The sequence below is a fragment of the Tympanuchus pallidicinctus genome, unplaced genomic scaffold (genome assembly GCF_026119805.1).
Source record: "Tympanuchus pallidicinctus isolate F22 unplaced genomic scaffold, pur_lepc_1.0 scaffold22, whole genome shotgun sequence".
In the NCBI taxonomy this organism is placed as follows: Eukaryota; Metazoa; Chordata; class Aves; order Galliformes; family Phasianidae; genus Tympanuchus; species Tympanuchus pallidicinctus.
In genome coordinates, this window is record NW_026294739.1 from 7,045,114 (window position 1) to 7,312,660 (window position 267,547).

At 44.8% G+C, this 267,547-nt stretch overlaps 3 protein-coding genes and 1 long non-coding RNA gene across 8 annotated transcripts; 1 reads left to right on the forward strand and 3 right to left on the reverse strand.

Moving 5' to 3' along the window:
* Window positions 1-92,550: 92,550 nt before the first annotated feature.
* LOC128081986 (uncharacterized) lies at window positions 92,551-147,263 on the reverse strand. The gene is made up of 3 exons (XR_008207490.1): window positions 147,055-147,263; window positions 108,763-108,879; window positions 92,551-97,589 (listed from the first exon to the last, which is right to left on the reverse strand). It is a non-coding gene; the product is annotated as an uncharacterized LOC128081986 (long non-coding RNA).
* A 6,220-nt stretch (window positions 147,264-153,483) lies between these two features.
* PAX3 (paired box 3) lies at window positions 153,484-217,038 on the reverse strand. Of its 4 annotated transcripts, none has more exons than XM_052686298.1 (9): window positions 216,799-217,022; window positions 216,365-216,600; window positions 215,348-215,474; window positions 214,920-215,054; window positions 177,709-177,914; window positions 168,810-168,975; window positions 167,713-167,927; window positions 155,450-155,696; window positions 153,484-154,939 (listed from the first exon to the last, which is right to left on the reverse strand). In XM_052686298.1, exons 1-9 carry the CDS (start codon window positions 216,881-216,883, stop codon window positions 154,905-154,907), a joined length of 1,452 nt encoding a protein of 483 aa, XP_052542258.1. In that variant the 5' UTR covers window positions 216,884-217,022; the 3' UTR covers window positions 153,484-154,904. The 4 variants fall into 4 exon arrangements, with proteins under 4 accessions (XP_052542258.1, XP_052542257.1, XP_052542259.1 ...); XM_052686297.1 differs by having other exon boundaries at window positions 215,348-215,477; XM_052686299.1 differs by lacking the exons at window positions 153,484-154,939; window positions 155,450-155,696 and having other exon boundaries at window positions 167,812-167,927; window positions 168,794-168,975; window positions 215,348-215,477; window positions 216,799-217,036.
* A 10,453-nt stretch (window positions 217,039-227,491) lies between these two features.
* Window positions 227,492-230,382, reverse strand: LOC128082393 (RING finger protein 223). Its single transcript, XM_052686475.1, has one exon. The coding sequence runs from the start codon at window positions 230,330-230,332 to the stop codon at window positions 229,520-229,522; it is 813 nt and encodes a 270-aa protein (XP_052542435.1). The 5' UTR covers window positions 230,333-230,382; the 3' UTR covers window positions 227,492-229,519.
* Window positions 230,383-243,434: 13,052 nt separating this feature from the next.
* Window positions 243,435-266,444, forward strand: SGPP2 (sphingosine-1-phosphate phosphatase 2). Of its 2 annotated transcripts, XM_052685444.1 has the most exons (5): window positions 243,435-243,698; window positions 251,755-251,913; window positions 258,658-258,837; window positions 260,710-260,799; window positions 264,689-266,444. In XM_052685444.1, exons 1-5 carry the CDS (start codon window positions 243,480-243,482, stop codon window positions 265,226-265,228), a joined length of 1,188 nt encoding a protein of 395 aa, XP_052541404.1. In that variant the 5' UTR covers window positions 243,435-243,479; the 3' UTR covers window positions 265,229-266,444. The 2 variants fall into 2 exon arrangements, with proteins under 2 accessions (XP_052541404.1, XP_052541405.1); XM_052685445.1 differs by lacking the exon at window positions 243,435-243,698 and having other exon boundaries at window positions 251,803-251,909.
* The last annotated feature ends 1,103 nt before the right edge of the window (window positions 266,445-267,547 follow it).

Consider the following 267,547-nt stretch of genomic DNA (forward strand, 5'->3'; position numbering starts at 1 on the left):
ACGGTGTGGGGTTGCAAAAGACTGGGTCGTTTCTATTGCAGTGGCAGAAACGTCAGTTGTCATCAATTACAACATGCTTTGAAACCTCTAAAATATTCCAAGTATATTGATGCCACTTTAATTTAGAGATTTTTTCAGATAAAATAAACATAGACAATACAAAACAGCCTTGTAAATATAACAACAGAAATGGTCCCAGTTGAACCAAATCCACTGCACTTTGGCTGTTATAAAGATGTGAAAGAAGCCGTGCCAAAACAATTGCTGCTTCCTCACTCAGGGTCACCTCAGCACATACAGCCCCCACGGCCACACCAGCTGCAGCAGCACTCGGGCTGACCCTGCCCACAGCACACAGCACACAGCACACACTGGATCCAGCCCTGGCCGTGCTTGGCAGCAGTGGGGCAACTGATCACAGAAAGATCACTGGTCCCCCCTGCATTCACCATTTGTTTTCTGTTCGTTTTGAAGCGCTGGTGAACACTGTGGTACCCACACAGCATCCCCCTGACAGGTGCTGTGTGCTCAGAGCACAGTCCCACAGCAAGCAGTGTTGCTAGCAGGGCTCTGGAGTATCACACAGCTCTGCACAAGGAGCTGCTCTGCACCCTGCCTAGCTGTGAATGCACAGCCTGGTGCCTTCCTGCCCCAGCAGGATGTGGGGCTGCTGCACACTGTGCCTTTCTCCCCTTTCTCCCTCTGCCCACCTACTCACGCTCGTCCATCTCTCAGAAGCTTTTTGCTGTCAGTCAAGTGACAGCCTTGGTAGGAAGCTCTGTGTGCTTGCAGGCCTCCTGGGGCCCAGCACCATGCTGAGGTGGGGAAAAAACAGGAGGAAAAAGAAGCAGCGGGGGGAGGAAGCACAGATCCTCCTTTAGTATGCAATTCCACAGCCTGCAGGGGAAAATGCACCCGGATCCTCTGAAAAGCTTTTTCCCACAAAAATGTGAGCCATTTACCTCTCTCCCACACAGCTTGCACCCGACCAGCCCCTGCACAGAGGGCACAGCAGCCCCAGGCAGCTGTGTGCCCACAGCCCAGCCCTGCAGGCCTGGCACACACCGTGGTGGCACAGCCAATACCGGCACCGCGCTGCCCACCATCCCCTCCAGGCTCAGAGACCTTTGGCGGAGCTGTGGGCATAGCACATCTGCCCATCAGTCCCCTGACCAAACCTCTTGCAAGCTATGTGCGAGCAGCAGCTGATCCTGGGTCCGAGCAGGATGCGGTTCCCCAGGCTGAGCTGCCATTAGCTGAAGCTGCTGCCAGAGCACAAAAAGCTGCAGGATCCCAGTGAGGAGAGAGAGCATCACGGCATCCCAGCAGTTCTATTCCAGCTGGGATCACAGGGAGCTTTGCTGTTGACCTCAATAAGAAAGAGATCAGACCTGTAGCTCATTTGCAAATCCACTCTGCGAAACAAGTGAGCTTTAGGCACTGAAACGTTATTGACACTTCCTTCTCTTAACCGTGACTATCATCACAACAGTTGCCTATTTACTGCAGCCCTTTTGCTAACGGCAGAAGCCTAACGGTGCAGAAGCCTAACGGTGTGCTTCTTCTGAATGGGCACAAGCCAGGTTTTGGCAGCACAGGGACAGCCGTGCAGGACTCTTCCCTTCCCCAACCAATGCCACTGAGGAGGGCTGGGTGAGCGTCAGTGAGATGTTGTGGGATGTCAGTGCCAAGTGAAGCCGCAGCTGTGACTGCTCTGTACAGTGCAATCCCTAACGTTTGCAGTATGCCACTATCAGGTCCCCAAACAGAAATCCTGTCACCAAAAGCACTGACCATGCAGGAGTGTTTGTGATACAATTTGTGCTGCCCACCATCAGTGAGCACAGAAGGGTACTGGCAAACTGTAAAATGTGAAAAGCAGCTCAGACACAGTGAAGAACAAAAGGAAGAAATGCAGCCAGTGCCAAGCCCGGTGCTGCAGCCCATCACCCAACAACAGGCCCGATGCAGCAGAGCCGAGCGCCCACCTCGGCAGCGCAGGGCTGGGCTCGCTGTGCTGTCCTGCAGGCAGGCCGGAGGCAGGCAGCAAGCTGCAGCTGTCCCAAGTCGGAGCGTGACCGAGAACGCCGTGCATAGCTGTGCAGCCCCGCAGGTTGTTTGCACTGCGAGCACAGATGCTTGGCAACTAGGAGCGGAATGTGCGTGCGTACATTGCACCGAAAGGTTATTGAGAGCTGCGGAGGTTAACAGATACCTGAATGACTACAAAAGGCTTTTGAGCATCGCTGGCATTTGCAGCAGCAAGCAGCAGCGATCAGCCTCCAGCCGCCGAGCTGGGTGGGATGGGCCGTGGGGCCGCGGGGGGCACGGCCGGAGGGCACAGGGTGCAGCCAGGGAGCTGGGAGGGCTGCGCCGCCCAGGAGGAGTCGCGGCGAGAGCGGCAGCCCGTGCCAGAAGTGGCAGGGAAAGCTGATTGTGGCCGTTTCGGAGGAGCCTTGGTTGAATGCGAAGGGTGAGGCCGAAGTCTAAGCGCGGGGAATGGCAAACTACATCCAGATTTCTTTAGAAGCACACACCCATCTCTGCCTGCAGTGGGGAAAAGATCGAGTTCAACAGATGTAGCTTTCCTCTTTCAAGAATAAGGTCGCAGTTTGGGACTTCGCAGCTAGACTCTGGCCTGGTCTAAGATGAAGTGGAGTGAATTTTTGTAGGAATTTAGCTAGGAAACCTGAAGAGGTGGAACTGGGCCCTTCGAGTGGAATAGAATCAATCCTAAATCAATATAAATGCTTTGGATTTGTTTTCCAGTGAGAATTTCAGCTTTCCTGCCATTAATTACGGCAGGTATTACTAAAAAAAAAAAAATAAAGTAAATTTAAAAAGATGCAGGATTATATTTATTGTCCTGATAAACGTTCTGCAGGAATGCCTTTGGATGCACAGATAATTAATTATAAAGCAAAGTCTCCAACCTGTTTTTTTGATAAAATAACCTAAAGAACAGCATGCCGGAGCTCTGACTCATGGTTGCTCTGTGTTTGGAGACAGTGATCTTTCCAGAGATTATTCATGCAATGATGGTACCAATCAAGCTGTACCAGGGACAGGTTCCCTGCGGAGCCCTGAACGTTTCTGGCACTTCCAAGAGAGTAAATCCGAATGAGCTCTGAGTGAGCCATGCTCTCTGAGGTACTCCACCCAGACTAATGAACAAAATTTCAGCAAACATATAGAAGGAAACTGTTTCTGTGCTTACGCTAAGGAACAAAACCAGCCCCTCCTTCTTTATTACTGCGTGCCATTTTTTAGTAGCACGATACAGACAGATTGGTTTTCTCTAGAACAAAATGCAAGACCCTGTTTTTTGTTCTCCTAAAGAAGTGGAAAGCATTTGTGCATTTTTTCCGTGAACGCAAGAGTGACTGCAGTGCTCCCCGAACAGGGCAGAGGCTGGGACTGCCCCCAGGAGGAGAGCTGTGCTCAGCTCTGCACAGGTTTCCTGGGAGACTCAGTCGCTGTCACAGTAAAACTTTACAAGTTGGCTGGAGCTGAGTGCCTGCCATGCCTGCCTGAAAACAGCTCAGAGAGAACCGCAGGCAGCCACTGTCTGCCGCGCTGCTCCCGCAGAAGGGGCCAGCTTCATTCAGGAACATCTGTAAGGCACGAAAGCACCTTTTATACCTGCTGTCTACGGGCCAATCTGAAAATAGTAATGCTGGGCTTATCTCTGTCTGATGCATTCCCTGAGCATCTCTGTCCTTGCTACAGAGAAGCTGCAGGCAGCAAAGAATGGCTGTTTATTATCTAAGAAATGATTTGCCACGTTTTAAGGAACCTCTAGCTGGGGAAAGTGAGTACATACATTTGCATTTGCTTTAGCTCAGTATCTGCATTGATTTTATTGCAAAATATTTCACATTGTAGATTAATTTCACACAAAGAAAACAAAAACAAAAACACATAGAAATGAAAACCTGCAAGAAGAACAATGGGAGAAAAGGAGAGAAAAAAAACCAAAATACCATTTGATTGATTTTATGTCAAAAAGGTGACGGTTATTGTTTTCCTCCGTGCTGCCACTGATCTGAGGAGCATTCAGAGAATAAGGTGAAGTTTGCTGTGCTGGCAGCGCTGCCACTGCATCGCCTTGCTTTTCATTCATACCCATCTGCTGGCTCTTGTCACAAACGCAGATATCCTCGTGCAGCCCCCCGCACAGCCGGCTGCCAAGCCTGCTCTCTGGGATGTGAGCACCACAGGGACATCAGAACAAAAGACCCGCATGGGTACGTGCCTGCACCTTGTGCTACTCAAGCACGAACCTAATGTTAAGAATTCTTCTAATTGATGAGATAGAAATTAGTTGCTGTTATTTCAGTGCACCGCTGGCACCATCAGGCAGTTTCCCTTGGTCAGAAGCACAGTTTCCCAGATGCCGTTCCCCGCTCCCCAGCAGCACACAGCTCGTCCTGCTGATGGAGGCAGCCCCAAGCCGTGCCATCCTCCCGCACACAGCAGCAGGAGTGCCTCCGAGTTCTACCTCAGAGCTCCGTGTCCATTAGAGATGACTCCCTCGTACTGCTTTACTGACACGCACTGCTGTCAAATTTTCCAAATACCTTCACAGCCGTGTTTCCGACAACATTTTTTCCCAAATATTTTCTCTTGTGGTACCCTGAGGAAAACAGGAAAACTGTTATGCCTGGGGAGAACTGCAAAGTGCTGCTTCTGCTCCAGAGCTGCCAGCTTCCCTCGGCGGCCCCCTGCCCACCACCATTACAACTCCTTACCCGCGTTACCACGCTGCCCACAGTTCCTAATGGCGGCTGAAATGAGCAGTGGAAAACTTGCTTAGCGCCCGGACAATGGGCTCGATTCTAAGGAGCAGTGTGACTAACCATTTGCCCTGACCCGTTGCGATCCCTTGTCCCCTGTTTCGAGGGCTCGCATGGGACCAGGAAAACAGCCATTTGCAGTGTGTTGGAAACAAAAGCGAAGGATTACCGGTACAATTTTTTATCCGTTCCTTATGGAAGCAGAGAAGAATGCTTCTGCGCTGAAGGAGCACACGCAGTAAAATGTATGGGTTTTCTTTCCTTGATTTCTATCAGGAACTTTCATCAGAATATATCCTTGGGACAGATCAAAGCACAAGGACAACGCAGATTTGTTTGAGTTTCACCCACGGATCCAAAGTAACCAAAAATGCCAGCAAGACACTCACATAAAAAGCTGTAAAAGTAAAACAGATTCCCAGTGGTGACATCTGTTACTATAAGGATTATTCAACCATCTCCAGAGTTTTCCCCCAAAAATGGCTTCCTACCAAAACCCAACTCAGTCTAATATCCTTCCTTGGCTAAATCTACATACAAACTGTATTTCTGTACTTTGCTGGCGCTAAGAAACCCACATGCTTGTCTTGACATGAAAATAAAAAGAGATTCCCAGGGAATTTAAAAATGTATATACTGGGGAACCAGTTTAAACTGACCTTGGCTTAGAGAAATGCATTTTTGTGAAGCTGAGCACAATTGTCAATGCTTGGTATGGAAGAAAATACATTTCTGCTGAAAGCAACTTCATTGTTAGATGCAAGATGGTTTCAATCTGCTAGGCTATCAGTGTAGTCAGGTGGTCTATAAAGGGATCATTTCTGTCCCTTTTGTCACGTATGAATGTCAACGCACGTGCAAACATACACAAAACCTGAAGAAACGTGGCCAGACCCATGGAGGGAAGAAAAGCTGAGAAGGACCCATTAGAAACCATGCGGTAAACAGAAACAGAGGCCATAAAGCTCCTGCAGCACTGTTCCCAGCCACGTAATTCTCCACTTTCCTTATACCTCTCAGGTGGCCAATGCAGACCACCTACAAACTCGGCTTTGCTTACAGCATCGTATACAAGGCATGGGCATTAGTCCATTATATTAGTTTAAGAAGCCAGCTCATGCCAGTGGAATTGCAGCAGTAATGATGTGAGACTTAACACTAACAGCTCCACACCCTGCATGGAAATCCCATGATGGCTTCATTACACTGGGAACTTCCTAGAGCCCATAAAATGGTGAATAAGCTTTACCTGAGGAAATCAAGAATGAATCCATTAGAACCTGATTTTCCCTTTGCCTTAGCATAGTTACTAGGAAATTCAATTTGCTGAAGATCTACCAATATATCAATGAAATGAAATGTAAGAAGACAGCATTTACCCTAATTCCAATACATGATATTTGTGAGCGATAATGATTTTCTCCTTTGATTAAAATTCACTTTAAAACATTCTCTAAATAAAGCACTGATGAAAATGTAGCATCTCCTGAGGAGTCAGTCGCTCAAAGTTTTCAGAACCAATCACTGCACCTTAAAAGGCACTACAGGAGATTCAGACTAGAACTATCACTCAACATGTTAGCTGGCTGCTTTGTTGTTTGAGCTTTAAATGTTAAATATGTGGAAGCACATGGGTTGTACACAGGTTGCTCCAAAAGTAATGTCTCTTATTTATTTCCATAGAAATGACAGCAGATATAAGGAGCACAAAAATACTATTTGATAGAGCAAATTCTCAGCTACAAAACACTACTTTCAACAGTTACCACCATAAGCTATGCATTTTTGCCAGCAATGAACAGGACCCTGCGTAACACTCTTGTAAAAATGCACCCCAGTGGAGGTGACCCACTGTCACAGTCAGCACAGCTGAAACGCACCACCCATCACCTCACTGTGCTCACATCCACTGTTGGGTCTCCATCAGTGTTCAGCAAGTGTCCACAAATGTCAGTGGGTGCCATTTTTCTGCAGGGAGGAATTCAGTGACACACCTTTGCTTCGGACACACTTCCATGTCAGACGCCATCTATCAGACCACCCCTCTCCTGCCATCTGTCACGTGGAACAAAATGCAGTGGGATACTGGTGGGAAGGCTCAGCCTCTACTGCCATCCCACCAGTGTCCGCCTCTGGCGTTGTGGGCCAACATCGTACAATAGGAGGCACTGCTTTCTGAGCAGCCCTCACAAAAGGAGCTTCCCCAGAAAGCCTATTTTCCAAAACACTATGTTATTTAGAACCCCATAAAGATCTGTGTGTGTCTACCCATCTGCAGCCACATTTATTTTTACATGTTTTTGAGTGCATATCTCTCAGTGTCATAAGGTCTTCATAAATAAATCAACCTACTTAGATCCGCATGCTTTGAATAACAAGTCAGCCACCAAACCAGCAGATGGATACATTTTTAATTAGGTAAGCAGTCAATGCCTTTTGGTTTGAAAACTCTCTTGTTTCTCTTAAAGAGATGGAAAGTAATCAAATTAAATCCACAATTGCAGTGGGATGGCATAGTGGTTTTATTCTGGATGTAGCTGTGAGTCAGCTTAGAGCCCAGCCCATGTGACAAGCCTGCAATATTGCAAACAAATGCAATATTTTATATCAAGCAAACCTCAAAGTGAAATATTTAAGGATCTTGTAAGAGTACGTTGTAAACAATATGTATTTTTCAACAACACATGTGGTTACTTATGCATCTTCTCACTTGAGCAAGACTCTCTGATCTTAATTCATTTACTGTGTTGCCTTTGCAATCTCTCAAGCAAAATATTTCTAAGCAGCAACTTTTAATTTACATAATCAGACATACTTTCCTGAATAACATGCAAGAAACTCGGAATTAACAACATCTTGTACTGCTTAAATAACCCATGAAAAGAAACTCCAGCAGTTCCACTCAACTTCTTCCCACAGAAGGGTTTTTGGTGTTGGACTCAGAGCAGAACTCAGCACGACGGACCCCTGTCTTATCCGTACTGTGATCCCCACATCCCTCTGCACTTCCCTGGTTCGTCCCTGGGCAATCATGTGCCATCAGCCCACGGCTCTGCGTACCCTCAGCCCTCTGCTCTGCCATTTCTCCATGAAAAAAGAATTGCAGTACCTGTTATGGGGGTCTTACGTTGGTACCAAGTGACAGATCAAGGTTTTTTGGATCCTTACTCAGTTTTATGTTTACCACAAGAAAAAAGATATTTTAAAATTCACATTAAAATCCAGACATAAAATCTGATACTTAAAGACCATAGCTTAAAAATAAATGGACCAGACTTGATCTTTGATGTCACTTCCTTGGATTTCATGACACAACACCTGAGATGAATTTTTTCCATTTTACTTCAGCTCTTTTTGCTTCATATGCTTATGGTAAAAAAATAACCAAGTTTCCCATATGTTAAATAATAAAATCTAGTTCTATCATTTCTTTCTATCCCTTTACAGTTCTTTTCATTTGACTAAATGGAAAATACTATATCTCTAGAACTGACTGGAAAAGAAATAAAGGTCTGTCCCTCATCCCCCTTTTATAGGGGTTGTGCTGATGTAATTGTTCTGATTTCAAGGAAATTGCTTCAGATTTGTGCTGTTAGATCAGAGCTGAGACGTGCGTGCACCCTGAAAATACCCAGCTCTGCTAAAAGGTTCAGGATTATTCTTAGAGTTTTACATCCCAAAATATAATTGCACTGTGTAAAACAACATTTATTAAAGATCAGATGTGAAGCATCAAGATGGCAATCATTTGAAACTTTAGGGTATAATATTTGCCTACTGGCCTACATAGGCTGTTATGGTTGAAAACTGTAGTAGTGCAGGAAGTAAAATTTCTCGTGTGTGTGACTCTATATTCTATCTGAAGTGAAAATCATGTAAAACGGAGAATATTAGAAGCCGAAGCCAAAATGTATCGTTTAGAAACTCTTTTTAGCTGGCAGTTACTGTCCTGTGCTTCAATTTTCCTTGTGTCATGTTTGAGACGTTACAGTTCACAGTCAAGAGAGAAGGAAACCACTGCCATTTCACCATCACTGCTGCTGGGAACTCAGTTTTTTCTTAAAAATCAAAATTTCCTGAGGGCAGCACTGCAGTCAGGGCCCCTGAGTTGATGGTCCCACGTGCCGTTCTGCACCCACATCTGCCCCCAGTGCTCAGGGCTGAGCTCCGGAAAAAGAGAGGCCGGTGAATGAGAGGGGCACCAGGCCCAGCAGCAATTTGGGGTGTGGGAAAGCTGGGAAAAATGGGATGAAAACGTCCTTGTTATGTTTCAGTTTCACTTAGCAGCTCAGTTTCATAAGACAAAGAGTAACAGTTTGAGCCATTTGCGCTGGGATTTGGAGCCTTGCACTCAGGAAGCCCTACAGACCTTCAGCAGGGCATCACTCAACCGGGAGGAATAAATCCCATCACACACCACTACAGCCCATGCTTTAGCACTCCGTGGAGTTTCTTGGTTGGAGCTATGCAGCTGGTAGGTCAAGCTTCTCTTTATAGGCAACAACAGGAAGATAGAGCCATTCTATCAGAAGTAAGGGAGCTGTGATTTTTATTGACCTGTTTATCAATATTGTGATGAGTTAAAGGAGAACTATGCTTGCTCCATTTAGCAGAACTTGAGACGGTGTTCTGAACCACAAGAAGAATGAGAGTAAATTTCAAAACAATGCTTTCTGTGCTTATCCTCAAACTGTTCCAATTTCCCCTACCAGATCTTCTTTTAAGTTAAAGAGTGGAAGAGCTTGAAGAACACAATAATGTTGCTTAATTTTGTCTGACTTTCATTAACATTTATATGAGTTTATGCCATGCCTTTTACTGTTTTCCAGCTGATAAATGTTTTTTTAATATTGTGCACAGATCATTTTGCTTATAATCAAGGAAGGAAAATTAAGTTTAACATCTGAGAGCTTTAGGCAAAAATGTCAGGCGTGAACCAGATGACCACATGAGAGTTGCAGAGTCTCTTTGTGCCCCAGATTGGCTGGTATTGTTTTGATGCTGTTGCACTGGAGCAATGGCACTAACGTAATTATGAGATCAAGCAACATCTGGTGGATTTGGCACCCAGTTCACAATTGATTGTTAGTTCAGGTCAAAGGATGAATGCGCCTTAAGAGCACGTTAGGGTGCGCAATCATAAAGCTTGCATTAGCGAGGAAGGAGGACTAGCAGCATTCTCACATTTCATCACCCAACAAAATTGATGGCCCACAAAAAAGCAGTGGCATGGCACACAAAAGTGATGATGCCAGAGAGACTGACGCGCCGCAGGCGGTATTTGACATCTTCTGGCTGTGGGCTGTTGTGTGTTGTGATTTATGTCACCGCAATGATTGATTACTTTCAGATCATTCCCATTCTACCATATCTCTGAGAATTTCCCTCTTCTTCAAACATCTTTTTGTTCCACGAGCCCTAGGCTGCAGATGGCACCAACCCACGCACCTCCATTGTTTGAAGCCTACAAGAACGCCAGCATTCTTTGGAGGAATGCTCCTAGAAGAGTTGCTAGTGTCCAATTAAGTCCTGAAACTATGACTGCGAGCACTTTAACCTTTTTATCCCCTTGCTCTTTTAGGCATTTCACTGTGTGCAACAACTTCAATTCAACAATGCCTAAAAAATTCATCAAGAAGGAAAATCTGGAGATATATTTTTCAGGTTGTGGGAAAGTACTTCATGCGATGGCTACAGCTGCATCTGTCACACCTCCATAAGGGCTCTTCTGATCACGTTTCTCAAAATGAATTATCATCTCTGGCATGCAGCATTACAGCAGACTCTGGGTAAAGGCAACAGGCTAAATCTTCTGCATGCAAGACAGCCAAAAATGCCTCTGGGATGCTTATGCAAATCTTCCGCTTCTCTGATATCTCAACCATTCTGTGTGACATATAAAATATCAATGACTCAGTATTCATATGATGGGAACAACAAGAATTCAGGGCTTGTATCAAGATAATACTGATTTTTTTTTAATCTATTTTTCATTCTGGCAGACCTAACGTGACACAGTATCCAGGGAATTACTACAGCGGATGGTGAATATCTTAACTTCTTCAAATCACAATCAACTATAACAAACTTCATTAGTTTCTATTTTCTTCTTCCTTAGGAAACACCACCACCAAGCAAATTTGCTGCTTGTTTAGTCACTGACGACAGGAAGCCCAAAAGGACTCAGGCTTTCCACATTTTACTACAACTAACCCTCTGGCTCTCCACATTTCTGCAGTTTCCACAGAAGGCTTTTTCTGTTATATAGGCCCTCTCTGTGAACATGCAGTACTACTGCCTGGAGCTTACCAGAGCTTTGTGCTCTCTTTCTTTCCTTTCTGGGAGTTCTGGGAGTTGCAAACAGATATACCACAGATCCTGTCCCTCTGCATGTTCCTGAAACAGTGTCAAACATTGCTCAAAAGCAATGCGGAAAAAAATGCAAGAAAAAGCTTTGTTACCTTCCCACAAAGACGTGCAGGGCAGGCTGAGGCCCATCAGTGCTGCCCACTTGCCCCACACTGAGCTATCAGGGGCGATGGGGTTCCTGTCTGATAAGCCTCTGCTGAGTGTCACCCTCCTCATGCTTGTGGTGTGGGCATGAAATCCAGTGGGAGCACTGCTTCCAGAAGGGAGGCCTGGAAAAACCAACAGAACACCCAGAGTACTCACACTGTGCCCAAAAAACACAGCTGGAGAAAGGTGACATGAGAGCAATGGGTCAGGCTGTGCTGGCTCGAACTAAAACTCACTGACCTAGTTCTTACAAACAAAAGGATCTTTAACTGCGCCATGTGATATTTACATGGATAGAGTTAATTTCTCATTTCCAGCACTGCTCATCTCTTTCTTTGTGAAATTTTTGCAAGGGCAGCTGGAGATGCAAGATATTTATCAATGGCTTCAAGCCTGGATCTGTTCTAAGGCTGAAGATTAGACGCACTGATCAGGCTTTTTCTTTTCTTTTCTTTTTTTTAAGTATAACTGTCTGAGGAGTTCCCGTGGAAGCCGATTATATAAGTGGGTCACAAAGAATGAAAGCTGTCCTTGGGCAGCCTTTGAACAGGCACAGATATGTTTTTCTCCTTATTTCTTTTCCAGAGGAATGGAAAACATAAGTCCCCTTTTGTAAGCAGTATTTTATTTCTACCATGCTCTACAATTCTGCAGAAGTCGTGAGCAGCACTGAATATGTAACTCAAATAGTCCTTGATACACACACTCTGGGTCTGGCTCCCACTTAAACTAAGCTTTGCATGGTCTTTACGCCCACCCTAAAACTCTTTCACTGCTGGAATCACAAGGAAGGCTCTGGTCCTCGGGAGAAGGCAAACCAAAATATTTTTCAGATGCCATGTCCAGCTTACTTTATTGCTCAGCAATTATGAACTGGATTTTCAGAGGTGAGCCTTTGCCTTTCTGCATCACTTAGACCAAGTGTCAAAATTTCAAAAAATATGGTAGAAGGTGGAGACTCACATGCAATTAATGCCCTTCTTCTCTCTGCTGCACAAACTACGTACACGCTCTTCTCAGTACTGTTTTAATGAAAATCAAGAGTATGGCTCTTATTCAGCCAAGCACTTAAGCTTAAGTATTCACTATAAAAGCACCTCTCTTGACTTCCTTGGGATCATTCGTGTGCCTGTCTTTGGCATTTAAGTACTTAGTTGAACCGGAGCCCATAACATTATCTAATGAAAATAACTAAATATATTACACACACACAAAATTTGTGATCACCATTCCTGTTGAGCCCATTTTGTTGAATGGATCCCATTTATAGAATAAAATGAGACAGGGGTTTCTATTGTTATATCATCTGAATTCAAATAAAGAGACTGAGGAGCTCCAAGTACAGAACCGTAGAAGGGCTGAAGTTGGAAGAGACCCACAGAGCTCATCCTGACCAGTGCTGCAGCTCCAGCAAGGACATCTAAATTGGGCTGCCCGGAAACATGAGTGTGCTTGTTGTTTCAAAAGGATTTGCGAATATGATTGAGACCACCAAGCTAAATATATACATATACACACTCACACATGAGCCATTTCTTGAGTGAGTTTACTGATTCCACACAGCATGGAAGCCCAAGGCAAAGCTCGCAGAACAGAAACAATAGTACACATGGCAGAACTAACTGTGCCTTGTCTCTGATCTGACAGCACCTGGTGATTTTAAGATGATAAATCATAAATCATCCTGGACTAAGGACTTAACGGTGCTCTGTCTGTGAAGTACATCTCCTGCAGAAGGACAAAATCTCGTCTAAGTGAATCTCTATACCTCTATTTCAGAAAGACCACAAGGACATGATGGAAGATTGAACTGGGTCTGTTGTGCTAATGAGAATAGAAGAAGCTGTGCAACTTCTCGTCCAAGTAAGCTATCTTTTGGCTGGTGAAAATGATATGTTTTTAAATGTATTATGATACCATAAAAATTCTACAGTACTTGCAAAATGCTCATCTGCAGCAGAATCAGATTAGACCTGATCAGCCTACATCAGACAAAACAATAACACCACCACAAAAACCATACAAATCTTTATGCTAAATGCAGTTCCAGAAATGTTTCTGAGAAAATAAGCAGTGGCAGCAGGCTCAGCATTCACACTTTCCTCTTCTTCCCCTCTTCCAAGTGGAAACAAGACTGACATGTGGAACTGTGTCTGAATCTCCTGTTCATGCCAATACAAAGAGAGGTGTAAAAACAATAAACACTCTCAAGTCTGTCTCCTTGGGTTTCCACACTCTCCTCATGCTTGAGATAGTCATGGAGAAGGCACACCTTCTGGAACACAGTGAGGACTGACCAGCATCCAGAGCGTGTTCTCAGGGAAGGATCAAATCTAGACTGGTTCCACTGGAAATCAATCAGTATTCTGTTACATGTGATCAGAATAAAGCTCGTGAAATCTTTTCCTGGGAAGAACTGGCATTTTCCAATCTCAGTTCAGTCACTGTAACTTTCTTTATGACTCTCCCAGACAACTTATTTATTTATTCAATTTATGGGGACTTTCTGTGGGCATGTGTGAGTAACAGCCATAAAAATTGCAGATATATTCGTAATCTCTGATGGAACAGCATTAGGGAAAGGAAATTCTTCATGTTCTGCACAATTCCTCTATGCATTAAGTTACTTTAACAGAGCAATTGTTTTTTTCCAGCTGCACCTGTAACACAATCACTGCATTTAACCTTGGAAACGTCTGCCTGAGAGCTACACATCTCCCAGGGATAAAGAGCTGCGTCTGCAGCTTCTTCCCCACCCAAATCACAACCTCTTTATGATCAAACGTTGGGAGGATTTTTCTGAGTTACTTCGATGGCTGCCACCCCGCCCTGGGTCAGCCAACGCCGCGCAGCAGTGCAGTAATGGCAGGCTTTCCACTTTCCCCCCTCCACTGCAGAACAAATCTCCCTTCCTCACTTTGCAGAACATTTGATTTCCCACAGAATGGTTCATTTCTGCAGAATTCTTCAGGCACACAAAACATTCTGTTTTGGTGAGCTCTGCACGTCTTATTCATGGTAATTATGCTCACATCTTTGATCTCAGATGAGATCTCTTGTGCATATTTTGTTCTATTTACGTCTTTGATCTTGTTACTTGTTTTTTCCCCCCCTTTTTTTCTTCAGTCGCCTGTCTTTTCATTTGAAAGACATTCATCCTACATCACTTTAAAGACAAAAGGTGAAACAGTAGCGCGTGCATCCCAAGTAACCTCACAGCATACAGTAGCACTAAGCAATTTTTTGAGCAGAGTGCATCTGGCTTTTGTCTCCCAGTTCAAACGAGCACAGCACATCGTGGTACTAATGTCAGGAATGCACCTAAGCAGCCAAAAGTGATATGTGGTACTGAGAAGAGTATATTAAAAAAAAAAAAAAAAAAGGCCAGTTATTGTGATGACTGCAGTGACAGCAGATTACCCTGGAAGAGAGGAGACGCGGGACCCACTAGTGTGCATGACAAAATCTGCTCTCCATGGCAACAGGCGAGTGGAGGGGGGGAGAGACTGCAGGCAGCTCCCATTGCAGGCAGCAACCACTGCAGGCAGGCAGGCAGGAAGCTCCCCTGCAGGCAGCAACCACTGCAGGCAGCACCCAGTACAGGCAGCACCCACTGCAGGGAGCGCTCAGTACAGGCAACTCCAATCGCAGGCAGCACCCATTGCAGGCAGCCCAGCTTCCCAGCCAGCCTTGTAGCTGTGCCAGTGGTGGAAAGCTTCAGCCTCCAAAGTGCCCTTGCAGTAGACTTGTCCCACAGCAAGCATTTACAATTAAATTGAAAGAAGAACGAAATCTTTGTGAGCGCTCAGTGCTGGTATGATGAACACCAACAGCAAGGCAGCTGCTGTGCCTGGCCGCTGCCAGCCCACGCAGCGCGAGCTCCAGCACTCAGTATGTGCCAGCTCCAGCACTTGAAGCCAATAGGATATGGATATATGATTGAGATAAAAATGTAAGACTGTTTTGCTAAAGCTGGTTCTTCACAAGGCATCAAAGCAGAACTGGGAAGTAAAATTTCCAAGGCTCAGAAATCACTATAGTAAGATGACCTAAATTTATAGTGATTCATGGGAACTATGCTGAAAAACCACATGGATTTTCAATTATGAGGGAAATAAGTATGGATAGGGAAACGCTACCTAAAACAAGTGTCTCTAATCCCAAATTCAGTCAAAACTCACTTCTTTACTGTGTAACAGTTGGCATTTATCACTCCTCTCCGCTGTGTTGGCTGGGCTAAAACCACAGAGGCCTGACAGACCCAATCTAAGTGACAGAAACATGACAAGTATGCTCTGCTCTCCTTTATCACCTCACAGACAAAATCTTCTATCAATAATAAATACAGAATCGCCACAGGAGGCAACAGGACTGGTTAAGGATGAATGTCAGTTTCCACCTGAGAATTTATATAGATTAATCAGCACTTTTGAGCCAGAATTTCTCAAGCTACAGAAAACATGTGGATGAGGGGCAAAAGAGTTCATTGAAAAAGTTTCTGAGCTCCAGAGTTTAATTACCAAATCTTAGCACAATTCTCCAGCAGCCACATGTGTCCATTGCATGCTCTGTTACTGAAAAGCTCATAAATCCCTGCTTGGTTTCCCTCGAAGCACACAAAGTAAAGCTATGGTAACAAAGCTACCAGTGCCATAGTCTCTGCCATGTACATGTAATTAATCTCTCTGAGATCTCAATTACCTCTGCACTTGTCCTGTCAGGAAAGTGGAGTTATTATCTCAGCGGGAAATAGTGTCACATCACTTACTGTGTGCAGGTTCCTCTCCATGTGACTAATCCTTCACCCATGCTATAGAAGTGCAGGTCTCGGTTGTCAAAAGCCCTGAGAAAACAGCAGGCAGTGAGTGCAGCTCCCAGGTCAGCCCTAATCTGACACAGGTGGCACAGAAATACGACTCAAATCTGCTCTCTGGCTTTTTACTTATGTCTAAACAGAAAAAAGGGGGGAAAATGATAGCTCTTATTTATTAACAGGTAAAGATGGAAGACAAAAATCCATAAGGGTAGACTGAAGATGGCACTACTCTTAGAATATTACTCTTTTGAAAGACAGAAGGCAGAAGCTTTGAGTAATTTCCATCTCTATTTGGCTGCCTCAATTGCAGCAGTATGGAGAGAGCACGTTTGCTTTGTGCTGGAACCCATCTTGTCCTCCTCAAAAGCAGGACTCCTGTTTCCTCTCCCTAGTCAAACATCCCTCAGCAATCTCCCTTTCTTACTGAGGATGAGCACTTCCAGGCTACTCTCATTTTGTTTGAAGCAAAACCTGTGAGTACTTTGCAACCATCAACTTTCTGCTCCTCCCCTTGCTACTGCCTTGCCTCCTCATCCTAAGCTGCAAGTTGTGCAGCAATTATATCACACACTATTTCAAAGATGCACAGACATCTCAGGTCTTTTGCAGCCCAACACAGTTCTCAGTGGGAAAATCCCTTCTTTTAAAATTCAAGATAAATGAAAAGAAGCCTCTGTGTGAGTAATGTCATTTATAAGATGATCCATGCATGGGAGTTTGTAAATCTTTGTTTGATTTAAAATTACAAATCAAATAGAACAAAGAAATTTAAATCCTCCCAAATGTGTTTCCATGATGCCAGCAATACAGTTAACGCTATCACCTTTCAGAAACTATTGCATATTCTCACTCACTGCTTGATCAGAAAGGCTTCCCCAGCTCCATCCTCTTGTCCCCCTTTAATTACTAAATCGTTAAAATATGAACTGGAAAAAGAGAACCTCAAGAGGTTTAAATTGAGACCCCTGTCCTAAGGCAGGACTCTGCTCCTGATGGACATCTGCTAAGCTCAGGGAGCTGTGCATCACTGCAGCACAGCACTAAGCAAATATCACTGCCATTCCCTCTTCCCTGTCCCTGTGGTGGGCTCGACTTCCCACTTCCATCCCCCATCCCACATCTCCTCTCCCAGCCAGATGGGGCAAAGCACCTCTCAGCTCCATTTGGGACAACTATAGAAAACACACATTATATAACCACATATATATACATATGTTTGTTTTCCACTGCATGTGTGTGTGAGAGAGAGGAACAACGTCTTCTTCAATTTGAATATATTTTAACTTTTAACCACCGTTTCTGCTCAGGGAATACTCGATTACTCTTAAAAATCAAAACATCTGCCTGTATGCTATAGAGGAATCTGTCATCTACCTTCTATATATGTTATATCCATCTGCAGAACACTCTTGTAACTTGCAAGTAACTCAATCTTTGCCATAACAGCCTATGACCACAAAGCCAAACCCATCCAAATGAAGGAGACAATTAAAGGGAAACGACGATACTTTTGTCTCCTCAGGAAGAGCTGTGGTCATTTCAGACAGGATGAAGAAGTTCCATCTCCTAGGTACCAAATTTTGTGATTTTTGCAGGAATATTCAGTCAAAACATTTTGGCTGCAGTGAAAGGGGTTAACAACTGTTAATGCCTTTCAACGACAAAGATTTACTTCCCATCATTTTTTCACTCCGAGAATTTCATGTCTTAGAAAAGTATCTTAATTTCAGATTGAATACAATGGTTCAGCACTATAATTACCCCCTTCTTCCTTCTCTTCTGGAAATAAAATTCGTAATTCTTCCTGTCAGTTTTACACATTATACTCATGTCTCCAGTAGTTTTAAAGTTGTTTTTTTTTTTTTTTTTTTTTTTTTTTTAAGGTAGTTACTGGTGGTATAATAAAAGAGAGAAAATTAATTTCCTGTAGTTTGAATCAAAGTGCCCCGGTGTCTCGGGATGCAAATGTTATAGCAGAACTGCAAACTTAATGGAATATTAAAATCTGTCAGTTGAGCTTCTCAGGGAAAAATAGTTCCTCATCTGAGGACCGAGCGCACGGTGGTGAAGGGGCTGTGTAAATCACCAATTAACCACACGGAATTAGAATGCAAGAGGACCTGTCCTTTGTGCTTACAGAAATGAGAGCTGTACCACAACAAGCAAAAGCTCCTTCTAATTTTGAGGTAAATAACAATTACCGACTCCTTTTAAATATCATATGGCAATAACGGTGCTCAAAACACAAACAGTTTTCCCGTGCCTTTCCTGGAGCGATTAAAATGTCGAAGGCATCACAGCGAGTCCCTGAGCTCCTTGACAGCTGTCATTGCTATTGAACACAACTACAACAGCCAGAGAGAGCTTTATTGGTACACTGCTCCGTGCCCCACAAAGGCGGGCTGCACTGCGTCACGCAGGCATCTGCTGTCCCACTTTGGAGCTTTATTCCATCCCCTCGGACGGGGCTGGTGACTTGGTGCCATGTGCAGTTTCTCCCTCTTCATCAATACCATTTGGTGAGGCTTGTGCCACCCGGGCTGGAAGGTTTTGTTTCCAGGAAAATGAGCAAGGAAAATACATTTTTGCCGAGCATAATGGTCTCTTTCTGCTCCAGTCATGTGCAACAACAGAGCCGAGTGGTTTTCAATAGGGAGTGGTGTGACTTCAGTGTTTAAATATAAATGCACGGCGTTTTTATGAGGAGTGCTGTGCTCTTCCAATTTACATCTTTTTTACAGCAGGAAGAGGGAAAAGCTTCCCACAATGAGCGGCACCAGTGAGGGCCGTGCAGCCAGCCCTGTGTCTGGTTGTGCCCAGCTGCACGGCACCAAGCCTGGCAGAGCACTGCTGCCTCCTCACTTCCACAGCCCGCAGCCGCCATGTCTCCACGGCCTCTCCAATGGCCTTGGGCAGGAGAGGCACTTATAAGGCTGTCTCTTTTTCTCCCCCCTACAGCTCCTCTGCTTGTGGAGAGCCATAGGGCTATGGGGAGGGACCGCAGGAAGGAGCTTGGGCACACAGTGCCAGGGAGCAGAGGGAGGGGGAGCAGGACGAGGGCCAGGATTGAGCTGGGCAGAGGTGACAGAGCCCAGTGCACCCAAACCTGCTGGGTGTTTGTGCTGGATGCTCCTGGAATTATAGCCAATGGCAGGTGGATCTTTCCTCTGCTAACAGCTGTCCTCAGTGGAAAATGGACAACCAGCAAACAGCGGTGTCAGCCGCAAAGACAAGGTGACTACTGCTAACAAAAATATTGCAGTATCTCAGAGGTGTATACATCTTTGAGCACTGAAAGCAGCTAACAGCAACCTTACTTATACAGATCTAATAACCCAAAAAGAAATCTTAAAAACAGCATGATTCAAGCAGACATAAAAGTCATTTTTACTCTCTTAGTCCAGATAATGCACTTCTCAAATCTCTTTGCACAAAGCAATAAGCAATTCTCTTTTCTGAAGAAATCATTGCCTGAACAGCGTATTTAAGTTGCAGAATTATGATGTCTTTTCAATGTTCTGCGCCTTTAAATCTGTCAGACTACTACTATCCATTTTAGACTTATTGTGCTCATTCATGTGTGCAGACACACGCATTGTGTCATGAAGGCTGCGGCACATTCTTTCCTCTTTGGTGTTTCTAAATATGAGATAAAAGTTATTCAGAGTGCAATGGTGTGTTTATTCTTTATTGAAATATATAAAGCTTTACCTGCCACTGAAATGCAGTCATGTTTGAGGTGCAGTGCAAGAGCTGCGTATCAGCACAAAGGAGCACCAGCACCAGCGCTGGTTGGGAAAGAGATTTTCTGTTGATCAGAAAAGGAGTTTGGGGCTTCTTCTCCTTTGTTGGTGCAGTTCTGAGTGAGTGTGAAAAGCAGTATTTCTGAATGTTTTCACTGGCTGCAATTCTAGGGGAGGGAAATCATTTCTTGTTTGATACATCAGTCCTCTTCGTTTTTATGTAAAACAGACAGAGCTACACATTTGCACTTCAAAAATGTCAAAAAAAAAAGAGTACCGTTGGATTCCCATTAAAGTTGTGACTCTCTTTTCTTTGCCGGGCTCCATTTTGCTAAAGCGCAGCTTTCTACATAGGAGCTGTTTTGTCAAAAGGGGGAAAATATCTGAGCAAAATCATCTGCACAAAGACCTCCGAGCAATTAAAAGTGTCTGCCCACCCAGCCAACATGCAACCACAGCATTCTCTCTTCCCGAGCTGGAAGCACAGCCTGTAGCTTCTCGCAAGAAGTGAGAGGCGGCTCTGTGTTTTAAGACAGGAGATCCCTCACCCTGACGTTCAGAGCAGTTATCTCACTGCTAGGATGCACTGTCTCACATCTCCAATGGTGCCCAGCTGCACTACAAAGTTCAATACAACTCCACAAGATCCGCCCCACGTCGGGTTAAAAAAAAAAAAGTGAAGTACTGTTGCATTGAAGTAACTGGCTAGCGAGTGTTCTAAATAAAGCATTGCTATCTGATGCCTGAAAACAGATTTGACTGAAAAGGTATGCTTTCAGACTAAGAAAGCAGAAAAAACTAATTAGACAAGAAGCAACCATGAACAAACATGTTAGCAGAATCAATAACTGGAACTGATCAGCTATTTCTTTAATTGTGCCAGCTGGGCTCTAGCGATGTGCTTAGAGGAGCATAATTACCCGTTTTGGTTGTACAGCAGAGCTCTTTTTCTTTTCCTATCCTTTTATTCACCCTCCTTTCTTTTATTTTATGTTAGGAGCTGGTCATATGCCATTACAGAAAGAAAAACAGGGTTGAGAAATTAGTGGAAAATGGGCCATCTTCATGCGTAAGATGATATTATACGAATAATTAGAAGTAGTCCTGAACAGTTATGCCAAATGTGACCTAATAAGAAAGTGAGCCATCAAGGAAATGTAACTAATTTCTTAACGTAAAAGGACACTGTGTGTGCTGTGTGCAAAGCAGTCCCGTAAAATAAAATAAAATAAAACGAAATAAAATAAAATAAAATAAAATAAAATAAAATAAAATAGGAATCATTCTATTTCATATTTTGACATGTGTAGCAGTGTTTGCTACCTTTTATAAGGCTGTGGCTGATCCAGGCACACCAAAGTGCTACCAAAGCACTCAGCTCCACGCTGTACAGCTGCCTGTTACTATTAGAAGCAAGGACAGGCATAAAACGAAGCAGAGAAAGAAAAGAGAGAGCAAAGAAGAGTGAGAGAGGGGGCTCTCTGATTAATTACTAAGCAAAGAAAAAAAAATCTTCCTTGACTGATGTTTACCCGTCTGTAATTGACAGCAAAACAAAAGGATTTAATAACTTCAAGGCTCTTATGGGCAGCTCCATGGAAAATCCATAGTGGCACAGAGGAAGCTTGGCTTTTTTGATCTATAGCAATGGCTAAATGGGTCTCCATTAGAGCAATGGCTACCCCCAAAAAGCAAAAATTAAAAAGCAAAATATACATTTAATCAGCAACAGGCTAATATATCAAAAGAGTCAGCCTGGCCCAACAAGGGGCCTGATTCGAAACACATTGACGTGAGTAGAAAAAAGATTCATGTCCCACAAAAGCTTCAGCTCAGAAACTTGTCCAAAGCTGATCTAAACCCTTTATATGGCTGAAAGCTTCCGAGAACCAAGCCTGGTCCTGTTTTCCAAGCTGGTCACCTCCCTTCACGAGAGCAGCCCTAATTGGGGGCACAACCCAGAGGCTGCACCACGCGGTGCTGGGGGAGCTGGGGCAGGCAGGCTGTGCAGTCGCCCACTGGGGCCACGGCCTCGGGAGGCTGCGTGCGCCTTCTGCTAAGCTTGAACCCTGCTCCTGAAAGGAAAAGGCGTACAGGAGCCCTGCAGAAAGCTGCAGGGATGCGGGAGGAAGGTTCCTCATCTCCACAGCCCTGAGAGCCGAGCATGGCTGGCATCTGCCCGGGTGCTGCATCCCAACATCCACCTGCAGGCAGCAGGCTGGCTGTGGCACGGCAGGGCTCCTCAGCAGCTCTGGGTCTGGTATTTCCTCTGGGTCTCTATTTCTGTGCTTAACCTCATTTTTCCAGCTGAAGCAATCTACCCTTATTGTGTGGCACATACGCCTTTTGATATGGAAAATAAACTTTTGTGAGGCGACATTCAAAGGGCCCGCATTTCTGTGGGCAGTCACTGCTGGCAAGCTCAGCTCCTTGCAGCCAGCAGTAGCAGGGTTTACAGCTAACCGGGGACATTATGAAACAAAAAGGTATTCTCTGACAATGAAAGATTCTTCAATCAGGATCAGTCAGTCATACTGTCAAGGGAAACAATTTAAGATTACTTGGTGAGAGCATAAAAATGCATTACATGGGTTAAAGCCCCAACAGCTTTAGTGTTATCTTTTAACACAAGTGTCTGTACGGGTACTTAGCGTTATATAGTGCACACACCACATCGCAACAGCAGATCTGAGTTTCAATTGTTAGTCTCTCAAAACCTAACTAAGTTCCTGATCATTTAAGTGTTCACTGATTATCCACTACTACATTTTAAGGTAGGTGCTAAATTATCTACTTGCTGTGGATGGCATTCATCCCACTGCACAGTGCTTGGAAGACTTCATCTTCCAATAGCCCAATTATGCCAAAATGAGCTCAGAAGGAAGAAATCAAGGCACTGATTAGATTGCTCTGGAACAAACGTTATCAGTAACGATGGTCCAGGACTGGTCACCCATCCCTAGGCTCAGCTATAGCCCATTTCAATGAGTGTTTGAAGGGGTGAAGAACTGCAGAGCTGTGCACACCCAGAACGGCCTTAGGGCCAGGTGAGATGTCCCACACCAGAGAGGGCTGCGATAAGGTCAGAGCAGCCTGAAGGGGGGTGTTTGGGGCCAAGGCAAAAGGGGGGAAAAAAGCCTGCTCACTGCTCCCCTCTGCAAAGGTTTCCTTCTGCTCTCATCACACAGCGCCTGACTTTGGAGATATCCCAAAGAGCAAGGCAGGAGTGGAGCTGCTTTTCAAGTGGGAGCTGTGATGGAAGGACTTCAACAAGAGCTGGGAACGTAAATATTTCTGAATTACTGTGTTCAAGCTTCCTGGGTCTCAGAATCAGAATTAAATTCTGTCTCTAACTATGAAAATCCAGTCTGGCTTTGGAGTGATCTTCAGGCACACAGGGAGCACTTGGCCTCACACAGGGCACAGACGCAGCCCCAGCCTGGTGCTAAACCAACCTGACAGGCCTTTACGTCTCTAAATGCCAAGGTGAGAATTTACTTTGAAAGGGGAAACATTTTAAAACCAAAACAGCTCTGAGAACTGTTAGGCAAAGCTGTCATCAGGAAATTATTCCTTTCTGCCGGTGTATTTTTTCCCTCCTGTAGCATGATCTGTGAGCTAAGTACAGCAGTCAATATGTAGTAATCAGGCTAATGATTGTCTAATAGCTAAATTAGGAGAGTGACTCTTAATCATGCAATATGATGCCAATTGACTAGCACCAAAATCCAGACATAAAGCCAAACTCTTTGATTACTCTTCACATTTTTAAAGACCTGATTAACTTTTATTAGACTTCTTGATTTTTAAAATATCTGAAGTGAAAGTGTGGTACCAAAACTATTGAAAGCTGCAAGTGTGTTTCTTTGAGATATCACTTGTTATGTCTACAAAGATGATACAACTCCATATAAACATATGGAACAGTTAAAATTATGGTGCACAGAAACATATTTAATATTACAAATCTTTTGATATTTGTTTTAATTTTCTATAAACCTAAACTCCATAATAAATATAAGTCGAATGGTCTTGCAGAAATACAATCCATTAAGCACTATTTAATCTACTCCAGAACCATCTTGCAATCAACTGTAAGTGAATTTGTCCAGTTGAAACTCAGGGAAAAAGTAAAGGGAAAATGGAAAAGAAAAAAAAAAAAGTAAAAGTATGGACAATATAAAACATGACCAAAAAGACAAATGAGTCTATGCAATCTCCATTCTGTGCACTAATATATTTGATTAGTCATGTACCAGTTCTATCATTCATATTAGGAAAGAGCTTCCATTAAATTAGAGTGATTTCAAATCCTTTATTGCAAATCTGTTGAACTACTTCTAATTAAATAGGAATAAAGAGATTCTGATTTTAAAACAACAAAATCTCAAAATCTACTTTGCTGAAGTTACTGAAGATGGAACAGTCTGGCCTCAAACAAGATTATCATTTTTGATGCCACACACACACAGAGAAACGTAGCAATATTCTACTGCCCGTGCAGTCTGCATGTTCTAGCAGAGCTGCTGAGAGAAAAGCATCTCAGAAGCCAAGAGAAGTTTGCCATAACGAAAAAATGGCACCAGGAATAATCTACAAAGCAATAGATTCTTTTAGTTCTACGCTCCCTGAAATCAGTAGGAAGACTTTTGGAAATGCAACTGAAGACCGTTCTCCTCACTTGGAAATGTAATTCTTTTGGTTTCAAGCAAGCTAGCTGTACGGCTCCAGCAAGCGTGATTTGGCCCATCGCTGCTGGAGCGACCTCAGGCACAGCAACTGCAAAACGAAGGGAAGGAGACCTGGCGTGCTTTCTCCATGTTGAATGCACTTCAGACATGTCCAGTGCACTTTCCATCTTGGGGAAGCTACAAAGCACCCTTTGATTTTAAAGGAACTTTGGATTACTCTCCATCCGCCCAGATAATGAAAACAAGATCCTCAGGTACTGCAGTGTTTCAGAAATCAGATAATGAACTGAAATCATATATTTCATGGATTAGGCTCTCTCTGAATCAATTTATATTGGGTATTTTGCTGGGAGACTGACCCAGATTCCATACATTTTTTTAATTAATGGAAAATCACTTCAGCCAATTCTCCCATTATGGATGACATATTTCATCGTTGTTCAATATTAAATCATAAGGAGAAGGGAAAAAAAGAATGGGGAGATATAGGAGTTAGCTTTTCACTTCCCCACACTGGCTTCAAACCTTCCTGAATGCCTGTGCCTAGACTTTATATGTGATTAGTCTGATGGGTCACTGAATTGCCTTCAGATTACTGGGTTCCAAATTCAAAAGGCTCTCTTCTATTATTGTTACTTAAAAATTCAGTCCCTTATTTTCTTAACAAAGGTGCAAGTCAAAATAGAGTTTTATAACAAGTTATAATATGTTTTCTCTGGCTGCCTGCCTGCGGTTGTTTGGATAGCTGGCAGAGCGTGTATCTGACAGTCCAGGCACACGCGGATAGTTTGCCATTCCTACAGAGATCTATCTTGGGCAATAAATTTGGTCTGGATGTCTGTTAGTAGAGTATGTCAAAACTGTGCCAAAAGCACTTTTGGATGTATAATAATAATAATAAATGAACGTCGTACAGCATTATTAGAGGAATTCTAATACCGGTTGTCCATCATTTTGCAGTTAAGTTCTTTACCATGTTGCTCAATTTATGTCTCATAATAAATTAACCATATCAAGTACTTAATCCCATAGCTTCAGAAAAATAAACAGCTATAAGTCTAGGTAACTTCCATGCCATTGTTCCAGAACAATATCCTTGTCTCTGTGTGTTCCTGCAGCACACAACTCAAACAAACACAGGTCTGCAAGCCGAGCACATGGCTGGAGCAGCAGAGCCCCATCTGAGTGCAGGCAGCAGAGCCGCCAGCCGCACGCTGGCCTGAGGTTCTGCAGAAGGCCTCAGCTGATGGCATGTAGAAAGCTCGTTCCACATTCCACCGCGCTCCGTCTGCAACAGCCAATCTAAAAGGGTTTATCTTTATATGGTTTCCCAGTCTGATGCAGAAATGTAGGTAATAAATCTCAGCTGGAATAATACAACCTAATTCCTATGAGAATCATGTCGATATTTTACAATATGGCAGTCAGTGTTTATAAAACAATAGCTGCTGTTCAAAGCAAACAAACGCGAAAGAAATATTGCAAGATTAGTGGAAAGTTTCAGAAATACGAGAGTAGGTACAAAGTGATTTGGGTATCTACAAATTTTGTGTGTCCCTGAGAAAACGGATGTGCTCCTATGTCAGCCCACTCAATAGCAGCGTTAGGCACACTGTGGTGCAAACAACTGTTGCAACAGGGAGATGCTCACAGTGGCACAGACAGTTGTTGTGCTCAAGGAAAAATAACACCTTAATCTGTGTCATGGGGGGAACAGTCAAAAAGGAGTGTATCTGGAGAATGGAAAGTCATCGAAATACAAACTTTGCAAAGGGAAATGCAACACTCAGCTTTCATCAGTGGCTAAAAATGGCAGTATCCTATTTTATGGTCAACAGACATGAGAAACGCTTTGCAGCACCAGGTTTGAAAATGATGGCGAAAGCACAGGAATCAAAAACTAGTCTAAGGAAAATCAAGACCTCACTGTTTTGAAGCTGACAGAAGTTACAGGTGCACCTACTTGCCAAAAGCTTATCTGTAAAGGTACCAAACACAGACTGAAAGTTCTCACACCAGAGCAGTGACTTTCAGGCACTGAATGCCCAGAGATGGCCTGAGGGGATGCATACAGGAATACAAACTAGCTGAATCAGAAACCAGCAAGCATTCCTTTCTCCAACATTCAACAGACCCAGCCTACACAGCTCCAAGCATTGCACAAGCAGCCTCAACTTCCCTATCCTGATGAGAGCAGTTACCTTTGAGCAAAGCTGTGTGCTGCCAAGCTCTCTGAGCACAGACGCAGGTGAGCAGCCACGAATGATGTGCACTGTGCTGACAGTTCTCAAGGAAAAACTTTGGCAGTGTCTGGCTCTACAGTTGTGCAGTTTCCATCTCCAGCAACTGGAGCCCAGAGCTGAGCTCCTGCCCAGCACTGAGAAGACACACAGTGCAGCACAGCTCTGCAGTGAGATGGAGCAGCACATGGCTCGGGCTGGTAAGTGCCATAGAAGTGACAAAGAACAAACAGGAAACATCTGAGTGAAAATCATATTTCTCTTTTTATCTGAACAAATACATTGGATTATTGTGCCTGAAGGAGAGGCATGAAGATTAGGGTGCTGTGGCTGAATCTCTGCAGACTCTCCCTGACATCTGCTACGAAGCCATTGGTGGCAGTGAGGACTGGTCTCAAAGCGGTCCATCTTGGTTTAAAGGTTAATTGCTGTTTTTCCATGGTCACAGTATGACCAATTCCTTTCTGTGCCATTTGTATTCTGACACTGCCTTAAGGGGCCTCTGGCCATCGCAGCAGAGTGTGAGCAGACTAGGGGGAAAGCTGTATCAGCAAAGGCAGACTCTCCCAGCAAACACAGTGCAAGCTACTTCAGGAAAGCCTAGTTTGGGCAAATGCCCACATCTGCACTAGGGCTTGTGCTATGAGGGCCTGAGTTCTTTGCACTTGTGACCCCTCCAGCAGCATCAACAGAGACTTTGCCTAGCCTGTTTTTCTCCCTCCAAAATAACTAGAGGAAGATATAAAATAAGGCATATGCTAGCACATCACACCAGCTAAGCATTCTATTGAGGATGAGGTTAAGAAGCCCCCTCCATGCCCTCTCCCAGCTCCCAGGTGTGGTGCTGCACAGAGCCCTGCTGTTACCACCAGGCTCCTGCTCACCTCCACTGAGACCAGCTCCAACCTGTCCTCATAGCAAACTGCTCCATTTGGGAGCAGAACCCCCTTGAGAACAGGATAGCTAGAGGTCTGAACACTATGGTAAGAGCTAAGGATTAATTCTGGAAATGCGAGCAGTAAGCAGCTTTCTACGTGAGCCCATCACTGTTCATTTCTCTAGCTGTGTGCCAAGTGATGTCCATGGGCTCACCTACATTTTGGTCTCTGATTTTTTCCAGCTCGGCTGTCAGTGCATGCTCACGCTCACTGACAATGGGAAATGGGAAAACCTTGTGCCTGGTTTATAAATCTAAAGCCTTTAAAGGCCATTTAATAGCATTACAAATTTCTTAACACAATTTAATTTGCGTACATGCAACTCTTAAAAACTCTGATTTTCCTGACAACCAGAGCTGATGTGTTTTGATTCTGCTTTTATTGTGTATACTAGCTCCTATTAGGACCATCATAATAATATACACAGAACGATTAATTCATGAAGTAAAAGCTTTTCTTCCTTTCTAAAAGCCACTTAATGTAAACTGTAAACATCACGAACACTCTCATTCAGAGCAAGTCAAAGTCCTTAGCTGGGGCCAAGAGCCACAAGATGAAATGTCTGCAAACAATGACAGATGGCTTTAGGCAGAGACTGCTCAAATTTGCACTGGAACCACTCCGAGCACCTTAGCAGAGAACAGCAAGCTGAAAAGCATCAGCAGCCATTCCAGTTAGGCTATAACTCCACAAGAGAGCAAGGGGTTTTTCCTTACATGCAACATTTGCATTGACAGAAATAGTAAAAATCACATCTTCCCAAAGCCACTAATCCTTTGCATCATGTATGCATTCAAAATAAGCCTTGCATAAATCTTGGTAGCATTCATCACATGTTATAACATCTGGTGTCAGACTGCCTGCGAGCATGGTCAGATATGCCATGCTTTGAAGAGTACCCAGTGTAAGAAAATCTGCAAACACAACAGCATTGATTGCCTACATGTAATCAGACACTGCCTAGAGATGCTCAGTGAGCTTGACCGCTTCAGCCAAAGATCAGCAAGGCACATAAGGGCGTGTATAACTTCAAGCACCCCTGATTACAGCTGGGCAAGTCATAGCTTTAAGTTAAGTACTTGCTTCACAGCTTTATGGAAACATGAATTTAAGGCATGAGAATTTGAGGTAGGGGTTTCTTTGTGTGCTTTGATTTCTTTTTCACTCCTCCTGTTTGGAATGATTTCTTCAGCACTTCTATTATTTTTGACTGATTATTACCCAATTTATTTTTAATTTAATTTCATATGTGCCATATTTCCTTTCAGACAGAACACTTTCTTTCTCTTTAATAGATTTCTGTCATGAAATACTGACCTATTTACCACTGGAAAGAAGTAAAATACAGGATCTGGTATAACGTCTACTGAAATTGGTCTTGAACAGGTGCAGGATCTGACACACATAGAAGCCAGTAAAATGCAAACGGTATTTAGTTATTGAGGCAAATGGCAAGCTTTAAAGCACCACCTGTGTATATTTTGCAACATATCATGAAAGTGGTGAGAACCGTCCTCATTTATTCATGCATTAACTTGTGACATTTGGCTCAGAACAAAAAGCTGTAGAAAAGGGTAAGTTATGAGACGTCAAGGAAAAATGATATGTCACCCTGTAAGATGGTGCACTTTATATTTTACCGCTTGCTTCGGTGTTACGCTCAGCCTGCAGCAGGGAAAGGGTCTGCTTTTGGTGGGGAAGGAGAGTCGTGTTCCTTAGAGTCACGTTCCTTACATACTGAAAGAGGGAGCCTAGAATTTTTGTTCATCCAAGTACTCCATAGCCTTTCACTTCTTTGTTAAAGCACATCTCCAACTGCCTAAAAGTTCTGCCGTCCCCGCAATGCAAACTTTTCTTCTCTGCCATCTGCCCCCAAAAACTTAGCAAGAGAGAACTCTGCACTCTCCAACAGCCCAGCATGAGGCAAATCCCATTCAAACGTGATGTCATGTCTGTGAGTCAGTGAGGCAGACCTGGGGCAGTTGATGCCATGCCCAGAGACAGCCTGCCCATAGCTGCGGCCACGGCCCCACACCTCCGTTCTGCCACAAGTGGCTGCAAGACAGTCACTCCCATGACAGAATTTTACAGTGCCAGGCTTTATTTTCTGTTTGCATTTAGCCTGTTTTAATAGCTACAGAGCCACATTAACATAAGAAATTGCAATGTTGCTTTGCTATTTACTTCAATATATTTACCAGTAAAATCTGACAGCTGACAGCTTGTGAATGTGATGCTAATGTAATCATTACATTTACACTGGATGCAACCCACAACTTTCTGAAATTGTGTGATAATATTTTCAGACTTAAATGATGTTTTAGGAATAAAGACATAAGTATTTGTTTATGAGTAATCTATCTTGAATATGTTCATTAGTAATATTCCTGAAGGCCTCCAATAAAAGTTACTAGATATTAATTAGAAGAGAAACAGCTGATTTGTCTGCCCAAAGTGGTTATCACATAAACCTTGACTTGAAATAGCACCTAAATAAAACAAATATAAACCTGCCACAAAGATGTGAACATGCTGTCCCAAAAGGCAGAACCACTTAACTTGTGTAATTGTCAGTAGAGTCAAGAAAAGCCGTTCTAAGATTCAGTTTTCAACACCAGATTATACAGCATGTCCAAACAGAGCAAATTAAATTAGGCTGCATCTAAATTAGGCTTCTTCCAGTGGCAAGAATACTTTACATCACAGAAACATTGATCTGAGGGAGCAGCAGCTACTAAGGATAGCGAGAGAGCCAAGAGGAGACTTCAGAACGGCAGCCTCAAATCCAATCCATTTCCCCTATCCTTGAGGAAAGCTCATGTGCAGCAGGCTCTGTTGAGTTCTAAGGACTCTGACAAACCCCACTGTTCTCGTAATACTCCAATGTTTTCATAAAGGGTTCCCTGTTACAGTCCTATTCTGTTCAGGTCAGCTCTTTCTGACATAAACCAAATCACCACATTACCGCATTTATTTACGGAGTACTTGAGCAGAACTTCATCATCTAAAAACATCTCCAGTGCCTCAGCGTAGTAAACCTAACGGGAAGAGATCAATGTCAGTTTATACACTTCTCATTAAAGCATTGGAACAAAAAGAAAAGCCTTTAAAAGTCTCTTTGCTGTTGAGCTTATTTTAGGATATAAAAAGCTGACCCAGAAGGCTTAAGTTTGAAGTTTTCCCTGTTCCAGCTCTTCAAGACCTCTTTGTACATCACTTACAAGTAGCGAGGGGCAGGGAAGGGGGGGCACTTATCCCCAGGGACACTCCCAGTCTCTTTTAAGTCTGTGCTCCTCCGAGTTGTGCCTGCAGCACCCATTGATTTCAGCAGGAGTTGGAGGCTGACAGCCAAGAAGTGGGCCTGGGATGGACCTCGCATGAAAACCAAGGTCTTATCAGGAGAAGGTGGGGCTTTCCTGAAAAGTACTTGTTTCACCTGACGAATGCCAGAATGCACTTCTCTACAGCTTGCAGCAGATGTCCAATTCCAGACTGCCAACTGTCGATCCATTCTAGCCAGTGACTCTGCAGTGACTGCAAACAGCAGGAGGTGCCTCTGGCCTGGGAGCTCTGCAGCATCGAGAAACACACATGGGGGAAATGTCCACCAGAGTGACACTTTTTCAATTGCTGAGCAGTGAATTAGAAGGTGGACTGCATGTTGGAACCTACATGCTCTGTTTGAGGTGGAGGAAAGATACTGCTGCTTATTCAGAAATAATGTCATGGAACAGAATCACAATAACCAGTTCTTCAGCCTCTACATTATCATAACAAATCAAACCTTTCTTCACAAATCCACATTCTAAAAACAAAAAGCAACAACCTATTTGAAATGATACCAAGCATGGCAGTAGGCTGGAGCTGAAACATATTTCTGAAATTTGCCACATTCTGGAAGAAATCGCAATATGCTCAATAGTAGTCTATGTATTTTGCAGAATTAGTTTACTTTTATTTTTTAACTTATTTTAATGGGGAAAGATTGAGGTAAAAGTAGTACCCAAGATAGTCAACCACAGGTTTGAATGAAGCAGGCAACTAGGTCCAGGCTGGATGACAGACACAACTCACTGCACCAATACACCCCTGTATGTGCTCTGTTTTGAACAAGTGGCCACCCTGCCGTCCTTCCGGGAAGAGCCACAGGCATTGGCTGCCGTACTCAGACAATTTCATCTTCATCTGCCTTCACCCTCCATCTGCAGTGTCCCTCCAGGCAGCACAAAACTCCTCTCCACGGACCTATCAGTGCTTTCTTCAGCATGGCTGTACTGCGCCTTAACTTAGTAAGCAAGCCACAAGCAACGAAAGGACATTTTTCCTGGGTTAATGGATGCTTTACACCTGAGAGGTTTTGTTTGGATTTTCTGGTAAGGTGCTGTAGGTAAACTGCATTACATAGAATTACATCTCATCAGGCATGATATGAAAGCAAAACATATCAGGTAAGCCTATCACAGAAAATGTGCCCAGTTTTTCCCTGAAATGAATATATTTTTTGTTGATGAAAGCTTCATCTTACTAACATCCTCTTTCATGTGTTCACCTGCTATAAGTAATATACGTAAGAAAATATCGGCTACTTGCAATCAAACAGCCAGCAGTTTGCTAAGTGTTGTTTAACTGTGGTAACGTCCTGGTGACCAGGACATGTTGGTCTTGGCACATCGAGCCTGTAGCAAAGGTAGATCCCTCCAGCTGGGAGCAGGAGGGCAGAGTTTGCAGGAAAACACATTTAGCATGGGTGCAAACATGTCCGTGTGCTAAACATTACCGAATATCTACCAGGATTCAGCACATTAGCACAGACTGGATAAAATGACCATATGACTGTAAATGCAGTAAGCAGTTTGCCTCTCTTCCTCTAGCAACTGTCTGCTTTTACTGAGTATGGAGCTTCACCTAGCTAATTGTCTGGATACAGAAATGTTAGGCGCTATTGGAAAGTTAACGTGAACATCCAGTGATAGCTCTAATTTCTTCTCCAGATTCAAAACGGAGCCCATTTGTAGTAGAAAAAAATTTCTTTTCATCCAAAAATAGGTTAAAATCATCCAGGAGAAGCAGGGCTGAACAAAAGGTCAGTCCTAGCTCAGCTCTGTCACTCCTCTTTAGTATCACAAAAAAAGAAGTGGCAAACGTGTGAAAAGCACAAAGGCACCAGAAGCCCTGGCAGAAAGCTGCAACCTGCTGCTGGGCTGGGGGTGGCACAGCGCAGAGCTGCGCTGCTCCCTGGGAACCACTGCCCGATGCTTTGTGGGCTGCAGACAGCCCTGGGCACCATGAATGTGCCCTACCCAGCTCTGTGCCTTGCAACCATCTTTTACCAGGCTTTAAGTCACAAGGAAACATCGCTGTGTAACTCGGACTAATGCAGGAGAAAAGACAAACCATGCTTTGTCGTGATTATCTGCAATAAAGCGTTAGTAATGAAACGATGGCTGGGCTGTTGGGCGTAGAGAGGTGGCGACAAGGTGCAAGGGGGTCAGTTACCAATAATGAATTGCGTATATCTGGGGGAGGTTGGTTATGGAAGAATCAGAGGGAGAAGAAGATAAAAATTAAATTACAAAATCCATAAAACTTCCACTCATCTGTCACTTCACCTTGTTTCAAGGAGTTATATTTAAGCACGTTTGAAAACAGCAGGAGCAGTGCATCACACTGCATCTCACACACTACACTAACATTACTTTCAACTGTAAGATACATCCTGTTGAACATTTTCCCACCAAGTTATCAGTAGAAAGACACTGGGAAGGGAAAGATAATGCTGAACTGGGACATACTTTGGAAAAGAGTTTAAACCTCTACGCATTTACTGAATGGTGTTTCTGCACCAGGCCCTTAAGTATAACATTTCTGCTGATGGAATTGCGTGTTGTTGGGAACTATGCAAAGCATGTCCAGTGTCACTCTGGATTTAAGATAACTTTTGCTTCTGCAGACCTAAATGCTAGATCTTAGTGGTGATAAACCCCTTGGTGATTTAAGTTAGCTATGTTGTAAGCGCACAACATCTCCAACCCCAAGGGGACAAGGCAGATCTTCAGGCCAAGGCTACCCCTGTCCACCAGGTTTCTGCTGGGGCCTGGTTCAGAAACTGTGTGAATGATGCTGGGGAGAGTTGATCAGCAGGAGGGGTAGAGAATAGCTTGTCCCTGTTAGCAGCTGTGGAGACCGACATGGGAATCAGAGCACCAGGCTGCTCCCTTCTGCGCAGGCAGGATTTGCAAAAGCCCATTAAGGGAGACAGCCTGAGAAACTGCAAAGATAAAAAGGGAGTGCACAGAAGAGGAAGAAACTGGTGCGGAGCTCTTTGATAGAAAAGATGCCATTTTCTCCAGCTCTGCTAGAAGAAATATTTTCTCCTTGGTTTAGGACTGCGCTTCAAAGCCTTGCTACCTGGACCTCACAGCCCCATTAACATGGCTTAGCTGCCACTGCTGGAAATCCATGCTCCTGCACACTGTTGGCACGGCCTTTCTACTGCCTTTTGCAAGAGGGCAGCAGCCAGCCCCAGCAGTACCCAGGTCATGGCAGGGCTCTCTCATCACCTTTCCTCCACTTGAGGCAGAGGCACACACAGAGTTACCTCCCAGAGCAGCATCCCTGGGCACCCTGCTCACAGCCAGGGTGTCAGCAGGGACTGCTCTGGCCACCCAAGTATCGAGCAGTGCTCCATCAAACTGTGGCTGAAATCTGAAAAATAATCCCTGTTTTTTTAAACACAAGTGTGTTTTAATTCCTTTTAACTCTGCAGACAGCACACAGCTGTTCTGCGCTAATGGATGCTACTTCTTTTGTAAGATTGCTTGAAAATATAACAGATCATACGACAGCGAACGAACAAATACATTTTTATCAACCTCTGAAATGAGTCATTTATCTTCAGGGCTATGTACTGAATTGTGACACCAGAAGATAAGTTTTATCTCTTTTACTGTCAAACTCGATCTCACTCTAGCCCCAAATTGCTGCGGATGCAAGTGAAGAGTGAGCCTTTCCCCGAGCAAGAACACAAGCGGGGCCAGGCGCTGCCCTTTCCCTAAGTGGCTTTAATCTCTGGGAGGTTTGGCTCCAGTGGAGATGTGCGGCAGGCCATCCTGCAGCAGGGAAGCACCAGGGGTTATCAGCACGCTGGGGCCGTCTCCCCTCCCATCCTTCACCTCCTTACTTTTCCCAAAAAGCATTAAGCATTTTCCAGCCACCCAATCCCCTTCTGCGCACAGTTAAACACATAAATTTCCTTTTATTGCCTCTTTTAAACAAATCCAACTTTCCATCATACCTTACAATTAAAACTTAATTTGTGTTAATACTTGACAAATGATACCTGATACAGAGGTCAACCCCTTGGGACAGGCTAGCATATAAAGCTTTGATGAAAATCAAGCGCTTATGACTCATAAAGCAACAGCTGTAATATTTTCACTTAACTCACGGAGAGCTGGCTCACTTAAAGACACCGCGCTACAAAACTCAATTATTGCCTTTTGACTCACTTCAGAAAGACCATAAAAATTGTATAGTGGCAGAGGTACCTCGCAGGGACGACCCAGAAATGGCTGTGCATAGCAGGACAGGAGCAACGTGGCACACACAGCTCTGGGGTGCGGGGTGTCGGGGCCCCTGGAAGGCGCTGCGTTAATGCGCAGCTGAATGAACACTCTGACGATCAGCTTCATCTACAAGGCGTCCTCCGAGCCTAACTGCAATAAGTATGTTTCAAAAAATCGAAGAGCTGACATGGAAGCAAGAGTCTGTGGCAGGAAAGGAAGCACAGGAAGATTTATGATAGGCTAATTTCATTTGAAGCAACCTGGTTCCAGCCAGCTGAAGAAAACAGAACTCAAAGGAAATTTAGAGAAAATAACCTTTAGGTCAATTTGGTATCTGTTTCTGCATGTGTGAAGAAACATCCTTCACAAAACCAGGACCCTCTAGTCAGAGGAGAACTGAGAAATCGGAGTTATGTGCAGGAGGAACTGTTGCTGCCACGCACAGCAGCAGCAGATTATGTGATATCTGACCAAACCCACGGGCACAGCACTCACATCTGCAGGGAAAGCATCAGACTGTATGGACAGAGAGACAGACCAGCTTTAAAGGGCCACCTGTCTTTGATCAGCACTGTACTCTGCAAGTAGACCAAGGAGAAGGGAAAGAGGGCTCCTTAAAGACTGCCTGACAAAAGGTTGCAAGAATGCAGGCACAAATCTTTTATTTTAATAAGCCATGATCTTAAATTAAAGATTGTTGAAGTGCTTGGACCTGATCTAGAGTCCAAAATGTTTTTTGATGGCATTTTCAGTGTGTTCATCTATTTGTAAACAGGAAGTAAATAACCTATCTGGTCCTTATGCCAACAGAACCAAAGGAGAAACTTGTTTTTCTGCTAATTTATTTGTTTTTATCTGCCTGTAGTTTCTACACAAAGCAATGCCACCTGTGTTCTGTCTTAGTCAGAACCTCTTGTGGCAGACTGTTTTGCATTTTTTGCCATAACCTTCCATACAAAATTGATCTGTCATGAATAATAGAAGTGCCACCACATTATGTATCTCCGTTTCATAACGTCTGATTCAATATCAAGAATGCTGGCTTTCAAAAAAATCCATACCGTTTTAAACTGGCAAATCCTTAAAAATACCTTCATCCTGAATTCTGAGAGCTGCATAAGTCATTGCAAAATTTCTGTTTAACTAAATGGATGAGAAATGTGGGCCCTCACCAGTGGGGAAACAGCAGAATACACAGTAAATTATTGTGGCGAATCCGTGCGGGGAATTACAGACACCCAGAAACAGGCAGCGTGAAGCAAAAGGAAGCCAGAACATTCCTCAAACTTCTAATGAGAAACACCCGACTGACACACTTAGTCTGAGATTATGTAAAGTAGTTCTAATTATTGATCTCGGTTATATACCATGTAATTTCCAATTTCACCTACTTTGTGAGGACTGCTGCTTCAGAAAGAGGAAGCGGTATGTAAACTGGCTTAATCCTAACCCTTTTGGAAGAGGAAGAAGGGGAAGAATGTGATTAGAAGCTACATGTCAGCTGCTGAATGCCCAAAAAACGGTGGGGTAAATTCTCCATTTAGCAAGCATAGTGAAATTCTTGTTTCTGAAGATCCCAGCTCAGTTGCAAACCACATGAATTCTGCACTCAACTTGAACCAAGCTTCTATCCTGGGAGTTCCCATCCAAATATAATTTGATCTTGGTGGCAGTTGCTTTGAGGACAGATGTGGGTAGGAAATGCCTTTGCCACAGCATGTTTTTTTTTTTTTTTTGAAGGAGGAGATTCCAAGCCATACTCATCTTGTGCTGGGGAAGTCTGAACTTCAGCTAAAAGTCCTCTCCCAGGATTATACTTCTGAATGCATCCTACAAAATCCAACGGGGATGGGACAAGAGAAGTGGGAATGCTCAACCTTCCCTTAAAAATCAGTTAAAGAAAGAGGAGCTTCACTGGACTGGAATCAGTGGGAAAATCCAGAAAGCAGGGATCTCATTCTGCACAATCTGTACCAGGTCAGGGCTGCAGTCCCCATGTAGCCCACTTCACAGTCAGCAACCTCAGACTCTTTTCCTATGATATCATACTATGACTGCCTACAGAGCATCCTTCCAGATGTCCAGCTGAATTTATTCTGACGGAGGAGCAGATCGTGATTAGTCTGTTGAACCACTAAAAACTGAGCAGCATCACTTTCCTTCTTCTAATTGCTTTTTTTAGTGGCTGCTGTAAGGAGAAGGAAAGCAAGAGAGCCCTGCTTGTTCATCTGAGAAGAGAACTTTCAAGACAGGTTTCCAAGCTCTGATAACACATTGTGCAGAGCCTTTCTACCACTGCACACAATGACAGAGGACTCATCCTTCTCACATTCTCCTTCTGGCTGCTTTATGCCTGGTAGACTGTGTGGTTCCCAGCCCATTCTGAAGCAAGGCGGTTCTTTCCCCATGAGCTGCCTGAGGGAGGTGTTTTACCAGATCTAGTCCTGAGCTGAGCAGAGCTCATTGTTACTTGTGTGAACCTAACTGACCATATATTAAAAACACTGATTCTGTGGGTCCTTGTTGGCATATACCCTGCAGGAGGAGTTGTAAGTAGAGGAGCTGCGAGATATGGTTTAGTAGCTTGTGGTAGCAATAGTAATGGGAGGATGGTTGGACTAAATGATCTTACAGGTCATTTCCAACCTTCTATGATTCTATGATTCTAGTAGCATGGCATAAGATGAACACTCAGCTTTGAATGAAAATATTTTCTATTCTTGTTTCCTTGTCTGCACACAGATTTTACTCTTCCTGTCTGATACAGAAGCAGCTGAGCTATGTTGTTCAGTGAGCTCTCTCCACCCCTAGATCTCAAAAGCTTTTTGTCAATTTCCCATCTCCTGCAGCAAGCACCGTTATGGATTGCAGGAGTCTCCTTGGCCCTACAGCTTTCCTCTTGACTCTCTCAACTCATAGGCAATATCTGCCACCTGCATATTTCCACACACCGTTGTGACCCTGATTTCACCACACGCTTACCACATCTGTTCTTTCAGATCAGGCAAGAAAAACACCGACCTCCCCACTGCAGGCTGTCAGTGAGTTCTGCGTTCTGTCCTAGCAAGAGCACATGCAAATTATGCATACTGATGGGCATGTATTTTGGCACAGTAGTTTAAAAAGTCAAAGAAAGCATGTAGAGCCTAAGGTCATTGCTATTGTAAAGCAGGCTTCAAAGATTCCCATCACAAGTCACAGAATAAACAGCAATGAAACTTGTCCTGCCTAAAGAAAAATGAAAGAACAATGATTAATACGTTGTAATGGACCTTTTCATCCTTATCGTCTCCAGACTGTGGAATGTTATTTCTGGCATAGGGATTCTTGGTCAAGTATGAAGAGTCATCGATTGGATAAAGTGCTTGATTTAGCCCGTTTTCATTCCATTGAAAAACAACAGAAAGAGGTTTTAGACAGGAATAAAATCAATAAGGGGAAAAAGTAGAAGTTGGCAGGATAACTGAAATGAAAATGACATATTGGTAATGTTGAATTTTAGTGTAAGGAGTAATAGAAAAGGCCTAGAAATCTACCGTGGGGCACCAAATAATTACCAACAATAATACAGATATATTTAAAAAAAAAAAAAAAATTTAAGTATCCTTATCCTCTTCCCCTAAAAAAGACTTTACAAAGTGATGCAGGTGTATTTTGAGCTTTATTTGTCAAAGAGGGGTTCTCCCACAGCAATGCCAAAGCAGCCAACAGCATCCCTGCTGCCACCCTGTTCCCCTTCCTGCTGTCCTGCTCCAGAGACACAGACAGAGACCGACAGGTCTGCACTGTGCTGCTCTGTGCCACAGAACGTGAGCTGTCACACGTTCTTCTGCAGGTGATCCATGCAGAGATGATCTTGACCTTAAAACTGCTATGGAAGAAGAGGGGGGGAAAAACTAATTTCCTTTTATCCACGCAGCTCTACAGTGACAACTTGGATAGGCTGAGTCCAGAAGAGAACATAAATGTTCTCTTCTTCTCCAAAGGTTAATTGTTATTTATATGAAATGATACTACAAAGTCTAGGTCAAAATAAGGTCCCCATAATACTGCAAAGTTCACATAACCAATTGCAGGTACTTAAAAATGTTCAAAATGTACTTTTTAAGGGAATTAAACTAGGAGAATAGTTGAGGAAGTGCAATGTTAGCAGTCACAAAACCCTGGACAATATCACACTCTCACTTATTAAGCAAAAACTCTCTGGGAACCATGTTCTATCCTGAGCAGCACTGATCTGTGCAAAGTCAACCAGCTGGCCTTTTGAACAAAGCACATTACAGAGGTTTCCTGAGGTAGGATCTAGAGATGGAGAGGATTCTGTGTCTTCAGACAACCTAAGGAAGGGCACTGCTTTTGGTATGGACAGATTGGATCTTCCTCCCACTGAAATAAATGGAGGAAGGATATGGTCTCTCCTGCAGGGCTAGAAAGCAGTCTGGTCTCAGGAAAAAAAAAGACAAAAAAGAAATAAAAGAGAAATATTTCCATTAACAAAAAAATCACAGCCTGGTTGTGGCAAATAAGTTGGGCTGCTCATTGGAACAACCCTTCTTTGGCCATACAACATCTCCCCATAATTGGGAGCAGCAGAACTACACTGAAACCTCCGCAGGGCTTTGTTCCCAGTGATCATTAATAGGAGCTTTCTCCTGCTTGCCCTCTGTGCCCGTCACACAGCCAGCCGGGGCCGCAGTGCTTGGCACTGACCCAGCAGGCAAACACTCTGCCAGGCGTCAAGATCCTCAGAAGAGTCAACATTGGCTCCTTCTTCCTCCAGCTCTGTGATCAGAACTTCCACAGGGAGGCTGATAAGGCGAACTGGCTGTTTTTGTTAAATACAGCAAGTACACATGGGGTAGATTAATCTCCACTTTACTCCAGGGTGACTGATAGCCTGAGTCAAGTTGGAGAGATAGGAAAATGAGTTTCTTTCTTTGCTTAATGTCACATTAAGTTTCTCGTTCATCGGAACAGGAACGCAGCTCACAGGGGAAAAAACTACTTATTCATAACTCAAGGAAGGTAATAAGTGGTAAAGTCACAGGAAAGGGTGGAGAGCACAAATATCCCATCAGTGGAAGAGAGGAAAGTTTCTCCTGAATACATACACAGTGCTCAAAAATGGAAACACTCTGAATCAGGGACACGTGAAGGTCAGAAAAGACTGCTTTTGCCCTTTCTTCTGGACTGCGCCTTGAAGTAGAGTACATTCCATTTTCCTCCCCCTAGCTGTCTTCATTACTGAACTGCCCATACACACAGGCCTCTGATTCGAGAGCTCAAGGGCAGCCGTGCAGCCTCTGGGGCTCACAGTTGGGAGCAGGGAGCTTGGAGAACCCATGCAGCTCTTCACGTTCCCAGGTGCACCGAGCCCAGCTGCAGCTCTTTGCATCACCAAACATTTCCATGGAATACCATGCCTCAGTCTCCCTGTTTCCAAATCTTTTGGTAGCGATTTTCTGCCATGCTCCCTCTCCCTACACTTCTCCTTCCGCTCTTCCCCAGCCACTGTCCTCCAGCTACCCTCTATCAGAGGCCAGGGAGACTTGAAGGGCTCACACCTTGCCGTGCCCCAGCACCTGCATGAGTAAATATTGCTGGTCTCCCCTCGAGCACGCTGGAGCCCCTCTCACAGGCTCTTTTCATTGTGCACCAAGGCCAGGGCCAAGGACAAACTGCTCCTTTGTAAAATAGAGACCCCGGGGAGAGGGAGGAGAGGGTAAGTCAGGCTCTTAGTGAAGTCAATGAGCAGGATCAAACCACTAATCTGTGTAAACAAAATACAGAAAATGACATTGATTGCAGATTGGCTTTAACAATGAATAATTGTGCTTTGATGTGCACATAAATGTGATAAAAATCAAGGCAGTATATTCAAAACAAAGCAAAAGAAAAAATACAAAGGGATATTTTACAACTAGGGTCCATTACCATCTATCCTAACAAGATTAAGTAGTAATTGCTGTGTCAAGAAAAAATATAGTGGGCTCAGCAAATGAAAGATCACGATAGGATCCCATTGTATTATAGGCTCAGGTCTGGCTGGAGAGCAATGATGGGATTTTTCCACCAGTGCACAACCAGATTATTATTATATTTTTTAAGTATCAAAGGCCTTTTCCTGGAAATGTAATTCTTCACAATAAAAATGTTCCTCTTTAAGCATTTATGTAAGCCACGCTGAAGCTAGCATCAGACTTTTCCTTCTTTCACTTTAATATAAAAATATCTTGAAATCACTACTGGCTTTTTAGCACGATTTCTTGGCCTATGTCTTCTTATTGAGCACAGTTTCTAATAGTGAGATTAGACTTGATCATCTCATAGAGCAAGTTTCAGTACCATCTCACATTAATAAATCAATGCGGTAGTTTGCTAAAGATATTTGAACTTGCACTGCCCAGCATGTAATACAAGACTGTTTAAGTTGGAGTCTTCATAGAGACTTCAAGAACTAGACAACATCATCATACTAGAATTCAACAAAAACTAAGCAGTGACACTTTCAAGGGCTCTCTGAAAGTTTCTGCCTTAGTGCTTTCTTGGACCTGTACACTAAGTATAACGCGAACAAAGGACAATAGTTGAACCGATGCATCTTCTGTGGCAAGCGAATACTTTTTTCATAACATTAAACTTTATGAAGATAAATGTAGAAAGGCTAGAAATAAATAGCAGGTGGAAGAACTCTGCATTTCCACCTTGATCTCTTTATTACTGAAATCCTTTAGGCAGGTGAGAAAATAAGCTGCAGCTTTCTGAGACACTTTGAGGTGTAACAATCTATTCCAAAGAGGCTTGGTGATGTTATTAATGAGTGGTGATGTTACTTACATCAGTAAACACATTGTGGTGGTAATGGAAGAATCTCTCTGGATCACACTGTGGAGGCTAGATGAAAAGCTCACCTTAGGACATATTCTCATTTGTTCAGATCCTGCATGTTGCTACAGTATCGGTGCAATGTAAATGTGGAACACGTTCCTACCCGTAACTAGCTTCAGGCAGCAGAACAGTCAGGAGCAGGCAGGCCCGAGGAAAACAAAGAGTTCAGCTCATGTGAAAGATGAAAACCGAATTTATGTTTGGTCTTCCTTATGTAAGGGACAAAAGTAAGTGAGCTTCAGCGGCAAAAGGGAGGAGATGAAAGAAGCAGAGACTGTTTTTTTGTTGTGTTAAATCAGTTGGCGCTGACAAACTCACCCCTCTCCCTTTTCCTGTTTGCTGCCTCTTAAACTCAACTCTTAAACTCAGTACTCAACAAGTTAGGACAGTAGTCAAATCTCATGCCTCCATCACTTGACCCACTAGATGTGCTGCAGGTTTTATTTCCACCTGCGAAGTAAAGCACCAGGGAAGCCCAACACTGAGCTGTCACTTGTAAACCAGCCTTCAAATTCCTCTTCGTGTGACCACATCTGCTCTGCTGCAGGAACCCACGTGTGCAGTGTTACCCCAGGGCAGGGAATAATAAGCATGGGTGTCCATGCTCGCTGTACTGACATCCCTTTCAGGAGGTGCTGCATTAGCCCTCCTCACTCTCATCTCTTTTGGAAACAAGACTCACATACTGCAGCATATTTTGATCTTACAAACTGGCACACTTATCACAGACTGCATGGGAACTGCAAAAAGCAAGCTAGACACACAGATGAAAGAAATGAAGTATTGTCTGAGTTGGAAGAGACCTTTAAAGGCCATCTGTTCCAACTGCCCTGCAATGAACAGGGACACCTACAGCTCCACCGGGTGCTCAGAGCCTGGTGCAACCTGACTTCAAATGTCTCCAGGAACGGAGCAGCCACCACCTCTCTGGGCAACCTGTGCTGCTGCCTCACCACTCTCACTGTAAAAAACATCTTCCTTATCTCCAATCTAAATCTACCCTGTCTTAGTATGAAACTATTTCCCCTTGTCCTATCACAACAGACCCTGCTAAAGAGTCTGTCCCCAGCTCCTGCAGTCCTCATAGGAGAGGTTGGATCGTTCTTGTGGTCCTCCTCTGGATGCGCTCCAGCGGGTCCACGTCTCTCCTGTACTGACAACTGCACACCTGGGCACAGTATTCCAGGTGAGGTCTGACCTGCACACAGCAGAGGGACAGGATCACTTCCCTTCGCCTGCTGGCCACACTTCTTTTGATTATAGCAGTGTCCTAAGTGCAATTTAAAATGCAGCAGACTAAACCACATTCATGCTCATTTGTTTTAAGGTAGGGATTTCATGACCAAAATACCACAGACTGACTGGGCAGTGTACCCCTAGTCAGCACTCTGGTGCAGCAGTAGGGATACACAGCAAACTGCCACTGCTGGCAATAATGCAACCCAAGAGAAGACTGTAAAATAGCTTGGAAAAGAAGAAAAATCAAAGATACAGGGCCATGACCATGACTGTCAGTAAATAATACATATTTTTGGCTATCCTAAACATACTTAGCCACTTGCATACTTTTCCATAAGATACTTACATGATCTTCTATTTTTAGGCATTGGTAATTGGAGTTTATGATTTACATATTACAGTGCAGTAGAATCCAATTATAGCAAATCTACGGAGAGACTGTATTTATTTCAGGAGAAGATACTGAGGAACCATGTCAACACGTAGCAGCATAATGACCTGCTCACTTTCTGGCTTTCATGCAAAACATTGAGATGATTAGGTTTCAGACACTGCACGGGGATAGTTAAGGATGAGCTAGAAAACCATCCCACATCTGTGTTTGTTTTATTAGCAGAACCATTTCTGGGAGAAAACAGGAAAGCGACTGCTGATCCAGCTGCTAATTCTGGCTAATCCTTTTAAGTCACTAACTCCATTACCAAACACTACTTCTTGTAATCATTTTTCCATCTCCTCCGTTCTACATTAAGTATAAATTTCTTGACATTTCCCCCATCAGCACTGAAGCTTAATTATAATAAATGTTAATTGCATATATTTTAAGTTCGTGGAAACTCAGTTATGGAGAATATAGTCTGTTGATGGTAAATTGACAGCCAATACGTAGAAAGAGAATGAAGGAAAAATACAAGTTCATATATGTTCTGGATGGGTCTGGAAATGTGTTTTTTTACTGAGAGTCACTCAGCCTATTGACAAAACGACCACAAATGATAATTCCCTTGATCTGAGTGGAGCTGGTCATAGGCAATTGCTAGCACCCATCAAGCTCAGGCTATCGCTCTGTGTCTCACCAGAGCAGTGACTGCAAGTCTCTCTGCATACTCGTTCTACGCAGGTAAATTCAAGGAGGCCATCACTCTGCTCTGAATGAAGATATGCTTAGCTGATTTTCTGATGGATTTTATGTGAGCTGGGATTATCAACGCTGCTGAGAAAATGTGGGGACCCAATACACCTATTCATTTTGAACACTTCAGGCTAATGACCTGTGTATTTCAAATATTTTCTTCCTCGTGGGTCTGCTGTCTTCATGAAAATAACTACACACGCTGCTGTGATATCCTTTTACATTTCTCTCTCTTTCTCCACAGTAATCTCGGTTATTCTCGAGTCACTCATTGTAACAAGCTGGTGCTTGATTAATTAATAAGCCCAGCAAAGGGCAATCAGGGAAGTATGCTACTCCCTCTCCTCTTTGAAAACTGCAGCCCGGTGTGGCTGACTGCAGAGCAGGGCTGAACAATGGCACTTTGAAGTCCGTAACCTTCTATGCTTTATTTCGGGAGAGTAGCAAAAATTAATAATGTTACTCGAAGAAGCTCTTTTGTATCTTTAAAGTATCACAAAATACACAGCATTGTGAGAAAATGAAGTGTTATTGCTCTGTCTCTGCCTGTAGCTCTCTTCAGTGTCTCGGGGAAATTACAGTCTGGTAGCAAAGAAGGTAAGGGAACATCTGCAGCAGGATTTGCTAGGGCTCATCAACAGCTGTGTGCACTGTGACTTCATTTACTTTTCCCACTAAAATTGTGAATGTGATACAATAAAGCTTGCGTTTGGGGAGACGGTACTATCATTGCAGACTCTTAGATAGACTTCTAGACTTTTTCCTCCCTGAGACTGATGAGAAATGACTACAAAATAAAAATCTGCTTCATTTCTATTTAAAAAAAAAAAAATCAAAACCAATGCTGCCAGCTAACCATTAACTGAAAAATAATGAGGGCTAATGAAATAGTGAGAGTCCAGATCATTCAGTGCTCAGACAAGTCTCTTAAGGGAACTGAAAATGAATTAGCCCGAGTTTGACAGCAGCATAAAAAGGCACCTAAGACACTGGAAGGTGGGGATGAGGCTGTCAGAGAAGAAGCAGGGAATAGATTGACAGACAGCCTTACATGAAAAAGAGTAATTTAGGGGTTAGAGAATAACTCAGAAAAAATGTTATAATAGTTAGAAATCATTTTAGAAAAGTAGAACTAAGCAGACTCTTATTCTGGCATTAGGACTATTCAATGGCCCCGCATCATCACGAAGAGGGTCAGAACAGACAACCATAATTGTCCTTTCTGGTCTTGAAATCTGTGACTATTAAAACTGTCCAGACTATACACCACTGCAATTCTGTGTTCCCAATTTGGTGAGGATTCTTCTTTTTCTGTGTTACATACAGCTAATCCTAACACAGCTCTTAATATTCCACTCCATCTATTGTCGGTACAGAGGTGACATGACGGCTCAGTCTCACCAACTGAGCTGGGATATCCCAGCTGCTTAATGTAAAAATCCAGCAACGACTATGGAACTTGATGCTGTGATGTGTGGGCCTGTAAGCACTTGACCTTAGGACCCTCTGATGTTGGAAATGAACTGGCTGAGCTTCAGGGCTCCCTTCCAACCTGCATTCTTCTAAATATTTTGACCAACGTTGCAACACAGGAGCAGGTAGAGAAGTAGATATTTCTCTATTTCATCTGAAAGTAAAATTTCTCTCCAGGGTTTCATTTCTGCATTTACTCAAAACTAACCCAACCTGAACATACCTCTCCTCGGATAAAGCCTGGTTAAGATCCAAAGACAAGCAGAACAGCATGTCAGTCCTGTGGGAAAGTGCCTCATCCATTAACCACATTTGGAGTATGTCTAAGGAATGAAGGCTGCGCAAAACGTATCTGTAATGGCTCTGTTTTAAAAACAAACATGAGGCAGTATCACTGCCATCTGCAGTTTATGCAGCAGACGAGTACTGGGAGGACCAGCAGGACTTTGATGTTAAGCCCTGCCTAGTCTAACACTGAAGCTAAGTCTTCACAACTCCTCAGAGAGCACTGTGGTCACCAAGTGACAGGCTGGGAAAGCTTCATTCCCACCCCAGAGGCTGCAGCACTGTGCAGGGTGTCAGAAGACATGCAGGATGGAGCAGGGCCCCATTATCAGGACCCTCAATTACTTAGGGCAGAGTCCCAAGCTCTGACACTCGGACTTGAATGGTTGGCACAAAATGGAAACAGAAACTGGGGCCAGGACACTTGGAAAAACAACCCAGGTTGTTACAGCTCTGCTGCAAGGACATTAATAAACCTGAGCAACAGAAGTCTGTCATTTCTGAAGATAACTTGCTCCAGGCTGGACAGCAGGAGTCTGAAAAAGTAACTCTAAAAGCAATAGTCGAAGTCTACCTTACACTAAAACCACTGGGTAGCACCAGGTGTTATTGATCAGAGCAGGCTCAGCTCTAGATGGAGGCATGTGCAAGCTCTTCATCAGTAAAGAATACCTGCTTGAGAACAGACTGAGGCCTTTGCAGGATCAGCACAACGCCCTCCAAGAAAAACAGATGGAGTACTGAACAGTACTGCACACATGAATCTCTCGGATAAGAGCTGAGAAGACTAAGAAAGGCCCTTTCAGATTAACCTCTCATAGCACTTGTTAGACAAAAACTTTACATTTACAACCTTGCTTTAAAATATATCCGCCCCCATCCACGCTCACTAATGGGACCCACCCTCTGTTTGTTTGTTCTTTTTGTCTTTTTATAAATTTCCTGCCTTCAAGCCACTGCATTTGTGATGGGTGCAGCATGCACACATATGCTGAAAAAAACCAATACGGATACACAGTCTTGTTACTGATAGGTGCCTCACTCCCAGTCTGTGTCTGAGTCTCTGAACTCCTCAAGAACAGCTGGGATCATTAAACAGAGCTCAGAAAACCTCTTGCAGCATACAGGGAGCAAATGAAAAAGTGAGTTGGTGTAATCTTCTTTCAGAATTACCACCCTGCATTCTGGTGATTGCAGCCACTCCTCCACTCCTGGCAGTTTCATGCTTCTTGGAAAGGTCACACCAATAAGCTCGGCACCTTCGATTCAGATTCACAGACCAAGATGTCTTAGCTAATTGAGAGTCCACCTGGATAATTTGCTTCAGCACTTTATAGCAATTTTGCATAAAGCTATCAGATGTTGCTTCTAAAGAAGGTCCTTTTCAGTACACAAACAAAAAAGATTTTTAACAGAAGGAAAAGACAGAGGAAAAGCCAGGACACACAGTGTGCCACAAGTAAGGGAAATGCAGAAGAAAGGCAGGAGTGTAACAGTGGTTTACAGAAGGTGATACAAGGACTGCAATGCTTGTCATACTCACTGCCTTCTCTACCAGGATTCTGAGCCTGCTTGCAATTATTTCTGGATCTGACATTGTTGGGATTTATAGTGTGAAAAAAAAAAAAAGCAGGGAAAGTACTGAAAATAAAATGCAAAAGACTTGATCTATCCACATCTTTCAGCAACCTGAGGAATCTCAATACCTCGCATTCCCCATCGTTGAGATTAAGGCTCGTCAAATAACAGGACAAAAACTTTTAAGAGCACCAATGTAAATCGTGGTATCTGAGCCAGAGCATTCAACATTCTGGGTTTCCTCATTCCTCCAAGGAAGGACCCGAAGCACGGTCAGCTCTCGCAGTTGAGGTGGAGCACCTCCCCCAGCGGCTCTCTGTAGGGAATCCATGCACAGAGGGTACAGAGCGTGCATGTGCCCTGCAGCAACTACTGCTCCTCACTGCTGTCTTCGTTCTGGAGCACAGCCATGCCCTGCCCTTACAAGAGAGCGTGACAGGGTGCCAGTACAGACTGACAACAGTGTTTCTGCCAGAAGGGGACGTCTGGTAGATTTGAAATTCACCGCAGGAAGGAACAAATGAAAAAGGCAGTACTATTCAAAGTTATTAATTTTGCTTTAAGTACAATTAAAAATCATTGAAGGAGGGGGAGGGAGAAAATCAGTGTTTATCCATCTGCAACACATGGGTAGTTCCCACTCCTGCAGTTGGAGCCTGGCGCTGGCAGCACCTGCTGTGGCATTTGGGCAGCTCAGACTGAGCTTGAGGTTGAAAAATGCCAGCATCAGAGCAAAACCCACTTGGTTTTAAACAATGGCATTACTGACAAAAGTGGGATTCCTCCCATGAGAAAAGGGCATTCCAGATGTTCGTTTAGAATGTCTGTAATTAAGTTAGTAGCAAATTATATACAATTACAATTTTATTGTCTTTGAATGTATCAATCATTACCTTTGTCTCTGATGGACTCTTTCTTAAGAGATTCCAACTTTTGGCAGCCTCAAGCCCACCCAGTGCTCCCATTGACTTAACGCCCAGCAATTCCATTCACATGGAGTTGGAGAAAATAAAGCAATAGGAGCTGCACGTGTTCCTAAACCAAAGTCAGCAGGGCCATCCGGACACGCACACAGGCAGAAAGCTCCTTTCTTAAGTATGCCAGCTGCTGCAAGTAAGGAAAGTGCTGGCCGTCAGGTGGAGCTGGCTCTGAAACTAGTGAGGATCACGGGTGCATCTGTGGGAAGAATCAGGTTTTCCTACAGGCCCACAATGCTGAACTCATGAAGGAACTCCCCGAAACTAAAATGAAGGTCAAATGAGAACAAGTGAGAAAGCAGATCTGTTTCATTAATTTGAAAGGACTAATTCTAAAAGTGTGTGCTTACGAGAAAAAATATTTCAAGTCAAAAGAATCTCATAGGATACTGATGTTTAAAGGACTTCTATGTAATCATTTACAATAAATAAAAATATCAGAAAAAACCTGAAAAAAGTTCTGAAATATCATAAGTAACAACGCATTCATGGTAATTAATGTTCTACCTTACCGGAGAGGAAAAACTAATGAAGCACATCTGGGTATAGAAAAAAATACAACCTTGTTCAAGTAGTCTTAATTTTTGTACCAGAAGTGCATGTGGCTCTGTGCTAAGTCCTGTTCTCTTTGTTAAAGGAGAGACATGATTACTGTTAGAACTTATTTCTAAATGAAGACGACTTGCTAGAGAAGCAGGATGCTCAGCAAACCATCGTACAGAAAAGAATTCAAATCACTGATTTTATTGCCTTTTCCCCCCTCTCCCTTTACTGGTCAGCTTAGGCATTTCCCAAGACAACAGCAGCATGCAAGGTGATAATCAGTGCTACTCTGCTCCCTTGGAAATGGTATCTGATTCCACTGACTTCAATAAAAGCATTTGCTAAGGTGCAATTTATCCTGAAGACATAGAACAAGGTGTCTGCATTGCAAAAGCTCAGGAACAGTATTTAGAGACTATGATGTCGATTTACCATTACACAAAACAAATGCAGAAAATGTAAGCTGGTCCCCTTGAACACTATCGAGCACCTACATGTTTGACTTAGCATTACATACCTGCAGATTCACTGTCCTAAGAATCTGGTCTCAGATGTTTTGTACAGCATTCTTTGAACTAAGTTACCTTACAAACGTCTCTGTTCCACGTGAGCAAAGCCTACAATCACCTGTCAGGAGCGCATGCACACAACCATCCCTTTTATGCATTTGCATTGTTTAATTAACTTTCTTCAATATACACAACACTCCTGCGCCTTGAGATGTATTGCAGGTAAATCAGTACAAGATGGCAGTTCTTTGTCTCCCCTGGAAAGGAAAATTGCTTTTCTCAATTAGACTTTTTCTTTCTCAATGGACCAATAGCACAGCCAAGAATGAACTTATTGCAGATGTAAACACCAGTGTGCATCCCCAGTGTGCTCTCTGCCCAAGCGCTGATAGTCTCAGGATTTGGGGTTTTGTCCCAGCCGGGATGCCAAAAGCAGAAGTCATTGTCTCTCACCATCTAATCAAGATGATAATTACAGGGAGTGGATCTGGAGCTAAGAAGAGGAAAAAGGCTTTTCAATCACTGCCTCTGCATTTCAATCGAAGCCCCATGCTGTACAACGCTGAGAACAAGGTGTAAATCAGCTTAAGAACATAGTTCTGCATTCAGTGCGTTGTGGTTTACAGCTCCCAAATGACCTTCATCTATCTTCCTTAGCTGTAGAGGTGTATAATTGAACTAAAGAGAGGCTTGAATAATGAGGTTGAGAGTGGCAGCTCCACTGCTGTTGCTTAATAGTGTACCAGCCCTACACTTTGTTTTCTGATATATAACAAAATACTGTAGTGGGTTCAATTCTTCAAGGTGACACTTGGTGATAGTCCCGCTTTCAATATAGAAAACGAGCACATTTTTTGCAAGCAAAAAAAAAGCAACCAACCACCAAAAAACCATAAATCCTTGGTGCAGCAACACTCCTGAAAATACTATTATACCAGCAATTTTCTATTCAATATCTGCTCACAAAAGCCCAGAGAGAATACCTGCAATTATCTACTCTCCTTACAGTATTTTTTTATTATTAGATATAATAATAAAGTTAATAACTCTGAGTACGATAATGAACTCTAAAAACATGCTAAACGTATGTGACAATAGTACTCAGCTCTTCATCCAAGTCCTACTAAGCGTCACTCCTGAGATGGGAAGAGATAGGGTTAGGATGCAAGAGAAAATAAGTAGAGCTTCTTCCCCTCTTGGTGAAGAATAAAGAAAATAACATTTGTTTCATAGCACTAATATGGAATAGTGAGAATTATTCACATATGAGAAGTCACTGAGAGAGTGACGAGGTGTCAGCACAGGCTGCCCAGAGAGGCTGTGGATGCCCCAGCCCTGGAAATGTTCAAGGCCAGGTTGGATGGAGCCCTGGGCAGTCTGAGCTGGTGCATGATTTAGTGGTTGGCCATATCAACCACCCGCATCAGAACCAGTGCATTCCAGTACTTAAAGGGAGCTTATAAACAAGAGGGAGACCAACTTTTTACATGGCCAGATGGCAATAGGACTATGGGGAATGGCTTCAAATTAAAAGAGAGGAGATTCAGATTAGATACTGGGGAAAAATCTTTACTCAGAGGGCAGTGGGGCTCTGGCACAGGCTGCCAAGAGAATCTGTGGATGCCCCATCCCTGGAGACGTTCAAGGCCAGGTTGGACGGGGACCTGGACAGCCTGATCTGGCGGTTGGCAAACCTGTCCACAGCAGGGGGCTGGAACTGGTTGAGCTTCAAGGTCCCATCCAACCCAAGCCATTCTATGATTCTCTGTTTTTTTAAAGTTTACATCTTCCTTGTGGAAGCTTCACCCTCTCAGCTCAGTGGAGTATATTGTGACACTTTCTAGTAAAACTTCTGTCCTGAAACTTTTCAGGAGGAGCAGAGATGAAGCAGCTGAGAGCAGCTTCTCAAGCAACATGACCATGCATTTATGGGTGCTGGATCCATTCTTTCTCCCAGTGTTGAGGTTAACATTAGAAATTTGCAGCTTTTGCAACCATTTTAACTGTTTCTTATCGTCAGTTCATTACTTGTCATTACACTGGAAAAAAGGTCTAGCAGTCCAACAGCCCTGGATTGATGTAGAACATCTCCCCAGTAAACAGTTTTTAGAAAAAAAAAAATCTAGTGGCATTTTGGTTGATTTCACAGACACTAAAAGATTTACTGATCCATTTACAGCACCAATTAAAAAGTCATCCTGCTGTCTCCCGGTGACACCAACAGCACACCAAGTCAGTGCGAGACCTACCCTAACCTAGATCACTGAAAACAATTGGACTGAACACGCTCCTATTTTTCCTGGCGCCGGAATTTCAGGTTGCCATTCTACCTATACTGCCCTACACAAGATAATTCCAAGAATATTGTACAGTCTTATGCCCTGGTAACTTTGAAGAGCCTGAAGAAAGCCTCAGCTGGCTTCACTTGATACAGTGCATTTTCTTCGAAACAAGTAAGTGGCACCAAGGGCTGCAGGTGTGTGAAGTTGCAAGTGAAGTAGTGTAATACGTAAATGCCGATGGTGTTAAGGAACCAGGAATTAAAGCCTTTAAGGGCTGTGCAATTTAAGTTCTGATTTAGAAGAGTGATTTGGCCCAATCTCATAGGCTTTAGATTGCAAGCAAAGATTGCAGTCTAGTACTAAGCCTCTTCTAAAACACTATTCTGAGCAAACTTCCTTCTTACTAAGGACCTGACTGATGTAACAGCTTTGTTGAGTCCAAATTTTCACTTCAGAAAGGGCAGCATTTTTGTTTTAAGTTTTAAATGCATCAAAGAAAGTTGAGAAAATGGTAAGAGTTACTGCTTCTCCTACACTGTAAAGCAAACCGAGTGACTTAACAAAGGCATTTGTGATACAAGATGTGGCTTTGGGACAAATCTGGAAAAATCTCATTAGAAAGAAAGTATTAAAGGTGATACCACTGTCCCTTGGGACTCTTGGCCTTCAAATAAGTACAAGAAACCTGTCTACAAAGAATAGGGTAGGAAGCAGCCCTGACTTTTTCAATTTCACACCTCCACTGCCTGCCTATATTGGTTAAACAGAGCCCTCAGCCCAAGCCAGATGAGCTCCTTGCGTTCATACTGACTGTCCCCATGCAAGGCATTACTAGGTATTACTTTTCAGCACCCTGGCACTGACACACCTGCTGCATCTGCCCAGGAATAATGGAGAAACACACAACTGTCACTTCTCTAATTCTTCATTCTCCTGTAGAGGAAAGCTTTATTTAACTTCTGATATCTGCTTGTGAAAGATTCTGCACTCAGCCGTTTCTCTGCAAGCTTGCCAACATTCCTGACTCCAGTGCAGTGAGTCCCTCTGTGTCACCAGCTCCCTAATACAGCACCCAGAGCCAGCACTGGGGCTGCACAGGTTGCCTCAGTGGGTAAGGCAGCAAGGAAGAGTAGCATGAACACTGGTAGGCAGTGTCCTCTGACCATGTAAAGAGGTTTTGCAGCTGCTGAGCAGCACAGACCTGTGAAATCTCAATCAGCAGGCTTGTTCTGGCTGGTAGGCAGCTTGCTCACTGTCACAGGCACACTCTTTGTTAGTTACACTTCACCTGGAGATTTTTCATCACTACCAGAGGGATGAGAAAGCTGTGTGTGCCTCTGCATGCACAGTTTATGTAGGGAAACATAGCAAGAGGGCAGTTCTGATTTCTGCTTCTTCCCTTGCATACCTGAAGGCGTTACAGACTGTGTAACTGCCTCATGACAACTTGGGAGCAAAGACAAATGAAGTCCACTTACCTATTTGGGATGCAGCCAGAAAGAGGAGGCATCTCCCTCCACACTGCTTTTTCCCAACCTACTTCCCTACCCTCACTTCCCAAGCAGCATGCACCCCACAGGCAGGCCAGCTCCCTTCCTTTTCGAGGGCATGCTCCATGTCTCAGCAGCCCACTTCAAACCACAGGCAAATACAGGAAAACATTATTATAGCAGCCAATACTTCAGCCGAGAACTCCACCGAATTCTAATCTGTTTCCTACAGAAAATCTTGTGATTTACTGCAAAACACACAGGCTCGGTGCCACAGGGGGTACTGAGGTCTGGTCATCTGAAATAATCACAAAGCCCTCTGTCCTGCAAGGCCACCTAGGGGAAGAGCCAGCACCAACTGCTCAAGCTTTGCCAAATGCTGAAGGCACACAACTTGTCAGTTGGTCTGTTTGTTTCGGATGAGGACCCTGACCCTAATAAGGAAGAAAACACAGTAAGATTGTTATACCTTTCCCTAGGAATGCTTTGAAAATAAGTACCTTTTGGCACCCTTTGGGCCCTTCCAAAGGCAAACAAGTTGTTCCTTGAAAGGAAATACTATAAGTGCTTTCTGACAGAAGTGATTTAATCAATTCTTATGGCAGCAGAACTCCAGCAAAGGCAAAGACAGCACAGTCCTTGCCACTCCAGCCTGCACCAACACCTCCTGGGATCAGAGCAGGGCACCATTCTCTGCTTACAGGAGCCCTGTGCAAACCAGCAGGAACTGTTCCTCTGAGCATCCCTGGGCAGTGGAAACGTAAGGAAAAGACAGAACACTGCCTGATGCTGGTGGAGCCATACTCTGATGCTCACAGCGGTAGTTTTGGCATGTTTGGGTAATGCAGCATTCTGCCAAACTGTTCTGACTCGCTGTAAAATTCAGGACCTGGTAGAAAATGGCTTTACTTAAAATCTTTTCCCTGTTTGAAAACCCCATGAAAATAAGAAAACCCCGCATGCATATTTCTCAGAGTTCTGGCTTTCTTTCATTAAAAACTCAAAATAATGTGTGACTTCCAAATCACCTTCCCATCACCACAAAGTACTTTCAGATCGAAGTCAAAGTCCGTGTGATCTTCCTGCGAAGTGGAACCATATAAGCTACAGCTGGTCTCAGCACTTGGCAGTGCCTTAAGCTGTGCCCTTAGTTACAGAGGAGGGGGAAAAATGGCTTTGCATAATGCAGGCAAGAGAGTCACAAAGCATTTTCTGCTAATTATAGAAAAAAGGAGAGATGTGAGTAGCTTAAGCCTGGGCAGCACAGAATCCTAATTGTGTTCCTTGGGAATTACCTGGGCTAAACCAATGCTAAGCTGGCCATTTGCTGTTGTTTCGTTCTGTTTTTAAAGCATTGCCATTTGTCACGTAAGGAAACGTTTGCGCTGAGTCCCAGCGTTCTCTGCCAAGCTCCGGCAGTGAGCACCTGACTGCAACAGGTAGGGGCACTGATACAACACAAAGCTCCCTGCATCGCTGCTTTTCTGAGAAATGCTGAGATTTGGAGAGTGGTGTCAGACCGTAAAGAACAACAACGTGCAATATTAGCTCTGCCATGGGAAACCAAAGGGAAGCGTTCCTGCCGCAGTATGAACAAAACCTGTGCAGAAAGTAATCCCAGTTCCCGATCCTTCTCCATGCAGCAGGGTAGACATCAGTAACAGTTCTGAGGTGGTGCACAGCAAACAGTATAAGGATCGAAAGTAACTGATCTAAACTTATTGTTCTCTAGAGACTGAGCAAACAATTCCACAGAGCAGACTTTCAATGCCAGTGATAAAAAGTGCAAACATTTTATTCAGCAGACAAGTCTGTGAAGAGGCTGCCACATCCATTTGTCGGTTGTTAAAATTTCTCGCTTAACAGCTCGGCCTCTCTCAAGTTAATATTTTCCCAGAGCAGAGACTGGAAGAATTTAAGGATCACAGAGTCCTTTAGATCTTCTGAACAAACCAAACCTCTTGCCAGGTTAATTGACATCAGCCTGTGTTTACCAAATGCTCTTCAGCCTATACCCAGTGATTAACAAAGAGCTTCTCAAGTCGCTTTCCAGATGTTGTTTATTGAGAGATCCTTGCGCTGCAATGACAAATGGGGCAGAAGTAAGCAACGCACAGCTTGGCAAGATCCTGCCACTCGGCAGAATATCCCCAAGGCTGAATAATTTGGGTGAGCACCACTGTACAAAGGTTAAATCTACTTTCATTTGTACAAACGGAAACGTGTCCCAGCTGGGGCTCATTAGGTTTGAAGAACCGAACACTCGTATTTTCTCAAAGCAGGTAGTAACAACAAGGCTTTAGCACAAGAGCAAAGGGTAACACTTCAGTAGCTCTCACACTGTTTGATGTGCCTAATGCTTTATGCGCTCTTTGCTGTAGAGCAAACCTTAAGACAGCCGCAAAGTTTGCTAGAATGAGCTGTGAAAAGTTGCTCAAATACCAAATGTGGGAGGGAGTCTGTTTTTCTATTCATTTGCAGCATATCCTACTTCTAAAATATTAGCGTTGCTATGTGAGCAATAGCAATGCAAAGCAACCTGCACAGGACAAAGCTCCACACACACTGCCAACAGAACGATGAGTCCACGTTACCGGGAGCTGCAGGGACCCGGGAGACCACTGAGCCCAGCAGCAGGTGGCACAGAGCAGCAGCAGCCAGCACAGTTACGTCACCATTATGAGATGGCCATCGAGGATTCGGCAGCACGCGTGCGCCCACGGTGCACATCTGGGACTGCTCTGCAAGCAAGCAGGGTGACAGAGCTCTAACCTCAGCACGACCGCGGTGAAAATTCTGAGCTCCATAAACAATTATTTCCCAGACTATTGAGTGGGATGGAAGCCAAAAAAAACGACTGCACATGTACAGATAAATTAAAGGCTTAGCAGACCCAGAATAATAAAATTATAATTGCAACTGATCTAAAGGAAAAAAAAAAAAAAAAAAAACAGAAAGAAAAGACCACATTTTAGTGACCACAGTTACACATACACATTAAGGTAGGATTCAGAAATCTATAAGCTGGTTTTGCGAAGTTTAAACCTCAGAAGGCTGAATTCTTACAAAAATTAGCATATTTTATAGTACCTTATGTTAAAATCTATCATGATTGAGGAACATTTGAATAAGAGACAAAAAGGATAATAGGACCTGTCTGGTTTGGGATTCAATCAAAGCCTAGGACCCTCCCTCTGAGTGGGATGCAATTCACTGCTCTGCATCAGACAAATAGCAGTAACTTTCTGTGACAATGAGTGTATTTCAGCAGTCAGAACACTGGAGAGAAGAGCTTTTCCCTTCCCCTCTCTCACTCCCAGCACTAATTCTTTGTGCATGGCAAAAGAAGTCCCTTTTTAGCTGCTACAGTTGACTTGTGGTGATGCTCTAACCTGCTGGTAAACCCCCAAAACAGCTTTCTTTCCTGGTGGTAGCACCAGAGGATTCCAGCTCCATATTGTCATGTGTGAGTTTGTTCCAAAGCCGTATGACCCTATATTAACAAACAGCTCATGGGATGGAGGAGGTTGGGGTGGAGAATGAATGATGCATTCCCCCAGAAGCGGACACACCGCAGTTCTGTCTGTTTGCAGTGGTTCCAGCCACGTGGTGGCAGTTCCCCATCAGTCTCACTGCTGTTCCCTTGTCCCAGAGGACCTAGGATTTAGTTCTGCTAATCTCTGGATCCCATAGAATGTTATATGTTTAGGCAAGGATTTATCCCTGGAGTCGTATTAGATTACTAAGCCACTGGGAAACCAAATCCATAAAGAGGGATATTAGATACTTGTTACGTGTCACAAAAACCAAGCAAAAGGCATGAAACAATTATTTTGAAAACGCAAAAGAACTTTCAAAGTGGCAGAATGGCAGCTCCCATCTGCAGCATCAGCTGAAGTAGCAGCCCTAGGAGCAGAGCAGGGTAGGAGGCCAATGGCCTGCTGGGCACTGCGTGGCTCAGCACAGAGCCAAGGGCTGCACAGTGGGGAGAAGCCTGGATTCTCCGCTGCCCAGTATGGAGAGCTGGGTGAGCTTCACCTGCCTGTATTGCCTTTCAGCCACAGCACTGGCCTGCTGCAACAGCCATGTGACTTTGCACATGGGCAGCAAAGTCAGAGAGGCAGCATTCTCTCCAAATTTAATTCAAACATCTGTTCAGTCCTTGCTCATTCAAGTACGCAAACACAAATTCAAGTTCCTGTCCCATCACTGCTGTAACCAAAGGCTGCAGATGCCTTTTCACTCACAGCAGCAGAGCGCATGCAGGACCCTGTGTTCCATCAGGACCCCATCATTCATCCCATTCCAATGGCTGCACCACAGTTAGCGGGTAGATCAGCTCGGCTCCTTCCCAGACAAGGCCCTGACATCCTGGCACACCGCAGGATAGGCCTGAAAGAACTGCATGATGATACGCAGATTACAAACTGCCCGCAAGCCACTATCAAAAGCAGCAAGCACTGTTCCTCCCAAAATCAAAATCATACTTTAACAGTCTCTTTTCCCTCGATAAACACATGAAAGGCTTTGTTGGCAGCACTTTTTATTGCATGGATGTCCCATTTCATTTTGACACATACAGCATGCTCCTGACATTCTCTCCCTTGTATAGTCACTTGTTCTGTTTACTGTAGCACTGCTATTTTATGTCATATCCTCTCCTTTGTAGTGCCCCTTTACACATAGAAAATCCATGTCTCATCTGTCTTTATATTCCCTGCACTGAAATGAGCCAAACATCTGAGTATCAAAAGGAAAGTCATACTAGAAATGGGGAGGGAAAAAAAGCAGAATTTAGTTAAAAATACTTGGAATATACTTTCTCATTTTTCTTTTGAGGTTTACATGACTGGCATCTTTGAAGGAAAGGTAATGACTGCAAACAAGCAAGCAAGCAGATGCGATTCCAAGCAGATCACTTTACTTTGATGTATTCTCTGAAGCTTATTTTCAGCAAACGTCATTTTGTATATGTTGACAAAGCAGATTTCATCTCCTGCCTCATCTAGGAGTAGCCATTTTACCTCTAACAGCTTCATGGTCCTTTGAGGACACTTCAGTTTTACTTAGTAAGTCTTTGACTATAACAGAAAATTACATGCTGTGGAGAAACAGATCCATAAGTATAAGGTTCCTCCTGGAATACAATACATCCAGTGCTAGTGAAACACCAATACCAGTACCAGACAAGACACCTCCTCCTGCAATGGCTGTTCCACACTGAAATCCAGTAATCACTATGAGCAAAAACTCCTTTCCTTCCTGGGAGAAGGAGCCCCCCTGGGCTGCAGAGGACAGAGCTGGGCACACCTTGCACAGAAGCTCTCCCATCCCCTGGGCAGGAAGCAGGGCTGGCTGCTGCGAACAGCCACACTGTGAATAGATAAGGCAGCTTCAGGAGCCAACTCTGACAAGGCAATATGGTTGATACAGCTGCAGGACATTTTGTATAAACGCGAGCTGCAGCCACCTAATTAACCCTTGTGTATTCCTTGTTTAATGCTCCTAGGATCAAGGGTTATTCTCTGGAGCTCCTATTGAGATGCAGCCTCCCAAATGTTGAAGTGTGGTACCTGCAACCTTACTAATAAAGCAGGCTGAAAAAGTACCTTGTCAGCACGAGTCATTATTGACCTCCACAACATATCACACTATTTTATGGCAGAAAAAAAATATGCTAATTGTGAAAGGCACATCGTGCAGTCAGTAGAGTTAGGATAGTCTTACATCAGTATAACTAAGAGCGTGGTCTGGTCCGTTATTATTAATTATTTCCAGTAAGATTGCTTTGTGCATAGGAATACATTACCGAGCGCAGCTCTGCAGCGCATGCAGTGCACACAGCTCTGGCAGAGAAGCAGCTCCAAACATAAAGGCTGAACATGAGCTTGGGAGCATCTGGCTCCCCTACCCGCTCACAACAGAGGCATGGGGAAACAGCAAAACAGGCAGTGCTTATGCATTCAAAAGCTTTTCTTCATATATAAAGCACAAAGAATTCGACTTATTTTCAACCACTCCCACAGCCATTTCAGAAGTCAGTTAGGAGGAATTGGTACAGCTCTTTGAAAACAAAGCCCTACAGAGGCACTAAGAGCTATCCTTATTAGTTTCACAGGCAGGTCTGCAATGGAAAGGTCCCACTAATGTCACTGCACAGGGGCAGGTTAACTCTTTGCTCCTGCCTTTCCCTCTTGGTAGCAGCACCACCTGCACCTGAGAGCCCAACAAAGCAGCAGTGTGTGCAGCACGGAGCCCCTCGGGTTGCACCCCTCCAGCAGCTCTGCCTCGCAGCCATCGCTTCCCGCCAGCACCCAGGAGAGCAGATGAAGTCAGAAGAAAAGAGAGCTGAAAACCAACATCCGTCAGTGCTCTTTTTATTATTTCAAAAGTGGTTGAGAGAGTGAGTGCAAGGAAGGAGTCTAAAGCTCCCAAACTACACTTTAAAGTGTTTTACTTAAGTGTCAAGGACCAAAGCCCAAATGTCAGCTCTTCAGGGCTTTTTTCATGAATCACTGCAAATAGAGCCTGAGACAAGAAGGGAAAGACAGCAAAGAGATGTTAGGAAAATTCTCTTGGGCTTTGCGCTGCTTTTCTCTCTTTTCATGATTTTATAGACGTCGCAGAGCACGTTTTAAAATAGTCTGACTTGGTGCACTATTTGCAGCACTGTTCTGCTCAGTGTTAGAAGTAACCTCCTGGAATCTGCCTCAGCCTTCCAATCCTGGGAGATAACTCCTGGGATATTTCCCAATAGCTGGTTGATAATGGTGGGAATTGGCTACCTGAGGAGCTTCCCAATGCACGGTGTAACTATTTCAGCTTCATTTCGCCCCCCCACACACCAAAACCCAGGAACACTCAGTCTCACTGCCATTCTGATGTTCAGCAGCAGTTCACCCCAGAAACAGAGCTATTAAAATCAACATACAAATGAAGCAAATCAGCACAACTGTTGGGATTCAGCTTTGGGGTCAGAGAACAGACAGCTACATCAAGAATGAGGCCCCATATTTCTATGAACGAGCAATAGAAAACTTTACTCTCCAGGGAAGAAGGACATCTCTCCAGGTTTTCCAAAGAGCTCCTGGGGTGTAAAATAAAAGGACTGAGACTGTCTGTCAGCCTCAGAATCCAAAATACTGCCTCTGCTGCCATGACTCAGATTCACCTGCACAGCCCAGCACTGCCAGCTCCCACTCTCACCCCTCCATAGGCACTTGGCCATCCAAAAGAACCTTCCTGCCACAGGAGCAGGGCTGGGCACCCCTCAGGGCCATCCTCAACCTCTTCCAGAAGGTAAGGCCATAAAACATGCAAAATGGTATTTAAGATTAGCATGGATTGTGTTACAATGTAGTGGGACACACAGGGAGAGGGAGAAAGGAGGCACCAGAAATGGAGCTTTCATCATCTAATTTAAGATTAGCATAATAAGAGTTTAATACACTAAAATATGATAAAAGACTATAACAAATAATCATATTCCTGGCACTGAGGTAGAGTTACGTACCTTGGATTGTAACAAGTACAAAGGCATCTCATACTCAGTGAAAAAAAAAGGAAATCTGCTACTATTTTGCTTCCTATCTGCCTTGTTTTGGCACATTTTGCTGGAAACTCAAACACAGCTCCATGACCTAGATAGTAAATCTCCAGACTGTTCCTCAGGTAGTGCAAATAAGCTGTGTGCAGCAGAAGCCAAAGGCACTTGTGTGAGAAGAGCCCTCGCTAAGACTTATTCAAGCTTCACTTCCATCTTCACATCTTTTTAATTTCTTCCAATCCAGTATTCTTTCAGTAACGACTATTAGAGCTTCACTGCTTTGTGTGATGGAAAGCAGCATTATCAGCATTTAGAGAGAAGCAGGAATATTTTTAATATTCATTACTGGACAATTATCAGTCACATCATGTGTTCATTTGAATAGATCCATCTGTACAGTATCTATAGGCACAAAAGCAACACTGAAAGCAATTGTACTACCCTCCTCTTCCACCCATCCTCCTTATGGCTTCCTGAGGGAGAGAGCTGTAATTCTGCTATAGCCACAGCATCGCCTTCAGCTGTTCAAGTGTCTGAGTTCACACTTGAGAAGTTTCCTCCAAGCTTTTCCAGCTCATTTGCCAAGATTATCACTGCAAAATAGGCACCCAGTTCAGGCTTTCATCTCTCCTTAAAACACCTGAGGGGTGCTTGTGAGAAATGCCTTGCCACAACCTATGGGTGACCAAAGACAGCAGAAAATGGTACCAGCTGAAGTGTCCAACATGTAGTTGCACGGCCTTCGCCGTGGCAAGCAGCCTAAGCAGGGGCTGCACTGCTGCAGTTCTTCCCGTAACAGCCCTGAGTATAATTTAGCTGGGAATGGCTGCAGCTGAAATCCTGGTGCTCAGTGGCAGCCACACCAGCACAGACACACAGCTCTCATTCCCCTCATTTGGACTTTTCCAGACGATATCATCCCAGCAAAATTAAATTGCACAGAAAACAAAAGCAAGTAAAACCATTAAGCATAGCAATTAGTCAATAGAACCAAGGGTAAGAAACCATTTATTATGAGAATTAAGTGAATGATTCACAATGAATAATTTAGCAAGCAAATTCAATTGTGTTTTTTTTCCCCTGCTGGGAGAGAATTCAGCTAACAGTTTTGCGAACTGTTAAGAACTCCGCGGTCTGAGCAGCAGTAGTCAGCTGGTTAAAACGTTTGGGTCTGAGCAAGAAGCCCAGCTTGCACCACAGGGCATGTGAAAATAAAGCAGAAGTTCTTACACACCAGAATTTAACTATTTAAGTTAATTTTTAACACTTGCACAGCAAAGGTATAGTATTATTGCATGGTCATATAAAACATGACACTCCTCTCACTTCCTCTTTCATTCAGAAAATGAGTGCAAAGCTCAGCTTCCTTCATGCCAGATGAAAGACGAACCCAAGGGGAGTCATTATGATCTGCAGTATTGAAACACAAGGCACAAATAACTCCCACATAATAACGCTATAGATTCCAACCCTTCCTTCATATTTCAGTGCTCAAATGACAAATAAATGAACCTATCAGAGTTCCTAGGATGTGTCATAAAGTGGAAATACTGCAGATAGAATAAATAAAACATTTTTATTGTAGTTAATAGCACTAGAGCGGCTAGAGTTACATTTTAATAATAGTCTCTATTATTTGAATCAGGATCGGACTTGCTTCGAGTGGCCCACCTTTCCTTTCTGCAGATGGAGCATTTGATCTCACCTAAGTACCCTCAGCCCAAAGAGGGCCAGAAACAAGTCGAAAGCAAGCACAAGAGCTGCTGAGGCATACTGCAGGGCTTCCCAAAGCGTGGGACCCACCCACAGCCTGCCTGGTCCTGGTTTGTGTCAGCTGGGAGCGCGAGCCCCACAGCCAGAGACGAGAACCACCACCACTATTCCTCTGCATGGAAGCAGCTGATCTCACTGGCACGTGGTACAAACACTGTTTGAGCGAAGGGAAAAAACTGGGCCACGTCCAGGCCATACAGAATTCAGGAAGCAACAAGAAATACGCTTGCACTGGGACAGGCGCCCAACCCACAGCCTCCAGGCCATTCACAGCCCGGCCCAGCTGACACCATGGCTGCCCCTCAGCAGCACCCAGCATCAGTGCTGCAGCCAGGGCAGGGTGTGCACTGCAGGGCCAGCTCGAGTGATGGGAAATAACTTCATGGATTTAGATACATGGGCTAAACACAGTTCTGTGAACTGCAAAACACATGCAGCCATTTTTTTCCATTCTGACAACGGAATTTGTGAACAGGGTTCAAGATTGATGAAAAGATTTATTTTTTTTTTAACTTGTGACTCCATTTTCAGTCAATATAAATACAGTACTTGTGAATTTTCAAATGGAATACATAGAGTTACAATCAAAAATCTGATCACATCGCTTTACCTGACCTTTACAAGCCCTCTCTAACCAGATATATCCCTCGCTTCACAGTCATGCCTTATCGTGTCACTGCTTTTTGTTGGTGTATACATTTGCAGACAAATGTTTTGAAGGGTGAAGCACAGGAAGAGTCAAATTTCACAAAACATTTCTGAGGAATACCTTGAGAACTCGCTAAGAATTGCAGCCACAGCCACCGAACCAGAAGATGTGTTAATTTCACAAAGTTGGGCCCAACCATTCCACTCATTTTTATGTTTCTGTTGCTCTTTTTTTCTACATGTTTTAACTACAAAACATAAAAAATTAAAGCAACTTTTGTTACTTTGTATACATTAACTATATTATATATTTTATGAAAGTAACACCTCCTATTTTACCATGCCAGTCCATGACATCAGAGGCAGACATTGGTGGGATGGCAGTAAAGGCTGAACCTTCCCACCAATATCCCATGGCATTTTGTTGCCATGTGGCAGATGGCAGCAAAGAAGAGGCCTGACAAAAAGGCTTGTGACATGGAAGTGTACAAGGAACAAAGGTGTGTCACTGAATTCCTCTATGCAGAAAAATGGCACCCAGTGACAGACATTCATGGACACTTGCTGAACACTGATGGAGATGAAACAGTGGAGGTGGTGCGTTTCAGCATGGTGACAGTGGGTCACCGCCACTGGTGCAGATTTTACACTCACGGCATGCAGGCTTTGTTCATTGCTGGCAAAAATGCATAACTCATAGTGGTGGCTATGTGGGAAAACAGTGCTTTGTAGCTGAGGATTTGCTCTATCACACAGTGTTATTGTGCTCTTTGTATCTGCTTTAGTTTCCATGGAAATAAATAGGAGGCATTACTTTTGGAGTGACCTACATGCACTCAGCCCAAGATGATTGCTTTTCATTCAATGCAGCCCAGATAAGACAAAAGGTTGGACATCCATGTGCTAGCACATAACGGCTAAAAGCAGAGAAAAGGATGAAGATCCCTCCAGCAGGCACACAGGTATTTATAACTCCCTTGTAGTTACACACAGAAGGAAACTCTTCACATGCACAAATTTTGTAATAATCACTGCTGCTCTTTAGTAAATACTCCCTTTTGACTGGCAAGTCTGTAAGGCTTTAATATATGCTAAACAGTCCTCATCCTCATTAGTCTTTTTTTTTTCTCTTTGTCTCTTCAGAGATCAGATAACATTGAAAATATCTGCACCACACTGAAAAGACATTTGAAGGTCTAGTTCATCTTCCTCCAAAGGTAATAATTGCAACGCAGCATTTCATTAGGAGGCTCGGTGCATCTCTTCCTCTTTCAACACAGTGTTTCAGAACAAGTATCTAGGAGCTGTGCATTTCTATTCCTGCCTCATTTCTACAGGAATTTACTTCGGGTCGAAGTCCTCAACCCACAGTGCATAATTTGCAACAGTGCATTCATGTTAGCAGGCAAGTGCCATAGGGCACAAATGTATCGTCTGGCCAGACAAACTCAGCAAAATAAATCATTCTACAGCAACCTGGACAAAGGTAAAGACTGAGCAGTGAGCATGGGGTCTCCTCAGAAGGTCTGCATGCACCAGGCTTAGTGAGCTGTAAACAACAGAGTGATTCTGCAGCTACACACCTGCTGTGCCTGGCTTCTATTTCATTCACTTTTTCTTTCAAGCTACAGGGACTCCTCTTTCTAGGTCCCTGATTGCAAGGAAGGTAGGAAAAGTGTGGTTAAAGTGCAAAAAAAGGCACTGGTGCAGTTGCAGCCAGAAGTCCAGCACCCAGGTCAGACCTGTGGGAAAGACCAGCACATCCTTCCTAGAGCTGAGCCACGAGCAAAAAGGCAGCTCTTCAGCTGGTGGCGCAGAAGTGGAGCATCTTTCATCTCCTGAAAGGCCACATGTTGATTCTGGACCTTTCTTAAGCGTGGAAGCCATCAGAGGCGCAGCAGAAGTGTTGCCAAACCCATACCCACCATGGGATATATCAAAGAAAATTTACATTAGATACCCTGAAATTCTGTCAGAGGTTGTAATGTTTCGTCAGAAATACTGGGAGAAGAGCAAAAGGAAGAGAACACTGAGGCACTGTTTCAGAGAGACCAGTGACTCAGTGTTTGGATAACAGACAAAGGATAATTGCTATAAAGGAAGGAAAGGGAAATTTGCACTGAGCTGACTTGGTTAGGAGAAGAGCCTTGGGGTTACAGAGCCGAGCTGCGTAGTGCTGAGTGCTGTCTCCATGTATCCACTAACAGGCTGCTTCTAGCTGCAGGGTACCTGATGCTGCTCACCTGTGGGGAATTCATGGGCCAAAAAGTGTACCAAAAAATTCCAGCTGTTACATAGATTTACTAACAGTCGGTTCTTTTAGGCCCCCATCATTGCACTGATCTACTGCTGTCCCAGGCATCAGATGAACATCCATGCCTTTACTACAACGACAGAACATTTTTAGCATGAGATGATTAACTTCAAACAGGAATGTACAGCAAGCTGCTTTTGTAGAGACAAATCCCTACCACTTCTTCAACAAAGCAATTTAGTGGTGTTATCACAGAGCCTTTTCTGCACCCTCCCGTTCATGCTAGAATGACAGCGCTGTGCTTTCACTTGGGTTTTAGCAGGCAGATTGCCCATGCATGCTGGCAATCCCACAGTAAAATAAAAGTAAGCAAGGCTCCTGTCCTAAAAATAACACTGATATTGGGAAAGAAGAAAGCTAGTGATTTAATTTCCAATACTTAGTCTCAAAACGGTAGATGAGAAAAAATGTCATTTATAGTCAGTGCAAGAAGTTGACACTCAAGAGACCTGCTTCTTTTTCTTTTTCTCCGCAGCTCTGTGAGAGGATTCCTTTTTGGCTCTGGGAAAGAAAAGCTACTTATTTCTCCTTATGCCTCCAGTTCTGGTAAAACATAAATCAACCCTGGGAATCCTTAACACAATTAACATTAGATACAAAAATAAAACACGTTATTGCTTTAAGGCAGTTCTTAGGCAAGTTAATCATGGCCATTGCCTCCACTGCCTTCTAAAGGCAAATGCACCGTTAGAGTTTATCAGCACCCTGAGAATTAGATTTATTCCCATTCTCATGGCAGCATGATTGCTGCATGGCATTTTTGCTGTCTGTCAAATCATAGGCACTTTTAATTTTTCCATCCTGCTTTCTCGTCATGGTTGTTTTTCTGGCTTTGCTGCAGAATGGTGCTCACAGATCACAGCCCAGCTTGCTGGCTACAGGCAGTGCTTGATTTCAGCATCTGCTGCTCTGCAGGGGTCAGGACAAATACATGGTGGGCAGCCCCTCTCCTGGGGCCACTGCTGATACCCCCCAGGCACAGGGGCTGGCACCCCCGGGAACGCAGCACCCAGGCTGTGCAGAAGCAGGATGCCTGCTCTTGGACCTGCCAGCGAGATGCTAACAGCCACAGGGCTGCCTTCCCCTCAGATTAAACCTGCTGATTTTCTATCTTGCAGGGCTGGTGTTGTGATTCAAACTCTCTGCCATGGAAAGTTAATAGTTTACAACCCCTCAAAAGCCACACAAACTGGCACCAGAGATTTGTGAGCAATTAATTGATAGCAATATACAATCTGAGATAAGTAGTAAGCACTTTTATTCACAGACCTGCCAATATGCATTGCAGAGCTTCCTGATTTGGCCCAATCAGTGAAACATGCACTGAGCTGCATCTGTAATAGCTTTTTTTCACCATCTAATTATCATTATTTGCATTTGTGATAGGTTAAAAACACTGATGGGATCAGACACAGGAAGCACTCAGCATCGGGGATACAGAAATAGTAGAAGAGATCTCATTTCCGGAGAGTAACATTACCAAACCAGGTAAGTCCCAAATATTGCCTACAATACAACAGTGGGTACAATAATGCAATGCCTTGCGTCCTTAGCCTGCCTGTGAGCTTCCTCAAGAGATTCTGGTGGAGAACGAGGAGGCCAGCAAGCAGCTGGCACAGCAGCCTGAATGTCATCCCCATTCCTGTGATGGCAGCACTGCTGGGCACAGCCCTGAGCCATTCCCAGACACAGCCCCACTGCACTGGCCCAGCAAAACCTAAACACATTCCTGAAAGTGAAGTACAGAGTTCTGAGGTCCCGCCCCAAAGAGAGAAGTGCTCATCTTCCTCATCCTCAACAAGTTTTTAGCCGCTGCACTCCTGTGTCAAAAGCCAACTGCACCAGCACAACTCTTTCACAGAAAGAAATGAGGAGTGAAGCTCAGCATTTTTTGCAAGAAAAGGCTGAGGAGATTTCCTTCGTGGGCCATAAATCCCAAGTAGAGAGAGGCACCTCCTGGTAGCATTGAGAAAAGCACCTGCATGTCCTCTCTCCCAAGAGCCCAAGATGCACCCTCTCCCTCGCCCATGCACTAATTTGGGGTAACCACTTGTTCTGGCCCCACAAAACACACCCCAAAAGACATGGTCCCTCACTTCCGAGGCTTGGCTCACAGCTGCACATCCATCAACAGCCCACTGCACTGCAGGGCCTACAGCTGGCAGGACTGAGACCTGCCTGCCCTACCCTGATGCCAAGAAGAGACACATGAGAATGACTGTGCTCTTGTTTTGAAATGCAGAAAGACTTCAGCTTCAAACATACTGGAAGCTCCGCAAAGGTCTGTTTCAACATAGACTGAAACTGCTGTGGAAAGGCTGAGATTCCACAACAGCACTAAGATGGCAGGTAAGCAACATCAAACTGCACAGTGAGGACACAAGAGCAGCCTTCACCCTGCAACACCAATGAGATGGATGGGGGAATCCTCTGGACTGACCTGGCTTTTGGGGCTCCCCAAGCCCAGGGATAGATCCCCTCCCATCAGGTCCCATTTACAAGGTCACAAAACAGAGAAGATTGCTAGGACTGGGCCACAGTATCTTGACACAGACTGCACAATTGCAGCCATTGCGCTTCTAATGTATCCACTATGCAGTTTCATTGTGGTTTTGTTTGGTTTTGCTAGATTTCTACACTTATCTCTGTGTGGAAACTGAGCCAAATAAGCATGTTCAAATATCCTTACCACAGGCTCTGCTTTGGTGAGATCTGTAAAAAAAAAAATGAAGGGGGGGTGGGGGGGCATAAACAAATACAACATAAGTACAAATTCATCCAGGCAACAGCCTCAATCCTCTTTCAGCTACAGCCTTACAGTAACTTCACTGGCCTTGGCAGCATCAAGTTATATAATTCAATGAACAACTCAATGAATTGGGTTGAAGAAGTCTTCCTGTTTTTCTGGAAGCCAGGAAGCAATACACCTTACAATCAGCAAAGGAATTATCTTCACTAAAAGAAAATCTTAGCAGTTATTAAAGAACAGGTATTCATTTTGTATTATTACGTATAGTCAGAAAAAAGAAATTCAAAGTCTAAACCAAAATAATGAATTTCTTCCCACTCTGAAAAGTGCAGACTTTTAAAACATGATCAGCTGATAAATTCTCTTTTATCCTCACACCAATTTTTACTTGTCCCAATAGCAGATTCTCAGAGAGAGTCTTCATTGTCACACCATGTCCCTGCAGAAATCGTTACATGAGGATTGCTGTCATTGGTAGAACTGACAACACATCTCATGGAAACGGACCTTCTCATACCAAGGTTTGTGCAAGTTGTTGCTCTGCAGGCTAGTAGTACATACCAGTAACCAACAACTATTTAAAATCAGCATTTCTGACCTACCTTTCACCTTTGGGATCACCTTATATTCAGACATCATTTCTCACAGTAATTTTAGATAACAAGGAAGTGCTTTTGTAAACTGGAGACTGTCCACCTATCTAAATGTTTACAATCATGTTGTGGTGTTTGGCATGCACAGTACTGGTCCTTTGTCCCTCAGTTTTTTATGAAATACTGTCTTCAGCAGCACGCTGTCTGGAGCAGATAAATCCAAGCAGCATGAACTCTGTAATGCTTTTCAGCATGACAGTTTCCAGCACGTTATCATCTTACTTTCATGGGTAACTATATACATGCTGCAGTCTGCAACAGTGCCAAAATGGACACTTGTCTCTCATATGAAAATGGCTTTGGTACTGTGCTTCCCTTTTAGAAAGGAATTTTATGCTCCTTCAAGTGCAGATGTGCTTCTTTCCTTCTGTGAAATCCCTGTCTAAAGATAAGCCAAATAAAATCTAGAGGGGAAAAAGGAAGAAACATCATAATTCTACTTTTTTATTATAGGAGCCAGCTCTCCAGGATTACAGTTTAGTACTCAGCTCTATAATGAATTATTTATCCTAGAAAAACAAAAATACTTTATTTAAGATGACAGAGAGCCTGTAAATTTGCTTCTTATGTATGCATTGACTAATTAGATTAATTAAGCATGCATACACTTCTGAACAATCAGGCAGGTGGCAAATCACATTCAAGACGACTTATGTGATTCATCCTATCATCCTCACACTTGACAAATGACATCCATTCCAGCATGAAAGCATGGCAGAAAATAGCCTATTTCTTGCAATTTACAGTACCATTCTTCTCACATTTTATTTACTTCTTTAAAGAAACTAAGACAAACAAAGAGTTCCCAGCAGCTAATCCGCTTTCATATGAGCACTCAGAAAAATAATTCACTGTTCTGCATTAGAACAGCAAAGCCTGGTAAAGCTATTAACACCGTGACTGAAACCGAAATCTGTGCGATGCAGGAGCCCTGCAGTAAGGCTGGAGAACCGCGCCGAGCCTCTTACAGCCAGCACTGTGGAACAACCTTGCATTTTCTTTTCAAGCAATAAAATGAAGGAAAGGAGAGAGCTGGGATTTCTTTACCCAGACATACCTTTGCTGCCTGAGACAGCTACAAGGCCAGAAGCTCCCGAGGCGCCGCAGCCTGGCATGGTGAGACGTCAGCCTGCTGAACCAGCGCGGCCTCCTCTCTCCTGCCCAGCGGGGCCCAGAGAAGGGCCTGCAGCCTGTGCCCTCACACGGAGCCCTGAGGGCAGCCTGGGGACAGTGCCCAGCACACACTGTGGCCAGTGCCAGCCCTTCCGATGCCACCAGACTTCGCAGCTGCAGCAGGAACCAGGGGGATCAGACTGGCAGCAAGAAGGCACCGAGCTCTGCAACAACAGGGATGTCATCCATGCTTCTACCACTGATTGACAGAAGGGGGAATGGTTTTACATGAAATACAAGAGATTTGGATTAGATGTCGGGGAAATTTTTTCACTGAGAGGGCAGTGGCGCCCTGGCACTGCTGCCAGAGGGCTGTGGGTGCCCCATCCCTGCAGCTGCTCGAGGCCAGGCTGCATGTGGCTTGCATGCATGGGGTTTGGGACTGCATGATCTTTTAGGCCCCTTCCAACCCCAGCCATGCTATGATTCTGTCATTTTATGACTATCTCCACAAAACAAGGAAAGTGTCAACAACAAAAAAAAGAGAAGAAAAAAAAAAAAAAGAAAAAAGCAGCCAAATTTGAATGGAAAGGATTTAACAGTCTTTGCTCATCTTTATGAACTTAAACGCTGAGGCTTTCACTATGAGTTAATGAAGGGTTTGCACAGCTCCTTTTCTTGCGTGCTGTCACTAATCAGGAGCAGCGAGCTACCTCAAAGCCTCATTACTAGCCAACAAAAAAAGGCAATGAATCCTCAAACAGAAGTTTTGCTGCAGTGGCACATTGCCATTTAGCTAGAGGGAGGCAGGAAAGCAAGTCAGCAGTGACATATTCTGTGCATCCAGCTGGGAGGAAAAGAAAACCCCAGTATAATACCCCATCTTATCGGAAGTAGTTAATCTGACATAACTTACTTAAAAAATTACAGTCTATTAAAAAGGCATGTAAGCAATGCAGCTGAAAACAAGTCTACACAGGAATCAGCTAGTGTAATTATGGTAGGCTAAAAAATAGGAGAGAAAAGAAAAAAACTGTGCATAATTTACCAGCTGACAAATGTTAATGACAAATAGAAGAAAACAGGTCCTTGACAAAGAACAAATAATCGCTGCTCACTTTGTAGTTTCACTTCAGAACTCAAACATTTTTATTCAAAAAAATAAATAAATCATCCTACATCTTTGAACCTGCCAGGTCAGCACAGAGACGGCTCGTCCCCGCAGCACGCATTATCGCACCCCGGTTGCACGTGAAGAAAACACACTTGTGCCTGGAATCCTGCAAGATTAATATTTCTCTCCATCTCCTAACAAGATAATCACATGCGTTGTGTAACATTAAGCATATGAGCAGCCCTTCTGGAGCTATAGTTTAAATTCAGGACACGCTTAGCTACTTTGCTGAACTGAAGCCATGGGGAATGCCAGGGAGACTGTGCTATATGTTCCATACAGACAGATAAGAGGGCTGTGAGGATTTAAGCATTACATCCTGCTACCCGCCAACCTCTCTCATTGCAGCGTGAAAAATAAGTCATCATCATTTTCAGGTGTTACATTTTTGTTGCTTCGTGTCTGAATAATTTCACAGGTTGGAATCACAAAGGTGCAATGCTCCCACAGCAGCCTTCGGCCGAGCGCCCCTAGGATACCTGCACAGAGGCTCAAGGCCCTGATCCTTTTTCATTTTCTCCCCTCACCTTAAAGGCAGCCTGCATGACTCATGACAGTGAGTTACAGGGCATGATAAGTAACTCTGGATGGGGATGAAGGCCAGTAACTTGCAAAAAGAACAACTGTCCTGGAGGTGAAGATTCTCAAGCATTGGGTACTGTAGAAGAGCAGGGGGACACGGGCAGCTACATAAGACACCAAATGATTTTGTGTTGTGCAAAACATGCAGAGTTAACTTGGGAAGGAGACATGCTAAAAAACTGCCTCAAGGCCTGGAATAAATGCAGGCTGATTTGTAAAGGAATGCTAAAGCCTAACAAGCAGCTAGAAGGACTTGGTTTTGGGAGATCTCTGAAGCAACATGTCCCGAAGAAGCAAACACACTGATTCTCATCTTGGATGCTGTCCACACTCTGCTCTGGAGTGTCCCAGTGATCAGACTGTCACCTACATGAGCACACGCCGGGGGTATATTTCCATTGCAGGTTTGTCTGGCAGATCATGGCGGGAGGATGACATGATTACCCAGATGTCAGTGATCAAGACCTAATTACCAGGACCTAATTGGTTATCTGAAAAATAGAATCTAGTATGACAAGTAATTATTTTACATACTTGCATATTCACATGCTCTTTCAAGAGGCCAATTTTTCATAGCAAAAGACAATAATTAGCAATATTCTAAAATGTTACTCAATTAGGATTTGTTTAAGTGTCTCACTAGGCAGTTCAACGCACAATTCTATTTCTGCCCAACACCTTTTTAGAAAGGAGAAATCTTGACTAAGGAAGGACGGGACAAAGGAAATAGAACTACAAGGGATGTTAAACAAGTGCAAAGTTTGAAGTGAGTAGTAATCAGAACAGTCTTGTTACATACATGTTATGATACATAATTTGTAAGAGGAACTAAGGCTATCAATGATATTTTGTTACCAGAAAAAAAAAAAAGGGAAAAAAAAAAAAAGGAAAAGAGCCTAAAATCAGTCCAGATTAATATGAACAGCAGCAATTGAGGGATGGAGGGAGACAAGGGCTGCAAGGTGAGGACCAGAGAAAGGTAGAAAGGTTGTGTCCACCCAGACCCCTAGACAGGCAAACCAGCTCACATCCCATAGAAGGGATGGAACCAAGTGAGTTAAAGCAATCAGCTTCTTCCTCCAGAAAATTCAACCGATTCAGAATTCCCAGGAGTACTGCAGGCATCAGTAAAGAAATGCACTGCCCAATGCAGCGTGATTCCAGTCTAGCCTGACTGAAGAGCTGACCCTCTGCTTGCTGTGTTCAAGAAAACAAATCACGGTATTATTTATCAGAAGAATTAAATACCTTATGACTACAAGTTGGCTTTTATTGAATAATCTGTTCTCATGCACTGATTAGCTCAGTGAAAAATGGGGAAAGAAAGCGTGGAAGGTGGAGACCCTAGGAATCCGGTACCAGCTTCTTTACTGCCCTCTGCCTCGCCTCACTATTCTAATTGTGTATATACAGCAGCTTGACCAAAAACCACAAAGTGTGTTTGGCAGCTCTGATAAACACAAGGAATGGAACACAAGCATTACAAATATGTCCACACAATACATGAAACAACATGTACATAATAACCCCAGCAATTTTGTTTAATGTGCTCTAGCTTTCAAATGTTGTTTCTCTGGCTTGTCCAAGAAGGCTGACTCCAGCACAAACACTGCAGAATTCACTGCTTGGGATTTTTTTTTTTCCCTTTAGAGGTCAGCCTCTCAAGTAATAGCTTCTGAATTTTAGCTGTCAGCAATATTTCTTCCTTTTTTCTCCTGCTGCTCAGGTCAATCATCTTTTTCCATTGAGAATGGAAAACCTACCTGCTCCTTTGCTCTCTAATTATAATCTTCAATTCATCTTCCTTCACTTTCAATTCTTAAACCACACTGGTCGTCTTTTCTTTTTCTGCCACTTGAATATGTTTTTACCCTGCCTCAAGAGTTTTCATGCAGCTAGCCAGGATGACACATAACAGGTAACTAGCATTTAGTTCTATTCATAAGATCCTTGTCCCTTCCTAAGTGTCACACTGAAGTTTGAGCAGATGCAATTGCACATTTGTTATGAGGACAGAGCTGCTAACAAGTTCAGTCCATAGCAGAGGACCACATGTATTGCGCCTTCTCAGTCTTGCCCCTTCCCTCCCAGGTCTCCTCCTTCTGAGATCCCACGATCCCCAGGCCAAGGAGCTCCTTCCCATCAGGGATGCTGCCTGTCTGCACCACCAAGCTGCCAGAAACTCGAGCCAGGAGCCAGCAGAGGAGTCACAGAGCTGTGTGCCCAGTGGGGCCTTTCTGCTGCTTGCAAGCTCAGGAAGCCTCCTACCTTTTTATTACTTACAGCATTACAAGCAGTCTTGCAAGAGGGGCTTAACCTCAATACACATCATCTATCCATGCCAGAGGATTTAGTAGCCTGATTTTTTAATAACTTTATCAATACAGATGCATATTAAAGCCTTCTTGGGCATATACATTTTCATCTTGCGAAGTAAATCAGCCTTGGGAGCAGACAATAGACAAATAATTCTTTTTAATCCGCGTCTTTTCAAGTTCTCATAAGTTCTTATAAATAGCACAACCAAAACATCACTGTAATTTAAGGGAATTTAATCTCTGAGTATTTCCCAAAGACACCTGGCATTTAAAGGACCCCACACATCACATCCAGAGCTCCCAGCATTACTAGCTGGTCAGAACACTTGTTGGAAGGACAGCCCAGACATGGCGCCCCACCCGTGGCTGTCAGGTCAGGACGAATGTCAGGGTTGCTCAACCCACTGTACCAAAGTGCTTCAGATCACTCAGCATCAGTTTGGAAGCATGTTGGTCAATTCAGCGCGTGAGGGAGTCCTACTTTTAACTTGCCTGAAATCCTTGGTTCTGAGGACTTGGTAGGAGCAAAGAAAGCTTTTAGCATCATGGAACTATCCATCAGGACACACCACGGAGGTGCCCATCGCTTGCTCCTAGGCAGCACACAGCACCCCGCCACAAGGTACACAAACTCTGCAGAGCAGCAGGGAGAAGCAGCCTCCTGGTGCAACCATCCTGCTCCCCGAGCAAACTGTGCCCCACCTGCCCTGGGAGCACAGGCAACGGCAGATCGTGTTTGGAGGACAACCAAAGAACACCACGTCTCTGTTCACAGCTCTTCTCTGGAGCCAGCTGTACCAAGCCAGAACTCACATTTCAATCTGTTAGGGCCATTTTTCCCTTTCTGACAATGAAAGCTAATATGAAGACTTTTATTAGCCCTTTGGAGCCAACAAGTCCAGAGATCTCAGTGTTACGACAGGCACAAGATGCATTAGTGCGTCTATATGGATTGAGAGCAGGCAGTGAGGTCTCGTGACTATCAAGAATCAGGAAACCTAGTCACAAGGGTTTCTTTAACCCTTTTTATTAAAGCCCAAATTCTTTCCATACTGCATTTTCCAGTAAAGCAAGCACAATACTGCCACCAAACATGACCATAAAATGGAAAAAAGTAAAACAAATGACATTTCTCTTGTGGGTTCCCTTTCTGGACTACAGTTTCGCACAAACTCAAATTTTTGTGAACACAAAAACTAACAACAGCTTATAGAGAACAAGGCAAAACCAGAATTCATTCTGGTGATCATGTTATTGAAATAGTGTGCAAATGGACCTACAACAAAACAGTGAGTACAACCTCATAACAAGAACAACATTTCCTTGGTAAGGCCTGGAACAAAAATAAAGGTACAGTATGGCAAAGATCAGAAACTCCAGAGAAAGCTGTGGCATGCACGTTTAAGTGAAAACTGATGTGCTGCATGGGGACACTGAAATAAAGCATCATACAGAGCTATTGGTGCTGCTCTCAATCAAGCCAGTAGCAATATTCCTAATTATTTTAGTGGCAACAGGTTTGTACCCATGGGGAACTCCATCCAGACTCTAAATTTCACATGTGCTAAAAATAAAAATACACATATATTTGAAGAGCTCATTTTTGCCGGCCAGCTTTCAAGAGTAGCTTAATTAATCAGGACCTTACAACAGGCTCCTCATCACAAAACAGAAAAATGAGTGTCAAATACACAATAAATTACATCAAAAAAGCAAAAAAATACAAGTCCAAGGCAGCTTCGACAAGATCAGCTCACACAGCAAAGCTACCACAGCAAACGTCTATGGAGTTTTTCTAGTAGGTTAATTCTGGGTGATAATAAAGTCTCAAAATTAGGCTGCGCAGGCAGGTGTAATCATTACCAAGACTGATAGACTGTAAAGCACCAGCGTTCGAATGTTAATTTAAATCTCTGGTAGAATTCATATTAAAAGACATATTAGGTGGTCCCAGTTAGACTGCTGTGAACTTTCCATTATATAAGTAGTCTATAAAGTATTTTCCAGCAGACTGTTTGCTGTCTTAATTATACAGCGTGATATATAATCTATATCATTGGCAGTTCATTCTCTCCCTGGCAATTTTCCAGCAGTAAAATAATAAACCCTTTGTATGTTTTCAAGTCGATAAATAGCTCAAAAATAATAAAAGATCTTTCACTTTAAAGGCCCGTTTCTCCTTTTCTGTTTGTTTTTCTTTTTTAAAAAAAGCTTTTTAGTCCAAAAGAGATTAAATAAGCACCAAAAGTCAACAGCTTTAAGTCTATTAAACCTAGAAAAGAAAACTCTACGATTAGAAAATAGGTTTTCTAGGTTTTGTGCTTAAATTGTTCGGGTTCAAAGGACAGCGAATTCATTAAGGAAGCCACTGATAAAGATTGCTGGGGCCCTTAACACAAAAGCTGATTTGAGGTTCGCACTGTGAGCGCTGACCTCCCTCAGGGAACGGCCGTTTCTCAGCAGGCAGCGCTGAGGCACGGAGCAGAGCCCAGAGCCGGGTAGGCAGGGAGCAGAGCTGGCAACTGCAGCTCCTCTTGCAGCTGCGTTTGGATTTGCACAGTGTGTAAATACACATGCATCATCAATATTCTAATTAAATCTCCCCCCAAAATTATACTACCGCAATTCCTGGCAGATTGATGGCTAAAGTACCGCACCTGGAAAGACTACAAGATGGCTTTGATGGCTCAGTACTTTTCAGGGCCACCAGAATAACGCCATTAGTGATAATGGGATACTCGAGCCACCGTGACAGCCGGTCAGTGGCCCCATCACAGTTATCAGGTATTTACAGCCGCTCTTGTTCCACAGAGACCTTAGGGATGATCGGAATAAAATGACAATAGCGACAGCATTAATAATGATGGAAGAACAGAACCATGCCCCACACCAGGCCGTGCGATGGAGGGCAGCCACGATCCTGCCACGGTGCTGAGCAGAGGATGCTCGGGTGGCCACAAATGGAGGAAGGGAGGAAGGAAGAAATGCCCCATGCCAGATCAAAAGCATGCAGAATGGCAGCTCCACCTGGTTTTTGGGCCACTCTCCGTTCGCAGCTCTGGGTCTGCCTGACTTCAGAGCTCTGTCAGGACGTGCCTCTCCAAAATGTCAGATGATCTGCCAGAGCAAGCTCTTGGAGAAGCAAGCACAACTCACTGTCACACAATCACTACAGACACAGAAAACCTTGCTCCTGGTGAAGGTGCAAGTATACGCAGAACATGCAAACATGATTACTTAAAAACATTTGTGACACTCTTCTAGGGTAACATAATGACACATGCCAAATGCAAGTAGCATTTGTTCTTCATGCAGGAGGTAAGAAACACCCTGGAAGGCTTTTCAATCCTATATCCCAAAGCACCCAACAAAAAGAAAAATCACTGTTCCTCCTTTTACAGGTGAGTACACAGCAGTGTAATGGCCTTATCAAGATCCAACACAAACCTAAAGGAGAGCTGGGAATAGAACCCCATTTCCCAAGCCTAGCAAAATGTTTTCCAAAGCACACAGTTCTCTCAGATTTCATTAAGAAAGAAAAAAAACCTGCAGAACACTATTAGAACTGTGTAAGGCTATCCTAATTCCACATCTTCTCACATCCTTTAGAGCCTTCCCATGGGTGATAACAGTCCTAGACCAGCCACAGGAGGAGAAATACATATGCTTAATTCAGAAATTTCTTTCAGCTTAACTAACTGCACTCTGATTTCACAGGGTGTGAACAATTTTAAAGAGCCGGGGATTCTCCTTGTGTTACGTGAATTATTTACCACAGTGGTGCCACAGGCTCTATTTTTGAAGAGAAACTTCAGGTCACTGTCCTTAAATTACATCTATCAAAAAACAGGACTTAGACAAGGAGCAGAAGAGCACTGCAAGGTGTGCATATCCCTTGGCTCAGGTCAGCTCAGGGATGTACCTGCACCTCCAGGCATTAGTTACAGAAACCACAAAGCATCTCATGGAGGAAAACACTCTAAAATTATATTTTTTTCAAGAGGTTTGTAAAGAGTTTTCTCCTTTGCCTGGAAGAAAACCATACAGTGAATGACAGCAAAAAAAAGAAACAAGAAGGTTCACTAAATGCAGGACTGTCACAGTTTTTTCCACATACGCATCCAAACCATACTCATCCATCAGCAATCAGCCATCCTTCTTCAAAAGAAAACTGCTCTGTAGCTAACGTTTCCTTCTGCTGTCCTTGCTCATTAGCAGAGGTGTCCCATTTCTCCCAGTAAATTCAACAGAAGAGTCTGAGTCACAAGTACTCCCGAAGGAGTAGGATCTTCCCAAGGCACCCAAAGGAGCAGAGCAACACTGCTGAAAAGACAAACAGACACACATGGCTGCAGCCACATCCTAACTCTGAGAGGCACTTCCCATAAACAACTCGATTCCCTTCAGAGAAGCCGCTACAATGCACGTCGATGTAAACGAGACCAGAAGCGGCCTGACATTGAACAACAGAACACCCAGTTGGAATTAGTTTTCTGGTTTCCTTCTGGGAGTATAATTTTGCATTATACATAATCGTTAAATAGCGTTTTGTATCTTCTTTATCTTTTTAAAAATTCTTATACAGCTTTATAGCCAAGAAAAACAAAAAAAGTAGGAAGGATATCTAGACTGAAGATACCTCTGGAATTACTTTGAAAAATATTTTTTTTATCTTTTCTGTATCACAAAAAAACCCCTTTATCTTAAAGCAAGTACATTCAGGTGATGAATCACTGCCTTAGCTGAGGTTTTGCAGTCCATGATTGAGTCATAAAGGAGAATAAAGCTGAGAACTGAACCAGGGGAGCCGACAGTTGAGAGGACTGGGACATCAGCAGTCGGCTCTGGGCAAAAAAACACCAACACAGCACAAAGGATAAAAGAACAATTATCAAGGCCAAATAAAGGCAGTCAGCTCTGACAGTCCAACCCCATGAGACTGGATATAACCTTTTTTTTTTTTAATGCGTCATTCTAATCTGATATTGACAAAGATTTTTATGTCCTCTGATCTCTTTCCCTGAAAAAGACTGATGCTCTTTTTAAATTAAAGCTTCGTGTTTCACGTCTCTATATTTTTCAGGAAACAGAAATTTTTCTTCTTCAAAAGCTTCCCACAGGTTTTGTATTGTCCCAGATTTCAACTTTCCCATCACTTGAGCAAAGATCATGTATAACAGACTTTTTTCCTGTTTAAGTGATGTTTTAAGAATTGAAGGTCTGTCTTCTTTGGAGGTTTAAATTTTATATTTATGCCTTCTCAGCCCTAGGCCTTCTCATTTCCCAATTTATTTTTCCACTTACTTCAAGCCATCAACCTATCTCTGCCATTAGCTCTGATTTATAACGCCTAGGAACACAATCCAATCATGAATCTTTCTTGGGAATGCCATCGTGGCATGAGAAAAGCACCCCATTTAGTACTCTTTCTAGGGTAGAAAACATGAAGTTTCCAGGGCTATCAAAAACATGAGAGGCTCTTTTGTCTAATATTCCCATTCCGACCCTTGCAATGCATCAGCTTGGCAGAGGGCAGGCCCATCAGGCACTTACAGGTAGGGAGGAAAGGGATTTCCTGTCTCGCAAAACTAAGATTTCAAACACTCCCTTTCCACAACCGGATTCAACTGAGACCTTGCAAACTTTTTCCCTAAAAGAAGAGAAGGACCAGTTTACAAAGCAGTCAGAAGCCAAGGTAAGGGAGATCTGGAATTCAAACTCGCAGCCTGAACCAGGCAGAGCAGGTCTCAGTGTTGCAGTTCAGACACACATCTCACCTGGGTCATCCAGAGGTCTGTGTGCAGCTATCCTCTCCAATTTCCATTCTCGCATTAAGAAATCTTTCAATTTCCTATTTCTTACTGTGAGCAAATACACAAAAAAAAAAAAACCCTAATTTTTTCACCTACACTCCTCCCATGAGGATTCTACATCATGCTTGTGGTCGGCCTATGCTTTTGTTATGTATTTCATGTGAGGGCTGTAGAGAAAGACATTTCATCTTCCAATTTAAAACAATGCGGAGAGAGGCTGGAAAGCATTGTCCCACTTTACCTCAAAGCTTGCAAAACTGGAACTGCAAACAAAGAGAACTGGATTTATTTTTTCAGTCAATTTCACGATCTCACTTGTGTTATTGCTTACTTTTTCCCATCTTTATCAGTTGTCCACTTCTGCTGTAAATCTGCTAAACAGAGTGGAGGAGGGCTGTAAAATGATCTTACGATTTATTACACTGCTTTTGCAGGATGAGGTTCTGTGATGCAGAATGCAGAAGATTCCTGTGGAAACATGAGCCCTCTTTGGTCATTTTGATCTTTTCAGCTAAAACTTTCTGAAGTTACATTAAGTGACACAGGAGCCTAACCCCTCTATCCTGCAGTGGAACTCGTGCCTACTGTTGATGTTGCTTTTGAAAATAGGATATAGAGTGCAGATATATATGATGCTACATAAAGATATCAAGTACAATTCACTTAGAAGTTGTTAGAACACTTCTGCAGTGTAGTTTTATAGCCAAGAGTCACTATTTCAGTCTGAATACTTTGGCAATTTTGTATAGGAAGTGTCCTATCTTTCTGTGCAGTTTCATACTGTGTTCTCCTGAATACCAATGAAAATTCATCTTGGACACTGTAGTGCAAAGAAAAGCAGATTAATATATACTGATATGCCACTTGTCATAAAAAGTCTTGCCAGCAGTTCTCACACATCTCTCCTCTATTGTTTTGTCTAATCAATAATAAGACTTATCTCTGACTTTTACATGAAAATGGAAAAGAGGGAACACTTACCCATCTTGTAAAACACAGTGCTCTTCTGAGAAATGTTTGGCAGATACTGCTTCTTACAGTAACACTTTACTTTAATGGTACTTTAATGCTGAATTGACAGTGGAAATCCCATAGAAATGTTCAAGGCATCCACATTAATGCTAAATAAAAGTCATTATGATTTTAGAGATATGCCAGGACAGAAATATCTAACCTGGCAGACACCCTGATTGCACGAGGGGGAGATGCTTGCTAACCTCTGGAAACAGCTGCCAGCCATAGAGATGCAATGATCTCTTACATGTATACAGAACTTTCCTCACAAAAGTCCTCAGCCCTCCCTAACAGACTGCTTTGTGTTTCCTATTAAAATCAAAGTTGCTCTTGGGTCACTTCTGGGGCGGAGGGGCAGCAGACAGGCAGGCAGCAGGAACATGATACATAAACAGCACTGGTGGTAACAGAGATGTCTTGCTGAGGACGAGCTCTGCAAAGGATCCTTCGGTCACCTCACAGCAGCCAGAAGAAATTGTGCTGTTGCAAACTAATTTCTTATCTTAAATGTGCAAGAGAGAAGCACAGCATAAAACTTACTGAGATTTGGGACGGGATGCAAACAATGAGTTTAAATCACTGATAGCTTGAATCCCTTACTAGAACACAGAAACCCTGAGCCAGTTGCTGAACTTATTCCCCACTCCTGTCTGCCACAGCATGAGGGCAAAACGAGTCCATTCCTGCGGCTGCTGTACTCCGGCATCTGCCCCAGCAATACCAAACGGAATCACACTTTCACAGCCTTGGATACAGGAGAGATGCAGCAACATACCAGTATGGTTACTACCATTGGAAACAACAGCAACAACAACATCAAAAAAAAGCATTTTACAGACTGTGAACTAAGCCACAAAGAGCGAGTCTAGCATCACTAACTGGCAGGCTGTCTTCTATAGGCATTTTTCCCTCCCTTCCCTCCAACATCCCTTCACGTGGGACCAGACAAAAGTTGCAATTCTCCAATTTGTATTTTCATCTCCCAAAGCCAAAGGTAGTTTCCAAGACGAGAAAGTCTAAATCTAACAACATGGGCATGTAGCTATGTAGGAGAGTCCTACCTCTGGGGGCAAAGATTGGATTTGACCCTGAAACAGGAAAGTAATCTTCCTTTCAAATGCCTATTCTTAAAAAGCTGGCTGTGTATGATCTACATTCAATTGCACTTTCAATCCTCTTCATCTCCTTTTCTTCATTTAAAGTGCTGTCTCACGCCAACCCTCAACAAACCATCAATTTGCTGAATGAGCTGTGCAAAAATCACCAGTGGAAAGCAGAAAAGCCCCAAGTGCTCAGAGCCATCAACCTCGTGTTTCAGGGCCTCGTGGGCAGAGAGCAGCTTGGTGTGGGATCTGCCACAATTTCCCTGCTCACGCAGAGCTCCTGTGTTGAGCCTGCTGGAATTCAGAGCTCAGATAAGTGAGAAAAGTTTCTATGTTGAGATGGAGAGAATTACTCAGGAAACGTGGGCATGTGTAGCCCTTACCTCAGAATCTATGCCCTCAGTATTTCTGATCATTGGCTGCTACAAAACTGGCAGGAAAATACTGCCAACTTTAAAGATTTGAGCGGCTCAATTAAGTCATTTCCATTTCACATAATAAAGCTCAAATGTAATTAATAAAAAAGATGTGGCAATCTCTGCAATAATATTTTATATTTACTGTTGGAGAAACAATCACTTAAAAAGGTTAACTGGGCTCTAAAGGTGCAATGAAAAAGAATAAATTCTGAGGCAAGTTCAAATTCAGTTATGGGCTGCAGCACAGGTCAGGCCACGTCAGTAAGGCGAGACAGCCTCCTCGTGTGCAATAACTACAGAGACAGTTTCTCCATCTGCAAAAGAGATAATGGTGTTGACCTTCTTCATGTATTCCTATGACATCTACCAAAGACTACATAACAAATAATTCCATCTCAGACTAGAATCCCATGAAGTTTCTATGCAAGAGCGCAATTGGAAAATAATCTTTTTCTCTCCCAGCATAAAAGCTATTCTTGACAGCACCACAAGAAATTAGGGGAGGAAGACATCCTAGTACAAATTTAGGCAATCTCTGTTAAACAACAGCAGGATCTGAAAACCAAGCAACAGCAAGGGATGTTACCATCATCACCAGCGCTGAACTGGTTTCATTTCCCGAGATGAGCCTAACTAACATTTTACCTATTTACATAGTTAGCAAATGCTTACATTTTAAAACTGAATCTTACAGAAGAAGTTGAGTATTCTTTTCTACAACCATGGAAGCCTCTGGCAGGTAACACAAGAGCTGTGCCTCCTACCATGCAGATAAAAGAGCGGGGGCCAGAATATCTTCATTTTGCATTTTATGAGTTGAAAATTACCAGCAGAAAACTGGGACAAAGATCATTAAAAATACATCCCAAAGGCAACATGTGCAATGCATTTCTATTAGAAGTGTAGGGTGTTTAGACACTGTGAGGCAAGCTGAATCTACCTACTGGCAGCTGCACTGTTAAATCAACAGGAAACAAACCTCCCAAATCACTTTATTTTTGCTGCGTCTTCTTCCAGCCCATAAGATTTCTTCCCTAAATTTCAGACAGAGGAGGTTTAGAAGCTTAAGGAGGAAACAGATTTGCTAAGAACTTGACTACTGCTGCTTTGAGAAGAGAAGCCATGAGCAAAGAAGATGAAGAGGAAAATAAGGCATTCTAAGTAAGCATACTTGGAATAGCGCGATCCTAAAACACAGTTCTTACATTACAGGACTGTATGACTCTCTTCCAGCTTCCTTGGATTATTTGGCCTGAATTTGATAGCTTAATAGCACAGAATACAAAAGCTCATATATAAAAGCACCACCAATTGAAAAGTACAGAAATTCATGCCTAGTCATTCCTTTCTAACATCAGCTACATTCTTGCAGAAGGTAGCGTTAAATCTGCCACAAGAAGGTCAAAACCACACAAAGAAGATAAATCACAGCATCGCTATGTGGACCTGTCTAAAGGTTAAGGATCTAAAGGACAAGCAGATACTCTAAAATATAAACAGCCCCTAAGGGATAATTATTTAAGCAACTCCACTTGAGCAGTCCTGAACAGATGGTTTAGTAGGTATATCGACTATTGCTGTGCTTTGTGAAACTATTTATTACCCACTGAGACTGGGAACAAATGATACTGTAGACATGTAGCTGGTTATATCTCTAATCCTGTACTGCCTAGCAATATCTACTGACCCAGAAATATATTCCCAGATGTACCATCTCCCAGAGGCAGTAGCTCCTTAAAGAAACATCAGATAATGTCCTGCAGGTATGAATTCTGAGCAGATCAGCCACAAAACAGGTCGTTCAGTGGAATTTCCTAGCCACTCAAAATACTAGCAACTGCTGCACAGTTCATGCACCTGAGATAATAGTGAAACTGCTGGCACTATATAAAAGATTCACCAAGTTTACACTTGGCTGCAAATGCAGGGCTCGCTGCTGTGGCTGTTGGCTAATGGTCCGAGCTTCTTCAAGCACAAATCCTTTTGCATTTCTTCCAAACAGCACGCTTATGCAGTGTATTTCACCTGAACTCTTTCCAGGTGCCCAACAACTCACTGGCAGGGAGCGCAACTGCTCTGAAAGCACACGGGACAGCAAAGTTCTCCCTGCTAAGCCTGTGGAAGGGATGGATCTACAGCTGTATGGCGGTCAGACCAGAGCTGTGTCACTGACTTCCCACTGTCTTACATCAGCAGTGAGTAGCAAATTGGGTTACACTTATGTGCCCAGCAGAACAAGCAGTGATGCTTCCCACTAGTCAGCTGGTTAAATAGGACATGCAGTAGCTGCGCTGGGTGGGAGCTCAGAAGCTGCTGGCTCAGAGAATTCTCAGTGGAACTGCAGCTCTTTGGTGTGATCTCAAAGACAGCCTGTGGTAATCTCTGCAGTTCAGCCCTACAATACTTTCCTAGGATCAGCTCTTTTAGAGTCACTAATTCCTGTGAAGTTCCAACCATTTGCTCTTTTGCTCCTCTTCATCTATTCTTCAGGTATGCAAAAGAAGCTCCTTCCCAGCACAGCCACCAGTGATAACTTACCTCCCCTCTGTCATAATGGCATCTTTCCTAAGGGAATGTTTTGAGAAATGTTGTCCCTGTGAGATCTGAGGTTTTGACGTGCAGTGAGGACCTTTGGACATCTGGGCTGTACAGAGGACCTCCAGGAGCCGGCAAGATCTACCAGCACATGGACAGACCAGCTGCACCAGCACACCTGATCCTTCCCAGAAGCAGTGGATTTACTGTGTGTGTCATCCAGAGGATTGATGTGAACACAGAGAGCTGGCATGTCCCAGAAGTACTGCGCAGTGCACATGGAAACCATGTGTGCGAGGAGGAAGCAAAGCTGTCATTCCCTAAAGGTCAGTGTGCTACATCATGCAGCACATGCTCAAGACGGCATGTAGCAATGCCAGGGCTCAGCCCTGCACCTCCTCCTCACGTGCCCAGCTGCGAGGCAGTCACAGATGCATATTAGTGAGGCAGAAAGCCATCCAGCTCTGAGGAGAGGCAGCAAGCTGCAGCCACCTGCCCCATAAGTCACTGGGTCAAGTTGCCAGACAGCAAAGCTGGACATCCTTCCCTCCGAAGACAAGCCTTGCTGCTACCAGCAGCTGTCACAGCCCCAGTGTGGCACTTAGGACAGGCCTGGAACTGCAAGGTCCCCCCAAGCTCCTGGCAGTTTGAGGAGCCAGCAGTGGGGCCTCTGACCAAAAGGGAACATGTGTCCTCTGATGAAGCAAGGGACAGGGGAGTGAGCAGGGATGCATTTACACCTCAGCATGCCAAAATGTCACCACGGGAGGACAAGGAAACTGAAATAGTGATATAAGAGCAATTGTCCAGACATTACTTTGGATTAGAGCAGGAGAAGAGAGAAGAATTCACAAGTGGAATTCCCAACACTGACACTGGCCGTCCAGCAGAGCTGTGCAAATGCAATTCTCCCTCCTTGCGGATCCCCAGAAGTGGCTCCGGGCCCCCTGCTCTGCTGGGGTTGGGTCAGGTGGCCTCCACAACTGTTCTGAGATCCTGTGAACATAAAGTGTCTCCAGAAGGCACCCACATAACCAACAGAAGATGAAGAGATATCTCATGTGATTTAGTGCTAGCAAACAGCAGCATGAAAGTATATCCCATTCCATATTTGGGCTCCTCGGTTTCAGATTCAGGGTATATTCAAAGCTCAAGATTTAGGTCTCAAAACACTATATCAGATACTTGGGTCTGGTATTGCAAAAACTGGGCACCACGTGGGCTGCAATCGGTGTTCTATGCAGAAGGAATTTCACCACTCCTGTGCTTTTATCACCTTACCCCAGAGAGAGACTATCCTTTTTCTTTTCTAAGCCTAAGCAAGAAAATGGCTGCTAAAAAATTCAGAACCCCTGACAATTTGGACAATCTTCCACTAATCTTCTCTTCAGGGTGCCCACAATCCTTTAAAGCATGACAAGCTGACAGAGGGAGCTCTTTTATGGTCTCTCAGTACTGTATCTTTATAAACTGGGCTCTTCTGTATGCAGCAGAAAACCTGGGATGGCAGAAGTCGGGCAAAGCAAGGTGGAAACAGGCACTTTTAACGGTGTCTGAGGAGGCCACCAGATGAAAGGAAAAGATCTGGACCCAATAATATGATTCTTTACATACAGAGGGAAAAGCAGCTACAAGAATTTATTCAAAAATGATCCCCCATGCCTCCTAATCTACCTACGCAGGGTTACAAAAAAAAATTGGCACTCAAATCATTGCTGCAAAAACAGCTCAGCAGAGAACACAGCCCTGCCTTCATTGCCAGGTTAGTTGTTATCTGCAGGGCAGCCAAACCGATGTGCCGTTGGCACGTGCGGAACGTTGCAGCTCCAGGCAGCGCTGGGTGAAGTGGGGTTGAGCAAATTGTACGGCTGCATGTGCAACAACAACTGAGTTAATTCCCCCCCCTTTTTTTTTTGTAATTTAATTTCATCTCTGTTTATATAATGCCACCCTGACTGCTTCCAAAGTGCTACCGGGGGGAGAACATGCTCCAACACCAGCCACCACCAAGCTCATTATAAGCTCTAACTTGGCTGGATACGCTCCACAGATCAGCAGCATACATTCAGATGCACCTTCTAAGAAACCAGCTCTGAAACATTTCCAAATGTAAACTTTACACTGTTTAATTTTTTCTTTTTTTTTTTTAACTGGAACATCTGATATTTAGTGAGTGTAAAGACATCACAATGGTGAATTCACTGCCTGGCACATGGTATTCTAACTTCTAAAGATGACCAACATCCCCCAAGAAGAAAAAAACATCCAAACCAGGAAGTTCTCTCAGCACTCTCAGTGTAAAAATGGGAATAATCATGAGAGCACTTGGAGGATCAAAAACAAGATCTGAGATTCTATGCAAAATACGAAAGTTCAATTGTATGGCTAAAAACACATTTTTAAGTATTACTGCATACTGTACAATACATAGGAGAGCAGAGAAATTTTACAACTTAATGAAATTGTTTTCAAGTGAACTATTACATGAACACTAATAGCATTCCTATTTACCAAACTTACATATTGCATTACAATGGGCTCAAAAAAAAAGATGTCTGAAAATGAAACCCCTCAATTAATAAAACAATTTCTAAAACTATTCAGTTATGTTTTCTTTTTAAATGATGGCAATACTTCTGAAGTCAGTCAGTGTGCACACATGCAGCTCTGCTACGCTCCTGAGACAGCGGGATTGCAGGGAGCACCTCTGCTTAAAGAAGGCTCCTTTTAAAAAAGACTGTCATCCACAAGCTGCCTACTGATGCTATTTCATCCTTCTTAATAATTATCAAAGATGAAAAGAGAAACTGACTAAACAAATAGGCTTTGAAGCACCCTTTCATCTATTTAAGAAACGGTTGCAATCCTTTTGCCATCATTTTGCAGTGTTTTATAGCTTCCTGCAATTTTAAGTAAAATATCTATCTGCTTGGAGCAAGGTATAGGTATTTCCAAATTAGAAATACCTGAAAGTTCATCTCCCTCCTTCTTGTATAGCTCTCAGCAATCACAGCAGGGTCTCATTTGCTGCACTGCAGGGTGCTTTGGGGACTGCCTGAGGCTGCAGTGCAGCAGGACAGGCCTTGGGAGCATCAATGGGGGCAGTCAGTCCCAGCGCCTGCACAGCAAGTGAAACAACAAGGGTAAGGCCTCCTGTTCTGTGCTACAGGATGAGCAGCCACTAAAGAACTATCAATCAGACTGGCAGTACTCAGCATGCCTGCACGTGGGCAAAGACACGAGTGGATTAACCGAGCCAAACGTGCTTTCGAATGGGAAAGCACACAGAGCACTGCTGCTCATCAGAGAGGAATAAAAACAGAAATACATTACTTCTGTTTGTCTTTGTCTGGGGAACTGCTTGGATGGGATTTTGGGAAATGAGTATTGCTGCACACACAAGCATTTAGTAGTGGAAAAAAGGGAAATAAAATTGGTTATATAAAAAAATAATCTTACTGCCTTCTCCTCATCCCTATAATTGCTAAATGGAGGAAGACTCGATAGGAATCCTGATGTTTGCACTAAAGCATCTGCATGGAGCTGGGAGTGAAGAAGGGAAAAGAAACGACAGAAAGGAAAGAAAAGCCAGTGCAGACTCAGGAGCTGCTGTGCAATTGCAGCTCACAGCAGCCTGCCCGGGACACGCAAGGAGCGCCCGCTGTGACAGCTGCCCTGTGCTCCTCCAAGGCAGGGTTTGGAGCCAGGCGCCGATGGGCTGCGGCAGCAGCACGGCGCTCCTGTTTATGCAGCCCCATATTTAAATGCTCTGCTGAAAGGAGGCTTTTGTTTTGAATGCTCCTGTCAGTGCTTGCTTTTAACAGGAAATCAATATATCATTTGTTTTCTAGAAAGTAGACACCTGTCCTTCAGGACTCGCTCAGCTAAGTTTAGCGCTGGAGGAAAATTGAGCAGTTTTGACCTAACTTCTCTCTCTCTGTGAATGTCACTCTCTTTACCCAGGGGACGTGAGATGAGTGAAAAGCGAAAGGAATGAACATAGGGGTATAAGTTATACCTAATACTACCTATGGATGAATTACCAGCTCTTAAATTCTTAGAGTGATGCTGGCAATGCAGAAATTCCAGGGCAAGTTAAAAGCAATTAAAAAAAGATAAGAGAAACGTGATCCTTTCCTCTTGTGTTTGGCTTTTGGACCAGCAGCATGAGGAACGAGAGGGCTGGTGAGGCTGGGGCCTCATGCTTTTCTCTACAGGTGGGCACAGACCAGGTTTGGCAAGAACTTGGCAGTGGGAGGGCTGGGGGTTGACTTCTCTCTTCATATCAGTTCAGCTCTTAACAGGTTACATCGAAGAGATTCTTGACCTAAAAAGAGAGGGATGAAGCATCTTAATCATCCCCAGATTAAGGTGAGGAGTTTCAAGGGTTTCCGGAAGAAACCAGACCTGCAAAAACCATAGAATTATTAAGGCTGAGAAAGACCACTAAGATCACCTAGTCCAGGAGCAGTCCCTGGTCTGTTCCAAAGCAGATGCAGCAGCAACCACTTAGCACAGACTGCACCATAAAAGCAGCCTGAAGAAAACAGCTTGAATCTTCCCCTCTTCCCGAATTAAAGGCAAAAGCACTGTCTTGTTGCAAGATGTTTATTTACAGCTGCTTAGAGCACAGTGCAAACAAACATCTTGCAGCAAGGTGTCAGATGGCTTCCTGATACAGCTACAGAGTTTGCAATGCTCCAGGAAGTACCGGCAATGTCAGCGCTAGCATGAGTCACTGTGAGGATACTCTGCATGAGATACAGTGTCATTTGCCCAGCTTCATCACTCCTCCCGTGGAAAAGTAACCTTTGAAAAGACAGAGCATCTGATTTGCAGTCCTAGCAAGAAATAAATCATGTACAGTAAGTGACAAAGGAGAAGAATTTTGAAATCTGCAGTTTGTATTTACAGGGCAGTGGAGATGAAGGAGTAAAAATACAGTAAATAGCAGTTCCATAGGCACACTTAGGGAATCCACACGTAAAAAGATGACTTTGAAGATCAGATTCAAGCACTGGATAAATTATACTGAATCATGCATATAGAGTGTTGAATCACTCTTAATAGAATCACAGAATAGCCAGGGTCGGAAGGGACCTCAAGGATCATGAATCTCCAACCCCCCTGCTACAGGCAGGGCTACCAACTTCAACATTTAATACTAGACCAGGCTGCCCAGGGCCCCATCCAACCTGGCCTTGAACACCTTCAGGGATGGAGCACCTCCCTGAGCAGTCTATTCCAGCACCTTGCCACTCTCATAGTAAAGAACTTCCCCCTGACATCCAACCTAAATCATCCCTCCCTTGACTTAAAACCATTTCCCCTCAACCTGTTGTTATCTACCCTTTCAAAGAGTTGACTCCCCTCCTGTTTGCAAGCTCCCTTTACGTACCTGAAAGGCTGCAATGAGGTCACCCTGCAGCTTTCTTTTCTCCGGGCTGAACAAGCCCAGATTCCTCAGCCAGTCCTCGTAGGGCAGATGCTCCAGCCCTCTGATCACCTCTGTGGCTCTCCTCTGGACCCTCTCCAACAGCTCTCCGTCTTTCTGGCTCGGTTATCTCTTATTATTATTGATACTATTTAATTCATTAACTGCGATATCCTCTTTCAGTGTGTCTTCTCACCCCACATAAACTAAAGCGCGCCATCTGTGACATTAGAATGTCTCTGAGGTGAGAAAACTCAGCCTTTAATCATGAACAGCAGCCCTTACAGATAGCAGTGGCAGTACAGACATTTCCTCCCCTTGTTCACTGAATACAGCATGTCCTTTACATTGCAGATGCAAACATCTCCCCATGTGACTGCAGCACTAAGGAGCATTCAGTATGGCATGAAGGTTATCTCATAGAAACCATTCACCATCTTTGCCTCGAACACAACAGAGGGGCAAAGAAGGGAGCCTGATGGGAGCTGAGAAAGAAGCAAGCTCCAAGTGAAATCAGTCTCTCCCAGCATAGAGACGTGTGGAGCGACAGAGGGAGCAGCACGGCCATACAGCCCTGCTGCAGCTCCACTTGCTGGGAGAGTTAGAACACCCAGCCTGCTGCCACTGAGAGCTCAGCCCACGGGCAGCAGGGCACCACCTGAAAGCAGAGCCCATTCAGCAGTAGCACTAGATGCATCCACTCAGCATCGAGAGGAGAAAAGATGCAATACCTTGCAACATCATAACAAGAGAAGCACAGCATGGGACCAAAGGCACCTTTAAGTGGCAATAAGAAAGCAGTTCAAGCCATTGGGGGTACTTTCTTCACCTGAAGTCGGCAGAGCAGTTGCGTTTATAACACGGGCTCAACCATCAGGGCTGCATCCAGCAGCTCTGTGGTTTAAAACAATCTAGTTAACTTGGGTAAAGACAGCTGCACCTCAGTAGGGCTGAAACAAGCTTGGATTTGTTTGCCAGAACAAGCACAATTACTTAGAAGCATTGATGTCAAGGATCCCCACCAGTTTAGCTGGATCAGCCTCCAAGCCACTTGTTAAACCAGATTATTTTGTTGTTGGTTTTTATTTTTTGTTTTGCATACGTGGCATAGAACATACATTCTATACCATTCCCATCCAGGCACTTCCATCACTCCTGGCAAAAAGCTGATGAACGTGTCAGCCCTGTCATGTCTCGACAAGCCTTCTTGCATGGTCTGACTGTAGCTCTCAAGTATTTAGCTTGCTTTCACCTCACTGCTGCTTTGCTTTTGGCTGTTAATTCCCAAAGTAATAATCCCCAACTTGAACTTGTTCCTGTTTCTTTCTATTTTTCCTTCAGGTTATTCCCTTTCTACCGCTGCACAGCTTCACACGGAATACTTTCTCCTCTCAACCATCTTCAGTAACGCTGGCATGCAGCAACATCAATAGAGGAGTGGAATACAGAAGTGCCCTCAGTGCTATACACTGACATCCCAATTAATAAAGGATATAATGATTTTGGTACTCTAGAAAGCTGCCATTCAAGGCACCTCATGTCCTTTTCAAATGACAAATCAGATTCCCTTTTATCCTCCGAAGAAAGTGTGGAGCCAAACTTTCCTTGCCCATCTTAATCATAAAGGGATTTCTGATGGGACTTACATATATATACACACAACAATCTTGCATGCTTTATTTTGAATTTCTACATTGTACAATTAAGATCCAAGAGAAAAATAAAAGCCCTTTTGGGGCCTATTTTGTTTGATTTGTTTTAGAAAAAAGATTTACAGCAATTAAATCCCCAGTTATCAGTAACGAGTATCTACACACTTATCACCTCTAAAGTAGAGCTAAGTCTTCCCTATTTTACAGGGATTCCAGTTTCAGAGTAATTGTTTAGACTTGATACAGCAATCCTGTTCCATCATCTCATTTTGAGTCCCACTGCTACAGACGTGAGCAGTGAGTGATGGACTCCTATGGCAAAAAGTCAGTAACTCCATCTTCCCACTCATGCAAAGAATCCTTTTTAATTTTGATTTTTGTGAAGGGCTACTTTGAATGGAAATTAGAAGCAAGGGACTAGGAACTCCATCCCCCAGTCTATTCTGTACTCAAAGAATAATCAAGTATTGTAAAGCAGAAACTATGTCACTGAACCTTAAAAACAAAATCCCTCTGTGTGTGAAGAACCACGGAGAGAAAAATCTCCATTGTTGGCTATTAAAATAAAAGTATTTCCAGAATTTAGTAAGAGGATATCAAAAGGAAACGGGCTTTTGTCTCCTATAGGAAAAATAAAATGTAGCAGCTACAAAACAACTCTCAGATCTTGTTTTTTGTGCACAAAACCAAGAAAACCTCAGAGGAAATTACTTCCAGAATCACCAGTAACTGCTGAAACGCGTCTCCAGTGGAGAGCAGGATACAAATCCTTATTTTTTCAGGTCACTAACGCACGCCCAAAGAGACCCTACTCCAGCATAACCCTGAGACACTGAAATCTCAGGAGCACTGCTTTCCTGTCACGGTGAAATGAAAGCCGCTGGTGGCAGCGAGCCTCCTGGTAGGTGCGGGTCCAGGTAACTGCATAACAGCTACTGTCAAGCCTGGTGCATTCGTTTACTAGAAGGAGAACAAAAAAGCAAAGAATACTTTGCCCAGAAAAACATGAAACAAAGAAAAGCTATTTTTAAGGACCTATTTCTCATTGCCACTACAGTTTGTGAAGCCTCAGCACTGCCTTCAACATCCCATTGGGAAACTCAGGACCAGGAATGGAGAGGCGAGAAAGGGAAAACACCCAGAATAAAGCTGAACTTCCTTAGCTGCTTAAAAAGCTAGAAAATAAAATACAAATCATTTCAAATACTTTCTTATTTATAACAGTTATTTTGCACACTTCTGCCTAATAAATTTGAGAATGCTTCAGAAAGGAAAGATTCCTTCAGCGGATGCCCAAGCAAGGAGGTAGGAAAGCACCAGGTATCCTTCATCTTCTCGACAGAGCTTCTGTGCACCACCCATCACCACAAACTCACTGTACAGCTCATCTCACAGAAGTACCTGTAAATGTAAGCCTTTGCTCCTGTGTCCTTTCCATCCTCACCTACTGAAGTGCAGTGCAGCTAGGCACACCTGTATCTCCCGTGTGTAGGCTGACACAGGTGAAGCAAAAGACAGCTGAAAGATAGCTAAATAAATCAAAGAAAAGCCAAGAATATGCATCCTCTGTGTTCTGCAAGACGTGGTCAGAGCTAACAGGGTGGCTGTAAACTGACAAAATAATCCCTTTGGGTGTGCAGTCCTGTATGCAGGCAGTGACCCACAATGACATAAATACTGATTAAAAAAACAATCCCCAACTAATTAACAGGATAATCTGCAGCTTTTAACAGAATGAAGAATGCCCAGGCAGAGGTGCAACAGTGATGCCTGGTGGCTTTGAAGAGTTATGTCATCAGATTAGCAAGTGATTCTTGTGGACTTTTTTTTTTTTTTTTAAACTCTGTATTTATTTGTTTGTGGGGGTATTTTTGCTTGTTTGTTTGTTTTTAGAAGGAAGGAATTTGTCTTAGGTGGTTTTGGTTGTTGTTTTGGGTTTTTTTTCTGTTTGTTTTAATAGCAGTTCAGTTTTTGCAGGTCTGGAAAAGGATGAATTCAGGAAAATCTATACAGCTACAGAGGTGATGCAGGCAGGAACTTGGAGCTGCCAGCTCTGGCCATCAGCCTTCACAGCACGTTTCTGGAGAAAGGAAGATGGATGCGCAGATGGGCTGCTGACAGACCCACATAGGACAGCGATGCTAGACATCACCCTGCCTTCAGTTGTATTTGCACTAATCTGCACTTGTACACATACTTGTGTGCATATGTGCCAACATACAGCATCCTGAAGCTCCTGCACCCAAGTGCCAGGGCACAGATTGTCATTCACATATCTCTCACAAGGAGTGTCCTTGTACCCATCCACAGCAGATGGTGGAGACTTTTGCTGGGCCTATTTCTTGCACCAAGGTACACATTTAAATTTAGAGAATGAACTACCCACAATCCCAGAGAGATTTCCTCAAGAGGAAGGGGCTCACCAACAACAGGCCAGTAATCAGCAACAAGCAGTAGCAACAGAAAGGAGCATAAGTGGAATGACAGTGGCCCTGGCTGGGGGCTCTGCTTGCAGCTCCAAGGTACCAAGGGAGCAAGAGGCAGCTGTGTCACCACCTGCACCTTCCAGCAGAGCCGGGCGCTGCTCCTGGGAGAGGGCTACATTCAGCAGCAACTGCATCAACCTGGGAACCGCTCACATGTGCTGGGAAGCAAAGGGCAGGATGGGCCCTCGTAGGGGGGCATCAGCCTTCCGTCTGCACCGCGTCCTTCAGCAGGAAACCAGGTCACTGCTAAGCACTGCTGACACTTCTGCCCCAGACAAGCAGAGGCAGGAACTACAGCCTTTCCAACAGCAGTTCAGCTCATTCCTTTTTGGAGCATTGTTTTATTGCCAACAGGTCTTTCCAGACAAGTCCTGTTCTGTTCTAGACCTACTCGAGCCCATGGCCTGTGGCATTTTGTGGCATTTAATAACCTTTGCTTATAAAGGTATAGCCAAGCTTAGAAACACTTGAAATAATCCAGAAGACCAGTCTCAAGCTAACAGAGTAGAGGAGCAGACCAAGAAAGCATCCTTTACACATTTGCTCTGCTATGGGTCCTATAATTCCAGTGGTTTGAGAAAATTTTTTTTCTTTTTTTCTCCTCCCATCTTCCCCCACCTCTCTTTTTTCTTCCTTGTAAAGTCCTCTCTTGTCCACAAAAGCTGTCATCAGATTTGCAGGAACAAAACTGCAAATTACTAACCACATAACATACAGCAAAAAGGTGAACGAAAGTAATTATGCCAAAAAGCAACCTAGATCTCATCAGTTAACCACAAACAGGTAAAGTTTTAGTGAGGTAACCAAAATAAATAGCAAAACAGTGTTACAAATATCACAACTGATACAAAATTTAAAAGAGAAATGTGCTCAGAATTCTTCATTCATTTCTGTCGCTGACTTGTAGCCCAAATTGTGATTTATCCTACATATGCCAGGAAATATCCTACATATGTCGTTTCCTTGAGAGTACTGACAGAATAGGTGGAACCAGACCTACTCCTTCCAGGGGAGCAAAGGCAGAGCAAACTAAGAAATATGACTCAACTGTGGCACTCTAATTCCCAAGCTCATAGAGAAGAGGTCTGGGCAGCAGTTCAAGAGGTGTGCCAGCCAATCTTTGTCTGTTTTAACAGGAGCAATTATTCCGACATCGCTGTGGATGAACTCTTATGAAAAGGTTAGACACAGCTACCTCGGTGGCAGCACCAGTTTCTCTGAGCTCTTTTTCAGCCCTGCAGATGTTATGCTGATGCCAACATCACTGCTCCAAAATGGTACACGTGTCAGAATGAAGTGCCATTTGAAAAACGTAATTTCAGTTCTTGTTGAAAAGGCTCTTCATCTTTGTTTAAATGCCTACTTCTTTCTTTGTTATTCATATATGGCACGCCAGTTACATTTTATCTGAACAATTCATCTGGTTCTCAAGTCAGATTTATAGTATAAACCTGAAATTGTAATAAAAAAAAAATATATATATATATGAGGAAGATGTCACTCAACTTGATTCCAGAGCAGCGTTTTAAACATGGTAGCAAATCAGTTCTGCAATACACCCTCACACAGGCAGCCCCAGTGAGAAAAACCTGGTAAAGAGCAATGACATTGGTAAACTGTGCTGGGAACTCAGAGAGGACACATTAACTCTGACCTGCATAGCCAGGAAGGTCACAACAAAAGCTTTTTTAAATGCAGCTTGGTAATTAATACACATTAAAAAAAAAAATAAAAAATCAGAGTCAGAAAACTGCATTTAAAAAAAAATGAAGTCTGCCATGAAAAAGAGAGATAGTTGCCTTATGCCATCAGAACTGCTGTAATAGCTTTTCAACTGCTGTAAAATAGCGAGTAACCTTGCGATGGTTTGCTTGTTACAGTTCCTGCCCTCCCTCCCCCCACTTTTTTTTTTTTGCAGATTATTCAGAATATTTCAGCTTCAGGGAAACTGTCCTCATCATCTTTCTTTCCACGTGGAACCAGCTGAAAGATATTCATGAAAGATTCACTAGGGCCAATTTTCTATGAGTATAAGCAACAGCAACATCAATATTTCAATGTCTAGAAAATGTGGCTATTCTCTTGCCTCGAGTAAATTGTTAGAAATCATTGTATTTTAATGAATTCTCAATTTCTAGACAGATTCTGCAGGTACCTCGCTTATGAAAATTCACACAGAGTTTTTGTTTTCTAACAAATATTTGGGGACAACGAATCTGCTAAAGTTTTAGAATACACCGATGGAGGTGTAGGTAAAAATGCAGTGCTGATCTTTTCTTCACAGTCCTTGCAGACTGCTAGTTTCCCAGGCAGTTTCAGCTGTCACAGTTGCTTAGAGTCCACTGAGCTGTTTTTAGTTACTCATTCAAATATTCATAAGAACCGAAGGCTGCTGTTTGCTGTCTGGTAACAACTTCATTTTCTGCTCATCCTGAGCTCGTCCTTGCGGGCTGCCTCTTCCCCCTCAGATTGGCTTGCCATTGCCACGTGGTCCTTGAAGGGTAATGGAGTTTCCCTGGGAGCAGTCGAGAGAGGCATGTTCTACCTTTTATCTCTGCATGGCTGGACAATGAAAATAATTGCAGAAGACAGTTATGGATTACAAAAGAGACACGTGAAATGATCAAACCTATATCAAGCACCAGTTTCTCTGCTGGAGAAAGCACATCCTTTAATTATTCACCTTGTGGGATGCTCGCACCTCAGGATAGTCACATTCTGGTGCAAATATTTACTTAACAATATTGTACTCGAGCGCAGTAATGAAAATAGGTGTAATTTCATGCAGCGTTCTCAGGAAAGGCCGATGGACTGTGACATTTCCCCACACGGGGAAATCACTGGAGTGCAATGCTCCTATTATTTCATTAAAAGTCCCGCTAAATGACCCTTCAGGGCAGTACAATTTTGCATTTTTAGCTCAAGGAAATAGCCGAAGAGAAAGCCACAACTAGCGCCAGATAATAACAGCATGTTGTAGACTTTCTAAGACAAAATTCCAGGTGAAACACAGGAATACCAGACACGCTTCAATTAGACCCGTAATTACAGGAAGCTCTGCAGCAGCTGCGGTGAATCAGGCTGCTTCCACTCTGCCGGGCGCTTCCAGAGTCGGAAGAGAGCAGAAATCCCGGGCACTGCACCTGCCCATCTGCAGAACAGGCTCTGCCCTCATGTCTGTGTGCTCCAGCCCTTCCCCACCCTAAGAGCTTTGCCCTCAGCTTACAGGTATCTATCTCCAGCATAACCTCCCTTACAGAAGACAACGTGCCCCACCTGCTCCCCATCTCCATGCAATTGCTACTCAGAACACGGGCTTTAGAAGAGGGAGTTTTAAACGAATGTAACAGATGAGCATTTCCCCAGGTATCGTTTAAATCACTGCTGTCACTTTCGGGGTTTTTGTTTTTCGCTTGGTTTGGGTTGAATGGATTTTTGGCTTCGGTATTTTTCACTTTCTAGTGTTGCTAGTGTTTCATGGAGAAAAGGTTTAATTTCTGTCAGTGCAACATACAGGATATATAGGAACTTTAGAGACCATCCTTTTAATTATGCTCTCATGTCATTTTCTTTAAAGATCATCTATTTCAAGGCTCAGATTGAAGGTCTTTATTTACACGCTTTCTGAACTTAAGCACATAATAGCATTGGACAGCAGTGAAGTCTTCTGGATAAGCTACGCTAAAGGACGGAACAGGTACAGCATAAATCTTTTCTATTTGTCCCGTTCTACTTCACATCCAAAGAGGAGGAGGGAAAGAAAAAACCCACTACAATCTGGCAGGTTAGGCACACAAAATGATTGTTTCCTAGCTGGTGAATGATAAAACCATCTTTGGAATTAAGTGGGGAGGGAGGAAATAAAAAGGCCTGCAGCACCATTTATTTACATTAGAGAAACACTATCACAGAGACTGTTAAGGTACTGTCAGCGTTTCTATTACGATCCCATATTTTAAAGGCTTACAACCTGGCCATGAGAAGTCACTTTTAAAATTGAATCCAGAATATAGACTGCATTCAGCTGCAGTCTGTTTATTATTGTCACTAGGTGGATACCAAAATATGTCAAATTATACAGCACAAAAAATCAAACAGCTACAGCCAAATCAAACCTAGGTGCACTGATAAGCTACTCTGTCAGCATCTCAGGCTCAAGTCACTCAAGTATCCTTCCTTCCATTGCCTTTAACACAGACATTCAAAAAGTCTGATACATTTTATCTGTTGTTTTCTTTTTATTCCTGTTGTTACTATAGATTCCATTCAAAATCAAGAAAACATTCTGAATGAGCAAACCACGCAGAAGCACTGTAACATACAGGAAAAGAAATACGAAGAACAAGCAGCTTCTGCAGCACCTGCACAGCCCGTTTCTTTGTGGAGAAACAGAGCAGGAGCTGTTTGTCGGAGCAGAGGCTGGGGACATAACTCTACAGATCCTGACCTTTCCTGAAACCCTCAGCTTGTCCCCCTGACTAGTTTGCCTTCCAATGCTTCTCTTTTTCGAGGCTTCTGAAGAGCAAAGGTTAATGAAGTAATCTATGACTGAATGCTAACATATGCTACGTATGTCCAGAAAAATGCACATCCCATTTTTTTTTTTTTTTTTTTTTTTTTTTTTTTTTTTTTTTTACATTTTTCTGGAAACAACTATGGTCTCTTATAGCTGCAATTTTGAAAGAATGCAATTATGGTATAGAATTTCAGCTACCTTTGGGCCGAGGCCTCTGGAGACAGACAAAGAATTAGTGTACTGTTGTGAGATACATTTGCGAAATCACGTTCCTCCAGCTCTTCTAAAGCTGAGTACTCCCCCTCTACTAAAAAGCCTCTTTTCTTCTGTTTGCAAAAGTATCTGTTAGCCATCTAAAGGCTCATTTGCAGTTTCTAACAATCAAAAGTCTAGGTCAGCTAAATGGGCATTAGCTAACACAACAAAAAACTGCTCTGCCGATGACAAAAAGTGTGAACCGGAAAGCAAGCAGGGAAGGCAGCAGATGGGCGGTGCAGTGCAGAGCAGGAGCTCTGTGCAAGCAGGGCTCTGCTGCCGGCTCGGTGTGCTGCGCGCCCAGCTAGGACGTGAGCTGAGAGAAAACATGAGCAGGGAGGCCGGACCAAAGGCAGCTGGGCAACTGTAGATGACAAGCATGGCTAAACATGCCTCTTCCATCTGAGCAGACTTGGCATGTGTTAAAATCAGTGCCGTTTGGATTCTTCCCTCTGCACGCCTCTAACGGTCCGTCCATGCATTAAGCTCACTTGCAGCAAGACAGTCCAGTGTTTCGTCTCTCGCTGCGGAGCCAACAGGATGACCCAGGAATGCACGAGTCGTGGAGGCCCTGCTCCAGGGTGGCTTAGACCCATCTTACAGACAGAACAAAAAGGTGAGAAGAAACCTCGGGTTCAGGGTCATCGATCATAATAGTCTGAATTTCAGCCACCAAAGCCATCCACTCTGTAGCCAAATGGTCCCTAATAACTATTTTAGCTTACCTAGAGTTTCAGCATTTATTCAAGTTTACTGACAGCACTGATGTTTCTGCTATCTAACAAAACAAAGTCAATCACTATCATTATACTGATGAAACTTCAAGCCAGATCCTTAACGATATTTTGATCACACGAGATGACAGAGTAACTTCAGCATGAGGGGCCATCAGGCAGGAAACACACAGCCGTTACAAGCAGTGAGTTGGCTGTCCAGGAGAGGGAAACTGACTGCTGAGGGCAGTGTATCTTTGCAACGCCTCAGAGAGCAAACCCATCACCTAATAGAGAACTAAGGCAAAAAAAGAACACTAGCTATCTTTCACCAACAGCACCACAGACTGCTTGAGCACCTTGCCATGCTTCAGCCTGAAAGAGATCCAGATAAAGGCTCACCAGCTTAGCAAGGCACAACGTCCATCCCTTTCACTCACTCAAGTACAGCACAACCTATGTACGACAACAGCCCTTCCTGCGGCCTCTTCCTGCATCCCCAGGAGAATTATTTTTACCAGCAGCAGCCTGCAAAACATTCTCTTGTCCTTTTCTAATGTTTCAACTAAGAAATGCAAAGTTATGCACCAGCAAGATCTCTAAAAATTTATTTGCAAGAATATTATTCATATATAAGAATACATTTATATGCAAATGTAAGCATCTTACAGGTCTTCTCATTGATAAAAAAAAATTAGTATGCTATTATATATGAAGACAGGAGCTGCCATAACATTTTTTTGTTTCTTATCTTGACAAAAATTACAGTGTATTTCTTTAATATTTCCTTTGCTCAATGCTGTTACACATGCAGCCAAGTAGCAACACACTGGATGAGAGAAGCTTTGTATTACACAGCAAGCGCAAGAAAATGAACCCATTCTGCCTTGTGAACTTTCCACCCAAAATTCACTTGAACAGTATGCTCATGGGGAAAAATATACTGGCAGTGTTTTAGTACCTAATTTGCAGGGAATAGATATATCAAAGTGTGCACACTGTGAGCAAAAATAGGGATGATTTTTTTTTACTAAACAATAGGAACAGTGACAGAATAATTATCAAACCTTCCTACTTAGTAAGGATCTCTCTTTAGAGCGTGAATTACTACATCAGGAGTGAATTACTGCAGCTACATTCGGTTTTTTTTCCCCTACGTATTTCGTCTTGAACTGGCCACTGCATCGGCACAGCATTACTGTGTTTAACAAAAAAGCAAACCTGCAGTATGTGGAACACTCCCAGAAACACTGCGTGGGTCGGACTGCCACCCCTTTGCTGCCATTCAGCACAAATAGCCTCACGGAGGGCAGCACTGAGTACAACGCGCACAGTCAGGCGAGCCGGGGCCGTAGAGCTGTGCAAGGGTGCGGGGGCTGAGCCCGCACCGCGCTCACATCTCCTGCAGGGATGGATTTCGATGACTGGAGCCCAGTGCACGCACTGCATTGAGCTGTGCTACAGAGCTGCCCGCAGTCCCCGCGCTCCCGGCCCGCAGCACTGAGCGCAGGCACGCAGCCACCCGCCAGCTGATTGTCTGGGCAACAAAGGGTTTGCTTAGCGGCAGAAAACGGCGCCAAAAAAAGAAACCCAACCCACTGGTTTCTCTCAGTGGTCATTAAAATAACATTCACAATAAGCACGGTTGGTTCTATTCTTGGTGTGAAAATAACCCGAGTAGAAACGTGACATTTTCCAACGTCAGTAGATCCTATGGCACTCCCTGACCCAGAGCAAACATTTCATTCTTCCTCCTGTGCAGTTTGTCAGCAGAAGATGAAGGATTTTCAACCTGATAACTCTAACTGAAATAATGCATGTCCCTTCTTCCCACACCACACACCTTTCCCACATTCAGCCCGACGCTTAAACACATTTCTCTAATGCAGAGGATGCTTTGAGTGATATCTTGTTTTCCCAGGGCTGAGCGCCTGTCTCAGGGGCCGCCTTAGCCACGAGCGCTGCTTCCCCCTGCACACCGGGTATGGGAAGGGCGAGCAGATCTCTGATCTACTTCAAGCCTAAGCACACACAGCAGCCAGCCTTGCTGAAGTCGGTTAAAGCCACTTTTTGAGGGCGGATCATCAACTAGTCCCCGCCATTCCCCTGCAGCAGTTAACCTCCCGCAAGGTGCACCTGACACACAAGCGAACGTACCGTGGTGCTTCAGCGCCCACCTCGCAGCGCTGCCCTGCCCGCGGCTGACAGCGGGGACAGAGAGCGCCGCCGAGCTGCAGCCGGGCGCAGGACGAGTCCCCGGGCCACAGCATTACAGCATTAGCCCTGACGCGGCGGGACGAAACGGAGCCGGGCCGTCGCCAGGGGACAGGGCAGCCCCACAGGGATGCTGTGCGGGGAACGGCTCCCCCAGCAGGAGGAGAGCTTCAGGAGGATCGATCCTGTGTGCTGTCGTCTGCCCCGGTACCTTTCCAGTTCCACCATAGTTCCTCGTTTCTGGAGGACTGGAAGTTATTTACATACTTCACAAGAACCAAAAAGCAGGTGATTTCTTCTTCAAGGAAAAAAAAAAAAAAAGCATGTAGCAGAAGCACGCCATGACCACCGTAAGTCATACACAGTATGCATGATGAGCTCTTCCACGTTTCAAAGTAGCAACAAAATTCCCAAACAAGAAACAGCAAATTACCATTGGGATCAGTTTCATTATTTCAAGAAGTGTTTTTCAACCACAGAGCACTGTGGTTGGTGTGCTGTGCTCAGGTGTGATGTGCTGAGGTGAGAGGAAGAGCATCTATACGGACAGAAAAGATGTGTGCTCTGGAGCAGTAGCGACGCAGGTTTTCAGAAGCAAGGACGATTTGTGTTAAATTATCTGTTTGTTCTTAGGTTTACCTTTCGTACTTCAGTTAAATTCTACTTCCTTTAGTCCCATGCTAAGCTGTTCCACCCAGATTCAGAAGGGACTTTACTTCCCTTCATTTTGCACGTTTTGAATTATGCTGTTCTCTCACTTCTGCATTACCAAACCCAGTCGCAGTTGAACAGATGCAAGAAACCTGACAAGAGACAATCTGCAGACAGCTCACCTTAAGTAATCACACCTCTCAGAGAGCTGAACATCATAGCAGAAACTTGTTTTACACAGGAGATTCAGCACAAAATAAGTACTCTGAAAAGAGCCTTGAAGACCCTCGCTTTGGTATTTGTATGCTGCTCACTGAGTGTTTTACCACTGCTGCCCGCTGTGCCAGCCTCCTAAAGCCATTACGCGGTCACCAGTTCCGTCCTTTTACAGGTCAGTCTTCATCAGAAAGCGTTCCATCAGCTGAATATTTCAAAGTTTTCATTACCATCATAAGGAAGCATTAACAGTGATAAAAAAGTCAGTCAGCAAAAATTCTATTACTTCTCTTTTAGTGAATGTGATCGTTACATCCTCACTCAAAAGTCCCCCATTTCCTGAGGGATCAGAACAACTATTAGCTGAGAAGCACAGAGCAGGTACAACTGACACCCATTTAGGGCATAATCCCATTGCCATAGAGAAACCCTGCTGAAATCACACCCTGAATAGCTGTTCAGGGAGGAGGTTCAAAGCGTACTTGCTTTTGTTCAGATTAAGAATAAAAAGAAGTGTAACAAAGATGGAGCCATATAACACAACCCTTCTCTTATGCTTTCTCTCACATTTTGTCATTCTGTGCATTGAAAGTTTATTCTTTTAGCTGGATTACTTAAACTGCACAGCGTTCTTTAAAAATGGCTCTCTGCATTTCTCTCCATGGGTTACTTTGAAGCGCAGCGTGTCTATTCTTTTAAACAGGTTCGCTCTCTTCACAGGTGTTCATTAAAACACGCTCCACTCTAATCCCCTTAGCACTGAGGTATGCAGCTTTCATAAAGGCCGTTTGCCAAACCAGTACTGCCAAACTGTACAGTGCTGTAAAATGCAGGCTCTCAGAAAGAATGTCTTCAGCTGTCTTAAAGACCACACGTGCTCATGCTGCAACAAATACTGACCTACTTTGTTATCCTGCTTTTAAAATGCTCTTTGTCTTCGAAGCTTGCAGAGGAAGAACAGCCACTCCAGACTGCAGTCAGTTCACATCTCTAGTTGCTGGTGAGAGCACAGGTTGGAAAACCCACTGCCCTATAAATAATAGAGGCGATGCTCTCAGCAGCTCGCTTACTGAAAAACTGACTTCACAGGCAAGAAACATTGAATGAACAACCACCTTTTTCAGTGCTTTCCTCACTATCCTTGGCACAACATGTGGCACAAAAATGTAAGCTCCCAGTCATCATCCTTCCCAAACTTTCCCAGTCCCCATCAGCAAGCACAACAGAAGCGGATCAGGAGATGAAAGTAGCAGGCACTTAGGGCTCCTGCATGTGCCGCTGCAGCTCTGTGCTTCCAAGTGTTCATAATTCAACAGACACTCACAGATCTTGGTGAAATGTATTCCCTGTAGTCAGCAGCAGGAGGCAACCCAGATCAGCTTCCAGAGCAACCCTCTGCAGGGCACATAGGCACGCTCTGAGCTCTTTGAAACGGGGAATTGGTCTCATTTGAAGTACTCTGGGCACACTTCTTTGAAGATGTCACTTAGCAAATATTAAATACATTCCTCTAATTTGGGGAAATGAAAATTCATTTTACCAACAGAGAGATGGAATGCAGAGAGACTGCAAAATTGTTGGTAGGAAAGAAAAAGAATGCCTTCAAGCACAGGAAGAACAGCAGCGACCTGACACGGCATCTCACTTCCAGCGTGTTGTTTCTGCTCAGTGATGACTATGAAGGATTCAGAAGAAAACTTCAGTACTGAGACTAGCATTTCTCCAATACCAGGGCTACCTACCAGTAGAGATGCTCAGGCCTTGGTGTCAAAGACATGATTTCTACCTGGTCTGGTCATCAAGTAAGATCAAACTGTGATGTAATGCTCACATACAAATGTACGTTGGACAGCATTAAATAAATTCAGACACGAGAACTGTTCCTGTTGAAAAAATTCACCACCAACAACTGACTCTTCACTACAGTTTCATGCAACCCAAGAAAACTTCTCAACTGAAACAGAATCATGATTCATTCTGCATTGCATTCTTTTAGATGTACGTGTAAAATAAATACAGCCAGTTACCGTGTAACGCTACCAAATTCACACGAGTTGAATTCCCAGTTCTATGAATGCTTTAAGATGTTGCTATCTTACTACATTTACAAAATAGAGAGAATTGACTTTTTGGTCTCTGAAATGTTGCATAGTACTGCAGGTCAAGAGAAGATGAATATATTGGTTTTGAAGAGGGCTGTTGTGCTCTAGTATCTCCTATAAGAAACAAGCAATTGACATTTTAGAACTCCATGTATTTCATGGACGTTTTGCCATAAGCTCCTTAAACTCAGACAAATGGGTGCACTTCTCATTATCAGTTCTGTTTTCCTTTGTGCACTGACAAACTAGTCTCCATATGACAGTGTGTAAAGGGGAATAAAGCAAAACAAAAAGTGCACAAGCAAACACTGGGGGATACAAACAAAACTTTCTGAATTCGATTAGATTAACTTCAAAAGAAGATTTTAACTACTACAACCTTTAAGAAAACAATCCAAAGCAAATAGTTCTTTTTACTCTTGATGGGAATCGTTCCAACTAAGAGAAAATATTGACTTTGCCAGGACAGCTTTGCAGCATAAAGTGCGGAACAGTACCTGCAGGCCAACAGCCTGCATCACGCGCCAGCACCAATAATAATGCAGCAGGGCTCTTGTATTAAGAACTGCTCTAAGCAGGTCGTGCTTTTGTACCTCACCCTTCAGTAGTGTTTTCTGATTTTGTCTGTTTAATCTGATTATTGAACCAAAAGTGTGAAACCATCATTTCAACCAGGAAAGAACAAAAGTAAAATGACTGCTCCTTAGCACTATTAGTTCACAGAGCTCACGTTCATTATTTTTTTTTCCCAGTTTCGCAGGTTGTAGAAGTACATAAACATGCCAAGGTTCTTGATGCTAAGCCAAAACATAGCAAAAAATATTTGAGAACCTCTTTGCTTCATCAAAACTCACATCTTTTCTAACTTAGAAACATGCACGTTGGTTTTGCTTCTCAAAAATTATATTCAGTCTGCTTAAAGTGATCCAGAATTCATTGGAAAATTGGGTAGGGAAAGATCTCTCCACAACAATCCACTTGTTTAAAAAAAAAAAAAAAAAAAACATCAGCATAGAAGAAAAATCCCCTAAATGATAGAGCTTGATAGCCTCTAATTTCTAATAAACACATAGAAAACGACTTGCCTCTCTTAGGCAATGAGTTTGAATCTATTATAAAACTGCCGATAACACATTTTCCAGATAAATGTGCTCCAAATTAGAAGAAGTTTTCCAGTCATGGGAGAGTTTATTTATTTATTTGCACCAATTACTTCTGAAATCAAACTGCATCTACTTCTCATTCTGATCTCATTAGCAGGGGGCTATCAATCACTGCAGTGTGTGCTGCTATTTGACATACGATGGCCTAAACACACAAACTTAAGCAAGATAAAATACCAAGCCTCTATCCTTCCACTGGAATTTTGTTGCTGTAGCTGTCACTTGAAATTATATCTTTTTCTTTCTGAATATCTTACTGAACAGCAAATTAAACCATATCTCTGCTATTAGCATAAATTAAATCAACTGACATTTATGCTCTATTCAAACAGAAAACATTGACTTAAAAATATTTAAGAAAGAAAAGCTATGGATTCTGATGTTCTGTATAATTTTATGTATATTTTCAGAGCCTCGGGAATCAAAGAGAAGTAGCTTTATACATATCAGTTAAATGTTAAACTCCAATTATTGACCAACTGTTTCTCATTCAGCAATAGAAGTGCAGAAAAAATGAACAGCCTTCAGTAGGATCAGACAAAAGTAATATGTACATCTTCTTTACAGAGTGAATGCAAGTCTTGTACAGCGCTCAAATTCCACACGCACCTGAAGAGCTAACGTGGTCTGACATGGAATTTTGACTTTCTGTAAGGTCCTTCCTTCAGAAAGCAAATTTTACTAAGTACTAAGGTACAAGGTACAATCTCAAATCAAAAACAACACCTGCAGCAGATTTCTGTTTTTCCCCAAGATAAACAAAGGTGGTACTGTATGGGTTAACTTCCAGGCATATTCTGCTTACACAGGGAACCTGGTGCTTTTGTGTTCAGGGAACAACCAAGCGGGAGTCATCGCCTCCCCAAACCTGTATTTATTGGTTAAAACAAGGACAGCACACGCATCAATATTGTGACTATTCATTTTGTCAGATTAAATGCCCAATTTCTAAGAAATTTTTACACCTTTACTGTCAGGTTCGTCAACAAATTTGGCAGTTCTTAAGAAGTCCCTTTGTAAACAGTAAAATCAGGGTTTAGAGAATGAATCCTTCATAAAGCAGCACCCTCGTTTCATGCCAGTGTGGAGCTGCACAGTTAGAGCATGCTCGCTAGCAACCCACACCCTGGCAGTTTAGGACATCCTTCCGAAAGATATCCCATTAATTTTTATAGAAGAAATCTGCATTTTCACTCCAGTGCAAGAAAACCAAAACCAGCCAACCTTTGACTAAAGTAATTACAACTTTGCCTAAAGAAACAGAATATTCATTACATGGCATGTATGGCCAGAAAGGGAGGATAAAGGCATCTCCCCCACGGGCTGCAGAAACTTAACAGGTTATAATGACTGTAAACCAATATATTCTCAATACACATCTTCCACAGTTTCTACTTTGTTTTTATAATTATTATTCTCATTGACACACATGGTGGAGCAAAAGGGGGCTCCTTGGAATCTGTTCTACAGATAATTGTTTCAAGGGGCTCCAAGAGAGCCTGGAACTAATCTAAAGCTGGATACCTTCAGATTTTCTATGGACTGCTTTTCTAATTAAAGTAAGAATAAACATTTTCCTCCTGGCACTTTCCCACCAAACACAATAGAACCACCAATTCTAATGTCACCGTCCACTCATTCTGCATAATCGCATTCTTGAAACAAGAGAAAATTATCATGTGTTTCATTTAGCATAAACCAAGCCTTTCCTCCTTCTATACAGCAAGTAGGTTTGCTCATTATCTCCCCTGATCCTAAAGAATTACTGAACTTGTTTATCAAAAACACTTGCTACCACGAGATCAGAGCGTGCATCTGGCAGGAATCAGCAAACGTTGAGCCTTTGATAGGACAATTCCCACCCATACCTCTGAAGTCAGCAACAACAGCAGCTCTGCCACCTACCACATGAAGCACCACGAAATCCGGAGTCCTTCGCTGTCTTTGTCCAAGCTGAGCTGCCTGAAGAGAACTAGATTCACCCTCCATCTTCTGAAGACAAGCAGGCAGAAAACTTGTTTTCTACAAGACAAGAAAGAATTGGAGTTAGCCTTGCTACTGAGTGGTGGCCAACTTCAGCCAGGCCGTGCAAACTCAACAAGCAGTGTGTGTGGGAAACCAGGACAGAGGGAAACTATTAGTCAGCTCATTTCAGCAGAACGTAGTAGTGTTTTGGTAAAGATATTCTATCCTCCCTGCAGCTGCTAAGACATGCTCTCCCAGAGCTCCAGCTCTGCACAGTACTTGCTGACAAGTCCTATCTCCTCAGACTCAGTGCAGTAGGAGACCCAGCCTTGCAGTCCCACTGCCTGCTGTTCCCCCGCTGTCAGCCAGCAGCAGGAATGCCCTCGCCCACAGCCCTGCAATGCTGTGCCTGGCTGTATCCCAGAGCACCCAGCTCCACTGTGTGCAGGGGGCGAAGCATTAGGAAGTGACTCTTCCCTACAGATACACCCCTCAAAAAAAAAAAAAAAAAAAAAAAAAAAAAAAAAAAATATATATATATATATATATATATATATATCACATTTTTTGATACATTTATCTTTATGCCATCAGAGCCCACAGGGGGCAGAGACTAAAATGATTGCAAGGCAGTTACTCCCCTCTCTGTGTGGCCTGCAGCCAGGAATACACTAGCCCCACACCAATATTTTGCTTCATTTGAAGCAAGCTGCAGTTCGACTAGCTCTATTCTTTAAAGGCAGGGATCTGCTGGTTTTAATCTGTTCCAGGCAGCAGATGAATTGAAAACAAACATTTATGTTCCTACATCAATTTTGCAAGTTTTCTTGGCTTGTCCTAAAAATTAACCCTCTCTCTGTGTTCCTACCAGCCTAGATCCCACATGCATACAGCCTCACCTAAGACCTCCCACCTCCCTAATTCACCTGTCCTCTAATCCACCAGACCTCCAGCACAAAACACCCCAACTAGAGAAAGCCTCCAGCTAACATCCCCTGAGATATGCGTGTAACTTTCAAAGTGTTAAAATTACCAGTAACAAAAGCATTTCAACAGCCGTTTTAACTACTTCTTCTATATGTAGGCATATTGTATTAAATATATTAAATATTAAAATTCAAAAAGTGAAAGAGAAAGAACGCTACCAAAGAAACGATGGCTCTACTCCACTGGAGTTATACAGAATTCTCTCTGTAAGAGAATTTTTAAAGATGACCCTTATTCTCAGAAGTAGGGCTGCTAATGGGGCTTACAAAGCTGTCTGTGGCTGGAACAGACATCCTTGCCCATCCTTGTTCTCTGGCTTGATAAAGTCACGTATTTACAGAATGAGTTCTCGCTCATCCTGTGACACACTGCTGCAAAGGCTGCTAGTCAAAGGAAGAGAATAAAGTGGTGACTACACCTGCAGAAAGTAACAGCATGTAGCAAAGACAACTTCAGTCAGATGTTAGAAGAAGCTTTACGGCAGTGAGGATAACTGAGACCACCAAGAGACTAATCACCACCAAGTACCACCGCTGTCATTAGAGGTTTCTCACTGCAGCTGGAACTGCACTGCATAAGAATGCATTGCCACTCCCAGTCCCACCCATCTATAATTCCATGTACCTACATGCCATGCAGGAGCCATGGCTGTTAGCTAGTAGGTGATATGGAGCATCAAGTACGACACCAAGCACCACTGTGTTAATATGTGGTAAGTCAGTAGTTCTGAGAAGTCCTGGCAAGGTGTGGACTGAGGTGTGAGAACGAGGCAAACACACACCTGGATGATCTATGACTCCGCTCCGTTTCTGCTTGCGCCTCACCCCAGCCTTACAGAAAGGTAAGAAAAGAGTGAACACGAAGGGCTGCACACTAGGTTACAGCTGCTATTTAATAAAAGATTCTCCGTTTTATTTCAGTTATGTCAGCAGTCACTACAGTAAAGCGCTTGGATAAAAAATAAGAGTCCAGCAGAGGACAGCATAGGGACAGAAGCAAGAATCTGTACTCATTATACCTTCAGTCTCCTGAATTCCTAATTCCTTCAGAGTTTTGCCCTTCCCCTGTTTGGTCCTCACCCTGAGAAAGACAACTATGCTCCCACAGGGCTCTTTGTCCCTCTCAGCATTCACAGCAGTTATTGGAAATTTGGCTTTTTTATTACTATTATTCCATTTTAATCTCTAAAAAAAAATAAATTAAGAAAAATCTTTTAATCTCGTCTTGACTCACACTCCGACCAGCAGGAGGAGGATTTAGTCTCCGTTTGCCATTCGGAGATGGCATGCCAGAAAGTAGACGGCCAAAAGCAAGTAGCACAGCCTGCGTAAAAGCGTCAGCAAATACCTGCTGAAAGCCCCTGCGTCCAGCGGTTACCTCCTCTGCAAGTCACGTCAACCTAAACGGGACCGCGGAGCGATGACTGCAATACGAGGGGTGCAGCGCTCCCAGAACAGCCCTTCACTGAACGCTAGGGAGCAGCGTTTCTCCAGCAAACTAAGAGCGCTGACCGACCGACCGCTTTGGTTTTTTGGTTTTCGGGTTTTTTTCCCATTCTGCTTCTCACAGTACTTCACCGAGAAAAGCCACCAGGTGTCCGAGCGAGCTGGATCGAAGGGTGAGGCTGCAGGATGGCACAGTGGTCCGTGGGCAGGGCAGCTGCCAGCCTGGAGAGACCTGGATGGGACTTCGGCAACGGCAGGAAAGGACGGCGCTGCCCAGAACAAGGCTGACGTACAACGTCTGTATCGAGACTTGCAGAGCAGTGCGCACAGTCAGCAGGGGGGCACAGCACCTGTAGTGCTGCACCACGATAACTCCCCATCGCTGTTGAACAGGACTTTGGAAGGTACAGAGAGGAAAGATGTCTCATCGTGTTAATGTGAAAGGTGTTCCAGCCCAGAGGAGGTTATTCTTATCCATGTGCTATGAGAGCCCATTGAAAGGCAATACATGAATGCACAGCTGTAAGCCACAGCCACACACATCTTTAACACGGTATTTTCTACAGCCCTGCATGTGTCACCACTTAGACAAAGCTTCTGTGTAGATAAAATGGGTAATACTGATAACATTCATTCTTTTCTTGCCTGAAGTACCCAACAGAAAGTGGAAATTGTGCAAGTCCCAGCAAGCAGTATTCTTTACTTCAGAGTTCCTGTCATCTTCCTGGTGGCAGAACTAAATGAAACTCAACTCACATCTTTCCTGTTCCACCATACAAGGAAATGCAGAATGAAGCAAATATCTAATTTACATAATTTTACTTCTACAGTAATTACTGCATGTGAAGAAACATCTGCTTGAGTGTAAGTACGAGGAACCATAGCTATTTGGTTTGAAGTATGGAAGCAGAAGATAAAAATGAGGTTCAAGGAATGGGAAAGAGGCTTAATAAAATAAGTCTTGTCTCAGTTATCCCACATGCAGAAACAGGGATTTTGGACATGCTCAGATTTTTCAAGTTTCAAATTTAAACTTTTAATTAATTCTGCAACTACAAAATGCACTTCTCTCACAGACTGTTGAATGCTTTATGCAAGTCCTCTTATGGCAAATGCAGATAGCAAAAACAACAAGCAGCTTTTCTTTTGTCATTTTCTTTCTCCTCCTGCTCAGCAATTTTTGTGCTGGATAGCAGAAACTCTGAACCAGAGCACCACTGATCTCTATTCATGTAAGTATTATTTTCTTCATTTATGACGGCGTTTCAAACATTTCAGCTAGTGCTGCTCAGAAAAGAGAGAGACAGTACACAACCATTTCCCCAATGAATAATGAAGATTTGGTTAAAACATTCTGCAATAAATGCCTTTTCATACTTAAAAGACTGACACATGTCACATTTTGATTTTATGCAATAAGGAAACAAATCACATCAGCCTTGCCAAGATGTTCTGCTAAGGGTGAAGCAAAGAGTGCTTCAGTATTTCTATTAGCAGACATCTATTTTGCTGTGATTCAGAAATGTCATTTCTCAATAACTGTTAAGTTTATTACATTCACAAGGTCTTTCATTAGCTTCAAGGCATCCTAGCCCAGGACACAGAAACACAGAAGAGCTTGGAAGAATCATGTAATATCTCAATCTTAAAGGTCTTTGTCCAGAGCTTCCACCTCTCCAATACCTGCTTAATGCAAGACTGTAAAGTACAGCTTACCCCTCTCCAATTTTACCATCAGAGCCATTCTGCAATTAATGTAGGAGTGGGTTTTGCATCTAAAATATTACAGGATGGATATAACTGATGGATAAAATCCCGGTCCTTCATTGCCCCATCACAGTACACAAGAACAGGATGCCTTGCAAGTTCTATCCAGCAATATTTGAATTCTTATTCTGACTTTCTTGACCTTCTCTTTCGTAAGAAAGTGTTTTGCTGCTCTACATTTTATGCAAGACCTCTATTGGCTTGACAGTAGCAGATACATGTTGAGAAAACCTCCTCTGAAGGCAGCTGACAATCACTCCAGCAAGCCAGTATCTGCTTAATGAGGACAGTTTCTCTTCAAAGTCAGTATGAAAGGTGTTGCCTACAGCTCCTTTTACGCATGCACAGAAAATGCCAGGATAATGGAGCTTTCCACATAGACTTCCTGAAGGCAAGGTAGACTTGACACACATTTAGTTTTGTACCCTTTCATTAGCCACCCAGAGAGCAAAGTCCAATGAGAGTCTTTCAACATCCCCCACAGCTTTCCTAAAGTTCCAGGATATCCTATCAGCCTCAGTTATTAGGAAGAGCACCAAAGCACCCCAGCTGACAGGAGTACTAAAGCCCACGGCACGAACAACCCTCATCTTCCTAGCAGAACCGAGGCAAGAGCAGGTCAGGAAGGCAAGCACCTCATACAGGTGCTGTGCTCAGCTGCAGGGCCAGCTGTCCAGGAGGAGCTGGCAGCAGACACAGCCAAGAGTGCTAGAGAGCCCAGATGCAGAAATCAATGACACAACCATCACAGCAGCACCTAGCACTTATCTAGCACAAGCCCTACATCCTGTACTACTATTCCTAAACTACATGACATGAGGTTATCAAAATCATCACAGAATGCTGTATCTTGTTACATTACACATTATATACACAATACACATTATATAAAAACTATTACAGAATCAATGCCCAAGCATTAGCTTTTTTATTTGTAACTTCTGTTTTTTTTCCAGCAGTCTTTAGGATTTGTCACTGTGGGTTTTTCTTTAGACAGAAGATACATGTGCACAGAAGAGCCCAGTCTTTCTCACATCTGAAAGATACTCTGGAGATGTTCATCTTTCTATCAACTGCAAAAGTCCTAGAAATGCTTTCTTCATGCTGTAGGTACTTCACAATATCTAAACTAAGATGGGATCACAACACCATGCCATAATCTCATTCTGGTTAGAAGCAGAAATCCTTGTATTTTGGGGATTGCTTATCACACTCCATCAATATCCAAGATCTGTGCAATAGAGCAACAACACAGGAGTAAAAAAGATGCCATCTTATCAGATGAAAAACAAACACAAGCCAACCAGATACCACTTATAAAGAATAAGCATCAAAAGTGACAACCGAAGCCAAGAGTCCTGGGGGAGAGAATGCTGCTTTGTCCTATAATTAAATTCACTCTTTCTTTGCCAACCTCCCTAATCCTTTTTCGAGTGGGAGTCATTTTCTGACAGGGAAAATAATACATATGGAATCCAACAAGTTCTTTCAGGCTGAGATGATCAGGAGGGTAGGGTGGGAAGCAGGGCTGGCTTCTCAAGGAAGCAAGAAGTGAGGCATTTTTGCAGTTGAGAAGCTCAGTTGTTTGACCTAGAGTAGCCTTATCCCACACCAAAAGACATGGGAGCCTTGCAAGCATACAACCAATGCTTCTCAAGTCCCCAGAGTTTTTCAGAAGACCCCAAGTTCAGCTTTGAGATTGAACACCTTGTTTGAGTCTTAACCCCAACATTTTTTCTTCCATGATTATGGAAAGTCTTTTCGCTCTGTTGCCCAGATGAGTCACAACTGATAGAATTCCCCTTCCATAAGGAATACGTACATTGTATACATACAGATACACTAAATCCTGCATGATTCTGTAGTCAGGGAAGCACATCAGTGCCTAAAACGAAGCAGCTGTCCTGTAAAAACTACTGAACTTTAACTTGGCTTATTATAAATGGACGTAGTCCAAAACTTGGGTTTAAGCTTTCACCTCTAAGTCAGCATACATGCAAACTTGGTTGTGGTATATCTGTAGCAAAGCTCATCCCTGCTGGGGAAGTGCAAACAAAATACAACACTGTGGTATGAGAGAAGTGGGTTAGACAATTCCTGCTTTGCTGAAAGAAAGCTCAGTAAAGATCCCTGTGTCTGACTCCAAAAAATGCTGACCATTAGCTTTCTCCTGGTGATTTGTCAGAGCGTAACAAATTACACCAAAATTCTACTGCAAGAGAATTTATCACTTTATCTAGAAGCACCTTGCTGAACTGAGGGCTATCTGGGGCTTTTCCTCAAGTCAAAGTAACTTGAGGGTCTTTTTGTGATGTCTTTCAGCCTTCTGCCAAGTTAACAGAAGTTGTTCTTTCAAGACCATCAGATGACACAGACAGTGAGGCAGAAAGATCTAATTCAGATATTTTTTTTTAACAAGTATTAACTATCTAACAAATATGAAGCAAGGAGTCAACTTGTTTTCGAGTTCCCACTGTTGCTTATTGAGTAACATCTGTTTAAGAGTTTTTTGGCATTTTTCCAATACAGCTGACAGCTAAATAATATATAATCTGGTTTTCAGCAAGACAATTACCAAGTAAAACTGAATACACCAAAGCAGTAAACGACAGGTTACAACACCTAGAACAAGATGCCACACCTGAAAAAGCTAATATTACCCAAATAACTATTATCTGTAATCACCAGAATATGCTGAAATTATTGCTTTATTTAGTGAAAGATTAAGCCACCTGCTCTTAAAACCACAGCTAGGTATGTGTTTACTGCTCCCCTCAGCACCAAAGGCATTCCATAATCATTCCAGGAGCACATCACTGTTAACGATGCGTGAACCTCAAGTTCCAGGGCCAGATTGATCACAGAAACAAATAAATGCTGCAGCTAATTAAGATACTCAATTAAGTTACTCACACTTCTCAAGAAGCAGAGAACCTGACTCAGTGTCAGAGCCTATAATTAGAAGAGTGCAAAACTAGATTTTCAGAAAAAATAATTTCCTTACTCCAGAGAAGCGTTTCATATTTTACACTGAAGTCACTCCTTCAATTCCTCACTCTTGGCAGGATATTTTGAGAATCAAGGAAGGACTTGGGAGTCCTCATGGACAGAAAAACTTAACATGAGCCAGCGTGTCCTTGCAATCCCAAAAATCAAACAGCATCCTGGGCTGCATCAAAAGGGCAAGCTTGCTAAGGGTACACTCAATCCCACTGTTAAGTCATTGATAAAAATATTGAAGAGCACCAGACTCAAGACAGACCCTGAGGACATCACTCATGACCAGTCTCCACCTGGACACAGAGTCATTGACAACAACCCTCTGGCTATGGCCTCCAACCAATTCTTCATCCACCAGCCTTCAAACCCATCTCTCCCTGATTTAGAGATAAGGATGTGGTGGGGGACCATGCCAAAGGCCTTGTACAAGTCCAGGAAGATGACAACAAATGCCCTTTCTTTGTCTACTGATGCTATCTCTCCATCATAGAAAGCCACCACAATGTTTCCCTTTATTCTAGTTACCAGGGACTTCACCTGACAGATATAATTTTCAAATGATGGAGAGCAGATCAGCAATCACATAAGCCAGTTCCTTCAGTACCCTGGGACGTACGTTATCTGGCCCCATAGGTTTGTACACATTCAGCCTTGTGAAAAAGTCTCAGACTTGCTCTGCTCTTGCACTAGGAGGGATTTTGTTCCCCCAGCCCCTGCTAAGATGTCCGGGGACACAAGAGGCGACACATCATAAAGCCATGATTATGAGAACAGAGCTGTTTGAATATGCCATATGTGCCTTGTGAAAAGAGTCTCGTTGCATTATTACATTATACGCATATATCATTATATACTGTAGATTTTTTCTGAAGTTCTGTATCTGCTATGAGAACTACTACTCTGTAGCAGTAAATACATCTTAAAGCAATTAAGTGCATTTGTGCAGTCTTCAAAAACAAGGTATTCTATCATCTCAGCCATAAAATAAATATCTGGAATGAATGGAAAAGGGTTCTGAACCAAAACCAGATCTCAACATCCAATAAGAATAGAAGAGTTTTGAGCCAGTTTTGCACTTCCCAGCATCTTCCTCTCTACCAAGCCCAATAGCAGGTACGCATACATTTGTAGTCTTTTGCAGACAGATACAAACAGGCTTTGCTGTCACTGCAAACAGCTTGCATGTTGTTCTTGTGGCATAAGCAGGACATGGTGCCAACAGCAGCGCACCTTGCCCTTGGGCAGCTCTCACCTCCTCAGCACGAGCCTCATGAGAGCTAAGGCAACACAGCCTCTCACCCAGGAATTGCACACATGGCTGAACAGCTTAAGAGTCTGTTTACATGCTGCCTCCAGGCCTCCTTTGAACCTCCCCTGCCAAACAGCCCTGAACTCTCCAAAATCCCATCTTAAGACCAAAGTCATCTCTCAGCTCTTCTAAGCGGCCCTCTTCTTCTAAGCAGCAGGCAGAGCTGAGCTCAGCACACAGGTATGCTCTGTCCCTAATCCTGCACTCAGTGCTGCATGCTGCTTCATTGTACTTTGCTGCAGTTCCCCAAGAAAGGCATTCCAGGCACACAAGCCTTTTAATTCAAAATCGGCAAACCTGGAAACCTTCCTTCTAGGTTGCCATCCTTTATTTGCATGTCTATCTTCTACTCACTGCTAACAAGAGCAGAAGTGAAGTCTACACAACAGGTTCATTTGTTGAGGGTTGAGGAGGTGGTTGTTTTTGTTTTGTTTTATTATTATTATTATGTTCTCTGCCCTCATGGCCAACTTTTCTATTCCTTAGGTTCCATTTCATATCCTATTTTTAGGAATGCACCTCCTAGGGATGGTTGAGCCAGCACCACTGTTGTCCAAAAGAATCACCGCTTCAAACTTCATGTGAACTATTTGCTATTTACTTGGATTTAGTCAGAACAGTTTCAAAGGCTGGATATTGCCAAAACTATAGTATGCACTGATGCTTATCTGCAATTTGTTTCAGGGTGTGCAGACTGTCGAGTGATGACTGTCATTCAGGAAAGCTTTAAATATGTAAGTCGGTATTAACCACAGTATACGTGGAAGTCCTGATCTTTCAGATGACCAAATTTCAGGATGCCAAATGAATGCAGTTGCAGTCAAAGCTTTTGAGATCTTTAATGAAGGCTCCCGAAATCAGAGCTTAACACATCCCTGTATGAGTCCTCAGAACTGCTCAGAGAGGCTTCAAGCTGCCAGTGAAACAGCAAACACTTGGGCAGGTGGATTCTAAGAAGAATATTCTGACCATCTCACGGCTGTCTTCATAGCCCACTTCGGGACAGTAGGTGGTGCTGTCTGATGAGCTCTGCCCCATCATTTCCATCCTTGCTAAAATACTTTAAGGCATTTTTACAATACATATTGAGAAAAGTTACAATCGGGACCTTGTCATTAAGCATAGAATAAATATTACTTGACATTTCCTGACTATGGATCTGCTCCATTTCATGGTGCATTTCTTAGAAAACTGCCTCCTTACAAAGTGTTTGATCATTCAAGATCAGGAGGCAGTTACCAAACTGCCTGGCACAGCCAATGTCTGTCCTGACTTTGTAATGAGAAGGACACAGTCCTCCCAAACATTTTAGGGAAAAGGAGCTCATTAAGAAATGACTGCACATACTGCAAGATTTTTAAAAGCATGAAAACTAACTCCGATTTGCAGAATGTAGTACGCAGTCACTACAGAATGTAAGATTAGCTCTTAACCTAAATCCAACAAATCATTTGTTGAACAAGAAGCAAAAAAAGCAATCCATATGTTGAAAGAGACCCCAGATTTTACTAATCTGACTTTCAACAAGCTAATACCATATTCATAATTGAGTTTCATGCATTCATGTGTGTTTTCTTTTCCTCCTGTTGTTAATACAGCTCCAATATCTGGCTTACTGGATGCTGCCTTCTGATCCCATCACTCTCCCTTGACTGCTTTACTCAACCACGGCACTCTTCTTTTCCCTTTCAAGTCCTTCACAGAAGTAACCTTCTTGTGCTATCACTCCTATTATAATTACATTTTCCCTTCCCTTTAAATGATTCAGTAGTTACATTAGCTTCACAGGTAGATGGGGCACAAACCGGTCTATGAAACACCTTTCTTCTTCTGGGCTGGCTACCCACAAGGTCTGTAACATCGCTTTGATCCTTCAGAAACTTTTTAAGGTCTCTCCTTGAACAAAAAGCTTAGCCAACAACAAAAAAAGTTGGATAGGGCAGCCAAAATGCACCTGTTTCAAAACTGAGAATGGCTGCGTTTCTGTAGTATTTACACTTAAACGTACCATGAGCTCAAGACACAAACACATGGTTATATTCAAAAACATCCTAGCATGTCAGTGGACTATTTGCATGCTTGAGAGCAGGCGTGCAAACAAGCCTTTATAGGGCTGACTGCATGGCTTAACTGTCCTCTGCACATTCCATGCTATTTGTGCTTCCAAGGCTCAAAAACAGCTCAAGCAGTCAAAAGCAGTTGAACTTTCAGATACAAAATTTCTTTGCACCTCAACACAGAAAACAAAAAGCTCCAACCAAAAGTTTGTACGGACACAATGAAACAAATCAACCATATTACATAAGGAAACAAACAGGAACCAAGTTTTGCACGCAACTTGCTCCAAAACACAAACAGGTTTCGTTTTCAAAATATGTATTTTCCACAAAGTCTTCATGCTTTACTTCCTTATCCAAGATTGCGGACATTTGTCAGCCTCCCTCGTCTCGCTACTCAGAACATTTCAGCAGTGAAAGCATTTGGAATCACTGGTGTCAGAGCAAGGAAAACAGCCCCACTTCTCCCACTCCATGCAGAGAAACAACAGACTCAGGGATAAGCAGAAACCAGAAACAGCAGGGAGAGCAAGAGGAGCCCCAGTGGAAGGACAGGGGGACGATGGGCCGCACCGCCAGGGCAGCTCGGCTGCGGCTGTCTGCAGAGGGGCTGGCAGTGGGCTGGGGCTCCCAGCAGCACCAGCTGGAAACCGCACGCACGGCACAGCGGTCTGAGGCGTTGCACAGCTATAGCCTTTCTCTAACAATGCTTTTCCCTTGTTTTTCACTCTCGTAAATAAAAGGGGCTATGTTCACTCTCTGAGGCAGGGACACTTTTTTCAACTCCCAGAAGCAGCTGCAAGGAGACACAGTTGTTCTTCCCAAGGGGCTTCACAGAAGGAAGCCAGCTTTAAAATTAAGCCAATCTCCAATCTCCTCTCAGGATACACACCAAATTAGCAGGGGAGGCCTGGCACCACCTCTCAGTTCCTGCAGGACCCCTTAACAGCCTGATAGATTTAGCTTCTCAAGCAGCTTCAATCAGCATTTCTTCTATAGCTGCCTGGAGAGCAGCCACCTCCAACCAGCTAAACTGCAGGTGACATCTCTGCAGATAACTGTGGGAACACTGGCTGCTTCTCTCAAACAAACATCCTGTTCTCATAGTCAGCCAGGCCATGCTCATGCTCTGCAGTGGTACACCCCAATGCCCCAGCAACACAGTGCCAGACAAAACTGTAACTTCTCAGCATGCTGCAGGCACACAGGCTCGCTGGCAGCATGGACACGGTCATTCACATCACCTCCACTCTCTTGGGTATCCAACCCTTTAGTGCAGATCACTGTATGGCCTGGGAACGAGCCGCAGTATCAAAGCAGCACCTCTTATTGACACCCAGTATGCCTCGTTCCCAAGTTATGGCTGACAAGCAGAGTTCCTCATCTTCACTTTGCTGAGACAGGAGCATATGAAAGCTCCCACATTTGAGGAAGCTGCAACTACTTCATTCTGTAGCCCCACAACTCCTCGGCAGGGCAGTGTTTGTCACCCTATCATGGGAAGGGCCATTGCTGTATTAAGATGATGCTGGTCCCAGCCATGAAACCTTCCACAGCACCCCAAAAGCTTAGGCAGTCATTCCCCACAGCTTCATCTTTGTCTGTATTCTACTTCATGATTTCCTTCTACAAAATAAAGATGAAACAGACACATAAATGTAACCAAAGGTTTTTAACTCAAGTGTTCTGTCTGGTGGCAAGCACAAAGGTTTTAAATACTTGTGTTAAAAACCAACATCAAGCCCTACAGCACAGCCTCCACTTCCTCACCCTGGAGCACGTGCTGGGATCAGTTAGCATGCTGGCAGGAATTTCAGATGCCCCCAGAACACATCACCTTCCTTTCACCAAAGCTGCTCCCTGGAGAACAATCCCTTCTCCTCCCCAAAGGTGTCCCCCCTCTGCTTATCCCAGATTTCACATTCCCAGCCTTAACATCTCTGCCAACTGCTTGTCCCATTCACCACTATTTCTCAATCTTCAGAGAAGACTAACTTATTTCCTTTGTTCTTTGCCATCTCCAACACACCCTTTAATGACAAGGTAGATTTCTTAAAATACTAGCTTGTCACACTAGTCTGCCTACTCACCAGCAGGCAAACACAGCTCAGGAAATGCCAACTTGGAAAGCTGTGCACAGCTCTGCCCCATTTCTGACCAGGTCACTCTGCAGCACTGCTGACCACACAGCTGCAGGACAGTGTGTGCCAGGGGATGGAAAGTGGAGAGATGGCTGCAAGGTGCTATGGGTGGCAGAGAAGCAGCACAACCCCTCTGGCAGCAGCACCCATCAGTGCTGGCTGAAATCTCTTTATTGCAAAGAATGAACAAATGCAAAGAACCCAAATGTACATTTGCACTCTACAGACAAACTCACAAAGCTAAGTTCCTTTGTGGTGCTGCTACAGATCCTCGGTGCCTGCCTACCTCTCTCAGAGAGGACTCCCACCTGCCTCCAACATTTTGCTCCAAGATGGAAGGAGGTAGTTTCTATCCTGGCCAAACTGGCAGATTCCACTTAAGAATGAGAACAAAAAAGCTTCAGGATTTTGTTGAATCCAATTACTGAGAAGCAACTTGTACATCTGATTCTTGTTAAGTGCCTTTGAGTTCTCCCCAGAAAACCACTGAAATTAAGTGGCTGTGACATTTGATCTTTATAGTGAAGGTGTAGGGTTAAATTTGTGTGTTCTGCTAACCTTTCATCTGCTGATGATTACATACCTTCTTTAGATACCAAAATGAAGACCTTGAGTTCTCATCAGACCCCTGTACTCTATCATATTCAGGAACAATCCTGTTACACAGACTCTGATGTTGGTCTCTTCACTAAACGAAGCCAGTGTCAGTCCTGAGGTTTTCTGTAAGCTTTCTGCCAGCTGTAATAGCATAGAGTAACTCGAAGGTACATTATGCATTGCATGGTTTTGCTCAGCACAGTGCTGGGGCTGACGGTGATGTGCAGCTCTTTGGACTGTGTGTGGCACCCCAGCACCTGCAATGCAAAATGCTGTAAGGAGCTGATGGGATTCTTCCAGCTGGGAGGAGGAAGGCCAGGGGAATTAAAAAGAAAAAGAGTGGCAAACTTCTCATTAAGTAAACCTTAAACCTGCCTCTAGGATGACATTTGAAGCATGAAGAACATACTGAGAGTTTTATGTAATTCCATACTGCTTATAAACAGAGCCCTTCTGCAGGATTATCCAAGTAATAACTGTGTAGTCAGTAATTAACTTGTAACTTCCACAGCTTGTCATGCCAAAACACCACAGACAGAATAAAGGAAGAGTTTCTGCATCTACAAATACACAAATATTTATAACTGACCTCCCACCAGTATCATTTCCTGAGAGGAATATACATTTGCTAGCATCACTGCACAGAAACCATCCCAAAGATTCACGCTGTGTGGCATCCAAGTCATACACACACACCAGATTTGCTTTTTTTCCTAGAGGTCATTTAAATACTTACAGGTGCACCTATCAACCACTGTAATACTGCTTTCCAGCAGCACCAGGGCTTTCTCACAAACAACTGAGGGAACACTGTGCCCGAGGCCCACATGGCATCTCCCTGTCAGCTTGCACAGAGTTTCTCTGAAAGCCTCTCATTCCGTCACCACAGCTCACTGCCAGCCCCTTAACACACTCCAAGAAGGAAGTGTCAAAGCACACTTCAGAGGATCTATCACAAATGCAAAACCCCATGGAAAGAGTAGTCAGTCATGCTTTTACCTTGGTACAGAAGGAATTATGAGACAATCACTTGATTCCAGCAATAGCTGAATCTTGAGCTACAATTATCAATTGTCAAGTATTACCTGATGACATGAGGTACAACTGCACACATCTTTCTACTTGTGAAGGAGAACCTCCACAGAAAGCAGAAGTGGGTTAGAAAGTATTCAGCTGCGTCAACTAAATCTGATCCACACAGCATACACAAAAATGACTCAGAATATCTAGTGTACAAACCAGGACCAAGAAAGCTAGAAAAGCATAAAGTTACAAACTTCAGGTGAATTTTAGTGAAATGTTATATTAAGCCTCCAAGGAAAGAGGAGAAAGCCATACATGTATGTAGAATGACAGTCTCTAAACATGGCTATGACCTGGGGCAAACCAAGGTAACACTAAGTTCTATTACAGATACACAAGAAACTCACCTCTGTCAGCAGCTCCCATATACTGAGATTTAACCAGGAGTAATTATAACTGTTAACAACAAGGAAAAACAACCCACATTACTGCAGAAATAAACCAGAGCTGCTATTCTGCCACTGCTAAATCTAAGATTTAATCAAATGAATCTACCCAAAAGCTCTACTTTTTTTTTTTGTCTCTGCACCCTATCCTTCCCAAAGAATCTCATAAGCACATCCAAAGAAATATGGGCAAACTTGGGGAGTAATTCACATCCTCTATCCCTATCTTCAAGAAATCTTCACAAACTCTTAAGCAGTGCCTACTGCTGGTGCTGCTTTTCAGTAACTGGATCTGTCAGAATATTTGCAAACTGTTATTATACAAGCAGCAAGCCAGAAGAAAAGCAAACAACCTACCTACCACTGCTGTGTAATCCAGGAAAGAAAGAACAATGCTCAGCCTTACACAGATAAAGGAATATTTCCGTCCTGCCAAATTTTGGAGTGCCACTAAAAAATCCCACTAGATTCAGAGTATGGTAATGAAAGAACAAGAATGGAAGACTTGGGCCTAAGCATAGATGCATTCTCTTCTCAACCACCTTTCCAGGCTGAAACCTCTGAGAAACTTTGCATCCCAGTCCTGCTCCAGGACACAAAGCTGCATAAGCTGTAAGTGGCACACAAGACAGCTGAGGCCAATTGCTATAATGGATCTTCGCAGGCTAAAGCACTTACTGTGAAGTCATTCATGCAAGTCCAATTTCAACATTAGTTGTTTTTTTGTTGTTGTTTTTGTTTGTTTGTTTGTTTTAATCCTTTTAGGTTAATGGCGACTTCTGCAAAGCAAAAGACCAGGCGATGGCCGCAGATCTACTAGCCATTTAACGCGGTAAGTGCCGACCAATAGAGCATCGCTGAAAGTCGGGGGGGAAGCTCAGTCCTCTGAGAAAAATATCGCTTACACACAACAAGTGTCTTCAGCGGCCACCAGGAGTCAGGACAGCCATGGGAAATGTAACGAGGCTGCTCACAGCGGCATAAATACCAACTCGCGTGGAACTGCTTTACCCCGAAGAGAAGTCACTCGCTGCAGCTCAGTCTCATAGTCATTCCAGCCAGCAGACCCCATCAGCTCCAGTAAGGGTTTCCAGGGAGGTTGCACTGGAGTTTGTCCAGGGAAACACTTGTGATTATCACGTTGTGCAAGAACTGTAGGCTTCCACCCCCAAACCAGGAAGAAATCTAGATGGATGTCAAGGAGCAGGACAGGAAATATCCTTGTTCAGTACCTCCTTTTGTCAAGGCTACCTATGTGCTAAGCTATTTATTCCATCAGTGCAGGAGTGCTATTTCTCCGGCAGCCCGACTCCCAATCTACCTGGAAAGAAAGTTGCATCGCTTCTTTAAGCCCATACTGGTCAGCCGCCCAGGGAAAGGGCTGGGAAAGGTTTGGAGAGATGCTCTGAACTAGAAGATACAGAAGAACTTCAGATTGTAAGCTGCAGAAATGATTAAAACTTGCACTTATCTCTTTTTTTGGCCTAACGTGACTAACGGGATTCATTACCCCGGGCACCTCCTGTGTCATGCGAGAATGTCTGTGCCTGGGAATAACGCGGCTGCCTGGGGCATGCCACCAGAGCACACCTGCTGCTGAGCCGATTAATCAGAGCACAGCTTTTTTCCTTCCCCATGCAGTCTCTCATCCTCCTTTCCCAGAAACTCAGCACTGCTACCTAAGCCCACATTAGCTTGGCAAAGCTCATGATCATCTGTTGCAATCCCACCAACTACATCACCCATACTGTTAGAACATCTTAATACAAATTTTCCTCAGCTACTCAAATATAAGATATTCAGTACCTTTTTGAAAGTGCCTTAGAAAGTCTTCTTTTCTGTACTCAAGGGAGACCCCGTGGGCCATTCAAATACATGCAGAAGTTTTACATACATCCATCTGTGACACAAGAGTGAACTAATCAAAATATTCTGTTTCTTTTTTTTTTACAGTAAATATTTCTGAGCATTTCAACATCTAATACAGCCATAGGCTTGGCTAAAATGAAATCACACAGTCTGCACAGGTATTCTTCTGCAGAAATGCCATTTGAATTGAAAGGCCTTGTTGGTTCACAGATGTTGCCTGCCCTTCCAGGCAACCTTGCTGTACCACTGTACCTTTCACAGCCGTGTTCCCAGCAAGAAGCAGAACAACCACGGGGACAATTATTTTTAAAAACGTCACCAAGTTCCACGTCACATTTCAAGTGTAATCTGGAATATTAATTTAACTACTGCAATACAGTTTCAGGTATTTGCATAGGATTAGACAGGCTTTAACACAGATAGATTTCAGTGGATTTTATTTCACTTCAATGAGAGCACTTACTGTAGCCTAAATGCAGCTCAGTTCTGGAGCCTTAACAAATCATACCTTGCCAGTGAAACCGGTGTCCAAATTCCAGCAATGTTACAAAATGAATCTGCTTTACCTCATCACATAATTAAGGGAAGAGAACAAGGGATTTTTCTGGTGATGATAATTTGCTCAGCAGCCATAACTACATCCTGCGAGGCTCCAATGTCCAAGACACCAGGAAAGAAAACAAAACTGCCCAGGCTTCCAGGTGAAGTGCCTCCACCACAACCTCACTGCATCTTAAAGCCACATGGTACAGCATGCACTGCAACTTGCAGATGGGCTGCTGCCTTCCACAGGCACTTCTCTACTCACAGACCTTGAAAGACAAGTGAGGTACCCAAAATCCTGCTGCTGGTTTGGAAGAGGATTTAATCACTAAAAATAAGAAGGATCTGAACTGCGTTTTACAAACATAAAGACCTATGTTTGTTTGTTTGTTGGTTGGTTTTATTTCTCCCGTTAGCAATGCAGACCCAACAAATTTGAACCATTTTGAGCTTCATCATCAGAACAGACCCAAAAAAGAATTCTCATCAGAGCTGCTTGAATATAACCAGAGTTTGGAATGCACTCTTGATAAAGCAAACAAGATGGCAGGAAGAGCAGGTTATACTTCTGCCCTCTGAGGCAGAGCTCACCATACACAGAATGACAGCACAGTATTTGCAAGCTCAGTTTTCAGCACAGGAGATCTTACTCCATCATCATATCCCCACAAATGCCAGTTATCCACATACATAGCACTTGTTTGAAAATCTTATTAAATGCCTTAAGAGTGTAAATTAGAAACAAATCTTCTGGCCACACATTTGCTTTTTGTGGGCTTTTAAAGAAGTACAGCCAGCATAGTTTAGTCTCTCAGCTCAGAATTGGTGACCAGAATTGGTAGCATTCACTCCAGTCTCAGTGTTTTGGTATCATCTTTGTTATGTATCCCTGCCTTCAAACTTAATGTTAAACATCAATGCAAGTCTTCCAGACTTTAACAGAAACATGGAAGAATGGAAGTAGTGAAAAAAAAAAAAAAAAAAAAAAATGATAGAGGTAAAATGTAGTGCTTAATTCATCATTTTCTGGTTTTACCTCACTTAAGTCTGACACTAAACAAAAACAAACATTCCATCAGAAGTTTTGTTCAAGGATTTGTTCAGGGTTGGTTTGTTTTTTTCCCATTTTTGCAAGAATCTTCTTAAGCAAGATTTTAGTGAACACAGAAATACTCTCATTGATTTCTCTCTGCTTTTCAGAGACCCAAAGTCTATCAGTTTTCTTACACCCTGTGAAAGGCTCAGGAGAAAGCCCTCTGTGACTATTTTTTCAGCTTGTATCGTGACAGCTTGAAGGGAAAAAAAAATATCCCAGTTACCCCTCCAATGAGGAAATAAAATAAACAGCTCATCTGAACACCAAAGTAAGAGCTGAGATTTTGCACCTCTGTTTTGTCCTTCTAAAATCACAAAGACACCAAGATTACCTAAATCAGCAGAAGTACTTCCATGGCAGAGGGGCAGGGGATAAACATCATCACTGACATCCAGGCAAATGGATCCACAAGGACTTCTTCTGAAAAACCCCTTACTAAATTCCAAAAGAAGCGTTGACAGCCTGCGTCACAAGAAACTCAAAGGGCATTTCTGAAAAAAGCCAGCTTCACTATCTAAATACACAGCAACAGCAGTTGGTCTTGTTTATAGAGAAAACACCATTTCCAATCACTTGACTTGTTCCTCTCTTCCTTTCTGAAAGCAAGCAGTGGAGCACACACCCCACGTCCAAATGACATCAACCAAAGGCCAAGAAAACTTCAGACTCAAGGCAGCCTCTGATTTCTCAAGATGAAACGTTTGCAGTTCTTCTGCCTGATGTGGAGTCTCAAAGCTAGACAAGAAGCAATAACATCGGTACAATTATTAACAATGCTAGTCCTTCACTTTATAATTTACTGAGTGCTAATACTTTCCTCTTCTCTTGCTTGTACAAAGAGGAGTTTATGATCAGTCGAGCACCAGAGACAAGTTTGACCTACGTGCTCTAGTACATCAGGTGCCAGGACCAGATGGAGAAGGGTTAAGAATACCAAAGTCATTCTTGAGCTACACTGGGGTCCATAGTCTATTCAAAAAGTTTTTGGCCTCACAGCCCACGCATTTGTTTCCAAAGCCTGCCACAACAGCAACAAAAGGGGAGGTAAGAAGGAAGAATGTGAGCTGTTGCAGGTCCCATTTCACAAGAACCCACAGACAGGTTCCCATGCTGGGGATCAATGAATCTGCTTTGCTTTTTTGTCTACGTAAAAAAACAAAAACCCTATAGAACTGATTTTTATTTTCTATGTATCATTCCTATTACTGAAAAATCCTGTTAAGACTAAATTCAGATCCTTTTTCAAAAAGAAGTGAACCTTCTGGATTATGGTGTGACTGAAGTCAACATTTGAATATGATCTAATTGCATATAGTGTATTTGGTCTCCAGATCACATTCCTCTTGCTGCATTCATTTCCATCTGTCACATCATGCTGCACTTGACACTGGATACTGCAGCTTCGGAGTACGTTTTTGTGGCTCTCCTTTTAGCCATAACTGGAAAATGTTTTGACTTTTTTAGTGGTCTCCAGTCCTATGTAAGGCAAAGAAAACAGACCCAGCGCTCCCACAAACATGACAAACCAAGCAGTGATCCCAGAAGCTTTCATAGAAGGTTCCGCTGAAGCCCACAGAAGATAAAAATGCAGCAGTGCACCTATCACTGAAAACATTTACCTTGGCTGTTATAGGGGTCAAAGAGATATATAACAGGCTTGCATTTGTTATACACCAATTTCTAGTCACAAAATGTGGAAAGTAAATGTATGCCAGCATCTATTTGAACAGTGCTCGTTCAGATATAACGAACCAATTCCTCCACTGTTATTGCACTCCATTACTGCTTTCCATTCTTAATATAGCCTCTGACAATTCAGGTTTCCTTTTGCAGCAACTAGTTTTTTCCACTAACTTAGGACATTATAAACAAAGAGGTTTGCTGGACTTTTGGCCCAAATACTACTTTTGTTTAAGTCATATTGAAGAGAGAAAATTATGTGTTTTTTTTTAAAGGAAAAAAACAAAGGCAAAGAAAATAATTCTTCTTGACATCTTCTCTTTTGACTTCCAGCTAACTGGAAAAGCTGTGCTGCTGACTTTTATTTATGAAAAACACCAGCAAATATTTTTCTCATCTTCTCGCATCAAATCCTAGGCTATAAATCCCAAGGTACATTTTGGAGCATCACAGAATATTCCTGTTGCTGAAGTGATGTTTGCTCCTTGCAGGAAAGATTGTTCTTCTCTTCATGTGTCCAGGCATGACAATTAGAAAAGGCAATATAGCATTTGCTTTCTTTAAAGCAAATGTAGGGTTTACAGGAAAAAAATAATTTCTTTTGCCTTTGTTTTTTTTATTGATCTGAGCATGTCTTCCTGAAGCCAGCAAGAGGTAAGTCCATATTTCCAGGAATAGAGTTGATCTTCCATACAAATTCATTGTGTTTTTAGGATCGGTTCTTGCTGATATTAAGCACACAAGAGCACCATGTTACAGAGAACTGAAAACATGGAAATGACCTTGCTGACTGGATTTGGCTTACATAAACAATTGAACAACAGTTTTGTTTTAAAAGAATCATTTTCTCTTCTTCTCCATCGAATACATGCAATTATTTATGGATGTGTTGGCACATCTTTCAGTATGATCTTCACCACTAATCTGGAGTTTCTGTACCTCTGTTTACCACACAGAGCCCGGTTGTTTCAAGGCTGCCAATACCTCACTTCCGTGCTTCAAGAGACAAAATGAAAATTCAGTTATCTTGTTAAAATACAGATTTAAATTAGCCAACATCACCAACTTCAACATCCCTGCACCAGGTAATTCTGTTGGCACCTAAAGCACCCTAGTGCTGGGATAAGGAATACTCCTGCTGGCTAATAGTTGTCATGAATCCATAACTGGATAGCTTCAAAACAGCTCTTTTAAAGCAGGAAGGAATCATTACTTATAAAAACATATTCTCTGCTGTCAGGCATCTGAGTCTGGTGATTGTTCCTTTTATCTCTGTTTCTTATTGACTTATATCCTAGCTAAGTCACTTATATGATTTTCTTACAAATGCAAAACACAGTGAGGACCTAGAATCCAAGAGTTGCTTTTATTGCCTGTTCTTTATTGTTGAGTTTGAGAGATAAAATAAAAGGGAGCAAGTTCAATAGAGCCATGAGGGAAAGACATCAGTTACATAGATTACATCACTGGCTGATTTCATCTTCCCAAAGCCAGAATATATTCTATTGAGTTTGATGTGCCAGGACCAGAAATTGGGAAACATATCAAGACAAATATTTTAAAAAGCAAGTACGCATTGTTGCTCTGAGATAGGATTGTTTAAAATATAAACAGCTAAGCAAATAGGAAACATATTGCCTGAAATACATGAAATGCAACACACGGTAACCAGCACAAGTAAAAAGTCAAGCAGCTGGGTCCTTACTTGGATCTTGTTAGCCGAGCTACTTTGGCACAGAATCATAGGACCACTGGCATCACACAGCTATGCCCTTCACATGAGCCAAAGATTTGGCTCAGATGTGAGTACAGATATAAGGGATGATTCATCTTAGGCAGTACAGTAAAACTCCTTGTCTGCATTCACCAAGTCCTGCTCCCTTCCCAACAAAGTTTCCTCAACTCCAGCTTAAACAGACTGTGATCCACAGCACAGCCACTCATCCAGCCAGAGCCAATGGGGGTTCCTGTATATCAATACATTCTCCCTGATTTAACACAACTGACACCCCTGAGTCTTTTGTTCCAGAGGAGCAGCGAAGCTTTGCAGAGCTGTAAGAAGGTACACAGCTCTTCCCTCTCCCTTTCTCCAGGATGCAGCACTTGTTCAATTCTTGTGCCACTGAAAAATGTCCTCCAGAAAACAGTTCCTGTGGGCTCTGTAAGTTAAGTAGAAAAAGTTACTGGTTCCTCAGCACTGTGCCTCCCTCAACCTATGGCCAGTGGGCTGGGCACACCACCAAGCGACCTCAAACCTGAGCAACAGCACTGAGACCTGACCTGGCTAGATCTGCACAAAGAGCCCAGGACAGTAAATAGCTGCTAATAAGATCACCACGCTCTGTTTGCGTGCTGCCCACTGCTGTAGCTGCTCCCACTCACTGCTGAAAGGGCAGCCCTGCCAATGTGTCCAACTCAGGTTAATTCAGCAGTGAAGATTTATTGCTTTGCATACCAAAATCATCTCACAAAAAAAGAATGCAGCTTGTCTGAATGAGCACTGTACTGTATGTGCTGTAAAGGTTCACAAATGTACACCAACAAGTTGTCCTAATTTAGTCAGTGCTATAAGGAAGGCAGCATAAAACACGGAGCTGTATCAACCCTATGGGTAGCTGAGATGTGTGAAAAACCAACATTCCACATCCAACGTAAATAAAAGCGGTCAGTTCAAAGGAGATGTGCAGCTTATTTGTGGAAGAAATCAGAAGCTGCAGCCACCAACTGAACTTGTAAGTTCACAGTGCTGATGGATTGATGACATTTTTTCAGGGTTAATAAGGGCAGGCCTCGATGGGCCAATAAACTTCTCTCATCTTGTATACATTCTCCTGGTATGTAAACTAACAACACTAGACAGTCAAAGCAGAGGAAAAAAGCCACGTGTGATGAGGCTCATTGGTTCCTCAATAGGTTGCTTCCTCTTGTCATGACATTGATGTGATGAGCTGTGGATTCTGTAGCAAAACCTGTATTTAAAACATTTAAGGGCAACGTTCTTACTTCTGACCTAAGCATATTTGGTGTGATATAATGATGAAAGACAAGAAGCAGAAGTTGAAATTAAAAGTAAGGAGACAGAAAAACAAAAGCCTGAGGTCCTCACCTTTCTCCCTTCTTTTCTGGACATTGAAAAAACAAAAGTTGCAAAGTATTTGACACCATTCAAAGAAATGATTTCCCTGATGCACCCTGTGGGACAAGATTTCTTCTGCTGAAGACTTGCCTGACTGTAAATAGAGTGTGAAATCAAAACAGAATTGCAGCAGAAGATTCTTGAGACAGACAGAGAGAAGGCAGGTTATGTAGAAATCAGTCATCCAAGAGTAATCAGACACCCCGAAGTTCAGACCTTGAGAAAGGAAGCAGATCTTTACACACTCCACACTCAGAAAGCCGATCATCAATAACTGTGAAAAGGAGACTAAGGCAAGCAGCCTGCAGGAATGGGAAAACCAGCAGAAGACACATACCTCCTGGCACAGAGAGGGAAAGAGCAGGTAGGAAAAAGTACTGACATTTCTCAGTTATGGAGAGGAGGGAAATAGCAGGTGATAAAAATCAGCTAAATGCTTGGATGATGAAAAACTAGACCCCTGGCTGATCTGTAAGGAAAGGGGCACCGTATGTGGCAGTGGCAGTATGTTTCAGTGGCAGAATTTGCCCCTAGATAGAAGTTCAAAGCCCCTGTCAGCGTAAAGAAAACTTTCATAACTGAAACCAACTGCAAGTCACTGTAACATATATGGGCTATCCACATTACATGGCTCAGAGCAAGTGTGAAACAAGGAGGATTTCCAGAGGTCCATCCCCAGCTCCAGTCTATCCAGAGACCTGTCTCCCCTGTGGCTAACAGGCTCCAGAGACGTTGCTGAAAGCCTCCTCTGTTAGCTGAACTCTCTCTCAGACTGGGAACACTATCAGAACACAATTTTTTTTTTTTTTCCTATTAAATTCAAAGCATAATAAGTTTTACACTATAAGGAGCCTATAACTTCAAAACATAATCCAGTTGCCTGATGAGCTGTATTTAAACACTCTGCATGGTAACAGAAAGCCCTCCTAAAGTCATTAAAAAACACTCTGTGAAAAGGAGATTCGGTAACCACGCTTTCACAGTTGATTCCAATTTTCTGTAACAAGGAAAGTGTTCTTGGAAATATGATTCGTGTTGTTACTTAATGTTGATGAGTTACTCAACCAAAACTAATTAGTTTGAGAATGGAAAAGTTGTACATGCGAGTTCAACACAACCTCTAGAAGAAACACTGTTGCAGGTCACCCCTTCTCAATGGGTGACTCATAGAAAAGGCAGATATTCAATTTTTGGAGTCTATAAAAATCTGTGTCCTACTGCACCTTTATCTTCTCACTTCCTAATAACAGAAAGAGGAGCATAACTGCAGTGTTTTTTAGAAGGACGACCAGGATGGGCGAAAGAGCCAGTTCTCATTTTCAGAAGTCTTCAAAATATTTATGAAATGTAGGCCACTTCAGGTGGACTTGAATTGGCCCAAGTGCAAGACTGATACATTCAAGGGATTTATGTCACCAAGTAGGAACAGAATCTAAGCTATCTTCTGCTTTGGCTTTGATCACATCATGGAATGGATCTGGAACAAAACTAGTCCTAAGTTGAAGGAACCCTCAAATCTGCCAAATTAGATTTTGGTGAGGAGGCATGAAACTGGTCAACAGCTATTAGATATTTAGCAAACTATCCTCCCATGTTAAGAGTGCTTCAGCAGTACTCAAGAGCTCAAGCAGATGCAAACCAGTGTTACAGATCTCAAAAGTAAATACACTTCTTAATTCCCCAGGTAAGCACTGCGTTGATTTGGTTTAGCATATAAAGGATTATATTATGACTGAAGTCATTGTTGAAGAGCAGATTAATTTTCTGTTCTACATTGCTTATTTTTTCCATGTATAGATTTCAACTTTATCAGGTTAATAAAGCAACATACAGATATGTTACAGATCTAATTAGTGGGCAGAGATCCTAGAAGCAGATTTATCAGTCTTAAAATAAGTGCTTTTAAAAGTTAGTTTATGTACTCAGAAACACTCCCATTTAACTTTATCAACCACAGAAGGTGCCTAAATCAGACTAGCATTGCCTGGACTTCTCAATGCAAAGCAGGTAGTCTCATCCTGAAGTGACTGGAGGGGGGGAGGATGAAAAAACCTACAACATATTCCCATTGGTATGGTGGCAAAACAGCATGGAGAACCCAGAAGCTATAGATCAGTTATCCACAAGGCAGCCAGGTCACTTCCTTCATAGTCCCACCAATGGAGAAAATGCTGCAACTCAGATCTCTTTCCATATAAAGACATCACAGAAACAACTAGAAGACACCTTACCATGGCAAAGCTTGCTACAAAGTCAACAACTCGCAGCCTAACCCCATCCAGGGACATCTAAACCCTAGGGGGAGATGCAACTCAAGAAATTCTCAGTTAAACTGTTGTCACATTTTTTTCGGGTCCCAAGTTTCCAATTTGTGGGTTTTTCATTTTTCGACAGGTTTGGAAGGTCTTGTTTTCATGACAACTCTGTGCAAGAAGAAAGGAAGAAAACAACATTTACCAGCTCTTGCTAGAAAGGAGAATAAACTCCCCCAAAAACCTGAACAAGCTCAGCTAAATTTATAACACAGTTGAATTGACATTGAATCACAAAGAATTTCTCATTATTAATCAAAATAGTGTTTCCCCATAACAACCATAAGAGACAGCCAAAGCCATGGACCCATCTCTATAAATCCAAGTTTCAATGTGAAGTATCAAAGCAGTTCAAGGCAGCAGTGAACACAAATTAAGTCCCTGAGATTAGCGTGCCATCCAATAACGAACAACACGGGAACTTCAGCTCTTAAACACACAAGGAAGGGAAAAATCCAAGTGGAGAAAACTGATGATGAACAGGCGTTACAGAACCAAGTCCAGATGCACTAGGGAGCAAATGGGCAGAGGTATGCATTTCTGCCTGGCATCGGGGTTAGAGGCATTTGGAGACTTTAGGAAACTGCTGAAGTATCAAACCCAAACACAAAATTGAAGAAATTCAACTCAAGAAGTTCAAACAAACAAAGCACAGACTCTTATAGTTTTCATTTGGACAAATGTAGAAAAACACCATGAAATTCATTTGTTCTACACTGGGTGGTACCACGTCCCCAGAGCTTTAAGCACTTCATGATCTGTGAGCTACAGACACTCAGCACACAGTTGGCTGACAGGTGTCCCAACCACTGACCAAAAAAAGATTTTCAGATGTTTGTTAGAAAAATGAAAGAAAAGAATTGGGTCAGGAGAGGGAGGAAAAAAAAAACCAGGAACAATTACATTCTAGTAATGGTGAAAAATGATCCAGACACAAGAATAAAAAAAAATAAATCACAGTTTATTTTTTCCAAGATTTCTTGCAAAAGAAGAGTCACATTCTGATGCTTTCATTTTTCTTTCCTCAAAGGCCACACAGAGCTTAGGGTACTCAGCCCTATGTAAAATAAGCTAAATTAAAAGGAAGCAAAGCAAATCTCTTCATATATGTACATATATACATACACATATGGAACACTGGCTGGTGTAAACCCACGAAGGAACAGCAGCTCCCAGAAAAAGAGATCAATTTACACGTGTGGCTCTGAATGCGAGACCCCAACTAAAACAATGATAATGCATAGCTCTAGAAATTGATTTTAGAAGAATTCCTGTAGTAGACATTTATAAATGACGGCATTTTGGGTCTATGTGGATACAAATGCAGTGGTCGGAAAGAGATCTGGCACTGACACCAGACTCATGGATCAAATTCCTCCCTTGGTGACACGCTGTTAGTTGAGATGATGAATGTTCAGGGTTCAGAAGCCCCATGCTGCCCAACGCATAGAACCCCCCATCTTGTCCCTCTGAGAAGTGCCACACACTTCAGAAGTACAAAAATGCAGAAGTTCTACCAGCTACTACATAATTGAAGACTCCTCCTGAGCTCACCTTGTCTATGCCATTAGAAACGTTGAAAGTTCAAGTTAGAAGTGAAAATTACTACAGAAAGTCCAAATGTACTTCAGAGTACTAAAAGCACTCAGCAACCACATAAACCTTTTTTTTTCCCCTTCAGATTAGGAATAAGGAGTAATTTTCCTAAACAAATGGCAAGCAGAACCCAACCAGCATTCAGAATGGATTTCCCAATTTCTTTTTTTTTTTTTATCTAGATCAGCACTGGTGTCACGCCCTGCAAAAACAGGTAAATGCCAAGTAACAGTCTGAATGTTCCTGGCACATCTTTTTTGTCCCCCCAGAAACTAACACTAACCCTGCACAGTTGTTCAGGAGTATCCCAATGCTGCAGTAACGTATTTTAGCACAGTAATGAAGTCTTGCTTTTAAAAAAAAAAAAAAAAAAAAAAAGGCAGGGCACTGAGACTCACGTGAAATGAGAGCTCAGTAGGCAACAGGAGGAAACAGCACTCAATTTCAGGGTACTGCCATTCAGCTCATTAGACTTAACTGGATACAAACCCAGCTCTTGTTGTCTTCCAAAATCAGGAAGAGCTGGAAACTACCACTGCACACATCATAAGCCCTGTTAGCACTTGGGCACCAAGTTGTCTAATGTTCAGATAATGATTTTCTGTCCATGAGAGATCACTCCACTCGCGCCAGTAACTGACAATTTACCCTCCCAAAAGTCAGAGCAGAAACAGGCCTACTAGGCTGATTATATCCAGTCGGTGAACGTGAAGATTTTGGACTAGTGAAGTGATGAGGATTTTGCCAATATTTAAGCTTCGACACAGCAGTTGGGCAATTTGCAGCTTAAACCCTTGACAGCCAAGAACTATACCAATGGAACAGCCACAGTCATCTCACCTCACACAGGGCTCCACCAGTTGTCTTCTGGGGAGTGAGGAGCAGGGGGGAGTCAAACAGGTGATGGGAGATCAGGATAATCAAGTCCAGCTTCAACCTTGAAATGGTGAAGTGGCAGTAAGAATTGAGACTTGCAGTACAGCTACAACAGAGCTCTCCTGCTTGCTCAAGGCAGGCATGTGGGACAGACATTTCAATCCATAGCTGATTTTCATGTGTACTACATGCTATACAACATAAATGAATAGATATTCCACCACACAGAAAGGACATTCATACATGACAGTGGAATATTCACAAAGCAGCAGGGCCCCAGGCAAGGAGCACACGAATGGCAGACTCACAAGTTTGCTTCCTGAGATATCCAATTGTCAGCCCAGCTCCAGGAGATAAAAAAAGTAAAAAAATGAAGAGGCACCCTTACACCTGTAAAACATGAGCTGCAATCGCCAGTGTAAAAAAGGAGAGGACAACCATTGAAATAAGCTTCTGTTCCAGCTTGTGCTTTACTGAGAAGCAGGTACCGGAAGCCCAGTTCCAGACCAAACCAATTCTGGACCTCAACCACAAACTCACACAGAATCATGACAAATGCACAGGGAAGCCAGAGCAGATTTCTCAGCTGCCACACATAGAACCAGTGTTTTCTGAGACCTCTGTACTCTCAGCAAAGCAGAAGACCAGAAGCAGCCTGAGAAAAAAAAAGAGAACTTACAGGAGAATTGTGAAGGCACAGACATGCATAGTTTGTCACAGACAGAAGGGTGTCAGAAAGGTAAGAGACACCCCATCAGAACCATAGAATTTTAACCATGTGTTATGCCAGGGCAAACAAGTGAAAGGCTTCAGTTGTCTAATGGATGTCCTTTAAACTTTTCACTGTTAGCTTTTAAGAGCAGCTGAGGACAAGCTCTGTAGTGTTGCAATCTTTATGCCTTCTCCCAGTTTCATTGTATCATTGCAAACATTACGAGTGATACCTGTGAAATGCCTTCCCCTTCGCCCTGTAAAACTCCAGCTATTTAATTCTTTTAAAAAAAAGATGTTCTCTCTCTATTACACACTTGTAATTCAGACTTAGCACAAGATTTTCATGATAATTTTCACTCACGAGCTTAAAACACTGTGCTCCAAACAATGCCACCGTGCTTCACGTGATACGGTCTTTGAAATGAAATGCATTTCATTTGGCTCAGTTGGCTGTAGTCAGTTTCAAGAATGAGAATTTGGAAAACTTGGATGCCCCAAGATTCTTTCACTTCAAGGACCTTGGGTTGGTGATTTGTTGCTTTTAAATTACATTATTCACACAGATATAGAATAACTACACAAAACAAAGAAGCTGACAGCATATCAACAAGCAGGATGCAGATCATTGTTAGAGCACCATTCCAGTTGTAAAAACATGGAAACAGTCAAAACGAGGATGCAGGATTTTAATGAAATAAATCCATACGTGCACACTAGAAGGAATACACTGAACTTTAGGCCTCACCTAGAGATAAAAATTCAGAGTTTTTGTGTGCTCCTCATTCAGGGCCACTGAGAGAGAAATGCTTCTCTGTGGGTGGGAGCTGCAGCCCTCCCTCGCATCGCTTGCTCTGCTTGGTGCCTCAAGTTGGTGGCCGTGAGCTGCCCCCCCTGCTAAGCTCCAAGGACCAACAGCCCTTTAGCGGAGCACCCAGGCAGTGTCAACATTAAGCCAGGGAAAAGAACATTGTTTTATATCCACCACAAGCAGATCTTGTAGCAACAAAACCTAAGCTCTGTACATACACAAGGATGCAGGAAAAAAAAAAAAAAAGAAAAAAAAAGTAGAAAAAGGGTTGTTGTCATTAAAAAAAAAAATGAAAAATGGAAAAAGCTGAGGTGAATTGAGAGGGTGATAGAGGAATACCAACCTTTTGGTTATGATTCCAAAACAAGAACCAAGCATCACAATAGTTTGGCAGCAGTTTTGTTTAAACTACCACAGAATGAGAACTGCCATTTCTCAGAGTGCTCCTGCGAGAGCCAGGAACCCTGCCAGGCTGCTAACAGCACACACTGTGAGGTCAGCTTGTGCTCCCTCCCCTGAGCCCATCAGGATTAACACTGATAAGCAAACACGTGAGAACCCAAGAGAAGCTCTGACAGTATCACTCCACAGCAACTAACTAATTCCCTCAAAACACGACAGTTTAATCAGTCAGCAAACACCAAGGAGATGGAGGAAACACAGCAGTTAGACCAATACTTCTGGCCACATACATGAAATGTAACCCTGTGGTACTAACAGTCATTTATGTAATTATCTAATGATCCTGCACATCCAAAAGTTTCACAGACTTCATTAATAAATCTTTTGCTGGAAATACATTCTGCTACACTTAAAGAGGATGGGGAAAGGATAATTTCAGCATTATGTCAAAACGGCATACAAATTTATATAAAAACAAAGAAATCACCTCCCTCTCTCCTCAAAACATACTGTGGGATTTATTGGTTTGTCAAGGTCATCAAGGACCACACCACTTCAGGCTTTGCTGAATCAGGGACAGCATTCACTACATCAGGAAGCTGGGTTCAGTTTCAGCAGCCCGTTACTGCTATCACCAAGTCCTTTCCAAATCCCACACATGCATCTGTCTATAAAACGCCCTGGACTCGACTCTGTCGTAATGGCATGAGACCCTGGGCTCATACCATGTATTAAACACAGGTTTAGAAGCATTAACACGTTGGAACACCTTGGGGGCCTGAAGGACAAAGCGATTTTTAAGCTTTTGATTTTTGAGCCAATAGAACTGCAGCCAATATTAGCCCTCATCAGGACCCAAGCATTGTACTTGCTAATGAAAGCTTTGCTAAGGACAGAAAAGGAAGACAGCTACCCTGGCACAGCGTACAGGGCCTGACCACAGGCTTCAGAACTATTCAGAAATATTACAATTTTGTTTTGGATTACTGAACGTTCATTGGTATCTTCTGATTTATGCAAGAATACCTAGCTATATAAGAGCACTTGTCAGAATCCTTTATCTTTGTGTTAATTTTGTGACTGCTTCAGCTCTCCTTCTGCCTACGGGATGAAAGCAAATCGATGGAGGGGAGGGGTCACTGCCAAAGGCCATCTATATTTAATGCAATTTCACGTGCTGGGTCACATAGCATTCCTAGACTGAAAAGAAGGCTCTGTTGCTAGGACTTTAAAAAAAACAAAAAACAAAAAACAAGCTGAAGGCAGCATACAGTCACACTACCAGCGGCTGTCAATCAGCACTTATGAGCTTCCAATTTGTTCAGAATAACTAGAGAAGTTGGAGGGTTTTCTCCAAGTGCACCACTCTGTTAAGAGGAGAAAAGTCTTTGGAGGGTTCACATTCAATTCATCAGACACAAGCCCACAATTTGCTCATTCCCAGTAGCATGATCTCTGTTAATTCACTAAGCTTACTAACATGGCAAACGGTTTGCTATTAAACATCCCACACCAAAAGGAAAAAAACCCAGCCTATTTCAGCTGCTTACTCTAAGTTTGTACTACATACTGCCGCACTAATTGAGGTTCCAAGTTGGGGAAGCATGCTTGCTCAAGAAGACATTGCAGCATATGTTTAATTTTAAGCATGTGCTTTCCTCTCCCCACTGCACTCAATGCACACAGCTGACGAAAGACTCCAGTGTACGCTGCTGTGCTCCTCTGAACCCAGGCCAGAGGATATTTGAACAACTCCATAAAGTCATTTTAGATGGTCCTCTGATGAGAAAAAGATTTTCTTTCAAAGTAACATGCTCTGCCTACACATGCAAGTTTGTCACAGCATTGAAAGGCCGCAGCATCTGTCATGCAAGGAATAAGAGACCCCTGTTTGCTAAAATATGTTCCCATATACGCATATAAAACTAGATAAACTAAGGTGCATCAGCATGGGATTGATGAGGTGGTCCCTCTCTGACAGAGAAGGCTGAGTGAGCTGCAGTATCAGCTCTCAAAGGGTAAGCAGAAACTACAACACATCTGTATGTCAGCAAAGTCTTCAGTAGAATATCTCAATCTCCAAGCTAAGTCCAAAGCGAATAACTCAAAAAAAGAAAACAACACCCACACAAGCTGCAATTGATTAGAGGACCACAAATAGTAAAGTGGTAGTGGAGCTAAAATAGGATCTGTGGTCTACTTTGTGTTAACACACTTCTCACTAACGAGGAGGAAGCTTCTCGTTCCTAGTAAGACCAACAGATGAACAGTGTTAATTCAGAACATTGGTAAGTAGAGAGAAAAATGGCTATACAAAACAACAATTAATGAATCCCTGTCTTCTTACAATCCTACATGTTTTAAAGATCTCAGGCATATGGAGTCCTGTAGATGCAAACACAGCACTTGCCAGGACTGCCGGTGTTGAACACACCTGTACCTTCATCTGGAGCAGGCTGGACACCCCACAGGTACAATTCACAGTGCATCATGAACAGAGTGATTCTGGCTCTCCTATTCCCATTTCACATCCCACTTCCAGAAAGTCATAAGTATTTATGAAGGAGATTAACACAGTTGCAGCTTACAGGCATCTGTGAGCTCCAGCAGCACCATACAAATATCAGTTTCACGTAAGACAACAGAAAATGAGATGGACAACTCTCACATTGTACACAATACTTCAAGTGCCATGGCAATCCCACATTGTAGCATATGCGCCTCTCTGCCCTTGCCACAGAAACAAAAACCCGCATCTCCTTATGCTTTCTTCTGCTAAGAAGAAAAAAAAGGAAGTGCATCTTTTACCTCTCATTCTTTCTAAGCGTCCATTAGAAGTCTTTCTTGTCCTTTCAGTTAGGCATTCAACACCCAAGGACGTGCACTGAGCTATCACCACACCTCCAGATCTAGAACTTAACTACCTAGGTTACTGTCCGAGACGTCAGGAGTTGCAGATCAACCTACCCACAGCAGTTACAGAACTGCTGTAATGGCAGAGATCACACCTGATGGGCATCCCCTCTCATTTACTAATAACATCTCCTGGGCAGGGACAAACAGGCTTTGACATACAGCAGAGAAGCCTAATAACACCACCAATACACCTTGTGGCTAGTGTGGACAAAGAGACATTTTTATTGATGCATGCGGATAGGATTGGAAAAAGCCTCCTCTTGTTGGCACACACAGGTGTGCACTGTTCAAAACTGTTTGAAGAGCTTGTGGTCTTGTTAAATGAGTTGCGAATGTTTCCAAAAGGCCTAAACGGCAACCAATGGAAGCACGGTTCTAAAGAATGTTAAAAGGGACTTTGGCTGATCTGATAATTGACAAATAAGACAAAAGCAGAAACAGCTTACAGAAATAAAGACATTGGTTTGAGAGACATTTCAAAGAAGTTGATCTTTAATTTTTAAGATGACACAGCATACACTGCAAAGAACAAAAGAAAACAAACAGGATACAAATAGGCTTTTCCAGCAGAACAGATCAGTATTTATGTACACATTCAGAGGACAGCCATCCAGAACCCTGAAGTTCAGAATAAGTCTTTCTACTCACTCAGATCCAGTACAAGACACCTAATTGAGAGTGATTTGTTTTATACAGTCTAAACTGACAATCATGATGCAAACACAGATGACCTGAACTTTCATTTTTTCCTCTCCTAGCTTTCTGCGCAGGGGAGCCAGAGCACGTATAATATCGTTCTTATGCAAACCAGTGTTTCGTCTGCAACTCCAGTCTTGTTCTTATAGTCAAAACCATTTAAATTAGAACTGGATTAATCCAGCAGAAATACATCTGCGAACATTTTTTGGCCTGTTAAAATGCTTACGTCCATACACTTCCACATCAGTATTCAGCACGTCTCCCACCCTCGCAGTTAGACAAAAGGAGCGGCCTCTGGCTCAGATGGCCCCGAGCAGCAAATCCCCGGAGAATGGGGAAGTACAACTGGAAAAAATAGTACCTTATTCTTATTATCTTCCTTTGGCACAGCTGTCGGAGACAGAGCACTACATGCTGAGGCAACATGGCTATTTCTGCAAACGTTCATGCTGCTAAGTGGGAAACAACTTTTAGATGTGAAGAGGGTTATGCATAGCATCAGGCTCCCTCCTCCTGGCTCACATACATTCACCAGAGACACTTAACACATCCCATCAGGAAACAGCAACAACATCTGATTGCTCAGCCCGAGTTGAATGCATATACAAGAACTTGCCCTAAATACTGAAAGCATTAAAAATCTACACATCCTTGAAATATTCAAGAAGTAACCAGGAACACACTTAATGCCATATTTTTTGGCATTGCAATTCCACTAACAAAAGGAAAGCTAATATATTTGTGAAAATTTGCTCTGCTTTATTTTAAAATGCACGTTAAGAAATATCAGAGTCTACCTACCACCTGAAAATGATTACCCTGCTCCGATAGCCCTCAGAGCACCAAATACATCTGCAATGCAGATACACAGTGTATCCAAGAGGTCCTATAACAAGAAAAGGCCAAACGAAGAGAACCTAGATAAGAACAAGAACTAATGAAAATCTTAGAAGAACACATGCCATCACAAACCCGTGCGGTAGCACACAGCAGTGCTTGTTGCTTTATTAGGCTTTTATATTAAGCACAGCCCCGTGTTCTATGCCATAGTTCTATTAATTAATACTTCATTAGGCAGAAAAATAAACCAGACGGGAAAAAAGTCTCACGTATTCAGCGCTGCCCCAAAAGAAGCTCATGCAACATTTTAGCAACCAACTACTGATCGCAGATACAGAGAGGCAGTTTCTCAGTTTGGTTTGCAATCAGTTCTAGTCATCGTTCATTAGGACTGAATCATACATTCCAAATGAAAAACTGGAAAAAAATACATCTGCGAGATGGAAAAGGCAACAACTCCAAAGCCACTGAATTCTATTCAGTGCATTTTAAAAACATTTTGCAGGTGATTTTTTTTTCTTGTTTGGGTTTTTGGGGGCTGGGATTTGGTGCTTTGGTTTGGTGGGTTTTTTTTTTTGATCTTTCACCACAGCACTCAGAAATTAATTTCTGAGTGGAGAGAAGTTTTATATATTCACATGTTAAAGAGTATTTGCTGGTCTAGGCATGGTAAAATGCATTCCTCTATTCCAAGGCAGCACTTTCCAGGGACACTACACACCAATTCCCAGGTGTGAACAGCGCAGAAGTGACAGCACGTCCCTGCTGCAGGTCCATGGGAACGTAGTTCTCTGTTTTAAGTAAGCCCAGTCTTGATGTAGGATGGATTCCCATTCTTGTTCCACCAAACTGAAAGCAAATGCTACAAATGGACACTTTTTACTGCCTTTTTTTTTTTTTTTTTTTTTTTTTTTTAAGTTTTCTAGTATTTAGAAAATCTGCATTTCAGCAAATAAAGGTGAAAAGAAAAAAAGAAATTGTTTTTTGATTACCTATTTCATAGAATCATAGAATCCTTAGAGTTGGAAGGAACCATCAAAAGTCAGAGCAGTTTCAAGCAGTGCTTTGACTTATTGAAAAGGGTACAGACGAGCAAAATAAGCACGTAGACCTTCACTTGAAATATAAGCAGCAGAAACAGCCCAGTGCATTTTGCAGAGCAATTCACTTTAAGAAGTTCAAAGAATACTTTCTTCTTCAAAGTCAAATTTCACCACCACCGGCCGGGCCATGCTCCACTTCTTCTGATTCCTGTCCTCGATGAACTCCTGGTAAGGATCTTTCTTTGAAATAGCTTTCTTCGAGCGTACATAACCAAAAAAGACAGTTAATGCCAGGAAAGAGTAGAACAGCATGACAAAGAGGATGAAGAAATAGGCATTGTCATATGGTTTGTATTGTGGTTCTTTCTGTTCTGTAGCATTTTTCTTCGTGTCCAGGTTCCTTTCCAGAAGTCGCAGAACACATTGAGAGATGAGAGAAGCTAGAGCTGTTTGGTTCATGTTGGTGAATTAAAAAGCATACAAGAAAACACAGAGGAGAATGAGCACAATGGGGCCCCAAGCGATGCTTCATTGAAGTGGGAACCTATCCACCAGCTTTCACAGGATTTGGATCTGGCCTGCAATCATTTCCTCTTTTGGTAAGGAATGCTGTAAAGCACTTACTGGGTCTCAGTCATTTGATAATGAGGCATTTGGCTGATAAGCCTGCCTTGCCTATGAAGTGAAGTCTATTAATAATAACAATAATGGAACAATAATATGGAACATACATCTGCCAGGCAGTTTTAAATGTGCGATTATTTTCCTCCTCCCTCACTGTATTTGAGGAGCAGATCTACTTCACTCACGAAGTGAAAGGCACCTGCTGAATATGTTAAGGGGCTGGGAGGGAGCAAAACACCAGAGGAAGGAATTCTCGCTGGTTTGACAGAGATAAATAAAACTCAGATTTTCAGAGAAGCATCTTCAGCTGCCCTTCTCAGGTGAATTCTCTCAGCATCTCAGTCAGTGTGCTGGGCCAGAAGACTGCCCAGAGCCCGACACCTTTCCACACAACCCCTACAGAACGGCCATCAAATTCCCCAGCTGTGAGTAAACCAGCATTCAGGAAGACACCCAATGCATCATTCCAACTAGTTGCTTCCTCCAAGCTAAGCATAACTTTTTTTTTTTTACATTCAACTGAAATTAGACCATTTCAAAGCTCAGGTGGGAATCTGAATAATTTAATTTAGCATTGGGAGTCTGGAGCTGTATGCTGCCATAAACATGGAGCACACCAGAAACACAACAAATAATATCCAGACAGAAAGGAACAGCCTAAAAAGTTGTTCTGGAAAATAAAAACCGTGACTGTCACTGACAAGCAGACTGCACTGAGTATTTTCAGGCAAGGAGGTTAAGTCTTCCTCAGTGTGGTTTACCACAGGTCACTCTGCTTGCACAATAACAGCAGAGCAGCGCTCTCCGAATTCCTACTTCCTATTGTGTTTTACAGGCTAGGTCACTCCAAAGTAAATTGTTGTTTTACAAAGTAGTGAAACCTTATCTTGCTACAGAAAAAAAAAAGCCAGTCCTTACTGCCACAAACGACAATGCCAGCTGTTTCTTTCTGTGATCTGAGTTCTGGGGAGTAAGCACCATGACTTTGAAGTGGAGAGCACATCACCGGACTAGCAGTTTGCCAACTCTGAACTGTTTCTTTAGGCCTGACCCCCTGAACTGATTGTATGATGACTAATTCACATGCTAAGATTGCAGTATATCGGTATCACTAAACAGCCTGCATTTGTCATTAAGGGTTTCTTGTAAAAAGAGAGATGAAAGTGAAGTCTGTAATCTTATATGAGCAGCAGTCTATGGCATAAGTACATTTAGAATATGCCACTCCTAGAAAAAAACACTCAGCTCCACATTTTAACTATTTGTTTTAAAATTAGAAAGAAAAAGAAAAAAATCCCCATAAAGAGCAATGCCAAATCCTGTTCTTAGTTACAACTAAGTTATGGGAGAGATCTTATTCACCTACTCCTGCATAGAAAGAATGAACGTGGAGGACCTGGTGGTGTTCTGAGGACACTGAAGAAAAGCTTTATCTTTAGTTTAACTACTACTAAGATACATTTTCTAAAGTAGTATTAGACCTTCGGGGGAACTGTGCCCAGTTTATATTCATGTAACTGGAAGAGGATTTTCATTCAGGCTTTGCATCTATTCCAGAACTCTGCAGGTCCTTTTTGTTTGTTGTTATTAAAGAATTCGCTTCAGTAGAAGGAGCATGAGGTTCAACATAAATTAAATCAGACACAAGCTAATCCCTGTGAGCTTCTTGCCTGCATGAAAAGCTCACCATCGCTGTTGGCTAAGTTTCTCAGGCTTTCTGGTCTTAGAAAGAAAGAAATAAACAAATAAGGTGGGGGTAAAGGGACAACAGGATACTGTACTACAGCAGAGAAATAAGCAACAGAGATCACACCTGTGAATTTACAGCAACAGTTTTGAGTACACCAGTAGCAACTGGTGCTGTACCCACCCTTTTTCATGCTTCTAACAACACATCACAAGGCTTTGTATTTAGAAAAATAGATCCACACCAGCAACTTTGGAAGCTCAATTACAGCACTAACAGGGCCACACTTCTCAGTACATAACCTTAATCCCAGAGGAAGCTCACAAACTCAGAACTCAGGTACAGTAAACTCAGCTCTACATCTTCCTTTTCAGACATACCATAAGATATCCACATCTATCCCTCAGGAAGAGAGGAAACATGCACCCTTCCTTTATCACGATTAATGAATCATTTTACCAGTTTCCACATGACAACTCATGGAGTAAATCTCCACATAAGGTAAGAAAAGATGACACATAAAGGAAGCCTTGCAGCCTAAACACTTGCCACATTAGGAAAGGCTTAAAGGCTCCACATACACACATACAGAGAGTTACAAACCAAAGAACGCACGTACCACAGAAGACAGACTCTTCTCCCTCCAGCCATGCTTCTGGAGAGGCCACAACCACACTTCCCTCAGCCTTAGGAAGCATTTTGCACTGCAGCATTGATCAGAGTGGGCAGACGGAGCAGTTTGCAAAAGGCTGATAGCAGCCAGCTGTGCTGCCCTGCCCTTCCTAAAATGCTGTCGCCCAAACACACCTGTATCAAGAGCCCAATGATATGCCCCTCCCCAGTTAAAGGGAACTGTTCATTCTGTTTATCTACTACAATCAAGATTTATCCTAACTTAGGGTGTTCTGTGTGGTTTTCCACACTGAGTTGAACAAATCGATGTTCTGTTAGGTTACACAAATGCTGCTTTAGAGTTGCTTTCTCTCTCCTTTCTTTCCACCCTCCCCCTAACAGCTAAAAGTACATAATGGTGCTTTGAACAAGATCCTAAACAGCTATTTCCATAAAGTGGTCCAATTCTTTTTAGAGATGTAAGTACACAAGATTCTTCAAATGTGGAGGGACAATGAGTAAAGATTAAAAAGAAAGTAGAAGATTAAAAGGAAAAGGCCATAAGAAAAACTCAAAGGGGGGGAAAAAGATCAAAAAGAGGATTAACCATGTTACTTGTTGTTTTTCAGAAATTAAAGAAGTATGGAGGATAAGGAATTTGTTTCCTTTTGGCCCTAGAAAAATGCCAATTATGGTAGCTAAATTACCAGGATCACATATCAGTATGCTTTGGAAATGTGAGAAATGGATGGGAAATATAAACACAGGGCAATAGCTTACAGTTATGTTATGAATTAAGCCACAAAAATATCAAGATTTAGATACTGAATAAGCTGCCAAAGTTAATCTTTCCTGATGAACTTCAGCAGAATCAGAATAGAGACAACAGAACTGTAGTTTCATCAAACTTGCTTGGCTTACTCACGTTTGATATCTTCAGGTCTCAAGCACCTAAAATTTCCACTGAAATCAAAGGAAGCTGCCTAAGTACACACGGACGTAAGATGGAGCTCCTTATCTACTATGTATATTCATTTTAGGAGTTTTTTTTAAAAGAGGTTTAGGGATTAACAAAAAAGAAATACTTGGAGCTTTTTTTTGGCAAGTGAGCTTGCGATTCTATCGATACTAACACAGTTTTGTTTTCTTGTAAAGTGTTATGACGTAACAGCAGAATAACATTTTGGCAGGAGGGGAGAACAGCCTCCTCTCAGGTCCTTTTAATATAAGCCATTAACGTAGCCCTTTGCTGATGAATATGTTAAAAGAAGCAGGCGCAGATCTCGGCTACAAGCTTGTTGAGCAAAGCCCTGATGTGCCTTCCCTAGATCTACGGGGTAGTTTTACAAGTCAGCTATTTTTTCTGAGGCCCTCCAGCTGGCTTTGCCATGCCCAGCTTTCAGCGAGGTGAGCCCAGCCTGCCCCCTACAGCGGCCTGGCCTGAGGCGACGCCCAGGAGGATTCGGCCACCTGCTGCAGGCCTCCAAGGTCTCAGCGCCGGTGCTTTTGGGCTGCATCAAGAACTGACCCGAAAAATGCCCTGAAAGCAAAGCCAGCCTAAAGCTGATGCTCACAGGAGCAGTCTAATTAGGATCCAAAGCTATTAAACAGATCATCAGAACCCACCTGCAGCCGTGCAGCCTGCAGACTGACGCTTTGCCATGGTTCTTCCCCTCAGCCACCTGTGTGGACACCAGATGCTGGAGGAAAGGCACGTTAAGCAGTACTGAGGGGCGCTGTGTGCCTTCTCCACGGCAGACAGCAAACCACGTGTGTGAAGCTGTACCTGAGTTTCACCTTCAGGAGAAACTGCCCCATGGGTTTCTCAGTCTGGCTCCGCTTCCTCCCCTGCTCACCTACAAGCCAGGCTGGACTGCTGCGTGAGACAAGATGGCAGCCCCTCCACCCTCACTGCCACAGCTCCAGCTGGCCCTACAGCCAGGCGCTGTCCTTCCCAGCTCCACTTCTGAGCTTCCTCAGCCCCAGCAAATGACATACCCCAGCTGCCGGGGCTGCTTCCCTCCTGAGCTGTTAGGAACTAAGTCTCTGCAGGACAGGAGCTCCACAGAAACACCCCATCCCTACTGCCATCCCACCGCTGCCCCAGCCCAGGGACTCACCATGGCCTTCCAAAATCTCCACATGTGGCCTGGGAGCAGCCTCTGTGAGGAGCAGCCATGCTGCTGTATGTCACAAGTCTCCATCCTTGTCCTGGACACAAAATTACATGTTTGGGCTGCACATGGCTTGTCTCATGGTCAGCACTGCTGTGCCCCATGGCCCACTGCCACCACAGCAGCACTGCTGTCTGCAGGTGTGCAGGCCCAGAGCACCGAGGCAGCCACAGCTTTTGGAAAGAGCTTGTGAGAGAAAGACTCGCTGGACTGGCACAGCTGGAAAAAATGGTCCCTTGGTGGACATTGGCAGAGCAGAGGGCTGGAGGTTGCTGGAGAAGTGCTGAGGAAACGGCAGTGGAGGAGGGAGCAGTGGAGGAGCCCCAGTCCGTAACTATGCCTCATGAGACTGTGGGCAGAGCCGTGGGGGAACAAAGGAGCTGAGGGAAGCAGGGAGAATCCAGTTGGAGACAGTGATCCCCTGAAGAATTGGGTCAGTCAAATGCCAATAGCAGACCTGAAATGGGGCACAGCACATGGGAAATCTCAGCTCCCTGCAACACCTCTGAATGCCCCATGGACTCTTCACCACACAAGACTCGGGGTGACCAAAACAGCATTTCAGAAGCCTCTAGAGATTTGTACACTTTGTAATTATTCCAGTATTCATTGTGAAGACAGTTGTGTGAGGGTGGGCCACAAGGAAAGTTGTCCATAGAATCATAGAACCATAGAATGTAGAACAGTTTGGGTTGGAAAGAACCTTAAAGAGCAGCTAGTATCAGTGCCCTACCATAGCCAGGGACGCCTTCTAATAGAGCAGGTTACCCAAAGCCCTGTCCAAGCTGGCCGTCTCAAAACTGAGTACATGTAATAATCACCTAAAAGAGCTGCATTTTTATAGGTATATCCACTTGAAATAATTACAAACAAATAAATGTATGTGGGGAGAAAATATTACTGAAAATGAAATTGCATCCATATGGGGAAAAAAAAAATAAAACAACAAAAAATATGGATTATTGCACAGAGACCAAAGAAAAACTGAGAACAAGATACCAGCATGAGAGCCAAGAGGAAGAGAGTGCAGGAAGAAACAAGCAGCTTAGCCTTTGGTTATGGCCTAAGGAACAACCTGCAGCAAAGATGAAGACACCAAATAGTTAATAAAGCTTCTGAACTGTTTCCAATTCTTGAACAAGGAAGCAATAGTTCTGTTCTTATCAGCAACTGCTCTTTCGTATTTGTATATCAAGCTAGCTTTATTAAATTATTCAGCAAAGGTCAGATGTGATGTGTCTTCCTAGTTTTATTATGATTTTCTATGACATTGCCTGAGTAGCTGAATAATAAACGGTGCATGTCAATATGCTGCAGTGCTGAGATATCCACAGGCACTCTGGATCACGAGACTACACCCATCAGTTCTGAGGCAACGTAAGTGTATTCAACAAAGGTTTAAGCTACATATAAGCACTTCTGTGTGTTGCTTGTATAAACACAACAGTGAAACAGAACCGAGCTCCAGCACTGTGTACATACACTGATTTTGAAGCCTACTTGTGCAATATATAGTTTGTAAATATTTGAACCAGTTCCTTGCTAATAATCTAACTAGTTGAAGCCTTCAGCTCCTTACAACTGATCAGAACTTCCCAGCCTGGAGTGAGCTGCCCAAAAGTGCTGGGAGAAAATAGGTAGTAAAAAACTGGCAGACCTAAGTGGCTATTACCTACAGTGACAGCAGAAGCAGATTGAAAATTTGGTTATTTTACAATAGACCAAGATCTTCAAATCCGTTTGTGTGATTCTTTAAGATAACTTTATGACTCCATATGATATATGCCCAGATTCATAGTTACTGAAAGATGCATAAGGCTTTTTCAGCACTGGCAAATGACAATTACAGTGTCTTCTATGTAATGTAAAGGAAATACATATCTAATGTTAATTGAACGAAAATTTAGTGCTTTAGTTTAGTGTAGTAATTTGTGTTGTTCCAGATTAGTTTATCTGGCTCTAGGCAATATCTAGACATCATTGCAAAAGCCAACATAAATTAAAAATAGGATGTAGGTTTTCTTTCAGTTGTCAAGTAACAGAACACTGCAGTGAACGATACAAAGAGCATTATGAATTCAAGCTGTTCCTGGTTCCTGATGGTCTCATTGATATTGCCTAAAATTTATTTCTTACTTTTGCAGACATATCTTTTAGCAATCCACTTCACAGACTTTAAGGTCAGAAGACTGTGTGGATAGCAATGAAAACTTTCATGGTTACTGATGCAGGAAAAATGTTTGCTTTACAAATTAGCAGTAACCAACATCGCTCTGTTTTTTCTGGTTGATTTTATTTTTATTTTTTTTAGAGAGTATGGGTTATTTTTTTATAAAAGGAAGACGTAAAATCAGTAATTTTTCTAAAAATCAATAATAAATTGAAAATCAGGATTGTACCAGACTAATAAATATTTGTTCATCAAAAGCTGTCTTTCAGAAGTTCCCAAGTCCTACACCTTGGTTTAAACAGCTGTTGTTGTTTATTTCCACCTCACAGCACATGCAACACACATATTGCTCCCCACCCCACACACAGAAAGAAAAAAAAAAGAGAAAAAAAAGAAGAGGGAAGACTCCTGTAAGTGAGTATGTTTTGGATTCAATTGATATAACATTCCACTAAGCTTTTCCATGGCATTTATGTCAAATGAAATACCCACAGCAGTCTCATGCTCTTTTGACTTTCTGAGCACTTAGGATTTGTATTCCAGAAACACATGTGGCTCCCAAGAAGCTCTTCAGCCTTGGAAGTGATAACAAGGAGGGATCAGAGTACCCCAAGTAATCCTTACAGCTCTGTCAACAATTCCTATGGCACATCATAAATCAGGAGAAACCTGCTTCGTCCCTCTGCCCCAGCTCCTCATTTCTTCCGAGCTCATCCCAGCTCCCTGACTGCATGGCTTGCCTGCAAGAGAACAGGATGACTTTCTCCATATCTGTCTCGTTTCCAGGCTTGCCAGCTCTTTATTAGTCTCTCATGCAAGGAAAATCTTGGGAGACACTTGAAAAATAGAGGATCAAGACAGCAAAAATGCCTGCTGTTGAGCTTTGTGTCCAGAAAGCACCTCTCCAGCATCTCCGCAGGGACGGAGGGAGAAATGCCAGCTCTGTTCCACCCCAGTTGCTGGAACGTTAGAAGACTGATGGCAAAGTTGGAGTTAGAATCATTCCGCCTGCACTAAAGGTACAGCCCTTTGGGGAAGAAGCAATCACACCATCTAGTTCCTAACTGCAAGTGGCTTTTATCCTGTACTGTAACTGTAACTGTATCCTGTTACAGTTTATGTACTGCAAACCGGGGAAAAAGGCTCATTAGACCTTTGTGGCAAGCCTACGACAGTGCACAAATGCCATCAGTCAAGACCTCAGAAAGGGAAAGACAATGGAAAAAAAGATCAGAAAAATGAGAAGCTTAGAGCAGGAAATAGGTATTAATAAGAGACTTAAATTTCAATTGCCACAGAAATCAAAAGCGTACCAGAGAAACGTAACCTAGAAGGGAGAAAAGAAACCCCCTCTCTCCATATTTCAGCATTTTTAAATGCCTTCCTCTCAAAAATGTTATTCCTTCATTTTCTAACTGATAAGATAGCTATTTTTCTTCCAAACAACGAAATAAAAATAAACACTCAATAAGTACATTAGAGCTAAAAATTTCAAGATGGCTAATTCCCTCACAAAATGGCGGGGAAGTTAAATGCCCACCAACCCTCTAACAACAATGTACCACTGAAATGTATTCCAACCGTCTGGAGGGGTCTTTCCCCATGTTTCAGTTGCTTTTTGCTAACTGCTAACAAATTCCTGAGGCATTTAAGGATGAAAAAACAATCAGTGCAGAAACTGCCCATAACCCATTTCTCATTAGAGTTGTAGCACAGTGTGAAACCATCCTAGCTGACCTACTGGTGCTGAGTTCAAGCTCTTCGAATGCACAGTAAAGGCATGAGGTTTTTGTTGTTGGGAAGACATACAGTACTAATAGTGCTTGGAAAAAGACAAACCCAGACCTCTGAGCAGCAAACAAGCAGCACCTGCGCACTGAGGCTGCCCAAGGCTGCTCTGGATTGTGTGCAGAAGACATTGACATAAGGAATACACCTTGAGTTGAAGATAACATGGTTTATTTCTTCATGATATTCAGATTAAAATGTACCAATGTATTTAGCACAATACTACACTTTAGGACAAAATCATCAGTGCTTTGCAAGGCTTCATAACTGTTTATTCATTATAAATAGTAAATATTTACTGAACTTTTTACATGAAAGACGTTTGTTTTTTGTTTTTGTTGTTTTGTTCGTTCGTTTGTTTTTTTACAACATGTTGTTGGTAGAGGCTGTAACACAAAGATTTCATTTTTCCCTCTCCCTTAAGACCAATGTGCGAACTAACCTCTGTACTGAATCTAGTCTAATGCTCTACTTCATTGTCCTTAACACTAAAAGGAATGTATTTGTGTTCTGCCTCTCTCTTTGTTCAAAGAATAGAGAGAAATAAATAACACCGCCTTCCATCTTCCTGTTCCTCTCAACATCACAAAACACAAATTTATTGACATTCTAAAATGTCACAATGCAAACTTCTTGTAAACCTTGGTTCCTATAATTAATTTCTATATTGGATATCACTGTATAATTTAAACAACTGTGTTGTGTACAGGCCCATCTCTGTTCATGTCCTGTACATCACTAAAAAATGTAAACGTAATCATTTTTCATTACCGTTTCCTGAAAATGACCTTTAAATCATGATTAACAAGCTGGATTTTAGCTGTCCAGCACACTGCAACATTTCTGTATTTGATCATTAGGAATTATGCACTGCAAAAATAAAAGTACCTGCAAAAATATAGTTCTGATTCTATCTATATGACTTTGGATGATTCCAAAGTTTGTGTGAGGTACACAGTATTGCACATTGCTAGGCAGTTGTGAAAAAATCAGTCACGTCGATTTTTTTCCTCCATGTTTCTTCAAAAAGGTACAATGGACCAGGAAAACTCCACATAAAAAGAGAGAATGTATTTTCCATGTTACATGAGATCTTGTCTCTTGGTAAAGCAAAACTTGTGACATTTATTGACAACATGATTACAGAAGCATAGTAAGATTACCAGTAAGTTGCTCTGGAAGCCTTTTGCATTTATCCTAGCTTCCCAAGGTCTGTGACATTTCCTCTTGATGACAATTTCCAGTGTGTAACGAAAGAGGTTCTGCTGCCCATGCTTCAGAAACTGGGCAGCTTTAACTGAAGTTTGACTGAAGTTAGACTGAAGTCAGCACTGGATGCCAGATGAGTCAGAGTATGCAGAGCTCAACTGCTAAATTTCAGAATGTTCCATTTGTCCCAATCAATGCATATTAATTTCAACAAAAAAAACGGAATGTTTTGCCAGGCAGCAATATTAAATTCTGCTCTGTTTTGTGTACCCACTCATAATGAACTATGTCGCATTTATTTATTCATTATTGCTTTTGGCCTTTGTCTTCTGTATAGCTTTGTTCAGTCTTCAAAAGTTTACTAAAAGCTATGACTGGAGAGAACAGAACAAGCCTACTTCTCTCACTGGGACTGCCCCAGTTTAGACTGCAGTGTGTTGAGAAGATCCCTGGTATCCAAGCTCTGGAGCGAGACCGGAAAACAACACCAGCTTTAACTTGAAGTGGACAGTTCATTTATGCAATATCTGGCTTCAGATAATGAAAGGCACCTGCAAAAAAAAACAAAAGAAGCTTTTTAAGTCATGCTGTGACAACCTCACAGCATGGGGCCATGCCAACTACAGGTTGACATTGTCATATTTAATATTGAGATATCAAAGGAAAGGGACTAATATTTTTATTCCTGGGACAAGTTTGACAAAACTCTACGTATCTGGGATTATATACTGTAATGATTCTTGAGCTGACCTCATTAAGAACATGTGTTTCTAATAATGGAATGCCAGTGGTTATTTCGATTTGGACAGCCCTTATGTTTTACCTAATGGCAATCAGGTTTCATGTCTCAACAATTAATAACATCAAGATGTTGTTGACATCACTTAAGAAAATAATTATGCAGCAGAAATCTTGCTCAAACAATCAGCTATCTCACCACTGCACTCCACTTGATTTTGGAGAGTAGTAGCAGTTAGCCATTAGTATCTATTCCTGCAATTTCCTTTGTTACAGACAAACAAATACATACAACTGATAAATGATTGCATCGCAGCACTCACTTTGTCCATATTGCCCATACTGGTAGCCCGTGACAGGGTCCATGCTGTAGCCGGTGGTGCTGTAGGTTGGTGGGCAGTAGGACTGGGACGTAGGCAGGCTGTCTAAACTCTTCATGTGATCTAGCCGCTGACTGCAGCTGGCTGAGACAGTGGTGGTGGGCTCCAGACCTCCAGTCAGAGGGGACAGGGCATAATCAGTTTGGGGCTGGTGAGGCACACCACCATGATTAGTCAAGAGTCCCATTACCTAAAACGAAAGGTAGAATAATTGAGTAAAAACACATGGAAGACTGTATTGTTGTAGGAGCTGTAGGAGTCCGCAAGTCTTTCATTGATTTCCTAAAACAGGTAGACTTGGCATTCAATCTACGCTTAGCTAACTAATACAAAGAGCAGAAAAAGCTGTATTACCCATCAAAATAAAAACGGATGACTAGGAACCCACAAAAAGGGCAAAGAAGGAAAAGTAATGTCAAAAACTATTGTGATCTTTGTCTGTCTGATCTTGTGCCCCAACCAGGATTTCTGCAGATGTTTATTCCTTGGGAACTCAACCATAATGGAATAAGAAACAGATAGTGACTCTTCACCTATGCAGTTCTGCATGGTCTAGCAACGCAGAAAAGCTATGAACAAGTTTACATACTTTTTTATTTTAATCTAAGATCAGCAGCCTCTAAAATGAAATTAATTTGGAGCGAATCACAGCAATACCATTGACAGAAGTACCAAAGATCCCAGCACCAAGAACATATGAACGTAAATATGTGGGGAAGAGGCAGAGCAGCCCTAACTCCTGTCACTGGATACACACTGCGTGCCAGTCTGAAGATCTGAAATGCAAAAAGGTGCTGCTCATTATACCAGTTCTCAACTTTATCCTGAGTTAGAGGAGACAACAGAAATGGTCTGGCTGTCCAGACTGACTTCAAGTCAGCTGTGCTGTGACTCCCTTAATAAGCTGCCCATACAGAGCTATAAAATCGACAACTGAATTGAGATTAAATGGAAAGAGCTAACTGGAGAATACGTGCGTGTGTCTACAAAGGCTCAGCCCTCTAAGGTGTAATTTCCAGTAGAAAAGCACAAAAGATTTCAAAAGCATCATGGTTTTGAACAGGAGTCAAGGAAGCTGCAGTGCTAAGTTCTTGGTTTACAAACATCAACTCACATTATAGGCTGGTGCGTATTTGCGTTCCCAGCACATTTTGCAAGTAAGTTCTGTTGAGAGAATTGCTTGCTTCTGCTGGACAAAGTTGCACTTCAAAGCTTGAGAAACAATTTGCAGGTTAAGATAGAGAGGCGACGTTCTGCCAAAACAACATAACCTATAATTTTAAGTTGGTCTTCCTCCAAAAAAGCATTACAAATATCTGACACACACTTTCTGATAATCATTTTGCTTCACTGTACTTATTCTGACCTACCAAAAATTATTAAATTTGCAGTCTGTTTTGTGAAGAATAAAGCCATGCTCATAGAAATAGATCTGGTTCCTAAAGTTTTGGTGTCCCTTTTCAAATTGTATTTATTTTCCATTGCAACAGAAGAGGGATTTTTGTTGCAGAGAGCTCATAGTCCCAGCTCAACAAGCTCTGAATTATTTGTTTTTAATCAATAAATGAAACAAGCCCCAGGGATCACAGTTAGAGAGTAGGAAGGAAGACAAATCCAGGTCCTGCATGTCTAATAAGGAAAAGAGCAAAAGGCATAAGCAGAGGACTTCAAAAAGTAACGCCCAGATGCCTGCATCACACATATAAATCATGTCTTGAGATGCACTCAGCACACCTCACTGTGAAATCCTAGCACTGAAGTTAAAAACACCAAGAACTTGGATTCAGGTACAGAATGTTATATATTTTTTTATATATTTATACTTAATTCAAATCTCTTTTTCAAGTCACGAAAACCTGTTAAAAGAATTTGAGATTAATATGATGCAATTTAAAAATCCTTTGAATGACCAGAGATTAAGAAATCATCATACTAGAAAGGCAACCTGAGTGGTATTTTGTCACCAAAAAAAAAAACCACTAAAAGCTGAGATTACGGGACTCCCAAGTTTTCCTCCTCAAACTGAATTCTGAAAAGTATTACAAATTTTCAAGATTATTTTAGTAAGTTCTGCTGTTTTAGGAAATACACATATTTTTCTTGCACTGTTGGAAAGGGACATGATTGTGAAAATGTAGCATGTTTAACGAACGGACATTGCATCAGCAGCATACAATGTTAGATACGTTATACTTTCAATGAACATAGGTTATATTAATATTCATCGTTTAAAATCAAGGTTGCGAACTTAAAAGAATAAGAAATTCCACCCAAAAAACCCACATATCTTAACATAAATGTTTATGTTAAAAATTACTGCTGTGAAAAATATTTACTTTGGCGCAAGCATCATGGTTTTGACTACAGTTTTAAACATCCATGGTTTATCAGAAATCTGAAATAAGTGCACAGCCCTTTCCATTCCTGTATAGCACCTATGAAATCCCAATATTTACAGCATTTTACCATGTTCTGTTCCAAGTTCAAGAGCAGGGAGAACAACCTGAGCTCGTGTTGCCCTCACAGCCCCGCTGGAGTCCTGATGCCACTCCTCTGCACTTGAGCTCTCACACCACATGCCATCTCTACCAGGAGTTTTATGATGGATTGCTAAGTTGGGCAAATAGCTATTTTGCCAACTACACACTCTAAGTAACTTAGGTCTTTTCTGTTTAATATTTTCAACAGAACAGAGCCCAAAACAATTTTTTTTTTTTTTAAATTAACCAGAAAATTGTACAAGCCTTTAAACATCCTTTATAAGATGCTCCTAATAGATAGTCTGGAGAAGAACTGGCACAGCACCCTGTCTTTGAGGTGGGGAAAACTGGGATAACCATCTTCGTAGAAATGTCTTCTTCAGAAGCCTTAGGAATCATGCTGTAGTTGATTAGTATCTAAATAATTAGATTTTTGGTTATGTCTGTTTTGAAAGCTACAAGGGAAGTAGCCTTAGGGCAGAAGTCTTTCATATGGTATGTGCCATGACCTTATCACCCATACAAGAAGTTACAGGAAGGGCATGGCTGACTTTCACCTAATCAATTAGATAGCCATCAATGGGCCGCGTCTGCAAGATGCTCAGCACCTTCAGCTTAGTAGCATACAAAAGACACAGGAAGGTCTGGGTTTTGCAACACAGATCTTCTGCTAGCATTAAACAGTATAATACTAAATAAGTAAACAGATCTGATCTTTTTTCATTAACCATTGTGAAACATTTATTCAGTCCACATGCCATTAAAATTACCGGAAAATGTGCACTTGCCTCTGAATTAATTGGGGAAAATTGAAGTAGTAATTGTCACCCTCACCAATCTGGATCTCAAAGAAATTAAAAGAAGGAAAATCAAGGGCAGATCTAACATTGAGAACCAAATGCTGCTGTAATTGTTCCATTTATTTTAGAAAATAACTCCTACGAATGCAAAAATTCAGGCTGGTTTACATCACATGTTTTGTTTTCCTTAGAAGCAAAAAATGTTGATCTGTAGCCTTTGAGTTTACACAATAAAAGACAGCGTATATAATTAATAAAGTTATTTGTGTATTCTGTTAGCAGAAAATGAAGGTGTATTTAGGAATATCAAAAAGAACACTATGAATGGTAACAAGTCAACTCTATAAAAGTTTTCACGGAGCACATCCCAAACATCCGAAACATTCATTGGAACAAGTCTCTAGCTGTTGGAGTTGACACAGCATCTCTGGGTAAAGTTATGATCCAGGAGGAAGAGAAATCGAGTGATGAAAGCTTCAACGCCACGTGCACAACATCTGGTCCACTATCAGCTGGTAGAAAATACTTCTATCATTAACGAAATAAAGTCCGTTAAAGTGAGAAAAGCTCATTCCATTTAAATGAAGCACTATGCCCATTAATGTGGTTGATATTTAAGGATGTAGGACCTACCATAAGCGCAATAAAATTCTCATATGTTTTAATTCATTTACGCATGCCTGCATTTAATATGCTTTGTGACCATGTCTGCAATTAATATGATTTATGAGAAAAGAACATGTGCAATATTTTTTGGGTACAGTGATACATTTTTTCCCCCTCCTGTGAATGAAAGATTTAATGAAACAGCTCAAGGAAAATTGTTGGCAGTTAACGTATTAAGTTGAACTGACAGAATCACGAGTAAACTTTAGTGGAGTTAATGATATCCTCTTATCTGACCCTGACACATTTGCAGCATGTAATTTACAGAAGCTCTGTCCAGGGAATCTTGACAAATGCTCCTAACGATGTCAGGGCAATGTTCCATTCTAATGTAAAACAGATGTGGGTCAGATACCCTCATTCATCACAAACACTGCAAATTTCAAACTCCTTCTGAGATGAATGGCATTACCTGCTGTTAACTCTTTTCACTGCAGAAAAATCTCTCACAAACAAAATACTGCACTGTAAAGCACATAAAAATGTTAGCCCTAATGTACTATAATGGCAGATTTCAGTAGATTGTATAAAATTAACTAGCTACATGGATCTATACCTATAGGATCACAGAGCTGCATTTCTGACTCATTTCTTAAACATGAATATTTCTGCTGGATATGTGAAGAAACCCAAGAGTAAGAATTCTGTGCCAACTGGCAAGCACTTGGAACCAAACACTTGGTTAATAAAAATAGGAGCAAATATATCAACTTTGAAGATCCGATGATCTGACCTTCTGTGTACTTGAATCAAATGAGGCCTCGTACTGATTTCACACCACTAGACATCAGTGGTAGCTACACTGAAATCAGAGAAGGTGCAGTGGTGTTACCATTTAGGACAACTGAGAGGATAACTTGATCCTACAAGAATTATATTTTTAACTACAGGAGATTACTGATGTCCACAACATTACCCCCGTTTGTCTGTAAACTAGTGCCTATTTTCAGGCACTAGATCGTGGACTCACAGGACTAGGTAATTCTATCAAAATAATTAAGAGAAATTCTCTAGATCTTGTTGCATGGAGAAGCTTCAAAAATGTTAAGACTGAAAAGGCAAAATAGAAGGCCCAAAGATGAATATATGTTCAATTTTATATCATATATTATTTATATATTTTTAATGTAGTTAAGTATACATACTTAATATCCCAAAATTGTTAGGCAGTCTTAGGGATTGTAGGTACTGGCTTGTGAGTTTAGATTGTTCAATATGGCAATATTACTTAGAGTTGTTCATAGCATAGGGTTAGATTTTCCTTTCCCTGTAAACTCTTCTCTCACCTACAGCTCAACCCAAAACACAACAGAGACAATCCAGCCATCATCAGAAAGACTGGAGGCAGCTGGACTCGCACAGGCCTTCCCTTCACAACTAGAACACACAGTTCTGTTTTCTGGAAGCTAGACAAACAAAAAACATCTTGTTTTCCTTTTCCTTTCAATTCAAACACTAGTTAATTTTGTCACTGTCAGAAGGCCTGGGGATGTGATCTGTGAAGCTTTTACAGCAAGATTCTCACGGAACTCCGTTTGGCCCTATTACAGCTATTACATGGTCTTACAGGGCTGGATCAACCAAGGGGAAGTTGCTACAAAATCCCTGCCAAATAGTTAAAAGAAATATTACCCATAAATGTAAAAAAGATGACAAACAAACATTGCTGAAGTAATCTGACCTGTAAGGATTTATTCATGAAACCTGTAAGGGTTTATTCATGAAGCTTCCATTAGTGTCTATGCCAGGGCTCTAATGCCAGGTTTAAACCATCACCAGGACAAACACAAATATTTTGCTATTTTGACTAGGCAAGACTGAGCCTCTTAGCATTCTGACTCAGCACTCAGTCTTTCTTTTACAAGGAAATGATTACTGTTACTGATATCCTGGCAAAAACGAACCAAAAAATCAGGCAGTTCTCTCTTGAGGGGTTGGAAATTTTGAGGCAAACTGAGCCCCACACATTTGAAGACAGAGGCATTGCTTCCTAGAGCACCTTTGCTGTGGATTAAATTTTGCTCTTTCTGATCCCCACTGCAATCCCCACAGGCTTTTCACCGAATCACACTGTCATATTTTTAGTATCCTCCTTTGGAAATCTAAAATACAGAACATAGTTAAGTGATGGTTAAGTGATTACTCATAACAAAGCCCTCATTCATGTACCAGCCATTAACTGAATAAATATGCAAGTACTTACATTCCTGTAGACATTTTTATTCTGCAAATTCATTAAAGAATTAAAAGTTCACCAGTGCATGCAAGTCACATGAAGAAGTAAATCATACTTTCTCTTAAGTGGTCCAAATTTAAAGTCTATGTGCAGCAAATGCAAAACACTACTTTAAGAGCTGCTGTGCAGTTAAACAGTCATCTTGTGTATACTGTAAGTGATACAAATTATTGTGGAAACAGCTGAGTCAGTCTTGTGGGAATTCTAAAACTTACAATATCACAGAGTGCAAAATAAGGCTTATTTTGGTTCTTGTGATGTCTGTTAAAAAAAAAAAAAAAAAGATGTGAAATTACCATACAGATTTGTTCAAAAATTTTGAGATTATTATATATCAGGAAAATGCTTTATGCTAAAACATTTTTGTTTGTGTTTTAAACTCCAAGGCAAATAAACAGACTGTGTTTGTTTTAAATGGGAGTTGTTAGGGGTAGGAAAAACTCAGGCTTCATTTTTGAAAGAGATTTTTTACCTGAAGAGGATTCATCATGGAACAGCAGCCAGGTGTAAGAGCAGAGAAACATCTAGCAGTCACAATCATAAACTGCTTCAAAATCTATGAATTTAAGAACTGTCAAAGCTTCTGGATAAGCATTATCTTCTTACAGTGCCTACACAAAGGCACCTTCAGAAAGAAAACCTCGAACACTGAACTCTAAATCTGCTGCGGTTTGATGGCTGTAGTGTGGAAAACAAACTGTGATTAAAAATCACAGTACTTACTGATAAGTTTCACCCATACTGTGTTCCTTTACTCTTACATTTTCAGCAGAGTCCAGACTTCTGTTGCTGTTTTCCCTCCCCTGCCCCTTCAGATTTCTGAGCAGGAAGAACAGACCTGTTTTGGAAGGCTGCATTCTGCCCTTGAAAACGTTCTGGCAAGGGGAAGGTGAAACTGGAAAAACGCCCGGGGAAGGAAGCTGGACAATGAAAATGTAAGGCCACCAGTTTACTGTTGTAGTTATACTAATAAATATAATTTATGCATATAATGAATATGTTTATATATTTTATATTCATAATTACAATATTTACAAAATGATGTTATTATTTTTGCAAGGTAACAATTATGGAACTATTGAATCTCATATGTTGATCTCATATTCCAGAAATAGAAATAATCCCATTGACTGAACTTTTTCATTCTTTCACCTAATCTTAAATCTAATGTATTTATTTTTACTAAAAATAAAATAAAATCGCTCTCATTAAAATTGTATCATGTGAATTAAGTTTCTTCCCCACAAAGAAATCCCTGACCTGTTCTTGTTCATTAAGTAAAGAGTTCTTAAAGCCAACACCACAGTGACAAACACACGAGTTCTGATTGGGAAGGAACGTAGAACTAAAAAGCATGTTTTCAGCTGCATAGTAAGTAGAAGGTGTTGCAAAAGGCTTAATGAATTAACACCTGTTTTTTCTTCCTGCCCTGTTAATAAGAAAATTTAAGTTGATTCTTTAACAGAACGTTCTCTTTAGCAGAGTTAACAGGACAATATGAATATATCTAACTGATTCGACAGCTGCCGCCAGGTCTGCACCTCAGGTTAATGAAAACCAATGCTCACAAAGACTAACCCAGTTACCTAGGATCTATCTCATCAGGAGAAGTTACAGGTTCATTCTTAAACTCAGGCAGTGAAATGTTTTGACAGTACAAGAAAGAAACCCTGAAACAGCTGCCGATTTTACTACTGTTCACAGAAACGCTTGGAATTTTCTTATCAAGATTGGTCTTGAGCTCCAGGTAATTGCATGAGAACTGCGAAGTATTTTCAAAAATATTGTGATCTCCTGCACATTCAACATTCCATCTTCTTTCCATTTAGAAAATACAGTCTTTAAAGCTACTAGTTAGGCTCAGTTATAGATAAAGACAATAAGGAAAAAGAAAAAGTAGATCTTAGAAGTTTTCTAGAGGGCTAGGAGGAAAAGAAAATCTCATGTCCAGCAGGGCACAGGTTGCACACATTTGTTCTTTCTCTGTTAAAAATTTACCTAAAAGGTAACTGCAGGAAGCAAGTAGCCTCATGGGCAGCAATGTGAGCACAGCGTTGCTGCTCACTCTGAACCTAAGAGCAGCCAGAAACAGCACGCTTCCAAACCTGCAAACTGTGTAGGGCAAACTGTGCTGCTTTGACATTAATAAAAAGCACATGACAAGGTCAAGGGATGCCCATGTACACCGGAAAAGACCTTTTCCTTGTCTTAAATGAAGCAGTTCAAAATATTGAAATCCTGTCTTAAAAACAATCTGCTCTCTTGTAAGGCCAAACACCTGCAGCTCTTGCAAGACAAATGTTATGGCAGTCTGTCTTCTGCTTTACAGCCAGAGAACCAGGGGTGATTGTTAATGTCGGACTCAGAAAGTGCTATGGCAGTTCAGAGGCACGCTCAACTCCTGTACACACACATTCACCTACAGATACGCTGCTCCCTAACAATTCCAAGTTAACCAATTTTTGTTAAAAGAAAATGGCACTAAGCAACTGGAACCTAATTTGAAAAGGAAATACAATATCCCCAGAAATGTATGCATGAAAGCCAAGAAGCTGCATAATAGGCATAGAAAACATAAAAAATATGTGATTTACATATATTACACACTAATAATCTCTGTTCTGCCATTATATTTATAGAGCGCTGGCTGAGATGGAGCGCTTGTGGCTTGGTTGTTTCTCTATTTGATACAAACAAGGACACTCCTAGCTATCAGTTCCCCAAGACATCCATCACTAGTTTATTCCCGCAGAAGCCTATCTTCGACAGGTCTGCAGGCCAGGTTCTCACCACAGCCAGGTGGTAGCAAGGAAACCAGATGCACAGTGAGAGCCATCCATCATCCAGAGGGGATCTGCAGATCCTGCTACAATGTAATAAAGGGCTGAATGTTAACCAGGTGGGACCCTTCCTATTCTCTCATTCTTATGAACAAGAATACCGTTTTATTTCCCAGTAAACTACCGTCCTGCAAGACAGCTACATTAAGTTCTGCTTCTTAAAACTGAGCAAGATGTACAATCCTCTAACTTCCAAGTTCATGGCTGAAGTGATAAAAACAAAGTTACAGCACCCCAGTCATTTCCCCTTTTCTTCTGTGCTTCACCTAATGCTTGCCTTGAACGACATGTCAGTCCATCATACCCAAGAACAAAGTTAGAAAGGAAACATCCCACACAGCAAATAAAGCATCCCCAGAGGTCTGCATGTCAAACCCTCAATTGGAACAAACTGAAGTTGAAGGGAAGAGGAGGTTTAAGTCTGGTAAGACTTGAATCCTATGAATCTTAATATTAGATTTTGTTCTGCAAATTCTGAGGCTTTTATTTTTTACTCACAAAAGATGATTTGGGTTCAGACAAAGCCCCCACCTTCTCCCTCCCACTGAAGTCGCTGTAAATTCACTCATCCACAGTATATCCAAAGTGTTTTTCTGAGAGACACACTGATGGGTGGAAACATGATTTAATTGCTCACATACCCAGACTTACTGTGGTCAAAAATCCACCAGCTAGCAAAAAGATCCTCTCTCTAAACCTAAATCCCACACACACGGAGAGCTCTGCAACGTGCCCACTCAGCAGCAAAATTCCTGTTTCTTTCTTAATAAAATCACCAGTGCAGAACTGGCTTTAAACTTCCTGGCTACACTCAGACACCTGTGGTGCACAGGTCCCAAGGAAGCCCAGCAAGGGGATCCTCTGGGACCCTCCAAAGCCAATTGAAACACATCTTGCACTCAGTAGCATAGCACTGATGTGATCAATATCTTGGTCTCATCCTTCAGGCATAGAGCACAATCATTGTTTCTCTGGAATCACAGTTGTTTCACATAATGAACAGTTTTATGCAACGAAGAAGGCAGAATAGTTGCAGAGACACAAACCCTGGGTGTGTCATTTAATCCCAAGGTGTCTCTGTTATCACTTAGGCCCCAAAACTGTTTCAGAGGTGCTATTTTGGTAACAATACGTGAGCATTTTAGGGCTGCTTTTTTGTTTGTTTGTTTGCTGTAAGGTGATGGAAAGATATTGATCAGCCAGTCAGGTTCATTATTCCATTGTCAAGAAGCTGTTTAACATCTAAGTGAATATAAGCGATCACCTGTGGACATTCAGTGATGAACACATAGCATCAATTTCTGAATGATCTGCCTCCTTCTAAACTTGTTGGTAAAGGTGCAGAATAAAGACTACAGTTCTAAAGACCAGGGCAGAAGAAGTTTTAGAGCAGAAAATCAAAGAACAGCAGAAGCTTCATAGCATAAAGACAGAGCTGGGTGTAAAGAAGCCCAGAAACTGATTAAAAGAAGTCTAATCTGCTCCAGAATCTCCTTTTGATTATATCAAACCTCAAATCAGCAAGACTTTGGGGGGGGAGGAAGCCTGCCCTCACTGTTTTGTTCCACTTTGCCCAGACATCACAAGATTTCTTTACTGTTGTGCTCAACTTCTGTGTCACAGACAATAAAAGCTTTGTGAAAGAAAAAAAAGATCACATTTTCCATAGCCAGAACCAACATACATTTAAACTGACACTAACAACTACCTTTGATGGATTAACGCTCAATCCTAGAAGATATTTATATCCAAACTGTGGAAGCCTTGAACACTATGAAACCAACCATTTTTAAAAAGTCGTGGCTTTTGTTGAAGATTGCATTTAGAAATGGGAATTCTTTAGAACAAAATCCATTCAAGTCTTGTTGGAAGTACATCCGTTTGTTTTTTCTGTTGGTATTTTTTTCTCGAGGTTTCAAGCCATAAAGTTTTGTACTCCACTCTATGCTATAGGAATCTGTGAAACTTAATTACATTTACTGTTACAAAAAAGGGTTTATGAACTTTTGCCTTTGGGCAAAAATGTTTATTTCATTGCCTTTGTTATTCATTCTTTTCAACTCCAGTGCCTTTGAACTTTTCAGCTGCACAGAGTTATCACCGTTGCACAGGAACCAGGAACTGTACTCCCAAGATGCAAACCACAAGTTGAAGAAAACGAAGGAGGCAAAGATATACGAGTCGTTATTTTGGCCACCCTTTGTGCCATTAAAATCTCATTTTCTGCCTATTAGAATGCCCTCTCCCTGCTTAGGCAGTGGTGATAGTCGGTGATTAGTGTGTAATTGAGTATAATTGTCTTTTCACTTTTCATTTGTGTCATTCTGAGCTTCTCTCTGTTTTTCTAACCACTTCGAGGAAAAAAGGGTGGAAAGCAGATAAAGCCGTTAAAACTCTCACTTTCAGCCCTGAAGAGATTCCTGATTGTAATTATAGATTGCATCCTCTTTGTGACTTCTCAGAATTTAGTGGACATCTCTTTCCGAGCACCTGGGCAAAGCTCTAGCTAATAAAATAAACTACCATCTATTCAAGTTTAACTAATAATGTCAGCTTCAGACAGATGCCTCATGTAGGAAAATTTAACCAACCTTCTGACACTCAATTATCAAGGCAATTTATTAACGTGATTTCCTAAGAAGAGCTCATGCAAATTAGAAAAACAATTACGGCAGTCATGCATTTATACATTGCCGAAGAGCAGTAATGCTCCTAATTTATGTGTTTATAACTCGATTATAGCTCATCTCAAAGTGCAGTGTTCAGCCCTCACAGCTCTCCTAGCACCACTAGCACTTTTCCCGTAGTGTCTGCTACAACCTTTGTGAGGTTATCTTAAAGAGATTTTATTCACTCAAAAGCTACAAGACCTATTTCTGTACCTAGCACTGGTTCTTCAGGAAAACAGCAGTACCTTACCAATGCCTAACAACTGAATATAAACACAGACCCTGTAGGATTACTTTATAAATCACTTGAAATTAAATATAAGCTATGACTCTTGATTCAGCCAGTAGGAAGAAAAAAATAAAAAAAGAAGGAAACTAGCAAACTGAAATCATGTGGCTTATATAAAGAATACATTATGGTTTAAATTTGGCAATTCATTATACTGTGGCCTGAGGGAATAGACTCTTTGGTTCTGGTATACAGCAAATCCTCTGTCTGAAAACACAGGACTGACCTGAGGTGAAAGGCCATTGCCAATGGCAGGGTTCATGGGATTTGAGGGCCCGGACGGAGGCACAAAGCTGTCTGTATAGCTGGAAAATCCATGCCTGGTGCTGGGTAGGCAATAGGCAGAGCTGCTCTCTGGGTTTGAAGGGAGGCTGCTTTGGTGTACAGTGCTTGGAGGGAGAGGCTGAGGTCTATGGACTGTACTGCTTGGATCAGACACGGCTGGAAGGAAAAGAAACACGTTGATCATTTCCCTCCTCTTTTCCTAGGTAATAAGTTCATTATGTGAAGCTCAATTTGATATCATTTCATCAGAACCTGCATGGAAGTACTGATTAAATAGAACAGTAAGCCTTCAACATTGCTAGATATCTAGCTGGCCAGTAAAATTACATAAAAATTCCATGAAATCGTCATTATTAAATAGACCATAAAAGCCAAAACAGACTCGCAGTTTTCAGACAATTCTCAGCAAGTGCACTGCTTAGAATTAACACCACAAAATTATATATAACATATGAAAAAATATATTTTAGATGAATGTATTTTAGTATATAATAATACATAAGCACGTACACACACACATATAAGCTTACATATAAAAGAAAAGCTTAATTTGTTCAGAAGACAGGCTTCTCCTTTCTGATCCAGGCTACCAATATTCACAGAATTTCTGGTGAGGTTATGACAAATACCATGCTGAAACTTGCTACTATCCGATGCAAAACAATGGTCTGAATAGCTGATTATTTGCACTGGGAAAAGCTAGGAGTACTTACTGAAGTTTCAGTGCATCGCCATCAAAAGCAACAAAGAGGACAGGACACAACTGCTGCTCTTTCACACCACACCTCTGCAATGCGTGAGGCTATTATTTCTCTGAAGACAGTACCCTTCACATGGAACCAGCTCTTTCTTGCAGCAAAACAAATTAGAATCCTTACATATTTTAAATAAGCAGACTTGCAAGGTCATCACCGATTCAGTCCCTAAAGTAGCCAGTGTCCTTTTTTCTACATTTTGAGAAGAAACTGTTTCTGCAGCAGATGAAGACACGAAGCCCCCAGAAGCACCCTCTAGCCAAGTACCTGTGTGCTACTGTACCTTGCGGTATGGAGGTGGGCTGATAGGACGGCTCAGAGAGCTGGTATGTCGGCAGAGTCGGCATGGCGCTGGGTGGAAACCCTCCTGGGATCAGGTGGTTAAAAGCCATCAGTTGGTTGGCTCCTGCCTGCTTCCTCCATCTAGCACGGCGGTTGCTGAACCAGACCTACAGATGATTTAATTAGGCATGTTTGATTTCTGTACATTTAATAAAGGTGCATCGGAAATATTAGCATCGTATTTAAAATGCAATCGGCGCCTCAGAAGAGAGCAAGAGAAGGTGTGCATTGGGCACATTTGCTGTCAACTCAGAGCTCCTAGACACTCAAAGAGTCACACACTTGGCACACACTTTCATGGTTCAACAGACAGGAAGCAGGAATCCCAAAGCCCAGTTTCCTCTCAACTATGGCTTCCTGAGAAAGAAGCTGACTAATGTTTTCAAGCTTTAGTGCCTTTAATAGCTATTAATGACTGTCCTTACTGCCAGATTTAACGAGAAAGGGAAAACATCTCTCCATTTGATCTGAGTGCCAGCCAAACTATTTGGTCTCAATTGTTTTGTTTTTGCATTCAAATTGCTGACAAGTCAGCAGCATCCCTTGAAGCACTGTTGGAAGGTGCTTATATTTATATGCTGGAATTTTATATTGCCCTAATTATCAACAGAACTTTAAGCTTTTAATTTGAAAAACAAAAGCTCCGCATATAAAGGAACAAAGCCCACCCAACAAGTTTTCATGTATTCCCATATGTACAAAACATCTCTCAATAAACTCAACATTAGCACTAGATCATAATTTCAGTACTAGATCAGTATTTCAGAACTAACCACACTGAAATCTGTTCCCAGGACAGGGAATCAAGCAGATGGGTTTTGGATTAGTGGAAAAATTCAGCTATAAATCTGCTTTCTACCAACAAGTGATTCCTTCACACCATTCTCAGCTCATGCTCTAAGTTTTCCAAGCCTTCAGTGGCTCTTATTACCTACAAGAAAGGGGGAGACAAGATCTCACTGACACAGACAATAAGATCTGCAGCATGTAGGTTAATATTGGTATCAGTGGTGACTACACGACACAAGTCTGAAGGGCAGGCAGGCACAGCAGGGGTGCCCAGACATGGCATGCATCACCACTGCCTTGCTACAGGTTTAGAGTATCTGCCAGGTTAAACCTCTTCCAAGAGCAGGACAACTGCAGGAGAGAAAGGCTTTTACATGTTGTAAACAAGCAGACACATTATTGCTCATAACTGTAGACAGTGAAGCAGCTGCAGCTGATCAGTTAGAAAAGAGCGAGCTAAGGTCTCACACAGTATGTCTGCAGAGCCTGTGGGCAGTGCAGCCTGAAGGGCAGGAGGCACACTAGCTGCTGAACCTCGACTAGAAGTATTTGTAACAGTTAGTGAGGTCTCAGATCTGTCACCCTTCCAGTGAACAGCCCACGCCATCTTACGAATCAGCCATCACAGACTACATTTCCAGGTGTAACATTACAGGCCATAAGCTGCCTTTATATGAGGGCGTAGAACATTTTGAACTCCCTTGCTCACATTTCAGCCTGAATTTCGTATTCCTCAGACATCTTCCATACGCTTATGCCCTTCAGAGGCCACCGATCTCACATTCCTATTGCGCTGTCCTTTGAAGATGACCAAAAAGAAAGAAAGGGCAAAATACTCTGAAGAGGGAGAAAGGGGCTCTCTGAAGAGCCAAAGTGCACTTAGGAAGGATAATGGAGGTCACAGAGGGAGTGGGGAACAGTGAACACACACAGTAATTAGCCCACCCAGGTCATTAACTGTTGTTTTCTCCATGACACTCTCCCTTCTTCAGGTCAAGAGGGTTATCTGGTGATCTTCAAACACTTTGGGAACCTTGCTGAACACCACTGTGTGGTTTTCATTGAGGAAAAGGGTCAGTGAGATTTTATTTCCTCTACAGACAAGGGTCTGTCTTCTGGCTCTAGATCTTTCTCAAAAACTGAGTCAAATCTAAAACTGGAACTCAGCAGCAGCATTAATGCCAAGTGTTACGCTTTTATTTACGGATTATAGGTCTTGCCTACATTTAGCTCATTTTATAGACAAGTGCTTTCCCAGAACTACAGAGGTGCACCGGCCGTCACAGGCAGGGATGTGCTCGGCAGCCCTCAGTGAGCACATGCAGGAGCTCTGCTGCCAGCCCAGCCCCATGGGGCTGCTTTACCATTGCTGGGCCAACCAAAGTGACTACACAAAACACTCGGAACAGCAGAGCGAGTTTCTGCCAAACGATCCTCAGCAGAACACGGCTACGGGAGTCTGTCCCACACAGAGAACCTGCCTCAGGACTTCAGCCCTTTTGGGAACACCAAGGACTCATTGCCACAATAACCATGTGCGCTTTCTGCTACCCAGTGATAGATAAGCACAAAAACATCTTAGCTGCAAGCACCAGGGGCATCATCCATGTATGTCCTTGTTTTCCTTTGATTTTAATGGGCTTTGGATCCATCTTGGTAAAAGCAAAAGGGATTTGTCATAAAAATGACCATAAGTATGGCCCCAACAGTTACCATCACACACTTTCACAAGTGAACTCACTGAAACTCTGACTTCTGGGTGTTTAACAGAACGATTTTTATTGCCTAGCACGGCCCAGCCCTTCTGACATGATGGCCAGTGTCTGAAACATGGTGGGTCTGACCTAGCCTATAAAGTAGAGATGTGCTTTGCCACTGTGTTTAACTCCTACTTCACACCAAGTAACTGCAGACAAAGTAACTGTGAGATGGAACACAAAGAGGAAACAGTCTAACAGTAAGAAGAAAAAGGAACGTGAAGAAAGTGAAATGGGAGAGTTTAAAAGTTGAAAATGAAATTAATAAAGTCAGGACCAAGTGACTCTAAGCTAAATAATTCAAACATTTATGTTCTACGTAATATTTGTTAAAACGAGTGAGATGCCAAACTTTATGCAGAAGCAGTTATACACTTGGTAGGTTAAGTGAAATTATACCTTTTTAAAATCATGCTATTCTACTTAGACTACATACAGCTGCCTTAATTTATTCTGAAAAGTCCAGGAAAAAAATTAAACACCACCTATGAAAAATCCGCATGCATCGTTGCCTCTATTTAAAGAAATCTTGAAAAATTTTGCCAATATTAAGTCAAGGCAAAAATAATTACCACAACTCATTGTGTATACTGAAAAGCATACTGCAAATACCCAGGGAAATGCTTTGTTTTGTTTGCTCATTTCCCGCGCCATTGAAACACATTTCCATTCAGTAAATTTCATCAGAATTACAAAATCCCCACGTTATGAAGTGGACTTTTCAAATCTAGCAGATTGCCCACAGCATACTGTTCTTCTGCAGCCTCACTTCTGAGCAAAGCAATCATCACCTTTGTGCTGCAGTCACCACGAACACGCTAAATTCCCTCATGGAAGCAAAGCAATAGATATTAGAGTTTTTGCCTCTCAGAGACTCAAAACACAGCATTCTTACACCAACAGACCCACGTCAGAAGAAATTTGACCCGCCTGTGCTGGGGCCTTAGCTCTAAATTAGGTCAGCATTGTGCTTGGTGTTGTGCAAACACGTGCACGGGCAGAGGAAAGGCAGCCTGCTGGGTGACCCCAGCACCCAAAGCGAGGCCGTGCTCGCAGCCAAGGCACGTTCATGTTGGTGAGACTTTGGCTCCCCAGCTTCAGTGTCACTTTCAGAGATGGAATGTAAATTACTCTGACTATTTGGAAACAAAGTTTAACCACAGAGTCTGGCTAAAATTTATATCACTGAAGGCCTTGAAAATAGAACTGAAGAAGAGTGAGAGTACAGTGAAAAAAAAAAAAAAAAAAAAGGTGTAATTTTGTAATTTAAAGGAAGTAAGCATTGCAGACCTAATTTTTCACACATCTGGAACTGGACTGACAAAAAAGAAATCACTGCAATATAAAATATTAAATAAGTATAATATAATTTTGTATGTGTATATATATATATTGCAGTCCTGTTGAATGGATAATGAATGAAACCTAATAAGTTTCTCCCATTTCTTCTTTCTTACATTCAGATCCTGCTTTTTATTATCATTTTTCCTTTAAGTAGTTTGCAAGCAACCATGCCAGCATCTTACTTTGTTGATCTCAACAGGGTAGTCCTTAAGAGATGCATTTATTCACTTGGGAACATAGCAGTGTAATCAGCCCTGACATCTCAACAGCCTGATCACAAACACAGAGTGCTCTATGTGCTTTTAAGGGAAAAACATCTCCAAACCACCAGCACAAAACATCTGAGATGTGAATTCTGCAGGAAACTCGCAGATATTTTGTTAAAACGCAGTCCTGACCATTGCAAACATAAGTGCCAAAAGCATGCAAAGTCAGAAGACTGAGGAATTGTTTGCGGCACTTCGCATTTCAGCCAAAGTGCAATTTTCCCCCATTTGCCTCCTGATATTTTCCACATACCTGCCTCCTTGCCATATTCCCACCTCTTCCTTCCTCCAAAAAGCAAAAACAAACAAAAAAAAAAAAGAAGAGAATGAGGCCTTCCAACCACCTCTCAACGTGATCCAACATACTCAACTCTCACACGTTACCCTGCCTCAGTCCCGCACGGCTGCTTTTCAAACACTGCAGCTGAGTGCTGTTCAGTAGTGTTGATTAATAAGCACAATAAACTGTGTAGTTTTAAATCAGAACTCCACTAATTTGAGCACACAGGCAGTAGGGACCAAAAAAAGAGAATCAAAAATAACATCCTTTCTTCTCTTTTATATTTATAAATGTCTTTTGGGGCCTGCATGTGTTTGTTGTTGGCTGATTTATCTAATGGAATTCCTGCTTTACCTCAGGAAAAGAAAAATAAAACTGCAATTGCAAGGTTATCTACTGCAAGAATGCACACAGCGTTTTCTTTCTGTATCCTGTATGTGCTGCAAGAAGGATAGCCTCAAAAAGAAGCACTATAAATTTTCCGCAAACCACATCAGGAATATGCGTAAAGATCTGCTGAGAGGTCTTAAATGTTTCTGAATCCATCCCACATTCCTTTCCCCCATCTCCCCTTAGGACCACGCAGCTGGAGCATGAGCTCAAACCATTCCAGAGGGCTGAGTGCAAATAAAGATTTTTTTGGCGCAGGTTCCTCCTCCCCTGATTTCCCAGTGAATGCTTCCCACTGTTTGCTACTGAGAAGAGAATACTAAAGCTAAGAGATTGGACTTCAGATCTTTCAAATCACACACAGCTTAAAAGTCATCACTGCTTCTCTCCCCTTTGCCTCCTCTATCTTCTCCAAACATTCTCTTCCTTTCCACACGTTCCTTTCCACAGTGAACAGAAAAAAAAGCCAACATGCAATCACATCTCTAAAATAGTAAAATATTCCTACAGTTTTTCTTCTGGCTGCACAAGACCTGGGCCCTTAGAACTTCTATTCACTGAAGCCGTGATGAGGTTTTTACAAAAGCTTACTACAGGGTTGACATGAGAATTTACATCCCCATCCCCAGCCTATAGATTGAGGCCCCACGCTGCTGCCAAATTCACCCAGTTCATCCAGGACTGAAGATAAGCCTGGTGTGGGAATCCAGAAGTGGCCAGAGGAGACACTACCCACTTCATTCCTTATGCGTTGTTACAGAAACCGTAACCGTGCTTCTCTGAAGCTCAGAAGGAGCCTTTGATCTTTATCTACAGTGGGGAAAATTTCACTTTTGGAATTAGCCCCCAGGTTGATTCAGTAAGTATAGGCCAGAGACCTGAAGAGTCTACACTGCAACTTCATGATGGCTTAGTGAGTTCCATTCAAAGTATGGAAAGCTGTAACTTCATAGTAAAGAGGATCACTTTTTTTTCTTTTTTTTTTAACCTTTTTTTTTCTTTTTTTAAGGGTTACTCTTCTTGTTTTAAGGGTTACTCTACGCCTTGAGGACTTGACTCAAGTTTCTGAGCGATATACGTTGAATGCACAACACCAATCAACTTTTCCCTTCCTGATGCATCTAATGTCAGAAAAGAGCCGGGTGCCCTTGGAAGAGGGAGCAGAGGCTGTCCTGTTTCCACATGCCATCTGGGCTCAGACACGAGGGAAAGACTTCCAGGGTCCTGGAGCACAAAGGCACTGGAGGAGGAATTCTAGGGAGTATTTTCACTTCTTTTTATATACAGTGCTTAAGTACTCACAATAATTACAGTTATACATCTTGTGATTCTTGCAACATGGAGCTTGTTTCAACATTTCTTACCCCAAAAGCCTTTCCTTTCCCACAATTTAAATACACAAATAACATTAACAGTGTAAAGTCTGTTTTCAGTTGCTTGTACCTTTCAAAAAATTCCCCTTAGGGGCTGAAACATTCTAAATTTGATCTCAACCCAGAGGTGGCTTTCCCCACCCCCCTCCAACCAGCCTGCTTAGAAACACGTGCCTGGCCACCCTTCAGCAGCAAGAAAGTGAGAAAAAAGACAGTTTGGAGGTTAAAGACTCTTCTTTCCATGAGTGTTCAGAGCTCACCCCTTAGGAATAGAGGGAAAGAGGATGCACGGGAGTGGCAGAGAAAAAGCAAAACATGGAGGGACTGAAAGAAAAGCTCATACGTTCTGTTGTAATCAGTTAAGCATTAATTAGTTAACATCCTAAACAATGTAAAACAACTATATGAGATTTGTTACTATAGAAAATCCCATTAGAAAATCTCAAGAGAAAATAATAATGTTCGAATCTCACCCAAATTTGGGCTGCAAAGAGTACATTACACTCTTCTACAAAATATTTAATGAAGTAGCAGTCAAAGAGATCTTTGTGCATATATCCACATAAGACTTTGTATCTCTGATCTCTGTCATACTCTTACCAAAAAAGAAATGTGACTAAGAGAGCTTGAATGCTGCATCTGTATGGCTCTCCAGCCCTCTCAGGCTCAAGTCTCTTAGGGTTATTTCCTTTCACAGGTCTTCTTTTATTTCATGCCCATCATAGGTGGCTATTTTAAGGGGCTGTAGAGAGGTGCTGAATGCTGATAAGGAAAATCCTGTATCCCTTAATCCACTACTAAAACACTCTGCCAGCCCTTCAAGGGTACCAGACAGATGGAGTGCACTACGAAACTACCCACAGGCTGGCTACTTCAACCCCAGCTCATCTCTAAGCCAGAAAAGTTTTGTTCTGGTGTTTCAATCATTGATTGACTGGAAACTTTCTTCCATGCTGGGTTAGGCAAAATATCCATATGTTAGAGGTACTGGGGAATTTGTGTGGCTATAGATCATAGGAGTGGTGTGAGACAAGATGCGTCTCAAGGGAACCAAGGAAGCCATAAGGAATGTAAAAAGTCACAGGGTTAAAGCCACATTAAGACAGCTGTTATGTTAATGAGAGTTCTGCTTTTCTTCTAGCTGTGGGTCATTGATTTAGAAAAACATGAACAAGGTCTTTTTCATTTTATCGTATCTTTCCACTGAAGCTAACATAAACCATCATATCCTACCATCAAGTTTGTCTTGCTAAGGGGACGTATATAGGAAGCTATCTTTATTATGCTTGTGCGTGGACGATTTCCAGGGCTTGATTTGGTCTTACCTGGCTCAAGTTTAGATACAAAGCTGTTTTGTAAGCATTGCACCTAATAAACATTTTAAGAAGAGAGTCATGCACCACTGAGTTTGCCCTCCAGACAAATTCATCCATACATCTGATTTTCTCTCACAGTCATAACAAACACTTGCAAGAAATTTGGTCTGAAGTCTTCTACAAAAACATTTAGCAGGTAAAACTGACAAAGTCAGGATTCTTCAAGACAGACACTCGGTAAATGCAGGCAGGCTACAAAAGGCATGCTTGCCTTACAAGGTCGGAGGGATGTTCTGAATCGCCTATTTCAGTCTGCAGAGTCTGAATGCCTCAGGCTGAGTTTCAAAGGGTCAAACCATAAAACAGCTTCACCAAAGCAGCCAAATTCACCTGGATCCTTGGGCAGCTCACAAGTTACCGCTCATTTTTCCTGTCAGCCGACCACATATTTGCCTACAAACACTTGCACTTTGGATTGATTTAAACAGGACAATCTTTTTAAAATCCCTCTTGGATGTCAGTTAATAAAAGAGCACCAGAGGAATCTCTCTGCATTACTAAGCATCTCACAGGACACGATTCTGTGTTGTAAACAGAGCAAGCCTTAATCTGAACCTGAACTCCTAGATCCAGTTTATTCCAGAATTATTTGGCTTCTAGTTGCCAATTTTGGACATCTGAAAATCCAGGTTCAAGCTTTTTTTTTATTATTTTTTTTTTTTTAACTTAAATCAATTCCATGATTTACTCACTCCTCCAGCACTTGTTTTAGACAATCCAGATCAACACGAAGCTGTGAAGACCTAACTGTTATTTGAGGGTTTATTTTGTTTTGAATTAAACGGACAGTGGGCATAGAAGAGTTGTTACAAGGTTTAAATCAAGTCAACTTCAAAAGTTAACCTAATAGCAAACTGTAGATACTGCACCAGTTACCATGCTCACTTGCATGGCTCTATAAACACGTCCTTTTTAAAATGCTTTTCTCTCCTCTGTTAATGCCTGAAAGACCCAAACAACAACAGATGAAATCAGTTACATAACTATAAACTGGCACAAAAGCTGAACTGATTATATGCAGAGTGCTGTCAAATGCATAAAATAAACAAACTGGGATAACAGACCTTCTTCTGTGAAGGCTGACTAGGCTGTTGCTTTAAAAAGTTGGAAAATCATTGTCCATGCACAGATGTAAAAACCACTAAGGCTGTACATATTGTAGCTTCAAGTTTTCCTTCTAGCCTAGAGCTGGATCGTGTGAGAATATTAAAGGACTGTCACATTAATAGGAATTTCCCTTTGTTAGGCAGCCTCTAAATTCATACCTGAACTCGAGCTTCTGTGAGTTTGGCTCTTTGTGCGAGTTCTTCCCGAGTATAAATGTCAGGGTAGTGTGTCCTCTCAAAAGCTCGCTCCAGCTCTTCCAGTTGCTCTGCTGTGAAGGTTGTCCTGCTGCGACGCTGCTTTCTTTTTAAAGGTAAGTCTGGTTCAGAATCGATATCAGAGCCTTCATCGGACTGGGGTGCTGATGCTCCAAATAAAGAATAAAGATAAAACATTAGCTTTAGTTGAAAGAGAAAAACAACAACAAAAAAAAACAAAAACAAACCAAAAAAAAAACCATTGCTGGCATCTTATGTCGAAAAAGTGCTTTTGTCTCCATGACTCGAAACTGAGTTGGTGAACTTCAAAACAGCAAATAAACGGAGAAACAAATCAGAGTTAAATGTTATGCTGTGCGAGTGTGCTCAAACCAAAAGGATTAGCAATTCAGTTATGAGTTTAGCACGTTTTCCTGACTCAAAAATATATAAGGACCTCTAGAAATACTTTTGAGTGAATGAATTAATCAATTTCTTCATTTTAACTCCAATAATTTTCAAATTTAAAAACCTGGAGCAGTTCATAGAATCACAGAACGGCCAGGGTTGGAAGGGACCTCAAGGATCATGAACCTCCAACCCCCTGCCACACGCAGGGCCAATCTGATCTTCGATCTGGTCACACATCAGTACTGCCTTCTTTCCTTGCCTGCTGCGCAGATGCAAACATCTGTCACACCGTGTGCACTCTGCAACTTAAACATACAGATGCAGTGCATGAGACTTTCCCTACAGATCTGTAAGTAAATCTTCCTTGCTGAAACAGTTATGGAAGTGACGACAAAGCTATGGGGAGCAGCAATGAAGAAATTAATTCTACGTATTCAAATATTTCCTTGTGTCTTATGTAATATTCGTTCTACACTCTGAGTAGTATTGGCGGATCTTGGCACACTTAATCATTCCTGCTCATTTGTAACTTATTTGTCTGCCTTAGGACCATCTAATAACTTTAGGACAGTCCAGACAAGTGTTAACTAAAAAAAAAAAAGAAGAAAAAAAAAGTTGTACAGAGAAGTCCTGTAAAAATAGCTCAGAGCAATATTTTTTCTTCTTGATTCTTCCTGTTACTAAAGTAAGGAGATACAAGAAACAGCCAAAATGAAACACACAGATGACTTTACTTCCTTTGCCTTACAGTTCTTCATTACTCCTCCCAGGCTTGGGAGGCATCCCAGCACTGGCAGTGGCTGTAGGAAGATGCAGGTGTGTGCCAATGGTTCAGCCTTCAGGAACCATTCCAGGACGTGAGCACAGGCAGTCCAGGTGTTGGACCAGAGGTCTCTCACTGTGCCCTGAACTGGCACTTAAGGAGGGTCATGAAGAAACAGACCATGTACTGCACATCCACACCTGAGACAGGGCTTAGAACCCCTTGCAATCAGCCATTTACAGCGAAATCAGAACCAGTGAGCAGCTCTGATCACTATATTTCACATAAAAAGATTAGCTGTGCCCAGAAAACTCTATCTTATTAGATCCATTGATCTTTCCCCCAGTTCTTTGTTGCCTGTCCCACGGCACCACTTGCAGATCTCCAGACAATCTATCAGTCTTCTAGAAAAACTGAGAGATTCAGCTTCACAAGCATTATTTTAGCACCTCATGTAGTTAATTTAATCTTTTGGAAATAAAGGAACACATGGAGACACAGTGAGCGTGAGCTCACACACCCATAGGAAGCAAGTCCCTGGCATCACTGGAGGCTGACAGGAGATCATGGATCTCCTTGCTGACAATGGAGTGAACACCATCCACAGCCCGGTTTGGCTGAGCCCGTAGCTACAGTTGTGACGAGGGCAGCAAAGCCTCTTTTAGTACCCAACCACATTGACTTTTCCAACAAACTACCATGAACCACACACACACACACAATAAAAGACTTCCAAAGCCAGTTTTCACTTGCATCTGCTGCTATCCCAGAAAACAAGCATTCTTTTCTCTCCAAGCCTTCAAGGAAAACCACCTAAAGAGGGCAGACACTCCCCAGTGATGATGAAACTGCTTGTTCTGTGGAAATGCAAGCATTGCTTCTACTCCTTCAATAATTCCAAATAAATTATTGACAGAGACATTGATTTAGAATAATCTTAAAGTGATTTATTTGAAAGAAACTGAGAACACAAAGCCAGAACAGAAACTCAGGAACTCAGTTCTTCAAGCTGCAGCTCAAACCCTTCGCCTCTTTCAATTATAGCTATCTTCCATTTCCAATGGAAGCTCAAGCTGTTCAAACTAATAAATACACTTAATCTGTTTATTTAGCCTTACAGCATGGGAAAGAAAGAGTGCTTTTACAGACAAGTCCACTGAAGACTTTATGAAATTCTGCATTCAAAAAAATAAAAAAAAAAAAACAAACCTCTAACCAAGAGGCTCTTCTGTGAAAGCCATCTTCATTGTCCAGACACCATAAGTATTTTGGACCCAACATACACAAGGCATCAGCAGAAACCCACAGAGATGAACATAAATGCACAGTGTGAACATCCAACTCTGAGTCTTTTACTTGCGTGGAAGCTTTACTCCAAATAAGACTGAATTTAGCTATTCTGGAGAATATTGTCCCTCAAGACATAGGGGAACGAGCACAAACATCTTATCCCAAGTAGTTCAAGCTCATTCCTTATAGAAGTTGCAAATCTAGGGCATCCCAGGATAAACAACAGACTGAGATAGTGACAAATTCCAAATCCTCAGCTGGAAACCCAACCCTAGTGAGTCAGTGAGACCTGCCTTCCTGGTTCAGAAACAAAGAAAACACAGAACTTTTTAAAGAGATCATTTCCCTGTGTTGCCTCACATACCCATGGCACCTGCACGTGCCTGAGCGAGGCAAGCTAACTTAAATGGTGCAATATAGAGTGGCCACTTGTCACTCTGTATCTGCCCTGAACACCCTCAACTAACTGGGTGGGAATACCAGGAAGGCTATAATGATCTTTCTAAAAATGCTTCAGAAAGATTTAGTAAAAAATTGCAATGTTTCCCTGCACCCTCTGTTCACACAGTGATGAGAACAAGAATCTGACTTAATTTCATGTTAGCTTTACTTTACAGTAAACATTATATGTAATGCACAAAGATACTCCAGTCAGAAAAACAAAACAAAACAGCAAAAAAATACTGAACAAAGCATTCAAGAGTCCAGATTGTGTGTCTAGCACAAATGGTAACATTTAGAGATAAAGTAATGAAACTCAAGCAGGGAGAAAACACATATCCATTTAAATGGCTTTCCTACTCATCTGATTTCATCAGTATTACCTCTGCTTGGCCTGGCTACTAGGAGCAGCCTTAGTGAAAACTGACTTCCTTTGTCTTGGCTGATCTGCAATATTAAAAACCAGGCAAATGTAATCTCAAAACAGTAACTATATGTCTCTACAACAGATTACACTATTTTTATTTCCTGTTAAGTGTTTTTAAATAGCATTAGTTTTAAGGAAGCTTCTATCCTTGCTTTTTTTAATTAATAAAATACTATTATTAAATCTTTATATAGGCAAGAAGCCTACCAGAGCATTGGCTAAGCATACATATCAGACAAACCTCAGCCTTGCAGTATTTATTTGCCATCAGCTCCATAGCCACAGCCTACGGCCCTCTTACTGAGCTAACAGAGGCATGAACTTCCACAGCATAACACCACTCAGTGCTGGAAAAGGTGGTTGTTTTTAGCTATTTCCACCTCCACAGACCCACACTTTGGGTATTGCTAACTTTCACAGCCGTCCTAAGGATCCAAGCACTCCAAGCCTGCAGGCTGTAAGCATGACGCCTGGCCTCTCTCCTCCCCACATGGAGCACCACAGGGGCGGCAGCCCAAAGCACCACCAGTAGCTGAGCTGTGATGTTTAATTAAGGAAGAAATTGCTGCATTAAGGGGCAATCATTTGTTCCACAGCCCCTCATGACCTGCCTGGTAGCTGAGGAGAGGCCTCATCCTGGTTAGTGCAACAGCAAGAAGAAGGTCCTGCTCAGCTTCACAGGTCACGTGGAACTCTGCAATTATCAGCTTTGCAAACACTGTAAACAGACGTGTCGGGGCAAAAACCAGATGACAAAATAATGCACAAGAGGTCATTCCCTGGACTGTTTCTACTCTCAGCAAGACATTTCATTTGAATAACTAAATCACAAAAACATGACAACCATTTAGAAACCAGACATGATAGATGCAGCACACTGCACTCCACAGAGGTGGGCAGAGGGCCACCGTCCCACAGTCCGCCAGGGCACAGCTCTTCTGGCAGCCACCTAATAAAATATTTTGCCCTTTCTTCCGAGCCCCTGGCAAGTTGCCTGGCCAGGGGTCTGGCTAGAAGGCGGCACGAGCTGTGGAGGTGCTCCCAGCACCACGGCCGTGGCCCCAGCACCTCCGTGTGTCGGCCACGCTGCTGGGTGCCGCTGGGCAGGAGGGGACGCGGGTGACCTCCGGCGTGTCGGCTCGGGTGCAGGCGAGGAGGAGCACGGCAGGGCAGCCACCCCCACACAGACCCGCGGCAAATGACAAATGACACTTTCTCTTTGTGATCTTTGGGATTTTTGTTGACTTATTTGGAGGCTTTTGTTGGGTCCTAAGAAATGGCCTGTGGCTGAGGCCCATTCTGCCGATTTCCACGCTCCATCTGTGGTATCCATCAGCAGGGCCCTCGCCCGCATTCAGGGCTCTGACACCTGCCTGGCAGGATGCGGGCGGCACAAAGGAGGCGGCCGGGCCGGCGGGCGGGGGGCCGGCAGCCGGGGGAAGGGACGTGCAGCAGGGGTTAATCCACGCTCCCCGCCCTGAAACCGGCACCTGGAGGCGGCCCCGCGAGACCTCTGCCCACGCCGGGGCCCGGCACTGTTGCAGAGGAACCGAAAAGAGAGGAAGAAGAGGAAGCCGTGGCAGATCCGGGCCGCACAGCTCACCGCAGCGCTCCCTTCAGAGAGCCCCCTGCTCACGGCCAGGCCAGATGCTCCCCCAGGACCCGCACTTGCACTGGGGCAGGCCCTCAGCAGCAGGCATGGGAACGTCCACAGAGCAGCGATACTCTGCGAGCCCTTCCTTTCCTCAGAATAAAATCCACGGGAAGATAAAACAACAAAGTTACTTCCTACCACCGTGTCCCTGCCATCTTTCCCTCTCCTCCTGCTGTGGGCTGGCATTTGCATACAAAATATAATTAAAGTGCAAGAGTCGAGCAAACATCTCACTGCCAGCCCTCTGCTTTCCTGCACTTTCTGGGAGAAACGCGAGGCCAGGTCCCTCTCCCCCTCCCCACCATAGCAGGGGGCCATCAGGAAGGGCACGGCCTGCCAGCTCTGCGCCTGTCAAACCCGGGCAAATGAGGCCTGACACTCAACAAATCCCCAGTGCCGCAGCCCCCATGCAGGCTGAGCAGTGGCCGTGAGCATGGCTGGCGGTGGGGACAGGTGCTGGAGATCTGTGGTTGCCACCTGTGAGCTGTTTCCGACCCTCAGCAGCCAGACGGCACCTTTAGCTGAGATCGAGCCCGAAGTTTAGAAAAGCACCCCAAAAGTGAGGGTTATGGTGCTCCTGCCAAAGCGCTTGTGGAAAGTCTAGCAGGATCCCAAGCTGCAATGTTATCCAGTTTACAGGGAGACTTGGCACCCCAAATTTCACCACGCTAGAGCACAGTCCAGGGCTTGTTAGCAGTCAGACTCCTCTGCTTTGATGGAACAGCAAATTTTGAAAAACAAAGAACAACAAGAAGCCACAAAAGACTCCAGCAGGGTTAAGATAAAATATGCTAATGCTATTGCGTATTCCTGTTAAAAAAGTGAAAAAATCAGATCAGGAAGCACATGAAAAACAATTCTCAAACTTACCGGAAAGCAACAGAAAACTTAGTACCACGAAAAACACAAATATGTTGTAAAATTGCTTTTAACCCTTTTTACTGGCATTTTGACTATGGTATATTTAAAAACAAGAAACAAAATGCAAAAGCAGCCCTGTGCTCCAGACATGAATATCGCTCATCTAACAAGGATTAAGTCACACTTCAATTCCCCCTTTGAAAACTGCTGCTATTTGCAAAGGGCATACTTACAAAAACATTGTAAATGGCTTTTTTAAAACTCCACAGGCACTTTACAGAAGTCTTAGCTGAGAGAATGAGAGAAATGGGAAGAAAATTTGTTGCTGTTTAACTAAACTGATTAATAAGAGTAATTAATTGGTTAATGGAATTGGCAAACAGCAGTTGCATCTCCTGTGAGCTGCAAGCTGGAAATTCAACACAAAAAGGGAAAAACAGCTGCAGCAGTGATATAAGTGAGGTGCCGGAGAGGAGTGGATGGTATTTTTATTTTAGTTGGACTGATTCACATTGAGAAATGTGCTTTGTACAGCAAAGTGAAAAGGAAAACAGTAGCTGCAGTAAAAGGAAATGGCCAACAGTGACTTTTATTTACAATTACCAAGAGACGGGCTATTATTGACCATATGTGCCACAATCGCCCTCCTTATCATGGGGTTGGCCATCATGTCCATTGGGAGCTGTTAATGAACTGGGTAATTGAGCTGCTGACATGTGTTACCAAAACAAAACAATAGGAAGAAGAGACAAATGAACATTTTATTTGCCAATCAGAGTAGGTTCCGCTTTTCAGGGAGCTGTGCCTAAGTAAGTGACTGAATACATAAAACAGTGCATTGAAGGCAAGCAGATGCATGCACAATAATGGTTAACTGACAGCCTACGGCCCATCTGTGCTTAACATTTTGTTAAAGAAATGACTTGCTAAAGAGACAAATCATACAGCTGCCCCAAGTGCTGCATTATAAGAGATAAATCATTAGCTAAACTGTTTCATGCTTAAAATGACAATGCATATTAACAGTCATGCAGGAACATTTTGTCAGCACAGCTTGATGCAGTTATAACTTACAAAAATGTGACAGCTCATAGCTATTCAACGATTTCAGCTTAGAAGAGAATAACAGCACTGTGAAAACAATTCACCGCACAAACAATAGATATTTTATAGTGTCTTTTTAAAAATTTATTTTGCTTAGGAATGATGAAATAATATGGAAAGGAAAGAAAAAAGTGGCCAGTATCTAACTGTTCTGCGCCATTAACCTGCTAGCATGTACTTCATTCAAAATCACAGAGCATCAAAAAGGAACACATTCCATTTTAAATATCAAAGACTGCATCGCCAGCACTAAGAATAAATGGCTAATTCTCAACAGTGCATGAAAGGATAAGGAATTTCTAGAGTGAAAAGAAGGGAAGAGGAAACAGCAAATACAACAGCTACAAAAATCTCCTCTTATTCCCCCACCTCTTCTAAAAAGAGATTTGTTTTGTTGATACAAGTAACATTAAAGTACTTGGCAGCTTTGCACGTGGACTGATCCCACTCTGAAGTTTCACCGCTGTTTATATGTGCTGGGAATTATTATTATTTTATGCTGCAAACTGAATATCAAGGCACTGCGATTAGCACTCCGGCGCTGTTGTGCGGACAGTGCATATGTGTGCGCCTATCACCTAACACTCACAGAAGCTGCTAAGGGAGGGCACAAAGCTTGGTCCTCTCCACCTGGCTTGTGTGAAGGAAGACAGATCCCTAAGTCAGACCTACACGGGCACCTGCACTACTGGAAAACAGAAGGAATCACATTTGGTAAAACCAGTGCCACCTGTGGGCCCACGCCTGTGGCTTGAGACTCTGGTGCTCACACTGGGGAAGGTTCAAGCTTCACAGCTAAGGAACTGTTCAACATTCCTCATGGAGGCCAGATCTTCTTGCTGACTTAGCACAGTTTCTGTTCACCAGCCATAAAGGACTTTAGTATTTCCACTGGCAGAAGGACAAAGTCAGATAAGATTGCCCTTGCCCGATCTCACGCCAATCTTAACAGATCCAGGGAAAGAAGTTCACACACAGGGCCATAACGATGCCTGCTCCAAGCATAACAAAGTGCCTGGGACAAACTGCTGTTCACACTGTCACTGGACTCTGAGTCACTCCAGACCATCCCTGAATGTCCTCTATTGATAGAGAGGAGGAACCTCTGAAAAGCACAGTCATTGCAAACGCATCTGCTGACTTTTTCCAGGAGCTCATGAGTTCCTACAGCTGGGGGCTTTCCCAGTTCTTCCCACAGGGAGCATCCATATTAACACTGAAAGCACGAGCCTCATATTTAAGTATTGCAACATCTTGTCTTGTTTTAAATATTCGTGATATCAGTTTTCAAGGAAAAATTTCCAGAGGGCTCATCACAAAAGAACACAACTGCCTCCTAAATGTTCCAAAAAGAAAGAAAAGAAAAAAAGGTGAAAGAAACAGAATACTCAAATCCAAATGAGGCTACATCTCTCTTTGCACAATTCACAGAACAAACTAAAAAAGGACTGGCAGCATGTCTTCAAGCCAGTATCAGCTGATGGAAGAGCTGACTGGTAATCAATTAACTAAGTGAAAACACTGAGCGTCCTGGGAGATGGAATTTGTCAGCTGAGAAGTGCAATAAAGCAAATGAAAGAGTTTCTAGGTAAATAATGAGACTGTACTTCTGAGTTAAAGCACTGCAAATAATTGAGCTGTCAGCAATCCCTCACTGCATAGGCAGTGTGGATTCTTAGAAGGAGAAAGAAGGAAAAATAAGTTATATTTGGCCCAGTCCTTTGCAACAACATCATACAAACAAAATCCATTGTTACAGAAGGTTTTAACCAACTTTAGTATGGCTAAAACATTTTGGAAGAAAATAATTAAAGAGTACAAATATTTGCAGCAAAAAAAAAAGTATTGAGACTGCTTTTATCATTCTCTATGCCTTTCAAATAGCTCTAGCACCTGTATTAAAACTGTCCTTGTTTCAAAACAGCACTGACACCGCAAGTTGTAGGTAGTCTCAGTTTCAACTCAACGTTACAGTCCTCTCAAGTGAGAAATGTGAGCACATGAACCTCACAGCAGCTACCAGAGCTCACAGGTGCCACCTGGCCTTACTGTGCCATCATACACACACTGACTGCACAAAGCAAGACAGCTTCTAAGGCAGACATTGAGAAAACTGATATCTGGGAGATAAAAAGAAAACTTCTTCACACATGCACAGCGCCATAAAGAGATTAACACTTCAATTTGCTAATAGTGAAGGAAGGCCCACAGTTCGCTATCTGTTCAAAAGAAACACTGAGAGCTTAATTTCCAAAGCAAACCCACAGTTCTTCTGTCCTGCCTACAGGGAAAGGGACCCATTCTCTACCACAGCCATATTTAATTGCCATACATTTGGCCTCATTTGCTACTTGTTGACAGACGCTCTTGAAAACCTACCAGAACAATGGTTGCCAATGGGTGCTTAATAGTAGAGATGTCAAGAATTATTTGACTAAACATATTCACACTTGCCTCCGTACAGATATGAATAATAAATTGATCACTGGCTCTCCAAATTATTAGCAGCCCCAAAAACCGAAAAGGTAACTTTTGCCCCAAATTCTGCAGGATGTACGCATCGGCTTTTTATTACTTGTTTTCCCACAGACATGAACAGAAGCAGCAGGATCCCTGCAGGGACACCCTGCATTGTGCCTGGACACTAAAATTATGATTTTTTTTTTCTCCCACCATTTATATTACTTATTTTAAAGAAATACTTGTTCAGAAATCACAATGAGTAATTTTTTATTGACAACAAGCCAGGGGGCTGATATTAACAGAGATTTAAAATAGTGAGAACGTGTGCGTGGGGGCAAGCCAGCAATCCACAGTGTGCACAGAGCACTGCTCACTTGCGCTATCAAGCCAACATGAATTGTCCAGCTGCTGCTGTCACTATATGATCTTAGAAGGCTCCACCATGGCACTTTGTTTAAAAAGAAGCATGATTTTAAGCACTTCCCAAGGAAAACAGGCTAATTATAGGCGCAAATTAAGTTAATCTGGACAAATAATGTATGAGGCAGCTCCCATTTGGGGGATGCACTTTCCCTGTATTTTCAGACATAATTCCCAAGGTGCTCCCTAAACACCCACTGCCCCCAGTTGCTGCTGCACCCCCCAGCAGCCACACACCTACTGGTAAAGTCTGCCAGGAGGAATTTCTAGGTTTATGGGTTTTTTTTGTTGTTTGTTTTTCCTATCAATAATTACAATTGCACAACTTGAGTTGCTGTAATTGCCCATTTTCCAGATTTTTTCTGCCTCGGTGTCAAAAAGATCCAGAGATTTTCCTCAAAAATTTTAGGTAAGCTTTTAAATAAATAAAAAATTATGAGAAGTCTGAATATAATGACAAAATATTAGGCTGGAGCTTAGCTATTGACTCCACTTCTAAATCTTACGAATTCAAAGCTATTTTGGGCCACTCAGCTAACCTGTTCTGTATTTATCAACAACTACAATGCAATACCGATGCAGTACTGCACTTGTATTACCTGTCCAGACGGTGGGCAGCTCATGCACCCCACCTGCACTCACAGCTGCCCATGCCCAGCACCCAGCACATACAGACTACGCAGCCAGATCCCCAGCTCTCACTGACTTCTCCTCCCGATGGCATTCCATGATCTCCTGTTCTCACGCCATCTGACCCTTCAATCTTCCAGAGACCTAATCAGCACCTATGTGCTATACACTTTATTCTTGACATTCAGCCAAATATACTAGTGGAACACTTTGCATACAAAGCACACAGCAGTGCACAATCCACATAATAATGATATGGACAAACACAACATATACCTGTTAAGACCAATGGAGCAATCATCTAGCACAAAAACAAGGAGAGAAAAAAAAGCGGTTTTAATTTCACGAAGGCAGCAGATGTGTGCTGCAGGATCACTCACGGCTCCAGCACTCAGACCCAGCCCTCAGTCACTCGCAGATACCAGGGGTTTCCACACACAGAAAGTCACAAGGTACCTTTCTTTAATCTAGTTTGTTTTTTTTCCCAGTTGGGAACTCGGTGAAATGGCCTCTGCTTTTTCTGGATCAGGAAGAGGAGTTCACTGCTAGGTGATCTCTCGTGTGCTGAAAAAGTTATGGTCTAATTACAGCTGATGGTTCTAAGAGGGCAAATCTGCACTCCAGAAAGAGGGCAAATCCTCTTTTACAACAGTAAAAATGGCCCCACACAGATTTCCTACGTTTAAAACTAGAAAAAAAGTTTGCATCTTATGCAAACACATGCATTCAGAAAAGTCATTATAATGCCCGGTTTCCTAGCTACAATCTTTGATCTCTGTGAAACTATCTTAAATTGCTAAGCTGTAGGATTAATTGATAGCATCTATCCAAAGGTTCTCTCAATTTCCCACAGGTCCTCAGCATTACAAGGGGAAGGGAGGAGATGAAAAAAGATCTGAGAAAAGCTTTGTGTTAACTATCTAGCTGTAAACATACTGGGTCCTGCTTCATCTTGCCTTCCTGTGTTATGGCACCACGAACTCAATCCCTGCTTGTTCCACTTGCATGTGGCTACAAGCACCACCAGTCACAAAGGGTTACATACGTGACACTGAGCACCCAGTAATACCAGCAGAGAGTTTTCCTAGATGGACACACAGCTGTTCATCAGGCCTGGGTCTGGCTGTGTGAGAGCCACATCCAGTCTTGCTGACGTCACCTGGTCTTAAAATGGGCATGGGTAGCCCTCGCATACTGGTGAGCCGGGCTCCTGCTTACCAGAGCAATGTAAACAAGTCCCCAGGAAACAGATGGCCTGGAAACACTTCTGAGGTTTTCACTGACAAATACCTTCATCACATCAGTTAGATTTTCCAAATCCTAATCTAAGGGCAGATACCAAATAATGCCCTTCAAACAAACTTGGGTGCAGGCTGCGCTCTGGCTGACATTCATTTGATTCTAACCCATATCCTCCCATATGAAGAGATAAGCCAACATGTGGAGTGGGTAACTTCACAGTGCATGCTCAGGCTGCGATCTTCAAAGAAGAACCTGCACCTGCCCTTACAATCAATAACTGTCATGTTGCTCTGTTCTGCAAAATCCAAATATCTAGATTCGCTTTGTGATTTGACTGCTTAGGAAAAAAAGCTTGCAAAAGTGGCTTAACAGAACAGAATCTCACAGTAGCTCCATGGGTCACCTTTGCTTTGGTTTTTCAATCCCATACTGCACAGAATTCCTCCTATGTTGTTCTACATAGGACACAAAACCCGTATTAGTACCACTGTGATTTTTGGTCTAAAACAAGAACATTGATTACCACCACAGCCTACATGAGGGAGAGCCTTGACTGTCTTCTGAGATAATACACAATGAGTGGACACCACTGCCTACCACACATGTAGCTGGGTGAAAACGAACATCTTTTCCTCCAGGAATAGTATTATGTTTAAGACTAAAACTTTCGTTACAACCTGGGACCGCTGAGGTTCAGCAGAAGGTCTGTGATCTTTCTAAGCGAGCCTGGACTTTGTTTTGAATTTTAAAAATGGGCCTATTTATGGTTTTGCATCAAAGTCATGTGAAATGTGTGGTTTTGTATGGCTTCAATTAGAGACGAGCCTGAGGCACTAAAAGTTGAGATTCTGATCTGGATCCAGACCCACCCAAAGCTGAGGGACATTTGGACAAAGGCACTTGGTTCTTGTCCACCTCCAGTTCCAGCATGAAAACCAGGTGGGACCCACTGCCAGCAGACCCCTGCTTCTCCTCAGGCTTTTGCAGTTTTCCAACCTGATCTGGTGACAGCAGCAGGAGAGTCCCTACTACTTCTATTGGGATCTGAATCCCATAAGACACTGAGTTCCTGCAAACCAAAACATGGCATCTTCCCAACTCTTACAATTAAGCTTGAAGCCATGAGGAAAAAAGAAATCCCGAATTAACAGCCATATTGACAGCTTTATAGAGCCCCGAGGGCTCTGCCTACATCCAAAGAAGACAGTGGGGCTTTTTTAAATTAAAGTGAATTAGCAATCAAGTTCCTAAGAAGGATTCATTTAATAAGCTAAAGAGCAGAATTCAAAACAATTTCAAAAGTAATCCTTTGGCCATAAATTATTCTCTGTACAGTGGAAAAATTGTCATTCTGATGCTTGTCTTAATTGGCAGCTGTTTTCCTCTTGTAAAGTAATTGTTTGTGACAATAGTGGGCATCAACTTGCAGTAAACTAATGTTGCCATTGTCTTCATTAGAAACAAGATAAGGTCCTGATTACTTTTTTTTATAAATCCCCACAACTTAATTTCTTATTTTTTACAAAGACGTTTTTTACAAAGAAGATAGAATCAGAAGCACGTTCGACACCACTGAGCACCTGAAGGACAAGTTCCCCATCCTCCTCCTCCTCAGCCTCTGAGCCCACCAACGCCCTGAAGGAGCTGTCACACCAACCTGGCTGCTCGAGCTCCACGCACGCTGAAGGCATGGTTTCCTGGGCCCAATCCATGGAGTTGGTGAGCTGCTGGCCAGCACTGCCCAGCACCCAGCTCCCATGCAAGCTATTCTACAGGGCTTAAACTCATAGTTTAGCAGCATGGATACACACTCGCAAGCAAAGTTAAAGTCAATCCTGCAAGCTCTTTTGAATGTTTATATTGAATTCAACGCTGCTACCATTAAAACTGAAGACTTACAGACTCCTAAAATGCCATTCCCTTTAATATGATTTCCTATGGTAACACGCAATTCATTGGAAGGCCTTTGCACCTATTTAGGAACAGACAGACTTTCAAATTAACTTCAGTGGAGCCATGACAGATTATACCAGCAAGGTTCGGCTGCTCTGTCGTTTGGGCATGTTTCTAATTCACGTCATTTCATGCTTTCAGACCATGGCTGCAGCTTGGTGAGGACAGGAATATTTCCCCTTCTCCTCATTTCACTTTCTCATTCCTCCCCCCTTTCCTCCCCACCCTGTTCTGTGCTAGTGGAAAAATAAAATCTTGTTAAAGCCCTTCCCAAAAAATGGAAAGAGAGAGGAGCATCTGTCTGTAGGGAAACCGGCATTAATTCAGGATGCTTTGGAGCGAGTGCCTGAGAGCAGAGCTGAGCTCACAACCGCTCTACAGCGTCTTCTTCTCCATTCCCACTTTTGAAAAGGTTCAGCAAGTGCTTAGAAAAAATCAGAACAAAAACTCAACGCCCCAAAAACCAACAAACCCCCACTCTTCTCACAGAACCTCTGATTTTGAGCCTAGCATGGGCACATGTCCCCTCCCAGCTGAAGACAGGAAACTTCTAGCAAACATCATGTGCTCCCAAGAAAAGTCTGCTTTGTCCAGCTGCCAAGGCCAGGCAGGAAACGTATTTCATCTAAAAGAAAGTTAAAGCTTGTCTGCCACAGCTCAAGCTTCTTTCTTGAGACTTTCCTCCTATACTTTAATGACATGAACTTCAGAAAGCAAGAAGCACCAAAAATTTGATTAATGGGCTGGAACCACCCTGCTCCAAACAGCAGCGGGCACATCGCCGTTCCACGAGCACTCCATTATACTGACTGACATCTCTGGAGCTCAGAACTTTCCAGTGCACAACATTATATACAGTAACAAATCCAGAATATAATACTTACACTATAGAAGGAAAACCTAACAGGGAATCGCTTCTGTTGCTGCTTCTTGTCACACTGGTTCTTAGAAACCCCCGATTATCACTGCACATTGTATTTTAATCACTATTCACCATCAGCATAATGAGCTTTAGCAAACAGTCACAGTTATTACTCATATAGCAGGGCTTTGCTCTTCCCCCTCAAAGCATAACCAAGTTGCGACCTCCAAACCAACCTCTTCAACAAGTCAAGCAAAGTGCCTCCTCACAGCAGCAGAGCAACAGCGTTTAAAAGATCCCTAGTCCACATTTTTGCCCCACGTGGTTCAGTGGGAAAGCATCTTAGCGTGGAACTAAAACGAGTCAACATCACCAAGCACAAAGGATCGCCAGGATTTTCTGCAGCAAGGGCTTGTCAAAGCAAGCAGGCAGCCTTTGTGTGCACCAGCACAGCGGGAGCATTCCTGCGGGGTTGCACTGCATCCCAGCCACCGTGCCTGGGGCGCCGGGGTTCCCACAGCCGAGGCGGTGGGAAGAGGAGAAAGCGGTGACGTTGTAAATGGGACAAACTGGTCAGCGTGCTCCCTTGGAGAGGCATCCAGGAGGAACCACGTGGGGGGATTTGCGATACCCCTGCATCAAAGGGGATGGCATGGGCTATGCCAGCTCTTTCACAAGAAAGCCACATCTGTCTCCCATAGCACCAGCTCCGGCTTAGGACAGAGTGCAAAGACAGTGCAGAGTGTCTGTCCTCTGTCTGTACAAAAGGATGCTCTAGCTTTTGATTTCAAAAGGTAAAAACAAAAATAATTTTTGATCAACCCCCATTTTCCTTGTCTCCATCAGGGATGTCTCAGTTTAAGTCTCAGTCCTGCAAAGTGTTCCAAGAAATCATCCAGTTTCCCTGGTTCGATCTTCGTATTTCCATTTTCCCTCCACACCTTGCAGTAAGGCAGCTCTAAGGACACAACCCGCAGCCGGCGCTGAATGGGTGACCCTCCAGAACACACTGACCCAAAGATAAACTTTGACCTGATGTTTGCTAATAACACTTCTTCTTAAGATGCCTTGTTTCTTTTATGAACTACTGCTTGACTCTAGGCTCTAGGAGCTGACATGCATTAATATACATCTCTGAGTGCCCTTTGACTTGGCCATCAAGACCCTTTGACCCCAGACTTGATTCCTAAACCCCGTCAATTGTTTGCAAGTGGAAAAAACTTATTTTCTAGTAATAATTAATTTTGGTCATGTTTTATTTAGCATTTCTCTTGTCCTTTTAACTTGTCCTCATTTGAGTTTGGGTATAACAGATGCTTATTTCATTTAGTCACTTTCCAGTCTATGGAAAATACCTTGGAGTTTAGTTCTTTATTTTCAATTTTTTTAAGCCTCTGATGGTACCCCAGTGCCTCAAAACTAAATTAAAAAAAAAAAAAAAAGCTCAAGAACAATAATACAACCTGAAAAGCTTCCTTTTATGCGCTGCTTTTCAGATTTATCTGCGGCTACAACCTCACAACCTTTTTCAGATCGCTTCACAGCACTGGGAGCCCCAAAAGCCGCTGGCAAAACAACTGCACAGCAGCAGGATCAGCCCCTCCACAGTCAGTCAGTGCCTGTTTCCAGCCAACGCTTGAAATTTTTACACTTACCTCTTGGAAGAAGAAATCTGTTTGTCTACACAAAGAAGAGTGTATTTATTTTTGTAGCTACATATATATACACACAGATTTGTACCTTCTGTCCCCACACTTCTAGCAGATATCCACACACATCATGTGCACAGAGAGGGGCAGAGCCCGCTGCCAGCCCAGCCCCGCTGCCACTTCCCAGTGCATTCCAGGATGGAAATTTCTAATTCCTGGAATCGTGTTACATTATGGCAGGAACTGCTGCACTTCTGCCTGGTTTACATCAGGACTGAGGGATCGCACAAAGAGCAAACGCGTTCCAGCGCTTAGATGATGTATCAAGTGTACATCGCACACATCGCATTACAGCAATCAGCGGCTGGTAAGGAACACCAGCAAATGAGAGGCCTCCAGCCTTGGAAGGAGCACCGGGACACAGCAAATAAGGGGTTTTAGCAAAGCGAAGCAGCTAGCCTTTATTTTTGTTTATAAAATGCAGCATAGCCTCAACAATTACAACGTTATATTCTTAGAGCTGCTCTGGTTTTTTTTTTCGCTAGGCAACAGCATTTCCCAAAAGCACCAACAAGATGCAGTTAAAATATAAGGTTTACTTAAAAAAAGTCTATGCATGTAACCAACCAACTGATCTTCAGTGAAGACAGCTAAGGGCAGGGTACATCAGGCAACTGCACATAGGGAAAGGAAGGAGCTTGCGTGGGAGGGAACACATGGGTTCTACTTCTTGGTGCAAGGGGCAAAGGAGACCCCAGTTTGGGGCAGGGGTGGTGAGAAAGCCAACTGAGAAACGCCATGCTTCCCAGCATCCATCAAGCCCTGAGGGCAGCTACAGGGGAGCAAGCAGGACTCCAGGGCCAGCTCTTCCACCAGCACTTTCAAATTTCAGATTTTTGGACTAATCTCTTCACACTTCAGAGAAAAATGAAGAAAACCTGCCTCAGGAAGCCCACCCCACAGACCCTCAGAAATTGTCTGGTTTTAGGTCAAACACACAACTGTGATTAAGGAAGCAACCTTCTCACCAAGTTCAGGCATGTGCAGATCGCCACAGCTGGGCGACCTGCTCTGGAGCTCAGCAGGATCCACATTGGGATGGACCTGACACAGGCTGCCATCCCCATGTAGCTTCCAAAAAATGGCCCTTAGGCTTTGGATAATGAGATAATTCCCTTAGAGCCCAGCTCAAATGCCTCCATCCAGTCTTTTATTTACCCCATTCACAACATGAATAGTATGGCTTTCTTTCTCAATCCTCCACTACAAATTTTAAATCAGAGCCGACTGACCTGGTATGCTACCAAACAACGCAGTAAACAGCCCCTCTGGTACGTGTACCAACATTTCCTGCAAACGGCTCCTACTGGGGATTTAGGACAGAGAACTTCCCACTTGCAGCAACAGCAAGTGGTATTTGTTAACAGCTTAAAACCAAAGGCATGAGATACTGAAGGCAGAGCAGCCAGCAAATGACACCAACCAGGGCAACCGCAGCCATGTGCCCTGTGCCAAGCGGCGCTTGGCCTATGAGACAAGGCAGCTTGTATCAGTTTTATGCCCCTTCAAGAAATCTCCTCTATTTTCAGCTGATTTACTGATACTTCATCAGCCATTATATACTTAGAAGGATCCTCAGAGAGCCTCATCTTCAACGGGCTTTAATATTAATAACCTCCTCCTCTAAGGGGTCTCATCCAAATTCTTTCAAAACCAATCAAAATCAATGGGCTATGTATAAAACCCTACAGACACCAGGAGGGACCCAGGCAAAATAAGAAAGAGTTCACTGGTTCTGGACAGTTATTCCAGCTGGAATTCTTAGACACTGAAGTGTTCATACAGTGCCATTTTTTTCTATTAATATATAGCTTTGAAACTATGCTATGGCTGATATATACAGGAATTCCTCTTCTTTTCTCCTCCTTTAATAAAAATAAAGTGGCCACCATGAAAGAAAAGTTGACATTTCTGCTTGTATGATGGGAGAGCCCTTCATACAAGCACAACCACACTAAAAACTCTTTTAGATGATTTGTTAGACTGAAGTTCAAAGGAGAGTGCAATGTAGTCAGGAAAAAAAAAAGAAAAGAAAAAAAGAAAAAGAAATGAAAGGAAAAAAAAGAAGTCCCTCTGGTTAAAATTTAGCATGCAAGATCTTAACAAAAGTGATTTTTAATTGACTGTGCCAAAGCTTTTGTTTTCTCAACAACAGTGACAAAAAAATGATTTCTTTCTCTCCCATAGTAAACCATTTCCAGCTGTTGATGAAGTTTTGTGTTGTTTTTTTTTTTAAACATGAGTTCAATCATATTGTATGTTGGCCATTTCATGCTTGCAGAGCTTTTTTGCAACCAATTCTTTACCATATCCTGCCCAATGAACCCAAGAGCACCACCCAACCTTGTAAGACAGCTTAGGGCTTACTAATGCGAGGGGACTTCACAGAACAAGACTGCCAGAGGCAAAAGTAACTTTCGTGCAGAAGCAATGGCAGCAGCACGCCCAAACCCCAACACAGCCTTCCAGCAGGTTTTCCCTGTACAGCTCAACAGCCACCATTTCCAGCTAAAATCCCCCCTGTGTTACGAAAGATACAAGTAGGTAGGCAATGCTGTAAAACACGTTTCAAGATGGTTTTCTCAGCACACACTTCTTCCCATGTTTCTGTTATTACACAATTCCCTGCATCAGCTGCATCCAGACCGGAGCACTGCTCTCACATTGCAAGGTCGGTGTTAGTTCCTTGTTTCGCTAATGACAACAATCCAGTGCAACTGTGAAGATAAACTCAGGAATCTCTTCTCATGCCAGGACCTTAAAATATGCCTGTTTATGGGCACAGCCATTTGTGCAAATAAAACTGTGTACTTGTTTTGTATGCATAAATCCAGGCCAGTGGAAAATTAAGCCCCATGGGGATAATTTAACCAACAATACAAAGAAAATTGTAAGGAAAATCTGAAACTTTGTCCTTAATTTACCCTGTTAGGGCAAAATAAGGCAGGAATCTCATACCATGTGTGCCACAGCACTTAGGTACAAGAGCATATGTTGAGTAGACAGAGCTGCAGCCTCAGCTCTTAATCTCATTGTTTATTGTGGTTTAAAGTCTGACCCTTAGCATTATATGTGGTTTAAAACTGCATTTGGGGGAAAGAGAAAGAGGCTCTCCTAGGCTCGTAAATGTGTTTGTCTTTAAGGTTTGTTCCAGAGGAAACCATGCATGCCTTCGCTCACTGCGTATGCAAACCCCGACAAGATTCTGAAACATGCTAATGCGCGCATTCTGCACCCCAGGTTAATCGCCAAGGGTTTTTTGTTGGTTTTCGAGGAGCAGCTTGCCTCCAATCCACCAACCCACCACTCTTTATGTATATACGCTGAATAATTATGAAGCAGTGAGTATTTATCACCTTTTCTGAGCAGTAAGCAGAAAGAAATACAATACCATTACTTCCAGCTACTGGCTTTCCCAAGATAATTAGATAACACAGTGGACTGAAGCCTTGGTTAGCCCAATGCTGTTCAAGTTAAGTGATTGACATGCCTCTGTCTGGCTGCTCTATTAACTGTTTCATTTTGTTGCTATTTGCAGTTTGCTTGGCTAATACATCGAACAAATACAGACTGTTTCTTTAGCCCCCTTTTTCTCTTTGACCTTCTCCTGCCCATTTTCTTTGAGTCACTTCAAACTGCCTTGAAAGGGCCTGTTGAATGCGCACAGTCCATCAGAGTCCCAGGTTCATCCCATTCCTTGCCCTGAATGCTTTACTTCAAAGATGGGCCGCATTCTTTAATTGCCCTTTGAATTAATATCAAAGGGTCACAATGCGAGTGCCAAAAGAGAAAGAGGCTTTAATGAAGCAAAGAGCTGCCATTCATTTGCAGATAAGCACGTTTTTATGCCTGACTGGTCACCGCGGCTAAATGCCTGCCGAAGGAGGCAGGGCAGGCGCAGACTTTCACCGAGTGGCGATTAGTTCAAACAAACACGGGTAAACAAATACCAACACCCCGAAATAAGTTCGTACGGCACAAGGCGCTAACGCGGCAGCTCCCGCAGTGCGGCGGGCACCGACCCGGCGGAGCCGCGGCCCCTTCTCCCCTCCTTCCGTCTCACGGAAGAGAAACAGAGCTTTCCCTCCTCATCCCAGCCCAAACGCACAAGTCGCTGCAACGCTGCCGCTTCCGGATAGCGCTGAAAAAAAATCTATCGTCCTCCGTGAGAAGGAGCCGGCAATCGGCAAGCTGACTTCGCCATTCCTTTCTGTTTGTTTCCTGCGGCCGGGCGCGTTCAGCGTTAGCACTGCGGTGCCCGTGGAATAATAAACTCTGCACCTACATTATTTATTGACGTACATTTTGCTATGCATTCAGGGCAGCGTTCAGACGCGGTGTTCAGCGTTATTCGCTGCCCAAAGGTCTGAGACACTTTGTTTTCGATCTCCAGCCCTGGGGATTCCGTTTGCTTGACTGCCTGGTTTTGCCCATTCGGAGCCTATGAAGCTGCACTAAGAAAACTTACTCAGCTTCTTAATCCTACCTATGGAGTCTTCTATTTTCTCTTTAAAATGCCGAGATATAAAATTAAAATGAGCAGCTTTAGCGTACATTGTAATGCAATTACAGCCACAATGCCAGTATACAGAAACAAGAAGCTCACAGGTGTCCTCTTTATAAATTCTGACTTATTATTTATAGACTCAGGCTTCTCTTTGCACAGAAATAATAACTTACTTAACAAATACAAGGTCGTTTTATTGCCGCAGAGTTATCCCCCCATGAAAGAGGATTAGCTATACTGAGCACAGTGTAAGAGTGCCTATGAGAGCATTCATGGCAGGAATCGCGCCGGCTTCTCCCACAAGTAAGAAGGCTGGAGGAGTGCAGGCACCCAGAGAAGCTCGTACCGCATTTCAGCTCCCATCCTTCAGAGAAGGCTCTCATTAATACCACACACCCCTGAGCTTCCTGCAATGCACACCCTGTTGGGAGGATTCACCCTACCCATGCTGTGCAGGGTTCCCACCGCCGACCCGCATGGCTCAGTCCTGGGCTTTGCTACTCATCAGGATGTGAAGAACTTTGACCCTGCACATCCAGCTGGAACCTCTGTCCTTCACACACTCAGACTTGGCTGTCCGTTAGACTACGTGATGCTGTTACTGGCTGAGAAAGACACGCTGCCCCACTGGAATTCCTCTCCTACAGGTCCTGCACATCCTGCTGCTCTGCAGCCCAGCCCTGCTGAATCTCACCAAGTGAAACTGCAGTACACAATGCTCAGAGCCACGAGTGGAGGTGGTACGCCTGTAGGGAGCGATGCATCGTCCATGTGAGCACATACCATGTGCACAAGCAGGGCTGAGGAATCGATGCAGTGTCAGGGCTGGGCAGAGGCTCTGGTACAAAACTAGTGCAAGCCACACGTCTCCCCATCTCCCCACACACCCACCACAATCATTACATTACTTCAATAATCACCAAAACCATGGACTATTCTGTCTTGCCCGGGAGTACAATGGTGTACACAGTTAGATAGAACTCTTCTGATGCTAACTGCTAATATTAATTAGCACTATTTAGAAATGCAGGAAAGCGTCGCAATTTTAATGCCTGACTGTAATGCATTACACAATTGACAAACACAGACAGATCAGGAGTTGGAGCACACAGCCCAAAGATGGTCAGGCTTCATATTTGGAGTGCGCTAAGAACCAGCCCAACAAAATGAACTAAATAGTTCAGAAGATTTCTGCCTTCCAGCTTTAGGTAATACTGCTTTACTCCTACGTATTATTAAAAATAATAATAATAAAAACAACCCCCCTCCACCACCACCTATTAAATGGACTGCTAATTTTGATTGTCCTGTCCCTCCAGCTCCTATGAGTAACACTCAGTGTTATGGTAACAGATGCTCTAGAACAGCCTAAATGGCAAATGGAATAAAACGTTAGTAAAGCCATCTAGATATTGGCGACCATAAAAATAGCTAAGTCACGGTATTTCATGATCCATAGGAACACTTTATTGTCATTATGGAATTATGATGAACCACCATAGAATTTGAAACCTAAGAAATAGACTTCTTACACTTTATCTTACCTAAATTCTTTGTGACCTAAACCAGTGAAGCACCATTCACGGCTATGAGCCACTTCACACCTGGCAAGGACGTACTCACAGCCATCCCTACATCCTGCAATTATCTGTGTTTGTTAGCACATGTTCGCCTCCACAACATTTTCCTGGAAGCTTTGTGACACACAGAACAATTTTGTGATAACTTGGCTTAACTATTCTCCAGCTTTTGTCCTGTTTTCAATATTTCTGGTTTTGGTTGTCATCTCGATAGCTTAATCATCAGTCTTCGAATTCCCGTTATCCAGTTTCTTACATTATCTGCAGCTTCAGCAGCCAATGTTACACAAAGTAATTCAGTGCTGCCAATGGTTTTACATAATTATCATCACCACTGAACAAAATAAGAAAATACATATAACAAACAGTTAATCGAAATTATGACTTTCATCCTTAAGAGTCATCATCTAATCCCATATTCTGAGAACACAAGTACCCAACTAGAACTTGGAAACTCAACACAGCCCGCTCTTTGCTGCTGCTGATGATTCCCCAGCCATGTCAGTGACCAACTGAAACCCAAATCCAGAACAGCATCTGTGCCTTCCCTACATCACATCCAATGCAGAATTCCCAATACGAACGGCACTGATGTTCAGCCAGTTTAAAGCTCATGGGCACATCATGAGAGCTCTCTTGATGGAGTTCATGCAGTTGGAAGCAACGCCATGTATTTCCTGCCCTGCCCCTGCCTTCTGCTAGAAAAATTTACCCAAATCCAAGGATGTTTAGGAGAGTAACAAGTTACTGAGACAGCAGTTCAGTTAAGGTACAGCCATTCTGAACAGAAATTAGCATCCAGCTCTTAAAACTCTTAAATAATGTGGAAGCTGAAAAGCAAAGTGGATTGTAGGAAACAAAAGCTCAAAGCCAAGGCTGAATTCCTCAGACTGAAGTCTATAGGAAAACACCCAGGTAAATGAGACAGTGCTGACTCCACTCTGACCAGAGCTGCATCCCTACAGCTTCCAAAAGACTTCAGGTACATTTCCCAAAATCTTCTGCTTTGAAGTTGCATTTATAAATTTCAGCCTTACTATTTAATTTCAAGTCATTCCAAAAGCATCACGGGAGGTAGGTTAAAAAAAAAAAAAAAATCTTCATTTTTTTCCCTTAGTATATCTGCTTAACCTTAAATCCGAATTAACAAAAGGATTTGAAGTTTTGGTCTGGAATTGGTCACTGATAAACTTATCAGAAAATAAACTCTTCAAACAGTTGCAGAAAAGAGGCTCCTGGTTTTCACACATACAACACAACCATCTCCAAGGCAAATTAAGAGCAACACAAGAGAAGAAAAAAACGACCATATGTTAATTCTCTACGATACAGAAGGCATCACTGTGACCCCAAGCCATGATGCGGTGTGCCCACAACCTGCCCCAGCTCTGTTAAGCAGCACAGATCTTGCGGGGCCCCACCAGAATCTGCTCCTCACAACCTGCAGCCCAAAGCAGCACCTTCACTTCTTGGTCTTACCCAAACCACTGATTCTAATCAGCCCGATATCTGTCACGGGCAGACAGGTGACAGAGCATCACTACCTCAGTCAGGACTGCAGGAGGGGCAGGAAGGACCCACCTGGATCACAGCTCTGTGCTCGGCACCGCAGAACTCCACAGCACGGGTGTTCTCATGGAGCCCCGCTTCTCCTCACTTCAGGCCCCCGAACCACCCAACACCTTGGGGCCACTTCTGATGCACCACAAAGAACAAGCAGCGACTGCTGAGCAAGCCAATGGGATTTTAAGAGGAAAATAAATGGCATGCAAACAAAGCTTTCCAACAGTTATGCTGCTGAACGTCTCAATAGAAAACATTTGTTATGAAGTAATCAGAATTTGCATAATTCTGGGGGATGCTTTGTTTTCAAAGTAATTCTCTTTTTCACCTGCTTAGGACTTGCCCATGTATGGCTTCAGTTAAGTTTTGTTGATGGCGGCTCATGTTTAACCAACTGTTTTTAATTTACAAATTAAACTTGTCAGAAGTAGAAATCCTTCCCTTGGAACCCTTCCAATATGTCAAGAATTAATTCTAATGAAAACGGCATTGCCTAAATGCAGGATGGTCAGTTACTTACTTTATTTACACAAAGTCCTTCTCAGTTTCTTTGATAAAAGCAGCTAAATCTTTTTCCTCTTTCATGTTTTGTCAGCACTTGATTCCTTTTGTCCCCTGGCTATTTGCCTAGCTGTGGACAATAAGGCAGGAAGAATAGAAGCAGATTGTTGGAATGGCCCTCAATAAACCTAATTATGACATGTTGACTGCACTCACCATGACATATTCAGGAGATCCAGGCTTATTCAATTACCCTTGCCAGGTTTCTCTTTCAGACCTAAAGTTATCCTTTGACTGTTTGTATTTCTGAACAGTATTCATGTTCATTGTGAAAGAAAATCCCCCGGACTTGGAGGGGTTTCTAAGTTGGTACTGTTATTGTAGCTAATTTTTATTAACTGAATGATAACATGATAAAGAAATAGACTTTTGTTATGTAATAAGAACAAATCAGTGTGTGCTTAAAGTTACACCTTCCTTTCCTTCTTTCCCCCTGCAGATGACTGACAGCAGCGTAACTCGAGGTAATGCACAAAGCACTCTCCCAGCATCTATTTAAATTTCAGTGACACCAAGCGTAACCTCACAGAAAACTTTGGTCAGCCCCAGAAATCCTCCTGGAGCAAAAACAGCGCTGAAACACCACGGCTCCCCCACCCCCAGCCCCACTTCGCTCCAGCAGCCGCTACTTCATCTGCTTGCAGCGCAGCAGAGGGGATTTCAGTCAAAGTCACGCTAAGGGAGCAGTCTGCTCCACGGCCAGTCCCCACAGTGCCAGTGCAGAAGCTGTGCAGCAAGGGGATGAGAGCGCAACCAAACGAAGCAGTGCGGCAAGGAGAAAGCAGCAGCTCACACTCCACACACACAACCAGCAGCTCCTGAAGAATTAATATTCACGCCCTTACTCCAAACCACCCTTCAGCCATAGGCAGCTGCTTTGTGCCGCGCTGCCTGCCAGCTCTCCACGCGATTTTGGGGTGGTAGAGCTGCAGAGCAGACCGTGGCAGTGGGTACAGATGGGGAGAGGAGCGATGTGATTCACAGCGACAGACTGCATTCAGCCCCTGCAGACCCTGTGTGGCTGGGAAGGGAACGCTGCTCCAGTAAAAAAGAGCGTAAGCTGCTTGCCTCCTTGCTGGCAGCGTCCCCACTGCGCTGACTGCTCTGCGCTAACCGGTCCAAAAGGAAAGCGAAAGTACAACTGCCGATTTTTTCCCCAGTCAGTCCTCCAGAGGATGCTCTCAGGAGCAAGAAATGCAGGTTCCCGAGGAGCCGGCAATCTCACCATCTGAACGCGCCTCAGCAACAGAAAACCTCCGGGGGAACATTCGTTCTGAATACATTCTGCTTGTCTCAAAAGTAACAACAACAACAACTTGCTCTTTAATCTTCTTTTGCTAGTAGTAAGAGTTGGAAAAATTACCAACAAAATTAAGAAGGTAACGAATAAAAACATTTAGTTCCGTAAAAAGTTGAGTGAGCGATTCCATGCAGACCGAACTGCTCCTTTCCTCTCCTCAGGACCAAACGCTGCCCTCAGTGCCGCGAAGCGACAACGCTGCGCTCCTCGGCAGCAGGAAGCCGAGCCCAGGGCTCCTGATCCGCACAGCCTCCTGAGCGTGTCGGAGGAAAATAGCACCAAATATTTCAAAGCTGTAAATACATCCACCTCCCAAACAGGCAGACGACTTTCCCTCTGGCTGCCGAGCACCGCGCCCGGTAGGACGCGGCTCTGCCCCGGCTCCGCTTCACGTCTGTGTACATCTGCACAGGTGTGACAGCCCAGGCAGGAGTCAGAGCGTCACCCCGAGGCCCATCAGGGCACTGACAGTGCCATGCACAGCCCCGGCTCACGGTGCTGTACCGCCAGTCCTGAACTCTTCCCTCCCTCAGTTTCTAGGAAATGGACACTGATTTAAATTAGGAAAAGGAATAGGACAAAAATACACGTGCTTGTCTAGCAAATGCCATTTTGTAAATAAGTAAATGCTTTGGGGATAACAATACAGAGATGATCATGTTCAGAAATGTTATACTAAAACAGCAAGAGTTGGAAAAAGTGAACTTAGTTCCTGCTTATGCAGACCATTTTGAAGGCTTCCCAAACCTGCAGGGTTCTGAGCTCTGTGCAGCTGATGCAAAAACCAACAACCAAAGGCACTGCAGGGAGAGGCTGTAAGCCCAGAGCATGACCAGAACTCAGAGTACTCCTCTTCCCTATACTCCTGAAAAACTAAAATGCTACTGACAATGCTGTACCAAATCCAAACCCAATGCCCCATTTTTTGCTCTAATCCCTATTTCTTCTTCCATCTTTTTTCCAAAATGAAAAATAAATTAATTGTAATGGATAGTTCACAGATGTGATTTTTGGAGATCTAGGTGCTATTACACTCTCCTTCCAATACAGCCAAAACAACAACAACAACAAAAAAACACAAACAGAGCAGTGTTGTACATTTTAGGCTATAATACAGCACCCATTCAGATGAGTATTCTCTACAGTTGTATCTACCTTCACTCTGCAGTCCCTGCTGAATACAGGCACCGTGTTTCTCTGCTGACCTAACCTCTCTCAGCAATGAATCTGGACTCACCTGCAATCCTCAATACAGTGCTTACCCACTTTCTCATAGAAATTATCCTTAGAAATGCTGTTTGGGTGGCTTCGATTTGTTGTTCTTCACCCAGAGGGTGCCTTCCCCGCCCCCAAAGGCTGTCACCTCAGAGCAGCCCATAGATGTGCTCACACACATTGCAGCTAGTGGTGCTGCAGCCACGGCTGTGCTCAGCAGGTCATTTGCTTCCAACCCAAACTTCACAGAAGCCAATTCCTTCCAATAGCCTGGCTAATGTCAAGGACACCTAAGCATGCCTGATGAGCTTGAGATAAATGAATGCATGCAAAAAGGTCTTCCACCTCATCTTGAAGTTTTGTTCTCCATTTTTGAAGCCTAAACACACAAATCACTGAAAACCAAGGTCATGTTACCCGGTGCTGTTTTCACACCGATAACAGAGCTAACTGGGTGAGTGTCAACAGCACGAAGCTGTCCCTGACTCAGCCAGATACCCCGGACAGGAGCACAGAGTGGGACCACAGCCCAGCACCACCACCACCACCTGTCCTCTTGGAGGGCTGAAACCAAACCATCACCAAGAGCATTCCATGAGACAGCACAACAAACTGCTGCCTGCTACAGGATGGCGGCTCACTGCTCTGCCACCCACGTCCTTGCCAGCCATACCCTTGGAGCACCTGGCACACAGCTTCCCACCCCACACCACTTCCAGCAACAGAGAGGTGGGACTCCTCTGCCTTCAGAAACAAGCAGCACAGGGCATGAGAGATGGAACAGCCCAACAGCTTCCCGTCTTCCCAGGACGCAGCGGCTCAGCTGGTTCCTCAGTGTGCACCACCCACTGCCTCCTGTGCTGCTGCCAACGCCAGCTCTCCCCTCACCTCAGGGAAACCTATCGGGATCGAGGCAGCCTGACGGCTTTTCCTTTGGCTTTTGAAGTTCTTCCGTGGCTGACTGACGCTCGCCCATACAGAACTGAAAGAAAAGCTCTCCATTGTGCCGTGCTTTCCACCAAGCGTATTATTCTCCAGACAAAAGCTCTTGAGTCCAACTTTTAAACACACCTCTCTTCAGTGCACTGGTGCTAAGCCATAAAATCATTTGTTCATTAAAAAATATATATATATATATATATTACCAGCTTTTTCCCTGAGGTGCCTACTCTGCCTGTAAGTTCTTTGCATCACTTTTGCAAACAGCAGCATGCAGCAGAACTGCCATTCCCACCCTGGGAAGGCTGTGCTTCCCCAGCCCAGCTGAGCATGAAGCTCCCTCCTGCTTTCAGACTGCTGCTGCTTCAGAAGTTTAAAATCAAACCAATGCAGCCCATCCCCAACCCCTGCACCAAATGCCACCACAGAAGTGCATTCTCCTCTGCAGGAAGATTTTGAAAGCTGCAGTTTGAAGACAAATGCTATCAATGTACTTGGCTTAAATGCTTTTATTGGTTTGGTTCCTTCTCTTTCGAGCTTATATTTCTGTCTTAATGGGGGCTTTAGTAAAACACCCAAATAGGAAAAAAAAAAAAAAAAAAAAAGTGTTTTCAGCAGCTTTGCAGAAGTTTTACATCTTTGCTGACTGCAACCCAGTACTAGAAGCAAACAGCCTGTGCCCAGCCGTAACCACACAGATTTCAATCACCAAACACTTGCTCGAACCAAAGACCATTTGTATACATCATTCAGTACTTTTTCCACAGCACATGTTTGCAAACAACTGCAGCAATCCACAGGCAGCCCAGCAACAAGCACATCCCGGTAATTGCTGAGCTCCGCTGATCACACGGTGGCTCAGCTCTCACACACAGTGAGTGCTTCCCCACGGAAGAGAACATCATTCACCGACTTGCAGTTTCAGCAGCTGATCCTGCACAACTCTTGACTTCTGCATCCCAGACACTTGGAAATACCATTCAGAGCTGAAAATATATTGTTCCAATCGCAAATGAGCAAAGATGCACAGAGCAGGATTTGCTCAAACTGGAACAGCTGACACAGCCACCATATGTCCTACACTCCAGCCCTTTCCCACCGCACACACTGCCTGGATGCACAGCAACAGAAGGGGAAAAAAAAAAATTAGTAAGATTCCAGCAAGACACAGCATTCCCTTCCTGCTGGGGGGCTGGGACAGGGCAGGGGGAGTAGCAGGGGTCTGTGCAGACACTGCAGAGCAGCTCTCAGGCAGTGCATATACCAGCCCAGAGCTGTCCCCATGCAAACCAAACCTCACTCACCTAGGGCTTACGCTGCTGCGACCGCTCTTTTCTTGTTTGTTTCTGTTTAGGGGTATTTGCTTACAAACACAAGTCACAGGATCACTCTTTCCTACTCAGTTCCCTTGTCCCATCCCAAAGATAAACAACCGTGCTCACCGCAGCCCCCTTCCCACACTTGTAGGCAGCTGTGTGAGCGGGGGGACCTGAGGCATCGGCACAGAGCAGAGTGTCCCTGGGTGTTACCACCACCTTCACAGCACGGTGGTGACCACAATGCCTCCTTCAGAGTGTGGAGAGGGCTGGGTGCATCCTGCAGAGTGCCCTATCCATGGTTGCTGTCGGTTCTACGTGATTCCAGCGCTGGTTGGACTCTAGGTGTATTTGGGATTTGCTCAACACCTGCTCTCTGCTTCTGCCTCTGTTACACTCTCCCAGGGCTGTTCTGATGTTGGATTGAGGGACATTTCCATCATCAGTCATCACCCCATCTTCTGCACTGCCAGTGCAGTGACTTTGAGACCCACTTTGCTTTAAGCTCTTCCCCAGCCAAGGGATCTCTGGGAGTTTGGAGCGCAGCCACTGTGTACCGGCTGTGTTGGCTCCCACAGCTTTTCAGATTGGAGCTCCCAGTTTCCTTCCCCAAATCCCACTGGCACAACTGGTTGGGATAAAAGGAGGAGGGGGGGGTGCAGATGAGGACAGGGAAAGCCCCACAGCTTTCAGCCCACAAGGGGCCACACACCGACCTGAGGCATGCTCCCCACGTCCTGCCCACCCTGACAGAGTGTGGGTCACATAGTTGTGTGCAGCACGCAGCCAGATGATTTTTTTTTTTTTTTTTTTGCTAAATCACGTATTAGAAAACTTTTAAGCTCAGCTTGCTAGAACAGCTCTTCTCAATTTGCTCTGCTTGTCACACTATGCCCTCTTGCCGTGTCGGAGCGCTCACTGACCCACAGACAGATCTCAGCGCTGCCTCACCCTGCTGGGTCTGAGCAAGCAAACAGCTCTGGGTTACAGTGAGCTCCTGTCTCCCTGTCCCACCCTGAGCAGCCACACAGCCCCATGGAAAGTAAGGGCTACATATGGGCCAGGGATCCCTGTTACACAGGTCAAGAGGGAGACAGCAAGAAGTACAAGATGTCCGCTGTGTGTGGCCATTTCACACTGCTGCCAGAAGCAGTGGCCACGCACACCCCATGGCTTTCCCTGAAGTCCCACAACTCCGAGAGGTTCCTCAAAGCCTCACTGCCCAGCACATGGTCTGACAGCTCTGAGTTCTCTGGAACACTGACAGTGGGTGCTGAAGCAACAGGCAGCTGTGTGCCTTGCTGTGTGGCTGCCAACCTCCTGAGCACATTGCCAGACCCCATCAGTACGGCAGGCAGTGGGTCTGCTCTTGTTGGTGGTTCCCTGAGGGAACCTGCAGGGCATTTCCCATCTACAGCATTCACTGCACAACCCCTGAGCAGAGGAACAGATTGCACCGATTCCTGCTGTTTTATAGCTAGCTGTTTTCTGCTAGTATTTGCCTGTTCCACAGGTCATGGCAAAGAGCGTGGTGGAGCCAAACACCATGTGCATAACTGCTACCACAAGCACCCAGACTGGGAGCACGCTGTGCCCTTCTCTCCACCGCAAATGCTACAAAACCCTGCAGACCTCCTTCCCAAGCAGCATGCTGAGAAGGTTCAGTGCCCACCCACATGAACAGCCCATTGGTTGTGAGGGCAGTCCTTCCTCAAACAGCTCTCCTGCCAGAGGAGCTGCTCAGCATGCACTGAAGCTACCCAGGGGTGCCACTACCATGCCAGCACCATGGCTCCACTCGCATGCCAGAAGCAGCACTCCAGCTGCAGGAGTTTCCCTGTTCCACAGCATGGAAAGGGACACCCACATCACAGCCACCTCCAAGAGGGAACCTCTGCACACTGCACTGGCTGAGCAGCACTGCTCATTAAATAAGATGAGTGAGGTCTGATGGGGCTGGACAAGTGCCTGCAAAATGCCAGCTCAGAGCAGCAATCTGTGTGGTAACTACTGGTCTGCTGACAAAGAGATCGCTACTCGGGCACTTCCAAAGCCTCATCCAATGTGAGCATATCGTGAATGCAAGCATCCTTAAGGCGGGACCTTATATGGACACATGCACGACAAATGTTGGTCACACTTGGCAGCCAGTTTGCATCCAGGCACATATCCACACCAACAGAACAGCAGAAAGCGGAACAGAGCGCGCATCGCTGCCCTGCTCACAGCTCCTGCTGAAACCAGAGAGCTGCATCTGTGTGCTGTACAGAAACATGAACCTAAAATACTTTCAGAGAAAAGTAACTGCTGCTCTGGGGCTACCTGCTTTCTTAAGGAGCAGAGCACTCACAAAGCACTTTGTGCAGACAAAAGAAAAACTGTGTGTTTAAGAAATAATGAGAAACCGATGACTAAAAGTAACTTTTTTCAGCTCTTACTCTGCTGATTCTCTCCACAGCACCGGAGGCTCAGGCACGCATACCAGATAATGACCAGAAGGGGCTCTCTGGCCCTGCCTGACCACTGTGCACGGAGCTCCACTTGTGCCTGGGGTGGCAGCAGCAGCACCTCCTGCTCACAGATCACCCAGCTGAGATCCCACAGCATCAGCACAGGCCAGCACATCACATCCAAGCTGCACAGCCTTCTCTGCTGTGGGGCTGGTGGGACATTTTGTTATCTGAAGCAAGCACAGCTTGCTTAGTCAGGTGAGAAGACGTGGATCCCATGTGCTCCTGCCTGCCCTGCAGCACGAACTCGGCTCTCCCTGCAGTCTGGGAAGCAACTGTGCAGCCATCACTGCTGCAAAGGAAGTGCACACAGATGCTGCAGCTCGCTGGGACACTTTTGTGCTGAGCACCCAGCTCCAGCAGCTCCTCCAACCCAAACTCCCTTCCTTTCAACAGCAGTGGCCATTTATCTTACCAATTTAGTACAGAAAAATCCAATTTTCTTCAGACAACATCCACCCGAAAAATTACATGCAACCCAATCAGCTTCATTAAGACTCAAGGAGGTACCGTGTGTTTTACCCTCTGTTTTAGCAAAGTTTCAGCGCACTCTGTACTAAAAACAGATTCACACAAATGCAAATCCAACAGTGTTCAAGAAAAGCCTCGCACAAAACTGCGTACAGTGCATACACCGAGCAGACCATGCAGAATAAGGACTCCATCCAAATTTCACATGTCATTAAAGACAACTTGGCCATTAATCCAAGTTTAGGAGCAAAGAAGGATTTTCCAGAACAGATAAACTGCAACAATCCCTTTGATCCCAGAGGTTAAGCTTTGCTCACAATGGGAGATGAACCACGCGGGGCAGAACGGTGCCCTTTCTGTCTGTGACAATGGCATCGCAAACACCACTTAATCAATATTTGGCCAGCGACACCGCAAATCACCTTTTCAGATTTTAATTCCTGGTTGTAAAACAACTGTAGGGCAACCAGCGAGATAAGACATTGCACCGACAGCTTAATTGCCTCTTACTGTCCCACTCGTTATATATGCACACTGTTAATCGCTCCGAACCTTTATTTACCAGTGAACAAATGAGCTGTCAGCAGCACATCAAACCCTGCCAACCAAACAATCTCAGCACATGACACACAGTGGCCCTAATGCGCCCACGGTGAGTTTTAATTTCATTACGTTTTGCTCATTTTCTAGGGGGAGTGACTGGAGGTGAATTACCACAGCAGCATGGGGCAGGAGCACTGCAGGGAAGGGGAGCAGAGCAGGGTCTGTGCTGAGCTCAGATCCCATTTAGTAGCCAGAGCTCAGCAATCGGGTCCTGCATCCTTATTTATATGTTCTCCTCTGCCTGTAGCCACACGTGTGTGTCACATAGGATTTAAAGTGACATTTACATGGAGAAATCCGCACTGAGCACAGCGCTGTGATTTACTGCTTCACGTTTCACTCAATTTCTCCTTAAATTAACCAGAGAGCACTTTGTAGTTCTGCTCCATTTCCCAACGCAGTTTTACTACACAGCCCTGGGGACCCGCCATAATTTATCACTATCAACTTTATGGGCTCCTCTCGTTTCAACCCTTATCAATAAGTGAACCTAACGCAAAAGCCATCAGAACTGAACCCTCCCCTAGTGAAAGTCAGATAAAAGCATCAGCTTGACCTAACATAACAGAAGAGTACCACTTGGAATTAGACCCCCAAAAGAATCTCATAAGGATTTAATCAGCAGCAACTTTTAATTTCAGCATTAATCTCTAATTAATTTTGTATCTAATTAAAATCTCTGTCTGCTGATGCCATCACCACCGCTGCACAAGCAGCTGCTGACATCCCTGCTTCAGCGAGCCCTGCCGGTGCAACACGCACAACCTGAGCCTGGCACAGTGGCTCTGAGCAGAATGGGGTGGATTTGGGCACCAGTCCTGCCCTGCCCATGGAAACGTGCACATGTGAATGGGCCCTTTCACTGGGGCTCCTCACACCTCGCAGGGTGCACACAGCCACCCCAAACCCCACCTCACAGCCTGAGCTCGGCTGGGATGCATTCCTGCTGATGGCCACAATTTGGCAATCACAGGAAAGTCAAAAGCCAGGGACAAAAACCACAGTTCGGGAGCGAGCCCTTCAGACTCTAACCCCAGTCCTTTCAGAATTACACTAAGTTTAACCAACTATTAGTTAAGAGTTTTGGAGCAATCCAATCAGATGCAAGCTTAAGTACAAACTCAGGTAAACACATAGGAAGCGATCCCAATATTTGCTGCAGCAAGGTTTGCCCTCACTCTCGGTGCCTGAGCTCAGAGAACTGTGGCAGGATGTGCCCAGCAGTTCTGCTCCAACATTTTAGGAACTATTTCTGAGTCAGTCAAGTGCCCAAACACGGGTCAGATCCCCACATCGGGGGGGCAGGTGCAGCTGGGCATCACTTCAGTGGATGCAGTCAGGACAAGGAGCACCAGGGGCTGGGGGCAGCACCCCACAGGGCAGAGATAGAGGGCAGTCCCTCCCTCCATCAGCTGCCATAGCAGTGTAGCAGTATTACTAACCCCAAGGGGCAGCAGGCACTGAGCAGCCCTCCTCACAGCACGCGCCAGCCCTGTGCCCTCCGGAGCGCATGGCACCGCGTCACAGCCCGCAGATCAAGCTGCTGATTGTAACACTGCATCTAAATATTTAAGCTGGGGCCGGTGGTCGCGTGTCCCACGCACAGACAGCATCTGTCCTCTAATTCCATTACAGTGCACAGCAGAAATGCTTTTCCCCAAACTCACAAACAGGAACAGCATCGCTCAGCGAAGCAGAGCAACGGCTGAGCTGCTGAGCAGCGCTTTGTGCTGAGGCCCTTTCTAGCCCCCCCTAACCTCCCCAAGCTTCCCACATACACACAAAAATAGGGATGGTGCCGAAATTGTATTAATGTGAGCCTCGGGCACAGAGAAGAAAAAAAAAAAAAAAAGAAAAGAAAAGAAAAGAGGAAGGGGAGGGCGAGGGGGGAGGGTTTGGTGCGAGATGAAAGTGGAAGGAAAGAAAGAAGTCAATTTAGCCTGCTGCAGCCTGAATCGCTCCCGGAGCAGCGCTGGGGATGAGTAGGGCCCTTTCTGCGGGCGCATGACTGGGGGAGGATCCGCGGGACGGGGCCCGGGGGCCAATTCCGGCCGCGAACAGAGCCCCTTTGAGGCCGGGCCCGGCGCGGCGCTCCCAGCAGCGGGCACATAGCGGCCGTGGGATGCGAGCTCCGGGCGCTCCCTCCCCGCAGCCCTCGTTCTAAAAATAGGCCCCCTGTGCCATATAAAGGCGCTGAGGTTTCTCCTTCATGTGCTGTCTTTACGGTTTGGGCGGTTAAGAAAAATGCATCTTGTCCACAGGAAAAACAGATAGGCTGTGAAAGAGCCACTATCGGGCAGATAGGTGCCGTGGCAGCCAGGTTGTGTTCCAAATCTATGCCCCAGACCAGGGCAGAGGACAGCATCAGCAGCAGAGCAGCAGTGCAGCATGTGTGGCATCTGCCAGGGGTACGAGAGAGCGGGGTTAAGTGCCTGCAAAGAGCATGTTATCTAAAAGGCTGTTTTTCTCTTCTGTCTGATTCCACTGCTACAAGAACGCCTCAAATCCTATACAGGGAATCAGCAGCCTTTAAAGTCAGCCCAACTCTGCTTCATTTTCTTCCAGCCAAGCCAACACCTGCGTTGTCATGCCCCACAGCCCCTGTGCCACTCCAGCCACAGGCACAGCCCAGCTCACAGAGCACCCTAGCACACTGCACTCTCCCCACCCCGCAGCATTGCACACTGCTGCTGAGGGCACACAGCTCCGAGTACCTTGCTGGATTGTCCCACACCATCCTGTGGATGCAGTGCTGTCACCCAGCTCCGCACACAGCCACCACCACCACAGAACCACAGCCATGGGGCTCTGCAGCCACCGCAATGAGAAGTGCCGGGCCGGGTGCTTGTGTGGGCAGAGTGGAGCCTTCACTCCTCTGTTGGCAATGGGAGTTGAAGCAGAACTTCTCTTTTCTCATGACTTTGCAAGGAGGGGCAAACCCATTTTGGGGCTGTTTTGCTCCCACAATGAGCTCTCTGCTGTGTTTTCCTGTAGCATCCCATAAGAGCAAGGCACAAGCACAGTAACAAGTTCTCTCTATCAACTGCACTCTCGCTGTAGCACACTGGCCACGCCATAACAAAATGAAGCACCAGGATGATATGGGTAAGCAGGAGTGGTTGTGGAGGGAGCTGATCCTCCCTCCCATTGCCATTCTCTGCCAAACTGGTACCCAGCCCACAAGCACACACAGACACAGCACAGGGTGGTACGGCCCATTGCGTTCAAGAGAATCCTGCCACTAACTGAATGCAAAGGAATCAAAACTGGGCACACATGCCAGCAGGACGCCAGGAAAGAGGTACATGACTGCAGAAGCAGCCCAGGCACAAGTCCCCTCCTTCCTTCAGCACAGCTCTCCATCGGAGCAGGCACCAGGAAAACAGCCACGTGCACATAGGGGCACAGAGAGGCACTCAGACACTTCTGGCCCTCACAGAGTTCCCGTCAGCACCTCCTGTGTGTGCATTACACGCACACTCACAGACACAAGATGGGGTTTTAAGAACAGAGCCACAGAGTAACTTTGGGGAGCACACTCAGGTTTGTTGCTACAATACAAGGGTTTAGCCTGCTTTAAATAAAACGTTTTTTTGCTGTCCTTCCTGATCGGTTCTCAGCACCTCCAGATGTCTGGAATTACCACAAACATTCTGGAGATACGAACAGCACTTTTTCCACGGTGGAGAGTCCATAAAACTGTGTGGAGCATCAGCTATTAGGGGCTCATTGAATAATTCATCCCTCATTGCAAGCCCATAATGTCTTTTCTCAGCCTTTTGTGGGGCTGTTTTCTCTTCTTTTCTCCTTGAATTATAAAAAGGTTGCCTTCCTTTGTTCACATCAAGCTGCTGCTAGCTGGAGCTTTGTCTACGCAAAGCCAAAGTGTGAGTTTCAATGGACTCTCCCCTCTTTGTTTTCCAAGTTCATCTCCAAGTGTAGATTGTGTATAGAAGGCCTTCTTTGTAAAAGCTGCAGAAGTTGTACAAATGTTTGACCAGCTCATTTGGTACTTTTGTCTCGCCTTCCCCAGCGCCGTGCCTGTGCCGGGCCGCCACTTCCAGCCCTAGCCCGGCCCGACCCGGCCGCCCCTCCGGCAGCCCCGAAGAAGCCGGCCCAGCAGTGTCCCGCAGCCCCCGGCCCGGCCCGGCCCAGCACACGTCAACACAGCACAAACTTTCCGCAGCCTTTACTTTAGAGAAGCACCGCACTGTGTGACCGCGGCCGCCAGGCTGAAGGCGGTCCCCCCGATTGAGGCCCCGCGGCACAGAGGCTTCCCCCGGCGGCCCGACCGCCCCTCGCGCGTTTCCCGGTCCCGGCCCGGCCTCCCCGCCGAGCACCCCCCCATCTCCCGCCGCAGTTCCCGGGTGCGGGCATTACCTCTCTCGCTGAGGATGCCGTCGATGCTGTGCTTCGCCTTCTTGTCTCCTTCCTCCGCCTCCTTCCTCTCCAGCTCGGCCTCCTCCTCCTCGCCTTTCCCAAACTTGCTCCGCAGGATGCGGCTGATGGAGCTCACTTCGGGAGGAGTGCGGATCTGTGACCGCCGCTCCTCCGGGCCGAGCCCTGCTTCCGGCCGCTGCCGTCGGAGGCCTCGCTGTCCTCCCGCGGGGTTGGCACCGCCCCGCGCAATTCCCCCCCCCGAGGTGACGGGAGCCCCCCGACACCGCCCGGACTCGGTCCCGCCGCCCCCTCCCGCCGGTACCCTCCGCTCGTAGCGTAATTGAACCCTTTGCGAAGCGTCCCCGGCTCCCGGCGCGGCCGCCACGGGCCCCGTTCCCCCGGCACGGAGCATCCCGCAGTGCCCCTACCTGAGGGCACGGTGTTGCGGTCGCAGACGCCGTCCTTGAGCAGCCTGTCGCGGATCTCCCAGCTGAACATCCCCGCGTTCTCCCGCTTGTACTCCTCGATTTTTTTCTCCACGTCCGGCGTCGTCACCTGCTTCAGAGCACACGGGGCGAGCGGGAGCTGTGCGGCGGCGGAGCCCGGAGTGCCCCTGCCCCACACGGACCTCCCAGAGAGACCGCACGGCCCCGCGGGCAGGGACTGCCCGAGGCTATGGAGGCGGCGGCGTTACCCCGGGCAGACAGAACGGCCCGAACCGGCAGGGAGGGGATGGAGCTCCGCGGGGACAGCGCTCAATTGTGCTGGGACAGCGCGGGGTGCGAGCAGAGCTGTGCGTAGGGAGAGACTGAGCGGAACGAAGTCCGCAGCACTGAACGGAGAGTAGAGCTGTGGCGTTGTGAGGGGACCGGGAAGGACCCGGGGGGGTTTCTTCGGTGCTCTAAAGTGGAGCCGAACTGAAATAAATGCAGGTTGAGGGCCCGCGCTCCGTCACGCGCCTGTAGAAAAATCTGTCGTTTTAACACGAGAACGGAAAGTTCGGGAGCCGCCACTTTGGTAACAACAAAGGAAAAAATCCGGCCAGCGGCTTTGAACGAAAACTCAAAAAGTTCACTTCTCTTTGTGAGGAAAACAAAAGATATAAGGAACGGAGAGGCAAAACTCGAGAGGAGGATCTATATCGCTCTGCACTGTTGTGACCGCGAACTTTTTAGCGCTTTGCAAAAAGCACGGAAGGAGCGGAGCAGCTGAAAGGGCGGCGGGCGGAGCAGGGCCGAGCGGGCAGCACAGCTCCCGGAGCTGCCCTTTCTCCCTCACTTCGTTTCGGATAATTTCTTTTTTTTTTTTTTTTAAACGCGATTTTCTTTTCACACAAATAATAAATCTTTCCCACAATCGTTTCAAGACGCGGACCCGCCAGGAACAGCGCGCAGGACCGTGCCTGTGCGCGGCCCCTCGCCCCCTCTCGCGCCCGCCGGGCTCACCTTGGGTTTGCTGCCGCCGATGGCCCCCGGGCGGATGGAGCCCGTCTCCTGGTAGCGGCAGAGGATCTTGGAGACGCAGCCGTGGGACACGCGCAGCTGCCGGGAGATGACACAGGGCCGGATGCCGTGGTGCGCCATCTCCACGATCTTGTGGCGGATATGGTTGGGCAGCGGCCGTCCGTTGATGAACACTCCTCCGAGCTGATTGACTCTGCCCTGGCCGAGAGGTGTAGAGACTGGACAAGAGGAGGAGAAACAGCGTTAACGTCTCCTTCGGACCCCGCGGCGTGTCGGCACCTGTTGCGCCCAACCGGGGAGTGCCGCCGGGCAGGGACCCGGGTCCGAAGTTCCCGCGGCCCCTTCCGACCTTCGCACGCGCTCCGTCCCCCAACTTTTCCCCGCTTTCTGACCGCCGCCCCTCCTCCCGCCCTCACCTTCCAACGGGAAGCCGCCGCGCGGGTAGCTCTGCCCGGCTCCGGGCCGCATCATCCTGGGCACGGCCCCGGCCAGCGTGGTCATCGCGGCGGCGTGGCGCGCTCCTGCCCAGGTGCAGCTGCGGGAGAGAGCGCCGTCAGAGCCGCCACGCGGGGAGGGGACGCCGCCGGGGGCGGGGAAGGGCCGCTCCCTGCTGCCCCTTCGTCGGTGACCCGCGCTGCCCCGCGCCGGGAGGGCCGGACCGGACCCCGCGGATCCAGGAGCGGGGCGGGCGGGGCCGGGCGGGCGGCGGCGGCGTTGTCCCGGGAGTGGGGGCCGCGGGGCCGCCTCCATTTATCGGCTCCGGACCCGGCGCGGCTCCGCTGCGGCGCCGCCGCGATTGGCCGCCGCCGCCCGGCCCGGCCGCGCCGCCCCCGCTGATTGGGCGGGGAACGGGGACTCTCCCGCACCGCCGCTGCCCGGGGCGGCCCGGCCCGGCCGAGAGCCGCCGGCCCCGGGGGGCTCCGCGCCCCGACGGCTCCGGGAGAGCGGCCGAGGGGCCCGCGCGTCGCTCCTCGCCCTCGGGGTCCCGCTCCCGACCCGGGGCTCGCAGCGCGCTTTGTCCGCGTAGAAGACGCGGGGGAGCGACCGCCCTTCTCTTCTCCGACACCGCTACAACCTCCTCCCTCCCTTCTGTTTCTGTAGTTCGCGCCGCCCGGGAGCAGCACCTCCGGCCCCAGTGTCGCGGACGGGCTGGAAGCACCGCAGCGGACCTCCGCTTTCACGGACCGACGGACGGACGGGGCGGCCCCGCGCACCCCCGCGGCTGTGCCGTACGCGAGGCGCCCGCTCGGCCCCACCAACCGACGGGCGGTTGTTCCCAGGAATTTATTGTAGCATTCAGCCCGAAGTGCCGCAAAAAGAAAGGAGGTGACGTCCGCCCGGAGCCGGGCTGACCGCAGCAGGACATGACGCCAGGAGTGTTGTAAAGGCCGTCTGTCCTCAGAGAGGTACCATTGTGCGCGGCCCTTTATTTACAGCTCGGGAAGTGCCAGCGAACTCGGCTCTGCGCTGTGAAGTGCCAGCCCGGCTTCCACTGCGCTCTTTATTTGCAATCCTCTATTCAGCGACTGTCACTCCCGAGCCTCGAGTTATTCAGGCCCTTAATCAATCAAAGGGATGAGAGTCGCTCAGGTTCCCCCCTTTGAAATAAAGGAAACAATGTTTTGTGCCGGGCCCGCGGCCGCTTCCCCGCGCGGTTCGGGCGCTCCTTTCGGGGCCGTGGGGCCCAGCGGCGGTGCGGCGCTGCCAGGCCCGGCCCTGCGGGGAGCGGATCGGAGAGGGACGCGGCCCCGTGCAACCCGGGACTCAGCCGCCCCGGCCGCTGCTCGGAGCGGAGTCGGTCTCTTTTCCCGAGCATCAGAGCCAAGCAGGGAGGGGAGAAAAGTTTTACCGTGGCCTCGAAACTGGCTCGTAAGAAAAGCTCGTGTAGCGGGGAAAATCGGAGCCTATTTCTCCCCGTGCTACCCTTTACTGAGCACAGTGGCAGTCTGAGCATCGAGCCCTGCTCCTGCGGGACCCGGGCACGGCCTGCGGCCGGAGCTAGGAAGCGTTCCGCAGTGCTATCGAGGCACCGAGTTCCAAAGCTCCCGTGTGGGGCTCGGCGGGGATGTGGGAGTATTTTTTTTAAATAAATGCATCAATAAATTAAAAAAGTATTTCAGCTTCACTTTGAGCTCGCGGAACACAACAGCTCGGGCCCCGCAGCGATTCTCTCGCCGCAGCTGCGGAGCGCTCCCGCCGCACTCGATGCATCCCGTGGCCGCTTTCCCCGACGGACCCCCGGCCCCGTTCCGCCGCACCCCGCCCCGCGCACCCACCTCGCCGGGGCCGCCGCCCTCGCTACCAACCGGCGGAGGGACACGGCCGCATCCTCCGCACGAAACTGCTGAAATCCGAGGGAAAAGATGAGCCCCGAAAGCCGGCCCCGGCCCCGGCCCCGGCCCCGCTCCTCCCTCCCCCCTCGCCCCCTCGCCCCCACCCCCATGTGACCGTCCTTGGACTAGCGGAGATGATTTCACGGTGTTCCCGTGGAAATGGCTAAAAACGCTCCCGCTAATTACAGAGCTCTTCCAGGCCAGGTGCACTTTTAATTGGATTAGCGAGCGCTCGGTATGAAACCTGCGGCACATCGAATGGGCGGCGAAACTCGGCGCTGTTCGGGACAACGGCAGTTCGTTCTAAACGAGAGCATTGGAAACAAATCAGTTACACTCTTTTGCGCCTTTACGCGCATACGTTTATTTCTAATAAGGGGTTCGGAGGGAATTGTGCACAGACCTATTCCCAGGGAAGGTGATGTTGGAGAAAGGCGCTGGGGTTTGTGAGTAGGGATGTAAGTGGAGGAGTGAAAATGGAGAGGAGAGGAGAGGAGAGGAGAGGAGAGGAGAGGAGAGGAGAGGAGAGGAGAGGAGAGGAGAGGAGAGGAGAGGAGAGGAGAGGAGAGGAGAGGAGAGGAGAAACTGGGACAGAAAGAGATATATAAAAAGAAAAGGAAAGAAGGAAGGAAGAAGGAAGAAATAAAGGAGAGAAGAAAAAGAGAGAAAGAGAGAGCAAACAAGGCAAGGAAAAGAAGAGAAAAAAGAAAAGAAAAAGAAAAGAAAAGAAAAGAAAAGAAAAGAAAAGAAAAGAAAAGAAAAGAAAAGAAAAGAAAAGAAAAGAAAAGAAAAGAAAAGAAAAGAAAAGAAAAGAAAAGAAAAGAAAAGAAAAGAAAAGAAAAGAGAAAAGAAAAGAGAAAAGAAAAGAAAAGAGAAAAGAAAAGAAAAGAGGAAAAAGGGGAAAAGGGGGAAGAGAAGAGAAGAGAAGAGAAGAGAAGAGAAGAGAAGAGAAGAGAAGAGAAGAGAAGAGAAGAGAAGAGAAGAGAAGAGAAGAGAAGAGAAGAGAAGAGAAGAGAAGAGAAGAGAAGAGAAGAGAAGAGAAGAGAAGAGAAGAGAAGAGAAGAGAAGAGAAGAGAAGAGAAGAGAAGAGAAGAGAAGAGAAGAGTTTTTCCCAGCATAACGAGTGTGTAGCAGGGCCTGCTATTTCTGGCCCTTGTCCCTCACTGCCCCCACTACAAACACCATAACAGAACCTCTCTGGGGGCTGTGCACGGGCCTTGTGTGTCACACGCGGTGCCCGCTGCAGATCTTCGCAAAGCTCTCCTCCTCCTTCCCTCCCACGGAGCGGGCAGCTGTGTTGTGCTGGGGCTGCCCTGCAGGGTCGAGCTGCCGGGCGCTGTGGGTCTCCAGCAGCCGCCGTTCCCCCCCCGAGCACGTTCGCCTCGCTACAGTGAGGAGGGGAGGGGTGCGAGTTACATGCAGTTCGGAGCGAGTTTTGGGAAGAGAGTGACCTACATATGGCAGTGTGTGGGGAAATGGCAGTGGGGAAAGAAAAAGAAGAAGGAAGAGAAGAAAGAAAAGAGAGAGAAGCGAGACAGAGGGAGAGAAAGAGAGAAAGAAAAAGGAAGAGAAAGAGGAGAGGAGGGAAGGGAAGGGAAGGGAAGGGAAGGGAAGGGAAGGGAAGGGAAGGGAAGGGAAGGGAAGGGAAGGGAAGGGAAGGGAAGGGAAGGGAAGGGAAGGGAAGGGAAGGGAAGGGAAGGGAAGGGAAGGGAAGGGATCAAGCTGAGCGGCGACCGATTGCAGAGGGCTGCAGGCTTGGTGCAGACCCCGCTCCGGGCCCGGCGGGAGGTGACGGCGGCAGCGGTAGCAGCGCAGCGCCCTTCAGACACACCTCCGCAGGCGGAGCGCGGCCGGGGCAGAGAGGAATCGGAGTTCCTCCGGGCCGCGCTGCTGCTTGTGGATCCCCGCGCGGTTTCGGCCCCCTAAGGGTCTCGCCGGGGTCCCCCCGTCCCGCAGAGCCGCCGGGAGGCACCGCCCCGCAGCGGGACGCGGCCGTGGGAGAACACGTGCGGGTCCCGCCCGCCCCGCACCGCCCTGACCGCCTGCGGGGAGCGATGCCCGGCCATGGGGCGGGAGGGTCCGTGCCGGCCCTGCGGGTACTTAGACACAAGGAGTCCCAGGATTAATTGTGTTAAGACTTTTTTCCTTTTTTTTTTTTTTTTTTTTTTTTTTTTTTTTTTTTTTTTTTTGTGCAGAAACTCAATACTATCTGGTGAAAAAAGAAGAAATTACCAGCGAAGGGCCGAGGAGATTAACGTTTGGAAACTTATGAAATGTAATCTGCACATCCAATCGATTCCCAGCATATCGGTTGAAAGGATAAAGATGCATATCTCCATGATGGATACTGCATTAATAGGCACATAAATAAAGGTTGAAAAGTCATCACGGGAAGCTTTGAACCTTTCTCCTTTGCTTTTATGTCCCGTGCACACGCTTCAGCACCGGCTGATTTTTTCCCTTTTGGTGTCGTTTCCTCGTCAATTTACGGCCCCAGCGCGGCGCGCAGCAGCCGGGAACAGGGCACCGGGGACAGGGATAGGGTTAGGGAGAAGGATAGGGACAGGGATAAGGACAGGAATAGGGACAGGGATAGAGACAGGGATAGGAACAGGGACAGGGCTCCCCAGGTCCTGCCGAACGCCCCACGCACGGTGAGCACCGGAGGAGGACGCGTTGGTCACTTCATTACGATGTGAAAGGGTCGGAGCTCAGCGAACGGAACAGGGAAGGAAATCCGCACGCACCTCTGCGGGGGGGGAAATCCGCGTCCCGCTCCTCACCGCCCCCGAGGTTCACAGCCACGGCTCACAACGACGCGTCTAATCCCCATTAACTGCTTGTACAAACACCAGGGTGATTAATTCCAGCGCTATCTCAGTGCATTTCCATGGGGGTTTTACAGCAGCAAAGAGACCTTTTGGGTTTTACGAACTAACGGCTCGGACCGATCGAATACGCTCTGTTTCGAAGCGGGTGATTTCCGTAGCAGAGGGGGAAAACACGACCCACGGCGTGCGGTGCCCGGGGGCTGAGGGAGGAGGCCGGGTAGCAGCCCCAGCACAGTCCCCGTGTCCTCTGCCCGCACTCAGCACTGTGGGGCCGGGGGTACCGACACCGGTCGGAGAGCGGCCCTATCAGCACCGAGGCTGAGCTCAGCAATAGGCATCTCGTCTGCAGCTGTGTGGTTTTAATGCTTATTATTTTAAAGATTACAATCTGGATTACAATCTGGAAAGAGAGAACGCAAAAGAGAAAGAGCAAAAAAAGAAAATCAAAGAAAAAAAAAAGAGGAAGAGAACGAAAGAAAGAACAATAAAGGAGAAGGAGAAAACGAAAGAGGAGAGGAGAGGAGAGGAGAGGAGAGGAGAGGAGAGGAGAGGAGAGGAGAGGAGAGGAGAGGAGAGGAGAGGAGAGGAGAGGAGAGGAGAGGAGAGGAGAGGAGAGGAGAGGAGAGGAGAGGAGAGGAAAATAGAACAACTGAACCGAGGAACACAGGGGACGAAGGCAAGCCGTGCAGAGCCGCGTCCCCTCTCCGTGCCCACCGGGAGGTCGCTCCCCGCTCCCGGTTCATGCCCAGCACCGCCCTGCCCGTGCCGGGCGCTCCACTGGCGGACAGCTCTGGGCCGGCGCCTCGGAGCGCAGCGCACCCCGCCTGGATGGACTTCGGGCTGGGGCCCCGCCGTGCGGAGCCCTCGGTGCCGGCAGCGGTGTCCGCCCTGCCGCGCTATGCCGAGCGTTACGGGCGGCCGGCGTCTCTCTGCCCCTTAGGATTTCTCCTTTTTGGCAGCTTCTTGACTTCCGTGCTACGGCGAAGAGACGCGCAGAGCTCCCTGCAGCGAGAAGGCTCGTGGCCCCACGCAGCTCCCAGTTCCATAGGAAGGAGCGGCGGGGCCGGGCGTTCCCTCGGCTGATCCCAAGGCCGGCCGCAGCGCAGCGGGCTGCAGGAGCGCCGTGAAGGGGAACTGCCGGCCCCGCCGCCCCGCCGAGGCCGCGTGTGGGAGGTCCCGCAGCTCTTCCCCGAGCCGCTCTCGAGCGGAGACAGGAATCGGCGACGTCGCTGCTCTCTCGCTCCCGGTCATCCGACGCGCACTGAAGTCCAAAGAAAGGGAAATAAAGTCTCGGTCCCGAAGCACTGCCTAACGCGGCGCCGGGGAATAGCGGTGTCGCGGCGGCCGCGCTACGGGCGCGCACCCCGAGCACCGGCTCAGCACGGGGACACCTCGCGCCCGGAGCCCCCGCTCGGCCCCACGGAGGGCAGCTCCCGCTGCGGACCTTTCGGAAACATTTGGCCTCCAAACAGCTCTTCCACCTTCCGTCCCGCCCCGTTGAAAGCGGGAAGTGCTCGGGAAATAACGGGAGCGGGCTTTCGTCCCGGGGGAAAGGGACCTCAAACACCGCCTCCAGGAACCGCAGAAATGAGGGTTTGGACCGGGGGGACGACACGGCCCCGGCAGCACATGGAAGAGTACTTGCAGGATCGCAGCCGAAGCTTGTCCCTTCCAGGCAAAAAGAGCGGAGGCAGCTCCAGATAGCGACAATGGCACTCACTTTCCACACGATTGTGATACTTCAATAATTCTCTGAGATCTAAGTCTGTTCCCAGGGAGAATCGTTACTACGTGACTACAGGAAAGTGTGATTACTACTTTTTTTTTTTTTTAATTATATTATTTAAATTGCTTCAAAGTCTGCAAAAGCAACTGCTCTTTTCTTTTTTTCTTTTCCTTCGGCCAGAAGAATATATTTCTGTCCCCTAATGCCAACCATGACCAAGAACTCCTTACTCACAACGTGGAAACAAAGCCAGAATTAGTGCTTACTGCCCACATTTCTACCACATAAAATATTTCATTATTCAAATGAAATCGAATTTTGGTTTACATCTCAAATGCATCAACCATTATTGCTGTCTGTATTAGACGGTTACAGAACAGAACGGGAAGGGATGTGTAGGAGTGGCAGCTTAACACCCCCATGCAGGACGGGACGTGTTTGGGTCTGGACCTGAGAAGAGCTGAGGGCTGAGATCTGGGTTTGCTGGTACATAACGAGTGCAGTGGGGATACATTCAAATGGAAGTGTCTGAGCTGTTCTTCCCAAATGCTATAACCCAATGAGACCAATCAGCCCCGTGGTATTTCAGTTTGCTGTAGAAACCTCCTTGAAGCAGATGAGGTGTTTGCTAACTGGAGATACACGTAAATGAGTGCAATCACCTGGATCCCAGATCCCGCAGTCTGAACTCACAGGCAGAAGCAAGTGTGAGGTGAGCTGGCTCTGATCAGGGCTGCAGGCCAGTTTTGGGTCTGGGTGCTTTTCGGAAGCAGCCATGTGTGCTCATGGAGATCAGCATCACTCTTTTCCCACAGCTCAGCCACACGGATTTTGTACAGCACTGATCAGAGATCAGTGCAGCTAAATATGTCTCGTGTAAGCAGATACAAGTGCATTTGGTTAGTGCAGCCATGGCATTTCTTCCAGACAGCTCAATCTCTACATGCACCTGGTTGCAGTGGAGCAGCAGATGAGCAGCAGGGCTTTCTGGCTGTAGGAAAAGCCAGCCATCAAATTTGAGCAGCTTTCAGAAGCAGGAGAAATCACAGCCCCAAAGCCATGCTGTGCAGCCATTTCCCTGACCTGCTGGTAGCACGCAGAGAGAATGGGTTGTGTTTGTGTAGAGATCCTGCAAGGCGCTGCCTCTTGTGTGCTTTAAATGCTCAGAGGTCAGCGCAAAGAATCATCAGTGCTTTCTTCAGCAATATAACATGCTAACAATATAATTCCAGCAACACAGGGTGTATTTTCTAGTAGACCAGTAGAACAGGTGGGGACGTTGCAGCCACAGAATGTCCCTAATGCAGGGAAAAGGATGGGTGAGATAGGATTTGTGTACATGAGAGCTCTTCCCAAGTGAGGAACGCAATTCTACATTTTTATTTCCAGCAGACATTAGGCACTCAATACAGTGTCCATTACCACATCTTGCACTGCATGAATATCAAATGCACCTCTTATCCCTAAGTCTGCAACCAGAGACATTAATGCCCATTTATATGAATTGTAATTAAGCTCAAGCTAAATATTGGCTTCTGCAGCAGTTAAATGTTGGCAGGTACACACAGCATTGAGAGGGAAAAGACTGTGTTGGTCATGGACACAGGGAAGGAGCTACAGCAGCGGCGTGCTGCGAGTCACTGTGCCCGCTCCACTCAGAACAGCCCCAGAACCATGCCTGAACACACGGCTGCACGCCATTCTCCAAGGAAGTTGGCAGTTCACACACATCCAGGACTCCAGCTCTGCAGGATTTGGGGGTTTTTTTGCACAACCATCAGCCTTGGCCAGCTGAGCAGTGTGCCCACACTGCTGGGACTGTTCACTGATGAAGGATTTCAACTGGAAGCCCACATCCACTCCATAACTACATCTATCTTCAGTGCACAACAAGTAACAGCAACCCACTCTTTCGTCACTTGCAAAAGGTGTTTCACACACAGCGTGACAACGCACAGGAAGCTACTTTGGGACTTATGCCTTGAGAACTAACCTGAATCTCTCCGAACAGTAACCTGAGCTGCCAAAGAGGAGCGCTGAGGTAAGAAGCAGAAGATCTCATACGCACCTTTAAACCACTGAATTTCAGCAATGTATTTTTGGAATGGGAATGTATTGCATGGAAAAAATAGCTGGAATTTATTCTTTTTTGTTCTCTGAAGAATAAACGTAGAAAGGAATTCCTTTTCAGGTCAGAGGCATTTTTGAGCTCCCCGCCTGCACTACCAGAGGATAATGGAAGAACAGAGCTCGATTCTCAAAGTATCTTTTTGGAAAACCTAGGCAAAACTGGGACCCCAACTAGCAGCCACTCCTGGGAACAGAGGTCCAGGTTCTGGTGCCAGAGGGTTTGGTACTGTTTTCTTGTTTGTCTTTGTGGTGCTTTTCCAATTGTTGGACACCCTGGCGATGGAACACAAAAGCACTTCAGCACGGTGCCAATCCAGCCAGATGACCACTGCCTTTATTCCTTCTGTGCATGAGTGAAGTGCTTGTGTCTGTCTGCACACCTGCCTTCATGAGACGAAGGTCTGCCACGATGTCAGCAAACACTTTGTGATTATTACTACTAACTGTGGGCCAGTAATGCCAAAAGGAATACAGCTTCCTTTCCCTGCAGCCGCAGTTCTTCTCAGGGGCACTCCAAAGGAGAGAGCAGAAATGGCAGCTCCTACACTGTGGCACTGACAGTACATGCCATGTGTTAAAAAAAACTTGGCTGTGCTTTAATACCTTAAAATACTGGTGTCCAGCAGCCTATTGCAAGCCATTCCCAAATGGCTTCACTGATCCTCCAGCTTGGAGCCCAGCATGCTTCTAGTCAGGTAGACAGACATGGGATTAGTGCTACACATATAGGTTCTTTGGCACACCAGGAAGATCTGCACCTCTCCCAGAACTCAAGCAGAGATCCAACAATTCCCATGAAAGCTTCAGGTTTGCTTTTCTGGTGTTCCCATGCCTTGGCTGTAGCTGCTCCCACCAGACTGTGTAACACAGAGGAGAACTGCACAGCAAAAAAAAAAAAAAAAAAAAAAACAACCAAAAAACCAAAAAAAAACAAAAAACCCGTGCAAAGGAAGCTGAAGAAGCCAGCTTGTATTTCCCACGGCTTCCCTCAGTGCTGCGGTGCATTCTGCCTTCTCTGCTCTCCCCCAGTGCCCTGAGCACTGTTTTCTGCAGGATGGTGTTCTGCTGTGCACCCCATTAGCTGTATACTTCCACGTGTTTTTAAACAACTTGCAAAGACCAGCACCCTCACTAAAATAATTACAATGATTAAACAACATCAGTGACAAGGATTCTCTTCTTTGTGTTTACTTTCTTTTTCCTCCTGAAACTTGAGCAAAGTTTGGCTTCAGACAAGCAACCAAAGGAACCCAGAACACAAATGTAAGGCTGGGACTGTACAGCAGCCAGAGATGTGTACAGTGATTGATTTTATTCTGACTGGTACTGTGATGTGGGTCCATACTAATGCTCCAAAAATCTGTGTAAGCACAGGGAAGCATTTGGCATATGGTGGGACTGTCCACTTTAATTAGGCTCTGAAATATTTACAATATAAGGGCAGGAACCTGATATGCAATATGAGCGTCCCATTGTAAATAACCCTGAAAATCCTGTTTAGGCTGTCATATTCCACTTCTGTAACATGCAAACCCATAAACATTTTAGATTTGATTCTCACGTAACAAATCTGAGCTTCGGGTGATTGATTTGCTGTTCTCGCTTACCTTCTGTAAATCCTTTAGAAGTAGTCTGTGGATCCCAGTTGAAACCACTGGTTCAGACACAATGGCAAATACAGTGAAAAGGCAGAAATAAAACTACGATGCGGAAGTAAAAGCTGGAGTATAAACGTACTGCAAGCAGTGCCTTAGGGCACAGCCACCCGCGTGACTGTGGCTCCTCTGCTTGTAGGCTCCCAGGTGGCAGCTGGCTGGCAGGGCAGTGCTGGCAGCACAGCAGTGGGGTTGCAGTAGCCGCCACTGAGCAGAGCGGAGCAGGAGCCGGGCACTGAGCTCCAGCCCAGCCCCACGAGTGCTGCGAGCTCTGCTGTGCCTACGTGAGGCGGAGTGAGGGCAGCGGCTGCGGGTGGGCCGACCTGAGCTGCATTCAGCAGAGCTCACCTGGCCAAGTGAGAACACCGAAACGTGCTGCATTAGCAGAAGCACGAGCAGGTAAAGCAGAAATTGGTGCACATGATGCACACGCGTACGTATTTTATATGTTTATTTTTCTTAGAAAACATTGCGGCTGTTTATGTCCATTAATTTACATATATTTATTCCTACTACAGTATCATTTATAATAATACTTTCACCTCTATAGCACCTCCTCTTCAAGGATCTCCAATTGCTTAAAAATGTCAATAAATAAAGCCTCACATCTTGCCTGTGAGGTAGGTCACCCTGTTATCAAACTTTACAGATGCAGTAACTGAAAACAGAGAGGTTAAGGCCAACATTTTCAAACATTTGTACCTGAAGTCGACCATCTAAATTGTCATTTAGATGCTTAAATAAAAGTCTCGTGGTTTTCTTTGGTGCAGAACATCCATAACTACTGCTGCAGTCAGGGACTGGGAGTCAGGCCTGCTGCTGGAGGCTCAGCTCTGTACAGCCAACAAACTGCTCCGTGTCTCATCACTGTTCTAAACACACAGCCCACAGCAGAGCCAGAACTCAGCGCAGGGATTTACCTCCTCAGGGCCTCTCTATTATTAAATACGACTTTAAAAGGCTGGTGTGGATCTGGTAAATCAACTTAAGTGACACAAAAGTCATAGGCTATTTCCACAAACTACGTCTGTCGTATAAATACCTTTTTTTTTTTCTTTTTCTTTTTGAGGGGGTGTTTTTTCACAGCTTTGTGATGACGAAGACAATGCACAGCACACGTCACTTGTGCAGTCATAAAACACAGCACACAGCTCCACTTGCTGCCTTTACATTTCTACAGAGTAAATTCCTTTGCGCTTGTGATAAATAGAAGTGGCCGATAAAGGTCTATGAGGATACGTGTCAGAAGTCATGCACACAGCTTGCAACACACATAATCAAAGATCACTGTTAAAATTCTTGAATTTAGCACGAAAATAACTACCTCATTCCAATACAGTACTGTGTAGAAACACGGAATAAGAAGCACTATCTTATTCCCGATGTCGTAGGTTATAACAACTAATTAAGTTAAAAAAATTCAGGCACCAAATGAATCATCCCGCAACACAGAATAGTATCTATATGAGTGCTCTCCTTGATATACTACAAGACCAGCCATACGGCACTACGTTTCACACCACGTTACGGGAGTCTCGTCACATCTCTGACACATCTCTGAATGTCTCCTACTGGCCTCCATGGAAACTCCTAACGCAGAAGAGAAAGTCATCACGAGGGGAAAGCCCCTGCCTCACCGCAGTGCCTCGACCACAGGTAAGTGATCAGATCGCACGGTGAGCTGCCGCGTTCCACCTCTACAGCAATGCTGAAAGTCTGTATCTTAATGCGGGTTTCTCCCGCTGTATAAAAACTGAGATCAATGGCCAGCAGAGTACTGTTCTCTATCACAGGAGTCTTTCAGAGCTCCATTAATCAAATCATCATCCATAAATTAAGAGTGCAATGCAGCGGTTCAGTCTCCCACATTAAATGAGAATTTAAAAGAATTAAATAATAAAGCTTATTTTAAGCAACCAATAGAGGACTCGACGGCCTTCTAATAGGAATGTAACAAAGCCGTACTCGGTACAAGGAGGGATACTTTGGCTCAGTCTCTTTAAGATAATACGCTTCTGTTACAGCTTCTATGTGCACTTGTCAACTTCATAACAATAGAAAACGCATTTAGCCTCGCGATGCCGCTCTGCTCCTAACGCCAGCGCAGATCTCCAATTATCTTCCAGGTGGGGGCAACAGTAAGCCGGTTTTCTTTCATACTCGTTCCGTCCCGCCTTACCGAGCGGGCGGCAGTCGCACAGCGCTACACCGCGGGGCAGCGTGCCGGCGCCGCGCCCCTGGCATGGCCGGCCCCGTCCGCCTCCCGTCCCCGGAGCAGCCGGCAACGCGGCCGGCCCTTCCCCGGCGCTACAAACGCCGCGGAGCCCCGCGGGCCCGCCGGCAGCGACGGCGGCGGGGGACACCCGTTCCTCCGCGGCCCGCCCCGCATCGCCCTCCCCCGGGGCTGGCGGCCCCAGCACGGCGGTCCCGGCGGCCCCGAGCATCCCCCGCCCCTCCCGGCGCTACGTGTCGGTCCTGCGGGCCGCGGCACGGCCCCGCGCGGGGGCGTTGGCGGCGGCGGCCTCGGGCCGGTACTTGAGCCAGCAGATGAGCCACGTGACGACGACGGAGAAGAGGGCGAGCACGCTGGCCACCGAGAGGCAGATGGGCCCCACGGGCGACGGCGAGGCGCCGGACCCCGCGTCCCCGCCGTACTGGTTGACGAAGATGAGGCCGGTGAAGAGCAGCACCACCATGGAGAGGAAGGAGACGACGACGCACACGCAGCCCGCGCTCAGCGCCGCCCGCTTGCAGCTCTGGCAGCTCTCGTAGCCGCCGCCCGAGGAGCGCGGCCCGGCGCGGGCGGGGGGCGCGGGGGTCGGCGCGAGGGCGGCCGCCGCCTCCCGGGCGCGGGGCGGGCGGCGAGGCGGCAGCGGCGGGAGGCGGTCCTGGGGCAGCGGGTCGCGGGCGCGCAGCTGCGGCGGGCAGGAGGCGGCCAGCTTGGTGTTGACCGGCAGGCCGTGGACGCGGTGGTCGGGCAGCGCCGTGCGGTGGCGGCACAGCGGGCAGGCGAGGGAGCCGACGGCCGCCCGCCCCGGCCCCGCGCCCGGCTCGGAGGCGGCGGGGGGCTGCTGCGCGGCGCGCAGGTGCAGCTGGCTCAGGCACTCCTGGCAGAAGGTGTGCAGGCACTCCAGCAGCTTGGGCGCCCGCCGCTCCAGGTCGAAGTAGTTGTAGCAGATCTTGCACTCGTAGTCTTCGTAGCTGGGGGCGGCCGCCGCCCCGTCCTCCTGCCGCCCGACGCGCCCTCCGCCGCCCTTCTGCGCCGGCTCGGCCATAACATCGCGCCGCGGACGGGCGGAGGGTGCCGGGCTCCTGGCCGCGCCTGGCGGGCGGGCAGCAGCCGCGGCCCCGCCGCCGCCGCCTCCTGGCCGCGCCCGCGGGCTGCGGAGCGGCGCGGCGGAGAGCGGCGCGGCGGCGGAGGGCCGGGCGGGCGGGCGGGCTGGCTGGCGGCGCCGCCTGGCTCCGCGGGCGGGGGGCGGGCTCGGCGCCGCCCGCCTCTGGGGCTGCGCGGCCCTGCGGCGGGCACGGCCGGAGGGGTCGGGGCGCCGCCTCGGCTCGGGTCGCGCGTTTTCCGGCGCGGGCGGGCGGGCGGGCGGATGGGGAGCGGCTGCCGGGGAGCGCTGCGGCGCGGGTTGCGCTGCGGGCGCCGCTTCTTTCTGGGAGGAACCTCACGTGCCCAGGCCGTATCTTCCTTTCTACTCAGCGCAAAAAGCAGGTGCCTGTGCTGCAGCCGGGCCGGGAGGAGCCGCCGCTGTGCTTGTGTACGGCGTACAGCCGTTAAGGTTGGAAAAGACCACGGAAATTGTCTAGTCTAACCGTCGGCCCACCCCCGTGTCCCTCAGTGCCACATCTCTGCGGTTCTTGAACGTCTCCAGGCGCCTCCCTGGGCAGCTCACCGCTGCCGGTGCCTCACCGCTCTTTCTGAGAAGAAATTCTTCTGAATAGCCAGCCTGCACCTGTGGAGTGACATAAAGCCATCACCTCTTGTCCTGTCGCTGTTACCTGAGAGGAGCAGAGGCTCTTTTCAGTATTCTGCTCCCTGTAAGACTCATGCCCTAGACCCTTCACCAGTTCTGTTGCCCTTCTCTGGACATACTGCCTTTCTTGCAGTGAGGGGCCCAACACTGAGCACAGCACTCAAGGTGCAGCCTCACCAGTGCCAGTACAGAGGGACGATCACCTCCTGTTCCTGCTGGCTGCCGCATTTCTGGTATCAGCCAGGGTGCCATTGGCCTTCTTGGTCACCTGGGCACGCTGCTGGCTTGTGGTCAGCCTCCTGTCAGCTAACACCACCACATCCTTCTTCCAGTGTTGTGTTGTAGCGCTGAGAGCCTTCGCTCAGTGCAGACTCAATCCATGCAACAGTGCATCCGTTTCTTCCAGCACTGTAACACTGAGCAATTCAACAGGTTCACTGTGGTGAATTCTGCTCTTCTATGCCTTATGCATCTGGAGTAACTCCATTATATTCAAGTTTAGCACAGGCCCTCTAAAACCAGTGTTTTTTCTCAGCAGATCTGACATGCACATGCAGGTAGGGGTAACTGTGGGGCTGTATTGCAGGCTCTGCCCTCTATGGGCCTCACAGTGCTCACCAGACTTGTTGCCCTTCGCCTGTGCTGGACCTTGGCCTTGTCCTGAACCTGAGGGAGCTGGATGAAGTGGGGAACTGCCCAGGGACAGCCTGTGAGGGCTGAGCATGTGTGGCTGATGTGTGGAAGCAGATCCGAGTGTGGCCCACAAGGCCCTGAGCAGTACATCTCACAGGACAGAGCTGGTGTGGGGATTCTCAGCTTATCATAAACTGAAATAATAGGATAAAGTTGTGGAGCTTCAGTCTGTGAAAAGAAGAAAGAAAATGAGTATTGCTGTCACTGTGGTGGACAGCCACTTCTGCACATAGGGTCAGCAATCAGCCCTCCCTAAGGGCAACTAGCACTGCCTGCAGCCGCAGAGCATCGCCACACCTGGGTTGGGAACTTCTCCATCCAGCTCTTGTACATTCATTCTTGTCTCATTCACTTGTGAACTCTTAAATACTTTTAGATATGTGTTTATATTTGTTTTTGTTATGCTGGGTTTGTTTGTTGTTTGGTACTGTCTCCCAGTTGTTTCTGCCTTCCCATTTAATGAGTTTGTTGCTACATTTCAGGAGATTTGTAACAGTTGTATGTCAGATTATCCCAGGCTCCATTCTTCCACTTAATACTTTTTCCATGTTTGTAATCTTCCAACTTTCAGTTAATGTTCAAAACACACAAAAGTGCCAAGATCTAAGCAAATTCAAATTCAAGTAAAATTATTCAAGGCACTGTATCAAATGCTTTAATAGAGTCCAGATATATCAGCCGTTGTTCTGGTTCAGACCTCTGCCTTTTGTGTTCTGAATTTTCTTATCTGAGCAGTTTCTGCCTGGAGGTCAGCTGGAACTCCACCTAGCATGGAAGGCAGTTCTGGGAGAGCTTCCTGCAGCTCGGGCGTAAACACACTGGGGAAAGGGCAGAGTGGGACAGAACTGAAAAATAAAGCTGCTAGAGGTAAATGTAGGATGAATTTTACATTTTACTTTAGAAAAGCAAATGTTGAGTTGCAGAAGGCTGTTGGGTGGAGGTTACTCCTGTGAACAGAGCGCTGTGGCTGGGAGAGGAAATGAAGCCGGGACCGCAGCAGCAGTGCTTTATGTACAGAGCTCCCCGCAGGGCACAGCCACCCCCAGCCTTACCCTCTGCTCCCAGCCATGCCACGTGTGTGGGGCCCGCACGGTATGGGCAGCCCATGTTCTCCCAGGAGCAGCGGCTGTGTGCAGCAAGAGTGGAAAAGTGTCTCTCTGTAGGGTGTGAAGGCCTCGAAAACTGGAATTAGGAGAACCTGAGGGAGCTGAATGAAGTGGGGAGCTGCCCAGGGACAGCCTGTGAGGGCTGAGCTAGATGTGTCTAGATTTTGAAAGAGTCACTGCATGCCCCGAGGTCCAGATGTGTTCTGTCCTTCAGTTGCTTTAGTTACAGTCAGCATTTGTTTTTGGACTGTTGGCCTGGAGGACCATTCTTTAATGGTAAAAAATCCTGAAATGCTGCTGTGGTGTTTCCAAGGGAGCCAGTTCCTGAGCCTTTGGATACAACTGAGCAGAGGTGACAGACAACCCTTGCAAAACACACATTTTTCCACTTAAAATAACCACCCTATAGCTGCTAAGGATTGATTTTAGCATGTTAAATACTGGGCCGATGTACCCCATGCAGCCCTTCAGTTCTGAACTGATGCTTGACTGGATCCAGGAGGAGCTGCACAGTGAGGCAGGAGCTGGTGGTGAGCCAAGTCCCAGCACCACACATTTGTCACAAGCACTGTGCTGGAGCATCCCTGCAGCACCAGTGTGTTGTATTCATAATTTCTGTTCTGCTGCACAGTTGGTATGTCTAATGATGTTGAACATCTTACTTTGTAGGTGGGAAGAACATTATTTCTGATAGACATGTCAGATAGGGATGGCTGGGCTGCCAGCCTGCTCGTGGTAACAATGTTAAGAATCCCTTTCATACGTTCTCTATGTTTCAACAATTCAGTAGCTATGTAGGACTGATGGATAGGATGTTGAAGTCGGACAGCTCTTTAGTTAAGTCCTCGTGGTTTAACATGCTCCTGTGGTTGACACCAGAAGCTTTTTGTCAATATCTGAATATCACAAGCTTTCATTTTATAAAAGTCTGCTTACTGTAGAACTTTCTAGTGTGCACTGAGTCACTAAGCTTGGAGCTCACACTGTAGCTGTTTAGAAGAAAACTCTTGCTTTTCATTCATTTACACAAATTTTCCCCTCCAGTCCCATTTCCTGTCACTGTTGCAGGGCATTGGCAGTTGTGCATTACCTTTGTGCCCTATCATTGGGCTGCAGGATGCTGCAGCAGCATCCTCTGCTTTCTTCACGTTAACATTTTATTTCATATAATGTATTTATGAATAATTTATAATAAAAGTGTTTTCTTTTTTTGTCTTTTCTGCTTTGGAACTTCTGTAAAAGCCATTACATGCAGTACAGAAGGGAATGTTAATTTTCAATAATATTTATATGCTATTTTAGGGATCTGAAAAAGGATAAGAAGGATTACAGTTATGAGCAATGCCATGTCAGTTGTAGCCGTGTACAAAATGTGTTGTTCCCTCCCTTAATGCATGTGATACAAAACGTGCAGAGGTAAATAGAAATGATGGTACTATATTTGACGCTCCTCTACTCCCCAAAAACTCTCTGTTGTGTTGTAGCTGCTAAATACAGTCCTGTGTCAGTTGCCTTAAGCGATGAGCAATGCGTGAAAGATCCCAGATTTTCTTAAAGTGAAGCTGCTTCCTCCTGAACGGTGAGAAGGGAGCTGACGTTGAGCCTCCTCTGCGAGCACTGCAAAGACACTGGGTTGTTCACAGCAAATGGGTGAGGGTGTGGGCTTGCAGCTGGGACTGACCACGTCAGACACCATTTCTGGTGATTCCTTTCCATTTGTTTTCCATAACCCCGTGTTTTCACAGAATCACAGAATTGTAGGGGTTGGAAGGGACCTCCAGAGATCATAGAGTCCAACCCCTTCAGCATGTCACAAACAGGCAGCTGTACTATAAGCGTTGGTTAAGACAAGCAGCCATTTACAGATAAGAGGATATCTCCATTAGTGCAATACTCTTCTCCAAGAGCCCATGTTGAACAGCTTCAAGGAGCATCCCTGGACTTGGTACCCAGAGCAGGCCCGGCTTGAGAGTTCTTTAAGCCAATGGCAGGCCTAAATTGTAACTGTACGGTTGAACTGGGATAAGTCCTTTGGTTCAAACAGCGCCGTGCTTTCTGCCCATCGCAGTGACAGTGACGGCGGGAGTTGATGCTGGAGCACTGAGGTCAGTGCTGGCGCAGGAATGGCCGAGCTGCTGGGCTGTGTGTGCAGTGCGTGGCACAGCAGCCGGGCAGGGGCAGGCGTGTGTGATGGGGATGGCTGTGCCTTGTGTAGCACCGGGGGGCTGAGATTAGTGTGTGCTGGCCACATAAAGCACCTCTGTGGGAAAACATTGCCAGGATGAATCGTTGCTAGTAACAATGTGTGTATTTAGAGAGCACCACATGGCTGTTTGCTGTTGGGCAGTTCAATTTTGCAACTTAACTCGTCCTTGCGTTGTACTGAGTAAGAAAAGCTGTTTCTATATGGAATCACTTAAAAAGATTCTATAGTACCTCGGGAGCTTTATTTGGAGTACCCAGACACCTTACAGTTACAGCTTTGATTACAGCTCATCATTGGCAGCACTGACTGCAAATAGGTACTGCTATCTCCAAAATAAAAGCCTGACCTGGTGAGGTTGGTAAACGTTTTCTCATAATCTTTCAGACACGTTTTTATCCTTGATAATGATGGGGACATATTTTTTAAGACATCTTGGAAAAACCTGCCATTGCTCAGACCGCAATATTGTGTATATGTACTTAAATCAATTTTGTTCTGAATGAGAAACTGATGAAGGATTTGGGAATTTTTTGCATTCATACTATTGCATCTATCCAGGTAATACACTTGTCTTTTCCTTTCAGCTGAAGTGAGCACATGGGAATTTGTTATTTTTTTAGACAAAGATTAACTTGCTTGGAGAAGAGAAGGCTCCAGGGAGACCTCATTCCTCACTGTGGCCTTCCAGTACTTGAAGGGAGCGTATACACTGCAGAGGGAATGACTGCTTACATGGGTGGATAGTGACAGGACGAGGGAGAACGGTTTTAAACTGAGCTTAAAAAAAAAAACTGGTTTAAAGACAGGGGAGGCTTAGGTTAGATGTTAGGAGGAAGTTTTTCACACAGAGGGTGGTGATGCACTGGAACAGGCTGCCCAAAGAGGCTGTGGATGCCCCATCCCTGGAGGCATTCAAGGCCAGGCTGGATGTGGCTCTGGGCAGCCTGGTCTGCTGGTTGGCGACTCTGCACATGGCAGGGGGGTTGAAACTTGATGATCATTGTGGTCCTTTTCAACCCAGGCCATTCTATGATTCTATAATTAACATCTTACAAGAAATACTGGAGTTAAAGATCACTCAATGTGAAACCTAAAATCCGATCTACTGCTAGCTGAAGCCTGAGGGGCCATTTCCATCGATTTCCATAGACTCGAGGTTATTTTCATACAGTATTATTTTATCCTGTTGATGTAGTCCAGCTTTATGCCCAAGAAGCACCAACACAGGGGAGAAGAAAATTCACAGGATACACTCACGTTTTGTTCCATGTTAGCTTGGAAGGGGGGAGAATACCAAGTGTTAGGTACCAAGGTAGGTGCATTAGAACAGCCACGGATCAAAACAGAACATGGCATTTTGTCCAGTAGGCATCATCGGCACGGACACCGTGTGCACTGCCTCTTCTCTAGGACAGCACCTGGGAGAGGTGTGCAGGAGGAGGAGAGGCTGGGACACCTCATGGGAAGGCAGCGGGCTGGGACAGCACGCCCTGTGTCAGGGGAACACAGCAGCAGGCTGAGCGCCTCAGCTCCACCAGCCCAGCGGCTCAGGCATGGCAGGCAAGTCTCCAGTGCTGTGAGGGGCTGAAGGCTGCCAAAAGGGATGCTGCTTTCAGCTCGTCCCGCCAAGGGTGACTGTAACTCTAGGAGGAGAGGGATATCTGATTTGTTCCTTGGCGTACTTTCGCTGCGTGTTCTGTTAGGCTGGCCCACTCCTTTCCATAATATTGGAAAGGAAGATGAGAAGCTTGTTTCTAATGGGTTGATTAGATATCAAATATTTTGGAAGAAAATCAGCCAACGACCAGGATGTCCTTTAGGCAGGAGTGAGAACTCAGGATGTTACATTTGGAGAGAAAGCCCTCCAGAGTGGCTACGATGCAGTTACAGCTGAGTCAGGAGATTCCTTTATCCCAGTTTGAAATCTAAATGGCTGCAATTGGTAAGTATGCGGTTCCTGAGTTTTATGAGTAAGAATAATTGCAGATGAATTCAATTGCAATATTTTGTACACAGTTGTTTTTCCCACAAAAATGTGGACTGTTTGTGCTCTCATTAGTGCCTGCCAGTTTGGAGAAGTTCCACCGATTTCCTTGCAGTTACCCTGCTTGCACCTTCCTTTCTGAGTGCAGAATCAGACCCTCTGTGCATAATTTTTCCACTTTCAGACCCAAGGGAACACACCCAGGAGCCAGGCTGGGGTCCCATCCTAGATCAACTCTGTCATACGCAGATTACAAAATCACTGAAAAACAAGCTTGGTTTGGCAGTCACTTTAAAAGAGACCTTGGATGATTTTATCAACAGCAGAAGAGGCAATTCATTCTTTGTGCCAGGAACCACCACAGATCTCATCTCGGGAGATGTGATCTATGCTGACTTGTTCACGGTGAGAGAAAAATGCCATATTTGGGAGAAGGTTTCTTAGGGCCATTTCGGTTCTCTGGAAGCTCTTTTGCCTTCAAAAACCTCATCCCATAATCTCAGAAATATTATGACAATGTATTTAGATCAATATTTTTGTTTTATTTATTTCTCTAGTCTTGATTCGTATCTTCAACTGTCTGATGCTTCAGATAAGATTTCACAAGCTCATCCAAAGTCTCTATATTAACTCTTTTAGAAGCATGGATTTGGAGTTTGTGTTGTGGGTCAGATTTGCAGATGCTAATGTAGGAAAGCACCTGGGGAGTGCATCTCGCTCAGCTCTTGCTCTGCTAGAGACCTTGTAGCTGTGAAGGTGGGGAGGCAGAACATGGCTTACTGTTCAGCCATTGCCAGGAAAGCCACCAACCCATCGTTAAATAGTGCTTCCATTGACATTCAAAGGAATACGTGTTCCCCAAATGAGCACAAATAAATAGAGGTATCAGTGGGCACAGCTGTCTTCTGTAAAACAATCATCAGTGGATGTCTGGAGCCTTGTTCTCGGATTATTCTGTGGGCCAGGAATGCAAAGCAGTGCTTTACAAGGAGTGTTCTCGGCCTGTCACATGTGGGGATTCAATAGCACTGGAGGCTTAATGCAGCTTTACTTCAACTGTCCCCTGCAAAAGCCCAGAACCCTGAAAGTGCTTGCCATGTGGTGATATCTCCATGCATTGCAACTGCAAAATGTTTGCTCTAAGAGTGAGGCACAGGAGCAAATCACTCGTGTGGTGGGATCTGAGAGGCAGGCTCAGCAGCAGCTCCATTCTCAAGCACAACGATGGAGCTTTGCGGTGCTTGGGCCAGGCCAGTCCTTATACAAGCAATAGAAATCCGGCTCTGGAGTGGCATGGATCACCTTCATGGCACACCTGGAACCACGGCGAGTGCTGTCAGTCTGACTAATGATTGTTTGCCTCTGCTGTACCATAAAAGATGTACATAAGTATCCTTCTTGGTGTGCTGTCAGTCAATCAACGTTAAAACGTTGACAGATGGGTGTGGGATTTTTTGCTGCCTTTAAAATAGGATCAATGACATTAAGGTTTGTCATGTAAATAGTAGAATTAAAGCAAAGACCCCAAGAGCTATTTATGGTTTTAGGATGACATCTGTAATGTGGGTGGCAGTAGAATGAAAAGTAGAGAATCTCACAGCTCTCTGTAGCTGAATGAATTGACTGAGCCTACATTTCTGGTGGCTTAAGAAGTGGCAGTAACCCTGAGTTCATGCATACGAGCAAAATAAAACCTAAGAACTAAAGTGCCATCAGTAGAAGATTCTCAGGGGAGATCAGGCACTGTACACTGTATAGCATCATAATTAAATTCTGAAGATGTACTTACTTCATGACTGCAAAAATCAGGGAAGAAATGTGAAAAAAGGGAAAAAATGAACTCAACTAAAATAAATCAGCAGCCCAGTCAGCTTGCAGAATGTCCTGATGGGACAGAGAAACAAAACAAGACTTTTGCCAAAAACTGAAATTCTGTACCATAGCAGAATGCATGCAGGTGTGAGACACCCTAGTAAACCACCCTGACCATCAGGCTAGGACAATTTCATTGCTCATTTACCATCTCCCATCTGTCCTTCTCTGAACCTAACTCCCTGACAGATGTTTTGTTGAGATTTATGTATTACTGGAAGAAAACAAAAAACAAAGGTAACCACTGCCTTCTGGAATGCTTTGTGTTGGTGAGTTCTCTCAGGGACTGCCCCTGCACTGAGAGCCACGTGGATGTGCCAGGCACTGCCCAGCTCCACAGTGCGTGCGCAGAGCTCGGGGTAAAGGCAGAGCGGCTCTCAGCCGGCAGTGTTCCTTTCCTAATGCTTGGCAGCAGTGACTCACATCACTGATAAGCATTTAGAAAACAGTGCTGGAGCAATGGCTGAAGTTCCCAACCCATAAGATGCCACTGAGGAGAAACTATGAAGCTGGTAGCTGGCGTTTAAACTCACCCTCTGCTCTGAACAAGATGGGCAAGGAGCTCAGGCAGTGCAGCAGCAGGCAGTGCGTGGGAGCTCTGGCAGTACTCAGTGCCAGGGCAACACAACCCAGAGCTGGCCAGTGCCAGTGAATATCGATTTGTTATCGTCCTGGAAAATTATGATTAATATCAGCAGCACATTCCATACAGTTTTTGCTCAGTTTGATATGTGCTGCTGCAAGAGCTTTGCTTGTGCTCTGTGCATGGGGACAGTGAACAGAACCAACGTTTTCTGAAACACAGTCTGCTTGAAAGACAAGGAGGTTGTGCTGGGCAGGGTGTGACACCGTGCTCAGTACAATTACTCACGAGTTGTCAATGTATCACCATTTCTTCACCTCCCCAGTGTGTTTGTTGTGAGTGCTGAAGCTGTTGTTGAGACCATTTTTCCAGAGGGCTAAGAAGGAATTGTGAATAAAATCAGACCAACTGTCGGTAGTCAAGTTTTAAAAACTTCCCAGGGGTTAAATTAGTTATTTGTACACAGCATTATTAACTTCCATTTTGCCATCACTTTCCCCAAATGGTGGAATGGACAAGGAATGGGATGGTCTACAAAGAACCAGGAATGTTGACAACACCTCCAAGAATTTCACAGTAGAAATGCATGCAATTGAAGTGTCCAAGTGATATGGTGCTGAATAATTATTCAAATGACATGCTAATCATTGCTGGAAATTAGCAATACCATCTCAAGCAATGCAAATCATAAGCAATTACATAGCATTATCTGGTTACTTACACTGCAAACAGAAAAGTTAATTATTCCTACCCAAGACAGCAGCAGCAATTTCAGCACATTTTCTTTCTTGCAGTTTTTGGAGCTGCTTTCATCTTTCCAAGTTCTAAAATTCACTTTTTTTTCATACTTACATGCTCTAAAACTGGCAGTGTGACCATATACACAGCAAAGATTTAATAAGACAATTATGTGAGAGTTATGAAAACGAGGGTCTACAATTCCATTTCTCTCTGCCTCAGCTAACAGGAGGTGAGCAGCTTGGCTCTTGAAGGACTGATATATTTAGCATACACAATGCCGTGTGCTGGAACTTTGCATTTTAAGACCATCTGTGCCAAGACAAGCGGCTGTGTTCAGTGCATTGAAAGCAGCTGATGTATCATAGAAACGTGTTCTAATCTTGCTGTGCTGCTCAGTTTAGCTAATGGAGAGGATACTTGCATATGAAGCACTTTCTCATAGTCAGAAAGGCCACGCAGAGCAGGCAGGCTGGGGACCCACTGCAGCTGTGTGGACTCCTGTTGTGCAGAATCAGGCTGGTTTTGTGTTACCAGCTCTCAAACGGAGATAAGATCTGGGAGACATGCAGTGAGAGTGGTGCCTGCCCTGGGCTCTGTGTGCCAGACACACCATCACTTCTGCTGCTGCAGAGCTGAGCAGGGTAGAGCTTTGTGGTCTGTGCTTTTTATTGGTTGATGTTGCAAAAGATTTTTTTTTTTTCCTCAAAAAGTTTATTTAAAATGAATTTAAATTGAACTTTGATATGCATTAAATGAAAAGAGAATGACTGAAATGCTGTGAAAAATGTGTTCTCTGGTGCCTTGGTACCTAAGCGCACATTATGCAGCACTTAGCCATCTCCTCAGCTTGCTTTGCAGTCAGCAGCTCTTCCAAAGACAGGGAGAAAGCCCCAGGTTGTTCCCTGTGGGGTTAGTGGGTGGTTGGGTCTGACGCACAGTAGAAAGTCTCATATCCAAAACAGTATGTTCAGTAATGTGGCAACTAAATAAATGAAAATGCAGGAATCTCGCAAGAGGAATCAGGAGTTTTGGTACTAAAAATACACAATTTTTAATAGTTGCTTTTAAAATATAAAGAGTGAAGAAAGAGATGAAGGAAGATGAAGATAAGAACTGGGTTCTGCAGTGTATTGAGAAAATGAGTGAGGATAAAGAAAAGCTGAGGCGTGAAACTGGGGAAGAAAATTTGGCTGATATCTGTCTGAAGGCCGTGTGCCATGGTACTGATACCTGGGTGGGAATTCTTCCTCTGCTGCAGGGCCAAAGGCTGTCTGTCAGCACCTGCAGTGAGGTGAAGCTGTGGCAGCATCATGAGCACTGAACCCAGCCAGCCCAGCCCAGCTCTGTGTGCAATGCTTGTCTCATCTGCACCCGTGCTGTGCTTTGGGAGAGCCACATCATGGCATCTGGGTGCATGGCAGCAACCTGCCCCACTTGGAAGGGGTGCTGCCCTTCAAGAACCTTACTGCTGTGCACACAGGCAAAAAGCTGTGTGTGTTCGCTCCTTCAGAGCCGATCCTTCAGCTTTTGAGTCAAAACAAGATGTGTCTGGCTGTCAGGATTGCTAGCAGGCTGGCACCTGGCAGCAGGGCTGTGTTTGTACAGCAGCACCATCCACCCCCGGTCGTGGGATTTGTGCCTGGCTCCTACTGCTTGGTGCTGGAGGCAAATGACGCCCAGTGTGACAGCAGTATGTGTTGCTATAAGGAAAGGCTCTCAGTGCAAGGAATGATGTTCAGTTTCCTAAGTTATCCTTTGTTGTCTCATCTTTCACACCTGCCCTCAGCCCACAAGAAAATTTCTTCCTAGTGCAGATGGCACTGGGTGCTGAGCAGCTGCTGCTGGGATGCACAGCCCTGGGTAAAGGTTTTACCAGGCCTTGCAGCTGTGTGGTTTGTAAGCAGCTTCTTCTGGACACTCTCAGAAGGATAGTCCTTTGCAATGGTACTGCTTCCACTGCTTTTACAGAAAGCTGCATGATGTCGTGTCAGGAAATCTGTACAGGGCATACAGTGTGTGGGACGGAGTCAAAGCCTGAGTGCTTTTATTGGCTGTCAGAGATAACACAAGGCAGGTCTCAGAAAAAGGGTAGTGGAGCATTGTTCTGTAAGTGGAATGATTCATACACTTGCTTTGAACGAGGGCAAACAGGTTCAACGGGCAGTGCCAGTGATAAAATGAGCTTCCTATGGGTGTTATTCCCAGTTCTGAGGATCCTTCCCTTGCAATAGCCAGCTTCCTGCCCTCAGCTCCCTCCAAACCCTGCATTCCTGTGGCTGATGCTCCTCCCTCTGCTGCTCTCTGTCCTCGCTACGCTCCTGCCGTCCCTTCTGCTGCTGGTTCTTGGTCACCCAGAAATAAGTGTGTTCCAAGCAGGGCCACCTGGAGCAGGTGCATCCCTTTCCCTCTCCCACTGCTGTCTCTCCTGAAAACTGAAGGAATGCAGCTCCGTGGAGACCCTGCTCCCGTGCTGACTGAGGCTGAGTGTAGCAGTTCATGTGGGCCAGAGGCAGAGCGGTCATGTTGGTGTCATCTTCCCAAGGAAATGCCCCAAAACCCAAGAGAAGGTTTGTGTTATGAAAATGTTGTCACCTAAATCCAAACTGAAATGTTTCCTTCATTCCAAAAATCGATCTATCAGGAAATTACTTTTCACAAATCACTTTCCAGAAAGCTTTCACCTTACCAGACAAGGAGCTTGCAAACTGCCCTTGTCAGCTCTGTCCCCCTTACCACGTTGGTTCGATGAGTGTCAGGGGCTGGGCCCTGTCAGGCACTAGCCCAGATCTCTGCGTGAACAGAAGAGCTTCCCAGCTGGTCCCAGATGCACAAGGCATGTTGTGCAGCCATGGGCACGGGGCCAGAGGAACGTGGCTGTCAGCTTGTGGCCAGGAGCCGGCTGTGCCTGGCACCCCGCTGCCCTCCTGTCCATCGTGGGACCAAGGCTGCGCGGGGATCCTCAGCAGCCCTCTGGCCGGGTACAGGATGCATTTCTGGGGTGAAAACTCGACCAAAACAGACGGCAAAAAAAACCGGGCCTCCCCGCATCTTGACAGCGGGGGGCAGAGGGGAGCACGGCCGGCAGGGGGCGTTGCGCCACGGGGCGGGGCCTGGCTGGGCGCGGCACAGCGGGGCGGGGGCTGCGCACCTGCGGGGCGGGGCCTATCGGGGCGGGGGCAGCGCACCTGCGGGGCGGGGCCTGCCGGGCGCACCTGCCGTGGCCCCGCGGCGGGGCTGCGCTGTACGGAGGCTGCGGCGGCATGGCCCGCTTGCTGGGCACCCTGCGCGGTTCGCAGCCCGTGGCGCGCTTCCAGCGCTGCTGCGGGCTGTTCCCCGCCGGCGAGGAGGGCGGCGGCGACCCCGCCGAGGGGGTCCGGCGTCGCGTCGTCTGCAACGGGGGCGACGCGGGAGGGAGCTGCCGTCTGGAAGCCGCCGGCTGCGGAGCGCCCGACGGAGCGAGGGGCGGCCGCGGCCCGAAGGTGAGTGCGGGGAGAGCGGGGGCCGTGAGTCAGCAGAGCCGTTCCGCGTACGAGGGCTCCGCGGGATGCGGGGCGGAGGGGAAGGCGATGAGGGGGGGTCCCGGGTTACGAATCCTTAACCGGCGAGAACGCGGGGCGGGGAGGCCTCGTGGCCGTGCCGCAGGGCTCGCCCCGCCGCTGGCGGGCACGGAGCGCGGCCCTTCCTCCTGCTGCTCGGGGCTGCCCGCCCTCCGCAGGTGCACCTGTTGTGGTGCCGTGCCGCGGCTGCCCGGCGCCGCGTCCCCGCTGTCCGTACGGCCGGGCACGGGCTGCGTTCTCCCGGCGCTGCGGGTCGCGGGCTTTCTGCTCGGTGCCGACCGCAGCCATCGGGGCGGGGCTGCCCGCAGCTCGTTGTGCTGCGAGGAGCGCTTCGTGAGCGGGCGGCTTTGCGGATCGGAAGGAGGTGATGATGGCCTGCGAGTCTCTGCCCGGTAAACAGCCGCCGCTCCTCCCCTTGCGCGATGTCGTTCCTTTCCGCGTCCGACATCCAGTGCTCGTGTTGTCCTCACCGACCTCTGCTTGATGCCTTCTCAATTAGAAGGCAAACGGGATTATTGCACGCTGCTCGTGCTGAACTACGCCGAATCGTTTCAAGTAGATTGTGCACACATCCGCTGAAAGACCCGTCTCTGCTTGCTTTTGATCGGAGGTGCGCTAAGTGTCGCATTGTCGACACCAAAACCGTGCCCCAGCTAACTGTCCGTTGGCTGAGCCGTTCCTGCCACTGGAGCAGTTGTCTTGGGTTTCGCATAAAATAGGAAGGCACAAAGTGCCTCGGTGAGAGGGTGAACGTGTCATGAATGAGGCTCCACAACCTTGTGGGAGACTTGTGTCTGAAACTGGTTGGGAGGGACCTCTTCCTGATTTTCTGTGGGTCCTGAGGTCACACGTTTACAAACAGTAACTTTCTGAAGGCTTCTCCGTTGTTGCAGTGGGTGGCCAAATAAATGTTATCTATGTTTAAAAAGAAGAGCTCTGCTTATCTGCAGCTTTTTGATGGAGGCTTTGTCCTGAAATTGATAACCTAAATTTAAGGCGATGAAGGAAAAAACCCCTTGTTTCTGTAGACTTGCTCGTATTCACTTGTGTTTTCTCCACACTTCCTTCTTAGGGATGCTTTATCACTGCCTGCGATCTGTCTCTCTACTGTATGAGAGTACAGTTCATGTTTGCTCTGTAGTTATACCTTAACTGTCAGAAGTGCTCCAGGCTTGTGTAATGCTTACAAAGTGCCCAACAGCATTTACTGATTATGTAGCTATTGTGGCTCGTGCCCTGATGCAGAAACTAATGGCAGGGCTCAGGAGGTGATAGTGACGTCAAAGGAGAAGGTAGGCATGAACTGCATCTATCTCAGAAAGGTAAGTGAGGCGGGCTCAGCAGGTGAGAGATGCCTTGAGCCCTGTTGTGAGAGCTGTGAGGGGGGCATTTCTGGCTGATGTGCTGACTCCATCCTCCTGCAGGTTATAGCTGTGTTTGGAAGTGGCTCCCTTAGGAGATGCTGCTGGAGAAACACAAGGCTCAGCCTCCTGTACCAACGGGCCCACGTTGCTCAGCACCCCTCCTGTTGCTCTGGCCCTCGCCCTCCCGAGGCTGGCACTGCTGCATGCACATGTCTGACTTTTGCTCTGGGATTCCTGTGGAAAGCAGCCATTACGGGATTTTGTAGTTGATTACTGAGAGTTTCACTGGGCAGCATGTGCAGCCCTGGGATTGCTGGTGCTGCTCGAGCCTCCTTATCCAGTGGTCAGCAGCACGTGATGAGCAGGAGCCATAGCAAAGTCTGGCATGTGCTGCTAGGGACCAGTGTCTGGTGGTCTGTCCCAGCTTGCTGTAGAAGTTCTATGTGCTGATGATGATTGCTGCCCTGCCAGCTGTGCAGTGCTGCTGGAGAAGCTGTGGACAGAGGCACAGGGATTTGCTGGGGGCTGCAGTGCGGATCTGGTGGCTGGAGCGGCGTCAGTGGTGATGGGCACTGAGTGACTCGGCGCTTCATGGCTCACAGCCTGAGTCATCCCTTTGGAGGCTGCTGGCCCTTGTAACAAGGAGCTGTCAGGGGCCTGGGATTAATTCCTGCACTTGGAGGTAAGCCACTTGCTGTTGTATAATTCTGCTGAATGTCTTAGGCCATTAGCTCAGCTATCAAACAGAAGAATAAGAGCTTATCTGCCATCATTTTTCTCCTTTGGATCTCTGGAGTCCAGGAGTAGGTTTAATGGGCAGGGAGCCAGGAAAATCTCTTCTCCCTGGAAGGTTCCTTTGGACACAGAGTTCTTGTATTTCATCTCATGTATATGCTCCGCAGGAAACACTTGCAGGTCAACTAGACAGTGGGAAAGAGCTATTGGCTGCCATGGCCCTCCAGGCTAATAAATCATAGGGTATCATATCATTTTATGTCTTGATTGCCTACAGCTCATTTTTTCAAGGTAAACTATTATTGGTCTAGATTAAGGTGCATGAACACTGGTTTATTACCACTTTGTTTTATTGCTATATTAGTTGATATTAATGACTAGATTTAAAAAAAAATGTTTAATCCAATATACTGCTGTGGAGTTGCTTGAGTCTGCTTGCGCCAGTACATCTGGAGCACTGCAGTCTCCCTAACAGCAGCCCATAGCATTGTTATTCCCTGTGAGCTGGACTTGACAGAGGTAGAGCTGTCTAATTATGCTAACCAACTTAATCAGGTGCATTGTCTTGGTGTTCCCCAGTTACATTTCTCTGTGCAGATAAAAAGCATTCAGATACCTCATTCTGCAGAAGTCAGTGTCAGGCACACAAGAGAGCTACAACTAAGAGCTGGAATGTGGATGCCCACTGACCAGGACTTACAGAATAAAGCTGGGACAGAATGAACAGAGCACCGTTGGGTTCTGGGGAACAGGCTTTGCCCAGTGGAGCATCTCTGCTCCCTCAGATCTGGGGTTTATCCATTCACAACTGTAGTTAACCCAGCGAATGTGAAGCCTTATACAGCACTACCTTAGGAAGCTGTGCCTTGACTTGAAACCTGGCCAAGGAAGCAATCTCTTCTCCCTGTGCTGCTGCCTTATTGTATGACATAAAAAAAATAATAATAAAACAAACCCAAACCTTCTTTATTGTCTAGAAGTGGCGTACTGTCACTCTGCTTGTTTAGCTTCCAGAAGTCTTGTGGCCCTGTGCCTCTTGAAATAGACTTCTGCTGTAGAAACAGTTCCTTGTGCAGAAGTGAGTTGCTGGGTTTGTGATGCTGCTGGGTAGGAACACATAGCTCATCTTTGGGGTTGCTTTTCCAAGCTATGGTTTGTGTCTAAAAACAAGTCTTAAGCTGCGAGCACGCTTTTTGTTCAACCTGGAGAGATGCAAAATTCATCTGGGTTTTGGAGGAGTTTCTCAGCCTCTGTTTTGAAGCTGGGATCACTGTCCCAAACTGCCTGCAATTTACACTCCCTGGTTCTTTGCTTGTGTTTATCCTCTCTCCCTGCTGGTATTGCAGCTGTGTAACCCTGAAATGACTTCCTCTGCCACTGTGAGGCACAGGCTCTGTGGGGTACCTCACAAAATTGCAGAGTAATTCTGGAGAATTAAAATGCAATTAGACAAACCTGTTCTCTCGCTGTACAACAGGGAGGAAGGGAAGACATTTCCTTCAGCCCTTCTCTCTCTTGCCTCCCTCACTCTGTCCTTCCATTATACCCAGCTCAGCCAGCCTTCCTGGAACACAGGAGATGCTGGACCTGTGGGAAGCTCCCAAAGTGTAAGAGCTGGTAGGAATTGGCTCTCCAGCAAATGTGAAGGAACTAATTTATCCAGTCAAATGGCTTGCGAGTTTTTTTTGAGTGTCACAGGGAATGCCTTTTGGCAGGAAGCAATGAGTGCAGAGACTCGTCAGGAGAGGATATGGAGTCAAGGTGCTGGATGGAAATGTGACTGTGGGGGCTGCTGCTGGTCAGATGAACTTCGAAGGAGCTGGAGGACAAGAACAGATCAAATAACCTCATCGAGTTGAAATTATGATTGGAAACTGACTTTAGTAGGTGCAGATAGCTATTGAATGCGTGAATATAATAAGTACTTGATAACAGAATGGAAAACAGGGTTGGTGGTAAGAGCAGATCACAGCTAGACATGGCTCAGCCTGTTTAAAACAGCCAGCAGAATGAATGAAGTAGTGCAAGGCTGTTCCTTCAGCGCTGCTGTGTTACATCTGATCTTTGGGCACTGTAACTCAGCACAAGCAGGATTTCTCTTTTTTCTTCTTAATTGGGAAGGCTTTCTGTTAGGAAGATGACTGTATTTTCCTTCATTAATTTCTCCTGTTAATTGCTAAACAAGTCATCTGTCAGCTCTAGTATTGCTTTATTCTACCTTATACTTAAACAACTTATCGGGTTTCGTTATATCTACTTATATTTTTTTTAGTAAAAAAAGAGGCCTAGTTATGTTACTTACAGAACAATGTACAGAAATATAGTACTTAATTAAGTCTGCCTCCCAAGGTACTAATCAGGGCAGAAGGGAAAAGAATCTGAAAATAAGAGTACTGAAGTCTTCAGCAGTAAGGTGTGTTCACTATAACCAGGACCTGTCCTAGCTCTGTGTGCTGAGCACATCAGTGTGTGAGGTATTTATCCCATGAAGTCTGAAGGGGCAACACTGAGCTGATGGGAGGTGCTGGCACTGCTGCCTAGGGCAGCTGTGAGTGCCCCATCCCTGGAGGTGCTCAAAGCCAGGCTGGATGGGGCCCTATTTGAGGGTAGACAGCACAGCTTGGAACGAGGTGGGCTTTGAGGTCCATTCAAGGTACTTTTTTGGTGCTTGGAATGAATTTTAAAAATGCTGAAATGCTACTGGAGGTCTGCCTGACTTTCAGACTCCCTACTTGTTTACCTAGGACCCCTGAAGGAGCTATGGCTGCCTGACCTGCAGCTTGCCCACTGTCTCTGCTTACCCAGAGGCTGTCTTGCTTCTGTATTTAGTGGTGGTTCAGGGCAGTGTCCCTGACAGCTGTTCCATCAGCGTGTGGCACTGCAGCTGCAAGCTGGGTGATGCTTTTCTGCTAACCAGCAAAGCACACATGCTTCTCCTGGTACTAGTGGAGCTGCTCACTGCTTTGTAGCGTTTTTTGTGTCTTCTGTTTTTCTCCCCATCCCTACACAGAAATTGTGGGCTCTTTTTCTGTGTCTTAACTTTGGTGGCTTCTCTACATTTTGTAGTGTAAAATCCTTTAAGTGAGAATAACTGCAGTGCATTAATTAGGGCCTCTGGGAAGGGAATTTCTAGTCTTCTGTCAGGCTGCTCTATTGCAAGTGAAGTAATGTAGTGACCTCAGAAACTTTAATTAATTGTGCACGTTTCCTGAAAGACCCACAGTGGAGCTGAGAGCAATGCATTGCTTAATGGTGTCTCTGGGTCAGCTCAGCACCAGGAGGCCAGCGTTGCAGCACCAGTCCATGGAGTGGCTGGTGGATAAGCAGTGCCTGCATGTAACTCTTAAACAAGAGATCCTACAGGGCTGGGGAGGAGGGTGGTGTCTCTTTGCAGCTTTTCTCCTCTTTCACAGGGTAAAAAACCACAGTCCTTGTGTTTCAGCTACTGGTCTTGTGCCTCGGCCATGAGCTAGGTGTTGTCTATGTGCATGCATTCTCCAGTGCTGGGTTCCTGCTGTGCTGCAGCACTGCATGCTGGTGTCTCCCCATGGTGTGCCACCAGCCCTGTCACTGCTGTTGGGGCAGCAGTGTGCAGCACACAGCAGTGTGCACAGGCTGGGCAGTCGGCTGTGGGATTTGCTCCTGTGCAGGTTCTTCAGGCAGGCAGTTCATTTAAGGACACCGCACACACCCAAGTACATCATCTATAATTTGAGTAGTTGATTTCAAAGTAGATAGAGTTGATGAAAAGGGTGGTTTCTGTGGAATTATCCATCTTCTGCATCTGGGAATGCCACGGCTCATCATACTTCCTTTTGAAATAATCTTAAAATTTTGCCTTTCTCTATGGCCTTAATTATTGGCCACGAAAACCTTTCTACTCTGACTGAAAAATGATGGCTGCAGGGCTGACTCACCCACAGGGTTTGGGGTTACAGAGGGCAATGAGTTACTGCAGTGTGTGAGCAAATCTCCTACGGATCAGAGGTAGAATACACTTGAGTGTCAGAAGATGCAAGTGTTCACACAAACTACTTGCAGTAGCATTTTCCTGCACGGAGGTTAGAACAGGAGAGGAAAGGGAACACGCTTTATGAAGCGTAATCATCTCTGCTTTCTTTGGAAATAAAGGACATCAGCAGCACTGTTAGTTGGCTGCTGGCTTTGACTCTGGTACAGCTGGAACCAAGCAGGGACCTCTCATGATGAACCAGTGCCTGAAGGAGCTTGTGGTGGGCTTTCCGTGTCTACGACTCCTTAGAATCATGACTGCAGCTCCAGACTTCCCTTAGAACCTGAACAATTGTTTTTTATTTTTCCTCCCCAGAGAGATGACTATAATGTGAATAGAGCTTTATCCCTCACCCCACGAGGCTTCAGGTACAGAAGAATTACTGTAGGGATATGCCTGATGGTCTTTGATCTAGAGCACATCACTGCTGGTACTCTGGAGGTGGCTGCTTAATTGAGGTGTTAGCGCTGCTGGAAGAAAGCTTTCTTTTGGGACACATGAGAATGACCAGATATGGCTTAATGATCTCAGGCAGAAGTCTCACAGTTGCTAATTGCACTGGGGGTGTTTTCTAAGTGGTGTATGAGGCTGGAGACTTGGGGGCTGAGTGCTCTGCAGCTGAGCCATTGCATGCTGCTAAATTAGAGTGGTGCCGGTAACGTATCTGTGACCTCTATTACTAATACATGGGGGAACACTCCTGTAACCTGAGCACTTCAAAAGCGTTGACTCATCTTTTCTGTTTATTGATGCAAAAATCAATTTGATTATTTTTTTTTTTTCCTGAGGTAGGTGAATGGATGTAACCTTCTCCCATCTTTCTTTTCTTGTTTTTGTGCAGTTGGCTTCATCTCGGTATGGAAGGCAGGCTAAGGAAACGGAACTTCAAATTGCTCTTAAATGTATTCACAAGTGAATGTCTAGTGAACGTCAGGCAAGTCTTACACTTTAGCACATAGGGTGAGAATTTCTCTCTGCTAGATCAGGCTACGAGCATGATAGTTTTCATCTGAGAAGAGCTTGAAGAGCTTATATCAAAGCTGAGTTTTACCCAGCACGCCTTTGCTGAGACTTTTGTGCTCTCTGTTGGATGTTCTTTCTGCCCCTATTTACAGCCAAATTCCATTTTTTTATTTTACTATGCGAAAGATGAAGAGAGAGCTGAGATTGGCTCTTCACTTGCATCCCAAACTACAAGTTCTTTTCATATTTCCCTTGTTTACAGAAGTATTTCTAGAAAGCCTGACTCATGTGCTGCTGCTCTAGCAGGGCAGTAGCAGGCTGCTTGATGGCATCCCAGTCCCCACCACCAGCAGACAGCAAACCTTTGTGTCCCCAGTGCTGCACATGGTGGTGGGGCCTCAGCTCCAGCCTGCTGCTTTTCAGAAGAGGGAAAACCAAGATTTCAGGGACTGTAAGTAAATTTCTGACTGCTCTAATGAGACAAACTTCAAATGAAAGAGTTCAGTAATTCTATGGTACTTGATTTGCCTCAACACAAGTTTCTAGTGAAAGCAGTGGTGGCTCTTTTTATCTACAGATGTAGAAACTTCCAAATTAAAGCATTTGTACTCTTCCATTAAATACAGATAACTTCCTTGGAGCAAAGGCTGATCTGATCTCTGGGAAACCTTTGTGAATGTGACTTTGGTAGTTCTGCCCTTTGGTAGTTCTGATGGATTTCTGATCTACAGAAAGTATAACTGAGCTATTGCCCTGGTCTTTGAGTATAAACACTTTTTTTTTTTTGCATCCACTATAACAAAGTAATTGATTTAAGGACTGGGAACTGTAATGGTGAAATCCCTTTGATGTTTGATACAACTTGCTAACTTACTGAAACTTTCTAAAATCCTCTCCTTTTCAGGGCTGTGTACAGAAGTATGTTGTGAAGAACTACTTCTACTATTACTTATTCAAGTTTTCAGCTGCTTTGGGTGAAGAGATTTTCTATATCACTTTTCTCCCGTTTATCTACTGGAACATCGATCACTCTGTGTCTAGAAGGATGATAATCATTTGGTCCGTAAGTATTTTGATCACTTATTTATGCACATACTTCTTAATTCTGTAATTGTAACAAGTGAATATTTAAGAGTAAGAATAACCTTTCAAACCAACAGCATTATTTGTATGGTTCTCATATGGTCCAGACAGGCACTTCTGAGATTTGCTGCTGATGGCAGAGGTGTGTGTGTGCATGACATTGCAATGGCTGGCAGAGGAGGTGTTGGCTTGTGCAGCATCTGTTTGACTCTGCTGTCTTGGTCTGATGTATATTTTCAGCTCAACAACTTGCTGAGCTCTTTTTGATAGAGTTTGTACAGAGCAGCTGGTAAAAATGCTTCCTTTCCAATACTATGGTCTGCTATGGATGGATTTTTCTTATACTGGGAAATCTTTCTCCCTGGGTGCTTCTGTGAAGGCTGCTCATACAATTCAGGCTTGTTTGAAATGGGTATAAATCTAAGGAAGGCTTAGATCTTGTAGGCTGCAGCTGAATGAAGATGCTGCTGCTGCATTTCCTTCAAACAAACAAGAAACCAAGCAAAAACTCAAAACAAAACCAAAACAAAAGCAAAAAAAAGCTGCTACCACCACAAAAAAAAACCCACAAAAAAACAAAGCAACCTCACATACAAAATGCACATGCACAACAGGTTCCCTGAAGACCAAAGCTTAAAAGCATTGATTTTTATTAATACAGCAGTGTTCTTGAATGAACGAACAGGCTTCAGTATTGCTTTAGTGTTCACAAATGCAGTTTAGAAAATCCAAAATATATTTCTGGACTTGCACTGAAATCCAGCAGGTAACTGAGAACTTCATTCTTCTGCACAGGGGTTGAACGTTCTGTTGCTACCATTGCTTGTCCTGGCATTTATCAGGTCTTTACCCAAATGAAACTCTTTCAGAACAGAGAAGGGAGGTAGGAAGCATCTCTGGTGGATGATGGACCCTGAAGGTTTGATTGTTAATCCACTATGATTTAAGAAATTGAAACTTGATAAAAACATGAGTGTGATGCTTAGCTCTTTTTCTTCACAACAAAGCTTGTCCTTGACTTAGTCAATTCTGGTTAGTAATATTCTCTCTTTTTGTCCAAATAACATGATTAGAAATAATAAAAGCAATTTGAATTGGGTCATGCACTTAAAATGCATTCAGTCTTGGGCAGAGAGCATCTGCTCTTCTCTGCCAGTTACCCTAGTCAATAATTTCTTATAAAGAGAATATGAAAAATATGAAATGGAGAAGTAGGCGGACACTTACTAATTAGAGCTGGGTTTTGGCCAGGACTACACCTACTTCATTTGGAAGTGTGCCACAGAAAATGATAATTGGTAGTTTCTGCTGTCTGCTTTTGCAGATTGCTCAAAAAATGACTTCTCAAAGCTGCCTGCGTGCCTCTGAAGGCTTGCCTTGCCTTTACCAGGAGTCTGCCTGGTTACTGGCCAGGGCTAGCCTGGCTTAATTACAGTATGCAAGAGTCCAGTGTTATTTTCCCAGTTCCTGAAGGAGTTGTGGAATCAAATTTTTGTAGTGAAGAGGGGAAAAGGAGAAGCTGTTCTATATATATACAGGCTTGTGACGATCTGCAGTTTTAGAAGCTCGTGCAAGTTTGACATAGCAATAGAAATACATGTGTAGGCTCTGCATTAACGTGGCAGGCTTGACTGGGTGGCGTACTTGCTTTTGAGAAGGAGGAGGCATTAGTGGTGCTACTGAGGGGTCTCGGTCTGTCTGTGTGACATCAGGACTGGCCGTGCTGCAGGGGAAGTGCCAAGGTGTTCAGTGTGACAAGTTGGTACTTTTCATCTTACCCAGGGGCTTCAATGACAGAATGAGGGTCCCAGACTGTTTTGGAGAGTCTTCCCTTAAATATCAGAAGCATTAATGCTGTTTCCAAGGCCTTCACAGCATTTTATCTGCAATAGCTTCTGCAGAGCCAGTCATCCGTGGTGGAGAAGGATAAATTCCAGCTGGAGCAGTGCCAGGAATGGCTGGGGAGCAGGCTGTTTCTGAGCAGGGACTGAGAGCTGAAATAAGCCCCAGCCAAATGAAATCAGAGAGAGGCTGATGCTGGTGGGAATGGTGGGAAGGAAGGAGGTTCTTAATGTAAAAACACTGAAGCAGAAACAGATGTGTGGAAGATAGCCATGAATAAGCCCAAAGTTCTGACGTGCAAGGATTGAGGTCATAGCTTTAGAAGAGCAGAAAGAATGATTATGGAAAGAGTATTTCAGCAGCAGTAGGGGACCAGCCTTTACGCTCTGACTGTGTTTCCCAGTCTTGTGTCCTCCAAACCAGCTGCTCATATCTTTGGCTTAATTGGTCAGTTCTGTAGAATGGGGGCTGCAGTCTCCTCCAGATGTTTTGGGAGCTTAAACAGTATGTGATGCTTCTGTGGTGCTCTTCTCCTTGGGATGTGCACAGACTTTATGGGCAGAGGAGGGAGATGGGTGTCTGATGCCCTGCAGCGAGGTGCTGGGCAGGCAGCCTGGTGTCAGCACATCCCGTCCTCTTCCCTTTGAAGGAAGTACTCTTTCACCTGGATTTGATGCCTGGGATTCTTTCTGCTTCAACAGAAGTGGAAAGCAACTTGAAATAAGCCAAGTCTCAGATGTGCTTTAAGTTTTTCCGTGTATCTCAGCTTAAAAGGTGAAAACATTGTTTTCCTTATTTTCCACAGTATGTGTAAATGTGAAGTGTACCCACACCTCTTTCAAGCCTATAAAGCTGTGATTTGTGCAGTATAAATAACAGCCACCTGCTGTGGACTTTGTCAGGGCAAGTGTGGCAGCATGGTGTGATAAGCTGTGTTGAGGTGCAGGGTGGGCCAGGCTTGGGAGCCTGGGTCTGGCTTCTTGCTGGCTGCCCTTAGCAATGGCCTTCCCAGGATGCTGTGGCTCTGGTGCAGGGGCATGCTGAGCTTTGAACTCAGGGCAACCTGCTTTGATAACGAGCCGGGATCTGCCCGTGCTCACAGTGCCACAGTGCTTTGCAAGCTGAAATCTTGGCTGCTTTGAGAAGTTGCTTTGCAGCAACCTTTGCTTTTATTGGTTGTTCTGCCCTAACAAAGGTTAGTGGTTGTGCTTTTAGTGGCATTTCTCCAAGATGAGCTCCTGACAGTTGATCACATAACGCACCAGTCCAGCATGTGAGCCCTTGGAAGTGCTCTGTGATGCTGTGCAGAAAGCGGTGGGGCTCCTACAGCCCAGTGTGTCCCTGTGTCCTGTCTGCCCCGGTGCCCTGTGCTGTTTGGCCTCTGTACCCTGAGAGAGTACCCAGCTTGACAGCAGTGGGTAGCAGCCCAGGAGGTGTGGGGCAGCAGCATGCAGCTATGTCCTCATCCTGGGGCTTGACCCAACTCATCTGCACCATCGTGCCTCATAAGAAGCACTGAGCTCCCTGATGAGCACTGCAGGGCCTTTACTTTAGGCGCAGGATGTAAAGATGAGAGGCTGTGAGTGGTGCCAGCCAGGGGCTTGACTTAGTTCCTCTGTACTGAGTCAAGGTGACTGCTCGCTCAACAGCCTGGAGGAGAACTGGCACTTCCAGGATGCAGGCTCTGCTTCTACTTGGCCAATTTCCCACACATGTCAGCTTATTGTTAGTGCATCCCTACTTTTTTTCCTCCCTCTGGTGCTCCTGACGTGCTCTGTCACTTCCATTGGCATACCAAGACCGTGATTAAAACCAAAAGCAAACTCATTGTTAAGCTGTATATTTCCATCCTAGGAAGGTGATAGACAGCTGCAGAGCTAGCTATGGAATTGCTATTTCTGAAGCACAGCAGTGGGTTCAGCGTCAGGCTGGTGCAGCACAAGTCCCAGGGAAGAAGGCAGTGATGCTCTCTGACCCCACGTCTTCTCTAGAATTTCATCTGTACCTTTTAATAGATCAGGAGTCGGGGAAGCTGTACAATCACAGGTTTAAAACAAATCTGTTCTTTCTTGCCGTGGTTATACCCGATATTAGAGTGCAAAGATCAGAACCAGCCTGACTGCCCCCTGCCTGCATGGCAAGAGCCTCCCTGCTGGGCTGCATGGTGGCTGGGCCTGGCCATGAGGGGCTGTGCCATGTGCCTGGAGCTGCCACAGCAGTCAGAGCCTGCTTGGTGAGCCTGGGACCAAGGGTGGGAGGGAGTGCATCTTTGTGGTGGAGCACGTGTGACTCGGGGCAGACTTGCAGGAAGTCCTCAGGTGAAGGATATAGAGGTGGTTGCGCTGCTGTAGCGACTGCTAATGGTGTTGAGGTAATAAATGGTAATGCTGCTGACCAACAGTGGCATTGAAGCCTTGACTTTGGACAGTGCTGTGTTTCTGTGTTGCTCCTGGTATCGCCGAGATGCTTCAGGAGGGGAACAAGGAGGAAGGCTGTAGCTAAGTTCCTTTCTAATGCTTCTTGCATCTCAGCTGAATTCCCATTTGTTCCTTTGTAGCTCTCTGAAGTTAATTACGTCCCACATAGCCCATCATGTTTTTGTCTGTTGCTTTGTAATGGGAAAGTCTTCAGGTTCAAACAAACTTCCCCATGCAAAGACAGGTACTTATTAATGCACTAATTAAAATTACTTACTCTGAAGAGATCTGCAGATGGCTTTCCCCCAAAAGTGCTGAAAGTCCCGTGTGTCTGCATGGCCGAGTGGAACAGCTGGCACTGGAGAGATGTACACAGAGCTGCAGTGTGCCACACTGGGTAGGCAGAAACCTCGCTGAGGTGGGGGAGAAGCAAACAGGACTGTACAGAATGAAGAAGTGACTTACATGGAAGTTTCTGCTGCCTACAAGACAGCAAATTGTGTCTGAATGCCATGTGTCTATAGGTCTGGAAATGCATAACTGTGCTTGGTGGTCGGTTGTCTGGGGCTGGGGTGATTTCTACCCATCATGAATCTGTTCTGGGGCCACTGAAAGGTTTTTGATGCTGTGCAAATAAGTAATTCAAGTCAAGTGTTGTAGTGGAAGCTTAGTTCTGTATTTATCATGTCCCAGTGCTCATCTCTCCCTGTTTCCAGTGCTCCAATGCTTTTGATTTGCAACGTTTGTTACAGGGGCAACTCGCCTGTTAGGCTGAAAAAACCTGCTGCAAGTTGCTTGTCTTCTTTCCTTGAACTGTTAGAGAATAAATCCAAAATGACAGAGAAATAAGGTGAGGGAATCTTACGTAAGAGAGAATGTACCATTAACTGAGAGAGGTGCGTGCTGCCCTTGGAAGATGAGACCTGCAGCAGAGCATGGGTCAAATGTACCCTGCAGTGTGATGCTGTGCTGGGAGCCTCTTTGTCTGTGTGACACCTGGAATACAGGGATCTCCTAATTGTGGGTAGTGCAGGAGCTCTGTGCTGTGCTGCATGGCACTTGTTTCTCCTAGAGGAAACTTGTCAGCTTGGCTGGCAGGGTTGTCCTGCCGTACCCACATGTGTTGCTTTGCTCACTGAGCCAGGGCAACGCTTATAAAAACCTGTGCACCAAGGTCTGGTGCCGCAGAGAGCAGTGCTGAGCGTATGCTGGGTTCCCATGGATGTCCTATGGGTTTGGCTCACCTCTCAGTGCTGTAAGGGGCCATGCAGTGTGCATTTTAAAAAACTGTAAGGATGAGAAACTAATTTAGAATGGAAGGAAAAAACGTGATGATGCCCGGTGTTCCTGCTTACCCATACCACCTCCAGCACTCAGGATGTTTGTGTCCATCAGGGCAGTCCCAACACAGCCTTCATTTGGAAGATGACTCATTTCCCTTTCTGTAATTCTCTTACATATTAGTGCTAATAATACTTGTCCAAGTGAAAGTTGTTATTACAGAGGGCTACTGATACACTGACTTGTCCCACCTCACCTCTGAGATCACACACGGTAGCCTCAACATTTCTCCTTCTGTTTAGGAACCCTTGGCATTTAACTGGCTTCCAAACGTGTGCCCACATCCATTTGGAAATGAGTGGCATGAACCAAATAAATCCGTCCGGTGGTTTCTTTAAGAGGTTGTTTCCTTCTGCTTAGGATGGCACAGGGTATGGCGCTGTGCCCTGTGTGTCACTGCCCAGCAGCAGCCAGATGTGCCCCTGGTGATGTAGTGGTGTGTGGCTCACATGGTGAGGAGCAGAAGCAGAGCAGTTGGGGCTGCCTGGCAGCATGGGGCTCTGCAGTGTGTGCTCCACTGCAGTCAGGAGGATGAAGGAACTGGGCATTTGGGCTTTTGTTCTGTTTTGTGAACCCTGAATCCCAATGTCCTTTTGACTTGAAAGCATTTTTTAAATGGCCTTTGGGAGAGAGTGATGCAGCATGGCTGTAGTGGATATGGCCACAGATGGGCCTGTTGCTGTTCTAGCAGGAAGGGTGTTGTTTTAAGAACTGTGCTTTCCTACTGGAAGTGGGAGAAGCAGAACAACGAGCTGTCCTGCTTTCACAACACAATGAAGTGCGTGCTTGTTTTGCAGCAGTGGGGTTTCAAGGGAGAGACGGGAAACTTCTGCTCCATGGTGTGGGGTGGGAGGCAGCCATCCACCTTGCACCATCCTTGCTGCTGTGTCTCATCAGCAAAACCTGCATTTAGTTCCAGTTCTGATCCAGTTACCTTGCTGTGCAGTAAAACCACTGCTGCCTCCACTGACCAGGATAATGGAAAATCCTTTAATAATTCAGGGGACAAGTTCTGCTCTTGGGTGGTAGATTTAGCAGCAGAAAAGCTTGGAGCTGTGGTTCTGGGGTGGCAGGGTGGGAATTGGCTTTGCTTGCTGACAGCCTGTGGCATTTCCTCTCCCCAGATTGTGATGTACATAGGGCAGGTCTCCAAGGACATCCTCAAGTGGCCGCGGCCCCTCTCACCACCTGTTGTGAAGCTGGAGATGCGGACAGATGCAGAGTATGGGATGCCTTCCACCCACGCCATGGCAGCTACTGCCATTTCCTTCTCCTTTTTCATCACGACTATGAACCAGTACAAGGTAAGGGTTTAAAAAAAAAAAAAAAAAAAAAAAAAAAAGCTGTTTCTTTTTTTTTAATAAAAAGTAGGTCTGCTTCTAGCAAGCTGCAGAAGGCACAGCAAACCCAAAACTGTTGCTTCTTCCAGAGGAGCTCTCTGTATTCATTTCCAATTATGTTTGCTTTTCCGTTATTCACAGCCAGCTGATAATGGGAATAAGAATTTTGTTGGAAATTTTGTTCCTTTAGCACAAACCCAGTTCAGTGTTGCTTGCAGGCTGTCGTTTTCTTGGTGACGTGAAAGGAACTGTGTGTCATTTCATTTTGTCTGAGGCAGGAGAAGCGTCCTTGGAAATCCCCTGGCTATCACTTGTTAGGCTAAATAACATGTAGCACAGCTCAAAAGCCTGTTCACTGCAGAAGCAGCACCAGTTTTGCTGCATTGCTGCTTTAGGCTGCTTAGGGAGATCCCATAATAATTATTTTCCCCAAACCTTCAGCCTTCCTTCAGCCTTCTGCCTACCTAAAAAGGTTTGTTTCCTGGAAACCTATTGCTCCATGGTGATTTTGATTCTGGTTTATAAATCCTAACAAGCATTTCCTGTGTTCAGCAATAACAACGTCCTGGCTGCAGCATATTTAAGCATGTTTCTCATCCTCTTCAAGTGAATTTCAAAGTTAAACTTACCTCCTAAGTCCAGAGGACTCTTGGCCTCGTTGGGGTTGTCCCTGAGACACCTTGCACCATCCCACCACCTGTTAGAAAGATTTTCTTTGTTAGAAAGGGCCCCAGCTCTCTGGGCTCTGCTGAGCATTGCTGTTGCTCAGAGCGATGGATGAGCAGCAAGGATGCAGACATGTCCTGCGGCAGGCTGGATCTCTGCTGTAAAAGCAGCACTGTCCCCCTGCTTTATTGTGTTGTAGTAAAACCATGTGGGGACAACTGCTGTAAGGAGTCATGCTGCCACTCCTTTTGGTGCACCAGCCCCAAAAGCCTTGGTCAGCAGCACTTTCTCCTCCTCCTAAGCTAATCACTGGGGGTGAGACACTCAGATCTTCCCAGGCTGTTCTCTACCTGTCAGAGACTTCCATGGGACAATAAAGCTGCTATAAAATAATTACGTGGTTTAATTGGCCTCTGTTATGAATAAAGGAATTTACCAGTACTTCACAGAGCTGCCCTCATCATTAGTAACTGGGCTGGCCCAGCTCCACGACTGCCTGCTGGAGAGGGAGTGGGGGGAATAGCTGCACTGAGGGCTCTGAGGAGCAGGAAAACACAGCTATGTGAGCTGGGAGCAGCACCCACCCAGAGCTGGGCTGGCTGGGCTATGGACATGGCTGCAGCAGCATGATGTGGTCAGGTGCCAGGCTCTTGGCAGGAGGTGGGGGCTTTGTGTCAGACATGGGAGAATTAATTCAACTTTTTTTCTGTTTCATAAAACTGTCTTGTTGGGAGTGAAATGAACCCACGGGGCTTCTTTTCAATTGAGCCCTAAGATGGGATTTGAAAGAGCGGAACAAGGTCTAATGAGTTAAGTTTATTAATAGACCCATAGACATAGAATGTCTTGGGTTGGAATGAACCTTAAAGATTGTCTAGTTCCATCCCCCTGCCACTGCCAGGGTTACCAGTTATTATACATTACCAAATGCAATTTGTTTTTTAAAAAACATTGATTTATTTCAACGCTCCCCTCCATGCTAGTAGGTACCTCAGAGAGAGGGCTATGGAAAACCACCTTCCTCGGCAGATGGCTGAGCCTCACCTGCCACAGAGGAGCCCCCAGCTTCCCTAACAGCTGTGTGGTGGCTGCAGTCTGGTACCGGCTCCTGCTGCTGCACCACGTTCGTGTGCACGATGCTGTAACACTGCGTTTGTTTTGCTTTTGCAGTACCCGTTTGAGCTCGGCCTGATGGCAGCGTTCGTGTTCTCCACGCTGGTGTGCCTCAGCAGGCTGTACACGGGGATGCACACGGTGCTGGTGAGGCTGCACGTTCCTTCCTTCCTTAGAGTGGGCCTGGCCGTGCCCTCTGTGTGACCGCAGTGGTACGCGTGCTGTGCCCGTGGTGAGGCTGTGCTTTCCGAGGCCGCCGTGAGGAAACCCTTGGGTTACCGCTGTTGGAACCTGAAGGGAATGATGAACACAGCTGGGGAACCCACTGCCATGTGTGGGTTTGAGAGCCGGGCGAGGATGGTGTGGGATGCGAGTTGTCGCTCTGCGTTTTGAAATGTTAATTGTAGGAATGCACTTGAGCAACACGCGGCTCTGTGCCAGGCTGTTGTGCAAGGCTCTGCATCAGCAGGAAGCGACTGGGAGCCGTGGGGCGGCTGGCAGGGCAGCCTGGGGGGCGCAGCTCCTCGGGACGGGCTTTGAAATGGCACTACGGGCAGCTGCAAGGCCGGGCCGGGAGGGAACTGAGCCTACGGGACTGAGAGGAGCAGACTTGCTGTGCAGAAATAGCACGGTGCTGCAGGGTGAGCTGATGGCCGTGCTCTGTGCGTGTCAGCGCTGCTATGAGAGCTGGTCTTGGGGTAAATGCTGCTACTTGTGGCTAATGGGGATCATCACTGCTCTGTCATGTGAGGCTGTCAGTGTGACCCTGTTCTGCCGTGTGAATACAGCATCTCCCACCAGCTGGAGATGCGAGTCTTGGTGGGTGCATGTGAAGAAATAGTGCATTTTTTTGTGACTGATAATGGTGCTGTAATAAGGGGAATTGATGAGTGTAAGAAAGAGGGCCCTTGTGTGATGAAGGTTGTCTATAAAATATAGCCTGACCTTCCCGCCAGGCCTGGTGGATCAAAACAATATCTTAAATCTCATCTGGAGACATCCTTTCTTCACCAATGACCTTAAGTCAATCAGTAAAAATTCCTGGCATATTTCCCTTGCTGTTCCATTATAATGAAAGACGCCTCTAAATTTAGATGGATTTTTAGGGTAAAGAAGAAAAAGTCTTTTGTGCCTTTGACCCTATTAAAAAGGGCTTTAAAATAAGTAAATAAAAAAAGCTCCCTCACGTCACTAGGAGGAATGCTACCCCTGAGGCCACACGTCGCTCCTGGGGACTCCTTTGCACACTGTGGTGGCACGGGGAGCTGGCAGGTTGCACGAGTGCAGCCCCTCTGTGCATGGACATCTCCACGTGGGCATCATGGAGGAGGGCGTGTGGCTGCCTGCTGATAGCAGAAGTGTGGTGGTTTGAGAGAAAGGAGTAGTAAGCACCCATTAACCTCAGCTGTTAGGAGAGTTCAGCCATGGGAAGGGATGGAAGCAGCACAGTTGTTCAGAGATGGCTTAGGTACAAAACCTCTCTCTGCTGTCCTAGCATGAGGACGTTCCGTATTGGTGGAGAAGCAGAGGAGATGCAGGGTGTATGCCTGCAGGTATGGGGCCCGAGGAGGTGCAAATGGGGATTCCCTGGATTACAAAAATGTGGACGTTTTTCTGTCTCAGTGTTGTGTTCCTGTCAGAATCATGTGGTGCTGGGGCTGATGAGTGCTGGCTCTTCTGAGCACAAATTCCAGCCAAATGTGGGACTGCACACAGAAGGGCTCTGATTCTTTGGGGGAGTATTTTGGAGTGCCACCATGTTTGGGTGCAGGTTTGATGTCCTGGGTGCCTGTGCAGGTGATTGCAGTTCCAGCATGTCTTCAGGTTCATTTTAATGGCAGGCACAGAGCAAGGTATTGCCTTCCAAAAGCCATACCATATGTGTTTGTACTCCTAAGAAAAAAATGCAATGAACAGAGAAGGAGCCCAATGGTGGGACCGTCCAGGCTGGCAGTGAAGGACATTGTCTTTAGGCAGCAAAACAAAACAGTGACTTTCCAACTCAGATCTGCAGGCATGAGGTCCATTCTGTGTGCAGCCTGAGTGGAGAGGGGCAGGAAGGGGAAGGCTCCAAGCATCACTATCTCGGGCAGAATTTACACCTGTCCTAATATGAGAATTCCTTTGTAATTGCAGGTCACAATTAGAGGAGAGGCTGAGCTGCTTACACAGCCAGATGGGCAGGGGCTGCATTTCCTGCCAGCATCCTGCCACAGGGTGAAGCTGGGTTCTCCTTAACACACAGCATGGAAATGCCAGAAAAGCACTTTTTCTTTCAGGAGCCACAGAATGGCTTGGTTTGGAAGGGTTTCTCCAAGAGGAGATGTGCTAAGCCCACGTCCTGTGGGAAGACTGTATAAAGCAGTGCTCTGCTAGCTTTTTGATTGCACAGCCCTATCTGTAAAATACTTTTGGCCTTGCTCCCCAGTATATGTATATTTGTAGACCATGCATGCATGTGGACCCCTGCACTAACACATGTACAGTGAGGGGACAGCATAGCATGATTTGAAGAACTGTACCCAGGTCCCTGAAGTAGGGGCTGTCCATGTGCAGGCTGTGCTCCCCTGTCTGTTTTCTTGCTTAAAGCCAAGCGTGCCGTGGAGTTGTTGCCTGGGAGCTGTAAACAGCTGAAGTTCGGCTGTACTTTAGTAATGCATTTACCAGAAAGCTATTAAATATTTGTTGTGAACAAGTCCCCTCATTCTGGCATAACTAGAAATTAAGTTCTTATAAATAATTCATGTTAGACTGTGACCAAGCATAGAAGTAGTCAACTGTCATGACTTGCTGAAAAATATACCATCTTGAGAGCAGGACGTTGCTGTGTGTGATTAACTACAGCATTTGCAGTGAATTTCATGGTCGCAGTACAAATTCTGCTGCATCTTGAGCAGTATCTGGAGCAGCACGCTGACGCTTCTTACACTGCTTTCATACGGAAAGCCACTGTTTTGGGGAAGCTTTTGTCTGCTTCCTCAACACTGCTCTTAACAACAGTCAATTTCTCAAAACATCTGATTTCTCTCTGTTAATAAATGAGGTTTTAACCATGGGCTTGCCTCGGGTGCCTAAATGCAGCCAGGTTTCAGAGGCTCAGGCTATAACTTCCACGCTACCCTACTCCTGCCTGAGGGTGCCCTGTGCTTTGTGTTCCTGGTGGCCATCTGCAGCAAAGGAAGGCAACTCTCCATGCAAAATGGGCAAGTGATGATCCAATGGATGTTATGAAATTACTTGTAGGATTATGGGAAGGGTTTGTGCCAAGGCATTTTTGCTTGATGTCATCCCTGGGATGAAGTTGTGTGTCTGTCTCTTCTGTTGAAGTCATGTCTGGACAGTGACCATAAAGCATGGGGGGGGGGGGGAAAACTTCTGGTCACTTTCGATATCATCACTGACCTGGATGAAGGGATAGAATGCATCCTCAGCAAATTTGCTGATGAGACAAAGCTGGAAGGAGTGGCTTACATAGCAGAAGGCAGTGCTGTCATTCACTGAGTCCTGGAGAGTTGGGAGGAGAGGAACCTGAGGAGCTTCAGCAAGGGCAGATATTCAGAGTACTACACCTGGGGAGAAATAACTGCATACTGAGTACTGAGTTGGGGCTGATCTGCTGGAAAGGAGCAATGCAGAGGAGGATGTGGGTGTCCTGGTAAATAACATGTTGGCTATGAGCCAGCAGCGTGCATTGGTGGCCAAGAAGGCCAATGGTGACCTGGGTTGCATTACAGAGGGCATGGCCAGCAGGGCAAGGGAGGTGATCTGCTCTGCCCTGGTGAGGCCACGCTGGAGTTCTGTGCCCAGTTCTGGGCTCCTTAGTTTAAGAAGACAGGGGTCTCCTAGAGAGAGTCCAGCAGAGGGCTGCAAAGATGACTGAGGTGTGGAGCATCTCCTGTACAGGGCAGGGCTGAGAGCCCCGGGGCTGTTCAGCCTGGGGAAGAGAAGCCGGTGGGCCCTGGTAGCAGAGGATGGATGCCTTACAAGCAGTGAGGAGTTCTGTTTTGCAAAGCCTTTCACGGCCATCTCTTTGCAGGATGTGATTGGCGGGGCGCTGATCTCCGCAGTGCTGCTGTTGTTCCTGTACCCTGTGTGGGACAGCATCGACCACGTGCTGCTGACCAGCCCCTTCTGCCCGCTGCTGTCCATCGCTGTGCCCCTCCTGCTGTGCTACAACTACCCCAAGCTGGACTACTACAGCCCCACCCGTGGGGACACCACCACCATCCTCGGGGCTGGAGCTGGAGCGACTGTGGGGTTCTGGCTGAACAACCAGTATGTGGCACCTGCCTATGTGGACAGCAGCATGGGATTTCCTCTTGTCACCGGTATCACGGTGGTGCTCATGCTGGCCAGGTTCTTTGTAGGGCTCCTCGTTATCCTACTGACACGGCAGCTGATGAAGAATGTGGTCCTGCGTGTGCTATGCTACTGCTACATGTTCCCCATTGCTGACCTGGATGCCCGGAGGAGGCTGGAAGTAGAAGTGCCGTATAAATTTGTAACATACTCGTCAGTGGGCTTCACTGCTACTGTCATCGTGCCACTGCTGCACAAGCTGTTGGGGCTGATTTGAGCCTGGTTCCTTGGCAAGTAGCACATGGCACCACCATTTCAGAGGGAAGTTGTTCAAGTTGTTGCGATCAACTTGATCAAAAAGGGTTGTTGCCTTTCTGCACTGGCAAAACACTCAGTTCTGAAAACTGGGGAGGACTCACTGTACCCAAATAACTTTGAGTTAAACATCATCGATCCCACTGATACCAGATCCCATAAAGTAGTGACACATGGCCAAGGTGGCTGAGCATAGCATGTGAGCACAGCATGAAGCCACGTCCCTGCAAGTCAGCGGTGCCATGGACACACGCAAGAAAAGAAAAATCCAACCCCACAGAGTGATTTCTGACCAATCTGTCTCTAATCCTGACCCAAAAGATTGTTTCCCTGTACGGTGGAGCAGAATGGTGGCAGCAGTGAGGCTTGTGGTGGTGCTGCTGGAGCCCAGCTGTGTCCATGCAGGGACCGGGCGCAGACAGCCCCTGCAGTGCCCTGGGCTGAGGGCTGATGCTGAGCTGCCACATCACTGTCTCCCGCACATTGCAGTACTGTACAAAGTTGTACAATAGCATTAGCAATGTTCATAGGCATGCCATCACTGTGCTGCTCAAGCTGCTTATTTAACAGTGTGTACTTGCTCTAGGACCAATGAGCTGTATGACAAATACAGCAGTGAGTGTGGTCTGCTGGGCCAGGAGAGCACAGTGCTGCGCCACAGAGCTTGGGGTGGCCTGTGTGCCTTCCCTGCCTGTGCACACGAGCTTTAGCTGTACAGTACGAGCTTTAGCTGTGCACCTTTGTGCTCATGGCTGCAAGGTTGACTCGGATGTAAGGCAGGTGCTTTGCCTTCTGTTGGCTGCCTGTACACGCACAGCCGAGCCTCAGTGCCAAGCTGGTGGCTCTGGCTGAGCAGCTGGGGCACTTGAAAGAGCCATGTGATGTCAGACACGGTCCGTAAGCTGCAGAAGGAAGGCAGGCAGAAATGTTAGCGATTTGTAGGTTTGCCCAGGCTGCGGTTAAACTGTTTTAAATTAGAGTGTGTGGACACATCTGTCTTCACATGTGCACGCAAAGAGTTTGGATGGATTTCCTCCCACACTGCCGTGGTGGGCGTGGGGCTGAGGCCACCAAAGCTGCTAGGTCCCCATTCGGCCCCATTCTGGTGCTGCTGGATGCAGGCGGGGGACACGGCGTCACTGCAGGTGGGACCTGGGGAGCTGAGAGGCACAGCCTGAGGGGGGGGGAGGGGGGGGGGGGGCACCTGTCTATAACACTCCTGTTCTGAATTGCAGCTACTTGGTGATATGGGAATTTGCGTAAGTTGTACAGAGATGCTTGGATTTATAAAGTATGTGCAGAGATATTTTTATCTTTTATAGTGTTCACCCGTATGGGATTCATGTGATACATGCAAACTGTACTTGGTTCAAATTTTAAAATATAAATATTTTGCAAGATTTGGTTTGCTACTGTGTTCATGTTATGCACTTTTTCACTACCTGCAAGTGGCTGCTGGGCTGGGAGGGGCTCCCAGCTGGAAGGGAGGAACAGGAAATGTTTGTAGTCGCAGCTCTAGCCCTGCTAGTGCCTGCTCTGAGCAAAACTCCACATTTCTGCTTCACGAAAGACCAAATCCTGAAGCAGCAGTGAGAGACTGCGGCCCCAGCACTGCCTTCACACTCAGAGAGCATAAATTCACAGGAGAATTGGGACACCCAAAGAGAAAGAAAATCATGCGTGGAGAAATACGTTTAGTGCATGCACACATGCCTGCAGTCTGCTGAAATGCAAATCTGCCGTATTGCCGTCCTAATCCCCATGCATGACACACCAATAAACAGGGCTTTCTAATGCCTTCCATCTGTGTTTCAGGCCGCTTCCCACACTGAGCAGCCTGGGGGGGCTGGGCAGGGCTCCCTGTGCTGCACCCCACACGCAAGCAGATGGGCCCTGGGGGCACGGCAGTGCGGCCGCAGGATTCTCCACGCAGGATTCTGCCCCCATGCACGCTGCTCTGGGGAAACTGCGGTGTTTCCAGGTGGGTGACGGCAGTGCGTTGCTCACAGGGCTGCTCCTGGACAGAGGCCGCCTGGCTCCCCAGAGGTGATGAGCCACAAAAAATCAGGCTGCTGCTACTGGCATGCGACATTGCAATGGTTGTACCAATGCAAATGAACAACTGCCAGCTTCATGGGTGGGTGATCAGCCAGGAGCACTGGGCTGAATGCTGTGGTCACAGCATGCTGTGCCTGTCTGCACCCAGGGCCAGTGCTGTGTCCTAGCTGTGCTGCTGGGGCTCAGCCACCCACCGGAAGGCTGTGCAGTGAGTGCTGCCCCA

Excerpts from the sequence above, each read along its gene's own strand:
- PAX3 (XM_052686297.1), bottom strand. The coding sequence starts at position 216,883 with ATGACCACGCTGGCCGGGGCCGTGCCCAGGATGATGCGGCCCGGAGCC. Across the intron at positions 216,601-216,798 it reads CGGCGGCTTCCCGTTGGAAG|TCTCTACACCTCTCGGCCAG; the intron begins GTGAGGGCGGGA and ends CCTCTTGTCCAG. Across the intron at positions 155,697-167,712 it reads GCAATGGCCTTTCACCTCAG|GTAATGGGACTCTTGACTAA; the intron begins GTCAGTCCTGTG and ends CTTTCGTTTTAG.
- LOC128082393 (XM_052686475.1), bottom strand. The coding sequence starts at position 230,332 with ATGGCCGAGCCGGCGCAGAAGGGCGGCGGAGGGCGCGTCGGGCGGCAG.
- SGPP2 (XM_052685444.1), top strand. The coding sequence starts at position 243,480 with ATGGCCCGCTTGCTGGGCACCCTGCGCGGTTCGCAGCCCGTGGCGCGC. Across the intron at positions 258,838-260,709 it reads CGACTATGAACCAGTACAAG|TACCCGTTTGAGCTCGGCCT; the intron begins GTAAGGGTTTAA and ends TTGCTTTTGCAG. Across the intron at positions 260,800-264,688 it reads CGGGGATGCACACGGTGCTG|GATGTGATTGGCGGGGCGCT; the intron begins GTGAGGCTGCAC and ends ATCTCTTTGCAG.